The following is a 288,358-nucleotide window of genomic DNA, read 5'->3' on the forward strand; positions in this document are numbered from 1 at the left end:
ACTTGGTGTCATTCCATTAGTGGTCGGTAGTGTTTTCACAGGATATTGAGGCACATCTATCTGCTAGTACAGATTAGTATGGCTTCTATTCTGGTGATCTGCCCACTAGTCATTGGCATTGCCATTGGACTAGGTGGGGCGGGTCTTTTAACCAATGACGCGGTATATTGTGACGCCCGTAGGGGTTTTTAGTTGCAGTACTGCGGGACTCGGTTGCAGCCATTGCTAGGCTTGACTTTCTCGTTTCGATGGGAAGTGTTAGGCTCGGCAGGGAGTACATTTTGGAGCGCTACGCTCCGCCTTAAACCACTAGGAGCAGAGCTCCCCATTGGGGCGGAGCTCCATGATATAGAACGATTAGTTACCGGAGTGTAACTCCAGTTCTATGAGTGGAGCGGAGCCCCATAGGACTTAAGGCCCTACCGACCCTCTCTAGTCTCGCTGAAGAAAAATATCTCGGGAGGCTGATTGAGGGGAGGCACCCCCTCTTATAGGGACACCTGTACTCCTATTGGCTGTAGGTGTGTGCATAATTTTGTCTCAGGCTGCTGCTGCCTTAGGGCAGAGGGTAAACCACTAGGAGAAGAGCTCCCCTATGGGGCTCCGCTCCACTCATAGAACTGGAGTTACACTCCGGTAACTAATCGTTTGTTAGGGCGGCGTGATGGCCTCAACCGAGTGGAGAAGAAACGCTGTCGCTTCGGGTGCGTTCCGGAGAAAGGTGTGGAGGAAGTTTTGGTCATGGTCGGCGAACAGGTTGGAGCAGAACATCTGCACTCTGCATCCAGAATGAACAAGGCGGTGGTCGTGTTAATGAAAAAGGTTTGTCTTGTTGCGAGTGGGATTTTTGTGAGGGGTGTGTTGGTGCAGATTTCGCCTCTTTCGATAAGAGTTGTGGTGGCTAATCTGCCTCTGTTTATTGCTTACGAACAGACCGCAAGTAGTTGGTTCGTTTTGGTAAATTTGCAAGTGGTTTTCGTGTGCTCTCGGCTGGGTGCCAAGCGGAATCCGTTAAACATGTCTCTTTTCGTAGACAAGTGTTTGTTTCTTAACAAACTTCAAGGTTACACAGGGGAGGGGTGGAACACAGGGTTTGCTAGCACAGATAGTTTTTGGTGTTTCTAGTGTGGGGATCATCAGTTATAGGCTACAAGCAGCAATATGATTGATAGGTAGGACAGGTATTGAACCCCGGCCAAATAATCCCTACTCAGATGCGCTAACCTCAACCCTAGTAAACATGCATTATAAAAACCTTCTACATAAAATTCTCATATTGGGAGTAAATAGCCTCTGAATAGAAAAGAAAAAACACTGCATCTTCCAGCCCACCAATAAATTACATAATGCAACCGTTGCGGTTAGCATATTTACCTCAACATGCCCCTCGCTTGCGTGAGAAGGCAGAGTGCTCGATGCTGGTTGATGAATTTGACAATTAATGTACTAGGAAAATACGTTTTTGTCGACCAGAGGTGACTGAATTAATGTTCAGGCGTATTGATAATCATTATAGTAATGAAGTATAATTTCAAAACATGACCATAAAAACAGGTAATAATAAACATGAATCATCATTATATTACTTCACAGTAATGTGTTAAATGCTTTTTCAGACTCCGGTGGGCGAAGGCTTGGTGGGCTCATCCCAGGAAATATTGCCTGTCATTGGGGAAGAGGCTCTGATCAGGGGGGAAGTGCAGAGGGGCAGAGACTGGGGAGGAGGAGGACGGTACCGTGCCAATGGAGGAGGAGGAAGAGGGGGGAGGTGAGTCTGCAGGAGCGGAGGACAAGGCGGTCTCGTTTTCAGATGGCTCATTGGATCCAGAGCTGACAGCCAGTCAGGCTGAGGGCCCAGTATATACGCTGAGAGAACTTTCTAGGTTCCTGATGGAGACTAAAGGGGAAAAAGAAGGTTCTGCTGGAGTCTTATTTGATTGATCCTGGAAGGTTTGTAAGGTCAGTACAACACGTGATGAAGAATGAGGGGTTTAGTGTCCTCTCACCCAGGAAGCGGTATAGGCTGAGAAAATGGGTCATGGGTTCTTAAGGGCATGTCTTCAGAATCTGATTAAATTGATGTTTTTTTCTGGCATGGCGGCTTTATGGGCTTCTCTACTGGTTTCTGATTGTGGTGATTTCCCTCCCACCTCTTATGGAGATTTCACGGTTAGACTTCCTTAACATGAACGGCAGCAAAGACTGGGGGAATATGTAAACCAAAAACATTTAAATGCCATGGCAGAAATCTTAGTGCAGGGGTAGCAAAATATGTGTGTAAGGGTATGTTGTTAGTGTTTAGAGCAGGGTTCTTCAATTCCGGTCCTGGAGGGCCGAAACACTTCTGTTTTTTATTTCTACCTGGTAGTTAATTGCACTCACCTGGTGTCCCAGGTCTGAATTAGCCCCTGATTAGAAGGAGAGGATGAAAAACAGAGGTGTTTCGGCCCTCCAGGACCGGAATTGAAGAACCCTGGTTTAGAGCCCAAATAATGACCTTGTCTTTGCTTTCATAAATGTGTCTGCACCTGGTCCTCTGTAGCTCAGCTGGTACATCACGGCGCTTGTAACGCCAGGGTAGTGGGTTCGATCCCCGGGACCACCCATACACAAAAATGTATATATATACACTGCTCAAAAAAATAAAGGGAACACTTAAACAACACAATGTAACTCTAAGTCAATCACATTTCTGTGAAATCAAACTGTCCACTTAGGAAGCAACACTGATTGACAATACATTTCACATGCTGTTGTGCAAATGGAATAGACAACAGGTGGAAATTATAGGCAATTAGCAAGACACCCCCAATAAAAGACTGGTTTTGCAGTTGGTGACCACAGACCACTTCTCAGTTCCTATGCTTCCTGGCTGATGTTTTGGTCACTTTTGAATGCTGGCGGTGCTTTCACTCTAGTGGTAGCATGAGACGGAGTCTACAACCCACACAAGTGGCTCAGGTAGTGCAGCTCATCCAGGATGGCACATCAATGCGAGCTGTGGCAAAAAGGTTTGCTGTGTCTGTCAGCGTAGTGTCCAGAGCATGGAGGCGCTACCAGGAGACAGGCCAGTACATCAGGAGACGTGGAGGAGGCCGTAGGAGGGTAACAACCCAGCAGCAGGACTGCTACCTCCACCTTTGTGCAAGGAGGAGCAGGGGGAGCACTGCCAGAGCCCTGCAAAATGACCTCCAGAAGGCCACAAATGTGCATGTGTCTGCTCAAACGGTCAGAAACAGACTCCATGAGGGTGGTATGAGGGCCCGACGTCCACAGGTGGGGGTTGTGCTTACAGCCCAACACCGTGCAGGACGTTTGGCATTTGCCAGAGAACACCAAGATTGGCAAATTCGCCACTGGCGCCCTGTGCTCTTCACAGATGAAAGCAGGTTCACACTGAGCACGTGACAGACGTGACAGAGTCTGGAGACGCCATGGAGAACGTTCTGCTGCCTGCAACATCCTCCAGCATGACCGGTTTGGCGGTGGGTCAGTCATGGTGTGGGGTGACATTTCTTTGGGGGGCCGCACAGCCCTCCATGTGCTCGCCAGAGGTAGCCTGACTGCCATTAGGTACCGAGATGAGATCCTCAGACCCCTTGTGAGACCATATGCTGGTGCGGTTGGCCCTGGGTTCCTCCTAATGCAAGACAATGCTAGACCTCATGTGGCTGGTGTGTGTCAGCAGTTCCTGCAAGAGGAAGGCATTGATGCTATGGACTGGCCTGCCCGTTCCCCAGACCTGAATCCAATTGAGCACATCTGGGACATCATGTCTCGCTCCATCCACCAACGCCACGTTGCACCACAGACAGTCCAGGAGTTGGCGGATGCTTTAGTCCAGGTCTGGGAGTAGATCCCTTAGGAGACCATAAGCCACCTCATCAGGAGCATGCCCAGGCGTTGTAGGGAGGTCATACAGGCACGTGGAGGCCACACACACTACTGAGCCTCATTTTGACTTGTTTTAAGGACATTACATCAAAGTTGGATCAGCCTGTAGTGTGGTTTTCCACTTTAATTTTGAGGGTGACTCCAAATCCAGACCTCCATGGGTTGATACATTTGATTTCCATTGATCATTTTTGTGTGATTTTGTTGTCAGCACATTCAACTATGTAAAGAAAAAAGTATTTAATAAGATTATTTCATTCATTCAGATCTAGGATGTGTTATTTTAGTGTTCCCTTTATTTTTTTGAGCAGTGTATATATAAGCACGCATGACTGTAAGTCGCTTTGGATAAAAGCGTCTGCAAAATGGCACATTATATTATATTATAGTACAGGGCTCAGTTCTCTGTTTCACCAGAGGGGTTGGAAAAACAGAGTGGGGAAACCAAGAAAATCCCTTGTTTTACGTTTGTCTGATGGGCGGGTAACTTCTGTTGTGGGGAGATGAGGGAGCCTGATGGGTGGGTAACTTCTGTTGTGAGGAGATGAGGCTGTGGAGTTGTACTCTGATTTATAGAGGGCAGAACTCTGTGGTCCTCTGTAGCTCAGCTGGTAGAGCATGGCGCTTGTAATGCCAGGTTAGTGGGTTCGATCCCCGGGACCACCCATATGTAAAAATGTATGTACATGACTGTAAGTCGCTTTGGATAAAAGCGTCTGCTAAATGGCATATTATTATTATTATTATTATCCTGGGTTTTCTCAGGTTCTGCTCACAGACCTTTCCAAACTCTCTCTGTCACAGATAAATCAAATAGACATTTCCCTGGCCTTACACAAACTCTCAGCTGCTGTCTCTCAGACAGTCTGCCTGTGGATTATTATAAAAAGTTCTGGGAAATTATTGGACAGGATGTGTGTTGTGTGAGTGCGTCGGGGTGGGGGAGCTGTCGCTAAGCTGTAGACGGGAGGCTTTGACTCTCCTGCCCAAAAAAGGGGATTTGAGCGACTTAAAGAACTGGAGGCCTGTGGCATTTCTCTGTTTGGACTATAAGGTCTTTACCAAGGTCCTCGTTAACAGACTGAAGTCCCACCTGGACTCTATTGTACACAAGGACCAAACGTACTGTGTACCAGGACGCTCAAACACAGACAATCTGTTCATAATCAGGAGAAAGCCTTTGATAGGGTGTACCATGAATATCTGTTCAATGTGTAGTTTTGGTTGTGGGGAGAATTTTGTGGCCTGTGTTCAAATGTTGTACGCTTGGGGCTTCATGTATGGTCAAGGTGGGGGGAGGGCTCAGTAGGCCAGTCTGGGTAGGGAGGGGCATTCACCAGCGACAGTTCAATCGTTCTGACTCAAAGCGGTGCAGAGGCTACTGTACCGTACGGAGGTGGGCTGGAGGGAACCAGCATGTGCTCTGTTGAGGAGGGCTGGTGGTTTGGGGCTGGATCAGCAGCTCTTCATTAACATTTAACATTTAAGTCATTTAGCAGACGCTCTTATCCAGAGCGACTTAAAAATTGGTGCATTCAACTTAGGATAGCCAGTGGGACAACTACATCTCGATCACAATAAGTACATTTCTTTAAAGAAGTCAGTGCTAGCAGGTGAAATAAGTCAGGTGTTAGTAAAGGGGGGGTAGAAGGATAACTATTATACTATTCCAGGTATTCCTTAAAGAGGTGGGGTTTCAAGTGTCTCCGGAAGGTGGTCAGTGACTCCGCTGTCCTGGCGTCGTGGGGGAGCTTGTTCCACCATTGGGGTGCCAGAGCAGCGAATAGCTTTGACTGGGCTGAGCGGGAACTGTGCTTCCGTAGAGGTAGGGGGGCTAGCAGGCCAGAGGTGGATGAACGTAGTGCCCTCGTTTGGGTGTAGGGTCTGATCAGAGCCTGAAGTTAAGGAGGTGCCGTTCCACTCACAGCTCCGTTGGCAAGCACCATGGTCTTGTAGTAGATGCAAGCTTCAACTGGAAGCCTGTGGAGTGTGCGGAGGAGCGGGGTGACATGAGAGAACTTGGGAAGGTTGAACACCAGACGGGCTGCAGCGTTCTGGATAAGTTGCAGGGGTTTAATGGCACAGGCAGGGAGCCCAGCCAACAGCGAGTTGCAGTAATCCAGACGGGAGATGACAAGTGCCTGGATTAGGACCTGTGCCGCTTTCTGTGTAAGGTAGGGTCGTACTCTGCGAATGTTGTAAAGCATGAACCTGCAGGATCGGGTCACCGCTTTGATGTTAGCAGAGAATGACTGGGTGTTGTCCAGGGTCACGCCAAGGTTCTTTGCACTCTGGGAGGAGGACACAATGGAGTTGTCAACCGTGATGGCGAGATCATGGAGCGGGCAGTCCTTCCCCGGGAGGAAGAGCAGCTCCGTCTTGCCGAGGTTCAGCTTGAGGTGGGGATCCGTCATCCATACTGATATGTCTGCCAGACATGCAGAGATGCGATTCGCCACCTGGTTATCAGAATTAATTGTGTGTCGTCTGCGTAGCAATGATAGGAGAGACCATGCGGCCGGAGAGACTCAATACAGCAGGGGTCTCTGATTTCTATGCTGCAGTACTGAGGGCTGGAGCAGCCTGAGGAGGGGCCACCACCGTTTCCACCACTGCAAGGGACAGTAGAGACTGGGGACTGGCAGGAGAGTCCGGAGAACTTACTGACTTTTAACACTCTGAGCTTAGTGGGAGTGAAGGGGCATCAGTGGCAGGGGGTTGTGGGGGCTGAGAGCATGGCAGGGTATAGGTGGAGGGTGCTCTATAAGCTCCCAGTGCTGGAAAGGTCAGGGGTCGTCCAGTGGATGGTATTACATGGAGCCCTGGACACCAATAGCTGGTTGGCTCGGGTTGACCTGGGAGTTGGGGAGGGGTGTCCGTTTTCTGCAATGACAGACTGTTCATCATGTTTTTTCTGTGTTGCCAGGGTAATGCCATTACTGTTGACGCCTTAGGGTTGAGTTTGAGTTGTACAAAATGATCAACAGTGTGGAGATGTTTCAGGAGGTATGGGGGCTCAGGGGGGCTGTCTGTACGGCTGGAGAGGAGGGGTTGGATGGACGGTTGGAATGTGGTGCTGGATGGTGTATTGTACTGTGGTGTTGGGTACTGGATAATGTGATTGTGTGGAGGTTGTGGTGTCACGCAATGTGCTTTTAGGGGTGGGGGTGTTAGTGTAATGAGGATGGCTCATTAAAGTAAGACAAGTCTCTCTCTCTCTCTCTCTTAACAGCGCTCTGCACAGGCAGCAGTGGAGGACAGTGATAAGATCTTTACCAAGCTGATCCGCTCCATTGAGAGAAGGCGCTCTGAGGTGAAGGAGCTGATCAGAGCCCAAGAGAAGGCTCAAGTGAGTCAAGCTGAAGGACTCCTGGAGCAACTGGAGCAGGAGATAGCTGAGCGGAGGAAGAGAAGCACTGAGCTGGAGCAGCTCTCACACACAGAGGATCACATCCATTTCCTCCAGGTAACTCAACTGCCTTGATACATGTGATATGAAATTAAAACTCTCAATCATTTGGTTCTGCTCCCTCTCACTCTCTCTCTCTCTCTCTCTCTCTCTCCCTCTCTCTCTCTCCCCCCAGAGTTATCAGTCTCTCTCCAGTACCAGTGTATCTTCAGACTTACCCAGCATCGTTGTCCGTCCTCTTCAGTACTTTGGAGATGTGAGTAAGACTGTGTCTGAACTGAGAGAGAAACTAGAAGACGTCCTTATAGGAGAATGGACCAAGATCTCCACTACAGGTGTGTTGAAAATAATAAGAACATCAACTTTAGACCATTGAAAGTTCCCTACTAGTCATATACATGTGGAATATGGTATGATGATAACATTCCCTCTCTCTGTGAATGTGTTTGTGTGTCTGTAGTGAATATAGTGGAGGTTGTACTGCCTCCAGAGCCCAAGACCAGAGAACAGTTCTTACAATGTGAGTCTCTTTATTCTGAAGTAACTAACAGTCTCTTTTTACTGACACTCCTAACAATCCCTCTAGAAATATATAGCAATAGTAGATCTAATCAAAGACTGGGTATCTATCTGACTCCTCATATTTCTCTGATTTGATCTCTGCTGTGCTCTAATCAAAGACAGGGTAGATACAGTATCTGACTTAACTTATTGTTCTAACTCCCCTCATTGGTCTCTGCTCTGCTCTTCTCCCAGATTCCTGTCAGCTCACACTGGACCCAAACACAGCAGACACACTCCTCTCTCTGTCTGAAGGGAACAGAAAGGTGACCGATACAGACCAAGAACAACCATATCCTGATCATCCAGACAGATTCACCAACTATTGTCAGGTTCTGTGTAGAGAGGGTCTGTCTGGACGCTGTTACTGGGAGGTGGAGTGGAGTGGGGAGTGTGTTGTTACAGCAGTCTCATATAAAGACATCAGCAGAACAAAGACAGATGGTCCATTTGGATTCAATAACAAGTCCTGGAGGTTAGAGTGCTCTAGTGGTGGTTTTTGGTTCAGACACAATAATGTTGTGACTAAAGTATCAGGCCCTCAGTCCTCCAGAGTAGGAGTGGACCTGGATCACAAGGCAGGTACTCTGTCCTTCTACAGTGTCTCTGACACAATGACCCTCCTCCACAGAGTCCAGACCACATTCACTCAGCCCCTCTATCCTGGGTTTAATCTCTATTATGGTACTGCTGAGCTGGTTAAACTGTAGTAGGGTCCACATAGATACTAGTCATGCTGGTGTAGTCTATAGCTGAGCTGGTTAAACTGTAGTAGGGTCCACATAGATACTAGTCATGCTGGTGTAGTCTATAGCTGAGCTGGTTAAACTGTAGTAGGGTCCACATAGATACTAGTCATGCTGGTGTAGTCTATAGCTGAGCTGGTTAAACTATAGTAGGGTCCACATAGATACTAGTCATGCTGGTGTAGTCTATAGCTGAGCTGGTTAAACTGTAGTAGGGTCTACATAGATACTAGTCATGCTGGTGGTGATGGTCCCCAGATGTGATGATTCATTCTGCTCTGTTTTTATGTACAATGATTAGATTGATTTGATCTTCAGAAGATGTTATGAATTACAATTCAATGCATTCATATTACCGTATTGGTCCGAATATAAGACGACCCTGATTATAAGACGACCCCCCGTTTTTCAACACAAACATTTAGAAAAACAGATTTGCAGACTAGATTTGCCGAACAAAGAACTTCATTTTATTTTAAAATAACAATATTAAAAACACAGTGAATTAAACACAAAGGCAAACTATGTACAGTATGATTCAAAATTAATATCAAGCAATAATAAAGCAACATTTTTAAATAACAGAGAAAATACAGGCCACACATTTAACTAAACTTAACAAAAATTCGCCAAACTTCTCCTCCGATGTCTCTCTATCCCTCACACACGTCCTCTGCCCCGCTGTGTTCGCTCTCGCTGTCATCGCTCCCCAGCTGCTCCGCTTCCACCGGCTCCTCCCAAAGCACGTCGTCCTCGCTGCCGTCCAATGCATTTGAGATGCAACATTTTTTAAAGCCATCGATGATGCTCTGTGAGGGAATAGCATCCCATGCATGCAGGATCCATTCACACAGTAGACGGACTGACGGCTTCTGTATTTTCCCGGTCGGTGTGAGTGCGTGGTTGCCAGACAGGAGCCACTCTGTGTATTTTTTTCGCAGGTTATCCTTGAAAGGCTTGTTCACAACTACGTCCAACACCTGTAGCTGGCTTGTCATTCCCCCTGGTATGATCACAAGATCCCCGTTCATTGCTCGCACCTGACTTTTCACGGGCTCAGTCAGATGTCCGCGGAACGCATCCAGAACGAGCATGTTCCTCCTCTTCCTCAGTCCCCCGTAGCGTGCGCCCCACACAACCTTTAGCCAGTCCACTACAAGCCCCGACTCCATCCAGCCCTTCTCCTGGGCGCGCACAATAATGCCAGCTGGCATTGGGTCCTTTGGCACAGTCTTACGCTTAAGAATGACATACGGGGGGAGTTTGCTGCCACCAGCGAGACATGTCAACATGACAGTGACGCGGCTCTTCTCGTTGCCCGTTGATTTCACCAACACAGACTTTTCTCCCTTTCTATTGACAGTCACCGATGTTGGCATGTCGAAATAAACGGGTGTCTGATCAGCATTGCCGATCTGATCCAGCGGGTAGGAGTGCTTCTTCCTCAGGTTGATAACAAAGCGCTGAAACGAAAGCAGCTTCTCTCCGAAGTCTGACGGCAGGCGTTGGGCCAAACTCGTTCTCCGTCTAAGTGACAGTCCATTACGCCGCATCATCCTACGACACCAGCCGAGGCTGGCTTTAAATCCAGTGATGTTGAGCTCTCTGGCGATTTCCAGGGCCTTAACCTGGATGACAGCTCTGGTAATGGGCATTCCCTCACTTCTTTTTTCCCTGACATATTCAAAAACCCTCCGGTCAACCTCAATGAAACGACCACTTTGAGGACCACGGAAGGATTTTCGCTGACTGTTAGCATCTTTTAGACGTTGTTTTTCTGCTCGCCATCTTCTTACATTACACTCAGTGACCCCGAATGTCTTGGCAGCTTGGCAGTTGTTAGATGACTCTGCCTTATTGACAACCATTATTTTGAAATTGGCATCATAGCTCCTCCGCTGTTGTTTATTGACCTGGCCCACTTTTGAGCCACTTGTCTCTAAATGGTCAGCCTGTCTTTCCATCTTTAAACACCGGTAACGGGCTGGTTGTTAAGGACGCCTCTTCCCTCCGTCCGGAACGAATTTTTGGCGCCATCTGTGCCCGCGAATGTGTATTGACATTTAAAGGGAGCGCCGAAGAAGAGAAACTGCGCTCTGAATACTAGACCCCGAATATAAGACGACCCGACTTTTTTGGACCTATTTCGAGGGGAAAAAAGGCCGTCTTATATTCGGACCAATACGGTATTTGTAAGTGCAACGTTTTAATCTTATATATTTACATTAATCATGATGTATGCTGTTAATGTATGTTGGTTGTCATTCAGAACCATTGAAATGTTTTCTCAATTGGTTCTCTGTCTCAATGTAATTTTCCTCAGTATCATGGAACAGGTAGTGTTACTTACGTGCTAATTGAACTATATGGGCCGGTTTCCCGGACACAGATGAAGCCTAGTTCTAGACTAAAAAGCATGTTTAATGGAGATGTCCGGGAAACCGACCCTAAGTTTGGCATCTTTTATTCTCCCATACTGCTCAGTCAAGCAAAATTAAACCTGTCCAGCAGGTGGTGCTATTAACCAAACAATAAAAACCCAGCAGATATCTTGACTTGCCACTCAGTATATATCAGTAATGTTCAGAATTGTACTTTAATATCATTGGAGATTGATGGTCTTTTTAATCCACTACCCAGAGTCAGGAACAGATGAAGTTAGGTCTGCTACTGTTCAGTTATTAAATATGATTCATGGTGATGGGAAATAAAAAATCCATCTAGTAGTAGTTTTCCTTTGCTATTTATTCCAAGGTGTGTCTTTAACTTGTAAATGGATTGTGTAGAAGCTGGCATGTGGTGTGGATGATAGAATAGAGTGAATAGAGGAGAGAAGAGAGGAGGAGAGGAGAACATCATATAGAAGACAGATAAGATAGAGAGACAATTCATACCCAGGGGAGTTACTGACTCTGGCCCAAATGACACCCTGTTCCCAACGTAGTGCACTAGGCTACTTCTGACCAGTTCTAAAGTAGTGCACTACATAGGGAATAGGGTGGAGATTGGAGATTTGTTCACTGGCATTAGAATATTAGAATATCATACTGTAATGTTAATGGTTGCCTCATTAGAATATCATACTGTAATGTTAATGGTTGCCTCATTAGAATATCATACTGTAATGTTAGTGGTTGCCTCATTAGAATATCATACTGTAATGTTAGTGGTTGCCTCATTAGAATATCATACTGTAAAGTTAGTGGTTGCCTCATTCGAATATCATACTGTAATGTTAGTGGTTGCCTCATTAGAATATCATACTGTAATGTTAGTGGTTGCCTCATTAGAATATCATACTGTAATGTTAGTGGTTGCCTCATTAGAATATCATACTGTAATGTTAGTGGTTGCCTCGTTTGAATATTAGAATATCATACTGTAATGTTAGTGGTTGACTCATTAGAATATTAGAAAATAAAGTAGTGCACTACAGTGTCTTGTGAAAGTATTCACCTCCTTGGCATTTTTCCTATTTTCTTGCCTTACAACCTGGAAATAAAATTGATTTTTTGGGGGGTTTGTATCATTTGATTTACACAACATGCCTACCACTTTGAAGATGCAAAATATTTTTTTGTTGTTGAAACAAACAAGAAATAAGACCAAAAAAAAACAGAACTTGAGCGTGCATAACTATTCACCCCCCCAAAGTCAATACTTTGTAGAGTCACCTTTTGCAGAAATTACAGCTGCAAGTCTCTTTGGGTATGTCTCTATAAGCTTGGCACATCTAGCTACTGGGATTTTTTCCCATTCTTCAAGGCAAAACTTCTCCATCTCCTTCAAGTTGGATGGGTTCCGCTGGTGTACAGCAATCTTTAAGTCATACCACAGATTCTCAATTGGATTGAGGTCTGGGCTTTGACTAGGCTATTCCAAGACATTTAAATGTTTCCCCTTAAACCACTCAAGTGATGCTGCCACCACCATGCTTCACTGTGTTCTCGGGGTGATGACAGGTGTTGGGTTTGCGCCAGACATAGGGTTTTCCTTGATGGCCAAATAGCTCAATTTTAGTCTCATCTGACCAGAGTACCCTCTTCCATATGTTTGGGGAGTCTCCCACATGCCTTTTGGCGAACACCAAACGTGTTTGCTTATTTTTTTCTTTAAGCAATGGCTTTTTTCTGGCCCCCTTCCATAAAGCCCAGCTCTGTGGAATGTACGGCCTAAAGTGGTCCTATGGACAGATACTCCAATCTACGCTATGGAGCTTTGCAGCTCCTTCAGGGTTATCTTTGGTCTCTTTGTTGCCTCTCTGATTAATGCCCTCCTTGCCTGGTCCGTGAGTTTTGGTGGGCGGCCCTCTCTTGGCAGGTTTGTTGTGGAGCCATATTCTTTCCATGTTTTAATAATGGATTTAATGGTGCTCCGTGGGATGTACACATTTTCGGATATTTTTTTTTATAACCCAACCCTGATCTGTACTTCTCCACAACTTTGTCCCTGACCTGTGTGGCGAGCTTGGTCTTCATGGTGCCGCTTGCTTAGTGGTGTTGCAGACCCTGGGGCCTTTCAGAACAGGTGTATATATACTGAGATCATGTGACAGAACATGTGACACTTAGATTGCACACAAGTGAACTTTATTTAACAAATTATGTGACTTCTGAAGGTAATTGGTTGCACCAGATGTTATTTAGGGGCTTCATAGCAAAGGGGGTGAATACATATGCACACATCACTTTTCCGTTTTTATTTTTTAGAATTTTTTGAAATAAGTAATTATTTTCATTTAATCAATTTTGACTATTTTGTGGATGTCCATTATGTCCAAATAAAAATCAATTTAGATTACAGGTTGCAATGCAACAAAATTGGAAAAACGCCAAAGGGGATGAATACTTGTCAAGGCACTGTATCTGACTAACCAAACCTCTACTCTAAATCAGCCGACAAGGTGAAAACTCTGCTCCTGTAAGTCACTCTGGATAAGAGCGTCTGCTAAAGGACTAAAATGTAAATGTAAATCCCAGTCAGGATGGAAGGAAGAAGATATGACCGTCTAATGGTAGTTGCAGACTGATAGTCAACTTCTAACATGTTCTCAACAGGGGCTCGGATCAAATAGGCCTCCACATTTCATTTCCTATGGAGCCTTGCCTAAATAAGGAAAGTGTGTATGTGTTTTTAGGGGAGGGGATGTTAAGCCTGCTTGTTGTAGTACAGTACACCTCAACACCCACAGCCACTCCTCCACTGCAGCTTCCTCCTGCCTCTGCCTCTCCACCTAGACCAGCACCCAGAGACCAGCACCACCTCACAGCCAGGACACTGGGGAAATAAGAACAGAAGACAACATGGTCAATACAACAATAACAACAACAGGCCACTACAGAGACGGACAGAGAAGAAGTCAATAAAGGACAGTGTAATGTTTAGAAGGCACAACACAGAAGAAAACCCAGTGAAACAGGAGGTAGAATACTATCTGAACTTGTGCAATATCAAATGCGTATTTCCCCTGTTTAACACCTTAAATATGGGCCATTACCCGTCTATCGAGCTATCTGTAGCTAGCTAATGTTAGCTAACCAAGCTAGCTAGCTAGCTGATCGTTTTGTGAACAGAACTCGTGAGCATCGCATTCAGAATTGCTTTTTTATTTAATTTATAGAATATATTATTTGTTGCAAACTGACTAAGTAGATATCTGTTCAGCTATCTATCTATACCCATTTCTGATGATCCATTGATCTCATCCATGATGTCTTGAGGGCTGTGTCGCAAGCTAAATGCAAAAATATTTAAACAAATCCTTAGGACCAATGAGAGTAGAGCTACTGAGTTCAGATGTAACACTCACATGTCCATATATGGCATTGCGTTGGCAGCCATATTGGATTTTCTATCTGGTGATGTCCCTGGAACTGGGATCAGAATGAGAATGAATGCAATATCTGCGACCTGGCCAAGATAAAGCAAAGCAGTGCGATAAAAATAACAACAACACAGAGTTACATATGGGATAAACAAAACTACAGTCAAAAACACAATAGAAAATATATAAACAGTGTGGGCAAATGTAGTAAGTTATGGAGTTAAGGCAATAAATAGGCCATAGTGCAAAATAATTACAATTTAGTATTAACACTAGAGAGATAGATGTGCAAAAGATGATGTGCAAATAGAGATACTGGGGTGCAAATGAGCAAAATAAATAACAATATGGGGATGAGGTAGTTGGGTGGGCTGTGTACAGGTGCAGTGATCGGTAAGCTGCTCTGACAACTGATGCTTAAAGTTAGTGAGGGAGATAAGAGTCTCCAGCTTCAGAGATTTTTGCAGTTCGTTCCAGTCATTGGCAGCAGAGAACTGGAAGGAATGGCGGCCAAAGGAGGTGTTGGCTTTGGGGATGACCAGTGAGATATACCTGCTGGAGCGCATACTACGGGTGGGTGTTGCTATGGTGACCAATGAGCTAAGATAAGGCGGGGATTTGCCTAGCAGTAATTTATAGATGACCTGGAGCCAGTGGGTTTTGCGACGAATATGTAGTGAGGGCCAGCCAACGAGAGCGTACAGGTCACAATGGTGGGTAGTAGACTACATCCAATTTGCTGAGTAGAGTGGAGGCTATTTTGTAAATGACATCGCCGAAGTCAAGGATCGGTAGGATAGTCAGTTTTACGAGGGCATGTTTGGCAGCATAAGTGAAGGAGGCTTTGTTGCGAAATAGGAAGCCAATTCTAGATTTAACTTTGGATTGGAGATGCTTAATGTGAGTCAGGAAGGAGAGTTTAAGGTCTAACCAGACACCTAGGTATTTGTAGTTGTCCACATATTCTAAGTCAGACCCGCCGAGAGTAATGATTCTAGTCGGGCGGGCGGTTGCAAGCAGCGTTCGATTGAAGAGCATGCATTTAGTTTTAATAGCGTTTAAATCAAATCAAATCAAATCAAATTGTATTTACCACATGCGCCGAATACAACAGGTGTAGACATTACAGTGAAATGCTTACTTACAAGCCCTTAACCAACAATGCAGTTTTTTAAAGAAAAATGTAAAATAAAAAAGTGTTAATTAATAAAATATAAAAGCAAATAGCTAAAGAGCAGCAGTAAAATAAAATAACAGTAAGGAGGCTATATACAGGGGGGTACCGGTACAGAGTCAATGTGCGGGGGCACCGGCTAGTCGAGGTAATTGAGGTCATATGTACATGTGGGTAGAGTTAAAGTGACTATGCATAAATAGTAAGCAGAGTAGCAGCAGTGTACAAGAGGGGGATGGGGTGGGGGGGCAGTGCAAATAGTCCGGCTAGCCATGATTAGCTGTTCAGGAGTCTTATGGCTTGGGGATAGAAGCTGTTGAAAAGCCTTTTGGACCTAGACTTGGCGCTCCGATACTGCTTGCCGTGCGATAGCAGAGAGAACAGTCTATGACTAGGGTGGCTTGAGTCTTTGACAATTTCTAGGGCCTTCCTCAGACACTCCCTGGTATAGAGGTCCTGGATGGCAGGAAGCTTGGCCCCAGTGATGTACTGGGCCGTACACAATACCCTCTGTAGTGCCTTGCGGTCGGAGGCCGAGTAGTTGCCATATCAGGCGGTGATGCAACCAGTCAGGATGCTCTCGATGGTGCAGCTGTATAACTTTTTGAGGATCTGAGGACCCATGCCAAATCTTTTCAGTCTCCTGACGGGGAATAGGTTTTGTCGTGCCCTCTTCACGACTGTCTTTGTGTGTTTGGACCATGATAGTTTGTCGGTGATGTGGACACCAAGGAACTTGAAGCTCTCAACCTGTTCCACTACAGCCCCGTCGATGAGAATGGGAACGTGCTCAGTCCTCTTTTTTTTCCTGTAGTCCACAATCATCTCCTTTGTCTTGATCATGTTGAGGGAGAGGTTGTTATCCTGGCACCACACGACCAGGTCTCTGACCTCCTCCCTATAGGCTGTCTCATCGTTGTCGGTGATCAGGCCTACCACTGTTGTGTCGTCGGCAAACTTAATGATGGTGTTGGAGTCGTGCCTGGCCATGCAGTCATGGGTGAACAGGGAGTACAGGAGGGGACTGAGCACGCACCCCTGAGGGGCCCCCGTGTTGAGGATCAGCATGGCAGACGTGTTGTTACCTACCCTTACCAGCTGGGGGCGGCCCGTCAGGAAGTCCAGGATCCAGTTGCAGAGGGAGGTGTTTAGTCCCAGGAACCTTAGCTTAGTGATAAGCTTTGAGGGCACTATGGTGTTGAACGCTGAGCTGTAGTCAATGAATAGCATTCTCACGTAGGTGTTCCTCTTGTCCAGGTGGGAAAGGGCAGTGTAGAGTGCAATAGAGATTGCATCATCTGTGGATCTGTTGGGGTGGTATGCAAATTGGAGTGGGTCTAGGGTTTCTGGGATAATGGTGTTGATGTGAGCCATGACCAGCCTTTCAAAGCACTTCATGGCTACAGACGTGAGTGCTACGGGTCGATAGTCATTTAGGCAGGTCATCTTAGTGTTCTTGGGCACAGGGACTATAGTGGTCTGCTTGAAACATGTTGGTATTATAGACTCAGTCAGGGACATGTTGAAAATGTCAGTGAAGACACTTGCCAGTTGGTCAGCACATGCTCGGAGTACTCGTCCTGGTAATCCATCTGGCCCTGCGGCCTTGTGAATGTTGACCTGCTTAAAAGTTTTACTCACATCGGCTACGGAGAGCGTGATCACATAGTCATCCGGAGCAGTTGGAGGCTACGGAAGGAGGGTTGTATGGCATTGAAGCTCGTTTGGAGGTTTGTTAACACAGTGTCCAATGAAGGGCCAGATGTATACAAAATGGTGTCGTCTTCGTAGAGGTGGATCGGAGCGTCACCAGCAGCAAGAGCGACATCATTGATATACACAGAGAATAGAGTCGGCCCGAGAATTGAACCCTGTGGCACCCCCACAGAGACTGCCAGAGGTCCAGACAACAGGCCCTCCGATTTGACACACTGAACTCTATCTGAGAAGTAGTTGGTGAACCAGGCGAGGCAGTCATTTAAGAAACCAAGGCTATAATTAAACGTCAACAAAACGAAGGAGCTGATCAAGGACTTCAGGAGACAGCAGAGGTAGCACGCCCCCATCCACATCGATGGGGCCACAGTGGAGAAGGTGAAAAGCTTAAAGTTCCTCGGCGTACACATCACTGACAATCTGAAATGGTCCACCCACACAGACAGTGTGGTGAAGAAAGTGCAACAGTGCCTCTTGAATCTCAGGAGGCTGAATACATTTGGCTTGGCCCATAAGACCCTCACAATCTTTTACAGATGCACCATTGAGAGCATCCTGTCGGACTGTATCACCGCCTGGTACGGCAACTGCACCGTCCGCAACCACAGGGCTCTCCAGAGGGTGGTGCGGTCTGCTCAACACATCACCGGGGGCACACTGCCTGCCCTCCAGGACATTTACAGCACTCGCTGTCACAGGAAGGCCAACAAGATCCTCAAGGACCTCAGCCACCCAAGCCACGGCCTGTTCACCCCGCTACCATCCAGAAGGCAAGGTCAGTACAGGTGCATCAAAGCTGGGACCGAGAGACACTGTCACTAGATGGCTACCATCCGGTTACTCTACCCTTCACTTTAGAGGCTGCTGCCCTATGTACATAGACATGGAATCACTGGTCACTTTAATGTTTACTGTAAACTCTATTCTGGTCAAGGCCCATCCTATTTAACTATTGCTGTACATATACTATTCTTCAGATACATTGCCCTGGTGCACAACTGAGCAAGAGGACAAATACATTAGAGTGTCTAGTTTGAGAAACAGACGCCTCACAGGTCCTCAACTGGCAGCTTCATTAAATAGTACCCGCAAAACACCAGTCTCAATGTCAACAGTGAAGAGGCGACTCCGGGATGCTGACCTAGACAGAGCTGCAAAGAAAAAGCCATATCTCAGACTGGCCAATACAAATAAAAGATTAAGATGGGCAAAAGAACACAGACACTGGACTTTTTCTTTGCAACTCTGCCTAGGTCAGCATCCCGGAATCGCCTCTTCACTGTTGACGTTGAGACTGGTTTTTTGCGGGTACTATTTAATGAAGCTGCCAGTTGAGGACCTGTGAGGCGTCTGTTTCTCAAACTAGACACTAATGTATTTGTCCTCTTGCTCATTTGTGCACCGGGGCCTCCCACTCCTCTTCCTTTTCTGGTTAGCACAGTTTGCGCTGTTCTGTGAAGGGAGTAGTACACAGCATTGTATGAGATCTTGAATCCCAAACTTGGATTAGCAAACACAACGTGCCATTGGAACACAGGACTGGTTGCTGATAATGTGCATCTGTACGCCTATGTAGATATTCCATAAAAAATCAGCCATTTCCAGCTACACAAGCCTGAATAGAATTATCACATAGGTGTTCCTTTTGTCCAGGTGTGAAAGGGCAGTGTGGAGCGCAATAGAGACTGTGGATCTGTTGGGGCGGTATGCAAATTAGAGTGGATCTAGGGTTTCTGGGATAATGGTGTTGATGTGAGCCATGACCAGCCTTTCAAAGCACTTCATTGCTACAGACGTGAGTGCTACGGGTCGGTAGTCATTTAGGCAGGTTACCTTAGTGTTCTTGGGCACAGGGACTATGGTGGTCTGCTTGAAACATGTTGGTATTACAGACTCAGACAGGGAGAGGTTGAAAATGTCAGTGAAGACACTTGCCAGTTGGTCAGCGCATGCTCAGAGTACACGTCCTGGTAATCCATCTGGCCCTGCGGCCTTGTGAATTTTGACCTGTTTAAAGGTCTTACTCACATCGGCTACGGAGAGCGTGATCACACAGTCGTCCGGAACAGCTGATGCTCTCATGCTTGTTTCAGTGTTACTTGCCTCGAAGCGAGCATAGAAGTAATTTAGCGTGTCTGGTAGGCTTGTGTAACTGGGCAGCTCGCGGATGTGCTTCCCTTTGTAGTCTGTAATAGTTTGCAAGCCCTGCAACATCCGACGAGCGTCGGAGCCGGTGAAGTATGATTCGATCTTAGTCCTTAGACGCTTTGCCTGTTTGATGGTTCGTCGGAGGGCATAGCGGGATTTCTTATAAGCTTCCGGGTTAGAGTCCCGCTCCTTGAAAGCAGCAGCTCTACCCTTTAGCTCAGTGCGGATGTTGCCTGTAATCCATGGCTTCTGGTTGGGGTATGTACGTACAGTCACTGTGGGGACGACGTCATCATTGACTTATTGATGAAGCCAGTGACTGATGTGGTGTCCTTCTCAATGCCATCAGAAGAATCCCGGAACATATTCCAGTCTGTGCTGGCAAAACAGTCCTGTAGCTTAGCATCTGCTTCATCTGACCACTTTTTTATTGACCAAGTCACTGGTGCATCCTGCTTTAGTTTTTGCTTGTAAGCAGGAATCAGGAGGATATAATTATGGTCAGATTTGCCAAATGGAAGGCGAGGGAGAGCTTTGTACGTGTCTATGTGTGTGGAGTAAAGGTGGTCTAGAGTTTTTTCCCCTCTGGTTGCACGTTTAACATGCTGGTAGAAATGAGGTAAAACAGATTTAAGTTTCCCTGCATTAAAGTCCCCGGCCACTAGAAGTGCCGCCTCTGGATGAGCGTTTTCCTGTTTGCTTATGGCCGTATACAGTTCATTTAGTGCTGTCTTAGTGCCTGCATCGGTTTGTGGTGGTAAATAGACAATGTCTATTTTAATGTCCCGTTGGTAGGATATTCGTGCCTGTAGTTTGTCCACTTTATTATCAAGCGATTGTAAGTTGGCCAATAGTATCGATGGCAAAGGCAGATTAGCCACTCGTCACCGGCTCCTTACCAAGCACCCCGATCTCCTTCCGCGATATCTCCTTTTCTTTCTACTGCGAATGACGGGGATGAGGGCCCTGTCAGGTGTCTGGAGCAAATCCCACTCATTAAAGAAAAATGATTCGTCCAGTTCAAGGTGAGTAATCGCTTTTCTGATGTCCAGAAGCTCTTTTCGGTCATAAGAGACGGTAGAAGCAACATTATGTACAAAATAAGTTACAAACAATGCGAAACAACGAACAAAATAGCACGGTTGGTTAAGAGTCCATTGTGTATTGTTAGATATTACTGCACTGTTGGAGCCAGGAACACAAGCATTTCGCTACACCCGCAATAACATCTGCTAAATATGTGTATGCGACCAATAAAATGTGATTTGATTTTTGAAAGTGTTCCATAATTCTCAATCCGCATTGCGTTGTGCCTAAGAACAGCCCTTAGCTGTGGTATTGTATATTGGCCATATACCACACCTCCTCAGGCCTTATTGCTTAAGTAGAACACATAAGTGTATTATAAGGCATTATAAAGGTCATAAAATAAAATAATTATACATATGTTCTTCATAGAAACTGTTACCCTTTATATATTCTAACAACTCACATTTTAAGATTCATTATTTCATTTGTTCCATGTTAAGGACTCTAACCTAGGAACAAAACTATTTGTCTCCCTCTTCCTGTTGCATGCAGTTCCTCTCTCTCTTCCTCCATTCCTCTAACCTATCCCTCCCTCCTTTTAACCCCACCCCTCTGGCAGAACCAGGAAGTTTCTCCCCCTCACACAAACTATTTTAGGAGAAAACGAAACTGGTCTGACTCTCTGTGTCGTCTGTCTGTGTGAGAGTGAACAACCGTCCAAATGGCTCAGCAAGGAGTTCTGCTCGACCAGGACCAGTTCTGTTGTTCTGTCTGTCTGGATCTACTGAAGGAGCCGGTCACCATCCACTGTGGACACAGTTACTGTAGAAGCTGTATTGAGGGCTGCTGGGATCAGGATGTTCTGAAAGGGGTCTATAGCTGTCCTCAGTGCAGACAGACTTTCACTCCAAGACCTACTCTGAGGAAAAATAACATGTTGGCTGAAGTGGTGGAGAAACTGAAGAAGACAGGACTCCAGGCTGCTCCCCCTCCTGCTCTGTGCTATGCTGGACCTGGAGATGTGGCGTGTGATTTCTGCACTGGGACCAGAAAGCAGAAAGCCCTCATGTCCTGTCTGGCGTGTCTGGCCTCTTACTGTGAGACTCACCTCCAACCTCACTATGAATTTCCTGGTTTCAAGAAGCACAAGCTGGTCAAAGCCACCGCACAACTGCAGGAGAAGATCTGCTCTGATCATGACAAACTGCTGGAGGTTTACTGTCGTACCGATCAGCAGTGTATCTGTTATCTGTGTACAATGGATGAACATAAAGGCCATGATACAGTGTCAGCTGCAGCAGAGAGGACTGAGAAACAGGTAAGACCAGAACTACTTGTTGGTGACTGTCTGATAAACAGAGAATTAAAGATACAGTAGGAACTGAGGCTGTTTGAATATGAGACCATTCAAATGATATCGATCCTCAGCAGAACAAATATGAACACAAACCTTGATTATATAGATATGTTAACCCAGATTCTCCAAATGTATCACAATTTTCTAAAGTCAAACACCATTGTAATTTGTTATCAAACATCATTATCATTCATTATCAAACACCATTATCATTCTTTATCAAACACCCAATCAGCTCCCCTGTTTTGTGCACTGTTAAAACTATAATCATTCACATAACAACATAATAATATAATTTCACACAGACTCTTCCTCAACATATTAATCCCTATCTTCTATGTGCCCTATGTCCCATTACTATACTATTGATCTAGTGGACAAATAAAGCTTGATAGCTCATTGAAGAGTGATTCTCCACAGAGGCAGCTGGGGATGAGTCAGCAGAAGGTCCAGCAGAGATTCCAGGAGAGAGAGAAGGAGCTGAAGGAGCTCCAACAGGCTGTGGAGTCTCTCAAGGTGAGGATTGTTGAACAGAGGAGACACACAATTTCACTTCTCTCTTCCAGTCAGAGAGAGACAGAGAGAGGGAGAGGGGACTCTCTCCAATCCCACTGACCTCACTGTTGGGAACATGCTGTCTGGACTCTGTTCAGATAATATACTGCTTAATGTAACCGATGGGATATGAACCAGGTCTACCGCGGGAGAAAGCAACAGCTTGACCGTTACACCAAGAGGACATTCCCTATTGGGCTGAGGGCCGACACTGATTTTGAAGTTGAAGGCGGGGCTACCTCATCACATAACCATGAGTAACCATGACCGACTCATGTCCCCTATACATTAACATGGAGCTCTCTCTCTCTCTCAATTCAATTGAATTCAAAGGGCTTTATTGGCATGGGAAACATATGTTTACATTGCCACAGCAAGTGAAATAGATAATAAACAAAAGTGAAATAAACCACCAGAAATTAACAGTAAACATTACACTCACAAAAGTTTCAAAGGAATAAAAACGTTCAAATGTTATAATTCAAGTGCAAACAGAGTGAGCCATGCGCCAGACTGAGTTCTGGAGGTGAAATGGAAATGAATGAGGGAAAGTTAAGTGAGGTAGAAGGTGTGGTGATGAGCTCAGAACCAGAGCCTGGTATCAATGGACATGATAAAGAAGAATCTGGTGCAGTAGGAGATACATTGTTGTAGAAAGTGGATCCATACCTTTTGGCAGATCCATTTGTAGTTTCAGGGTGGGTGGGAAAGGAGTTGGGTGCAGTTGAATCAGTGGTCAAGGTAACCTGTAGTGGACTTGTGATATTTGTTTGTGTTTCTTCTGACCAGAGGGAGTGGGCGCTCCGTGTCACGCAACTTGGGTCAAGATCTGTTTCTTGCTTTGCTCTTAGGAACAGGACACCATTGAAAGGAGTGATTTCTGGGGTAGCGTTAAGTGTGGAGGTGGAGCAATTGAAGATGAAGATTCCTGGTGTTTGTGATGCCCGCCGTTTGGTGCAACACAGACCCGGTGGTGAGCGTGGTGAAACAGAGGAGTCACTGTCAGTCCTTTTGAGTTTTGAGTCTTTACCCGATAAAGTCATGGTAGGATATATCAGTTATCCTGTTAGAGTCATTGTGCCGAATCCACTGCGCTCTTTCAGGTTGTAGATCTGTGCCAGCACAGAGGGATAGGTCAACGAGTGATATATGCTTCAGTAAAGTTAGCTTCTTGCCGTTCATAGCAATGGTTATCAACTGTACAGCAGAAATTGAATGAAATTGAATGTAAATCACAGAAAATAGATGTTGTGGTGGCAGCTGCAGAGAAGTATTTGGGCATACAAGATTAGACTTCAGAAGAGTTACAGGGTGTGTTGAGTGGTGGTGTCCTGTCCTCCCAGGCCGTTGGCATGGTGCAGGAGCAGATAGGGTCAAAGTAGTGGAATGGGGTAGTGGGTATTTAATGAGTGTAGGGTTAGTTGGAAGGGTGTTTTTTTTAATTATTATAATTTCCCCTTTTCCCATTTTGTGTCACAAAGTATAATGGATTTATATTATAGTCCAGTTGGGGGCGGTAATGCAACCGCCGTTAAACTCCAAAGAAGAAGAAGAACCGTTATATTATGGCTATGTACAGTGTTTCTCTCATTCCATCACTTTTACGGTAGTTGGTTGTGTGGGTCTCTGGTTATGAATGGGGTGCTGACAGACAATCGTTGATGGATATTTATAGAGCTCTGATCAGGACAACAATTGATTACGGGTGTATAGTTTATGGAACAGTGGCATGGACAGAATCCAGTAAATATCTTAAAGGATATGTACTGGTGCATTTAAATCAACATCTGTATGTGCCTTACTGGTGGAGGCAGGTGAGATGCCTTTGGATATACAGCGTAAAAAATGGTCATCATCTTATTGGGTTGAAAGGCTGTGAGGTTGAGCATCCCACTGCTACTGTTCTAGATGACTGTTGGGAATATACTAGTAGACAAGGCAGTGGTTTTGGTTGGACAGTTGGAAAGCTTGCTGATGAGAGTGGTTTGAGGGAGTTGGAGGTTGGCCCTTCTGTGGTGATAGGGGATGTTCCTCCATGGTTACTCCCAGACCCTGTTGTTGATCTAACCTTGGTAGAGAAAAGGAAAGATTGGTCAGAAGTCAGTGATATAGAGAAACTGGTTGACAATTACATTGTTAGAAGTTTTTATGCTTTTTTACCGCTTTTCACAGATGGATCCAAGGACACAGATAGTGGGCTCACAGGAGCAGGCGTTTACGTTCCTGAATTTGATGTGCAGATATGTAGAAGACTAACAGATGAACTGTCAGTATACTCAGTTGAACTGTTGGTGATAATAGTTGCCCTCCAGTGGGTGGAGGACGTACAACCTGGTAGAATTATAGTATGGTCAGATTCTCTGTCTGTATTGAGTAGTTTATCATCTGGTAAATCTAATAGGAGTTACCTGCTATTGGAGGTATTAATGTTATGATGGAGGATTGAGAGAATGGGTGTAGTAATGAGATTCTGCTGGGTCCCAGCACATTCGGGTGTGGAAGGGAATGAAATTGTAGACCAGTTAGCTAAAAGAGCTTTGAAACAAGATATAATTGATATTAATGTTCCACTGGGTAGAGGTGAGGCCAAATGTAAGATCAGAGCCATTTTGATAGATGTGTGGCAGAAGAGATGGTACTCTGAGCACAAGGGCTGGCATTTATATGAATAGTTTACAGTTTTAAAGAAACGTCGATGGACCAAAATTCAAAGGTCAGATTAGGAAGGAAGAGGTGGTGTTTACTCAATTGCACTTAGGACATTGTACATTGATCTCATCATTACATCTGGTTGGCAAGCATGGGAATGGTTTGAGTCTGGGGGGTATGGTAGATGAAACGGTGGAGCATGTGTTGTTATATTGTTGTAAGTATGTTGAAGAGAGGGAAAGATTGAAGTGTAGGGTCATTGAGGTTGGACGGGGTTGGGGGGGTTTGGAAGGGATTTTGGGGATGGGGGAGGGTCTATTAGAAGTTAGTAGGGCTCTTCTTTATTTTCTCAGAAGTACTGAGTTAGGTAGGAGGATTTAGAAATGTTGGAAACCGTGATTGACCACACACTCCAGCACAGTAGGTGGCGGCATGCACCTTTAACGTTGGTTTGTGGACCGCCCTTATATCATAGAAGAAGAAGTTGCTTGTGTGAGAGTTTTGTGGTTCGTGAGGAGGGCTACTATTCTTTTTTCTTTTGGTTCTTGCGTATTTTCTGAATTTATTTTCTCATGGTGGAGGGTTTGTTTATTGGTTTCCACTGTTTATCGTTTAGAGTTGAGGGGGGAGTAGGGGTAGTTTGTTAGGGCGGCGTGATGGCCTCAACCGAGTGGAGAAGAAACGCTGTCGCTTCGGGTGCGTTCTGGAGAAAGGTGTGGAGGACGATTTGCTCATGGTCGGCGAACAGGTTGGAGCGGAACACCTGCACTCTGCATCCAGAATGAACAAGGCGGTGGTTGTGTTAATGAAAAAGGTTTGTCTTGTTGCGAGTGGGATTTTTGTGAGGGGTGTGTTGGTGCAGATTTCGCCTCTTTCGATAAGAGTTGTGGTGGCTAATCTGCCTCCGTTTATTACGTACGAACAGACCGCAAGTAGTTGGTTAGTTTTGGTAAATTTGCAAGTGGTTTTCGTGTGCTCTCGGCTGGGTGCCAAGCGGAATCCGTTAAACATGTCTCTTTTCGTAGACAAGTGTTTGTTTCTTAACAAACTTCAAGGTTACACAGGGGAGGGGTGGAACACAGGGTTTGCTAGCACAGATAGTTTTCGGTGTTTCTAGTGTGGGGATCATCAGTTATAGGCTACAAGCAGCAATATGATTGATAGGTAGGACAGGTATTGAACCCCGGCCAAATAATCCCTACTCAGATGCGCTAACATCAACCCTAGTAAACATGCATTATAAAAACCTTCTATATAAAATTCTCATATTGGGAGTAAATATCCTCTGAATAGAATAGAAAAAACACTGCATCTTCCAGCCCACCAATAAATTACATAATGAAACCGTCATATTTACCTCAACATGCCCCTCGCTTGCGTGAGAAGGCAGAGTGCTCGATGCTAATTGATGAATTTGACAATTAATGTACTAGGAAAATACGTTTTTGTCGACCAGAGGTGACTGAATTAATGTTCAGGCTTATTGATAATCATTATAGTAATGAAGTATAATTTCAAAACATGACCATAAAAACAGGTAATAATAAACATGAATCATCATTATATTACTTCACAGTAATGCTTTTTCAGTCCTTCCTCTTGCGTTAGCAGTGTGGAAAGGGACAGTAAAAAGCTCAGGCAGGAGTTTTCCTGTGAGGTGGAGTGGTGGTGTATCCAGGGAGAGAACTAAACTAATCTTCTGAAATGTCATTCATGGTCTTATGCTGCCATCTATTGGAATTATTAAGCAACTGCAGTAGTACTGAATAAAGTGTTTTTCCTTACTAATCCGTACTAAAATAGTGATTACTCAGAATTGCAAAATAAATGGCGGGGGTACCAGGAGGGAGGAGAGTACATTTTTTTACATTTTAGTCATTTAGCAGATGCTCTTATCCAGAGCGACTTACAGTTAGTGAGTGCATACATTTTCATACTATCCCCCCATGGGAAACGAACCCACAACCCTGGCGTTGCAAGCGCCATGCTCTACCAACTGAGCTACACGGTAGTAGAGCAGGGCCAAGTGGTGGTGCGCAGGCCGTGGAGAAAGCGGTGGTGGGGAGGGTTGCAGCTGGGTTACATGAGCTGAGGCAGGTTTCTGTAGTAACAGAGACTCCGGTGGGCAAAGGCTTGGTGGGCTCATCCCAGGAAATATTACATTTACATTTACATTTACGTCATTTAGCCGACGCTCTTATCCAGAGCGACTTACAAATTGGTGCATTCACCCTATAGCCAGTGGGATAACCACTTTACAATATGTTTTATTTTTTTATTTTGTTTTATTTATAAATTTTTTAGTGGGGGGGGGGGTAGAAGGATTACTTTATCCTATCCCAGGTATTCCTTAAATAGGTGGGGTTTCAAATGTCTCCGGAAGGTGGTGAGTGACTCCGCTGTCCTGGCGTCGTGAGGGAGCTTGTTCCACCATTGGGGTGCCAGAGCAGCGAATAGTTTTGACTGGGCTGAGCGGGAACTATGCTTCCGCAGAGGAAGGGGAGCCAGCAGGCCAGAGGTGGATGAACGCAATGCCCTCGGTTGGGTGTAGGGACTGATCAGAGCCTGAAGGTACAGAGGTGCCGATCCCCTCACAGCTCCATAAGCAAGCACCATGGTCTTGTAACAGATGCGAGCTTCAACTGGAAGCCTGTGGAGTGTGCGGAGGAGCGGGGTGACATGAGAGAACTTGGGAAGGTTGAACACCAGACGGGCTGCAGCGTTCTGGATAAGTTGTAGGGGTTTAATGGCACAGGCAGGGAGCCAACAGCGAGTTGCAGTAATCCACACTGGAGATGACAAGTGCCTGGATTAGGACCTCTGCCACTTTCTGTGTAAGGTAGGGTCGTACTCTGCGAATGTTGTAAAGCATGAACCTGCAGGATCGGGTCACAGCTTTGATGTTAGCAGAGAATGACAGGGTGTTGTCCAGGGTCACGCCAAGGTTCTTTGCACTCTGGGAAGAGGACACAATGGAGTTGTCAACCGTGATGGCGAGATCATGGAACGGGCAGTCCTTCCCCGGGAGGAAGAGCAGCTCCGTCTTGCCGAGGTTCAGCTTGAGGTGGGGATCCGACATCCACACTGATATGTCTGCCAGACATGCAGAGATGTGATTCGCCACCTGGTTATCAGAAGGGGGAAAGGAGAAAATTAATTTTGTGTCGTCTGCGTAGCAATGATAGGAGAGACTCTACAGCAGGGGTCTCTGATTTCTATGCTGCAGTATTGAGGGCTGGAGCAGCCTGAGGAGGGGCCACCACCGTTTCCACCACTGCAAGTGACAGCAGAGACTGGGGACTGGCAGGAGAGTCCGGAGGACTTACTGACTTTTAACACTCTGAGCCTGGGGGAGTTTGAGGAAGTGGGGGGTAAGGTGCTGTACACCCTCAGTGTCAAGGTTAGACACATCAGGAGCTTAGTGGGAGTGAAGGGGCATCAGTGGCAGGGGGTTGTGGGGGCTGAGAGCATGGCAGGGTATAGGTGGAGGGTGCTCTATAAGCTCCCAGTGCTGGAAAGGTCAGGGGTCCTCCAGTGGAGGGTATTACATGGAGCCCTGGACACCAATAGCTGGTTGGCTCGGGTTGACCTGGGAGTTGGGGAGGGGTGTCCGTTTTCTGCAATGACAGACTGTTCATCATGTTTTTTCTGTGTTGCCAGGGTAATGCCATTACTGTTGACGCCTTAGGGTTGAGTTTGAGTTGTACAAAATGATCAACAGTGTGGAGATGTTTCAGGAGGTATGGGGGCTCAGGGGGGCTGTCTGTACGGCTGGAGAGGAGGGGTTGGATGGACAGTTGGAATGTGGTGCTGGATGGTGTATTGTACTGTGGTGTTGGGTACTGGATAATGTGATTGTGTGGAGGTTGTGGTGGCACGCAATGTGCTTTTAGGAGGGGGGGTGTTAGTGTAATGAGGATGGCTCATTTAAAGTAAGAAAAGTCAGTCTCTCTCTCTCTCTCTATCAACAGCGCTCTGCACAGGCAGCAGTGGAGGACAGTGATAAGATCTTTACCGAGCTGATCCGCTCCATTGAGAGAAGGCGCTCTGAGGTGAAGGAGCTGATCAGAGCCCAAGAGAAGGCTCAAGTGAGTCAAGCTGAAGGACTCCTGGAGCAACTGGAGCAGGAGATAGCTGAGCTGAGGAAGAGAAGCACTGAGCTGGAGCAGCTCTCACACACAGAGGATCACATCCATTTCCTCCAGGTAACTAAACTGCCTTGATACATGTGATATGAAATTAAAACTCTCAATCATTTGGTTCTGCGCTCTCTCTCTCTCTCTCTCTCCAGAGTTATCAGTCTATCTCCATCTCCGGTACCAGTGTATCTTCAGACTTACCCAGCATCGTTGTCCGTCCTCTTCAGTACTTTGGAGATGTGAGTAAGACTGTGTCTGAACTGAGAGAGAAACTAGAAGACTTCCTTAAAGGAGAATGGACCAAGATCTCCACTACAGGTGTGTTGAAAATAATAAGAACATCAACTTTAGACCATTGAAAGTTCCCTACTAGTCATACACATGTGGAATATGGTGTGACGATAACATTCCCTCTCTCTGTGAATGTGTTTGTGTGTCTGTAGTGAATATAGTGGATGTTGTACTGCCTCCAGAGCCCAAGACCAGAGAACAGTTCTTACAATGTGAGTCTCCTTATTCAGAAGTAACTAACAGTCTCTTTTTACTGACACTCCTAACAATCCCTCTAGAAATATATAGCAATAGTAGATCTAATCAAAGACTGGGTATCTATCTGACTCCTCATATTTCTCTGATTTGATCTCTGCTGTGCTCTAATCAAAGACAGGGTAGATACAGTATCTGACTTAACTTATTGTTTTAACTCCCCTCATTGGTCTCTGCTCTGCTCTGCTCTTCTCCCAGATTCCTGTCAGCTCACACTGGACCCAAACACAGCACACACAGACCTCTCTCTGTCTGAAGGGAACAGAAAGGTGACCTATACAGGCCAAGTCCAACCATATCCTGTTCATCCAGACAGATTCACCAACTACTTGATGGTTCTGTGTAGAGAGGGTCTGTCTGGACGCTGTTACTGAGAGGTGGAGTGGAGTGGGGGGGATGTTGTTACAGCAGTCTCATATAAAGACATCAGCAGAACAGAGACAGATGGTGCATTTGGAGAGAATGACAAGTCCTGGAGTTTACACTACTATAGTGGTGGTTATTGGTTCAGACACAATAGTGTTAGGACTAAAGTATCAGGCCCTCAGTCCTCCAGAGTAGGAGTGGACCTGGATCACAAGGCAGGTACTCTGTCCTTCTACAGTGTCTCTGACACAATGACCCTCCTCCACAGAGTCCAGACCACATTCACTCAGCCCCTCTATCCTGGGTTTTGGCTCTCTGGTACTGCTGAGCTGGTTAAACTGTAGTAGGGTCCACATAGATACTAGTCATGCTGGTGTAGTCTATAGCTGAGCTGGTTAAACTGTAGTAGGGTCCACACAGATACTAGTCATGCTGGTGTAGTCTATAGCTGAGCTGGTTAAACTGTAGTGGGGTCCACATAGATACTAGTCATGCTGGTGTAGTCTATAGCTAAGCTGGTTAAACTGTAGTAGGGTCCACATAGATACTAGTCATGCTGGTGTAGTCTATAGCTGAGCTGGTTAAACTGTAGTAGGGTCCACATAGATACTAGTCATGCTGGTGGTGATGGTCCCCAGATGTGATGATTCATTCTGCTCTGTTTTTATGTACAATGATTTGATCTTCAGAAGATGTTATGAATTATAATTCAATGCATTCATATTTGTGCAATGTTTTAATCTTGTACATTCACATTAATCATGATGTATGCTGTTAATGTATATTGTTTGGCATTCAGAACCATTGATATGTTTTCTCAATTGGTTCTCTGTCTCAATGTAATTTCCCTCAGTATCATTGAACAGCTTGTAGTCTCGGCCCTAATTGATGTGTTCTCTGTCACCTGGAGCTGCATGGAAAATGGTCCAGGAACAAACTGACAATTCCCAAGGACAAGTCAGCCCACTACAAGCTGGAATAACTTACTTTCTACTTAAACTATATGGGCCGGTTTCCCGGACACAGATTAAGCCTAGTCCTAGACTAAAAAGCATGTTCAATGGAGATGTCCGGGAAACCGGCCCTAAGTTTGACATATTTTATTCTCCCATACTGCTCAGTCAAGCAACATTAAACCTGTCCAGCAGGTGGTGCTATTAACCAAACAATAAAAACATCAGCTATCTTGACTTGTCACTCAGTATATCAGTAATGTTCAGAATTGTACTTTAATATCATTGGAGATTGATGGTCTTTTTAATCCACTACCCAGAGTCAGGAACAGATGAAGTTAGGTCTGCTACTGTTCAGTTATTAAATATGATTCATGGTGATGGGAAATAAAAAATCCATCTAGTAGTAGTTTTCCTTTGCTATTTATTCCAAGGTGTGTCTTTAACTTGTAAATGGATTGTGTTGAAGATGGCATGTGGTGTGGATGATAGAATAGAGTGAATAGAGGAGAGAAGAGAGGAGGAGAGGAGAACATAATATAGAAGACAGATAAGATAGAGAGAGAATTCATACCCAGGGGAGTTACTGACTCTGGCCCAAATGACACCCTGTTCCCTACGTAGTGCACTAGGCTACTTCTGACCAGATCTAAAGTAGTGCACTACATAGGGAATAGGGTGGAGATTGGAGATTTGCTCACTGGCATTAGAATATTAGAATATCATACTGTAATGTTAGTGGTTGACTCATTCCAATATTAGAATATCATACTGCAATGATAGTGGTTGCCTCATTAGAATATCATAATGTAATGTTAGTGGTTGCCTCATTAGAATTAATTTACTGTATTGTTAGTGGTTGCCTCATTAGAATATTAGAATATCATACTGTAATGTTAGTGGTTGCCTCATGCCACGAGTGCTGTATGTGGATGTAGTGCAGGAATCAGGCGCAGGACACAGAAGCTTCGTCCAACAGACTTTAGTACACCAAACACAACACGAGCCAAAAAGAGCCCGGAGACGAGCGATTACGCACACAGGCGTAAACTAACAACGAAATAACTAACGCGCACACACGTGCGGAAACCTCTCCTAAAACACAGGAGAAAAACCAAGCACAGTCTCAGTAGACAGGTAGCGCAATCACACACAACACATGACTAACAAAACGAGAACTTATAGGACACATAATCAACGCTAAACGATAACAGGTGTACAACATTAAGACAAAACCAAACGAACATCGAAACATACAACGGTGGTAGCTAGTACTCCGGGGACGACGACCGCCGAAGCCTGCCCGAGCAAGGAGGAGAAGCAGCCTCGGCCGAAACCGTGACAGTACCCCCCCCTTGACGCGCAGCTCTAGCCGTGGGTCGACCCCGGCCTCGGGGACGACCAGGAGGACGCGGAGCAGGGAGCGTAGGGTGACTACGGTGGAACTCTGTCAGGAGAGACGGGTCTAGGATGTCCCTCCTCTGCACCCAGCACCGCTCCTCCGGGCCGTACCCCTCCCACTCCACAAGATATTGGAGACCCCCCATCCGACGTCTCGAATCCAAGATGGACCGAACTGTGTACGCCGGAGCCCCCTCGATGTCCTGTGGGGGCGGAGGAGTCTGCTATCTCACCTTCCTGGAGTGGACCAGCTACCACCGGCCTGAGAAGAGACACATGGAACGAGGGGTTAATATTCTTATACTCAATAGGCAGTAGTAACCTGTAAAACACCTCGTTCAATCTCCTCAGGACTTTAAAAGGCCCCACAAACCGCCAACCCAGCTTCCGGCAGGGCAGGCGGAGGGGTAGGTTTCTGGTCGAGAGCCAGACTCGATCTCCAGGTGCGTACACCGGCCCCTCACTGCGGTGGAGATCGGCGCTCGCCTTCTGTCGACGGATGGCCCGCTGCAGATGGACGTGTGCAGCGTTCCACGTCTCCTCCGAGCGCCTTACCCACTCATCCACCGCAGGGGCCTCGATCTGGCTCTGATGCCACGGTGCCAGAACCGGCTGGTAACCTAACACACATTGGAAAGGGGTTAGGTTGGTGGAGGAGTGGCGGAGAGAGTTCTGGGCCATCTCTGCCCAGGGAATATACCTCGCCCACTCCTCTGGCCGGCCCTGGCAATACGACCTCAGAAACCTACCCACATCCTGGTTCACTCGTTCTGCCTGCCCATTACTCTCCGGGTGGTACCCCGAGGTAAGGCTCACCGAGACCCCCAAGCGCTCCATGAACGCTCTCCAGACTCGGGAGGTGAACTGGGGACCTCGATCAGACACTATATCCTCGGGTACCCCGTAATGCCGGAAGACGTGGGTGAATAGTGCCTCAGCGGTCTGCAAGGCAGTGGGAAGACCCGGCATTGGGAGGAGACGACAGGCTTTAGAGAACCGATCCACAACGACCAGTATGGTGGTATTCCCCTGAGAGGGGGGAAGGTCTGTAACAAAATCCACCGAGAGGTGAGACCAGGGTCGTTGTGGAACGGGCAGGGGTTGTACATTACCCCTGGGCAGATGTCTGGGCGCCTTACACTGGGCGCACACCGAACAGGAGGAGACATAAACCCTCACATCCCTGGCTAACGTTGGTCACCAGTACTTAGCGCTAAGGCAGTGCACTGTCTGGCCAATACCTGGATGTCCAGAGGAGGGTGACGTGTGAGCCCAATAAATAAGTCGATCCCGAACCTCGAGCGGAACGTACGTCTGACTCACCGGACACTGTGGAGGGCTAGGGTCGGTACGCAACGCCCGCTCGATTTCAGCATCGACCTCCCACACTACCTGTGCCACTAGACAAGACTCCGGCAGTACGGAAGTGGGCTCAACGGACCTCTCCTCTGTGTCATACCGCCGGGACAGGGCGTCTGCCTTACCGTTCTGGGACCCAGGGATGTACGTGATTTTAAATACAAACCGGGTTAGAAACATGTTCCACCGAGCCTGGCGAGGGTTCAGTCTCCTAGCTGCCCGAATGTACTCCAGGTTACGGTGGTCAGTCAAAATGAGGAAAGGGTGTTGAGCCCCCTCAAGCCAATGCCTCCACACCTTTAGGGCTTGAACCACGGCTAACAGCTCCCTGTCACCTACGTCATAATTACGCTCCGCCGGGCTGAGCTTTTTGGAGTAAAAAGCACAGGGGCGGAGTTTAGGTGGCGTGCCGGACCGTTGAGATAGCACGGCCCCTATACCGGCCTCAGACGCGTCCACCTCTACCTGAAATGGTAAGGCGGGATCCGGATGCGCAAGCACTGGAGCCGAAGTAAACAGGGCCTTCAGTCTCCCAAAAGCCCTGTCCGCCTCCGCCGACCACTGCAAGCGCACCGGACCCCCCTTCAGAAGGGACGCTATGGGAGCTGCCACCTGTCCAAAACCCCGGATAAACCTCCGGTAGTAATTCGCAAAACCCAAGAACTGCTGCACCTCTTTAACGGTGGTTGGGGTTTGCCAATTACGCACGGCTGACACCCGGTCAACCTCCATCTTCACCCCTGACGCGGACAACTGATAACCCAGAAAGGAGACCGACTCCTGGAAAAACAGACATTTCTCTGCCTTGACATACAGGTCGTGCTCCAACAGCCTACCCAACACTCGGCGCACCAGGGCTACATGCTCGTCTCGGGTAGGCGAGTACACCAGGATGTCATCTATGTACACGACCACACCCTGTCCCTGCATGTCCAGGAAGATCTCATCCACGAAGGATTGGAAGACTGAAGGAGCATTCATCAACCCGTATGGCATGACGAGATACTCGTAATGACCCGAGGTGGTACTAAATGCCGTCTTCCATTCATCGCCCTCCCTAATCCGCACCAAGTTATATGCGCTCCTGAGATCCAGTTTCGTGAAGAAACGGGCTCCGTGCAAAGACTCTGTCATAGTCGCAATCAGAGGGAGTGGATAACTGTACTTCACAGTGATCTGATTGAGACTACGGTAATCAATGCACGGGCGCAACCCTCCATCCTTTTTCTTCACAAAAAATAAGCTTGAGGACGCAGGAGAAGTGGAGGGCCGTATGTATCCTTGTCTCAGAGATTCGGCTATGTAAGTTTCCATAGCCCTCTTCTCCTCTTGGGACAGAGGATACACATGGCTCCGCGGAAGCGCTGCCCCTGCCTGGAGGTCTATCGCACAATCCCCCTGTCTATGAGGAGGCAAACGCGTCGCCCTCGATTTACTGAACACAAGTGCCAAATCCTCATACTCAGTGGGAATGCGCATTGTGGACACCTGGTTTGGACTCTCCACCGAGGTCGCCCCCACGGAAACACCCAAACATCGCCCCTCACACTGGGCAGACCACTCCTTAAGAGCCCTCTCTTGCCACGAAATAGAAGGATTATGGGTACTCAACCAGGGAATTCCCAGCACCACCGGATACGCAGGAGAGTCGATCAGATATAGCTGGATAGTTTCCTCATGACCCCCCTGCGTACACATCCTAAGTGGCGCTGTGACTTCCCTGATTAACCCCGATCCCAACGGACGGCTATCTAGGGCATGAACGGGAAATGGGACGTCAACAGGAAGAAGGGGAATCCCTAATTCTAAACAAAATTTACGATCAACAAAATTCCCAGCTGCGCCTGAATCTACTAGCGCCTTATGCTGGGAATGAGGTGCAACCTGTGGAAATCGCACAGGTATACAGAAGTGCACAACAGAGAGCTCTGGGTAAGTGGGATGCCTACTCACCTGGAAGGACTCCCCAGTGCGGGGCCTGCCGTCTTCTCCCCTAGGAGACCCTCCCCAGCACCTGGCCGCGGTGTGTCCTCCACGGCCACAGTTGGTGCAGGGGACGGCCCCCCTCGTGCTCCTTCCCCTCCTCTCTTTAGCGCCAGCACCCCCGAGCTCCATCGGGCTCGGCTCGGAGGTGCTGGAGGGTGGAATGGACGAACCCCACTCGGAACGTCCGCGGGTGGCCAGCAGGGTGTCCAGCCGGATGGACATGTCCACCAACTGGTCGAACGTGAGGCTGGTATCCCTGCAGGCCAGCTCTCGACGGACGTCCTCCCGTAGACTACAACGGTAGTGATCGATGAGGGCCCGCTCATTCCACCCTGCATCCCCCGCTAGAGTCCGGAATTCCAAAGCGAACTCCTGGGCGCTCCTCTTCCCCTGCCGGAGGTAGAATAGACGCTCCCCCGCCGCTTTCCCCTCAGGTGGATGGTCGAACAAAGCCTTGAAGCGGCGGGAGATCTCCGCGTATGTGATCATGGCGGTGTCTATCCTCCTCCATTCGGCGTTGGCCCACTCCAACGCCTTGCCGGTGAGACAGGAGATGAGGGCGGAAACGCTCTCGTGTCCCGAGGGCGCCGGGTGTACGGTGGCCAGGTATAGTTCCACCTGCAGGAGGAACCCCTGACACCCGGCAGCGGTGCCATCATACGCCTTCGGGAGCGAGAGCCGAATCCCACTTGGTTCCGGAGCTTGGATGGGCGGACTGGCCGATGGTGATGGCAAGGTAGGTGGAGATGTGGGTGCCCCTCTGTTCTCCCATCGGTGCAGAGTGTTTATTACGTCCTGAAGGGCGGTCCTGATACGATGGATCTGGTCGTTCTGCTCGCGGACACGCTCCTCCAGTGACTCGGGTGCTGCTGCTACTCCTGCTGATTCCATTTGGGTGTGTGATTCTGCCACGAGTGCTGTATGTGGATGTGGTGCAGGAATCAGGCGCAGGACACAGAAGCTTCGTCCAACAGACTTTAGTACACCAAACACAACACGAGCCAAAAAGGGCCCGGAGACGAGCGATTACGCACACAGGCGTAAACTAACAACGAAATAACTAACGCGCACACACGTGCGAAAACCTCTCCTAAAACACAGGAGAAAAACCAAGCACAGTCTCAGTAGACAGGTAGCGCAATCACACACAACACATGACTAACAAAACGAGAACTTATAGGACACATAATCAACGCTAAACGATAACAGGTGTACAACATTAAGACAAAACCAAACGAACATCGAAACATACAACGGTGGTAGCTAGTACTCCGGGGACGACGACCGCCGAAGCCTGCCCGAGCAAGGAGGAGAAGCAGCCTCGGCCGAAACCGTGACACCTCATTAGAATATCATAATGTAATGTTAGTGGTTGCCTCGTTAGAATATTAGAATATCATACTGTAATGTTAGTGGTTGCCTCATTAGAATATTAGAATATCATACTGTAATGTTCGTGGTTGCCTCATTAGAATATCATAATGTAATGTTAGTGGTTGCCTCGTTAGAATATTAGAAAATCATACTGTAATGTTAGTGGTTGCCTCATTAGAATATTAGAATATCATAATATAATGTTAGTGGTTGCCTCATTAGAATATTAGAATATTATACTGTAATGTTATTGGTTGCCTCATTAGAATATCATAATGTAATATTAGTGGTTGCCTCGTTAGAATATTAGAAAATCATACTGTAATGTTAGTGGTTGCCTCATTAGAATATTAGAACATCATACTGTAATGTTAGTGGTTGCCTCATTGGAATATCATACTGTAATGTTAGTGGTTGCCTCATTAGAATATTAGAATATCATACTGTAATGTTAGTGGTTGCCTCATTAGAATATCATACTGTAATGTTAGTGGTTGCCTCATTAGAATATCATAATGTAATGTTAGTGGTTGCCTCATTAGAATATTAGAAAATCATACTGTAATGTTAGTGGTTGCCTCATTAGAATATTAGAATATCCTAATGTAATGTTAGTGGTTGCCTCATTAGAATATTAGAATATCATACTGTAATGTTAGTGGTTGCCTCGTTAGAATATTATACTGTAATGTTAGTGGTTGCCTCATAAGAATATCATACTGTAATGTTAGTGGTTGCCTCATTAGAATATCATACTGTAATGTTAGTGGTTGCCTCATTAGAATATCATAATGTAATGTTAGTGGTTGCCTTGTTAGAATATTATACTGTAATGTTAGTGGTTGTCTCATTAGAATATCATACTGTAATGTTAGTGGTTGCCTCATTAGAATATCATACTGTAATGTTAGTGGTTGCCTCATTAGAATATCATACTGTAATGTTAGTTGTTGCCTCATTAGAATATCATACTGTAATGTTAGTGGTTGCCTCATTAGAATATCATACTGTAATGTTAGTGGTTGCCTCATTAGAATTTCATACTGTAATGTTAGTGGTTGCCTCATTAGAATATCATACTGTAATGTTAGTGGTTGCCTCATTAGAATATCATACTGTAATGTTAGTGGTTGCCTCATTAGAATATCATACTGTAATGTTACAGTGAGGGAAAAAAGTATTTGATCCCCTGCTGATTTTGTACGTTTGCAAACTGACAAAGAAATGATCAGTCTATAATTTTAATGGTAGGTTTATTTGAACAGTGAGAGACAGAGTAACAAAAAAAAATCCAGAAAAACGCATTTCAAAAATGTTATGAATTGATTTGCATTTTAATGAGGGAAATAAATATTTGACCCCTCTGCAAAACATGACTTAGTACTTGGTGGCTAAACCCTTGTTGGCAATCACAGAGGTCAGACGTTTCTTGTAGTTGGCCACCAGGTTTGCACACATCTCAGGAGGGATTTTGTCCCACTCCCCTTTACAGATCTTCTCCAAGTCATTACGGTTTCGAGGCTGACGTTTGGCAACTCGAACCTTCAGCTCCCTCCACAGATTTTCTATGGGATTAAGGTCTGGAGACTGGGTAGGCCACTCCAGGACCTTAATGTGCCACCTTATTATATGGACACCTTATTATAGTGACACCTTATTATATGGACACCTTATTATATTGACACCTTTTTATATTGACAGCTTATTATATGGACACCTTATTATAGTGACACCTTATTTTATTGACACCTTATTATATTGACACCTTATTATATTGACACCTTATTATATTGTCACCTTATTATATGGACACCTTATTATAGTGACACCTTATTATATTGACACCTTATTATATTGTCACCTTATTATATGGACACCTTATTATAGTGACACCTTATTATAGTGACACCTTATTATATTGACACCTTATTATATTGACACCTTATTATATGGACACCTTATTATAGTGACACCTTATTATATTGACACCTTATTATAGTGACACCTTATTATAGTGACACCTTATTATATTGACACCTTATTATATTGACACCTTATTATAGTGACACCTTATTATATTGACACCTTATTATATTGATTTATTATAGTGACACCTTATTATAGTGACACCTTATTATATTGACACCTTATTATATTGACACCTTATTATAGTGACACCTTATTATATTGACACCTTATTATATTGATTTATTATAGTGACACCTTATTATAGTGACACCTTATTATATTGACACCTTATTATATTGACACCTTATTATATTGACACCTTATTATATTGACACCTTATTATATTGACACCTTATTATATTGATTTATTATAGTGACACCTTATTATAGTGACACCTTATTATATTGACACCTTATTATATTGACACCTTATTATATTGACACCTTATTATAGTGACACCTTATTATATTGATTTATTTTATTGACACCTTATTATATTGACACCTTATTATAGTGACACCTTATTATAGTGACACCTTATTATAGTGACACCTTATTATATTGACACCTTATTATATTGTAATAAAGGGGTATAGTGACATCTGGTGATGAGACTGAAAAAGTGCATTGTACGACAACTTACATTTAGAATAGCAGACAATCACTGACACTTACTCCTTTTAGCAGCTGGTTAAGGTTTTATGCTAGCTCTATACTAGCTTTGATTTGATGGCAGACTAATAGGTCTGCACCATAGATTTGGGCATAGTCTTGTAGTCGTGTCCTCCTCATACACAAACTATCTCCCTATATCTACCAACATATGTGTCATGAAAGCATATGTGAGCCCAAAGGTTCCCAGTCTTACTGTAGTTGAGGGGGTCGTGTGAACAGACTTGATTTATCTCCCATTCATTTATGTATTATTTGGTTGGCGACTATGATCATTTGTCAAACTCACCACTCTAGTGAAACAACACGTGAGACTGATTGGAAGGAAAAGTTATAATATAATATAATGAAGACATAAGAGGAAGACAGGGCCTACACTGACTCCTTTAGAATGAATGCACAATTGGTAAAATAAGAATACACAATTTCCCTTTATATTCCAGCTTATGGACCAAGAAGGCTGTTTTCTAGTGTTGAATTGTACCTTACATGGTGAAAAATACACATTGATTTCATTGTATATCCCACTAGGGGCTAATCTGGTGTTTTTAGATAGAATTCAAGCGATATTAGATCACATCCAGACAGGTACTATTATTATAGCAGGTGGCCTAAATCATACATTTTTAGTCATTTAGCAGACGCTCTTATCCAGAGCGACTTACAGTTAGTGAGTGCATACATTATTTTTCATACTGGCCCCCTGTGGGAATCGAACCCACAACCCTGGCGTTGCAAACACCATGCTCTACATCCCTGCCGGCCATTCCCTCCCCTATCCTGGACCAATTGTGCGCCGCCCCATGGGTCTCCCGGTCGCGGCTGGCTACGACAGAGCCTGGATTCGAACCAGGTTCTCTAGTGGCACAGCTGCGATGCAGTGCCTTAGACCACTGCGCCACTCGGGACACTAATATGTGAAATGCACACTTCCACCCATAAGAGTCATCAGCCGCTCGGGAGCCACTCATACATTTGATAAGATTGACAGACGTAGTAACAAAACATGCAGATTTAGGAAGCCTACAAAGAGGCTGAAAATGTTAATCTCTACAAATACTTTACTGGACACCTGGAGATTACTATTCCCAACTACAAAATAATATTCATTTTTTTCTCAAATTAAGAAAAGCTTTTCAAGAATTGACTACATTTTTATTTCCAAAAATGTATTGAACAATTTACTGGATTAAACAATGAATGATGTAGTGATATCGGATCATTCTCCGGTATCATGCTTAATTACACCAATAGAAAATACATATAGTGACAGAATTTGGAGAATGAACAGAGCGCATCTTTTGGACCCGAATTTTACTAAAACGAAAAAATTTAAACCTTTACCATTACAAATGTAGACATAGAGAACAGCTGACCCCAATATAATTTCGGATGCCTTTAAGGCGCGCATTAGGGGAATGATAATCTCATACTCAGCTAAAGTTACATCTGATTTAGAAATTAAAATTAAATTAAAATTAAAATAAATCACTATCTTAGAAAAAGCCAATAGAAAATCTTTACAAGGTAAAGAAGGAACAAACATTTGGGAACTTAATCAGACATACAATATTTTACTTTTGAAGAGAGCCAACAACTACAGGTTAAATTCAAATAAAGCATACTACTTAATGGCAAATAATCCTGGTAAATATCTCGCAGCTCTCACAAAACTAATACATACTAAACCAGTTATAATTTTTAAAGATACAAACGTGGTAATTAGAAACAACAATGTGATTAATGACAATTTAAAAAGTTTCTATCAGTTGCGGTTTTAGCATGTAAATCTTGGTGGGGCAAACAAAAAACTAAAAAATTGAGATGCATGTCAGCAAAGCCACTACACAACACAACAAAACACGAAACAATACATTAATTGCACTATAACGCTGACAAACGGTGCCCACAAACTGTTAGGGCCTCCATAAAGCTGTCCCAACAGCAGAGCTTACTTTTCAGCACCTTGGAGTGAATCCTTACCACCGCTACACCTGCCGATCAGCGGAGCCTCATCTGGCAGCGAAACAGTTAATTCAGCCTCATTTACTGCCTTAAAAAAAAAACATGGCTGACTTGCGTAAACAAATGTGGTTTCTACTGACAATCGAGATGTACAAACTATGGCATAAGGGGACGACGAGCGGATAAGAGGCAATCCGTAATTTCGATGAAGACATTAATGAGCGAGCTAAGACGGACGTAGTCAATATACAGTGGGGAAAATAAGTATTTAGTCAGCCACCAATTGTGCAAGTTCTCCCACTTAAAAAGATGAGAGAGGCCTGTAATTTTCATCATAGGTACACGTCAACTATGACAGACAAATTGAGGAAAAAAAATCCAGAAAATCACATTGTAGGATTTTTAATGAATTTATTTGCAGATTATGGTGGAAAATAATTATTTGGTCACCTACAAACAAGCAAGATTTCTGGCTCTCACAGACCTGTAACTTCTTCTTTAAGAGGCTCCTCTGTCCTCCACTCGTTACCTGTATTAATGGCACCTGTTTGAACTTGTTATCAGTATAAAAGACACCTGTCCACAACCTCAAACAGTCACACTCCAAACTCCACTATGGCCAAGACCAAAGAGCTGTCAAAGGACACCAGAAACAAAATTGTAGACCTGCACCAGGCTGGGAAGACTGAATCTGCAATAGGTAAGCAGCTTGGTTTGAAGAAATCAACTGTGGGAGCAATTATTAGGAAATGGAAGACATACAAGACCACTGATAATCTCCCTCGATCTGGGGCTCCACGCAAGATCTCACCCCGTGGGGTCAAAATGATCACAAGAACGGTGAGCAAAAATCCCAGAACCACACGGGGGGACCTAGTGAATGACCTGCAGAGAGCTGGGACCAAATTAACAAAGCCTACCATCAGTAACACACTACACCGCCAGCGACTCAAATCCTGCAGTGCCAGACGTGTCCCCCTGCTTAAGCCAGTACATGTCCAGGCCCGTCTGAAGTTTGCTAGAGTGCATTTGGATGATCCAGAAGAGGATTGGGAGAATGTCCTATGGTCAGATGAAACCAAAATAGAACTTTTTGGTCAAAACTCAACTCGTCGTGTTTGGAGGACAAAGAATGCTGAGTTGCATCCAAAGAACACCATACCTACTGTGAAGCATGGGGGTGGAAACATCATGCTTTGGGGCTGTTTTTCTGCAAAGGGACCAGGACGACTGATGATCCGTGTAAAGGAAAGAATGAATGGGGCCATGTATCGTGAGATTTTGAGTGAAAACCTCCTTCCATCAGCAAGGGCATTGAAGATGAAACGTGGCTGGGTCTTTCAGCATGACAATGATCCCAAACACACCGCCCGGGCAACGAAGGAGTGGCTTCGTAAGAAGCATTTCAAGGTCCTGGAGTGGCCTAGCCAGTCTCCAGATCTCAACCCCATAGAAAATCTTTGGAGGGAGTTGAAAGTCCGTGTTGCCAAGCGACAGCCCCAAAACATCACTGCTCTAGAGGAGATCTGCATGGAGGAATGGGCCAAAATACCAGCAACAGTGTGTGAAAACCTTGTGAAGACTTACAGAAAACGTTTGACCTGTGTCATTGCCAACAAAGGGTATATAACAAAGTATTGAGAAACTTTTGTTATTGACCAAATACTTATTTTCCACCATAATTTGCTAATAAATTCATTAAAAATCCTACAATGTGATTTTCTGGATTTTTTTTTCTCATTTTGTCTGTCATAGTTGATGTGTACCTATGATGACAATTACAGGGCTCTCTAATCTTTTTAAGTGGGAGAACTTGCACAATTGGTGGCTGACTAAATACTTTTCCCCCCCACTGTATATGGAAGAAAATTAAGCGTATTTTACAAGAACCAATATCCCTCCCTAGAAACACAACAATCCTTGGATAGCTTTTCAGAATTCATTAATAAATTGGCCCACATGTAAAACTAAAGGCATAGAAACCATAAATGACTTGGTAACAGGAAATACATTTATTTCCATGACAGAATTCAAAAGCAATTTTGGACTGATAGTTTCAAATACAGTACCAGTCAAAAGTTTGGACACACCTACTCATTCAAGGGTTTTTCTTCATTTTAACTATTTTTTACATTGTAGAATAATAGTGAAGACATTAAAACTATGAAATAACACATATGGAATCATGTAGTAACCAAAAAAGTTTTAAACAAATCAAAATATATTTTATATTTGAGATTCTTCAAATAGCCACCCTTTGCCTTGATGACAGCTTTGCACACTCTTGGCATTCTCTCAACCAGCTTCATGAGGTAGTCAACTGGAATGCATTTCCATTAACAGGTGTGCCTTCTTAAAAGTTAATTTGTGGAATTTCTGTGTGTCCAAACGTTTGACTGGTAGTGTACATGCAACTTAAAAGTTACATATCACAAAATTTCGATTTGAAATATTTTGGACATCAGAGTAAACTTGAGAGAATCTTATTTGAGTCAGAAAATGATGTTTATATGATAGGGAAAATATACAACAATATGCAGAGAGCATATTAAACTTACAATCTCTTAGAAAAATATACTGCTCAAAAAAATTAAGGGAACACTTAAACAACACAATGTAACTCCAAGTCAATCACACTTCTGTGAAATCAAACTGTTCACTTAGGAAGCAACACTGATTGACAATACATTTCACATGCTGTTGTGCAAATGGAATAGACAACAGGTGGAAATTATAGGCAATTAGCAAGACACCCCCAATAAAGGAATGGTTATGCAGGTGGTGACCACAGACCACTTCTCAGTTCCTATGCTTCCTGGCTGATGTTTTGGTTACTTTTGAATGCTGGCGGTGCTTTCACTCTAGTGGTAGCATGAGACGGAGTCTACAACCCACACAAGTGGCTCAGGTAGTGCAGCTCATCCAGGATGGCACATCAATGCGAGCTGTGGCAAGAAGGTTTGCTGTGTCTGTCAGCGTAGTGTCCAGAGCATGGAGGCGCTACCAGGAGACAGGCCAGTACATCAGGAGACGTGGAGGAGGCCGTAGGAGGGCAACAACCCAGCAGCAGGACCGCTACCTCCGCCTTCGTGCAAGGAGGAGCAGGAGGAGCACTGCCAGAGCCCTGCAAAATGACCTCCAGCAGGCCACAAATGTGCATGTGTCTGCTCAAACGGTCTGAAACAGACTCCATGAGGATGGTATGAGGGCCCGACGTCCACAGGTGGGGGTTGTGCTTACAGCCCAACACCGTGCAGGACGTTTGGCATTTGCCAGAGAACACCAAGATTGGCAAATTCACCACTGGCGCCCTGTGCTCTTCACAGATGAAAGCAGGTTCACACTGAGCACATGTGACAGACGTGACAGTCTGGAGACGCCGTGGAGAACGTTCTGCTTCCTGCAACATCCTCCAGCATGACCGGTTTGGCGGTGGGTCAGTCATGGTGTGGGGTGGCATTTCTTTGGGGGGCCGCACAGCCCTCCATGTGCTCGCCAGAGGTAGCCTGACTGCCATTAGGTACCGAGATGAGATCCTCAGACCCCTTGTGAGACCATATGCTGGTGCGGTTGGCCCTGGGTTCCTCCTAATGCAAGACAATGCTAGACCTCATGTGGCTGGAGTGTGTCAGCAGTTCCTGCAAGAGGAAGGCATTGATGCTATGGACTGGCCCGCCCGTTCCCCAGATCTGAATCCAATTGAGCACATCTGGGACATCATGTCTCGCTCCAGCCACCAACGTCACGTTGCACCACAGACTGTCCAGGAGTTGGCGGATGCTTTAGTCCAGGTCTGGGAGGAGATTCCTCAGGAGACCATCCGCCACTTAATCCGGAGCATGCCCAGGCGTTGTAGGGAGGTCATACAGGCACGTGGAGGCCACACACACTACTGAGCCTCATTTTGACTTGTTTTAAGGACATTACATCAAAGTTGGATCAGCCTGTAGTGTGGTTTTCCACTTTAATTTTGAGGGTGACTCCAAATCCAGACCTCCATGGGTTGATAAATTTGATTTCCATTGATAATTTTTGTGTGATTTTGTTGTCAGCACATTCAACTATGTAAAGAAAAAAGTATTTAATAAGATTATTTCATTCATTCAGATCTAGGATGTGTTATTTTAGTGTTCCCTTTATGTTTTTTGAGCAGTGTATATAAACTATTGGAACCAAGATTTAAAAATAACTGATGTTGGCACAAGATGGAGGGAAAGATGGAGTATAAGTAACGAAATTACAGTTAACGAAAATGTACGCTTAATCCAGTATAAACTAATGCATAGAATTTATGATACAAGAGAAAAATTCACTAATTTTACAGCACAACTGCAGAGTCATGTCTCAAGTGCAAAACAAATAATTACTCAATAATCCATGCTTTCTGTGAACGCTATAATGTCCGGAAGTTGTGGGCGGAGCTAGAAAGTTGACTGTCAGAAGTATTACAATGTAAACCTACATTTAATCCGTCTGTCTGCATATTACAAGACATGACATATGGGGGTGTAGTGAGATACCCGATGGGATGGACGATACTTTTCTCATCACTCGTCTTGAAAAAACGTACAGGGCATTCGGAAAGTATTCAGACCCCTTCCCTTTTTCCACATTTTGTTACGTTACAGCCTTATTCTAAAATGGATTAAATTAAATTGTTTCCTCATCAACCTTCACATAATACCCCATAATGACAAAGTGAAAACAGGTTTTTAGACATTTTTGCTAATTTATTACAAATAACAAACAGAAATATCTTATTTACATAAGTATTCAGACCCTTTGCTATGAGACTCGAAATTAAACTCTTGATTGGCGTCCACCTGTGGTAAATTCAATTGATTAGACATGATTTGGAAAGGCACACACCTGTCTATATAAGGTCCCACAGTTGACAGTGCATATCAGAGCAAAAATACAAGCCAGTCGAAGGAATTGTTCGTAGTGCTCCGAGACAGGATTGTGTCGAGGCACAGATCTGGGGAAGGGTACCAAAAAATGTCTGCAGCATTGAAGGTCCCCAAGAACACAGTGGCCTCCATCTTTCTTAAATGGAAGAAGTTTGGAACCACCAAGACTCTTCCTAAAGCTGGCCGCTCGGCCAAACTGAGCAATCGGGGGAGAAGGGCCTTTGTCAGGGAGGTGACCAAGAACCCGATGGTCACTCTGACAGAGCTCCAGAGGTCCTCTGTGGAGATGGGAGAACCTTCCAGAAGGACAACCATCTCTGCAGCACTCTACCAATCAGGCCTTTATGGTAGTGGCCAGACGGAAGCCACTCCTCAGTAAAAGGAGTTTGCCAAAGTCACCTAAACGACTCTCTGACCATGAGAAACAAGATTCTCTGGTCTGATGAAACCAAGATTAAACTCTTTGGCCTGAATGCCAAGCGTCACTTCTAGAGGAAACCTGGCACCATCCCTACTGTGAAGCATGGTGGTGGCAGCATCATGCTGTGGGGATGCTTTTCAGGGGCAGGGACTGGGAGACTAGTCAGGATCAAGGGAAAGATGAACGGAGCCATGTACAGAGAGATCCTTGATGAAAACCTGCTCCAGAGCACTCAGGACCTCAGACTGGGGTGGAAATTCACCTTCCAACAGGACAACAACCCTAAGCACACAGCCAAGACAACGCAGGAGTGGCTTCGGGACAAGTCTCTGAATGTCCTTGAGAGGCCGGACTTGAACCGATCGAACATCTCTGGAGACCTGAAAATAGCTGCGCAGCTGTGCAGCGACGCTCCCCATCCAACCTGACAGAGAATAGTGTCATACCCAAGAAGACTCGAGGCTGTAATCGCTGCCAAAGGTGCTTCAACAAAGTACTGAGTAAAGGGTCTGAATACTTATGTAAATGTGCTATTTCCGTTTTTTATTTGTAATACATTTGAAAAAAAAATATTTAAAAAAATAAGGCTGTAATGTAACAAAATGTGGAAAAAGTCAAGGGGTCTGAATACTTTCCGAATGCACTGTATACTAAAAACTTCGAAGTCAATCACTCCGCCATCGTTGACACGGAAAAATCTAATGATTCAAATATTGAAATAGCATGGGCGACCGAGAAAAACTAATTAGTACAATTTAAGGCCATGTGGCAAACAATAATGCAGGCAGTGGGGATGGGAGTGTGAGCATGTGGGTCTGGGCAGAGGAGATGTAACCATTATTTGTGTGTCTGTAAGTTGTTGTTCAAATGTATATGTTTGTTTTTGTAATGTAAAAATAAAAAAACAAATATAGAAAGTTTTATGAAAATAATTAATGCACAGTCGGCACTTGCATGGGAATTGTTCATATAATTATAATTAACTAATTCATGATATTTGTATCATTCAGGTGTTTGGAAGTAAATAAATAAATAAGGAAAAATAATGTTCAAATCTTTATTGTCCATTAAAAATAATGACAAAAATTCTCCATCATGAGAATTACTGTAGGCCTAGCGGCATTCTGCCTTCTCCCTACAGTTGTCAGCCATTAGCTTCGCCCATGACTGGCTTATGTGAACTGTTTTAAGGTTTAGAAATGTCAATAATGTTTTTTTTTATTTTTTTAAATAATTTTTTTATTTCACCTTTATTTAACCAGGTAAGCCAGTTGAGAACAACTTCTCATTTACAACTGCGACCTGGCCAAGATAAAGCAAAGCAGTGCGATAAAAACAACAACACAGAGTTACATATGGGGTAAAACAAAACATAAAGTCAAAAATACAACAGAAAATATATATATACAGTGTGTGCAAATGTAGCAAGTTATGGAGGTAAGGCAATAAATAGGCCATAGTGCAAAAATAATTACAATTAGTATTAACACTGGAATGATAGATGTGCAAGAGATGATGTACAAATAATCATCGCTTGCAATAGGGCTTTCGAAAGACGGCCCTTCTTCGGTCTTTCATCCCCGAGAAATAATCCTTCAAATAAAAAAAGACAGACACTTGCTGTAGTTTTTATGCACAGATTCAAACCAGCTATTGTGCCTCCATCTGACCAACTACACTTCCTGAGTTACGCTTACACACAGGTGTTTTTATTATTATTTGTATTTATTTAACCTTTAAGTTAGGCAAGTCAGTTAAGAATAAATTAGTATTTACAATGACGGCTTACCAAAAGGCAAAAGGCCTCCTGCGGGGACGGGGGTTAAAAAATAAAATAAAAATATAGGACAAAACACACATCATGACAAGAGAGACACCACAACACTACATAAAGAGAGACCTAAGACAACAACATAGCATGGCAGCAACACATGACACTAAAGCATGGTAGCAACACAACATGGTAGCAGCACAAAACATGGTACAAACATCATGGGGCACAATAATTGGGCGTTCGGAGCATGCTAGATAGCTTATTAGCACCTCTTGTCTTCCCTCTGTTTTCCGTAAACAAGCGCTGTAACATCAAGATATGGCCATGTGGGAACACTAACCCTAACCCCTATTATATTTGTTGCTGATATGAAAGATATGGTCTTTATGCTTCCAAAACCATATCGCAAGTAATGCGTGTTAATGTTCAGATTGAGCGTCATGCCTCTTACCAAATCTCCCCTGTACAAAAGATGTGTAAGGTAATGGAACTGAGAGTCATGATCAAGGGCTACTGTAGGCCTATACTGATAATTCTACATAGGTAGCCTATATTTCTGATTCTGTCTAGGTTCTGCCTTGCTGAATAATCACAATACTGGTATGATGACAATACCTAGCAGAGGAATGTGGTTTATCTGATCGGACTGTGAATCTGATGCCCTTTCAGGATGGGGCTGAGATGCCTTCTCAATCTGTTTGCGTCCTGCACTGGCTCAGCATTGTGCAAAAAAATACATTTGACACATTTTTTGTATATATTTTTTATTTTACATAATTTTATATCTATAATCAATATTAACCATACATGTATCTATTTGACCTGCTATGTATTCAGAAACATAGGACTTCATGATATTCAATTTCCCACCCAGCACTGCACTCTTTTGTTGTACTCTCACGCTACCGTGCGAGATCCAGCCCCGACTGCGCGGTCGCAATATGCCTCAACTTGTCCCCTCCCCCGCGGACTGCCTGGCTTGAGATGAGTGGAAGATGTCGGTTTCGGGTCTGAAGGCCGAATTGAAGTTTTTGGAGTCAATTTTTGACCCAAACCACGAACGTTTCAGAATTATTGATTGGAAGCCTGATGAGCTTAGTTGTCAGTTTAATGTAACCGGTGAAAAACTCCTGATTATACATTGCAACATCACGGTAAGAAAGAAGCTAACGTTAGCTAGCTAACTAGCCAGTTAGCACAGGACAAGCGATAAACATGACGAATTTGGAATTTTAAACGCGAACACATAATTTGTGTTACAAATCAGCTAGCTAACTAGATAAATAAAATATAAATGTGTTCAGACTTCAGTTTGTTAATACTTTATTATCGGGCCATATGTCCAGCTATAGTTAGCTATGCTAGTTAGAAACAAGAAACAAGCTCATATATGTGTAAGTTAAACGTTAGTTGGTTGTTATAGGCTAGCTAGCTAATGCGTCTAAAAAAAAAACTCCAGAAAATACATTTGACCCCCAGCCAACCTATAAAAGGTAGCTAGCTAGCTGTTAATTGTAGCTTATTTTGCTTATACAATAACACAAGGTAACGTGACCTGTGAACACAATTGCTGTCTAACGCAGAATAGTCCTGTGTGAAAATGGTTGTTGGTATTAGCTAGGTAGCTAATTGATGTCGTAACAACTCGGATGAGCTGGCCATAAGCTACCCGCCAACAAATAAAACATCACGACATAATATTACAAGTCGGCACGTGACGTCGTGATTAGATGGTTAGTACGTGGTGTATAGCTGTGGATGTTTCTTAATGTGATCTATCATTCCTTTATTCTGAAGTAGTTCCAACTACTAAGCTAGCTACCTGGCTAATCAAATCAAATAGTATTGGCCGTGTGTACTTATTTTGCAGATGTTATCGCAGGTGCAGCGAAAATGTTTGTTTCTTTTATTTATTTATTTCACCTTTATTTAACCAGGTAAGCCAGTTGAGAACAAGTTCTCATTTACAACTGCGACCTGGCCAAGATAAAGCAAAGCAGTGCGATAAAAACAACAACACAGAGTTACATATGGGGTAAAAAAACATAAAGTCAAAATAAATAAATAATTGTTTCTACCAAACAATACAAACAAATCCAAAGAATAAAAATAAATAAATGTAAGAAATATCAGTTAACTAGTTATTTCTGTTTTGTAGATTTAGCTACACTGAACAAAAAATATAGATGCAACATGTAAAGTGTTGGTCCCATGTTTCATGAGCTGAAATAAAAAATCCCAGACACACAAAAAGGCTGTTTCACTCAAATGTTACGCACAAATTTGTTTACATCCCTTTTAGTGAGCATTTATCCTTTGCCAAGATAATACAGCCAACTAACAAGTGTTGCATATCAAGAAGCTGATTAAACAGCATGATCATTACACAGGTGCACCTTGTGCTGGGGACAATAAATGGCCACTCTAAAATGTGCAGTTTTGTCACACCACCCAATGCCACCGATGTCTCAAGTTTTGAGGGAGCGTGCAATTTGCATGCTGACTGCAGGAATGTTCACCAGAGCTGTTGCCAGATAATTTAATGTTAATTTCTCTACCGTAAGCCGCCTCCAACATCATTTTAGAGATTTTGACAGTATGTCTAACTGGCCTCACAAACACAGACCACATGTAACCATGCTAGCCCAGGACATCCACATCCGGCTTCTTCACCTGCGGGATCTTCTGAGACCAGCCACCCGGACAGCTGATGAAACTGTGGGTTTGCACAACCAATTAATTTCTGCACAAACTGTCTCAGGGAAGCTCATCTGCGTGCTCATCGTCCTCACCAGGGTCTTGACCTGACTGCAGTTCGGTGTCGTAACCGACTAAAGTGGGCAAATGCCCACCTTCGATGGCCAATGGCACGCTGGAGAAGTGTGCTATTCGCAGATAGCAGACAGCGTCGTGTATGGCATTGTGTGGGTGAGCGGTTAGCTGATGTCAACGTTGTGAACAGTGCCCCGCGGTGTGGTTATGGTATGGGCAGGTACAAGCTACGGACAACGAACACAATTGCATTTTATTGATGGCAATTTGAATGCACATAGCTACCGTGACGAGATCCTGAGGCCCATTGTTGTGCCATTCATCCATCGCCATCACCTCATGATTCAGCATGATAATGCACGGCCTCATGTTTCAAGGATCTGTACACAGTTCCTGGAAGCTGAAAAGGTCACGTTTCTTCCATGGCCTGCATACTCACCAGACGTGACCCCATTGATCATGTGTGGGATGCTCTGGATAGACGTGTACGACAACGTGTTCCAGTTCCCGCCAACATCCATCAACTTCACACAGCCATTAAAGAGTGGGACAACATTCAACAGGCCACAATCAACAGCCTGATCAACTCTATGCGAAAGAGTTGTCGTGCTGCATGAGGCAAATGGTGGTCAAACCAGATACTGACTGGTTTTCTGAACCAAGCCTACTTTTGTTTATAAAGGTATTTGTAACCAACAGATTCATATCTGTATTTCCAGTCATGTGAAATCCATAGATTAGGGCCTAATTAATTCATTTCAATTGACTGATTTCCTTATATGAACTGTAACTCAATAAAATCGTTTAAATTGTTGCGTTTTATATTTTGGTTCAGTGTAGATAGCTAGCTAGATCGCGTGTCAGTTCAGCGCTGTTCCGTTAGAGCTTTTCCTAGTAATGAGTGTACTCCTGAGTGGCGCAGTGGTCTAAGGCACTGCACCGCAGTGCTAACTGTGCCACTAGAGATCCTGGTTCGAATCCAGGCTCTGTCGCAGCCGGCCGCGACCGGGAGACTCATGGGCGGCGCACAATTGGCCCAGCGTCGTCCATGGTAGGGGAGGGAATGGCCGGCAGGGATGTAGCTCAGTTGATAGAGCATGGCGTTTGCAACGCCAGGGTTGTGGGTTCGTTTCCCATGGGGGGCCAGTATAAAAAAATATGTATTCACTAACTGTAAGTCGCTCTGGATAAGAGCGTCTGCTAAATGACTAAAATGTAAATGTAATGATGTGATCAACTGATCACCACCCCTCTCTCCCCCCCCCCCTTTCTGTCTCCCAGGAGTCATACCCCTCTATACCCCCTATCTGGTTTGTTGACTCTGACGACCCAAGTCTGACAGAGGTGTTGGAGCGCCTGGAAGATGTCAGAAAGGGCACCTCTTTGGTAAGTCACTCACCTGTGTGTGTATAGACTGGACTTTTCTTCCTTATTTACACCAACACAATGTGCTGCACAGGATGTAGTTACCAGCTCTCATGGAAGGCAAATGCCCTAATACCACCTACAAAATTGGTTGCTAAGAAAGTATTCACACCCCCTTGACTTTTTCCACATTTTGTGTTACAGCCTGAATATAAAATGAATTAAATTGAGATTTTGTGCCAGTGATCTACACACAATGTCCGACAATGTCGAAGTGGAATTTTGTTAGTAGAGAGTTTTACAAATTATTAAATGTATTAGTATTCAACCCCTTTGTTATGGCAAGCCTAAATACGTTTGGGAGTAAAAATGTGCTTTAAGTTGCGTGGACTCACTCTGTGTTCAATAATAGTGGTTAACCCTTTGGACCCAAATAGAATTCTAGAATGCCGCTGTAGATGACTGAGAATTCAAGATAAAACAAATTTTCTCACACATTTCAAACAAACAGACATAGCTCAAAAACAAAGAACAAATTAAAATTACAAGTCAATTTACTTTTAAAGAGCACAATCTCTTCTTTAATATGACACCACATTCATGGCAATAGGAATAACACTCATTTTGTCTTACGTTGTGTAAAGACACTATCAAAAAGCGATTAACACTCAACAAAAAAAACCTGCCGTATTTAAATTGTAGTAAATTTGACTAAATTACTCACTCAGAATGTACCAAGTATAATATATTATTTACATATAAATAAATACAATTATCCAAAATGTGACCATATTCAGGAAGTATTTCAAAACCCGCACATAGTAGGCTATTTGATTGACGACGATTCTTACTAATTTACAAATTCAGAGACTATTTCAAAATGTAGGCAACCTCTCTCAATAAGATTTTAGTACCAGGCCTGACACAAAATGTAGAAATAGTAGCCTACTTTGACAACAACTCAGTGAATGCAACAAGTATTAGATAGAAACAGAGACAAGATACAAAACAACTGTTCAGAGACAATCAAAGATTTGTAGGACAGATTCCTATTTCACACTGTCACTTCAGTATTTGGAATTAGCCTACAACATTGCATGGAACTTTCTGGAAACATTGCCCAATCGTGCAAAGTGGCACGGAACACGTAGAGCACCCAAGGGAGGTTTCTACACATCTCCCACTTTTTTTTCCCCCTGTGTCCACTCCGGATGCACACCACACAACCCTCTCTTGCGCCCTTCAAACTTCACCTGCTTTCAAATGAGTTACAACTCGCTCCACATGCACTGGTGCCACACTCTTGGCTCCCCTCTTCCTGCCACTGTAGCCATATCACAAAGTGAATGCACAAGCTGCATTTTGAATGCCTTCAGGGACCAGCGCCTGCAGTTTCTGGGAAGGGGCCTTTGCAGGGTCCCCCACACAATGTATGCATTTATGATGGAAATGTTGAGCATCCCCGAAAACACACATATTTCTAAATTTTCTGCCTGTGTGTCCAACATTGTAATAGCTCCTCAGTTGGTCAAGATGGTCAATCCCGCCCATTTTCTTGTTGTAATCCATTACAAGCTCTGGAACAGACAAGTTCCGACCACTTTTAAAAACAACTCCAAAGCCACTGTCGCTTTAGGCCCAGGCTGTGTGGCACAATGGTGAATGGTGGGACTTGGGGCAGACACACTCCATGGAAACGTAGCCCCCCCCCCCCCCCCCATCTCGTGTGTGCTCACCCGCTTCCCCTCCCTCTGGTTCCTCCCCTCCCTCTGGTTCCTCCCCTCCCTCTGGTTCCTCCCCTCCCTCTGGTTCTTCCCCTCTCTCTGCCTCCTCCCCTCCCTCTGCTTCCTCCCCTATCTCTGCTTCCTCCCCTCTCTCTGCTTTCTCCCCTCTCTCTGGTTCCTCCCCTCCCTCTGGTTCCTCCCCTCCCTCTGGTTCCTCCCCTCCCTCTGGTTCCTCCCCTCCCTCTGGTTCCTCCCCTCCCTCTGCTTCCTCCCCTCCCTCTGCTTCCTCCTCTCCCTCTGCTTCCTCCCTTCCCTCTGCTTCCTCCCCTCCCTCTAGTTCCTCCCCTCTCTCTGGTTCCTCCCCTCCCTCTGGTTCCTCCCCTCTCTCTGCTTCCTCCCCTCCCTCTGCTTCCTCCCCTCCCTCTGGTTCCTCCCCTCTCTCTGGTTCCTCCCCTCTCTCTGGTTCCTCCCCTCTCTCTGGTTCCTCCCCTCTCTCTGGTTCCTCCCCTCTCTCTGGTTCCTCCCCTCCCTCTGGTTCCTCCCCTCCCTCTGGTTCCTCTCCTCCCCTCCCTCTGGTTCCTCCCCTCCCTCTGGTTCCTCCCCTCTCTCTGCTTCCTCCCCTCTCTCTGGTTCCTCCCCTCTCTCTGGTTCCTCCCCTCTCTCTGCTTCCTCCCCTCCCTCTGCTTCCTCCCTTCCCTCTGCTTCCTCCCCTCCCTCTAGTTCCTCCCCTCTCTCTGGTTCCTCCCCTCCCTCTGGTTCCCCCCCTCTCTCTGCTTCCTCCCCTCCCTCTGGTTCCTCCCCTCTCTCTGGTTCCTCCCCTCCCTCTGGTTCCTCCCCTCTCTCTGCTTCCTCCCCTCCCTCTGCTTCCTCCCTTCCCTCTGCTTCCTCCCCTCTCTCTGGTTCCTCCCCTCCCTCTGCTTCCTCCCCTCCCTCTGCTTCCTCCCCTCCCTCTGCTTCCTCCCCTCCCTCTGCTTCCTCCCCTCCCTCTGGTTCCTACCCTCCCTCTGGTTCCTCCCCTCTCTCTGGTTCCTCCCCTCTCTCTGCTTCCTCCCCTCTCTCTGGTTCCTCCCCTCCCTCTGCCTCCTCCCCTCTCTCTGGTTCCTCCCCTCTCTCTGCTTCCTCCCCTCTCTCTGGTTCCTCCCCTCCCTCTGGTTCCTCCCCTCCCTCTGGTTCCTCCCCTCTCTCTGGTTCCTCCCCTCTCTCTGGTTCCTCCCCTCTCTCTGGTTCCTCCCCTCTCTCTGGTTCCTCCCCTCTCTCTGGTTCCTCCCCTCCCTCTGGTTCCTCCCCTCCCTCTGGTTCCTCCCCTCCCTCTGGTTCCTCCCCTCCCTCTGGTTCCTCCCCTCCCTCTGGTTCTTCCCCTCTCTCTGCCTCCTCCCCTCTCTCTGGTTCCTCCCCTCTCTCTGGTTCCTCCCCTCCCTCTGGTTCCTCCCCTCCCTCTGGTTCTTCCCCTCTCTCTGCCTCCTCCCCTCTCTCTGCCTCCTCCCCTCTCTCTGCTTCCTCCCCCCCCTTTGCTTCCTCCCCTCCCTCTGCTTCCTCCCTTCCCTCTGCTTCCTCCCCTCCCTCTAGTTCCTCCCCTCTCTCTGGTTCCTCCCCTCCCTCTGGTTCCTCCCCTCTCTCTGCTTCCTCCCCTCCCTCTGGTTCCTCCCCTCCCTCTGGTTCCTCCCCTCTCTCTGGTTCCTCCCCTCTCTCTGGTTCCTCCCCTCTCTCTGGTTCCTCCCCTCCCTCTGGTTCCTCCCCTCCCTCTGGTTCCTCCCCTCCCTCTGGTTCTTCCCCTATCTCTGCCTCCTCCCCTCTCTCTGCTTCCTCCCCTCCCTCTGCTTCCTCCCCTCCCTCTGGTTCCTCCCCTCCCTCTGGTTCCTCCCCTCTCTCTGGTTCCTCCCCTCTCTCTGGTTCCTCCCCTCTCCCTGCTTCCTCCCCTCCCTCTACTTCCTCCCCTCCCTCTACTTCCTCCCCTCCCTCTGGTTCCTCCCCTCCCTCTGGTTCCTCCCCTCTCTCTGGTTCCTCCCCTCTCTCTGGTTCCTCCCCTCTCTCTGGTTCCTCCCCTCTCTCTGGTTCCTCCCCTCCCTCTGGTTCCTCCCCTCTCTCTGGTTCCTCCCCTCCTCTGGTTCCTCCCCTCTCTCTGCTTCCTCCCCTCCATGTTCCTCTCCCTCTTTACTCCTCTTCCTCTCTCCCGCCATTCTCCCCTCGCTCCACATCTCTATTCCTCTAATCATCTCTAACTCCTCTTCCTCCCTGCACTTTGGTGACTCTCCACATCACTTCCCTCACTTTCACTGACCTAGAGGAACAGAGTAACAGGGGAGAGGAGAGGAGCAACAAATAGGATACAATTGTGGTGAGGAACATAATCTCTCTTCCTCTGTTTGTAATGCATGGATGAATCCTTTGATATGTCAGACAATGTTTAGGAGCTGAGCTGCTGTAGTAAGAGTGGTTGAATTCAGCATTTTTGCCCGACACAATGGCTTTAGTGTTTTGGCTGTACAGATATAAATAAATGTTTTGTGAATTACACCTGATGGTATTTTCCTGTAGCTTGGAGAATGAAGAGGGAGAGGGACACATTCAAACTGCCGACTCTGGGCCTGGCTCTCACTCAGTTAAACAGATTGAGTGAGTTTGGCATTGAATTATGGGTAAAAAAAAGCACTATTAGATGTTATCCAAGTGCCTGGGTCATCTGGCTACTGGGACCAGACTGGACACAGCCTCTGTACTAGGACCAGATGGACCAGTCTAGGCACTAATTGCGATATTCGGTACATGGTTTCTGCGTCAGTGTTGACAGAGATTTGGACAAACTTTCTGGCGATGTGGTTAATTCTCTCTTCCTTCCTCATTCTTTTTTCTCATCCAAACACATACTCTCTTCCTAAAAAGGGGTTTCCATAATAAATTGTGATACAGTCACACGCCTCCCATTCCCCACACACTCTCTCTCTCTCCTCCAATCAACTCTTGTTTTCTTGACTGACAGACTAACTACAGAGTTCGCCAATGTTAGCCAATTAGTTACGAATCTGGGACAGTCTCCAAATGAATTGCGTCGGTAGAAACTGGACAGAACAAGCAACTTGTTAGCTGGCTATGTAAGCACATATCCAACTCAGCATATGAAATCCACTGCGCGGGCATCTACTACCCAAACACGCCAGCCAAGCTGTCAAATAATAGGAAAACAAAGCAATGTACAGCGAGGGAAAAAACGTATTTGATCCCCTGCTGATTTTGTACGTTTGCCCACTGACAAAGACATGATCAGTCTATAATTTTAATGGTAGGTTTATTTGAACAATGAGAGACAGAATAACAACAACAAAATCCAGAAAAATGCATGTCAAAAATGTTATAAATTGATTTGCATTTTAATGAGGGAAATAATTTTTGTCCCACTCCTCTTTGCAGATCTTCTCCAAGTCATTAAGGTTTCGAGGCTGACGTTTGGCAACTCGAACCTTCAGCTCCCTCCACAGATTTTCTATGGGATTAAGGTCTGGAGACTGGCTAGGCCACTCCAGGACCTTAATGTGCTTCTTCTTGAGCCACTCCTTTGTTGCCTTGGCCGTGTGTTTTGGGTCATTGTCATGCTGGAATACCCATCCACGACCCATTTTCAATGCCCTGGCTGAGGGAAGGAGGTTCTCACCCAAGATTTGACGGTACATGGCCCCGTCCATCGTCCCTTTGATGCGGTGAAGTTGTCCTGTCCCCTTAGCAGAAAAACACCCCCAAAGCATAATGTTTCCACCTCCATGTTTGACGGTGGGGATGGTGTTCTTGGGGTCATAGGCAGCATTTCTCCTCCTCCAAACACGGCGAGTTGAGTTGATGCCAAAGAGCTCAATTTTGGTCTCATCTGACCACAACACTTTCACCCAGTTCTCCTCTGAATCATTCAGATGTTCATTGGCAAACTTCAGACGGGTCTATATATGTGCTTTCTTGAGCAGGGGGACCTTGCAGGCGCTGCAGGATTTCAGTCATTCACGGCGTAGTGTGTTACCAATTGTTTTCTTGGTGACTGTGGTCCCAGCTGCCTTGAGATCATTGACAAGATCCTCCCGTGTAGTTCTGGGCTGATTCCTCACCGTTCTCATGATCATTGCAACTCCACGAGGTGAGATCTTGCATGGAGCCCCAGGCCAAGGGAGATTGACAGTTATTTTGTGTTTCTTCCATTTGCGAATAATTGCACCAACTGTTGTCACCTTCTCACCAAGCTAATTGGCGATGGTCTTGTAGCCCATTCCAGCCTTGTGTAGGTCTACAATCTTGTCCCTGACATCCTTGGAGAGCTCTTTAGTCTTGGCCATGGTGGAGAGTTTGGAATCTGTTTGATTGATTGCTTCTGTGGACAGGTGTCTTTTATACAGGTAACAACATGAGATTAGGAGCACTCCCTTTAAGAATGTGCTCCTAATATCAGCTCGTTACCTGTATAAAAGACACCTGGGAGCCAGAAATCTTTCTGATTGAGAGGGGGTCAAATACTTATTTCCCTCATTAAAATGCAAATCAATTTATAACATTTTTGACATGCGTTTTTCTGGATTTTTTAGTTGAATTTTTGTCTCACTGTTCAAATAAACCTACCATTAAAATTATAGACTGATAATTTCTTTGTCAGTGGGCAAACGTACAAAATCAGCAGGGGATCAAATACTTTTTTCCCTCACTGTATATACAGTGGGGAGAACAAGTATTTGATACACTGCCGATTTTGCAGGTTTTCCTACTTACAAAGCATGTAGAGGTCTGTAATTCTTATCATAGGTACACTTCAACTCTAAGAGACGGAATAAAAAAAATCCAGAAAATCACATTGTATGATTTTTAAGTAATTCATTTGGATTTTATTGCATGACATAAGTACAGTGGGGGAAAAAGTATTTAGTCAGCCACCAATTGTGCACGTTCTCCCACTTAAAAAGATGAGAGGCCTGTAATTTTCATCATAGGTACACGTCAACTATGGCAAACAAAATGAGAAATGTTTTTCTCCAGAAAATCACATTGGGCCAAAATACCAGCAACAGTGTGTGAAAACCTTGTGAAGACTTACAGAAAACGTTTGACCTGTGTCATTGCCAACAAAGGGGATATAACAAAGTATTGAGAAACTTTTGTTATTGACCAAATACTTATTTTCCACCATAATTTGCAAATAAATGCATAAAAAATCCTACAATGTGATTTTCTGGAGAGAAAAAAATTCTCATTTTGTCTGCCATAGTTGACGTGTACCTATGATGAAAATTACAGGCCTCTCTCATCTTTTTAAGTGGGAGAACTTGCACAATTGGTGGCTGACTAAATACTTTTTTCCCCCACTGTATTTGATACATCAGAAAAGCAGAACTAAATATTTGGTACAGAAACCTTTGTTTGCAATTACAGAGATCATACGTTTCCTGTAGGTCTTGTTTGCACACACTGCAGCAGGGATTTTGGCCCACTCCTCCATACAGACCTTCTCCCGATCCTTCAGGTTTCGGGGCTGTCGCTGGGCAATACAGACTTTCAGCTCCCTCCAAAGATTTTCTATTGGGTTCAGGTCTGGAGACTGGCTAGGCCACTCCAGGACCTTGAGATGCTTCTTACGGAGCCACTCCTTAGTTGCCCTGGCTGTGTGTTTCGGGTTGTTGTCATGCTGGAAGACCCAGCCACGACCCATCTTCAATGCTCTTACTGAGGGAAGGAGGTTGTTGGCCAAGATCTCGCGATACATGGCCCCATCCATCCTCCCCTCAATACGGTGCAGTCGTCCTGTCCTCTTTGCAGAAAAGCATCCCCAAAGAATGATGTTTCCACCTCCATGCTTCACGGTTGGGATGGTGTTCTTGGGGTTGTACTCATCCTTCTTCTTCCTCCAAACACGGCGAGTGGAGTTTAGACCAAAAAGCTATATTTTTGTCTCATCAGACCACATGACCTTCTCCCATTCCTCCTCTGGATCATCCAGATGGTCATTGGCAAACTTCAGACGGGCCTGGACATGCGCTGGCTTGAGCAGGGGGACCTTGCGTGCGCTGCAGGATTTTAATCCATGACGGCGTAGTGTGTTACTAATGGTTTTCTTTGAGACTGTGGTCCCAGCTCTCTTCAGGTCATTGACCAGGTCCTGCCGTATAGTTCTGGGCTGATCCCTCACCTTCCTCATGATCATTGATGCCCCACGAGGTGAGATCTTGCTTGGAGCCCCAGACCGAGGGTGATTGACCGTCATCTTGAACTTCTTCCATTTTCTAATAATTGCGCCAACAGTTGTTGCCTTCTCACCAAGCTGCTTGCCTATTGTCCTGTAGCCCATCCCAGCCTTGTTGTGAGTTGTTAGATACTACTGCGCTGTTGGAGCTAGGGAAGGGAACGGGGGATACCAAGTCAGTTGTACAACTAAATGCATTCAACTAAAATGTCTTCTGCATTTAACCCAACCCCTCTGAATCAGCGAGGTGTGGAGGGCTGCCTTAATCAGAAACACAAGCATTTCGCTACATCCACAATAACATCAGCTAAATATGTGTATGCGACCAATAAAATTTGATTTGATCAACAACTAACTTGACAGAGCTTGAGGAGTTTCAAAAAGAATGTGCGAATATTGTACAGTTCAGGTGTACAAAGCTCTTAGAGAATTTACCCAGAAAAACTCACAGCTGTAATCGCTGCCAAAGGTGATTCTAACATGTATTGACTCGGTTTAATTCTTATCTAATGAAGATATATTAGTTATTCTTTTTCATTAATCTTTAAATAATGTTTTTTTTAGCTCATTAAAAAAAGACAACTAAATCCAGTATAATCCCAATTTGTTACACAACAAAATGTGGAAAAAGTCGAGGGGTGTGTATACTTTCTGAAGGCACCGTATATGCCATTTTAGCAGATGCTTCTATCCAAAGCGACTTAGTCATGCGTGTATACATTTTATTCGTATGGGTGACCCCAGCGGGAATGGAACCCATGACCCTTTGCGTTGTAAGTGCTCCACAGACTGAGCCACATAGAACTCTGGCTCTCATGGAAATCATAGTACCTCCTTCGAAATTGGTTGATAAGTTACAGTAAAGAGATGGTGGTATTGTATTATTGTAAAAAAAAAAAAGGTTCAGAGATACTGTAGAATGACAGTTGACCTGTTTTTTTTGTTTGTTTCCCCAGCTCCTACAGCAGCTGAAGCGTCTCATCTGTGACCTGTGTCGGCTGTACAACCTGCCCCAGCACCCAGATGTAGAGATGCTAGATCAGCCACTCCCTGCTGGGCCCATCAACCCAGAGCGCAAGGTAGGGCTCATTCTAACACACACACATTTATATATGGTGGACCCCACAGTTTGAAATCAGTAAATATTCAGTTGGTTTGAATAACATTTTTAGATGCGAATAAGGTTATCTAGAAATATGTATTAGATTTAAATCTAAATATAGTGATTCACGGATGGGGACAGCCCTAACGCAAGGCAAGCCTCGTATTCTGGGCCTATGTAACATTCCATACCCCATTGATACAATCAGAAAGGCATAAAACAAAATAAAACAATGAATCCACTCTCCCTTATAGCATGGACCAGCGGATGAAGTGACATCCGAGGAGGAGGAGGAAGAAGAAATGGGCGAGGTGTGTGCGTCTACGTTTACCTTCCTATGTACTAGGGTTGGCCGATTTTACGATTGCATCATCTATCGTCGATGGTGACGACATCGTGATGTCACAAACATGGTTTAGCATATTTGAATTTGACTGCTCCTCCGGTGTCTCGCAGCACAATAGCACAGCGCAGTTCTGCACACAGCAGGGTGATGTGCCAAATGGCCTATTTGCCATAGCCTACATTTTCAATACATACACTGCCTTCAGAAAGTGTTCATAAGCCTTGACTTATTCCACATTTTGTTGTTACAGCCTGAATTCTAAATGAATACAATCAAAATATTTCTGACCCATCTACACACTACCCCATAAGAGTGTTTTTAGACATTTTTGCAAATTTATTGAAAATGAAATACAGAAATATCTCATTTACGTAAGTATTCACACCCCTGAGTCAATACTTTGTAGGAGCACCATTGGCAGCGATTACAGCTGTGAGTCTTTCTGGGTAAATTCTCTAAGCGCTTTGCACACATGGATTGTACAATATTTGCACATTATTCTTTAAATAATTATTCTAGCTCTGTCAAGTTGGTTGTTGATCATTGCTAGACAGCCATTTTCAAGTCTTGCCGTACATTTAAGCCGATTGTCCTGCTAAAAAGGTGATTTTGTCTCCCGTTGTCTGTTGGAAAGCAGACTGAACCAGGTTTTCCTCTAGGATTGTGCCTGTGCTTAGCTCTATTCTGTTTCTTTTTATCCTAAGAACTCCCTAGTCCTTGCCAATAGCAAGCATACCCATAACATGATGCAGCCACCACCATGCTTGAAAATATGAAGTGGTACTCAGTGATGTGTTGTTGGATTTGCCCCAAACATAATGCTTTGTATTCAGGACATAAAGTTAATTTCTTTGCCACATTCTTTTTGCAGTTTTACTTTAGTGCCTTATTGCAAACAGGATGCATGCTTTGGAATATTTTTATTCTGTACAGGCTTCCTTCTTTTCACTCTGTCAATTAGGTTTGTATTGTGGAGTACCTACAATGTTGTTGATCCATCCTCAGTTTTCTCCTATCACAGCCATTAAACTCTTAAATGTTTTAAAATCACCATTGGCCTCATGATGAAATCCCTGAGCGGTTTCCTTCCTCTCCGGCAACTGAGTTAGGAAGGACGTCTATATCTGATTTTGTAGTGACTGGGTGTATTGATACACCATCCAAAGTGTAATTAATAACTTAACCATGCTCAAATGGATATTCAGTGTCTGCTTTTTTTTCTCCTTTTTACCCATGTGTCGGATGTAGAGATGAGGTAGTCATTCAGAAATCATGTTAAGATCTATTATTGCACAGAGTTATCCCATGCAATTTATGTGACTTGTTAAGTGTATTTTTACCCCTGAGCTTATTTAAGCTTGCCATAACAAAGGGGTTGAATACTTATTGACTCAGCTTTTTATTTGTATTTAAGTTCTAAAAATGTTGAAAAACATAATTCCACTTTGACATTATGGGGTATTGTGTGTAGGCCAGTGACACAATCTCAATTTAATGAATTTCATATTCTGGCTGTAACACAACAAAATGTGGAAAAGTCAAGGGATGTGAATACTTTCTGAATGCACTGTATATGGTAGACTTTTAATAACATAATGCAAGAGAACAATATAGATTGTAGAAAGAGCGGAGAGCATCAAAATAAGTGAAAAGGGTCCGATTTTCCTTCTCTCCAACGTCTGATTATCACAGACCTTTTGCAGCGGACACTCCGCGTTCTGGCTTACTGTTTTAAAATCTTCATTTCCCTTTTTCTCCCTAATCCTCATTCGATTTGAATGTGACTTGTTGGCCTAGACATATCCTACTCTTTCATAATCAACCATCGAATGAATCTATGGGCCTAACGAAGTTCCGTCTCAGAAAGTTGTTTGCGAATAGCCGAAATAAAAACATAGTATAGTTGTAATGGGAGAGAACAAACGGTTCCAAGACAGACTAATCAAATAGGAAGTTTAAACAAACTTGGTACGTTTTTGCTTTACGTGACCAAAGTGCAGGCAAAATAAATTGTGCCGTCGGAAAATCCCTCCTTGCAAACCAAACAGCCAATAATATATATATATATATATAAAATATAATAGGAAGTTTAAACAAATATATATATTTATATATAGGCCTGCACATAGGCTATTGTCAAAAGTTGCAGTAAATGTTACTTTGACAAGTTAAACTTATAAACTAATATAAAAAATATTGTTGAAATGTTTATTAATGTCCTTGAATTGCGCAACCCGCAGCAGCACGTTCAATAAGCCGAGCTATAAATAAATGAGTGATGAGTCGGTATCGGAGTTGTCTCAAACAACTTTATTTTGAATAGCTGTGTATTTATATAAAACTCAACAACGATCTGATAAAACTAATTATTTATCCTATAGCATTCTTTATAACACTTTAATTAACATTGGCTTGTGCTAAAAATGAAAGGCCTATTGGGATATGCCTTTTGCCTATCGAACTGTACAAATCCTAAATATAGGCCTACAAGTTACAAAACAAAGTAGCCCAAACTAAATAAGTATGAAAATAATATAAATTAGTGCAAAAAACAAACATGTCTTAAGGTTTGACAGAATATTTTAGCATATCCTATAGGCTTTTTCTTTCATTTACATTTTAGTCATTTAGCAGACGCTCTTATCCAGAGCGACTTACATTTAGTGAGTGCATACATATATATATATATATTTTTTTTCATACTTTCGAATAAGATGTGTCTGTATTTGCAATTAGGAACCATTTAGGTCTAGTGCTTTTTTTTTTTGTACCATGTCTTAAGCCTACCTAAAGGTTTCTGGCAAGGAACACCAGCATGTTCACCTTTTTTGCCCCAGAGTAGAAAACTCTGCAGGATGATGGCCTTGTAAATGTTGGAGGTTTGTAGTCTGTCCATCCTGATGATCTGTTTTCCATATCCTGCAAGTGACTTGGGTCAAGGTCTGCTGGCTCACCTTCATCATTCGGCCTGAAACCGAAGAACTGCCAAACAGGCGAAGACGTGCTTTTCTTTCCCACCAAGTCAGCCATGTTTGTTTTCCCCTGATTTTTTATTTATTTTCACAATCTGAAACTGTCGGAAAGTCGCCTAATGGAAGAATGTCACAAATGCGCATATCCAGATGATCATGATGAAATAACAATAGCCTACACTTGTTATTGTTATTATATATTATATACACTTGATATTGCTATAATATTCGTTTTTTAAAGGTAGGCTAATATAACTGTTATCTAAGTGTTTTTCATGGACAAGAGAAACATAGCCCTACCAATTTGTAAATCATTCTGTAGCCTAGATTAGACCAAATAATAACTAGGTCTAAACACTGTTTAGGCAATGTGTCCTTTTAATATTGTGTTCGCCAATTGACCCCTGTCGTCTATTCCCGTCATGTTATTATTGGAAGATCTGTCATTTAAGACATCACCCTACTATGTACAACGATAATATCAACATTCATCTTAAACTTCTTGTGTGTGTGCTGTATGTCACCTCTTGTGTTTTCTATAATATATTAATATATAATATATGCATTAAAACGGTATATTGTGTTCAGCAGGACATTGAAGACCTGGACCACTATGAGATGAAAGAGGAGGAGCCAGTGGATGGGAAGAAGTCTGAGGACGATGGCATAGAGAAGGTAATTAACGTGTATACACCTCTCGCTCTCTCTCCTGAGTGTACAAAACATTAAGAACACCTGCTCTTTCCGTGACATAGACTGACCAGGTGAAAGGTATGATCCCTTATTGATGTCACTTGTTAAATCCACAGAAGTGTAGATGAAGGGGAGGAGACAGGTGAAAGAAGGATTTTTAAGCCTTGAGACATGGAGTGTGTGTCTGCCATTCAGAGGGTGAATGGGCAAGACAAAATATTGAAGTGCCTTTTGAATGGGGTATGGTAGTAAGTGCCAGGCGCACCGGTTTGTGTCAAGAACCACAACGCTGCTGGGTTATTCACGTTCAACAGTTTCCTGTGTGTATCAAGAATGGTCCACCACCCAAAGGACATCTAGCCAACTTGACCCAACTGTGGGAAGCATTGGAGTCAACATGGGCCAGCATCCCTGTGGAATGCTTTTCGACACTTTGGGTAAAAAGGGGTTGGGGGGTGCAACTCAATATTAGGAAGGTGTTCCTAATGTTTGGTATGCTCAGTGTATATACTTGACTTTTATTTTTACCATCTTCCCTAGCCTGGTTGTTTCTGTTCAGCTATTACATTCCACTCCTTGTACTCCGTGTAATTTACCAAAGAGGCCAATAGGGTCTGGCTCCAGCAGATGCTTTCTCAGGACACAGACGCTGTGAGACATACGAGCTCAGACAAGACTAATGGTGCCAGAGAGGACTGGCTAGCTAGTGTTGGCAGAACTGAGCAATTTATCCTTAGCTATATTGTAAAACTTAATGAAAATGAACATTACTTTTTGGTTAAGGTTAGGCTTAGGCATTAGGGATAGCAGTGGGGTTAGTGTTAGAATCAGATTTAATGACTTTGCCAGCTAATGAGAGATCGTTAGACCGACACATTCCTCTCTCGCTAGATGCGCAATTAAAGGGGAAATACACTCAAATCTAAATGTGTTTTTTCCCCCCAGATCTTAAAAATTGTCTTCTGATGTGATTTACATGGACTCAGAACATCAATTTTTGTTGTTTCGCTATAAATAATTGTAATATTGAGAGTAAAAAACGAAACGATAAATCCCAAACCAGGAAAAGTAAAACAGAATTCAGGAAATACAAAATATAATTTTATGGGGCCCCGTTAGTTACTAATAATAATAATAATATGCCATTTACTTAGTCATGCGTGCATACATTTTCTGTGTATGGGTGGTCCCGGGGATCGAACCCACTACCTTGGCGTTACTAGCGCCGTGCTCTACCAGCTGAGCTACAGAGGACCCAGTTGTTTATTAAGCATTATTTGACCAGGTATATTTACAGAACACACATCTCTTTTACACCAAGAAACCAGTGAAGAGTTGCAGGGTAGAGGAGAAGAATGTGCTTATTTGAAAGCTATAAAAAAATAAAAAATAAATTAAGTAGTTGATTTCGTCCGGTCCAGACAAAACCAGTCTGTCAAAAGTTGCTAGCTCATGTCTAAATCCGCTACCTAAATACATACTGCAATTGACCCTTTTCTATCCTGCGCCCCCCTTGGTTACTGTTGCAACCTCGGACAACATTTTCCTGGGAAGTCCAGTTTCCCATTCAACCACTGGCAAAGTCCCCTCACAATGATCTCACTGTTTTTAATACATAATGAAAATAAACTCTGACTACCCCTTGCTAATCAGGGAACTATTTGGTATGTTGCGGTGGACTGTCGTTACAATTGCTTCACGGGAACCTGGACAAATTAAGTTTGTAGTGTAGCTAGCCACTGGATGGCTCTGAATCCACTATCTCTATCTCTCTACCTCTATCTCTGCCTCTCTCTCTACCTCTCTCTCTCTCTACCTCTCTATCTATATCTATCTCTATCTCTCTACCTCTCTCTCTCTCTCCCTCTATATCAAATCAAAAAATTGTATTGGTCACATGCGCCGAATACAACAGGTGCAGACATTACAGTGAAATGCTTACTTACAGCCCTTATATCTACCTCTATCTACCTCTATCTCTCTCGCTACCTCTATCTCTGTCTATCTCTGTCCGTCTCTCTCTCTCTCTACCTCTATATCTGAATCCACTGTCAGCATGCAGTTAAAGCTATAACCACTTTTGGAGCTAACTAGTGCGCTCATCGTATCCTGATGTTGACAGCAGATGGGAGTTGTATTCATAACATTGCTAACTTAGCTAGCTAACGTACAAGTTATATTAAGTGGCTAGCTAGCATTAGCAACGTTTGGTGGTCAATGAGACTGAGAGCTAGCTAACCAGCTGAGCTAGCAAACAATGTAACAAAAGTGTAATCTCGTATTCGAAAAAGACTCCCAACAGGCTCTGCATTTTAGGAATCACAGTAGCAAGTACTCCTGGTGCACTGTTTAATTATTTAGCTATTTATACATTATTTTTGTTGTTGAAGAAAACTCTTTTTGTTTTTGACTTTGTTCTAATTCTATTTTCGAGTCTCCACATGATGTCATGGACAATATTAATGTTATTTCCAACAACCAATAACCAACTCAGCCATAAATCCAGCTGCGTATTGAATGTTGAGATTGACGAAAGGCCTGTCTCTCTTTTGCAAATGACATGGAGTGGAGTGTTAGACTGGTACCCAGACTACATCTTCCCTGCATGTTTTTTTTTTTTAATGCTTCTTTAAAAAAAATCAGAATACCTTATATACTTTTATTCGCTAAAGTAATTCATAGGAGAAATGTGCAAGTAAGCATTTCATTATGCTGTGTACACTTTTACTATTGTTTTACTATCTTAATTTATCTATTTGTAAAAAATTATTCAATTATTATTTAATGAAACACTTCCTACTGCATGTTTGTTTTTTCATGTGAAGGAGAACCTGGCCATCCTAGAGAAGATCCGTAAGAACCAGAGGCAGGACCACTTGAACGTAAGTGCTCATTCGGTAAGGTTTCTTTCTTATTTTTCAGGGGGGGAACGGGAACATTTCTGCAGTTTTTTTTATAGTCTCTACGTCTGTTTTTCTCAACCTAGTCCTTAGGGGACCACCAACCATATTTAATCAATTCCAAAACTAGCTCACCTGATTCAACAAGTTAACCAATCATAAAGCCCATGATTGGCTAAATCAGGTGTGCGAGTGTTGGAATAGATAAAATATGTGGAAGTACGTGTGGTCCTGGAGGACTGGATTGAGAAACAGTGCTCTGTTAGCCTGGTTCTGATCCCTGTGGTGTTACGATGCCTGTTTTCAGGGTGCCGTCTCTGGTTCCGTTCAGGCCTCTGATCGTCTCATGAAAGAACTCAGGGAGATCTACAGATCACAGAGTTACAAGACAGGTCAGTCCTGGCCTGGCTCAGCTTAGGGCTGGGCGATATATCAAATTAATTCAAATTAATGTTTTTGTACGATTTTACCTCTCACGCCAACAAAGTTGAGAGATCACATCTTCCTCTCTGACAAACGGTTTCAACTCGCTATTTGCATTTGAGGTTTGGTCCAACAGAATAGGTCATATGGACACCAAAACACATTGAGACATTATTTTACTGTAATAGAGGAGAAGTTAACTTTTCTAACAATACCATTTTTATGTCTCAACTACTCCATTTGCGCACATAGTAGACATTAATAAAAAAACAAAAGCGTATCAATGAACGATATGATGATATTAATGAACATTGATTCTAGAAAATGAATGCTCAGTTTGTAACGCGCGGCATTGGGGTACCACGTAGCGCTAGCAGCATTTTAGCCAAAGACTGTTATACTAGATCTAGTCTGTGTTTTTATAAATGTGCAATAAGTATGGTTCTAGTTAAATTTGTAACAAAAAAAGGGCATTTTCATAGACTTGAAAGCCAGGTCAGTGAATATTGCAACAAAAAAAAGCAGGTTAAACTATTTTGATAAAATAAATAGATTATTAGTGGGTCCTATGGTTGTGGAAGTCTTATGTTTAGCCTGGGTATAACTTCACAAGCCCTGAATTCATTAGATTATTGCTAACTGTTTGAAATGTAGTGTATTTGACCTTTAATTGTCCAACAACGCTTATTGTGAGAACCAAAAAAAAAAATATATATATATACATTCGTGAAAAAGTAAGTAACACCCCCTGGAAAGTGGCTTTTTTATTTTTTTTGACGTATTTGGACACATGGATATTTCCAGCACATTCATTGATAAAGGTAACCCAATTTTAACAAATCACACACACATTTTTTTACATAGAAAATGTTATGCAATTAAAATAAACAGAAATGCCTTTTCCTTATGCACACAGCTACCTTTACCATCATATAACATGGCAAAAATTAGAATCAGGTGCACCAAAACAGGTGCAAATGATTAGAAAATCATTAGAGAAACTTAGGAGGGTCCAGCCTTCCATAAAGATTAGAAACTTGGTCTGGTTTGGTCTTAACCATATTGATGTGTGGTAACACATCGTGCCAAGATCAAAATATCTACCCGAGGCCCTCAGAAGAAAGATTATTGATGCCCATGAGTCTGGGAGAGGTTACAAATCTATTTCCAAGCAATTCGAAGTACATCATTCCATTGTCCAACGGCACATCTACAAATGGAGAAAATTCCAGACCACTGGCAATCTACCTAGGACAGGTCATCGCACCAAATTCAGTCCGAGAGCTGACTGAAAGATGCTCATAGAAGTGTCTAAAAACCCCGGGGTAACATCAAGGGATCTACAGGCCTTTCTTGCCATAATCAATGTCGAAGTGCATGAGTCAACTGTCAGAAAGGGACTGCACAAACTTGGCCTGGTCAGGAAGGAAGAAGCCTCTGCTCTCAAAAAAGAATATCAAGACACGACTGACGTTTGCCAGACAACACCTGGGAAAATACCAAATTTACTGAAACAATGTGCTCTGGACAGATGAGTCAAAGGTGGAGTTGTTTGGCCTCAATGTCAGACGCCATGTTTGTCAAAAAGGAAAAACACTGCCTTTGAACAGAAGAACCTCATACCAATTGTAAAGCATGGAGGTGGTGGCATTGTGGTCCTCTGTAGCTCAATTGGTAGAGCATGGCGCTTGTAACGCCAGGGTAGTGGGTTCGATCCCCGGGACCACCCATACGTAAAAATGTATGCACACATGACTGTAAGTCGCTTTGGATAAAAGCGTCTGCTAAATGGCATATTTATATTTATTATGGTTTGGGGTTGCCTCAGGGCCTGGCCAACTTGCCATCATTGAGTCAACCATGAATTCTATGTTGTACCAAATCAAATTTTATTTGCCACATGCGCCGAATACAACAGGTGTAGACATTACCGTGAAATGCTTACTTACAGCCCTTAACCAACAATGCATTTATTTCTTAATAAAAAAGTTTAAAAAAACAACAACAAAAAAGTGATGAGAAAAAAAGAGCAGAAGTCAAAAAAAAAATAACAGTAGGGAGGCTATATACAGGGGGGTACCGGTGCAGAGTCAATGTGCGGGGGCACCGGCTAGTTGAGGTAATATGTACATGTGGGTAGAGTTAAAGTGACTATGCATAAATAATTAACAGAGTAGCAGCAGCGTAAAAAGATGGGGTGGGGGTGCAAATAGTTTTGGACCTGGACTTGCCGCTCCGGTACCGCTTGCCGTGCGGTAGCAGAGAGAACAGTCTATGACTAGGGTGGCTGGAATCTTTGACAATTTTGAGGGCCTTCCTCTGATACCGCCTGGTATAGAGGTCCTGGATGGCAGGAAGCTTGGCCCCAGTGATGTACTGGGCCGTACGCACTACCCTCTGTAGTGCCTTGCGGTCGGAGGCCGAGCAGTTGCCATACCAGGCGGTGATGCAACCAGTCAGGATGCTATCGATGGTGCAGCTGTAGAACTTTTTGAGGATCTGAGGACCCATGCCAAATCTTTTCAGTCTCCTGAGGGGGAATAGGCTTTGTCGTGCCCTCTTCACGACTGTCTTGGTGTGTTTGGACCATGATAGTTAGTTGGTGATGTGGACACCAAGGAACTTGAAACTCCCGACCCACTCCACTACAGCCCCGTCGATCATCTCCTTTGTCTTGCTCACGTTGAGGGAGAGGTTGTTGACTCTGACCTACCACTGTTGTGTCATCAGCAAACTTAATGATGGTGTTGGAGTTGTGCTTGGCCATGCAGTCGTGGGTGAACAGGGAGTACAGGAGGGGACTAAGCATGCATGACTGAGGGCCCCCGATGTGTTGTTGCCTACCCTTACCACCTAGGGGCGGACCGTCAGGAAGTCCAGGATCCAGTTGCGGAGGGAGGTGTTTAGTCCCAGGGTACTTCGCTTAGTGATGAGCTTTATGGGCACTATGGTGTTGAACGCTGAGCTGTAGTCAATGAATAGCATTCTCACGTAGGTGTTCCTCTTGTCCAGGTGGGAAAGGGCAGTGTGGAGTGCAATAGAGATAGCATCATCTGTGGATCTGTTGGGGCAGTATGCAAATTGGAGTGGGTCTAGGGTTTCTGGGATAATAGTGTTGATGTGAGCCATGACCAGCCTTTCAAAGGACTTCATGGCCACAGACGTCAGTGCTATGGGTCGGTAGTCATTTAGGCAGGTTATCTTAGTGTCCTTGGGCACGGGGACTATGGGGGTCTGCTTGAAACATGTTGGTATTACAGACTCAGTCAGGGACATGTTGAGAATGTCGGTGAAGACACTTGCCAGTTGGTCAGCACATGCTCGGAGTACACGTCCTGGTAATCCGTCTGGCCCTGCGGCCTTGTGAATGTTGACCTGCTTAAAAGTCTTACTCACATTGGCTACGGAGAGCGTGATCACATAGTCATCCGGAACAGCTGGTGCTCTCATGCATGCTTCAGTGTTGCTTGCCGCGAAGCGAGCATAGAAGTGGTTTAGCTCGTCTGGTAGGCTTTTGTCACTGGGCAGCTCGCTGCTGTGCTTCCCTTTGTAGTCTGTAATAGTTTTCAAGCCCTGCCACATCCGACGAGCGTCAGAGCCGGTGTAGTACAATTTAATCTTAGTCCTGTATTGACTCTTTGCCTGTTTGATGGTTCGTCGGAGGGCATAGCGGGATTTCTTATAAGCGTTCGGGTTAGAGTCCCGCTCCTTGAAAGCGGCAGCTCTACCCTTTAGCTCAGTGCGGATGTTGCCTGTAATCCATGGCTTCTGGTTGGGGTATGTACGGTCACTGTGGGGACAACGTCATCGATGCACTTATTGATGAAGCCAGTGACTGATGTGGTGTACTCCTCAATGCTATCTGAAGAATCCCGGAATATGATCCAGTCTGTGCTAGCAAAACAGTCCTGTAGCTTAGCATCTGCATCATCTGACCACTTTTTTATTAACCGAGTCACTGGTGCTTCCTGCTTTAGTTTTTGCTTATAAGCAAGAATCAGGAGGTAGAGTTATGGTCAGATTTGCCAAATGGAGGGCGAGGGAGAGCTTTGTATTCGTCTCTGTGTGTGGAGTAAAGGTGGTCTAGAGTTTTTTTTCCTCTGGTTGCACATTTAACATGCTGGTAGAAATTAGGTAGAACGGATTTAAGTTTCCCTGCATTAAAGTCCCCGGCCACTAGGAACGCTGCCTCTGGATGAGCGTTTTCCTGTTTAGTTATGGCCTTATACAGCTCATTGAGTGCAATCTTAATGCCAGCATTGGTTTGTGGTGGTAAATAGACAGCTATGAAAAATATAGATGAAATCTATCTTGGTAAATAGTGTGGTTTACAGCTTATCATAAGATACTCTACCTCAGGCGAGCAAAACCTTGAGACTTCCTTAGTATTTGATTTTGTGCACCAGCTGTTGTTTACAAATATACACAGACCGCCACCCCTCGTCTTACCGTAGTCAGCCGTTCTATCCTGCCGATGTAGCGTATAGCCCGCTAGCTGTATGTTGATGGAAGAGGCCGTTTACTCGCTCGCCGTCGGATCCTTACAAGGCACCCCGACCTACGTCCACGATATCTCCGTCTCTTTCTCCTGCGAATGACGGGGATTTGGGCCTTGTCGGGTGTCTGTAGGATATCCTTCGCGGCCGCCTCGTTGAAGAAAAAATCTTCATCCAATACGAGGTGAGTAATCACTGTCCTGGTATCCAGAAGCTCTTTTTGGTTATAAGAGACGATGGCAGAAACATTATGTACAGAATAAATTACAAATAACGCGAAAAAACACACATAATAGTACAATTGGTTAGAGGGCTGTATAACGGCAGCCATCTTCTTGAGGAGAATGTGAGGCCATCTGTCAAAAAGCTGAACCAAACATGGATCTTGCAACAGGACAATGATCCAAAACACAAAAGCAAAGCAACAGAATGGCTCAAAAAGAAGAAACGGAGGGTTATGGAATGGCCGAGTGAAAGCCCAGATCTCAATCCTATCGAAATTCTGTGGGGGGACTTGAAGCGGGGTGTGCATGCAAGAAAGCCCTCAAACATGACACAGTTGAAGCAGTACTTTAAAGAAGACTGGGCAAAAATGTATCCCAGTTGATGTAAGAGACTGATAGACAGTTACAAGAAACATCTACATGAAGTTATTTCAGCCAAAGGGGGCAGCGCAAGCTATTGAAGCAAGGGGTGTACTTATTTTTCCCGCACTATGGAATTGCAATTGATTTTTTTTTTAATGAATAAATGATTGCAAAGTATAACCTTTCAGTGTCATTTGTTAAATTAGGTTACCTTTATCTGTCAATAGTGTTGAAGTGAAGATTACATCCAAATATGTATACATAAATAATAAATAAAGACTCCTTTCCAGGGGGAAAGTTACTTACTTTTTCACGTCTGTATATACAGTTGAAGTCGGAAGTTTACATACACTTAGGTTGGAGTCATTAGAACTCGTTTTTCAACCACTCCACACATGTCTTGTTAACGAACTATAGTTTTGGCAAGTCGGTTAGGACATCTACTTTGTGCATGATACAAGTAATTTTTACATTTTTACAGCAATTGTTTACGGACAGATTATTTCACTTATAATTCACTGTATCACAATTCCAGGTGGTCAGAAGTTTACATACACTAAGTTGACTGTGCCTTTTTAAACAGCTTGGAAAATTCCAGAAAATGATGTCATGACTTTAGAAGCTTCTGATAGTCTAATTGACATAATTTGAGTCAATTGGAGGTGTACCTGTTGATGTATTTAAAGGCCTACCTTCAAACTCAGTGCCTCTTTGCTTGACTTCATGGGAAAATCAAAAGAAATCAGCCAAGCCCTCAGAAAAAAGTCTGGTTCATCATTGGGAGCAATTTCCAAACGCCTGAAGGTACTACGTTCATCTGTACAAACAATAGTACGCAAGTATAAACACCATGGGACCACGCAGCCGTCATACCGCTCAGGAAGGAGACACGTTCTGTACTTTTTGGAGAAATGTCCTTTGGTCTGCTTAAACAAAAATTGAACTGTTTGGCCATAATGACAATCGTTATGTTTGGAGGAAAAATGGGGAGGCTTGCAAGCCGAAGAACACCATCCCAACCGTGAAGCACGGTGGTGGCAGCATCATGCTGTGGGGGTGCTTTGCTGCAGGAGGGATTGGTGCACTTCACAAAATAGATGGCATCATGAGGAAGGAAAATGATGTGGATATATTGAAGCAACATCTCAAGACATCAGTCAGGAAGTTAAAGCTTGGTCGCAAATGGGTCTTCCAAATGGACAATGACCCCAAGCATACTTCCAAAGTTGTGGCAAAATGGCTTAAGGACAACAAAGTCTAGGTATTGGAGTGGCCATCACAAAGCCCTGACCTCAATCCTATAGAACATTTGTGGGGAGAACTGAAAAGGCGTGTGCGAGCAAGGAGGCCTACAAATCTGACTCAGTTACACCAGCTCTGCCAGGAGGAAAGGGCCAAAATTCACCCAACTTATTGTGGGAAGCTTGTGGAAGGCTACCCAAAACGTTTGACCCAAGCTAAACAATTTAAAGGCAATGCTACCAAATGTTAATTGAGTGTATGTAAACTTCTGACCCACTGGGAATGTGATGAAAGAAATAAAAGCTGAAATAAATCATTCTTTCTACTATTATTCTGACATTTCACATTCTTAATATAAAGTGGTGATCCTAACTGACCTAAGACAGGGAATTTTTAATAGAATTAAATGTCAGGAATTGTGAAAAACGGAGTTTAAATGTATTTGGCTAAGGTGTATGTAAACTTCCGACTTCAACTGTATGGCCTCCAGAGTGGTGCAGCGGTGTAAAGGCTGTAACCTGGAGTCCCATAGGGCGGCACACAATTGGCCCAGCGTCGTCCAGGTTAGGGGAGAGTTTGGCCGGGGGGGGGCTTTACTTGGCTCATCGTGCTCTAGCAACTCCTTGTGGCGGGTGCAGGCCGACTTCGGTCGTCAGTTGAGCGGCGTTTCCTCTGATACATTGATGCAGCTGGCTTCCGGGTTAAGCGAGCGGGTGTTAAGAAGCGCGGCTTGGCAGGTCATGTTTCGGAGGACGCGTGACTCGACCTTCGCCCCTCCCGAGCCCGTTGGGGAGTTGCAGTGATGAGACAAGATCGTAATCACGAAAAGGGGGGGAGGAAATACATTAATTTATGTATCGTGAATCGCCCATAAATTTGAAAAAGAAGGTGATTATTTTTAGGCCATATCACCCAGCCCTAGATCAGATCAGCTTGTTTTGTCACAGCTGCTCCCAAATAGTTTCCTACCCCTCCCCATTGGCTCTAACCCTTCAGTGTCTACCCCTCCCCATTGGCTCTAACCCTTCAGTGCTTGTAGATCTGGACTGATAATGGTAACGATGATACCAATCATGAATATGTTTATTAACTCCCTAGAGTCGATGTCCACGCCCCGTGAAAAATGTAATTGGCATAGTAAAAGAAATCAAAATCTGTCTGTTTAACAGTGATGTTCACCTGCATATCTTATTCATTTCCAGGTATATATTCAGTGGAGCTAGTCAATGACAGCCTTTATGAATGGCACGTCAAAATAAGGACGTAAGTATTCAGATCCAGTTATTATTTAATAGAGATAGTAGTTTCCTAGTTGTCCAAGTCTGGATAATCTAGTCTAATCATTCTCTTTATTTTACAGGGTAGACCCAGATAGTCCGTTACATAGTGACTTGCAGGTTCTGAAAGAAAAGGAAGGGGTGGACTACATTCTGCTCAGTTTCTCATATAAAGTGAGTTTCATTCGTTGATCGATTTTATAAATTCTATGGATTTTATGGGCCGTGAAAGCGGTTTTGTGATAAAGGTGTTTCTTGTTTGACTCTTGCAGGATAACTTTCCTTTTGATCCACCGTTCGTACGGGTAGTCTCCCCTGTGCTGTCTGGAGGGTGAGTGCTGCTCAGTGAAGTCTGGATGGACTTATCTCCTATACTTCTGTTTCTACCCAAATAGGATAGTCTCTGTCAGTTCATCAATCCTATTCATTATGTCATTGGAGTGATCGTTTCATTAGGTCCTTGGAGTGATCGTTTCATTAGGTCCTTGGAGTGATCGTTTCATTAGGTCCTTGGAGCGATCGTTTCATTAGGTCCTTGGAGCGATCGTTTCATTAGGTCCTTGGAGCGATCGTTTCATTAGGTCCTTGGAGCGATCGTTTCATTAGGTCCTTGGAGTGATCGTTTCATTAGGTCCTTGGAGTGATCGTTTCATTAGGTCCTTGGAGTGATCGTTTCATTAGGTCCTTGGAGTGATCGTTTCATTAGGTCCTTGGAGTGATCGTTTCATTAGGTCCTTGGAGTGATCGTTCCATTGTCATTATCGTTTCATTAGGTCATTGGAGTGATCGTTTCATTAGGTCCTTGGAGTGATCGGTCATTGGAGTGATCGTTTCATTAGGTCATTGGAGTGATCGTTTCATTAGGTCATTGGAGTGATCGTTTCATTAGGTCATTGGAGTGATCGTTTCATTAGGTCCTTGGAGTGGTCATTATCCATCACTAATGTAAATCATTCTGAACAACTGTTTTAACCATTGAGACTAGTTTGATGATAAAAGGAACATTACTGACTGTGGTATGTGGTTGTCGTACATAGCTACTTTATGCTGAATGCACTGGTACGCTGAGTGTCTGCTAAATAACTAAAATGAGATGGGCCTAATCCTTGTCTGGTACGTGGAGCGGTCCTGGTACTGAGCTGGTACTTATCCTTTCTATTTCAGTTACGTTCTTGGCGGAGGGGCCTTGTGCATGGAACTTCTCACGAAACAGGTCTGGATCTTAATACCATTCACACAATGTTCTTCCCTAATCCAAGTTGCTGAAGAAGTTGGCTCTTTCTCTTTGGTCAATTGTTTTGATAAAAAAAATTTAAAAAAGTCTCACCTCCTCTCCTTCATTGCCCTCTTCTGACAGAAGTGACCAGGTGAAAGCCAGCCTAATTATGTATTTCTTTGCGTTGTTCCAGGGCTGGAGCAGTGCCTATTCCATAGAGTCTGTGATCATGCAGATCAACGCTACCCTAGTCAAAGGAAAAGCCAGGGTGCAGTTTGGAGCCAATAAGGTAGGCTAATGCTTATACCCTGATGAAGACAGCTTGTCTGTCCAAACGTTGGTTATCAGGTTATTAAATGATTGCATCTGAGCTCCTAGAGTGAGTTTTTTTTTAAGGCTAATGCGTTAAACATCCTGGTATTGGTACCAGGTGGTATGAGGTTGTTGAAGATGAGTCTGATCTGTGTTTTTGTCCTTTCAGAACCAGTACAATCTTGCCAGAGCACAACAGTCATACAAATCCCTCGTGCAGATTCACGAAAAGAATGGTAAGTCCAACTATCAATCCACATAAGCTTGAATGCAACCTTGAATGATTTAATATTGATAATATACACACCCGTGGTTGTTATGGCATCCTCCTGTGTTGTTATTTCAGGCTGGTACACACCTCCCAAAGAGGACGGGTAAAGAAGTCGCTCCTCACTGGGAACAGAATAATGTCTTTGGGTCTTTTTTTTAGTTTTTTTTTTGGAACTATTTTCTCCCTTCTGACTTATCAGGAGTAAGTATATCATCTTTCTCCTGGAAACCAACTGGCAAATTCTTCCATCTCGCCTGTTGTCGGCTCAGTTGACCAGTATCTCTCCTCTCTGCCTGGTCCAACAATGGGCTAGACTGACCACCTCCTCCTCCATCGCTCTCACGTCACTCCACTTCCTCCCTAGCACTTTCTCTGAGGAGCGTGTTTGTGGTGACAAAGAGGGGATCGTGCTCATCATCTTTTGGACTTTTAAAATCTACACAGAAAGGTTTTTTGTTTTCCCTCCTCTCAAAATGTGGAGAATGGCTTTTTTTCTTCCTGTACGTATGCTGGTGTGACAACGTGGGCTCGACTTACAATCCCCATCACTTCCTCCTGGGAGAGAGAACCTACCTGACGAGACGAGAGCTGGTTGGTTTGCTTGTAGCCATGTCCTTCTCTGTTTTTAAGTGTGACGCTGCCAGCTCTTACCTTACGGCCTCGGCACGGTCTGTGGGATTTAACTGAAAGCTCTGTGGTGACAGTTGGAATTTAAAACGAAGAAGAAGAAGATGGAGGATGACGTTTTAGTGATGTCACCTTTCGTGACACTGCTCCTTTTTTCTCCTCTTTTGTGTAATATTTACAAATTGCAGACGTCGTTGTTAAAATATTACCGGTATACGCTTAAAATTGTAATTGTACTTGCTGGCTTGTTTTAATGTCCCATGAGCCGGATTGGTGACAAAATGGTGTGTGACTAGGATGCAGGAGGGGCTTTGAACTGAGGCGGAGGTTCTGTCTCGAATGGCACCCTATTCCCTATATAGTGCGCTACTTTAGACCCAGAGTCCTATGGGAATTAACAACGCAGGATGTTGACAACGCTCTTAGAAAAAGCAAAGCATCGCTGCTGTGGGTTTCAGATAAATGGATGGTCAAAAGTTGTACACTGTAAGGAACAGGGTGCCACTCCATGCCATCTCCTTGCTGTCCTGTAGCTATTGATCCTCAGTTACCACACCAAGTCTGAATATTATTCATGTATTATAGTTGAACTGAGCTCCACCTGTCATTTTGTAAATCCATGTACCTGTCTTAAATATAACATTAGTGGGGGGGGGGGACAGAACAGGTGTGGCGGAACAGAACAGGTGTGGCCACAGACTGATGTCTCAGAATGTAGGAGGACGACTCCGGTGTGATGTGCTGAAGGTTGTGGATGCGTCCCGAACAGCAACCCCCCCATTCCCTATATAGTGCACTACTTTTGACAAGAGCTCTATGTTCACTGGTCAAAAATAGTGCGCTATATAGTGAATGGGGTGCCATTTGGGGCTCGGCCTTTTGTCTTTAGTTGGAGGAGTAAGGCCGGGCTAACCCGCTTGTGAGTCATTGCTGTGTCTGAAAAGGCACCTCAGTCCCTATTATAGTGCACTGTATAGGGACTGAGGTGCCATTTTGGACCGAGTCGTTGTGTAAGCATTATGACCCTCTTATTTTAATCAAAAGGAACGCAAACTTAAAGACAGTTTTGTTCCTCCCAACCGACGATGAGGTTTAATATGCCTTCTCTTTCTCATCAACAACAACACTGGTCTTCAACTTGCGCCGTTAAAGGTAGAGCAGTCTGAAGTTAGCGTTAGCAGAGCGGGGCTTACCGTTGACGTAGCCCTGTTAGCGCAATGCTAACATTAAAGAGACCTTAATAAGTAAGTAGATAACAACCGGTCTTTTTTATTTGGTGGTTGGTGGGCCTGGAGCATGACATGATGACCACTGTTGTATTGCATTTAAGACGCCGACAGCCTGTTTGTGGGTTCTTTCCAAAATACCATAGGACTTGGCAAGACCGCACAAACATACCCAGGACCAACCAGGCTAGAGCATAGTGTACAAGGCTTCCATGGCGCGCCACATAAGACGTAGTGATGAAAGATGCTGTGGCTATGTACCGTTCACTCTATCCGTTCCTGCACCAAACTTGTAAAGTAAAGCTGTGATTATTTTACCTCCCTCAAACACCTCACTTGTTACATTACCAGTTAGTAGCCAGTTTACATTAGTCAGCTTTCATTGGAGGTTGAAGCATTGTGAGCCTTACACAATTTGTATGTTTTCAATAGATCCTATTAGAAGTATTAGTATTATTATTGGACAGAGTTTTCATTGGGCTATAGTAAACAACCTGACTGTAATAGGATGTTTTATTGGGTGATATATTCTAAATTCTATAGCTACCTAAGTTGAAACACAGTTAACTATTTGGATGGGGAGCTTCCTTGGCCTGGTAAAGAAATAACATCTTATCTGCGTCCCAAATGGTACCCTTTTTCCCTGTATAGTGCACTACTTTTGACAAGCGCCCATAGGGCTCTGGTCAATCAAAAGTAGTTGACTATGTTAGGAAATAGGGTACCATTTGGGACGCACATAAGATGATGTTACTGCTATTTGGGACGCTACCATAAAATACCAGGCCTGGTTGAGCATATACACCGTGCATGGAGAGGTTCTGTGTTTTTCACCTTGTATTATCAAGACTGTTTGGCTAAATATCTCTTTTTGATGTGTACTAATACGAAGGATTACTGTATTATACTATGTAAGTATAAATTGCTCTTATGAACTGATGTGGAAGTTTTGGAATGCTGTTACTTACCCCTTTTTTGTTTAGCCTTTCACATGCAATGTGACACAACTGCAGTCCTACTATAAGATGTCTCCCAAATAGCACCCTATTCCCTAATTAGTGCACTACTTTTGACCAGGGCCCATAGTGAATATGGTGCCATTTGGGATACACTCTGTGTTTATCCCATGGGGTCTTTCTGCACAACATTTGCTATCACAACCTTTCTGCAAAAGCAGTTTTGAACTGAACAAAACTCAGGTAAACAAACTGTTTACTTTTGGAAGGGATAAATCCTGCGTCCCAAATAGCACCGTATTCCCTATATAGTGCACTACCCGTATAGGGAACGTGGGGACACCCAGGGTCCTATTGTCTGGAATCAAAAACATTATGGGCATCTGCTGTACATTTTAGTCTTTAGCCTCTTAACTAATACATATATGCAGGCTAAGCTACTATGGGTTTTTTATAGTGCAAGAGGTCTTTAAATATCTCGTCTGTAATGGTAAATATATATTTGCACAAAAATAGCAAGGATGTGCCTCAGTGGTCAATATACCTAAAATAACAAATCAAGTCCTTCAAGAACCTCACCTTTTCTGAATCAGGGGAAACATTTTCTTTCTAGATCAACTCTTCTATCCCTTTATTGTTCAAATGATGTTACCAGTCTGAATCATACAGGCTGAATCTCCCTTCTCCACCCTCCTCCCAAAGTGTACAACTCGCGCACTCCCGATCATGGATTTACTAGCTGGAGGGTGTTTCCACCGTTGTTAAATCTATGATGGGGGAACGTGCAGGTGCCCACTTCGGGAGAAAGGTGGAGAATGGAGACGCAGCCACAGGTTCTTGTATTTCTAGGGGTCGACAGGGAGAGAAGGAGGGGTGGTTTAATTCTCGTCACCAACAGTTGTACTAAATCTACTTGGCTCCAAATGACCAAGACTGCGTCCCAAATGGCACCATTTTATTCCCTACACACCGCACTGCTTTTGACCAGGGCCCATGCGGAGCCCCACAGGGCTCTGGTCTAAACTAGTGCACTACATAGGGAATAGGGTGCCATTTAGAGATAAGCCAAAGCCTTGTCCCGTTACCTCTACACAGAATTGATGGTTGAGTGTAAGATTGACTTCACTTCTGGTCAGGGTTTAGGAGCTCAATCACTTCGGGTCGTCAGTCAGTTCAGTCGTTCATTCTGTGATTAATAAGTTTGCACGCTTCTCTGTAACTGGACATTTGTTTTTGATAAAAGGTTCATCTATCTTCTCTATCTAGACTAATTGTGAATTCATTTTCTGCTCGCAAACAAATGTTGGACAGATTGTCAAGTTTTGCACCGTTGGCATGTTTTGGTTTGTGTTCATATTATTTGTTTCCATTTCAAGAGAAATTTTGACCATGTACAGTAATTTATAAACTTGCATCAAGTTTATGAATAAAGAATTTTAAGATTATTTGTTGGTGATTTGTTACTTTTTTATTTATTATTTTCATTTCTTCTGTTGGGGTGGAGTGGGGGGGACAACCTTGTCACATCAATTAAATAAACTCGTTTTGGTGTTGGCTGTGCATGTTGTTGTTTTGTGAAGGGTAGGCTACCAATGCAAAAACCTTTTAAATCCTTACTGAAATACGTTATGTTTCACTCTACATGAGGATAAGCAGCCAATGGCTTCAGTCAGGGTTTGAGATTGGGGTTTGTATTCATATTTATTTTATTTTTTTTGATTGCTTTTAGTATTCCTTCACAGTTGCACGTCTTGTGCTCTTGTCGCATAAAGCAGTGGCTGCCGATACTACAGAATGTACTTTGTAAATTAGGGCTAATGATTAACACACAGATGCCATTGTTTCCTAATCACCTTTTCCGTTTAAAACAATAAATATACATCCCTTTGGGTCCCCAGGATTGGGAAACACTGATATAGACTAACACCCATCCATAATGAGGGTTGGGGAATAGAGATGACAGGAAGTACATCTATTAAGGAAAATAAATGGTCAAAAAAAGAACAAGGGATGGATTTGCTAGTTGTCAGTTCATCGGTTCTGAGTGTTTATCGTAGTCAGATCTATGGGAGTGCCAGTCTGAGATATCATGCCAACTCCGATTTATGGGAGTCTGATATCAAGCCAACTCCTTGTCATGCCAAACTGACTTAGTTGGCAAGAGCACAAACAGATCTGGGACCAGGCTATTGAAGGAGTCAACAGATCTGGGACCAGGCTATTGAAGGAGTCAGCAGATCTGGGACCAGGCTATTGAAGGAGACAACATATCTGGGACCAGGCTATTGAAGGAGACAACAGATCTGGGACCAGGCTATTGAACGAGACAACAGATCTGGGACCAGGCTATTGGAGGCAACAGATCTGGGACCAGACTATTGTGGGAGAATCTCAGTGGAGACAGCCTGTATTGTGCATAAAACATTGAACTATTTATATAGAAAAGTAGGAGCAGATCATTTGGTTTGGTTGCAAATTTCTTTTTTGCATCATAATAAAGGCTGCCTTTGTAATTTATACTACAAAGACTTCACTCCATTGTTGGTTGCATGATGGCTCATCATTGTTGAGTCTTTTCCATATTCCTTTAGCCTGAGTACAAGTCTGTTTGTGCCATCTTGCTAAATCCTGGTCACTCATTGAGCCAAACAATGAGCAATGAATGGAGTTGGCAAGAGCACAACCAGATCTGAGACCAGGCTAACATTCCTTGTCATTATGGGCACACTACTGATGGCCATGTTGTGACAACAGAAAGGGTATGGTTTAGTCCCCCAAAAATCTGGACTTACAAAGCAGCGTTGGGGGCGGTTTCATGACACATTGTTTATTGAATGCATATGCAATTGAACACTTATTATTTAAAATGGTCTATTATCAAGTTGGTTTGTATAATATTGTATTGTAACCGATTATGGGATAAGTCTATGCTGAATGTGGACGTCTAATTCTCACATTAATATGCAACCCAGAACTGTCAGGTCAGTGAATATGGAACGGCTAATAGAGCCCATCTCTTTAACTGTGTCTGATCACTTGTAAGGTTTTTTTTAGGTCTGTAATGCAGATTGGGTTTAGATATCGTTAATACTAAACTTTTAATACATGTTCACCTGAAACTGTAAGTCTATCCTTATTCTTTAGAATAGAAGTTGTTTCAGTCGATTTTGATTTGGTTGATTTCTATGGTCCATTGAACGTTCCAGTACTTCACAGTCCACATCATTTGTGTGGGGATTGCCTGTCTATGCCGTCGCTATGACGAGGACTGTCTGCCTTTGCTTTTGTGTCCTGATCCAAGGTAAGTTTACATTTTGTCATTTCTTCTATTTTATGTTGTTTAACTTAACACCTCATAGTTGATCTAGTCTGGTCCCAGATCTGTTTGCCTCTGTGGTTGTTACCATAGGAGTTGGCAAGATGGCACAAACAGAAACACATCTGGAACCAGGCTTGAATTGATCCACACTGAATATTGGTTGTTGTCACGTGGGAAGTGTCTGGTTGAATATAATCTTCTCTGCTGGTCTAGGTGCAGACTCAGAGGAGAGGTTGGGATTTTAGATTGTTCTGGATACATTAGGGAATATGGATACAACAGACTATTTGTTTATTTACTGGTTGGAAATAGGATTTTAGATTGTTCTGGAATATGGATACAAGCAGTAGAATCAGATTGAAAAAAAAACATAAAAATACCCCTTATGGAACAGCGGGGACTGTGAAGAGACACAAAGGCTAGCGCACTACATGCACGTACGTTGAAATAACGTATGGTGGTATTATACATTTTGTATTGTAATAATAATATATGATGTACTGTTTTATGTGTAATGTAAGTGCTTGTATGTGTTTGGACCCCAGGAAGAGTAGCTGCTGCCTTGTCAGGAGCTAATGGGGATCCATAATAAATACAAACAGATTATTGGTTTATTTACTGGGTATAGGATGAGTTTCCCTGCCTTTGATACTTTCTATAATATATCTCCTTCCTATATTTACCAGACGCTCTTATCCACAGCAACTTACAGTTAGTGCACACATTCTTTATGTATTTATTTTACATACTGGCCCCCCGTGGGAATCGAACCCACAACCCTGGCGTTGCAAACGCCATGCTCTACCAACTGAGCTACATCCCTGCCGGCCATTCCCTCCCCTACCCTGGACGAATTGTGCGCCGCCCCATGGGTCTCCCGGTCGCGGCCGGCTACGACAGAGCCTGGATTCGAACCAGGATCTCTAGTGGCACAGCTAGCACTGCGATGCAGTGCCTTAGACCACTGCGCCACCTACTACAGCGGCTTGCGAAAGTATTCACCCACCTTGGCATTTTTCCTATTTTGTTGCCTTACAACCTGGTATTAAAATGTATTTTGGGGGGGTTTGTATCGTTTGATTTACACAACATGTTTACCACTTTGAAGATGCAAAATATTTGTTATTGTGAAACAAACAAGAAATAAGACAAAAAAAAACAGGGGGGGTGAATTGCATAACTATTCACCCCCCCAAAGTCAATACTTTGTAGCGCCACCTTTTCAAATCAAATCAAATTTAATTTGTCACATGCGCCGAATACAACAGGTGTAGACCTTACAGTGAAATGCTTACTTACAAGCCCTTAACCAACAATGCCGTTTTAAGAAAGAATATCAAAAATACCTTTTGCAGCAATTACAGCTGCAAGTCCAATTTGTAAGTCGCTCTGGATAAGAGCGTCTGCTAAATGACGTAAATGTAAATGTAAGTCTCTTGGGTATGTCTCTATAAGCTTGGCACATCTAGCAAAATTGGCACATCTAGCAAAACACAAGGCAAAATTGCTGCAGCTCCTTCAAGTTGGATGGGTTCCACTGGTGTACAGCAATCTTTAAGTCATACCACAGATTCTCAATTGGCCAGGACAGCGGAGTCACTCACCACCTTCCGGAGACATTTGAAACCCCACCTCTTTAAGGAACACCTGGGATAGGATAAAGTAATCCTTCTACCCCCCCCCCCCCCCCCAAAAAAATAAATAAAAATAAAAATAAATAGTATAATTGTAAAGTGGTTATCCCACTGGCTATAGGGTGAATGCACCAATTTGTAGTCGCTCTGGATACAGTGGGGAAAAAATGTATTTAGTCAGCCACCAATTGTGCAAGTTCTCCCACTTAAAAAGATGAGAGAGGCCTGTAATTTTCATCATAGGTACACGTCAACTATGACAGACATATTGAAAAAAAATCATCCAGAAAATCACATTGTAGGATTTTTAATGAATTTATTTGCAAATTATGGTGGAAAATAAGTATTTGGTCACCTACAAACAAGCAAGATTTCTGGCTCTCACAGACCTGTAACTTCTTCTTTAAGAGGCTCCTCTGTCCTCCACTCATTACCTGTATTAATGGCACCTGTTTGAACTTGTTATCACCTGTCCACAACCTCAAACAGTCACACTCCAAACTCCACTATGGCCAAGACCAAAGAGCTGTCAAAGGACACCAGAAACAAAATTGTACACCTGCACCAGGCTGGGAAGACTGAATCTGCAATAGGTAAGCAGCTTGGTTTGAAGAAATCAACTGTGGGAGCAATTATTAGGAAATGAAAGACATACAAGACCACTGATAATCTCCCTCGATCTGGGGCTCCACGCAAGATCTCACCCCGTGGGGTCAAAATGATCACAAGAACGGTGAGCAAAAATCCCAGAACCACACGGGGGGACCTAGTGAATGACCTGCAGAGAGCTGGGACCAAAGTAACAAAGCCTACCATCAGTAACACACTACGCCACCAGGGACTCAAATCCTGCAGTGCTAGACGTGTCCCCCTGCTTAAACCAGTACATGTCCAGGCCCGTCTGAAGTTTGTTAGAGTGCATTTGGATGATTCAGAAGAGGATTGGGAGAATGTCATATGGTCAGATGAAACCAAAATATAACTTTTTGGTAAAAACTCAACTCGTCGTGTTTGGAGGACAAAGAATGCTGAGTTGCATCCAAAGAACACCATACCTACTGTGAAGCATGGGGGTGGAAATATCATGCTTTGGGGCTGTTTTTCTGCAAAGGGACCAGGACGACTGATCCGTGTAAAGGAAAGAATGAATGGGGCCATGTATCGTGAGATTTTGAGTGAAAACCTCCTTCCATCAGCAAGGGCATTGAAGATGAAACGTGGCTGGGTCTTTCAGCATGACAATGATCCCAAACACACCGCCCGGGCAACAAAGGAGTGGCTTCGTAAGATGCATTTCAAGGTCCTGGAGTGGCCTAGCCAGTCTCCAGATCAACCCCATAGAAAATCTTTGGAGGGAGTTGAAAGTCCATGTTGCCCAGCGACAGCCCCAAAACATCACTGCTCTAGAGGAGATCTGCATGGAGGAATGGGCCAAAATACCAGCAACAGTGTGTGAAAACCTTGTGAAGACTTACAGAAAACGTTTGACCTGTGTCATTGCCAACAAAGGGTATATAACAAAGTATTGAGAAACTTTTGTTATTGACCAAATACTTATTTTCCACCATAATTTGCAAATAAATTAATTAAAAATCCTACAATGTGATTTTCTGGATTTTTTTCCCTCATTTTGTCTGTCATAGTTGACGTGTACCTATGATGAAAATTACAGGCCTCTCTCATCTTTTTAAGTGGGAGAACTTGCACAATTGGTGGCTGACTAAATACTTTTTTCCCCATTGTAAGAGCGTCTGCTAAATGACGTAAATGTGCCCTTGAGCAAGGCACTTAACCCTAATTGCTCCTGTAAGTCGCTCTGGATAAGAGCGTCTGCTAAATGACTAAAATGTAAATGTAATGTAAAATGTCTGGGCTTTGACTAGGCCATTCCAAGACATTTAAATGTTTCCCCTTACATTTCTTGAGTGTTGCTTTAGCAGTATGCTTAGGGTCATTGTCCTGCTGGAAGGTGAACCTTCGTCCCAGTCTCAAACCTCTGGAAGACTGAAACAGGTTTCCCTCAATAATTTCCCTGTATTTAGCGCCATCCATCATTCCTTCAATTCTGACCAGTTTCCCAGTCCCTGCCGATGAAAAACATCATCTGACCAGAGTACCTTCTTCCATATGTTTGGGGAGTCTCCCACATGCCTTTTGGCGAACACCAAACGTGTTTGCTTATTTTTGTCTTTAAGCAATGGCTTTTTTCTGGCCACTTTTCCATAAAGCCCAGCTCTGTGGAGTATTTGACTTAAAGTGGTCCTATGGACAGATACTCTAATCTCTGCTGTGGAGCTTTGCAGCTCCTTCAGGGTTATCTTTGGTCTCTTTGTTGCCGCTCTGATTAATGCCCTCCTTGCCTGGGCCGTGAGTTTTGGTGGGTGGCCCTCTCTTGGCAGGTTTGTTGTGGTGCCATATTCTTTAAAATGTTTAATGATGGATTTAATGGTGCTCTGCGGGATGTTCAAAGTTTCAGATCTTTTTTTGTCCCTGACCTGTTTGGAGAGCTCCTTGGTCTGCATGGTGCTTCTTGCTTGGTGGTGCCCCTTGCTTAATGGTGTTGCAGACTCTGGGGCCTTTCAGAACAAGTGTATATGCTGAGATGTACAGATCATGTGACACTTAGATTGCACACAGGTGGACTTTATTTAACTAATTATGTGACTTCTGAAGGTAAGTTGCTGCACCAGATCTTATTTAGGGGCTTCATAGCAAAGGGGGTGAATACATACCCACGCACCACTTTTCCGTTATTTTTTTTCATAATTTTTTGAAACAAGTTATTTTTTTCATTTCACTTCACCAATTTTGACTATTTTGTGTATGTCCATTACATTAAATAAAAATAAAAATCCATTTAAATTACAGGTTGTAATGCAACGAAAAACGCCAAGGGGGATGAATACTTTTGCAAGGTACTGTGTATATAGTATATAAGGGCGGCAGGAAGCTGAGTGTTGGACCAGTAACCGAAATGTTGCTAGTTCTATTCCAATTTTGCAATGCGCAAAAAAATATGCCAAAACATATTTGACCTACACTACCGGTCAAAAGTTTGTCACGCCTACTCATTCAAGGGTTTCTTTATTTTTATAATTTTTTTACATTGTAGAATAATAGTGAAGACATCAAAACTATGAAATACGACACATGGAATCATGTAGTAACCATAAAAGTGTTAAACAAATCAAAATATATTTTATTTTTGAGATTCTTCAAATAGCCACCCTTTGCCTTGATGACAGCTTTGCACACTCTTTGCATAGTGGGACAAGGTGGATATTTGAAGAATCTCAAATATAAAATATATTTTGATTTGTTGAACACTTTTTTTGGTTACTACATGATTCCATATGTGTTATTTCATAGTTTTGATGTCTTCACTATTATTCTAAAATGTAGAAAATAGTAAAAAAAATTAAGAAAAACCCTTGAATGAGTAGGTGTCCAAACCTTTGACCAGTAGTGTACATCCTCACACCTCGCCTTTCACGGTACCTTTGTTTTACATTAAAACACATTCAGTCAATTTAGGAAGGAAACTGACACTCCAATTCCTCATTGCTTTAGAATATTGTCTTTTATTTCCAGGTGGTCTATGTGCAGACTCCGAGGAGAGGTTGCTGAAGTGGCTACTGAGTAGAGAACACTACAACAAGCTGATACGACCAGCCAGTAACCGGTTTGAACCGGTCACCATCACACTGCAGGTCTCCCTGGCACAACTGATCAGTGTGGTGGGTTTGTTGTATTCGATTGTATTGTATTGGATTCTATTGTACTTTACTGTTTTGTTTTGTAATTGTGTTGTATCAGTGTGGTGAGAGTTCAGTTCTTTCATTTTCGTTGTTTACAGTATATTCAAATTACAAAATGTAATGGAATTCGTAAAAGTTGGATACATATTAAACAATATGTCTTATTTTGTAGCATGAAAGGGAACAAATCATGATCACCAATGTCTGGTTAACACAGGTGAGATTATAGAGGAAAAGAACGATCGTCTGTCCAGAATACATATAGTATATAGTGTAGTGTCATTATTGAACACAACATTATGGTGAAGGTGAGTGATTTACCTCTTGCTACTACTAATAACCATCCTTCTCGCCGTAGAACTGGGTTGATTACAGGCTGTCATGGGAGCCCTCAGACTTTGATGGGATTGACAAGCTCCGCATTCCCTCCCGACATATATGGCTCCCAGATATTGTACTGTACAACAAGTTAGTATCAAACCCTCCAGGAAAAGTATGTGCTTTAAACATGATTGTGTAGTCAATGTTATGATGCTGCTGGGAATACACAGACAGTGAAAGATATTCAACGCTGTTATTCTGAGAGCCTAAAATCTCACTGACGTGTCCTCCCTCCCCTGTAGTGCTGATGGTATCTATGAGGTGACAGTCTTCACCAACGCCATCGTCCTGTCCAACGGCACCATCTTCTGGCTCCCTCCAGCTATCTATAAGAGTGCCTGCAAGATCAAGGTCAAACACTTCCCCTTCGACCAGCAGAACTGCACCCTGAAGTTCCGCTCGTGGACCTACGACCACACTGAGGTAATAAATGGAAACTTATTTTTATCCTTGTTATTGTGGTCTTCTGTAGCTCAGTTGGTAGAGCATGGCGCTTGCAACGCCTGGATATTGGGTTCGATTCCTGGTACCACCCGTACTTAAAATGTATGCAGTGCACGCATGACTGTCGCTTTGGATAAAAATGTCTGCTAAATGGAATATGTCTATTGAGGCTTATAAATGGTATATCATGCACTGTGGTTGGAGGAAACATGGGAAAGTCATGCTGCTTTAAACGTTGATACACTTGTAGGAGAAAATGCCCTTTGAAAGAATTTGCTGAGATTTATACACTTCCTAGAGAGCTCTTCTTTGATTACACCCATTCAGCATCATTCACACCTGCTTAAGCCTTTACATGCTGACTAGACCCATGCGCCATCACGCGCATGTTGATTTTGTCGACCAACACCAGACGCAATCAGGACACGCAGGTTGAAATATAAAAACAAACTCTGAACCAACTATATTCATTTGGGGACAGGTCGAAAAGCATTAAATATTTGTCAATTTAGCTAGCTAGCTTGCTAATTTGTCCTGGGATATATACATTGGGTTGTTATTTTACCTGAAATGCACAAGGTCCACTACTCCGACAATTAATCCACAGATAAAAGGGTAAACCGAGTTTGTTTCTAGTAATCTCCTCCTTCAGGCTTCTTCTTCTTCTTTGGATTTTATATGGCGGTTGGCGACCAACTTTAAGATGCATTACCCCCACCAACTGGACTGGAGTGTGTACCTCAGTTCATCTTTCAGTCAACCACGTGGGAATATGCTCCTAAAAACCAATGAGGAGATGGGAGAGGCGGGACTTGCAGCGCGTCGAGCGTCACAAATAGAACCAAGTTCTATTTTAGGGCCAGGCGACGCAAACGCGCGCAAGCAGTGTGGGTGCAATGATTGAATACCAGGTGTACATTTATTTTGCGGCGAGCGGTGTGGTCAGCATGTTTTTAGCCCCATCCCACCCACACATCAAATCAAAGTTGATTTATTACATACACAGATTAGCAGATGTTAAAGCAGGTGCAGCGAAATGCTTGTGTTTTTACCTCCAGCAGTGCGGTAAATGTCTAACAGTACAATACTAATACACAAATACTACCCCCCCCCCCCCCCCCCCCCCCCCCCACACATACAAAAAAAGAAATTAAGAAATGTCAGAAGGAACAATGTCAGAGGCCGGAATGTAAATACGTGGTGTGTATAGACAGTATGGACAATATGTAAATAGGAAAGGTATGTACAGCTGTAGTTATATAGGATGAGCTATATAGGATGGGTCTGAAATTATTGACACCCTTGATAAAGATGAGCAATAATGACTGTATATAATAAATAGTGTATAAATATATGATTTAAATCTATTATATGCTTCAAAAAATGGGGAAATTATATTATTTTATACTAATACAATTGCTCAGAGAAAGTGATTTTGTTTAACAAGTAATACTTTTTTTCAAAAAAATGTAGGGGTCACAACAGACACCCCTAAAGATTCTTATAAATAAAGTAGTCAAAAGTTTAGTATTTGGTTCCATATTCTTAGCACTCAATGACTACATCAAGCTTCTGACTACAAACTTGTTGGATGCATTTGCTGTTAGTTTTTGGTTGTGTTTCAGATTATTTTGTACCCAGTATAAAGAATGGTAAATAATAATAATAATGTATTTTTCTATATTTTTTGTTGTTGTATTTTGCCCCCAATGGGCTCGGGAGAGGCGAAGGCGGAGTCATGCGTCCTCCGAAACATGACCCGCCTAACCGCGCTCCTTAACACCCGCCAGTTTAACCCGGAAGCCAGTCGCACCAATGTGTTGGAGGAATCACTGTTCAACTGGCAACCGGGGTCAGCCTGCAGGCACCCGGCTCGACACAAGGAGATGCTAAAGCCAGGTAAAGCCTCCCCCCCGGCCAAACCCTTCCCTCAATCTTGGTTTCGTCAGACCAGAGAATCTTGTTTCTCATGGTCTGAGAGCCTTCAGGTGCCTTTTGGCAAACTCCAAGCAGGCTGTCATGTGCCTTTTACTGAGGAGTGGCTTCCGTCTGGCCAATCTACCATAAAGGCCTGATTGGTGGAGTGCTGCAGAGATGGTTGTCCTTCTGGAAGGTTCTCCCATCTCCACAGAGGAACTCTGGAGCTCTGTCAGAGTGACCATCGGGTTCTTGGTCACCTCCCTGACCAAGGCCCTTCTCCCCAGATTGCTCAGTTTGGCCGGGCAGCCAGCTCTAGGAAGAGTCTTGGTGGTTCCATACTTTTTCCATTTAAGAATGATGGAGGCCACTGTGTTCTTGGGGACCTTCAATGCAGCAGACGTCTCTTATGACTGAAAAGAGCTTCTGGATATCAGAACAGCAATTACTCACTTCGAACTGGATGAAGATGTTTTCTTTAATGAGTCCGACGCGAAGGATAAATAATAATAATAATATGCCATTTAGCAGACGCTTTATCCAAAGCGACTTACAGTCATGCGTGCATACATTTTTTTTTTTTGTCTATGGGTGGTCCCGGGGATCGAACCCACTACCTTGGCGTTACAAGCGCCGTGCTCTACCAGCTGAGCTACAGGATATACTGCTTCTCCGAGACCCTGTCAATCGCGTGAAGAAAAGACGGAAATACAGGGGGCGGAGATCGGTGTGCCTTGTGAGAATTCGTTGGCGAGTGGGTAACCTGCCTCTACCATCCGTTCTATTGGCCAACATGCAATCACTGGAAAATAAACTGGATGATCTCGCTCGAAACTATCATACCAAAGGGACATTAAAAACTGTAATATTTCACTGAGTCGTGGCTGAATGACGACATGGATAATATACAGTTGGCTGGGTTTTCCGTGCATCGGCAGGACAGAACAGCTACGTCTGGTAAGACTAGGGGTGGGGGGTGGGGGTCTATTTGTCAATAACAGCGTGATGTCTAATATTAAAGAGGTCTCGAGGTATTGCTTGCCTGAGGTAGAGTACCTCATGATAAACTGTAGACCACACTATCTACCAAGAAATTTTTCATCTATATTTTTCATAGCCATCTATTTCCCACCACAAACCGATGCTGGCACTAAGACTGCACTCAACAAGCTGTATAAGGCAATAAGCAAACAAGAAAATGCTCATCCAGAAGCGGCGCTCCTATTGGCCGGGGACTTTAATGCAGGCAAACTGTTTTACCTCATTTCTTCCAGCATGTCACATGTGCAACCAGAGGAGAAAAGAAACTAGACCACCTTTACTCCACACACAGAGACACATACAAAGCTCTCCCTCGCCCTCCATTTGGCAAATCAGACCATAATTATATCCTCCTGATTCCTGCTTACAAGCAAAAACTACAGCAGGAAGTACCAGTGACTCGCTCAATACAGAAGTGGTCAGATGACGCGGATGCTACACTACAGGACTATTTTGCTAGCACAGACTGGAATATGTTCCGGGATTCATTCAATGGCATTGAGGAGTATACCACCTCAGTCACCAGCTTCATCAATAAGTGCATCGACGACGTTGTCCCCACAGTGACCGTACGTACCCCAACCAGAGGCCATGGATTACAGGCAACATCTGCACCGAGCTAAAGGCTAGAGCTGCCGCTTTCAAGGACCGGGAAACTAATCCGGACGCTTATAAGAAATCCCGCTATGCCCTCAGACGAACCATCAAACAGGCAAAGGGTCAATACAGGACTAAGATTGAATCCTACTACACCGGCTCTGATGCTCGTCGGATGTGGCAGTGCTTGCAAACTATTACGGAATACAAAGGGAAACCCAGCCGCGAGCTGCCCAGTGACAAAAGCCTACAAGACGGGCTAAATGTGTGATCACACTCTCTGTAACCGATGTGACCTTTAAACAGGTCAACATTCGCAAGGCCGCAGGGCCAGATGGATTGCCAGGACGTGTACTCAGAGCATGCGCGGACCAACTGACAAGTGTCTTCACTGACATTTTCAACCTCTCCCTGAGCGAGTCTGTAATACCTACATGTTTCAAGCAGACCACCATAGTCCCTGTGCCCAAGAAAGCGAAGGAAACCTGCCTAAATGACTACCGCCCCGTAGCACTCTCGTCGGTAGCCATGAAGTGCTTTGAAAGGCTGGTCATGGCTCACATCAACACCATCATCCCGGAAACCGTAGACCAACTCCAATTTGCATACCGCCCCAACAGATCCACAGACGACGCAATCTCAATCGCACTCCACACTGCCCTTTCCCACCTGGACAAAAGGAACACCTATGTGAGAATGCTATTCATTGACTACAGCTCAGCGTTCAACACCATAGTGCCCATAAAGCTCATCACTAAGCTAAGTACCCTGGGACTAAACACCTCCCTCCGCAACTGGATCCTGGACTTCCTGACGGTCCGCCCCTAGGTGGTAAGGGTAGGCAACAACACATCGGGGGCCCTCAGTCATGCATGCTTAGTCCCCTCCTGTACTCCCTGTTCACCCACGACTGCATGGCCAAGCACGACTCCAACACCATCATTAAGTTTGCTGACGACACAAGAGTGGTAGGTCAGAGTCAACAACCTCTCCCTCAACGTGAGCAAGACAAAGGAGATGATCGTGAACTACAGGAAAAGGAGGCCCTCAGGGGACTGAAAAGATTTGGCATGGGTCCCCAGATCCTCAAAAAGTTATACAGCTGCACCCCATCGATAGCATCCTGACCGGTTGCATCACCGCCTGGTATGGCAACTGCTCGGCATCCGACCGTAAGGCACTACAGAGGGTAGTGCGTACAGCCCAGTACATCACTGGGGCCAAGCTTCCTGCCATCCAGGACCTATATACTAGGTGGTGTCAGAGGAAGGCCCAGAGAATTGTCAAAGACTCCAGTCACTCAAGTCATAGACTGTTCTCTCTGCTACCGCATGGCAAGCGGTAACAGAGGGCCAAGTCTAGGTCCAAAAGGCTCCTTAACAGCTTCTACCCTCAAGCCATAAGACTGCTGAACAATTAATCAAATGGCCACCCGCTGTTTATTATCAATGCATAGTCACTTTACCCCTACCTACATGTACAAATTACCTCGACTAACCTGTACCCCCGCACATTGACTCGGTACCGTTACCCCCTGTATATAGCCTCGGTATTGTTATTTTATTGTGTTACTTTTTATTTTATTTTATACTTTAGTTTATTTAGTAAATATTTTCTTAACTCTATTTCTTGAACTGCATTGCTGGTTAAGGGCTTGTAATTAAGCATTTCACTGTAAGGTCTACACCTGTTGTATTCGGCGCATGTGACAAATACAATTTGATTTGATTTGATCCCATACAAATTTGTAATTAAGGCGCATGAATGTTCACATGTTCAAGAAGGCATTTCTGCCCCAAATGTTTTATAATAATTGTTTATAATAATAGCTTTTTCAGACGGCTCTACTGTGAAATAGGAACTGTCGTCAAACGCCTTAGGTCCTGTAACCGGTTACGTGTGTGTGTGTATGCATTGTTGTTTCAGACTCGATCAGCTTCATATGTATTTTAATTGTCAAATCTAAATCCAATCAAATCAGGTGGATCTGGTCCTCAGGACAGGTGTGGCCAGTATGGATGACTTCACACCCAGTGGAGAGTGGGACATCTTGGCTTTACCCGGGCGGCGTACTATCTCCGGCTCAGAGCCCATCTACGTGGATGTGACCTACGACTTCCTGATCAAGAGGAATGAATATATAGTGCCATTTTATCTTATTCTTCAAATGTTTGCAATATCTTTGTTTTTTAACTTTGTCTTTTAGCATAAGATGTTATTCATTTTACGATCAAGGACCACTTTGGAAATGCTTGTTTTCATTCATGCTTTCATGTGCTATCATCTGGGATCATAGGCTACACGTCTTGTTGATGTATTATTTGTTACCCAAAATAAGATTCAATTAAATTCTGCTCAATTCAATTTATTCCCAGGAAGCCGTTGTTCTACACAATCAACCTGATCATCCCCTGTGTCCTCATCACGTCTCTGGCTGTGTTGGTCTTCTACCTGCCCAGTGACTGTGGAGAGAAGATCAGTCTGTGTGTCTCTGTACTGTTGGCCCTCACTGTCTTCCTGCTGCTGATATCTAAGATAGTACCACCAACCTCGCTGGACGTGCCCCTGATCGGTGAGCTCTGTACCAGGGCCAGTATTAACAAAGAGTACTGATCGAGTAGGAGTGCTGATCTGGAATCAGTTTTACCTTTTAGATCATAATGAATAAGATTATATTTCCAGGGGGGGACCTGATCCTAGATCAGCACTCCTACCTGATCCTAGATGCTTTGTGCACACAGGCCCTGATATTCACCATGGTGCTGGTGACTTTGTGTGAAAGTTCACCCAAGTTAAACAATTTAAAAGGCAATGCTACCAAATACTAATTGAGTGTATGTAAACTTCTGACCCACTGGGAATGTGATGAAATAAATAAAAGCTGAAATAAATCATTCTCTCTACTATTATTCTGACATTTCACATTCTTAAAATAAAGTGGTGATCGTAACAGACCTAAGACAGGGAATCTTTACTAGGATTAAATGTCAGGAATTGTGAAAAACTGAGTTTAACTGTATTTAGCTAAGGTGTATGTAAACTTCCGACTTCAACTGTATAAGCTTAGTGTTAAGTAGGGGTTAAAGTTTAACATTTTTTTATTAGAAAAACAACATCGCATAACAACATTATTAAATGAGATGCTTCTTCACTCTCCCCTCTCTCTGATCTGATCAGGTAAATACCTGATGTTCACCATGGTTCTCGTTACCTTCTCTATCATCACCAGTGTGTGTGTTCTGAACGTCCATCACCGTTCCCCCAGCACACACGCCATGCTCCCCTGGGTTAAAGTTATGTTCCTGGTCTGGCTTCCTGCCCTGCTGTGCATGAGGCACCCCCAGAACCACTCAGCCAGCCAGCGGCTCCGTCAGAGGAGGCAGCAGTCCCGGGGGACCCAGAAGACCGAGGAGGCTAGCCCAGGGATGGATAACCCTGAGGGGGTTTTACCCGACACTGGCATGGTCTCCTCCACCTCTCCTTCCTCCAGCTCCAGCATCTCCTCATCGCCATTCTTCCCATCTACTGGGTTCCACGACCTCAGAAAAAGGTAATAATATACTATTTATATAATGTACCATTTCTTTTTATTTAATTCTTTCATATTATTGTGGTCAGGTGATCACCAGAAGATGTAATCAACAGACTATGAATTTACTGTAATGTACATACATTTTCTTGAAAATGTGTCAAACCCGTAACGGATGGTTCACTAAGGGTCCCTTGACATGTAAGGAAAAAATAGTATAAATCACTAATTTATTTTATTTATTCACTCATTCAGGAGTGTGGGGACACCAGAGGGGTTGCTTCCCATGGAGCAGCTGTACGCTCAGCCGCGGCGTGGCAGTTCCAGCTCTGACATCAGTCACAGTCCTGAGCTACAGGAAGCTTTGGACGGCGTGCGATACGTCGCTAACTACATGGCTGGAGACGACAACAACGAGACTGTGAGTCTTATTTGAATTGTTGTTTTTGTTTGCTGCAACAACAAAAAATGGGGTTATCGTGTTACCACGTCGTAAATGCAAAAAAATCTGAACACAATAAGATTTGATGGTCAGAATGTTAAAAAAAATGGTAAGAGAGAAAAGGCTACTTTTCTGTCCAACATAACTACTGAAATCTGTCTCTTTCTGTTGCGTTCTTCTGTCCAGCTGGAGATTGACCTTCAATGCTCTTCAGCCCAGTCTTTTGTTTGATGTGTAATGTAAATGCCTTAATGTGTTTGGACCCCAGGAAGAGTAGCTGCTGCCTTGGCAACACCTAATGGGGATCCATAATAAATACAAATACCTGTGGGCGGAGCTACAGCTCTGATATTGATGAACTAATAATATTAAACGTTCTGCTGCAGCATTTTGTACAGTTGATCATTCTCTCTCTTTTTCACATGATGTGTTATGGATGGATGGACGGATGAATGGATGAGTGGATGGATGAGTGGATGGATGAGTGTCTAACCATGCTTCTTTAGTCCCCAACATTCTAGTCTCTCTTTCTAGACTGTTCTCTCTCCTTTTCTGACCCTGTGTTCTCCAGGTGATTGAGGACTGGAAGTACGTGGCGATGGTATTGGATCGGATGTTCCTGTGGATCTTTGCAATAGGCTGTATAGCCGGTACTCTGGGACTCTTCCTCCAACCCTTCTTCCAGCACCAGGCCATTCCCATCCAGCAGCCCAGCAGCCCCACTGCACCAAGGGACCTCATCTGAAGGATTTAACCACTTTACAAAACAAAATACAAAAGTTATTTTATTCCATTGTTTGAAAAATAATTATCCATGTAAACAAATAATGTATAGCTTTAAAAATATGGTTCAAAAGACGGGATCTTCCTCCAACCTGTCTTTCAATATCAGGCGGTTCCTCTTCAGCGACCCAGCCGTCCCACCTCGCCTCGTGAAATGATCTGAAGGACTTTACTGAATGAAACAGACGATCCGGGATTTCTGACAACATTATATGGGGGGAGTCAATAGCTCAAGGAAGAGTGTGTGTGGTTCAGTTGTGATAGAGCAGTGTCTGACTGCTGTAGGCTGAGGAAGAATGCTTTGAATTGACCGTGTTCGGTAAAGAGATATTTTGTGATGGACAAACTTTGAATTAACAACATGTAACATTATGCATGTTCCCTAAACTAGAATTGACAACATCTAACATTATGCATGTCCCTAAACTGAATGTCACATTAAACTGAGAAAATCTGTGAAGTGTGCTGCCACCCTCTACCAATGGTATGAATCTAAAGTGAGGTAGTAAAGTATGCTACTAAACAAAAGAACGGATGGTGGGTTGAACGTTAGCGGGTTGTGATCTCTCTCTCTCCATTTATCCTCTGTGCTCAATTGCCTTGTGGTGAAAACAAAACATTACATCACCACAGGTCCAATTAATTACATTTACATTTTAGTCATTTAGCAGACGCTCTTATCCAGAGCGACTTACAGTTAGTGAGTGCATACATGATTTATTTATTTTTCATACTGGCCCCCCGTGGGAAACGAACCCACAACCCTGGCGTTGCAAACGCCATGCTCTACCAACTGAGCTACATCCCTGCCGGCCTCTATTGCACTCCACACTGCCCTTTCCCACCTGGACAAGAGGAACACCTACGTGAGAATGCTATTCATTAACTACAGCTCAGCGTTCAACACCATAGTGCCCTCAAAGCTCATCACTAAGCTAAGGACCCTGGGACTAAACACCTCCCTCTGCAACTGGATCCTGGACTTCCTGACGGACCGCCCCCAGGTGGTAAGGGTAGGTAACAACACATCTGCCACGCTGATCCTCAACACGGGGGCCCCTCAGGGGTGCGTGCTCAGTCCCCTCCTGGACTCCCTGTTCACCCATGACTGCATGGCCAGGCATGACTCCAACACCATCATTAAGTTTGCCGACGACACAACAGTGGTAGGCCTGATCACCGACAACGATGAGACAGCCTATAGGGAGGAGGTCAGAGACCTAGCTGTGTGGTGCCAGGATAACAACCTCTCCCTCAATGTGATCAAGACAAAGGAGATGATTGTGGACTGAGCACGCCCCCATTCTCATCAACAGGGCAGTAGTGGAACAGGTTGAGAGCTTCAAGTTCCTTGGGGTCCACATCACCAACAAACTATCATGGTCCAAACACACCAAGACAGTCTTGAAGAGGGCATGACAAAGCCTATTCCCCATCAGGAGACTGAAAAGATTTGGCATGGGTCCTCAGATCCTCAAAAAGTTCTACAGCTGCACCTTTGAGAGCATCCTGACCAGTTGCATCACCGCCTGGTATGGCAACTGCTCGGCCTCCAAACACAAGGCACTACAGAGGGTAGTGCCTACGGCCCAGAACATCACTGGGGCCAAGCTTCCTGCCATCCAGGACCTCTATACCAGGCGGTGTCAGAGGAAGGCCCTAAAAATGATCAGACTCCATCCACACTAGTCATAGACTGTTCTCTGTACATATTACCAAGCTACCTAGGTGCAAGCCATCATCGTTGCATGAACTCAGATCAATACATGCATATTTTATTTTTATTTTATGTGAACCTTGACTCTGTACCGGTACCCCCTGTATATAGCCTCCCTACTGTTATTTTATTTTACTGCTGCTCTTTAATTATTATTATTTTTAATTTTTTACTTAGTGAGGGAAAAAAGTATTTGATCCCCTGCTGATTTTGTACGTTTGCCCACTGACAAAGAAATGATCAGTCTATAATTTTAATGGTAGGTTTATTTGAACAGTGAGAGACAGAATAACAACAAAAAAATCCTGAAAAACGCATGTCAAAAATGTTATAAATTGATTTGCATTTTAATGAGGGAAATAAGTATTTGACCCCTCTGCAAAACATGACTTAGTACTTGGTGGCAAAACCCTTGTTGGCAATCACAGAGATCAGACGTTTATTGTAGTTGGCCACCAGGTTTGCACACATCTCAGGAGGGATTTTGTCCCACTCCTCTTTGCAGATATTCTCCAAGTCATTAAGGTTTCGAGGCTGACGTTTGGCAACTCGAACCTTCAGCTCCCTCCACAGATTTTCTATGGGATTAAGGTCTGGAGACTGGCTAGGCCACTCCAGGACCTTAATGTGCTTCTTCTTGAGCCGCTCCTTTGTTGCCTTGGCCGTGTGTTTTGGGTCATTGTCATGCTGGAATACCCATCCACGACCCATTTTCAATGCCCTGGCTGAGGGAAGGCGGTTCTCACCCAAGATTTGACGGTACATGGCCCTGTCCATCGTTCCTTTGATGCAGTGAAGTTGTCCTGTTCCCTTAGCAGAAAAACACCCCCAAAGCATAATGTTTCCACCTCCATGTTTGACGGTGGGGATGGTGTTCTTGGGGTCATAGGCAGCATTCCTCCTCCTCCAAACACAGTGAGATGAGTTGATGCCAAAGAGCTCGATTTTGGTCTCATCTGACCACAACACTTTCACCCAGTTCTCCTCTGAATCATTCAGATCTTCATTGGCAAACTTCAGACGGGCATGTACAGTAGGGAAAAAAAGTATTTAGTCAGCCACCAATTGTGCAAGTTCTCCCACTTAAAAAGATGAGAGAGGCCTGTAATTTTCATCATAGGTACATGTCAACTATGACAGACAAAATGAGAAAAAAAATCCAGAAAATCACATTGTAGGATTTTTAATGAATTTATTTGCAAATTATGGTGGAAAATAAGTATTTGGTCAATAACAAAAGTTTCTCAATACTTTGTTATATACCCTTTGTTGGCAATGACACAGGTCAAACGTTTTCTGTAAGTCTTCACAAGGTTTTCACACACTGTTGCTGGTATTTTGGCCCATTCCTCCATGCAGATCTCCTCTAGAGCAGTGATGTTTTGGGGCTGTCGCTGGGCAACACGGACTTTCAACTCCCTCCAAAGATTTTCTATGGGGTTGAGATCTGGAAACTGGCTAGGCCACTCCAGGACCTTGAAATGCTTCTTACGAAGCCACTCCTTCGTTGCCCGGGCGGTGTGTTTGGGATCATTGTCATGCTGAAAGACCCAGCCACGTTTCATCTTCAATGCCCTTGCTGATGGAAGGAGGTTTTCACTCAAAATCTCACGATACATGGCCCCATTCATTCTTTCCTTTACACGGATCAGTCGTCCTGGTCCCTCTGCAGAAAAACAGCCCCAAAGCATGATGTTTCCACCCCCATGCTTCACAGTAGGTATGGTGTTCTTTGGATGCAACTCAGCATTCTTTGTCCTCCAAACACGACGAGTTGAGTTTTTACCAAAAAGTTATATTTTGGTTTCATCTGACCATATGACATTCTCCCAATCCTCTTCTGGATCATCCAAATGCACTCTAGCAAACTTCAGACGGGCCTGGACATGTACTGGCTTAAGCAGGGGGACACGTCTTTCACTGCAGGATTTGAGTCCCTGGCGGCGTAGTGTGTTACTGATGGTAGGCTTTGTTACTTTGGTCCCAGCTCTCTGCAGGTCATTCACTAGGTCCCCCCGTGTGGTTCTGGGATTTTTGCTCACCGTTCTTGTGATCATTTTGACCCCACGGGGTGAGATCTTGCGTGGAGCCCCAGATCGAGGGAGATTATCAGTGGTCTTGTATGTCTTCCATTTCCTAATAATTGCTCCCACAGTTGATTTCTTCAAACCAAGCTGCTTACCTATTGCAGATTCAGTCTTCCCAGCCTGGTGCAGGTCTACAATTTTGTTTCTGGTGTCCTTTGACAGCTCTTTGGTCTTGGCCATAGTGGAGTTTGGAGTGTGACTGTTTGAGGTTGTGGACAGGTGTCTTTTATACTGATAACAAGTTCAAACAGGTGCCATTAATACAGGTAACGAGTGGAGGACAGAGGAGCCTCTTAAAGAATAAGTTACAGGTCTGTGAGAGCCAGAAATCTTACTTGTTTGTAGGTGACCAAATACTTATTTTCCACCATAATTTGCAAATAAATTCATTAAAAATCCTACAATGTGATTTTCTGGATTTTAAATGATAAAATTTTAAATGATGTGGTCCCAGCTGCCTTGAGATCATTGACAAGATCCTCCTATGTAGTTCTGGGCTGATTCCTCACCGTTCTCATGATCATTGCAACTCCACGAGGTGAGATCTTGCATGGAGCCCCAGGCCGAGGGAGATTGACAGATCTTTTGTGTTTCTTCCATTTGCGAATAATCGCACCAACTGTTGTCACCTTCTCACCAAGCTGCTTGGCAATGGTAATGAGAGAGTGCTCCTAATCTCAGCTCATTACCTGTATAAAAGACACCTGGGAGCCAGAAATCTTTCTGATTGAGAGGGGGTCAAATACTTATTTCCCTCATTAAAATGCAAATCAATTTATAACATTTTTGACATGTGTTTTTCTGGATTTTTTTTGTTATTATTCGGTCTCTCACTGTTCTAATAAACCTACCATTAAAATTATAGACTGATCATTTCTTTGTCAGTGGGCAGAAATACAAAATCAGCAGGGGATCAAATACTTTTTTCTCTCACTGTATCAACCAACCCTGATCTCATTGGCTGTACTGCTCGTCACCCTGTCCAATAGCGTCTATAGGGGTAAAATCCTGGTGTACCTATTGGACGGAAGCCACTGGGTCACCATGAGAGAGCATCATGGAAGAGCTGCATTCCAATCACATGCGAGCGTCAAACCACTGGTACATCAAGGAGAATACCCCCCCACTACACCTCCACCACCATCCCTAACACTGGTGGCTTCCATGAAAACTTATTTGGTGAATTTATATTAAGTAAACATCTGAAAATCATGCTTCAGTCGAGGACACTTTTTTCAGGTTCCACAAGAACATGGCTGAAATGATGATTGCTCGGGTCCTTGAAGACCACGAGTTGATCCATTCTTTCCTTGGTTCTGATGGATCCTGGGATTGGTGGAGGGACGATCTTCCTCCGGTATACAATGTCAGATGGACCATCCAAGGTGAAGCTCATTTGGTCATCACCCCGTTGCCTCTCTCCTACATCCCATTCACACCCACAGAGTTGACAGACAAGATGACATTCCCCCAGAGTCACCAACATCATAGCTTACATTCTTGGGACATACGGTGCCTTCAGAAAGTATTCACACCCCTTGACTTTTTCCAAATTTTGTTGTGTTACAAAGTGGTATCAAAATGGATTTAATTGTACTTTTTTTTGTCAATCATCTACACAAAATACTTCATTGTCAAAGTGAAAGAAAATAAGAAATAGAAAACACTAATAGATCTTGATTAAATAAGTATTCACACCCCTGAGTCAATTCATGTTAGAATCACCTTTGGCAGTCTGGGTAAGTCTCTAAGAGCTTTCCACATCTGGATTATCCAACATTTGCCCATTATTCTTTTCAAAATTCTTCAAGCTCTGTCAAATTAGTTGTTGATCATTGCTAGACAACCATTTTCAGGTCTTGCCATAGATTGTCAAGTCAAAACTGTAACTCGGCCACTCAGGAACACTCACTGTCTTCTTGGTAAGCAACTCCAGTGTAGATTTGGCCTTGTGTTTTAGGTTATTGTCCTGCTGACAGATGAATACCTCTCCCAGTGTCTAGTGGAAAGCAGACTGAACCAGGTTTTCCTCTAGGATTTTGCCTGTGCTTAGCTCCATTCCGTTTCTTTTTCATCCTGATAAACTCCCCAGTCCTTAACGATTAAAAGCATACCCATAACATGATGCAGCCACCACTATGCTTGAAAATATGGAGAGTGGTACTCAATAATGTGTTGTATTAGATTTGCCCCAAACATAACACATTGGATTCAGGAGAAAAATTTAATTGCTTTGCCACATATTTTGCAGTATTACTTTACATTTACATTTTAGTCATTTAGCAGACGCTCTTATCCAGAGTGACTTACAGTTAGTGAGTGCATACATTTTTCATACTGGCCCCCCGTGGGAAATGAACCCACAACCCTGGCATTGCAAGCGCCATGCTCTACCAACTGAGCTACAGGGGACCTATTAGTGCCTTATTGTAAACAGGATGCATGTTTTGGAATATTTTTCATTCTGTACAGGCGTTCTTCTTTTCATTCTGTCAATTAGGTTAGTATTGTGGAGGAACTACAATGTTGTTGATCCATCCTCATTTTTCTCCTATTATATTTATTAAACTCTGTAAGTCACCATAGGCCTCATGGTGAAATCCCTGAGTGGTTTCCTTCCTCTCCGGCAACTGAGTTAGGAAGGACGCCTGTATTTCTGTAGTGACTGAGTGTATTGATACACCATCCAAAGTGTAATTAATAACTTCACCATGCTCAAAGGGACTTTCAATGTCTGCTTTTTTAATAGGTGCCCTTCTTTGCGAGGCATTGGAAATCCTCCCTGGTCTTTGTGGGTGAATCTGTGCTTGAAATTCACTGCTCGACTGAGGGACCTTACAGATAACTGTATGTGTGGGGTACAGAGATGAGGTAGTTATTCAAAATTCATATTAAACACTATTATTGCACACAGAGTTAGTCCATGCAACTTATTATGTGACTTGTTAAGCACATTTTTACTTCTGAACATATTTAGGCTTGCCATAACAAAGGGGTTGAATACTTATTGACTCAAGACATTTCAGCTTTTCATTTGTAATTAATTTGTAAAAGTTTCAAAAAACACTGTTCCACTTTTACATTATGGGGTATTGTGTGTGGGCCAGTGATAAAAAATCTAAATGTAATCAATTTTAAATTCAGGCTGTAACACAACAAAATGTTGAAAAAGGCAAGGGAGTGTGAATACTTTCTGAAGGCAATGTACACCATGGCAAATATCACAGAACCCGGTACAAACCGATAGTCCAGCTTTACATCAGCCCTGACGTCGATTACAACGCCTTCCTCCAGGAAGCCAATATCTGGCTCATGCCGAATATGGTCTACATGGGTGGGTTCCAGTGCCTCTTCCACAGGACCTGGAGGAGTTTGTTCAGAGTTTCAGAGAGCATGGGGTTGTCATAATGACTGTAGGGACTTTAGTGGCAGAGCTCCCTGAAGACATCGCAGACGAGATCGCTGCTGCGTTCGCCCGGCTGCCTCAGGAGATAATCTGGAGGTATGGATGAATGGATAGATCCTTGAATTAATTAATTAATTAATTGGATAAAATGACCAAACACAGATTATGCCTGGTCCTGGACTAAGAAGTTAAAAAAAAATTTAAATGATTATTCTCCATTCAGATTTTTGGTTCAGGACTAGGCTTTATCTGTGTCTGGGCCCATAGGCTTAAAAAAAAAAGTCTACAGACTTATATTTTCACACACTTGTATTCTCATTGTGATTCTCTTGTGATCCTCATGTACACCGGACAGCGACCCTCCACCTTGGTTAACGACACCCTACTGGTGAACTGACTCCCCCAGAAGGACCTTTTGGGACACCCCAAGGCCTGCGCCTTTCGTAGCCCACGGAGGAACCAACGGAGTCCAGGAGGCCATCTACCACTGTGTCCTCCCTCTCGCCTTCGACCCGCCCGACAACCTCTCCAAGGCAAAGGGGAGGGGAGCAGCTAAAATGGTTGACATCATCACTGGGCGTGTTCCAGGAGGCTGTGCTGCTCCTGACTGGGCGTGTTCCAGGAGGCTGTGCTGCTCCAGACTGGGCGTGTTCCAGGAGGCTGTGCTGCTCCTGACTGGGCGTGTTCCAGGAGGCTGTGCTGCTGCAGACTGGGCGTGTTCCAGGAGGCTGTGCTGCTGCAGACTGGGCGTGTTCCAGGAGGCTGTGCTGCTCCAGACTGCACAGAGACCAACCCATTAAACCGCTGGACAAGGCAGTGTTCTGGATCGACTTCGTTGAGAGACATAAAGGAGCTCGTCACCTGAGGACAGAGTCCTATAAAATGTCCTGGATTATGTGCCACTCGGTTGAGGTGATGGCGACTCTGCTGATGTGTGTGTTGCTCGTAACCCTGGTTTGCCTGGCAGACGTAAGATGTGTTTCGCGTAAGGTGTTTTGTAGGAGTAAAGTGAAAAGTGATAAAGTCATGTTTTGAGAGATATGAATATATTATCTTCATTGATCAATCAGCAAATGATCAATACCATTCATATTGTATCCATAAAATTAATATTTTATCAATATAAAAACAATTTTAATTAAAAAAAATATGTCATTCTGAATTTTCTCGAACGTATGGATTTTTGAAAATGCTAATGCAGTATACTCAAGAGACAGTGACAAAAGATCATGATGACCTTATTCATTGTATCCATTACGATCGGCAGACATTCTGTCACTAAAAGGGAAGTAATCTTCTGCTGTGAGGATCATTGTAACCATATGGCTGCTTCAGAGGTCATGGGCAATCCATTTATTTTACTTAACACTATACAAACTAATACCGTGGTGGACAGTTATTGTGATGTAAGATAGCATAGTGGTAACTGTAATATCTCTGAGATTTATTACAGAGCAACTTGAAGTGTTGTCATTTCTCCAGTCATTTAAGCGGTCAACATTATTTCCAATCAAAATACTTTCTCAACAATGAGGGAGTGGATATAAAACATTGAGCGCTTTCTGGGGAAGTGTTGTCACATTTGGACGATGCTCAGATGTTCTCGAAGAAGACCCAGCTTTTTTGCCCGGAGGGGTGGAACGCCTGGTGTACTCTGCAAAGCCATCTTCCTTTGTAAGTTACTTTGTTATTATGTTGATGTTAACTCAAAAAAGACCACACTGTTGACTTTGAACTTTCACATTTTTAGAATAGTACGTAGCCTGGTCCCAGATCTGTTTGTGCTTTCTTGCCAGCTTCTATGGTCTTTAAGAGTTGGCAAGACAGCACAAACAGATCTGGGACAAGGTTGGGTGCATTCACTACCCTTATGTTTCTATGAATATTTGAACCCTAACAATTCTATCCTTACTGGGGGCAGGTTGATAACAAACTGCCCCAGTAGACAATAGCCAGGATGCAGTGTCTATCACTCCAGACATCAGTCCCTGGACAACCTTGTCAAGGAGGTCTGAACCCACCCATCACAGCAGTGACAGAGCTCTGTCTGAGCCAATCAGAAACTGCGTAACGAGGTACTCCCTGACCTTTGACTCCCACAGTATCAGGTCTGTTCCATGCCGGATGTTCTGTGCTGGGACCAATGATGACTTGCTAAATCGTCATAATCCCCTGAGCACACAGACTAACTCACCCAAGGGAAATGGCCTTCGTTACTCTGTACCCTTGTCCCGGCCTGAGGATGTCCACAATGTGGCCAAGCTCAAGACAAGAGGTGACACATAGACAGCCCAGTAACCAGGGTTTGGGTCAAAACTGCGAGTCGATATTTCTGTCCGCTATCTGTCTGTGTCCACAGCCCCTGCTGGGTCTCAGAAGGTGTGCCAGATAGTGTGTGAGTCCCATCTGCTGTTTGGCAAAGAGAGGTACAGACATCCCTTACTGGAATAAACACATCATCTCTACCGATGTTTGTAAAAGTTCCTATTTGATCTTTTAGTTTAGTATAAATGATAGCTGGGCAGTTGATGTCAACGCAACCTGACCAGATCTATCAGAAATGAGGAAAAATGAATCTATTAGTTTCTATAGCTACCTTACATACAAACGTGACCATACCTTAACACATTTTAATATTTTAAAAAAGTGGATACATTTTGACACCTACAGAGAACATTTCTAATGTGCAGCTAGACCAACAGAAATCCCACCCCCCCCTCTCGCTACTTTAAAAAACTGTTCATCAGAAAAGTATAATTTCCAAAGTATAACGTCAATGTACAGTTTGCAGGAAAGGTAAAAGTAAAAGTCACTGGACCCTGAAGAAGGCTACAGGCCAAAACGTGTTGGTTTTAACAAGAACAAGCATTTCTATCACCTTTGACTGTCCACCAAGAGTTGGCGAATTTCCTCCTCTCCTCTGTTTGCACCTTGGTTGGAGAGGGAGGTACCGGCAGTGTTCCCTTCCTTTTAGAAGTTGCTGGAGAGACAATAAGGTATTGCAGTCTTGAGGCATTTGGAGAGAAAACATTAAGCAATGCACTTTCTCCTTGGAGAGGTAACATTATGCATTCTCTCCCATAGCTTCAAAAAACAGGTGTTGGCGTAATTATGTTGTCAAAGTCATGTCATCTCATACATCTCGTAAGTGTTGTTGACTTCCTGGAGTTCCTCTTCCTGCTGGCAGCTCTCTCTGATCACGTACACTATGAGTCCCACACAGATGAAGATCAACAGAGCAATACCAATAACCTAGAAGAAGAAGACTTCATTAGAAGAAAATACATCTTGTGGACGTAGTGGACATGAGTCGGTCATGGTCACGTGATGAGGTGACTCTGCCTGTGAACTTCAAAACGAGTGTGCCCAGTGCCCAATAGGCAGACCCGTCGCCAGACCTCAGTCTTAAGGGGGGCATATGAAATGCATGGGAGGGCAGGGCACAATTATTATTAGCCTACAGTACGTATATTTAATTATAAATTCCCTCAAGTGGGGGGGGGCACAAGCATTTTGGGGGGCGGGCCCGGCCCCCTATGGCCCGCCCATAGCGACGGGTGTGCCAATAGGGAATTTCCTCTTAGTCTAAGATGTTGGTTACTCCCGTGGGAGACCAGGGTTCGTATCCCGTGTATTACATGGAAAACAGAAATGTGTTTTCTTGCTTACAAGTCAACGCCCCCCCCTCCCCAGGAAAACCAAGGCACACACCCAGATAGCATGAAAGCACAGGGTCAAGCACGGTGCAGCAATGCCTAAGTGCATTGCTCAAGGGCACAATGTCAGGATACGGTATATAGGAAATGTTTCCAGTTGGACCTGGGATTCGAACCGGCGAATCTCCAGTTGTCTGGCCCACCCCTCTATGCTACCTGCCACCCCACATGTACAAGGTTCAAGGGTCATGGAAGAATAAGCAGGTTCAGTATATACACACAATACACAAAAAACAAGAGCTATTCATCATGAACACTTATTTTGAGTTTATGACATAATTTTTTTCTGTTTTACCAGTACTTTACTTTGCTTAATGGCACAGACACCAACAATAATTATCAGGGGCCGGTTTCCCAGACCCAGATTAAGCACAGTCCTTGATTAAAAATCATTCTCATTGGAAAATCTCCATTGAAAGTGTGTTTTAGTCCAGGACAAGGAATAATCTTCATCTGGGAAACTGATCCCAGTGTGTTTTCCTCACCTGAGACTCCACAAATAATTCCTGAGAGTGCACCATGAGATCCTGCAGCGTGCCGTCGTCATGCGGCGGCTCACACCACTTCTGAGGAGCCGCCTTGTCAACAATCACAAACCTGCCGCTCCAGTCCGTTAGCGCGCACGCAAAGTACTGTCCGTCCAGGAAGAGCAGGATCAGCCAGACGATGGGGGGGACCAGGCTGGAGATGGACACCGTCCTGGGGCAGCCGCTCAGATCGTACCTGCAGTCCTGGATGATCAGCATCAGCATAAAGGCCATGATGGCAGGAATGACGAAGAAGGCGGAGGAAAACAGCCCGTTCCATTTGGGGTCGCAGGGACACTCGAACTCCAGCTCAACCAGCTTCTCCAAGCCCATCAGGATGAAGCCGAAAGCCACGTTGGAGACCAGGGGGCTGTTGCCGAATTCACTCTTCAGTCGGGAGAGCCATTGTTGCCTCCTTTCCATACTAGATGACACTACATAAAGTGTGAACAGAGACTGAGAAGTCTGAGAGAGGAGAGAGGTTGTGGAATATTTAGACATGCAGGAGCTCCAGTGATGCATGGTTAACACTGGTTTTGTGGGAAGGCTTTGCCCCTCAAGGCACAGAGTACACATTTCTGGTCTCATTGGTTGACATCAAAGGAAGGCGTAGCAGCTGTGTCTGGGTTTATACAACCCATTGGCCCTGTGGGGCTGACAGACACGGTGTCCAGGGAGATGAACCCTCCCTGAGACCCCAAGAGAGGGAGGGTGCTATAGAGTGGAGGGAAAGTTTATGTCACGGGAATGTGATGTCTCTACAGGTGTAGGATCTTAATTTGCCTAGTTTCTCACAGCAGGAAAATAATCCTGCAGCAACAGGAAATGTGAATTATTGTGTGGATTATAATTAATGGATATTTTTGTATCGGCTGATACATTTTTAGTTAGGGCAAATCAAGTCTGACATTGAATTTCCTGCTGAGCACGACATCTCCTGCAACAACAGGGTGATCAAATTAAGATCCTACACCTGTATACTGTATGCGGATGTGAATCTGGAATGTTGTATGCATACTGTATTATATATGTGGAGGGTTGACATTTAAAATATGTAATATATATTGTGGATGGAAGCATACAGTGCTTAGTGAAAGTCTACACACCTCTTGCACAGTCTTCACATTTTGCTGCCTTAAAAGAAAATCTAAACATTTTGTTAAATTCGATTTTTTTCCTACTGATTCCACATTTCTAAAGTGAAGGAGAAACTATAAGGTTATCCGAGTGGCGCAGTGGTCTAAGGCACTGCATCGCTGTGCCACTAGAGATCCTGGTTCGAATCCAGGCTCTGTCGTAGCCGGCCGCGACCGGGAGACCCATGGGGCAGCGCACAATTGGCCCAGGGTAGGGGAGGGAATGGCCGGCAGGGATTTGGCTCAGTTGGTAGAGCATGGCATTTGCAACGCCAAGGTTGTGGGTTTGTTTCCCATGGGGGGCCAGTATAAAAAAAAGAATGTATGCACTCACTAACTGTAAGTCGCTCTGGATAAGAGCGTCTGCTAAATGACTAAAATGTTATCTGGGCTTTGCTCCTTTCATATTTAATGTGATCCTGACAAACTCCCCAGTCCCTGCCAGTGACAAGCAGACCCATAACATGATGCTGCCACCACAATACTTGTTAATACAGAGGATCAACAACATTACTTTCACTCCGCATTACTGGCCTATATGACAAAGTGAAAAGAAGGAAGCCTGTGTTGGAAAAATCCACTCCAAATCATTAATTCTGTTTGCAAAAAGGCAGTCAAGTAATACTGCTAGACAACATGGTAAAGGAAAATGTAAAACTACATGTTTTATTTGTTTTAAACTAGAGGGTTGGGTCAAATCCAATACAACACAATACAGAGTGAAACCTTCTGTATTGTCAAGTTTTGTGGTGGCAGCATCATGTTATGGGTATGCTTGTCACCGGCAGGGACTAGGGAGTTTGTCAGGATCAAAATAAATATGAAAGGAGCAAAGCCCAGGTAAAAAGTTAGAGGAAACCCTGCCTCAGTCTTCTGAATACCTAACCCTGGGATAGAGTTGTATTTTTTCAGTGGGACAATAACAAAAAATGTTAATGCCAAAGACAATGTGTAATAGGTTGTATAGTAGGGTGTGTAGTAGGTTGCGTAGATCAGTAGGGGGAAAAAACGTAAGCATTTGAGATTTAATTTTAAGGCAGCAAAATGTGAAGACTGTGCAAGGGGTGTGTAGACTTTCACTCGCTACTGTAAGTCCCATAGCATATGGTGTGGTCCTCTGTAGCTCAATTGGTAGAGCACGGCGCTTGTAACGCCAGGGTAGTGGGTTCGATCCCCGGGACCACCCATATGTAAAAATGTATGCACACATGACTGTAAGTCGCTTTGGATAAAAGCGTCTGCTAAATGGCATATTATTATTATTATTATGTGGATCTTGTTGATCTAACTAGTTAGTCAAGGAACGCTAACTGAAAATATGCTTTAAAATGTTAAAACAAAGGCAAATGTGGTTTAAATGAAACTCTATAGTAGACCACCTAACAGTCATATAGAAATGTAATATATTTTATACAATGTGGATACATTAGTAATGACCATAACATTCAAATACGTTTTTATTAGATCCATAAAAAAAATACATACAACTATATCTGGACATGTATATGCAGTAGTATTGTATTTGTATTGATTATGGATCCCCATTAGCTGCTGCCAAGGCAGACCGTTACATGCCAAGGCAGCAGCTACTCTTCGTTGTGTTGTGTTTATCACTGATTGTCTAATATAGCGTCCATGATTGGTATCATCGATTGGACAGTCAATTTATTCTTTTTTTAATCGAAAATGACTAGGTGATTTGGTGTATTTGGTATTTCCGTTGTATTTTTATTTTTTTTAGATGCTTCTCGTTGATATAAACGTCAGCTTCAATTGAGAAAAATAGTTTTTTTTTGTGGTAAATAACAAACATAAGTAGTATTATGTATCATATACTGTCATCAGTGCCGGGGTCATCTACAGTATCTGTACATTAGGGGGCAGCAGAACTGTACTGTATTAGGAACGCTCCGACAACATTCAGATAGACTACAAATTGGTTATTTATTTTTTGCTGGATTACCTGAATTATGGCAGCAATGAATCGATTCATGCTTGTACTGTATACATATGGCCACATTTGTGTTGAAAGCTTTCTGTCATGCCTTTCAACCTAGGCTTTCAATTTGACCTTCTTGTGATCTTGAAATTGTAGGCCTAATTATTTCAGGGATGGTCAAAAAGCAATGGAAGGTCATGTAAAGATAACATGAAGGGTTAACAGTAGGCCTAGTGTTTATCATTTAGCCTAGGAGAGAGAGAATTTTTTGGGTAATTCAGACACGAAATAAGATCAATCATTTGCTTGACTGACTGCCACCATGTCCTAATGCTGTTGTATGGCTGAGTTGACAGTGAAATAGGATTAAAAGTCCCAGTAAAGCCTGGCTGCAAACTGAGGTCAGGGCTTAGCCAGGTGTCTGTGTGTCCGTTAAATGTGGCAACTCCTCTCTTGCTGCGAAAATTATTTTGGGCCAGTTTTCAGGCCTTGTGGGCGGGTTTTGAGTGGTTAGGCTAGACATCTTTGAACTGGCAACACTGCCGGCATGACATGAGCAGTTAGCACCGACCGAACGACTTGGGGAACCCAGCTTCAGCTTGATCACCAAATGAATTGGGAAATAAATTAAACCCTCACCAGCTAGCTAACAATCTATTTTAGTTTCACTGTCCGATCATTCAAAAAATTAATTGTTATTTTTACCTTTCCACAAACGGTCTGGTATTGGCTACTGCATGGCCAGTATGAGCTTGCATGCTAGCTGGCCAGCCAGCTAACTAGAGTTCAGTCAGTTTATATCCTTCTAAATGCGGTGGTCACTAAATAAACTAGCTATGAGTTAAACATATATAGTTGAAAACGAACTAATAACTCGTTGTTGTTGTTGTTGTTGCCCATGGTGGAATAATAACTAGTTAACCCGCTGGCTCCTGAAGCCTATCTATGTCCCGAGTCTAGCTAGTTGAGCTGTTTCATAAGAAAATGGCTGATATGAATCAAACAGGGTAGCTAGCTAGCATGCCCTCCTCGGCTACAATGTTAGATTCTTATTTCAATTGTATGTTAATAATAACTATGATTGAAGTTGGTGGTTACTACTGGCTTCAGATCCAAGGGGAGAGAAATTGTCCGCCATGTTTTATGTTCTGGTAAGGGCTGCACTCAAAGAAGGCTAAACCAATCAACCGACGGGTTCTATGTCAAGACTCATGGATATTCATGACATTTTCCCCTTCCTTCCTACGGAAGGAAATTTGGCACATGTAGACGGCAAATATTTCTGTATGAGTTGTGTGGGCAGCCTACAAGAAATGATCTCCGGGGATTTGTCATCGTGGATGAGAAAGGTGGTTGCTTGGAATGATTTCATCACGGTCTGTGCTATGCGGGATCCTTGGGACGTCTCAACCCCCCCCCCCCCCCCCCCCCCCCCCCCCCCATTGCAGTTGAAATGTCAAATGGGTAAGGTTAAGGTAAGGGTAAGAGAAGGTGTTAAGGTTTAGGGTAGGGACGTCCCAAGGATACCGGATAGCACTGACCATTTCATCACCGCGCACCGGCACTGCACAGGTGGCGTCAGCACCCTTCTGGTGAGCGAGCGCGCCGCTGTTTTTGCGTGACCTGATTGGAGAATATCTACCCGGTAACCCGATCCCCTCACACCATCATTCAGGCCACACCACCCACTTTCCCCGCCACGGGCATCTACCATCTTCCACACGAGTCGATGCTAGCTGGAAAAAGAAGAGTAGAAATGATGTCGGTCTCGGTGGCGTTCATTGGCGTACTGATTCTACGTTTGGTCTCCTCGCAGAACGGTAAGAATGTGAAGTGCACGCTTGCCTGCGGCTCGATAGAAATACCGGGACATCATGGCTTCATGCGGGTTTTTGACTGGAGACACAATGATCTAGCTTCAAATTCATAAATCATATTGTTGCTCAGGATTGGAATTTTGTGCGTCAAATCATTGCAGTGAATATTGACTTATATTATCCACATGATTTTCAGTGAATAGTAGAAAATGGAGGCTAATCACGACATATTGTGACCCTCATATTTAATTTAATTATTTATGTTCATACCCAATCAATGCAATGAATAGAATGACAGAATAAAGGCTTTAAATTGAATGAAATTCGAACGGAATAATATATCACCCATGCGAGCGATTTGTTATAAACGGTCAGTAAACCATATCTGGCCATCACTGTCAATTGGATTGATGGTTTCCGTTATTAATATAGACCCTACTACTTTAAAATGAAACATCCCGAGAAACATATAGACTAGTTAATCTGTGTCCACAAAATACATTTTTCAGTTGATCTTTAAATCTTTATGACCGTTACATCTTCATTAGAATGTGAAGCGGACTTGAATGTGATCGGAGGGGCGGTTGGTTGATTAATAACAAGGACAAATATGTGCAGAAGGTTAAAGGAAAGGGGCAGGATTCAGAAATCATCATGTACAGTAAGTAAGCTGTGATATCATCGACCATCGATAGTCTATGTCCTACAAGACTAGTGCCCCCCTCAGAAATGAAAAAAAAAAAAAACGTTCTCCCTCCTTGTCCTTTCAAATAACAAGTAGGCTACATTAATAGGACATTCACCTGTTACTGATCCAGTCATGGTACATCACTAGTGGCGGTTGGTGCCGTTTAAGATAAGGGAGGATGATAATTTTTTAATGAGCATGGCCTTATTTCTTTTACAGTATATTGGATGACTGTCATTCATATTTCATTCACTCAGCTCAATGTAACATCATAGGTTTAGGCTACTACACCAGACTCAAATTGTCCCAATACCCATCATGAGGTTGCTACAACCTAGCCTATGACAGTTTAGAAAGTATGTGCACAGGTCAAGATCATTTTCAGTAGTCAAGGTGACAGACAGTGACACATTCAATACCGCTTTGCACACTCTTGCCTGCATCTAGCTGATCTAGGGTGTAATCATTAGTCCAACAGTTACAAACGACAGTTTCTATTGGACAAATTCAGGTTTGTTTATCCCCATTTCATTCCATTTGTTTCTGTTTAAAAAACTTTTTTCAGCAGAATTGGCTAAATGAACACACCCCTGATCACGCGCAAACACAGTTCACTTTCATAGCAGCCACATACAGACAGCATGATCACTTTGCTTGTTGTATAATTCCTTCTTACATCTACGTGTTCTCCTCCTCTCACCTTTTCCCTTCGCTTGTGGACTTCAGTGCACAACACATCAGCTGTCTGTGACCAGGCAAAAAAACCTTTCCATGCCAAACCTTCATATCTACACACAGCCTACATCGTTGTCACCACATTAGCTAATGTGATGGAACATTTTATGTTGGTGCTTTTCTAATAACCAATTTATGTGTTCATGCAAGTGACTGATTGAATGAATCCTCACTATCAGTATCTGCAATTTGGCAGTACGCCCAGACCCTTGTTTTGAGAACGAAAGATATCTCAGTTTCAAGGTCTCAGCTTAGAGAGAAGAAGCCTCGTGAGGTATTGGTCTGTCACATGCATGACCCAGTATTGGTCGGTCACATGAATGAAGCAAATGTTAATGATGAATTAATTATGAATGATGAATAAGCTAAATCATGCAAGTATAACTTGTCTGCAGTATATAAGAGAGCTAACGGGACTGCCGTGGTAGAGCTCCTGATCGACATGTGTACTTGGTGCATTGAGTTGGTTGGAAACTCTCCAGCGCGCTGATAATAAATAATTATTCATTTCAGATTGACTTCGAGTGTCCCTGTGTAAAATTTCCACGACACCAACATCATAGTCAACATAGCATTTAGAGCTAACGCGTTAGTAAACCCGCTACAATCATGCAGTACATTGTACAGTCAGCAAGCAGTTTAGCAGTTACACCGACGGGCCCCGGTGGCAATATATTTATAAAACCAAAAGCTTACCTTGACTTGGAAGAGTTCCAGTGTTGGATAGCCATAGCCAGCTAGCTAACATAACATCCCTCTCTGTTTGAGCCGGGTGTTTGAGTAGGCCGGACCCGGCGCCAGAACAAATCAGTTGGACGGCCCCATAGACTGGTGTAATAGTAAAGACCACAGGCAGCTCGTGAGTTTCAAGTTTGGGGAAGCTTACAATTTATCCTACCATTTCTACCGATCTGCGTGCCAGTTATGATTATTTTTATATGCACATTTTCGTGGAACAGTTTCATTTCAATAATAACGTTTTTGTTTCTCAAAATCATTGTCATGTGGTTAATCCAAAAAAATCTGAAGTAAAATTATACAAATCTAAAAGTTAAAATTCAACTATGGCGAGAGCAGCAGCCTCTGCCATATGGACACATTGATACACTGTGATCCATTGGCGGCTAAAGAAATGAGAGCATAGAACTCAGAGATAGGCTTATAGGCCAATGCAGCAGTAGGCCTAAAGCTTTCATCATCAAGTAAGTAAAGTATGCCAAAAGCAGAGAAATAAAAACAGTATAAAATATCCTGATGAAAATTCTAGTTCTTTCAATCACATTCATCTCTCTTCTCCGCCTGTCTGCATCCCTTTCTATCTGTCTTGCCTTGAGCTATCGCTAGTGATGTTCAACATTGTATGAACTAGCCTATTCCGGGCCCTAAACGTTTCCTGCTCCAGTGAGCTCGGGACAGAAAGCTGTTTTTTATGACGTTTCCACTGGATATATGGGATCATCAGATCATGGTATTTTGCTCTTTCACACTGAGGCTTGGTGATTATCGAGGCCCGGGGGGGTTGGAAAGATTTTCTAAATACTGAGGAACTATCATTCGCAATGGATGTTAAAAAAAACGGACTTTGTGACTTGTGTGAGGCGAAGAAAAAATGAGTGGTGTACGTGGAGAGTTAAGACGGATCAGAAATAAGACATTGACAAAATGGGCACTTTCCTACATATGCATTCTGGAGAGAGACGCACCATCTTCTTGATGCAACATATTAAATTATACTCGAGACACATTATCTTCACACATAGTTTAGACGCTTTTCACTGACAGCCGCAACTCAATCAGCTAGACCTATTCCCACACGCACCACCCAAACTGCTGGCTTCCCAAACACATTTTGATTTGAAACAATCCACAGCAATTTTTTTTTAAAGAAGCTAATGATCCTCTGTGGCTAAGCCATGCTCCCTGGACAGGAGTAATTATATAATTTTGGCGAAACATCAATTTACTTTAGGGCAATCCAGCATCCCTAACGGTGCACTGTGCACCCGCCAACTTTCCTTTCCAATTCGCAAGAGGCTGAAACCAGAGATCTGTATATAATGATGAGATGTTCATCTCTTCGCCCTAAAAATGGGAGTCTTTGTCCCAAAGGTGGGAAGGCAGGCGAGCTTAGGTCTGCAAATGATTCCCATAGAACCGCATTGGGCTTACACTGGACAGATTTGGCTAGAGTGAGTCATCTCGCTTCACCTCTTCCTCTCTGCTGAAACTACAGTGCATTCGGAAAGTATTCAGACCCCTTGAGTTTTTCCACATTTTGTTACATTACAGCCTTATTCTAAAATTGATTAAATAGTTTTTTTCCCCCTCATCAATCTACACACAATACCCCATAATGACAAAGCAAAAACAGGTCTCGGCACTCTCTACGGACAATTCCTTCAACCTCATGGCTTGGTTTTTGCTCTGACATTCACTGTCAACTGTGGGACCTTATATAGACAGGTGTGTTCCTTTCCAAATCATTTCCAATCAATTGAATTTAGCACAGGTGGACTTGAATCAAGTTGTAGAAACATCTCAAGGATGATCAATGGAAACAGGATGCACCTGAGCTCAATTTCGAGTCTCATAGCAAAGGGTCTGAATACTTATGTAAATAAGGTATTTCTGTTTTTTATTTTAACACATTTGCAAAAAAAATCTAAAAACCTGTTTTCGCTTTGTCATTATAGGGTGTTGTGTGTAGGAGAAAAAATAAAATAATCTATTTTAGGATAAGGCTGTAACGTAACAAAATGTGGAAAAAGTGAAGGGGTCTGAATACTTTCCCAATGCCCTGTATACCACTGGAGAAAAGCATCTGAGCGAGTGGAACAGCTCCCCTCGATATGGAGCCATGTATCTGATGCTGTCTGGCCAGAAATAGCATGACATGCCTTACTCTTCCAGACAGCATCAGATACATGGTCTACACATCCTGAGACAGAGGGGAGCTGTTTCGCTCGCTGGGATGCTTTAACTGATATTGATGCGTCTTTCTGTCAGTGCGCGTCTCGGTCAAATAAATGATCAATGTTTCAATATTTTATTTGGAGGGGCAAAGAGGTACGGTAGGGGGCGGGCCACGCCCCCTAAGGCCCGCACATAACACCGGCCCTGGAGTAGGCTAAACTAGCTAGCTGCATTCGCTAGCTAAGAATGTGAAAGTGAGAAGAAAATACAGGCAGTCAGAAGCAAGGAAGTAGAGAGGCAGGGAAGCAGAGAGGCAGGGAAGCAGAGAGATAGGCCGTCAGAAGCAGGGAAGCAGCGAGGCAGGCAGTCAGAAGCAGGGAAGCAGAGAGGCAGGCAGTCAGAAGCAGCGAGGCAGACAGTCAGAAGCAGGGAAGCAGCGAGGCAGGCAGTCAGAAGCAGGGAAGCAGAGAGGCAGGCAGTCAGAAGCAGGGAAGCAGCGAGGCAGGCAGTCAGAAGCAGGGAAGCAGCGAGGCAGGCAGTCAGAAGCAGGGAAGCAGCGAGGCAGGCAGTCAGAAGCAGGGAAGCAGAGAGTCAGGCAGTCAGAAGCAGGGAAGCAGCGAGGCAGGCAGTCAGAAGCAGGGAAGCAGTGAGGCAGGCAGTCAGAAGCAGGGAAGCAGAGAGGCAGGCAGTCAGAAGCAGGGAAGCAGAGAGGCAGGCAGTCAGAGGCAGGGAAGCAGAGAGGCAGGCAGTCAGAAGCAGCAAGGCAGGCAGTCAGAAGCAGGGAAGCAGAGAGGCAGGCAGAGAAGTCAGAGTAGCTCCACCAGTCCATTTTGCTGCATGTTTCTATTTATAGACTTGAGATGCAGCAGTACAGCACTGGGAATCATAGCGTTAATGTGTCCTCTCTTCTCCTGGAAGACACACACACACACACACACACACACACACACACACACCACTATGGCTTTAATGTCATCCCCTATCCTTGAAGAGAAGAGTGGATTGGTTAACTCTTCACAGAGAGAGAGAGACACACACAACAAGGCACTGTAGAATGGGAATTTATTTAATTCTCAATGGAGTAGTACTTTACTCTGAAAAGCCCACCCACTTCAAGTAAATCCAGTCCCTGTAGCGCTGAGCTGAGATATATTTCACCTCTCCTAAGTCTTTAGATAAAAGGTTTAGAATGGACCCCTACAGCATAGTGGGATGGGAGCTTCTATTCTATTCTACTCTATTCTATTCTGTTGATACGTTTAGAATGGACCACTACAACATGCTGGAACCTAGTGATATGGGAGCTTCTATTCTGTTGATACGTTTAGAATGGACCACTACAGCCTATTGATATGGGAGCTTCTATTCTGTTGATACGTTTAGAATGGACCACTACAGCCTATTGATATGGGAGCTTCTATTCTGTTCTACAGCATGCTGGAACCTAGTGATATGGGAGCATCCATAGTAGGCCTATTATATCATACTGGCTCATTATTGAATGATGGCTAATAATCCCATTCTTTGGATTCAAGGCTTTAGAATGACACATTATTTGTAAGCGATACAGAGACATGTTGTTCTCAAAAGGCAATATACTGTTACTGTATCAGTTACTGTTTAAGCAACATCTTTCCCTGAAGTATCAGTGTGCTAGTTAGCCTACCACCGTACTTACACCTGTCTGTCTAGAAGCAGGTGAAACACACCAGCATTGTGCTCCTTAGATACAGCTCTGCTCTGCTCTGTTCTTCTTTTCACCCCTCCTTAGATACAGGTACAGTTTCCTTCTTTCATTATGTCATGCCATTTTGTCATTAATCATGATGCGGTCACTAAGATGAATCATAGAGGTCAAATGCCCCAGAATTCTATTCTGTTCTATCTCTCTTTGACAAATGCCCTCTCTAGTTTAGGTCCAGGTTTATAAGCGTCTGCTAAATGACGTAAATGTAAATGTGAATGATCGATAGTCTTCGATTATCTTTGGCCTCTTTTAATTTGCTGACAGACACTTACCTCCCACACATTTGAGTCAGACTGTCACGTCAGTAGCATGGTGTTCTGTCTCTGTCTCTTTATCCAATCATCTTCCTCCTCTCTCCGTGCCTCCTTCTCAAAACCATTGGAAGAAAATGCCTTAGGGAAGGAAGGAGACGAGGAGAGAGGAAAGGATGCGAGGAATGGAGGACAGAGGAGCCTCTGTGTTGGTAGCCTGGTTAAACTAGATGGAAACCGGTGCTATTGTTTTACTTCACTTAGTGAGCGAAGCTTTCAATCTGGTTTAACCAGGCTGTGTTGGGGCAATTATTTTAACAATGACTCCCCATGGTGTGTGGACTGTGTGTGTGTATGTCTATGTGCGCTTGCTTGTGTGTGTGTGTGTACTGTGTGTGTGCAAGTGTGTGTGTGTGTGTGTGTGTGTACTGTGTGTGTGCAAGTGTATGTGTGTGTGTGTACTGTGTGTGTGCAAGTGTATGTGTGTGTGTGTGTGTGTACAGTATGTGTGTGTGTGTACAGTGTGTGTGTGTGTGTGTGTACTGTCTGTTTGCAACTGTATGTGTCTGTGTGTACTGTGTGTGTGCAAGTGTATGTGTGTGTGTGTGTACTGTGTGTGTGGAAAAGTGTATGTGTGTGTGTACAGTATGTGTGTGTGTGTATACTGTGTATGTGTGTGTGTGTGTGTACTGTGTGCGTGCAAGTGTATGTGTGTGTGTGTGTACTGTGTGTGTGCTCGTGATCCACTTGGCCTCAATTCCAGTTAAGTTATTGGGTGATTCCAAACCAGCGTGGAAAATGTTTTGGGGGGGTATATCAGATTGTTCTGGCAATTCTCACATATAAACTTCATTAGGAGGAAGGATGTTTGATATGATTTGTACATTTGTATCACGAGCACATTTGTATAATTTATTTGGAAAATCATGATGAAAGTGGACGTTTTAAGCTCCTTTTAGACCTAGAGTATACAGTTGAAGTCGGAAGTTTACATACACTTAGGTTGGAGTCATTAAAACTCGTTTTTCAACCACTCCACAAATTTCTTGTTAACAAACTATAGTTTTGGCAAGTCGGTTAGGACATCTACTTTGTGCATGACACAAGTAATTTTTCCAACAATTGTTTACAGACAGATTATTTCACTTATAATTCACTGTATCACAATTCCAGTGGTCAGAAGTTTACATACACTAAGTTAACTGTGCATTTAAACAGCTTGGAAAATTCCAGAAAATGATGACATGGCTTTAGAAGCTTCTGATAGGCTAATTGACATCATTTGAGTCAATTGGAGGTGTACCTGTGGATGTATTTCAAGGCCTACCTTCAAACTCAGTGCCTCTTTGCTTGACATCATGGGAAAATCAAAAGAAATCAGCCAAGACCTCAGAAAAAACATTGTAGACCTCCACAAGTCTGGTTCATCCTTGGGAGCAATTTCCAAACGCCTGAAGGTACCACGTTCATCTGTAAAAACAATAGTACGCAAGTATAAACACCATGGGACCCCGCAGCCGTCATACTGCTCAGGAAGGAGACACATTCTGTCTCCTAGAGATTAACGTACTTTGGTGCAAAAAGTGCAAATCAATCCCACAACAACAGCAAAGGACCTTGTGAAGATGCTGGAGGAAACAGGTACAAAGGTATCTATATCCACAGTAAAATGAGTCCTATATTGACATAAACTGAAAGGCCGCTCAGCAAGGAAGAAGCCACTGCTCCAAAACCGCCATAAAAAAAAGCCAGACTACGGTTTGCAACTGCACATGGGGACAAAGATCGTACTTTTTGGAGAAATGTCCTCTGGTCTGATGAAACAAAAATAGAACTGTTTTGCCATAATGACCATCGTTATGCTTGGAGGGAAAGGGGGCGGCTTGCAAGCCGAAGAACACCATCCCAACCGTGAAGCACAGGGGTGGCAGCATCATGCTGTGGGGGTGCTTTGCTGCAGGAGGGACTGGTGCACTTGACAAAATAGATGGCATCATGAGGAAGGAAAATGATGTGGATATATTGAAGCAACATCTCAAGACATCAGTCAGGAAGTTAAAGCTTGGTCGCAAATGGGTCTTCCAAATGGACAATGACCCCAAGCATACTTCCAAAGTTGTGACAAAATGGCTTAAGGACAACAAAGTCAAGGTATTGGAGTGGCCATCACAAAGCCCTGACCTCAATCCTATAGAAAATGTGTGGGCAGAACTGAAAAAGCGTGTGCGAACAAGGAGGCCTACAAACCTGACTCAGTTACACCAGCTCTGTCAGGAGGAATGGGTTGTGTGGGAAGCTTGTGGAAGGCTACCCGAAACATTTGACCCAAGTTAAACAATTTAAAGGCAATGCTACCAAATACTAATTGAGTGTATGTAAACTTCTGACCCACTGGGAATGTGATGAAAGAAATAAAAGCTGAAATAAATAATTCTAAATAATTTTCACATTCTTATAGCGGGTGTAGCGAAATGCTTGTGCTTCTAGCTCTGACAGTGCAGTAATATCTAACAAGTAATATCTAACAATTTCACAACATATACCCAATACACACAAAACTAGTAAGGAATGGAATTTAAGAATATATACATATATGGACAAGCAATGACAGAGCGGCATGGACTAAGATACAGTAGAATGTTATAGAATAGAATACAGTATATACATATGAGATGAGTAGTGCAAGATATGTAAACATTATTAAAGTGACTAGTGTTCCATTTCTTAAAGTGGCCAGTGATTTCAATAGGCAGCAGCAGCCTCTAATGTGCTAGTGATGGCTATTTAACAGTCTGATGGCCTTGAGATAGAAGCAGTTTTTCATTCCCTCGGTCCCAGCTTTGATGCACCTGTACTGACCTTGCCTTCTGGATGATAGCGGGGTAAACAGGCAGTGGCTCGGGTGGTTGATGTCCTTGATTATCTTTTTGGCCTTCCTGTGACATTGGGTGCTGTAGGTGTCCTGGAGGGCGGGTAGTTTGCCCCCGGTAATGTGTTCGGCAGACCGCACCACCCTCTGGAGAGCCCTGCGGTTGCGGGCGGTCCAGTTGCCGTACCAGGCGGTGATACAGCCCGACAGGATGCTCTCAATTGTGCATCTGTAAAAGTTTGTGAGGGTTTTAGGTGCCAAGCCGAATTTCTTCAGCCTCCTGAGGTTGAAGAGGCTCTGTTGCGCCTTCTTCACCACACTGTCTGCGTGGGTGGACCATTTCAGTTTGTTATGCAATCATTTCACCCACGCGCACGGGAACAAGCGTCTGCGTAACCAAGTACTAAAATAGAACTTGCTTCTGTTAGAGACGCTGCAAGTCCCCTCCTTGTTGGATATCAGGAAGATACAAACCCACGTGGATGCTTGAAAGACAAACAAGGAGAGATTGATTAAAGATAACTAACTAAAAACTAACTAGGTTTCCCTTTTTACCTGTAGATTAATTGTCGGAGTAGAGAAACACTCAATTTAGTATGACTGTGTAAAAGTCGAACAAAGAACCAGCTAACAAGAGGACCATTTGCAACAGCTAGCTAGCTAAATGTTTATAATTGTTTCAGGTGTGTTTCGACCTGCCCACAAATTAATATAGTATGTTCACAGTTGGTTTTGAAATTGAACCTGCGTGTCATGGTCTGGTGTGAATGGAGAAAATCAACATGCACGTGATGGCGCACGCGGACTCTGCATGTAAGACCCTCCGTGAACCTTATGTGAGGTTGACCAAGCGTTAGGGTTTCACAGTGAGGAGGCAACAAGGCAGAACTGATTGTTCTTGCCCAGAGTGAGGCATTTGATTTGCAAGTGGGTAGCAAGCCGGCAAACTCTACAAATATTTACAAACAAAAATAAACAGGACGACAAACAAAAGGTAAACGTATCGGAATCAAAGATAAGTCTAACAAAAGAAAAGCCAGGCTTATACCCATTACCCAGAATGCATCACAAACCCTACCAATTACCTAATTGACAGTCAACTTCTAAAGGTATACAAAAAACATTCAGGTAATGTATTCCACATGATAAATATCCCCACATTATTATCAATAAATAAATGTGCTTCTCATCAACCGTAAATCGTCAATGTCTAGTTATTCATATAGGCATGTCTTTAGATCAAGTGACGGAGGACATAAGGAAGATCGCCCACACCGAACATGATACAGACGCCATCTTGATGTCATTATACTCCTTATAGTGTTCTCTAATATATGCAAGTAAAAAATGGTGTGATTGGTTTATGACCTATAATGTCAATGTCTATGTATAAAATGGGTAATATTTTCAAAAGTACCAGAGAGCCCACTCTGGAAATCACTGCATTCTCTACCAGAACGTTGATTGGCCCTCTTTGTTGTCACGTAGGTTGATACATTGCTATGTTTTCATTTATAAAGCCCTTTTACAAAAACTCCCACACCCGCTCTCAGGGATGGCTAACTCTGTAAATTACTTCCTGAATTGACTGAATTGAAATGGAATTGACCCCAAACCTGCTTACTAGGTAAACTAGATGAGAGCATTGAAAATATCAGCACAGTCTCTATTTGGAAAAACAAGCTTTGAAATATACTATACATGTTTTGGAGAAGCGAAGCATTTTCATGATTTTCGCTAAACTGTTGTGTTGTCTATTGTTTGAGTTGATCTTATACCTGTGTTGTGTAGTAACACTGGTCTTACTGTATATTGTTTGAGTTGATGTGATACATTTCTTTTGACATATTGCAGACACAACACGACCTAACTCAACCCCAAAAGAAAGTCCCAATCTACCCCCACCACCCACTACCCTCCCTCCCACCCTGGCAGTCCCAGTTCCCGACACGCCCCAAAAAGGTAAAATAAAGAAGAAGAAGAAGAAGCAGAAGAAGAAACAGTTAACTTCTTCAAAAGAGGTCTGGGGGTCTCTAGGGTTGGGTTGGGCACGTTGGTATTTATAGCTGTATGTTTCTGCCAGTTCTGTCCACTGCTTAAAATGGCCACATATAGACTAGCAGGCAAAAGTTTGGACACCTACTCATTCAAGGGATTTTCTTAATTTTTTTACTATTTTCTACATTGTAGAATAATAGTGAAGACATCAAAACTATAAAATAACACATATGGAATCATGTAGTAACCAAAAAAAAAGTGTTAAACAAATCAGAATATATTTTATATTTGAGATTCTTCAAATAGCCACCTTTTGCCTTGATGACAGCTTTGCACGCTCTTGGCATTCTCTCAACCAGCTTCATGAGGTAGTGTATATTGATTTTCATTTCCAAATTGTGTTATCTTCTGTGGACAGAACTGTTGGAAAAATACAGCTATAAATAGTAACGTGCATGCTCTTTCACAAACATAACCGTAGAAACCCTCAGCTTTACCTTGACATTATTTTAAGACCTTAACTGTAACCCCTGTTATACTGCAAGTCTCTCTGACCCTATCCTTGACCTTATGAAATATGTAGCATTTTCTCAGAACACAAACCCATATGCTTGACCTTACTTTAGGTCTAGCTCTCTTCGCGGCAGGTAGCCTAGCGGTTAAGAGCGTTTGGCCAATAACCGAAAGGTCGCTGGTTCGAATCCCTGAGCCGGCTAGGTGAAAAATCTCTCGATGTGCCCTTGAGCAAGGCACTTAACCCTAATTGCTCCTGTAAGAAGCTCTGCATAAGAGCGTCTGCTAAATGCTATCATTGACCTTATTCTAACTCCAACTATAGCTCTGTTCATATATTTAGCATTTTCTCAGAACCACCTCAAGACAAGGCCTGAAGGCCTGTATGATTCAAAGCTGAATTTATTAACCAGTGCCGAAATTAGTTTTTTCCTCAATCAGGCTATCAATGTATTTTATGAGAATGTCACACTAGAAACCAAGAAAATAGCTGAGGTGAGGAAAATGCCTTCTTTCTTGTTGAAAGATGATTTATTGTATTGCTGTGCAAAGGTACAGTAGCTCAGTAATGATGGGTTTGTGTTTTTGACACCTCTGTGTGGTGTGGTGCGGTGTGGTGCGGTGTGGTGCGGTGTGGTGTGGTGTGGTGTGGTGCGGTGTGGTGTGGTGTGGTGTGGTGCGGTGTGAGACTGTTAATGAAGCTTGTTTGGTTTGGTAACACTTTACTTTAAATCTGCAGTGTAATGTATTATGATGCGGTTATAATTAGGGCTGGGAATTGCCAGGGACCTCACGATACGATATTATCACGATACTTAGGTGCCGATACGATATGTATTGCGATTCTCATGATGCTATATGTTTTGCGATTCGATACTGTGATTTTGTTGAGATCCGATGTTCCAAACATATTGGTCACCATATGTCTGCTGCAGAGGGACAAGAGAGAGACATGAGAAAACGGGTTCTGATCAGTCATGGAAATAAAAGTGCTGAAAACTAATTGGCTCCCTGTTTAAAAAGATGGAGAACAAACTATGAAGGAAAAATACTGGAGTTGTGGTGCAGGTACAGCCAACTAGCACAAATATAATATTGTGATATTGTCAAAATGATATGATACGATATATCGTCCAAAATAATATCCCGAAATCTGACTGTATATATTTTGTCCCCATCACTAGCTATAATGCATTATAAGACTTGTGATGAGCATCTATCAGCCTGTTATACTGTTTTATAACCATCTCATAATGATCCTGACTTAATAACAGACAGTTAGAGTACATTTTACATAGAGAGGCATTACATATTGTTAGCCTTATAATAATATATTATAAAGGCTCATACATGCTTATAACAAGTACTAAAGCATTATACCTGCAGGCTGTTTTTGCCAGAGACTGGAGGAGACACCTAGGGGATCTGTCACCATGGAGGTACACTCTCCCCAGAGAGACAGAACACTGAGCTGCAGCAAACTATACATCTCTCTGCTCTTTCTCTGCTCTCTCTCTCTCTCCTGTTCTCTCTCTGCTCTCTCTGTCTCTCTGTCTCTCTATCTGTCTGTCTATTTTATTAATCAACACGGGGAATTGGTTTGCCATGTTGGCCACAAACATAAAAACAAGACTGCTTTTTGCACAGTATATTCTGTCGGTTTACTAGCGATCAAATTCAATCAGCCAATGAAATGTATTTTATAAAGCCCTTTTTACATCAGTAGTTGTCACAAAGTGCTTTACAGATACCCAGTCGAAACCCCAAAGAGCAAGGACTGCAGAAGCACAGTGACTAGCATCAGGGTTGGGGTCAATTCGGAATTTCTGAATTTAATTCAATTCAACCCATGAATTTGAATTTGCCACACCCCACAGGAAGCAGAATTTGAATTGAATTTGAATTAAAGGAATTTGAATTTAATTAAAACCAATTCAAATAAATTCAAACTGGACATGAAACTTGTGAGTCTCATTCCTTTGACAAATATTTTGCCAAAAGCATCTTCCACCTCTAAAGAATACAGATACCATTTCAAATATTAGCTTGATTATAATCAAAGATGTCAAACAGTATTTTGTTTGTATTGTTGTCATGAGATGTTAGATTCCCTTTCATTGTGTTCTGAGTGGTTGATCTAATGCATTCTGGAAAAGGTGATTATCTAATATTTAATAAATTACAATATTTCCAAATCACTATAATTATTATAAACTCATTGAAGGAGAATGAGTTTTAAAAATGAAATGTTTGAAGAACATGTTAAACAGAGTATTGGTAACATGATGTAAAAATAAATGTGCATAATGATGTATGGAATAAATTATACATTAATTGAATGAAATTCTACTTACAGTGCATTTTGAAAGTATTCAGACCCCTTGACTTTTTCCAAATTTTGTTACGTTACAGCCTTATTCTAAAATTGATGAAATTGTTTTTTTCCCTCATCAATCTACACACAATACCCCATAAGGACAAAGCAAAAACAGGTTTTTAGATTTTTTTTTGCAGATTTATTAAAAATAGAAAACTGAAATATCCTATTTACATAAGTATTCAGACCCTTTACTCAGTACTTTGTTGAAGCACCTTTGCCAGCGATTACAGCCTTGAGTCTTCTTGGGTATGACGCTACAAGTGTTGCACACCTGTATTTGGGGGAGTTTCTCCCATTCTTCTCTGCAGATCCTGTCAGGTTGAATGGGGAGCGTGGCTGCACAGCTATTTTCAGGTCTCTTCAGAGATGTTAGATCGGGTTCAAGTCTGGGCTCTGGCTGGACCACTCAAGAACATTCAAAGACTTGTCCCAAAGCCACTCCTGCGTTGTCTTGGCTGTGTGCTTAGGGTTGTTGTCCTGTTGGAAAGTCAACCATCGTCCCATTCTGAGGTCCTGAGTGCTCTGGAGCAGGTTTGCTCTGTACTTTGCTCCGTTCATCTTTCCCTCGATCCTGACTAGTCTCCCAGTCCCTGCCGCTGAAAAACATCCCCACAGCATGATGCTGCCACCACCATGCTTCACCATAGGGATGGGACCAGGTTGTGATGCTTGGCATTCAGGCCAAAGAGTTCAATCTTGGTTTCATCAGACCAGAGAATCTTGTTTCTCAGTTTCTGAGAGTCTTTTAGGTGCCTTTTGGCAAACTCCAAGCGGACTCTCATGTGCATTTTACTGAGGAGTGGCTTCCTTCTGGCCACTCTACCATAAAGGCCTTATTGGTCTTCCTAGAGCCGGGCGGCCAGCTCTAGGAAGAGTCTTGGTGGTTCCAAACTTCTTCCATTTTTTGGTACCCTTCCCCAGATCTCTGCCTCTATACAATCCTGTCTTGGAGCTCTACGGACATTTCCTTCGACCTTTTGGCTTGGTTTTCCCTCTGACATGCACTGTCAACTGTGGGACCTTATATAGACAGGTGTGTGTCTTTCCAAATCATGTCCAATCAATTGAATTTACCACAGGTGGACTCCAATCAAGTTGTAGAAACATCTCAATGTAAACAGGATGCACCTGAGCTCAATGTAGAGTCTGAAAGCAAAGGGTCTGAATACTTATGTAAATAAGGTCTTTCTGTTTTTTATTTTTAATACATTAGCAAACATTTCTAAAAACCTGTTTTTGTTTCGTCATTATTGGGTATTGTGTGTAGGTTGATGAGGAAAAAAATAATGTAATCAATTTTAGGATAAGGCTGTAACATAACAAAATGTGGAAAAAGGAAGGGGGTCTGAATATTCTCCGAATGCGCTGTACTCTAATTCAAATGTAATTCAAATTCTGCTTCCTGTGGGGTGTGGCCAATTCAAGAATTGAATTGGAATTAATACCAATTCGCAACTCAATTCTGAATTGACCCCAACCCTGACTAGCGTTTGACTAAGGGAGCCAGCCAGTCAGCGCTATCGTCAATGAACTAGCAATAGCAGTAATTCATGTATAGGATATTTGGTGATATCCAGGTGCTGATTGATATGCATGATGCCAAGGTCACAGGTTCAAATCGTGAGTCGGTATGAAAGACATAATTTCTCTCATGAGCAAAGCACTCAAAAAACTGTCCATCCCTCATCCAACATAATGTGGATAATTTCAAAAGAGAGCCATTTTAAAAGAGGCATTTGTAATGCAAATAATATATCCTTTATGTAGTAGATTACCAGAGATGGTCCATAATGTTATAGACCTTGTAGTAGGCTAATAGTATTACTGCTATTGGGTAATGGTATTGCTGTCTTGCTGACTGGCTGGCTGCATTGTTGATGTGAGCAGCATTATGACCCAGACACAAGCCCAGAAACGTCATTAGAGGACAAGTACTGCATACAAAATGGCACCCTATTCCCTATTGGGATGCAGATTATGTTTTCAAAGGAGGGAATATGCATGATGACAAGGTCACGGGTTCAAATGTTCAGTTGCTATGACATTCCTATTTATGGAGCCATTTGGGCCTCACTCGGAGTCTAGCAGAGGCGTCCTCAGAGTCGGGGGATGGGGAGGACTATTGCCGGACATTTTAAATGACAATGTCCCAGAAATAGTAGGAATAGAAGATCTAGATCGTATTGAGGTCACTGCCGACTGATACACAGCCAGCCAGTGAATGTTGACGTTTACAGTTACACAATATGCCTGGGAAGTCTCTTCTGGGTGCTTTAATATTAATACTAATTATAATACTAATTATATTAATACTAATTATAAAAATCTAGAGGATTTAATACCAAATACGTTTTTTTCTCCTCTAGAACATTTAGGTAACTGACGATAACACGACGTTATTAAGGCCTAGGTTTTTTCTACTCACTTATTTTTATTTTACTCCGTTTCTAACATCACCATATTATTTACTGTCACCTTTTTCTGATTATGATTGAGTCTACCTTAGCCTTATGATTTAACATTTTCTTTCTCTTTTTTCCAACTGATTCCTTTAATTTATCCTTTCTCATTCACTCACCCTTTCATCCATTCTACACACTTACCCTTTCATCCATCCTACACACTCACCCTTTTCATCCATCCTACACACTCCCTCTTTCATCCATCCTACACACTCACCCTTTTCATCCATTCTACACACTCACCCTTTCATCCATCCTACACACTCACCCTTTCATCCATCCTACACACTCACCCTTTCATCCATCCTACATACTCACCCTTTCATCCATCCTACACACTCACCCTTTCATCCATCCTACACACTCACCCTTTCATCCATCCTACATACTCACCCTTTCATCCATCCTACATACTCACCCTATCATCCATCCTACATACTCACCCTTTCATCCATCCTACACACTCACCCTTTTTCTCTACCCTCCCTGGCTCACTTGGATGGCTACACACTATTCTCCTTTGGATGGCTACACTGCTGTCCTCCTCTCCCGTGGATGACTACACTACTGTCCTCCTCTCCCGTGGATGACTACACTACTGTCCTCCTCTCCCGTGGATGACTACACTACTGTCCTCCTCTCCCGTGGATGACTACACTACTGTCCTCCTCTCCCGTGGATGACTACACTCCTACTCCTACTCCTACTCCACCTCCATAGCTGGCTTTGTGAAGTCTCCCCTGTCTGAGACCAAACTAACAGGCGACACCTTTGAGCTGTACTGTGACGTGGTCGGTAACCCCACCCCAGAGATCCAGTGGTGGCACGCTGAGATCAACTGGGCCGACTCCTTACGCCAGCTCTGGGACGGCGCCCGTAAACGTCGTGAGTCCATCATCAACACAGCACCAACGGTGTGAGCGTTCTGGGCGTGACGCGTCTCGGTCTGGAGGATTCTGGGACGTACGAGTGTCGGGCCAGTAATGATCCGAGGAGAAACGATCTGCACCAAAACCCTGTCACCACCTGGATCGGAGCACAGGCCACCATTACTGTGCTGCAGAGTGAGTGGTAAGAGACAGAGTAGAGTAACCCCGCCCCCCCAGGGTTAGCGGCTTCATTAGCAGCCAGTCCCAATTCACTCCCTACCCCTTCCCAATAGACCCTTTGATGTTTGTACATCTGTGAGGTGTAAGCAACATGGTTGATGCTCCACCACTATCCAAGCCCCCCTTTCAAAACCTCCAGGACCACCACCAGTTCCCTAGTAGAAGCCATCACCGTGTTATATCGTATTATATCATATTATATCCCAGAGAAATAGAAGTACAGTCAATGTAAGTAACCTAATCTATGTTACTTTAACTGTTAGCTCCGAGGGTATTGTCTGCAATAATCACATGCACATAGAATTGAATTCCACTGTTTGCACTGAAACTGTCTGCTTTAGGAAGAAGCCCACTGTGGGAAGCCCACTCAGTACCATTGACTCAAATGTAAATGTCACTCACATGTCTACCTCGGATCAGTCTCTCAGAAAAGCACTAAAAACAAACAAGCAACCCAGAAAAGGACAACAAAATTGCCCATATTAACATATGTAGCCTGAGAAACAAGGTTAATGAAATTGACAACTTATTAACATCAGAAAACAATATTACATATTCTGGCCATCTCTGAAACACACTTAGATCATTCATTTGATGATGCAGTAGTAGCTATACATGGTTATAGAATATACAGGAAAGATAGAAATGCAGATGGAGGAGGAGTTGCCATGTATACTACCGGTCAAAAGTTTTAGAACACCTACACATTCAAGGGTTTTTCTTTATTTTTTAAAACTATTTTCTACACTGTAGAATAAAAGTGAAGACATCAAAACTATGAAATAACACATATGGAATCAAAATATATTTTATATTTGAGATTCTTCAAATAGCCACCCTTTGCCTTGATGACAGCTTTGCACACTCTTGGTATTCTCTCAACCAGCTTCACGAGGTAGTCACCTGGAATGCATTTCAATTAACAGGTGTGCCTTCTTAAAAGTTAATTTGTGGAATTTCTTTCCTTCTTAATGCGTTTGAGTCAGTTGTGTTGTGACAAGGGGGGGGGTATACAGAAGATAGCCCTATTTGGTAAAAGACCAAGTCCATATTATGGCAAGAACAGCTCAAATAAGCATAGAGAAATGACAGTCCATCATTACTTTAAGACATGAAGGTCAGTCAATACGGAACATTTCAAGAACTTTGAAAGTTTCTTCAAGTGCAGTCGCAAAAATCATCAAGCGCTATGATGAAACTGGCTCTCATGAGGACCACCACAGGAATGGAAGACCCAGAGTTACCTCTGCTGCAGAGGATAAGTTCATTAGAGTTACCAGCCTCAGAAATTGCAGCCCAAATAAATGCTTCACAGAGTTCAAGTAACAGACACATCTCAACATCAACTGTTCAGAGGAGACTGTGTGAATCAGGCCTTCATGGTAGAATTGCTGCAAAGAAACCATTACTAAAGGACACCAATAATAAGAAGAGACTTACTTGAGCCAAGAAACACGAGCAATGGACATTTGTCCTTTGGTCTGGAGTCCAAATTGGAGATTTTTGGTTCCAACCGCTGTGTCTTTGTGAGATGCGGTGTGGGTGAATGGATGATCTCTGCATGTGTATTTCCCACCGTAAAGCATGGAGGAGGAGGTGTTATGGTGTGGTGTGCTTTGCTCGTGACACTGTGATTTATTTAGAATTCAAGGAACACTTAACCAGCATGGCTACCACAGCATTCTGCAGCAATACGCCATCCCATCTGGTTTGGGCTTAGTGGGACAATCATTTGTTTTTCAACAGGACAATGACCCAACACACCTCCAGGCTGTGTAAGGGCTATTTTACCAAGAAGGAGAGTGATGGAGTGCTGCATCAGATGACCTGGCCTCCACAATCCCCCGACCTCAACCAGATTGAGATGGTTTGGGATGAGTCGGACCGCAGAGTGAAGGAGAAGTAGCCAACAAGTGCTCAGCATATGTGTGAACTCCTTCAAGACTGTTGGAAAAGCATTCCAGGTGAAGCTGGTTGAGAGAATGCCAAGAGAGTGCAAATCTGTCATCAAGGCAAAGGGTGGCTATTTGAAGAATCTCAAATATAAAATATATTTTGATTTGTTGAAAACACTTTTTTGGTTACTACATAATTTCATATGTGTTATTTTCATAGTTTTGATGTCTTCACTATTATTCTACAATGTAGAAAATAGTAAAAATAAAGAAAAACCCTTGAATGAGTAGGCGTTCTAAGACCTTTGACCGCTAGTGTATGTCCAGAGTCATATTCTTGTTAGGCTGAGATAGGATCTCATGTCAGATGATGTGGAAGTAATACGGCTACATGTTCATCACCTAAAGCTTATTCTCATAGGAAGTTGCTATAGACCACCAGGTGCTAAAAGTCAGTATTTGGACTATACAGTATGTGTGAAATGTTGGATAATGTATGTGAAATCAACAGAGAGGGATATTTTCTGGGTGACCTAAATATTGACTGGTTGTGATCATAATATAATAGCCATATCTAGAAAAACCAAATTTCCAAAGACTGGACCTAAACCTGTGTTTAAACGATCATACAAGAGGTTTTGTAATGATTCCTATGTCGAAGATGTGAAAAATATTTGTAGGTCTGATGTGTGTAATGAGGAACATCCGGACGCTACACTTGAAGCATTTATGAAACTGCTTCTTCCGGTTACTGATAGGCATGGGCCCATCAAGAAACTGACAGTTAGAACTGCCAAATCCCCATGGATAGATTATTAATTGAAAAACTGTATGGCAAAGGGAATAGCAAATAAGTCTGGCAACACAGCAGACTGGCAAACATACAGGACATTGAGAAATCATGTAACTAAACTAAACAAAAAGAAGAAGAAACAAAGATAAATTATATAAAGAATGATAGTAAAAAGCTCTGGAGTACTTACAGTGCTATGAAAAAGTATTTGCCCCCTTTCTAATTTTCTCTACTTTTGCATATTTGTGATACTGAATGTTATCAGATCTTCAACCAAAACCTAATATTAAATAAAGGGAACAAAAGTGGACAAATAACACAACAATTACATATTTATTTCATTTATTTCATAAACAAAGTTATGCAACACCCAATGCCCCTGTGTGAAAAAGTAATTGCCCCCTTACACTCAATAACTGGTTGTGCCACCTTTAGCTGCAATGACTCCAACCAAATGCTTCCTGTAGTTGTTGATCAGTCTCTCACATCGCTGTGGAGGAATTTTGGCCCACACTTCCATGCAGAACTGCTTTAACTCAGTGATGTTTGAGTTTTCAAGCATGAACTGCTCGTTTCAAGTCCTGCCACAACATCTCAATTGGGATTAAGTCTGGACTTTGACTAGGCCATTCCAAAACTTCCAATTTGTTGCTTTTTAGCAATTTTCATGTAGACTTGATTGTGTGTTTTGGATCATTGTCTTGCTGCATGACCCAGCTGCGCTTCAGCTTCTGCTCACAGACGGATGGTCTGACATTCTCCTGTAGAATTCTCTGATACAGAGCAGAATTCATGGTTCCTTCAATTAAGGCAAGTCGTCCAGGTCCTGAGGCAGCAAAGCATCCCCAAACCATCACACCACCACCACCATGCTTGACCTTTGGTATGATGTTCTTACTGTGGAATGCAGAGTTTGGCAAATACTTTTTCATAGCACTGTAAATGAAATTCTAGGCAAGAAAGCAAACTCGGCTCCATCTTTCATTGAGGCAGTTGGCTTGTTCATAATAAAACACTTTTTTGTTGACAAGATTAGCAAACTTAGGTATGACATGCAAACAGCAAATGCTGAACCTTCATATTCATGCATAATGGACCAAATAATGAAAGACAAGCACTGTAGTTTTGAGTTCCACAAAGTGGGTGTGGAAGAGGTGAAATAATTGTTGCTATCTATAAATAAGGGCAAACCACCTGGAACCGACAACCTGGATGGTAAATTGCTGAGGTTGGTAGCGGAGCACATTGTGACTCCTGTTTGCCACATCTTCAATTTAAGCCTAGAAGACGGTGTGTGCCCTCAGACATGGAGGGAGGCAAGGATCATTCTGCTACCCAAGAATAGAAGAGCACCCTTTAACCTCTACGGGATCGGTGTCCCGTATACGGGACGGTTGAGCTAACGTGCACTAATGTGATTAGCATGACTGTTGTAAGTAACAGCAAACTTTCCAGGACATAGACATGTCTTATATGGACAGAACGCTTAAATTCTTGTTAATCTAACTGCACTGTCCAATTTACAGTAGCTATTACAGTGAAAAAATACCATGCTATTGTTTGAGGTGAGGGCACAACAACAAAAAACGTATCACGGCAACTGGTTTGATACATTCACCTCTGAAGGTAAATAATGTACTTACATTCAGTAATATTGCTCTGATTTGTCATCATAAGGGTCCCAGAGATAAAATGTAGCATAGTTTTGTTTGATAAAATCCATTTTTATATTCAAATGTGGGAACTGGGTTCTACAGTTTGAACCCCTGCTGTCTCTGGCTCCACACCCACCCCGCCATCTAGATGTGTGAAAGTTAGTGTATAAGCTAATGATCCATCATGTATGACATTCCTGGGAGTGTGTAAACTTACATTTTGTATTACCATATCATTTTTGTATGTTCTCTATAGTTATGTACTTGAAAATGTATCAATTGACCAATTCGGCACATTTGGGCAGACTTGATACAAAATAGTCCAGTATTGCAATGCTTCACTGGATCAATCTGAAACTTTGCACACACACTGCTGCCATGTAGTGGCCAAAATCTAAATTGCGCCTAAACTGCAATATTATATTGTGGCCTTTCTCTTGCATTTCAAAGATGATACATTCTTTTTTTAATACGCATGTTTGTTTGTTTGTATTATCTTTTACCAGATCTAATGTGTTATATTCGCCCACATTCATTTCACATTTTCAAATGGTATCAAGAATATGCATATCCTTGCTTCAGGTCCTGAGCTACAGGCAGTTAGATTTGGGTATGTCATTATAGGCGAAAATTGAAAAAAAGGTTCCGATCCTTAAGAGGTTAATGGTTCAAACAGCCGACCAATCAGCTTGTTACAAATGCTTTCAGCTTGCTGATATGGAAGGGCACTCAACATGCTCTGCACTGAAACAAATGACAGATTATTGGCTGAAAGAAATTGATAGTAAGAAGATTGTGGGAGCTGTTTTGTTAGACTTCAGTGCAGCTTTTGATCATAACCTATTGCTGAAAAAACTTAGGTGTTATGCATTTGCATCCTCTGCCTTATTATGAATTGAGAGTTACCTATCTAATAGAACACTGAGGGTTTTCGTTAATGGAAGCCTCTCATGCAAATTCAGTTGACTGTGGTGTACCGCAGGGCAGCCGGCTGGGGCCATTATTGTTTTCTGTTTTTACAAATGACCTCCCGCTGACCTTGAATAAAGGCTGTGTGTCTATGTACGCTGACAACTGAACAGTATACACGTCCGCTGCAACAGTAAAATCAATAACTGAGACACTTAACATAGAGCTCCAGTCAGTTTTAGAATGGGTAATTAGCAATAGGTTGGTGCTAATTATCTAAAAAACGAAAAGTATAATATTTGGGACAAATCACTTGCTCAACGCTAAACCTTGTTTAGATCAATTATTGAATAATGTGGCTATTGAGCAAGTTGAGGAGACTAAACTGCTGGGTGTAAACCTAGATAGCAAGCTTTCATGGTCAAAACATATAGACTCAATGGTTGCTAAAATTGGACGAGGTCTGTCCATGATAGGGTGTTGCTCTGCCTTGTTGACATCTCAGTCGACCAGACAGGTCCTACAGGCCCTAGTTTCGTCGCACCTGGACTACTGCCTAGCTGTGTGGTCATGTGTGGCAAAGAAGGACATAGGTCAATTACAGTTGGTCCATAAAAAAGTAGCACGTATCGCACTTAGATGTACATGGAGGGAAAGTGTCCGTAACATGCATGTCAGAACTCTCTGTAACCCCAGGTAACTCAAACTAGCAATAAAACCAGATTCAAAAACCAGATACAATAACACCTTACTGCACAAAGGGGATTATGAAGTGACACAGCCATTTTATATATATTGTATTGTAATTTGCACCTTATTATGTAATAGGCCTAGATATTGTGTGTATGTACTGATATTTAGGATATGTGTGACATTTTAAATGTATGTATTTCAGTCCTTGACTAATAATATTACAGTGAGGGAAAAAAGTATTTGATCCCCTGCTGATTTTGAACGTTTGCCCACTGACAAAGAAATAATCAGTCTATAATTGTCAAGGTGCTGATGTGGATGCGGTGGTGAAGTCAAGCGCAGGACACAGAGGAATAAGTCAAGACGACTTTACTAATCACCTCTATAGGTACACACAAATAAACGACCTCAAAAACACAAGAGGCGAAACAAATACGCGAGTGCGTAAAATCACACGAAATGCCAAGGTACCGAACCTATACATACATGACAGGCGGACAATAACACACAAAATACAAACATAACATAGGGGAACTTATAGGTGACATAATCAATACAGAATACGAAACAGGTGCACTAACTAGACATGACAAAACAAACATCGAAAACATCAAACGGTAGTAGCTAGTACTCCGGGATGACGAACGCCGAAGCCTGCCCGAGCAAGGAGGAGGAGCAGCCTCGGCGGCATCCGTGACAATAATTTTAATGGTAGGTTTATTTGAACAGTGAGAGACAGAATAACAACAAACAAATCCAGAAAAACGCATGTCGAAAATGTTATAAATTGATTTGCATTTTAATGAGGGAAATAAGTATTTGACCCCCTCTCAATCAGAAAGATTTCTGGCTCCCAGGTGTCTTTTATACAGGTAACGAGCTGAGATTAGGAGCACACTCTTAAAGGGAGTGCTCCTAATCTCAGCTTGTTACCTGTATAAAAGACACCTGTCCACAGAAGCAATCAATCAATCAGATTCCAAACTCTCCACCATGGCCAAGACCAAAGAGCTTTCCAAGGATGTCAGGGACAAGATTGTAGACCTACACAAGGCTGGAATGGGCTACAAGACCATCGGCAAGCAGCTTGGTGAGAAGGTGACAACAATTGGTGCGATTATTCGCAAATGGAAGAAACACAAAAGAACTGTCAATCTCCCTCGGCCTGGGGCTCCATGCAAGATCTCACCTCGTGGAGTTGCAATGATCATGAGAATGGTGAGGAATCATCCCAGAACTACACAGGAGGATCTTGCAACTGGGACCATAGTCACCAAGAAAACAATTGGTAACACACTACGCCGTGAAGGACTGAAATCCTGCAGCGCCCGCAAGATCCCCCTGCTCAAGAAAGCACATAGACAGGCCCGTCTGAAGTTTGCCAATGAACATCTGAATGATTTAGAGGACAACTGGGTGAAAGTGTTGTGGTCAGATGAGACCAAAACCAAGCTCTTTGGTATGAACTCAACTTGCCGTGTTTGGAGGAGGAGGAATGCTGCCAATGACCCCAAGAACACCATCCCCACCGTCAAACATGGAGGTGGAAACATCATGCTTTGTGGGTGTTTTTCTGTTTTCTCCTTCCCTCAGCCAGGGCATTGAAAATGGGTCGTGGATGGATATTCCAGCATGACAATGACCCAAAACACACGGCCAAGGCAACAAAGGAGTGGCTCAAGAAGAAGCACATTAAGGTCCCGGAGTGGCCTAGCTAGTCTCCAGACCTTAATCCCATAGAAAATCTGTGGAGGGAGCTGACGGTTCGAGTTGCCAAACGTCAGGCTCGAAACCTTAATGACTTGGAGAAGATCTGCAAAGAGGAGTGGAACAAAATCCCTCCTGAGATGTGTGCAAACCTGGTGGCCAACTACAAGAAACGTCTGACCTCTGTGATTGCCAACAAGGGTTTTGCCACCAAGTACTAAGTCATGTTTTGCAGAGGGGTCAAATACTTATTTCCCTCATTAAAATGAAAATCAATTTCTAACATTTTTGACATGAGTTTTTCTGGATTTTTTTGTTGTTATTCTGTCTCTCACTGTTCAAATAAACCTACCATTAAAATTATAGACTGATCATGTCTTTGTCAGTGGGCAAACATACAAAATCAGCTAACCCATCTAACCCACCTAACCCATCTAACCCACCTAACCCATCTAACCCATCTAACCCACCTAACCCATCTAACCCACCTAACCCATCTAACCCACCTATCCCACCTAACCCATCTAACCCACCTAACCCACCTAATCCATCTAACCCACCTAACCCACCTAACCCACTTAACCCATCTAACCCACCTAACCCACCTAATCCATCTAACCCACCTAACCCATCTAACCCATCTAACCCACCTAACCCACCTAATCCATCTAACCCACCTAACCCACCTAATCCATCTAACCCACCTAACCCACCTAACCCACTTAACCCATCTAACCCACCTAACCCACCTAATCCATCTAACCCACCTAACCCATCTAACCCACCTAACCCATCTAACCCACCTAACCCACCTAATCCATCTAACCCACCTAACCCACCTAATCCATCTAACCCATCTAACCCACCTAACCCATCTAACCCACCTAACCCACCTAATCCATCTAACCCACCTAACCCACCTAATCCATCTAACCCATCTAACCCACCTAACCCATCTAACCCATCTAACCCACCTAACCCATCTAACCCATCTAAACCATCTAACCAATCTAACCCATCTAACCCATATTTAATTTTGTCCTTCTGTGTTCTTTCATATTTAATTATTATAAATGTTATGTTTATGCATGTTAGGGTGAAAAGGAGTATCTAAGAGCTAGGCTGAATTGGTTGATGTCATGTCATCAGCTTCAGTATGAGTTGGGAACTATTTTAACATGGGTTTGCACAGTCAGTCATGGATTTACATTTGAGTCATTTAGCAGACACTCTTATCCAGAGATATGTACTGTATCTATACTGAACAAAAATATAAACACAACATGCAACAATTTCAAAGATTTGACTGAGTTATAGTTCATATAAGGAAATCAGTAAATTGAAATAAATGCATTAGGCCCTAATCTATGGATTTCACATGACTGGGAATACAGATATGCATCGGTTGGTCACAGATACAGTGGGGGAAAAAAGTATTTAGTCAGCCACCAATTGTGCAAGTTCTCCCACTTAAAAAGATGAGAGAGGCCTGTAATTTTCATCATAGGTACACGTCAACTATGATAGACAAAATTAGAAAAAATTTCCAGAACACACTGTCGTACACGTTGATCCAGAGCATCCCAAACGTGCTCAATGGGTGACATGTCTGGTGAGTATGCAGGCCATGGAAAAACTGTAACATTTTCAGCTTCCAGGAATTGTGTACAGATCCTTGCGACCATAGGGCCGTGCATTATCATGCTGAAACATGAGGTGATGGCTGCGGATGAATGGCACAACAAGGCCTCAGGATCTTCAAATTGCCTTTGATAAAATGCAATTGTGTTCATCGTCCGTAGCTTATGCCTGCCCGTACCATAACCCCACTGCCACCATGGGGCACTCTGTTCACAACGTTGACATTAGCAAACCGCTCGCCCACACGACGCAATACACGTGTTCTGCGGTTGTGAGGCCGGTTGGACGTACTGCCAAATTCTCTAAAACAACGTTTTATGGTAGAGAGGTGCACCTGTGTAATGATCATGCTGTTTAATCAGGTTCATTATATGCCACATCTGTCAGGTGAATGGATTATCTTGGCAAAGGAGAAATGTTAACTAACAGGGATGTAAACAAATTTGTGGCTAACATTTTTGAGAAATAAGCTGTTTGTGCATATGGACAATTTCTGGGATGTTTTATTTCAGCTCATGAAACATGGAACCATCACTTTACATGTTGCGTTTATATTTTTGTTCAGTATATATTTATATATATGGTTCTGAGTTATGAAGGACATGGAAACCTATCAAACACTAGCCCTAAATTACTACCCAGACCCCAGACCCCTGACCCCTGACCCCTGACCTCTAACCTCTAACCTCTAACCTCTTCTTGGGAATGTCAGCTCTACACGCTTCTGGGCTGAATTACTGGATGCCAAATAGATTTCAAACCAACACTGACTGCTATGTCTGCAAATCATTGGAGGTAGAGGCCAGAGCCATTTATAGACATCCTGTGTATGTGTATGGCTCTGGTATTTGAAAGTACTCATACTGTAAGTGTACGGCCCTGGAATGGGAAAGTACTCATACGTAAGTGTACGGCTCTGGAATGGAAAAGTACTCAAACGTAAGTGTACGGCTCTGGAATGGGAAAGTACTCATACTGTAAGTGTACGGCTCTGGAATAGGAAAGTACTCATACTGTAAGTGTACGGCTCTGGAATGGGAAAGTACTCATACTGTAAGTGTACGGCTCTGGAATAGGAAAGTACTCATACTGTATGTGTACAGCTCTGGAATGGGAAAGTACTCATACTGTATGTGTACAGCTCTGGAATAGGAAAGTACTCATACTGTAAGTGTACATCTCTGGAATGGGAAAGTACTCATACTGTAAGTGTACGGCTCTGGAATGGGAAAGTACTCATACTGTAAGTGTACGGCTCTGGAATAGGAAAGTACTCATACTGTAAGTGTACATCTCTGGAATGGGAAAGTACTCATACTGTAAGTGTACATCTCTGGAATGGGAAAGTACTCATACTGTATGTGTACGGCTCTGGAATGGGAAAGTACTCATACTGTAAGTGTACGGCTCTGGAATAGGAAAGTACTCATACTGACAGTGTACATCAAAATTTATTTTGCTCATTTGTACCCCAGTATCTCTATTTGCACATCATCTCTTGCACATCTATCATTCCAGTGTTAATACTAATTGTAATTATTTTGCACTATAGCCTATTTATTGCCTTACCTCCATAACTTGCTACATTTGCACACACTGTATATATATATTTATTTCTGTTGTATTTTTGACTTTGTTTTGTTTTACCCCATATGTAACTCTGTGTTGTTGTTTTTATCGCACTGCTTTGCTTTATCTTGGCCAGGTCGCAGTTGTAAATGAGAACTTGTTCTCAACTGGTTTACCTGGTTAAATAAAGGTGAAATAAATAGAAAAACATCTCTGGTATGGGAAAGTACTCATACTGTATGTGTACGGCTCTGGAATGGGAAAGTACTCATACTGTAAGTGTACGGCTCTGGAATGAGAAAGTACTCATACTGTAAGTGTACGGCTCTGGAATAGGAAAGTACTCATACTGTAAGTGTACGGCTCTGGTATGGGAATGTACTCATACTGTAAGTGTACGGCTCTGGTATGGGAAAGTACTCATACTGTAAGTGTCTACTACTTATTATGCTTGTTTAAAGTGAACTACAGGGTCATTTAGTAACACAAGCCTGTGTGATGTCTCAATCAGGGCTGGGATCAATTCCATTTCAATTTAGTCAATTCTGGAATTACGCTGAAATTCCAATCCAATTTTCCTCATTGCTTTTCAACTAATTTCAATTAAATACGTTGAAAAATACAAGAGTAAGAAAAAGAAGAATAAGAAACTATTTTAAATGAAATTGACCCCAACTGATTTGAAATGGAACTGACCTTAACCCTGGTGTCTTATTGGTGTTTCAGAGCCTTCCGTCAACTGAAATTTCAATTTTCCTAATTGTTTTTCAAGGAATTGGAATGTCAGTTTACTTCATGAATTTAATGTATTGAAATTGAATTGGATATTGGAAGTTTCTTATTGGTGTTTCAGAGCCTTCCATCAGCTCGTCGGACCACATCACGCTGCCCAGTGATCACCACAGCCTGCCCCTCACCCTGCAGTGCAACTTAACTGCAGCCCAAGGTGCCCACATCGAGAGCTTCTGGATGAAGAATGGGGAGGAGATCGAAGAGACCCGCGGAGAGAGAGCCAACACTGAGTACTAGTAGGTCCCTATCTATAACCCATAACCCTAACCTTAACTCTAACTCTAACCTTAACCTTAACCTTAACCCTAACCCTAACTCTAACCTTAACCCTAACCTTAACTCTAACCTTAACCCTAACCCTAACCTTAACTCTAACCCTAACCCTAACCCTAACCTTAACCCTAACCTTAACCCTAACCTTAACTCTAACCCTAACCTTAACCCTAACCTTAACCCTAACTCTAACCTTAACTCTAACTCTAACCTTAACCCTAACTCTAACCTTAACTCTAACTCTAACCTTAACCCTAACTCTAACCTTAACCCTAACCCTAACCCTAACTCTAACCCTAACCTTAACTCTAACCCTAACCCTAACCTTAACTCTAACCTTAACCCTAACCTTAACTCTAACCTTAACCCTAACCCTAACCTTAACTCTAACCTTAACCCTAACCCTAACCTTAATCCTAACCTTAACTCTAACCTTAACCTTAACCCTAACCTTAACTCTAACCTTAAACCTAACCCTAACCTTAACTCTAACCTTAACTCTAACCTTAACCCTAACCTTAACCTTAACCCTAACCCTAACTCTAACCCTAACCCTAACCCTTACCTTAACTCTAACCTTAATCCTAACCCTAACCCTAACCCTAACCCTTACCTTAACTCTAACCTTAACCCTAACCCTAACCCTTACCTTAACTCTAACCTTAACCTTAACCCTAACCCTAACTCTAACCTTAACCTTAACCCTAACCCTAACCCTTACCTTAACTCTAACCTTAATCCTAACCCTAACCCTAACCCTTACCTTAACTCTAACCTTAACCCTAACCCTAACCCTAACCCTTACCTTAACTCTAACCTTAACCCTAACCCTAACTCTAACCTTAACCTTAACCCTAACCCTAACCCTTACCTTAACTCTAACCTTAATCCTAACCCTAACCCTAACCCTTACCTTAACTCTAACCTTAACCCTAACCCTAACCCTAACCCTTACCTTAACTCTAACCTTAACCCTAACCCTAACTCTAACCTTAACCTTAACCCTAACCCTAACCCTAACCCTTACCTTAACTCTAACCTTAATCCTAACCCTAACCCTAACCCTTACCTTAACTCTAACCTTAACCCTAACCCTAACCCTAACCCTTACCTTAACTCTAACCTTAACCCTAACCCTAACTCTAACCTTAACCTTAACCCTAACCCTAACCCTTACCTTAACTCTAACCTTAATCCTAACCCTAACCCTAACCCTAACCCTTATCTAATCAGAACGGACAAAGACACCCTTCACAACTACCACACCCAGGCAGATAGACAGGACAACCTCACTTGTATAGAGAGACAAGCCATAAAAGAACTTATAAACAACCCTCACATAATATTGAAACCAGCAGATAAGGGATCAAAAACAGTGATCCTAGACAAACATCAATACACATATGAGGCAAACAGACAGTTATCCAACACCAAGTACTATGTACCTATAGAAGACAGCCTACAACCACAGACTCAGACTAAGCTACGCCGAATCATACAAACACTTTATGATAAACGGTACATCAATAAGAAACAACGAGACTTTCTATTTGGACCAGACACCCCACGACCCAGACTGTTTTACCTACTTTGTAAAATTCACAAAGAACCAGACACCTGGACAATTCCCCATGAAGTTCCTCCTGGCAGGCCCATCGTATCAGACTGCAATAGTGAATCGTACAACATAGCTCAATATATTGACCATCATATCAACCCTCTCTCCACTAGACACCCCAGCTACCTCAGAGACACTTACCACTTCCTTGAGAAGATTAAACCCATAGTTGTTCCCTCCCAAACATACATATTCACTATAGACATTGATAGCTTATATACCAACATAAATACAGCAACAGGAATACAGACGGTTAGAAATCTACTCCATGCACACCCAGATAGGAATAGACCAGACAATGAATTACTACAATTATTAGAAATTAGTCTCACACACAACGATTTTATATTCAATGATAGGCACTACTTGCAGGTGGAGGGAACGGCTATGGGGAAGAAATTTGCCCCTGCATATGCAAACATCTACATGGCTGAATGGGAGAGAGAGGCATTGGCCAAGTGCCCACATCAACCCACATTTTATTACAGATTTCTAGACGACATCATAGGAGCCTGGCCTCATGACATCCAACTATTCACTGAATTCATCAGCATTCTCAACAGTCATCACCCGTCCATTAAGGTTAAATACACAATAGATCCATGTGAAGTACATTTCTTGGATACCACAGTATTCTTTAATCAGATAAATCAATCCCAAAAAACATTACTCACTAAAGTTTATTTCAAACCAACAGATACACATGCTCTACTCCATAAACAGAGTTATCATCCCAAACATACATTTAAAGGCATCGTCAAATCCCAAATTATACGGTTCCATAGGATATCCTCCTGTAAAAAGGATCTGGACACAGCAATTCAAACACTATTTCATGCACTTAGACAAAGAGGCTACTCAAAACGATACCTCAGAACCATAAAAACCAGTACCTTGGCGGCCCTCTCTCCCATTCAGCTAACACACCCACAAAACACAAGTCTGTCAATCACTCTTTCTGACCACAACTCTCATTACACAGGTTCTGGAGGCACTTCCAAATCCCCCCCTTCCCCTGACCTTAACCCTGACCCTAACTTTAACCCTTACCCTAACCCGGGTTCGTATCCTGCTCCCGCCCCTGACCCTTACCCTAACCCGGGTTCGTATCCTGTTCCAACTCCTTACCCCACCCCCAACCCTAACCCCAACCCTAACCCCAACCCTAACCCTAACCCTAACCCTACCCCCAACCCTATACCTAACCCTACTCCTAACCCTAACCCTAACCTTAACCCTTACCCTAACCTGGGTTCGTATCCTGTTCCCACCCCTAACCCTACTCCTGACCCTAACCTTAACCCTTACCCTAACCCGGGTTCGTATTCTGTTCCAACTCCTAACCCTACCCCCAACCCTACTCCTAACCCTAACCCTACCCCCAACCCTACTCCTAAACCTAACCCTAACCCTACTCCTAACCCTAAACCTACCCCCAACCCTACTCCTAACCCTAACCCTGACCCTGACCCTAACCTTAACCCTTACCCTAACCCGGGTTCGTATCCTGTTCCCACCCCTAACCCTACTCCTAACCCTAACCCCACCAAAACCCCCCCCTCTCAGAATCACAACCTTCTCTCCTCCTCTGATTCCTCTTCCAATCAGCAGACAATCCTTATCCCCTTAGTCACTACATTCTCACATAGGATCAGACCGCTACATCAGGCATTCAAGCATAATTTTCTCATTACTCAACAGGCATACACACCCTTCCAGCCATATAGAATTATCTCAGCATTCAGAAGGAATAAGAGTCTCAAAGACGTCCTAATCAAAGCAAAATACAGCACTAAGCCCCCACAACCACCCAAACCTCACACGGCCCACTTCAAACCAAGAAAATTCATTTCAAATCCACACAGCAAGACCTCCACTCCAGTTCTAGACTCTATCTCACTCAACACTCCAAATGTCATTTATATAATTACCTGTACATTATGCAAAAAACACTACATCGGGGAAACTCAGTATACAATAGAAACTAGACTTAAACAACATCTATACAACATCAAACGGGCCCATCTACACACAGAACTAGTCACTCATTTCCAGGATCACCCCATCACTTACCTCAATATATCCGGCTTACAGTCATGTTCTGGGTGGACCAGTGGGCGGCGAAAAGCAGTGGAACGTGGGTGGATAAGAGATCTTCAAACAATTACACCCACCGGTCTGAATGAGCGTTTTTAACCAGTTAGATGGGATCAATCGAAAGGGATAGCACTTGTTTACAGGGATCTCAAGGAGGTGAAAGAAGGATGCACTATTTAAACAAAAAATAAAGTTTAAGTGGTTTTGTCTAATATTTAATATTTGCATGCTTATCTTAAATAGTTTTATTCCTTCCTTTTTTAGGTATTTGATTTTGTTTTGACATTTTAGCACTTTATCTCTTAGCACTTTGTCTTCTAGCGCTTATATATGTGGATATAATTGTGTTTGTATATGTATTATTAAAGCATCTATCCCCTGATCCCTTGTATATTTTAATATCTCAGTCCCTTCATGGTCCTAGATAACCACTCAGACTATCATTTAGAAACAATAATAACCTACTTACTTTTGGTAAGTTTGGAGGGGGTAATCTAGATAATTTTAACAGTTGAATGGTTTATAGCATTATATTGGAGGGGCACACAACAATAGGCCTGCGCACCACAAGACAAACCAGTCTCTTTTTAACCCTACCCTAATTCAAAACCTAACCCTTACCTTAACTCTAACCTTAACCCTAACCCTAACCCTAACCCTTACCTTAACTCTAACCTTAACCCTAACCCTAACCCTAACCCTTACCTTAACTCTAACCTTAATCCTAACCCTAACCCTAACCCTAACTCTAACCTTAACCTTAACCCTAACCCTAACCTTAACCCTAACCTTAACCCTAACTCTAACCTTAATCCTAACCTTAACTCTAACCTTAATCCTAACCCTAACCCTAACCCTAACCCTAACCCTAACTCTAACCTTAACTTTCCATATTAGATCTTATTGGGTGTGATATTCAAGGGTTTTCTCTTTCATATAGAGAGGGGTGAGAACAATTTAACTGTAGAACAACAACAGGCTTTAAAAAGGCTGAGACATAATCAAGATATAGTTATTAAACTTGCAGACAAGGGATTTAAAATAGTGATAATGGATCAAACTTCGACACCTCATAGAGGCTAATAGACAATTGAAAAACCCTAAGCATTCTCAGTCTCTACAATTGGAAACTCAAAGTATGAGTGTGTAAAGAGTTGTATATGATTGAGTGTGTAAAGTGTTGTATATGATTGAGTGTGTAAAGTGTTGTATATGATTGAAAGTGTAAAGTGTTGTATATGATTTAGTGTGTAAAGTGTTGTATATGATTGAGTGTGTAAAGTGTTGTATATGATTGAGTGTGTAAAGTGTTGTATATGATTGAGTTGGTAAAGTGTCCTGCATCGGTAGAGCAGATAAACTGACAGAGTTGTATGTGCACTTCCGCACACATGGTAGGGAGTTGAACAATAGCAGGCCTTGAGTCTGGTGGTCCAAGGCCCAGAGGCTGCCCTCAGAATGGCGGTGGATGCAAAGGTTGGGGACCACGGTCCCTAACAGCCTCAATGAGATAGAATAAACGTTTCTCGGACTACGATGGTTTGATATAATGACACTGGGGGAGTTGATGATGGACCCAATACCTTCCATTTTTTAAATGATTTATTAAAACCTATTTGGAGGGGATGGGAGATTGCCTTGCAGGTTTTAGGGGGGGGGGGGGGGGGAGCATAAGGCACTTATCTGTCTTCCTATTTTCTTATTAGATGTAATAAAGCACTTATTGGTTAATAAAGTAGATGGGTTGGACCCTCTTGTCTCTCCCCCAGTGTAGGAACTTAAAAATATTTTTTGATGATTGATTGGGGGCTTGGAGCACCCTTTGCAATCCTCTCCCTGAACTTCTCCCCTCAGACCTATTTAGTATTGTGTTGAGGATCCCCACATGTCACGAGGGAGACAGGGGTTCATTTCTCTGATGGGGAGGATTGAACATATAAGTGTTGATTAACATTGAAAAGATCCTCTCTACTGTGTTGTATTTCTGGGGGTTTCTTGATGTTTGTTTTGTGTAAATCCAGCCTGAAGAAGCCCCGAGGAGAGGATGCAGGGGAGTACATGTGTGTCTACACCTTCAATATGGACCTGCCTGCTAACGCCACCATCGAGATTAAAGGTACGACCTATCTGTAACCCTCTGTTAACATAACATAGTGTTGTATGGGGTTAGCCACACCATCGAGATTAAAGGTACAGTACGACTCCCACCCACCAGTGTTGAATGGTAATGGATATGATTGATCCTAGACTGATGCATCATTCCAAGGCGCTATGATGACCTAATATGACGCCCAAGGCCACATTTATGTGTTATCTTTAAACAGCACTGTCATATAGTCCTGGAAATAGCGCCTTTCATAGAGCCCCCCAGCCTACACAAGTGTCACGATCGTCATGGAGAGACCAAGGCGCAGCGTTGCGGGTGAACATATTATATATTTATTTAATGATCACACGATCAAAACAACAAACGAAAAACGTGACGTCTATGGTTTAAACACAAACCAACACGAACAAGAAACCACAAACACAACGTGAAAGACAGACAGTTAAATATGGCTCCCAATCAGAGACACCCAGCTGACACTCGTTGCCTCTGATTGGGAGTCACTCAGACCAACATAGAAAAATCAAACATAGAATTACACACCCTGGCTCAACATAACATTGTCCCCAGAGCCAGGGCGTGACAGTACCCCCCCCCCCCTAAAGGCGCAGACTCCGACCGCGCCAACTAAATCCCACAGGGGAGGGACCGGGTGGGCACTCCGCCTAGACGGCGGATCCGGCTCCGGACATGACCCAGGCACGGGTTGTGCTGGACTGACGACGCGCACCCCTGGCTTGGTGCGTGGAGGAGGAACGGGCCTTACCAGGCTGACGACGCACACCGTAGGCTTGGTGCGTGGAGCAGGGACAGGCCGGACTGGGCTGACGAAGCACACCACTGACTTGGTGCGGGGAGCAGGAACGGGCCGAGCCGGGCTGACGAAGCGCACCCCTGGCTTGGTGCGGGGAGCAGGAATGGGCCGGACCGGGCTGACGACGCGCACCACTGACTTGGTGCGGGAAGCAGGAATGGGCCGGACCGGGCTGACAACGCGCACCACTGACTTGGTGCGGGGAGCAGGAATGGGCCGGACCGGGCTGACGACGCGCACCACTGACTTGGGGCGGGGAGCAGGAACGGGCCGCGCCGGGCTGACGAAACGCACCACTGACTTGGTGGGAGTGGCAGGAACAGGCCGGACCGTACTGGGAACACACACCACTGGCCCTACTTGAGGATCAGGAACAGGCCGGACCGGACTGGCAACACACGCCAGTACCTCTCGCCGTGCCTCTACAACCTCCTTCCCCCTGGTGGCCAGTGACTCCCGTAACCTGGCGGCCTCCTCTGCCAACCCGCTGGACCGCTCTATCGCGGCCTCCTGCTGCCCCGACGTCGTGAGCCCCCCCCCTAAAAATTTTCTGGGGGTCTCTCCTCCCCGTGGGCCAGGCCTCCATCGTTCTCGCTCCTCTGTCTCCAACTCTCACCATTCAGCTCCTCAATGGGCTTGACCCAGTCGAAGCTCCTCCTCAACTGGTCCCAAGTCCACCCTCTCTGCTCCTCACTAGGCTTGACCCAGTCGAGGCTACCACGGAGATCTGCCAGCGATGGCTCCTGGACACGCTGCTTGGTCTGGTTTAGGTGGTTTCTTCTGTCACGATCGTCATGGAGAGACCAAGGCGCAGCGTTGCGGGTGAACATATTATATATTTATTTAATGATCACACGATCAAAACAACAAACGAAAAACGTGACGTCTATGGTTTAAACACAAACCAACACGAACAAGAAACCACAAACACAACGTGAAAGACAGACAGTTAAATATGGCTCCCAATCAGAGACACCCAGCTGACACTCGTTGCCTCTGATTGGGAGTCACTCAGACCAACATAGAAAAATCAAACATAGAATTACACACCCTGGCTCAACATAACATTGTCCCCAGAGCCAGGGCGTGACAACAAGACCTGGGTTCAAATACTATTTCAGGTATTTCAATTAACTTTTCAATATATTTCCAAAACAAGTGTTCAAATAACCTTTATTTGAAAAAAACAAGTAGTACAATATTGGAATGTATTTGGAAATACACTTGGAAAATATTTGAAAATACTCAAATACACTGACTCAAATACACTCCCATGCAATGAACCCAGGTATTTGAAAATATTATTTGAAAAAAAGTATTTAAAAATACTTACAAATACAATTGGGTCAACTATTTGGTTTTTACAAATAACCATTCAAATACTCAAATAAAAGTACTTGTTTTGGGCTGTGTATTTGAAAATACTCTAAAACACAGAAAAAAGTATTTAAATAACAAATACTAAAATACACATGTATTTGTCCCCAGGTCTGGCCTACACCACCATTGAGTGTTGAATGTTAGACCGTTTATTAGGTACACCTCGTTCACGAAAATGGATCGCTCCTACAAACAGTGAGTCACGTGGCCGTGGCTTGCTACTGTATATAAAGCAGGCAGGCAGGCATCGAGGCATTCAGTTACTGTTCGATTGAACGTTAGAATGGGCGAAAGGAGTGACCTAAGCGACTTTGAGCGTAGTATGATCGTCAGTGCCAGGGGCGCCGGATCCAGTATCTCAGAAATGGCCGCCCTCCTGACACGACAGTGTCTAGGGTTTACTGAGAATGGTGCGACAAACAAAAAACATCCAATCCGCGGCAGTCCTGTGGGCGAAAACAGCTAGTTGATGAGAGAGGTCGAAGAAAAATGGCTAGAATCGTGCAAGCTAACAGGCGGGCCACAAACAGACAGCATCTCGGAACTCGTCGATCCTTGTCACTGATGGTCTATTGCAGCAGACGACCTCACCGAGTTCCTCTCCTATCAGCTAAAAACAAGAAGAAGCGGCTCCAGTGGGCATGTGACTCACCAAGTGAGTGGAAAAACATTGCCTGGTCCGACGAAAGCTGTTGCGTCATGCTGATGGCAGAGTCATGATTTGGCGTGGCTATAACATGTAGTGGGCAGTAATATTTGATACACTACATTATATAAACATCACATGCGACTTGTAATAAGACTAAGCAATTAGCCTACTAAAATGTTTATCTGACTCCATAAAGACAGTTAGCAATATGCAAGAGACGATAGTCGAGTTTACAATAGTAGGCAATGGAGAAATGTCTGAGAACGGAATTCTAAATACAAGAGTATTTCATTACTTAAGTTACAAGGCATTATTCTGAGAGAGGGAGGGAGAGAGAGAGAGAGAGAGACAAAGAAACCAAGGCTTGTGCCATGGTCCATAGCTCATGGGGGAGAGAGAGAAAGAGTGTAGGTATCTCACCACAGCAAGTCTGGAACATAAGATAAATAATCTTTAATCTAAGGCCCTTTTATAAGCATCTGAGTTGTTTGGATTCAGAATCTGAGTTGTTGACCAATAGCATTACTGTAAAGGTAACATCTATAGATCTATACACAGTACAGGAAATGGGCTGGATCGCCCCACATCTATAGATCTATACACAGTACAGGAAATGGGCTGGGTCGCCCCACATCTAAAGATCTATACACAGTACAGGAAATGGACTGGGTTCCCCTACATCTATAGATCTATACACAGTATAGGATTCTTTTATTTTTTTTATTTTATTTAACCTTTATTTAACTAGGCAAGTCAGTTAAGAACAAATTCTTATTTACAATGACGGCCTACACCGCCAAACCTGGACGACACTGGGCCAATTGTGCGCCGCCCTATGGGACTCCCAATCACGGCCGGTTGTGATACAACCTGGAATCGAACCAGGGGGTCTGTAGTGACGCCTCAAGCACTGAGATGCAGTGCCCTAGACCGCTGTGCCACTCGGGAGCCCTACATCTATAGGTCTATATACAGTATGGGAAATGGGCTGGGTCACCCCACATCTATAGGTCTATATACAGTATGGGAAATGGGCTGGGTCACCCCACATCTATAGGTCTATACACAGTACAGGAAATGGGCTGGGTCACCCCACATCTATACGTCTTTATTATGTGATAACATGGTATTAGTACTAAAACGTATCATTGCCTTCCTTTTTTTTTTAAATGTCCTTTGTTCTCATTGGTCGTTTCCCCTCATTCCAGCTGGTCCTGACATCATAGGCCACAAGCGTAGTGACAATAAGAATGAGGGTCAGAAAGCCCTGCTGTACTGTAAGGCCACGGGATACCCTTACCCTATCTGGACCTGGCGCAAACTGGACAACGGGTTCTACATGGTACGTTCTTCTTCTTCTTCTTCTTCTTCTTCTTCTTCTTCTTCTTCTTCTTCTTCTTCTCCTTCTTCTTCTTCTTCTTCTTCTTCTTCCCATGACCATCATTCCTCATGGCACAACCATAATCACATCTCTCTCCCCCTCCCTCTCCCCACAGGACATCAACAACTCCTCCGGTCGTTTCTTCATTAACAACAAAGACAACTACACTGAGCTGAGCATCATCAACCTGGACATCGGCTCCGACCCAGGGGAGTACCAGTGTAACGCCACCAACATATTCGGAACCTCGTCCATCGTGTCTGTGCTGCGGGTCCGGAGCTACCTGGCCTGGCTTTGGCCTCTGCTGGGCGTCCTGGCCGAGGTCATCATCCTGGTCATCATCATCGTGGTCTACGAGAAACGCAAGAAGCCAGACGACATTCAAGATGGTGAGTCGGAGTCAGAGCATATCAGCCATGGCGGCCATTTTGGTTTTCTGGTTTGTGGTTCGTTCTCCTCATTTCAATGTTGTTTTTGTTGTTGTTTGTGGTCTAATATAGTTTGCAGATGGAGGAGAAAAACAATAATCAACGTTATTCAATACTGCAGAATACTTCAGCGAATGAGTTAATACTCAATTCCATAATCATAGTTATCTCTGTATATGGAGGAATCCTTGCCAAACAGCTGTTGACCTAACAACCAGTGATGTAGTGGAGGGTTAACTCAAGTACTCTCAGTTTACCCTTCTATTAACCCACAGTGTTCAGGGTTTACCCTCCTATTTACCCACGGTGTTCAGGGTTTACCTTCCTATTAACCCACAGTGTTCAGGGTTTACCCTCCTATTTACCCACGGTGTTCAGGGTTTACCCTCCTATTAACTCACAGTGTTCAGGATTTACCCTCCTATTTACCCATGGTGTTCAGGGTTTACCTTCCTATTAACTCACAGTGTTCAGGTTTTACCCTCCTATTAACCCACAGTGTTCAGCGTTTACCCTCCTATTAACCCACGGTGTTCAGCGTTTACCCTCCTATTAACCCACGGTGTTCAGCGTTTACCCACCAAATTGTTACCACTACATCCTTGCTAACAACGTCCCAGCAGGCCTAATCAAATTACCCATGAATATTCAATCTGTTAGATTGTCCTGACAAGGTGTGTCCTACAGCAACAGTGGTATGTGTGCGTGTGTGTTGGGTGAAGCTACTCAGACTGAATTATTGAGTGCAAGGTGTAGCCAGTATAGTGTCAGGTAACGACAGAGCAGATGTCTACTGCCCTACAAAGGCTGCCCTACAAAGGCTGCCCTACAAAGGCAAAACGCAGTAACTGCGTAATTTTCTTAAACTGCAAAATCTGACTTCAAAGTATTTTTGGGTCTAGACCGACTGCAATTTCTGATACTCCATGATATATTCTGATCAACTGGCTTGTTCTTGTGTCAGGAAACTAAATACCACATTAATCAGATAATATACCTGGCCATACCTGATTTTTGACCAAATTCATAGTTACTGCCTTTTTGTAGGGCAGTACTGTGAAGGTCACACACACACACACACACACACACACACACACACACACACACACACACACACACACACACACAGTACACCTTAGTGAATATATATTAGCAGTGCTAAAACAAGTTTAGAATATACAATTAGGGTACTACTGTGTAATATCTTCCCCCCTCTTTCCCAAATTGCTTAACCCAACCTATGTTTGGTAAGTGAGAGACTCTGCATGCCTCCTGAGTTTCAATCAGCGTCTAAGCTTATGTCCAAACCATCCATGCTAGCCTGGTCCCAGATTGGTTTGTGCTATGTAGCTTACTTCTGTGGTTGTTGTCATGCCAAACAATGACCATAGGAGTTGGCAAGACAGTACAAACAGATCTGATCCCAGGCTACATCCACACAACATTCTGTACATGCATCTATCCCCAGTGGGCAAGATTTGGCACGTGATGTGAAACGGACATCATTTTCTGGTTTTAAACTGATTTTCTGGTTGAGAGGATGTCATATTACTAGATTACAATCAAACAGTGTCTGTAAAGATGTTTTTGTTTCATGACGGCATCAAGACGTCATCAAGATGTCATATTTTGGTTGTTATCTGGTCATATAACCAGTTTTGCTAACTGGGTTTTCTTTAGAACCTTAAAATAGAATTCATCTTACCTTGCTGCTTAGGCTCCTTCTCAATGGAAGTTCACAGTCAGACAGCTTGTATTAAACAAAAAAAAAAAGTATATCGTGCCAGGGTCACCTTCAAGGTCACCTTCAAGGTCACCTTCAAGTTCACCTTCAGGGTCACCTTCAAGGGCATCTTCAGTTTTCAATGGATTGTATTCCCTATTTTATGCTAGTAGCATAATATACTTTTGTAAGGAGTCAATTAATATAATATAATATATGCCATTAAGCAGAAGCGTTTATCAAAAGCGGCTTACAGTCCTGCGTGCATACATTTTTTGTATGGGTGGCCCCAGCAGGAATTGAACCCATGCTCCTTGGCATTGCAAGCACCATGCTCTACCAACTGAGGCACACAGGACTAACATTGTTTTCTTTGTGCTGGTCAGTTTCGATGCAGTGAGTGAATAGACTTTTGTGCGCAGTTTGTCTGTCTATGCATGTATGTTTTTAACAAAAAGGAATTTAAACTTCTGCTTGAACTTCATAATCACTTTCTCATCTCATGTGGGTTTTGTGGCTCTTTTTGACTGCATTTGGTGTGATTGTGACTGTGAGTGTCCTTCCCTGTGAAGTTTAAAGATGGCTTCCATTCAGTATAGGGCCTATTCACTAATTAACTTCTTCAACTGCCATTCCATCCCATCAGCATGGTTAGTTCATTCACTTATGGAATTTATGGAACTTCATTTAATTCCAATTATGGAATTTAATTTCATCCATTTATGGAACTAGTGGAACTTAATTTAATCCATTTATGGAACTAGTGGAACTAAGGTAAATTCCAAAATGATGGAATTATGTAATACACAAAACTGTCTATGAACATCATTCAACCAAGCCTCCAACCAGACAATGTGTTAGTCATATTACCACTGTAACACATTGCTTCTTTTTTAAGCATACTGTACTTTCTACCACAAACATTTCACCACCAGCATGCACCATTTTCTTCCTGTCATTTTATCAGAATATATTTTCTGATGATAATCTAAAACAAAGGCTTTTTTTGTGTCTTCATTTTCTCCCATGTTTTTATGCATCAGATGACGAACCAGCCGGACCAATGTAAGTGCATCCATGTTACAATCATTTCCTGATTTAGGAGTCTATTTATGGTGCTGTAGTATTTTCGTGTTGTAGCTGTTTCTGTAAACTGCTGTACACCATAGTTGGGCTCAATTCTATTTAAATTCAGAAAGTAAACTGAAATATAATCTTAATTAATTCCTAATTGAACCCTGGTGTAAATTGCCTCTAAGTCATGCATACGTTGTATTCTACAAACCTTTTTTTAATGATAAGTAGACGTAACGTTTTTGACCAATGACCAGCAATCAGGTGTATTATCAGTGTATTGGCTTTGTTTTGATGGTAACCTAACTGGGTCTGTGTGCATCCTATCACAGGAAAACGAACTCCACCAACAACCACAAAGACAAGAACCTTCGTCAGAGGAACACAAACTGAGCAGATTGACGTCTCATTATTAGTGAGTATTTATCCTCTCTGGAGTCAGCGCCAGTAGTTGTCTGGTCAATACCAAGAGAAAGAAATGAGCTGGCAACCATTTTGTTTTCCCAAGTTCATGTTGTTTACTTCATCATGTAGCCAGGCTGCGATAGCAATAACCTGTCAATCACCACAGATAGTCAATCACATGTTGTGCAGGAAATCAGTATTGCAAAAAAAGGTTAGCCTACTTTATCAGTAACTTGTAATCATATATCTTCCTGTCAATGCGACAGACAGACAGACAGACGGTCAGACAGACAGACAGACAGACAGACGGTCAGACAGACAGACGGTCAGACAGACAGACAGACAGACAGACAGACAGACAGACAGACAGACAGACGGTCAGACAGACAGACAGACAGACAGACAGACAGACAGACAGATGTTGTGATGTGTAACTATCAGAGTTGGGGTCCCAACCCATTTCGATAAATCCGCAAAGTAAAGTAAATTGACTGAATTGAAATGGAATTCGTCCCCAACCCTGGTGCCAATACAAACAAAGCAACTTGACTTGCACAATAGAACACACTAATAACATGCTTCCACTTTTTCTTTCCACAGATAATAACATATTCTACATGTATGTATTGACCATATGAAGGTAACCAGGAGAGGGATCCATAGCAGTGTGTTAATAAGAGTGATGATATCTGCCATTAAAGTATGTAGAGGGGGAGGAGGAGCTACGAGGCATGCCTTCTGATTTCATTATCTATCTATCGTGTGATGAGGGTGAAGAATGTGATCAATGAATGTGATCCCATAACATTATGAATGGTTTATGAAGTGTCTATGAAGCATTATAACCATTGTTGCTGCATGCAGTTATTGATTGTTGCTGTTTATTTATTTATGTATTATTTATTCTTATCAGATTCCATTTCTACTAATTCTGAAGTAATGCGTGCAATGTTCTGTTTGGCGCAGACATTACATATTTTTTTGCTCTCTGTCTCAAATGGCACCCTATTCCCTATATAGTACACTACTTTAGACCATGGCCCACAGGGTTCTGGTCAAAAGTAGTGTACTATATAGGGCAGGGGTATTCAATTCTTACCCTACGAGGTCCGGAGCACTGCTTGTTTTCCTGTTCTACCTGATAATTATTTGCACCCACCTGGTATCCCAGGTATAAATCAGTCCCTGATTACAGGGGAATAATGGGAAAAAAATGAATTTGAGGGATACACTTTTAGAATAGAAGGTGCTACCTAGAACCTAAAAGGGTTCTTCGGGTGTCCCCATAGGAGAACCCTTTGAAGAACCCTTTTTGCTTCGAGGTAGAACCCTTTTGGTTCATGGATCCCAAAAGAGTTCTACCTGGAACCAAAAAGGGTTCTCCTATGGGGACATCCAAAGAACCCTTTTGGAACCCATTGTTCTAGGAGTGTGTAGGGAAGAGGGAGCCATTTGGGACGCAGACTTGTTTTTTTTACTTTGGGAGTGGCTTCATGTTGACGATAATCAACTATTTAATCACTATTTATTTGTGTTGACTATGATAATCTAAAGACTTTGCAATGTAAAAGAAAAACACCAGAGATTATAATCTGGTATGACAGTAAATCTGTACAGTTGATCATTCTGCTGCATACTATTTTATAAGTTGGTAACTTGTTTAACATTTCATCAGATTATATCTGTTTTACATTTTAATAAGGGCTTTGCAATGTCCCTGTCTTTTGACTTTGATTGAGAATTCCTATGTTCTGTATGTATGTCTTTATGAAATCACCTTATATAATGATATTTGAAGGATATTCATTCATAAGATGCACTTAAGTGTTGAAAAATAATGGGAATTAAAAAATCTGTATGAATTTCATTCAGTAGCTAAGTAACTGAACTACGCCCAATCCTAACCCTATTGCTAAAGTATGTGTATTGTGTATAGCATGGCTATTATCCTATGCAATAATAATCAATATTGATATTCATATATACAAGTCCCTCTTAGCAGTTTTAGATTTTACTGAGTAAGAAAGCTTTATTAGAGCGTTGATGGATACCGTACTGCTCAGCTGTATGTTGATCTGTAATCACCTTTAGAGCGTTGATGGATACCGTACTGCTCAGCTGTATGTTGATCTGTTATCACCTTTAGAGCGTTGATGGATACCGTACTGCTCAGCTGTATGTTGATCTGTTATCACCTTTAGAGCGTTGATGGATACCGTACTGCTCAGCTGTATGTTGATCTGTTATCACCTTTAGAGCGTTGATGGATACCGTACTGCTCAGCTGTATGTTGATCTGTTATCACCTTTAGAGCGTTGATGGATACCGTACTGCTCAGCTGTATGTTGTATCAGTTGATCTCTATAGATGATAATGATATACATCTATACAGTGCTTTCAGAAAGTATTCACACCCCTTTGACTTATTCCACATTTTGTTGTGTTACAGCCTGAATTCAAAATTGATTAAATATTATACACTTATTGAAAATGAAATACAGAAATATATAATTTACATAAGTATTCACACCCCTGAGTCAATACATGTTAGAATCACCTTTGGCAGCGATTACAGCTGTGAGTCTTTCTGGGTAAGTCTCTAAGAGCTTTGCACACCTGGACTGTACAATATTTGAACATGATTCTTTTTTAAATGATTCAAGCTCTGTCAAGTTGGTTGTTGATCATTGCTAGACAGCCATTTTAAAGTATTGCCATATATTTTCAAGCTGATTTAAGTCAAAACAGTTACTAGGCCACTCAGTAACATTCAATGTCATCTTGGTAAGCAACTCCAGTGAATATTTGGCCTTGTGATTTAGGTTATTGTCCTGCTGAAAAGTGAATTTGTCTCCCAGTGTCTGGTGGAAAGCAGACTGAACCAGGTTTTCCTCTAGGATCTTTGCCTGTGCTTAGCTCCATACCGTTTATTTTTATCCCCAAAAAAACGTCCCAGTCCTTTACGATGACAAAGATTTTCCCCAAACATAACGCTTTGTATTCAGGACATAAAGTTCATTTCTTTGCCACATTTTTCCTTTAGTGCCTCATTGCAAACAGGATGCATGTTTTGGAATATTGTTATTATGTACAGGCTTCCTTCTTTTCACTCTGTCATTTAGGTTAGTTTTGGGGAGTAACTACAATGTTGTTGATTCATCCTCAGTTTTCTCCTATCACAGCCATTAAACTCTGTAATTGTTTTTAAGTCACCATTGGCCTCATGGTGAAATCCCTGAGCGGTTTCCTTCCTCACCAGCAACTGAGTTAGGAAGGGCACCTGTATCTGTGTAGTGACTGGGTGTATTGATACACCATCCAAAGTGTAATTAATAACTTCACCATGCTCAAAGGGAATTCAATGTCTACTTATTTTAATTTTTTTACCATTTACCAATAGGTGCCCTTCTTTGTGAGGCATTGGAAAACCTCCCTGGTCTTTGTGGTTGAAATTGTGTTTGAAATTCACTGCTCGACTGAGGGACCTTGCAGATAATTGTATGTGTGGGGTACAGAGATGAGGTAGTCATTCAAAAATCATGTTAAACTCTATTATTGCACACAGAGTGAGTCCATGCAACTTATGTGACTTGATAAGCAAATATTTACTCCTGACCTTATTTAGGCTTGCTATAACAAAGGGGTTGAATACTTATTGACTCAAGACTTTTCACCTTTTCATTTTTAATTAATTTGTAAACATTTCTAAAAATATCATTCCACTTTGACATTATGGGGTATTGTGTGTAAGCTAGTGACAAATACATCTAAACGTTATCAATTTAAAATTCAGGCTGTAACATAACAAAATGTGTAAAAAGTCCAGGCTTGTGAATACTTTCTGAAGGCTCTGTATAAAGCCTATTACTGTATCTGGGAGGAGACAGTGCAACAACAGGACCTGTCTTATGTATGTCCGGATTGACACTTGGAAAGCAATCACAAAATCAATCCCAAGATCAAGATCAATCCCAAGATTGATCCCAAGATCAAGATCGATCCCAAGATCAAGATCAATCCCAAGATCAAGATCAATCCCAAGTCATTTTTAGGAATGAAAACCTCTAGAATAAATGGTTTGTTTCAGTTGATGACCTGAGTTCCATTTTAACTGGCAATGCAACTTTTGTATTACCTTGGTATTACAGTTTACAGCTGTGTTCAGAAAAATTACAAAGAATCAATCACACAGGCACGCATGCACACACACACATGCGCGCATGTGCTCGCGTATTTGTATACGTACAAACATGCCTTCACAACAGGCATATACACTGAGTATACCAAACATGAAAAACACCTTCCTAATATTCAGCTGCACCCCCCCACTTTTACCCTCAGAACAGCCTCAATTCGTCGGGGCATGGACTCTACAAGGTGTCGAAAGTGTTCCACAGGGATGCTGGCCCATGTTGACTCCAATGCTTCCTACGGTTGTGTCAAGTTAGTTGGATGTCCTTTGGGTGGTGGACCATTCTTGATACACTTGGGAAACTGTTGAGTGTGATAAACCCAGCAGCGTTGCAGTTCTTGACACAATCAAACCGGTGCACCTGGCTCCTACTACCATACCCCGTTCAAAGGCACTTAAATATTTTGTCTTGCCCATTCACCCTCTGAATGGCACACATACACAATCCATGTCTCAATTGTCTCCAGGCTTGAAAATCCTCCTTTAACCTGTCTCCAACCCTTCATCTACACTGATTGAAGTGGATTTAACAAGTGACATCAATAAGGGATCATAGCTTTCACCTGGATTCACCTGGTCAATCTAGCTCTGACTCTACTGATAGCTACGTTATTGAGGAAAAATGTACTTTCTGTGCCTGTGATATGTGGTTGGCCCACCCAGCTATCTTAAGAATGCACTAAGTCGCTCTGGATAAGAGCATCTGCTAAATGACTAAAATGTAAAAAGTAATTTTTTTAAATCTTTGAACATCCAGTCATCTCCTTTAGTGCTTGATGTGTACAACAGCACCATCTAGTGGTCATATGAGGCACCAACAGTACTGTGTGAGTAGTAATCTACAGGTAGTTAGTTACTGGTTGATGTAGGGAAAGAGGCTTCCAGTAAATCAGGCTATAAAGATCATAACCACCTCCCACTGGTTCCTAAGCTAAGTTACCAATTAAGGATGAAGTCAATCAATCACATGTTTTAATAAAGCCCTTTTTACATCAGCAGATGTTACAAAGTGCTTATACAGAAACCCAGCCTAAAACCCCAAACAGCAAACAATGTGTTCACTTTGGTGGAAAATGTTACATGGGTCTGTTGTGTAGCACTTATAACAGCAGGGAAAGGAATTCTTCATGTTTTAGTTTTTCACTATCAGCTTGAATAGTGTTGACTTGCGAATTCCGTGTATTGTTCATGACTCGGATTATGCCTCAACAGTCTACGCTCCGTCTCCTCTCCTTCATCTGCAATGATCTGAAGCCACAGGGTAGGTGAAAGCAACATGGATACCTATTCAGCTGATCTGTCTTCCACCGGTCCAGTTATTTTTCACCTCGGTGGCAGAACATAGACGAGGACAGATAGGCCACTTTAGACGATGGGGATACACATTACATTACTACAGCAGTGTGTGTGTGTGTGTGTATGTGTGTGTGAGTGAGTGAGTGAGTGAGTGAGTGAGTGAGTGAGTGAGTGAGTGAGTGAGTGAGTGAGTGAGTGAGTGAGTGACTGAGTGACTGAGTGAGTGACTGAGTGAGAGTGAGTGAGTGAGTGAGTGAGTGAGTGAGTGAGAGTGAGTGAGAGAGAGAGAGAGAGAGAGAAAGAGAGAAAGAGAGAGAGAGACAGACAGACAGAGAGAGAGAGACACAGAGAGAGAGAGAGAGAGAGACAGAGAGAGAGAGACACAGAGAGAGAGACAGAGAGAGAGAGTGAGAGAGAGAGAGTCTGTCTGAGATTCCGGAATTCCAAATAGAGCAGCAGCTGCTGAAAAAATCCAATGTTTACCCACCAGACATCCAAATGGAGAAAGCTAAGAAAAGTTTCAAAGGTTTGATGATGGGACAGAACCATGAATGCCTGTTTGCAGATCTTACCAGTTGCAAAACAAGAGCAAATTTAATATTTAATACCAAACGAGGGCACATATGGAAAAGGGTTATTTGCAACAATTTCCCTTTCTCAAAAAAGAGAGGCATCAGCCAAGGATGTCAGATCAGCATTTTTGAAGAAGCTGACCAGAGCAACACGTATCAAACAGTAAACTTATATAATAATGGAACTGTATTGATACAAGGCAATGATTCAAGCCTCCAGGCTTTTGAGAATATGTTTGCTACCCTAAAAGCAGAAGCTGAACTAATCTCAGAAACTGAGGAAAAAGTCAAGGAGGGAGATGGAGAAAAGCAGGCCCCAACGGTCTCTGTGACCCAGCAAGAAGCCCTCAGTGTCCCTCTACCTACCTCACCTGCAGCAGACAAAGCCAATGACATGCCTACAACACCAAGAACACCTGCTATGCAACGTTTCCACCACACCCTCTCTCTCGTCGAAGCAGAGGTCATAGAACTCAGAGAGAACAAGCTTCAAAAGGAGGACACTGTCCAGAAACTAAAAGAAGAGTTGAAACAGTTCAGGGAGGAGAGCAGAGCATCTATTGCAAATTTAGAAAGCAGAATGAACAAACTGAGTCAGACAAATGATGACCTCAGAAACCATCTGAGCACAAGAGAGGAGCTAGAGCAAAGAGAGGTATATTGACCCCCTCAACCAGCAGCTAGTCAATATGTCCTCTGCATCTAGAGAACATGTCTACCAGCCTGGTACAACACAAGCAGAACCTGAGACCAGCATGGCCTCCACCACACAGCCTGATGACACTGCACCTGCCTACCAGTCGGCTCTAGACCAGGTCAGCCTACCTGCTTCCCAGTCTGCGCCAGCCCAGGTCAACATTTACGTCATTTAACAGACGCTCTTATCCAGAGCGACTTACATTATTCTTTTCTTTTTTTTTTCATACTGGCCCCCCATGGGAAACGAACCCACAACCCTGGCGTTGCAAACGCCATGCTCTACCAACTGAGCTACCTCCCTGCCGGCCATTCCCTCCCCTACCCTGGACGACGCTGGGCCAATTGTGCGCCGCCCCATTGGTCTCCCGGTTGCGGCCGGCTACAGCAGAGCCTGGATTCAAACCAGGATCTCTAGTGGCACAGCTAGCACTGCGATGCAGTGCCTTAGACCACTGCGCCACTCGGGTGACCTACCAGCCTCTAAGTCTGCTCCAGCCCAGGTCAGCCAACCAGCCACCCAGTCTGCTCCAGCAAAGGTCAGCCAACCAGCCTCCCAGTCTGCTCCAGCCCAGGTCAGAATACCAGTCTCCCAGTCTGCTCCACCCAGACAGTCACCCACAACTGCAATCCTTATTGATTCAAATGGGAAGTTCTTGGTCCAGGAAAGATTATTCCCTAGACCCCAGGTGTATAAGTTCTGGTGTCCTACAACCGACAGTGCAATGCAGCTACTCAGTCAGACCAGGGTTGACACCCCCGACAACATCATCATCCACACTGGCAACTACAGTGAGGGAAAAAAGTATTTGATCCCCTGCTGATTTTGTACGTTTGCCCACTGACAAAGAAATGATCAGTCTATAATTTTAATGGTATGTTTATTTGAACAGTGAGAGACAGAATAACAACCAAAAAATCCAGACAAACGCTTGTCAGAAATGTTATAAATTGATTTGCATTTTAATGAGGGAAATAAGTATTTGACCCCCTCTCAATCAGAAAGATTTCTGGCTCCCAGGTGTCTTTTATACAGGTAACGAGCTGAGATTAGGAGCACACTCTTAAAGGGAGTGCTCCTAATCTCAGCTTGTTACCTGTGTAAAAGACACCTGTCCACAGAAGCAATCAATCAATCAGATTCCAAACTCTCCACCATGGCCAAGACCAAAGAGCTCTCCAATGATGTCAGGGACAAGATTGTAGACCTACACAAGACTGGAATGGGCTACAAGACCATCGCCAAGCAGCTTGGTGAGAAGGTGACAACAGTCGGTGCGATTATTCGCAAATGGAAGAAACACAAAATAACTGTCAATCTCCCTCAGCCTGGGGCTCCATGCAAGATCTCACCTCGTGGAGTTGCAATGATCATGAGAACGGTGAGGAATCAGCCCAGAACTACATGGGAGGATCTTGTCAATGATCTCAAGGCAGCTGGGACCATAGTCACCAAGAAAACAATTGGTAACATACTACGCCGTGAAGGACTGAAATCCTGCAGCGCCCGCAAGGTCCCCCTGCTCAAGAAAGCACATATACATGCCGGTCTGAAGTTTGCCAATGAACATCTGAATGATTCAGAGGAGAACTGGGTGAAAGTGTTGTGGTCAGATGAGACCAAAATCGAGCTCTTTGGCATCAACTCAACTTGCCGTGTTTGGAGGAGGAGGAATGCTGCCTATGACCCCAAGAACACCATCCCCACCGTCAAACATGGAGGTGGAAACATTATGCTTTGGGGGTGTTTTTCTGCTAAGGGGACAGGACAACTTCACCGCATCAAAGGGACGATGGACGGGGCCATGTACCGTCAAATCTTGGGTGAGAACCTCCTTCCTCAGCCAGGGCATTGAAAATGGGTCGTGGATGGGTATTCCAGCATGACAATGACCCAAAACACACGGCCAAGGCAACAAAGGAGTGGCCCAAGAAGAAGCACATTAAGGTCCTGGAGTGGCCTAGCCAGTCTCCAGACCTTAATCCCATAGAAACTCTGTGGAGGGAGCTGAAGGTTCGAGTTGCCAAACGTCAGCCTCGAAACCTTAATGACTTGGAGAAGATCTGCAAAGTGGAGTGGAACAACATCCCTCCTGAGATGTGTGCAAACCTGGTGGCCAACTACAAGAAACGTCTGACCTCTGTGATTGCCAACAAGGGTTTTGCCACCAAGTACTAAGTCATGTTTTGCAGAAGGGTCAAATACTTATTTCCCTCATTAAAATGCAAATAAATTTATAACATTTTTTATATGCGTTCTTCTTGATTTTGTTGTTGTTATTCTGTCTCTCACTGTTCAAATAAACCTACCATTAAAATTATAGACTGATCATGTCTTTGTCAGTGGGCAAACGTACAAAATCAGCAGGGGATCAAATACTTTTTTCCCTCACTGTACCTTCATGCCAAAGGTGAAAATGTATCTGGGGCAGTGAGAAGAGTGGCAGAACGGGCACAGGCTATGTTCCCAACAACCAATATAGTTGTGTCCACCCTCCTACCAAGAAAATACTTCCCAGGAAAGTTGATCGAAAAAATAAATCAAAAGATCACTGTGGACTGTGCCTCACTGCTCAACATCAGAACGGCTCACCATCCCACTCTGACATGTGAACATTTATACGATAATGTACATCTTGATCAGGACAGTATCAGAACCTTTGCCAAGGACCTAAAGGATGCAACACTTGGTAGGGACCCACACACCCATCACCCCAGCAGCAGCAGCCCCCAGCCCCACCTTCTGAAACAACAGTACCCCCACCATCCCCAGGAGAGAAGAGCCAGACACGGCTTATTACAGCACAGCTCTACAAGACCGGGCCCAACACAGCACAGATTTACCAGACCAGACCCGCCTCAGGACAGCTCGACCAGACCCGGCCCGCCTCAGGACAGCACGACCAGACCCGTCCCATCACAACACAGCTCTACTAGACCAGGCCCATCACAACACAGCTCTACTAGACCCGGCCCATCACAACATAGCACTGACCACTACTCTAGGGTCGGGCAGAACACTGTCCTTCAGAGAAGTACACCACATGATACAGTCCACACCATGTATCATTCAGATCATCAGCCTACATATGCTGAGGTAACCTCTGGCAAAACACACCTATCAACAATCAGAGATTGGAGAGGTGCGCCAACTACTGCATCTAATATGCAGACTACTGGGCTAGACAGACCCTTTAATTCACACGCACGCACATGCACGCACACACACACACACACACACACACACACACACACTCGCACACACACACAGGGTTGCAGATTGCATTGCATTGTCCTTATTTTTTGGGCCATTCTTATTAAGTTGTTTACAACTATCCTTTATTTTATTGGCACTGGTATTATAATAATAGTGATGTGTAATGGTGTGTGTGTGTATGTATGTATGTATGTATGTATGTATGTATGTATGTATATGTATATGTATGTACTTTACTCAAACCAGTGAATATCACTTATTATAAATGAGATCATTAACTATCAGCTCTTGGAATATCCAGGGCCTGTACTCTTCACATTTTGGTTATAAAACAACAAATCCAGAATTGATTAAAAACATCAAGGGACAGGACATCATAATCCTACTGGAAACATGGTGTCGTGGAGACATAGATACTCAGTGTCCCTCAGGCTATAGAGAAAGTTTACTACCATCAATCAAACATATAAATGTTAAACGGGGCCGAGACTCAGGTGGAATCATAATTTGGCATAAGCAGGACTTAGCACTGAATGAAATGAAAAAAGGTACTAATCACATTTGGTTAAAACTTAACAAAGGTACAATCTATTGTGACAATGATGTATACATATGTGCAGCTTATGCTCCTCCTTCAGATTCATCATATTATGATGATCAGTTTTTTGACAATCTCCATACAGAAATCATTCAATTTCAGGCAGAAGGTAAAGTGCTTCTTTGTGGAGATTTCAATGCAAGAACAGGTTCTGAGCCTGACTACACTGATGCGGGAGGTAACCACCACATATTTGGACACCCCTCCTTGTACAGTAGCCCTATTATAAATAATAGAAACAGTCCTGACCAAATACTGAACAAAAATGGGAAGGAGTTAGTGCATCTCTGTCGAGCCTTAGGCCTATACATGCTTAATGGTAGAATCAGAGGGGACTCTTTAGGTCAGTTTACTTACTGCTCAGCTCTTGGGACAAGTGTAGTCGATTATGCCATCACTGACATTGACCCCTCCTCCATTAGTGCATTCACTGTCAGACCACAGACACCATTGTCAGATCACAGTCAGATCAACGTGTTTCTGAAGAAATTAACCGGCAGTATTCATTCAAAAAAACTGTTGAATAAACTCTACAACATGAACCAATCGTACAGATGGGCTCAAAATAGTGCAGAGAAATTCATTGAAACATTGAACTCAAATGAAATGATGAACTCTATACAGTTTTTCAATTACTCACAATACCAAAACAATAAAGAAGGTGTCAATTCGGCTACTCAAAACATCAATTGCATTTTCCAAAAAGCAGCATCAAAAGCAAATTTGAGAAAACCAAAGAAATGCAACATCAGAAACAAAAAACAGAATGTTTCTGAAAAATGGTTTGATAACGAATGTAAAACAATTAGAAAACACCTAAGACAAATTTCAAATGAAAAACATAAGCAGCAAAACAACCCAGAGCTAAGCTATGAATACTTTGAAACTCTGAAACAGTATAAACATACACTAAAACGCAAGAAATTGAATTATACCAACAAGACACTTGATGAAATTGAAAGTGCAATTGACCAAAATCAGTTCTGGGACATGTGGAACAATTTAAGCATGACAAAGCCAGAAGAATTAGCCATACAAGATGAAGGAATTTTGAAAACTTATTTTGATAATCTATACAAAAACATCCCACAAAAAGACTTACAACAGAACCAATTAGAAATTCAAGAAAAATTAAACATCCTTGAATCGGTCATTAAAAACAACCAAAATCCATTAGATTACCCAATAACCCAACAAGAACTAAATAAAAAGCACAAATCTATAAAATCAAAGAAGGCTTGTGGTCTAGATAACATAAATGAAATGCTGAAAAACAGCACACATGAGTTGCAAAATGCTGTGCTTAAGTTGTTCAACATAGTTTTAACTTCTGGCTGCTTCCCTCCACAAAAGTGGAGACAAATCAGACCCCAATAATTACAGGGGAATTTGCGTAAACAGCAACTTGGGAAAGGTTTGCTGTAGCATTTTGAATTCAAGAATTCAAACCTTTCTTCAAGAGAAAAATGTGATAAGTAAATGTCAAATTGGCTTTCTCCCTAACCATCGCACTACTGACCATAAATACACCTTACACACACTAATTAATAAACACATCCACCAAAGAAAAGAGGACAAAATCTTTGCTTGCTTTATTGACTTTAAAAAAGCATTTGATTCTATTTGGCATGAAGGGCTATTCTACAAAATTCTCCAAAGTGGGCTTGGTGGTAAGGTGTATGACTTAATAAAATGTATGTACACAGAAAACAAGTGTGCAATAAAAATAAAAAACCAAAGAACATAATTATTTTCACAACGTCGAGGTGTGAGACAAGGCTGCAGTTTGAGTCCAAATCTTTTCAACATTTATATCAAAGAATTAGCAGACATGTTGGACAATTCTCCATACCCAGGACTCACACTATTTGACACAGAGGTAAAATACCTGCTATATGCTGATGACTTGGTACTTCTATCACCAACCAATGAAGGTCTTCAACAGAACCTTAACATTCTAGAGCAATATTGCAATAATTGGGCCCTGGCAGTAAATTTCAAAAAAACTAAAATCATGATTTTCCCCCCAAAAAAAACAGATGTCAGAAACACAAATATAAATTCACCCTGAACAACACCATAATTGAACACACAAAAAATTACACATACCTGTCACACCCTGGCTCTGGGACTCTATATGTTGAGCCAGGGTGTGGATATTCTATAGGTTGTCTTTCTGTGTTGGCCAGAGTGGTTCCCAATCAGAGGCAACGAGTGTCAGCTGTGGCTGGTTGTCTCTGATTGGGAGCCATATTTATAGAGGCTATTTGCCCACAAATGTTGTGGGATCTTGTTTCTAGTCTGTTTGTGTTAGACCGTGAACTGTCACGTTATCGTTTTGTTGTTTTTGATCGTGTCTCTAATAAAGAGTATGTTTGCCTGCAACGCTGTGCCTTGGTCCTCCTCTGTATACGACGATCGTGACAGAAGATCCCACCAAACCAGGACCAAGCAGCGTGTCCAGGAACACACGCAGGAGGTAACGCTGGTGGATGTCCTCCTCGGCTGGGGGCAGATTACGAAGGAGGAGGCCGTCCGGTACCGGAAGACGATGAAGGGGGAGACCCAGGCAGGAGTGGAGAAGCGGCGTCAACCGGGCCGTGGTCGGACAGGCGAGAGGCACACCCAATAATGTTTTAGGGGGGGGCACACGGCATGGGCGACTGGGCAGCAGGAGGCTGCCACAGGGCGAATTGGGAGATTAGGAGAGGAGGCCACCGGGTTTTGGGGGCCAGAAGGCAGGTTGGCGGAGCCTGGATGGAGAGCAGAGCCAACTCCCCGTACTCAGGCATGGCAGCATGAGACTGGGCAGGCTCCGCGGTATGCGGAGCTGCGCACTGTGCCACGAGTGGTCCGGCATAGTCCGGTACGTCCTGTGCGAGCACCCCGCACGTGTTGTGCGAAGGTGGGCATGCAGCCAGGACGGAGTGTGCCGGCTCAGCGCTCGTGGCCTCCAGTGCCTCTCCTCGGTCCCGGATATCCTGCGCCAGTGTCACGTGCTGTTATGCCAGTACGGGTACACAGCCCTGTACGTCCTGTGCTGATGCCTCACACAGAGTGTGTGAAGGTAGGCATTCAGCCAGGACGGGTTGTGGCAGCTCTTCACTCCAGGTCTCCTATCCGTCTCCACAGCCCGGTCCGGCCTGTCCCTGCTCCACGCACCAAGCCTACGGTGTGCGTCGCCAGCCCGGTCCGGCCTGTCCCTGCTCCACGCACCAAGCCTACGGTGTGCGTCGCCAGCCCGGTCCGGCCTGTCCCTGCTCCACGCACCAAGCCTACGGTGTGCGTCGCCAGCCCGGTCCGGCCTGTCCCTGCTCCTCGCACCAAGCCAGGGGTGCGCATCGTCAGCCCGGTCCGGCCCGTTACTACTCCACGCACCAAGCCAGGGGTGCGCATTGTCAGCCCGGTCCGGCCCATTCCTACTCCACGCACCAAGCCAGGGGTGCGCATCGTCAGCCCGGTCCGGCCCGTTCCTACTCCACGCACCAAGTCAGGGGTGCGCATCGTCAGCCCGGTCCGGCCCGTTCCTACTCCACGCACCAAGCCAGGGGTGCGCATCGTCAGCCCGGTCCGGCCCGTTCCTACTCCACGCACCAAGCCAGGGGTGCGAGTCGTCAGCCCGGTCCGGCCCGTTCCGGCTCCACGCACCAAGCCAGGGGTGCGCGTCGTCAGTCCAGCACAACCCGTGCCTGGGTCACCGGTGCCTGGTAAGGTACCGGTCAGCTGCTCCACACCGGAGCCAAAGCGGTCCGCTTCTACGATGTCCGGTCCAGCTCCAGCCAGCGGGGCCAGACCGGACCAGGGGCGCCACGGGGGGATGGTGGAAGGGTGGTGGTCAAGCCCGGAGCCGGAACCGCCTCCGAGGAGGAATGCCCACCCAGCCCTCCCCTGGTGTGTGTACGTTAGCCTTTAGGGGTGGGTACTGTCACACCCTGGCTCTGGGACTCTATATGTTGAGCCAGGGTGTGGATATTCTATAGGTTGTCTTTCTGTGTTGTTCAGAGTGGTTCCCAATCAGAGGCAACGAGTGTCAGCTGTGGCTGGTTGTCTCTGATTGGGAGCCATATTTATAGAGGCTATTTGCCCACAAATGTTGTGGGATCTTGTTTCTAGTCTGTTTGTGTTAGACCGTGAACTGTCACGTTATCGTTTTGTTGTTTTTGATCGTGTCTCTAATAAAGAGTATGTTTGCCTGCAACGCTGCGCCTTGGTCCTCCTCTGTATACGACGATCGTGACAATACCTTGGTCTGACCATATCTGCATCGGGAAACTTTAATATGGCAGTGAATGCACTCAAAGAAAAAGCCCGCAGAGCATTGTATGCAATAAAAATGAAATTATTCAAAATCAACATCCCAATTAGAATTTGGACCAAAATATTTGACAGTGTAATCCTACCAATAGCTCTTTACGGAAGTGAGGTTTGGGGGCCACTCAATAAACTGGACTTTAAAATATGGGACAAACATCCAATTGAAGCCCTACATGCAGAATTCTGTCGGAAAATTCTACAAGTCCAGAGAAATACACAAACTAATGCATGTAGGGCAGAATTGGGCCGCTTTCCAGTAGTAATGAAAATACAGAAAAGATCAGTAACATTTTGGCTACATCTAAATTCAAGTCCAAATTCAAGTCTGCAATTTAAAGCACTTCAAAACAAGAGCTGAGCCCAGAAACGAGCCCTCTCAGTCAGCTGGTGTTGGACCTAACCAACCAAGCTGACACCAGCACTGCTTCAAAAGAAAGAATTCCAATGAACAAAATCATGAACCAATCAAAGGACTCATATTTACAACATTGGAAAAACAAAACAAAATCCCAAAGCCGACTAAATTGCTATCTGACCCTAAACAGAGAATATGAATTGGCTGATTATCTCTACTCTGTCAGAGATACGAAGCAGAGACAGATCCTTACCAAGTACAGGCTGAGTGACCATCAATTGGCAATAGAAACCGGCAGACATAAAAAGACATGGCTACCCAAAAAGGAGCGTGTATGTAGTCACTGCACGACAGGGGAGGTAGAAACAGAGATGCACTTTCTCCTTTACTGTGATAAATATTCCTCACAAAGAGATTATATACCATTTTATTGTTGTTATTTATTTATTATTATTTACTACCATTTTTTATTATTATTTGTTATTCTTTATTATTTTATTACAATGTATATTGTATACATTGTTGCTTTGACAATATTGACGCAATGTTTTTCATGCCAATAAAGCAGCATGAATTGAATTGAATTGAGAGAGAGAGACAGAGACAGAGAGAGAGAGAGAGAGAGAGAGAGAGAGAGAGAGAGAGAGAGAGAGAGAGAGAGAGACAGAGAGAGAAAGAGAGAGAGAGAGAGAGACAGAGAGAGAGAGAGAGAGAGAGAGAGAGACTGTGCTCCACTTTCATTTCTACAATATCAGGCTCAAGATCCCTTGCTGTGACCCAAATAGCACCCTATTCACTATATAGCCTTATGGGTCCTGGTCTAAAGCAGTGCACTTTATATATATTTACTTCATAGTGAATATAGGGTGTCATTTGGGATTCAACCTCTGTTTTTTTAGGGGATAAATCCTGATATCTTCAATCCAGACCAAATGGCAGCAGTACAACTGAAGGGGACACTGTTGTCCCATATAGGGAGTCAGCTATCTGGCAGAACCATTTATATCATATAGGGAGTCAGCTATCTGGCAGAACCATTTATATCATATAGGGAGTCAACTATCTGGCAGAACCATTTATATCATATAGGGAGTCAGCTATCTGGCAGAACCATTTATATCATATAGGGAGTCAACTATCTGGCAGAACCATTTATATCATATAGGGAGTCAGCTATCTGGCAGAACCATTTATATCATATAGGGAGTCAGCTATCTGGCAGAACCATTTATATCATATAGGGAGTCAACTATCTGGCAGAACCATTTATATCATATAGGGAGTCAACTATCTGGCAGAACCATTTATATCATATAGGGAGTCAACTATCTGGCAGAACCATTTATATCATATAGGGAGTCAACTATCTGGCAGAACCATTTATATCATATAGGGAGTCAGCTATCTGGCAGAACCATTTATATCATATAGGGAGTCAGCTATCTGGCAGAACCATTTATATCATATAGGGAGTCAGCTATCTGGCAGAACCATTTATATCATATAGGGAGTCAGCTATCTGGCAGAACCATTTATATCATATAGGGAGTCAACTATCTGGCAGAACCATTTATATCATATAGGGAGTCAACTATCTGGCAGAACCATTTATATCATATAGGGAGTCAGCTATCTGGCAGAACCATTTATATCATATAGGGAGTCAGCTATCTGGCAGAACCATTTATATCATATAGGGAGTCAGCTATCTGGCAGAACCATTTATATCATATAGGGAGTCAACTATCTGGCAGAACCATTTATATCATATAGGGAGTCAACTATCTGGCAGAACCATTTATATCATATAGGGAGTCAACTATCTGGCAGAACCATTTATATCATATAGGGAGTCAGCTATCTGGCAGAACCATTTATATCATATAGGGAGTCAGCTATCTGGCAGAACCATTTATATCATATAGGGAGTCAGCTATCTGGCAGAACCATTTATATCATATAGGGAGTCAGCTATCTGGCAGAACCATTTATATCATATAGGGTGTCAACTATCTGGCAGAACCATTTATATCATATAGGGTGTCAGCTATCTGGCAGAACCTAACAACATCTGGACTGAAGTTGTCACACAGTGGTTGGTACATCACATATGTAATAATGGACACACACACACACACACACACACACACACACACAGACAATACAATGTCTCTACCCCCCCCACCCCCCCCCCTACGGTGCACAACTAAATGTGGAATAAGTTAAGGGGTGTGAATACAATGCATTCAGAAAGTATTCAGACCCCTTCCCTTTTTCCACATTTTGTTAATGTGGCCGTGAAAGGGCTGACTGTAGAGGAGGAGGCCGCTATTTTAGAGGTCCTCCAAGACCTGCGGATCTGCAGTTTAAGAGAGGAGGCCACCACATTACGGGGGCTGATAGCGCGAATAGAGCAGGAGAGCTCTCTTCAAGAGGAGGCGCTGCAGGAGGCCCGTAGGGAGAAGAAAGTGGTGGATGCACGGAGAGAGGAGCTGGTCAGGCAACAAAAGGAGCGTGTGTTCATTGAGGAACCAAGGTATGCGGAGATACGCACTGTGTCGCCAGTGCGCATTCACAGCCCAGTGCGTCCTGTGCCAGCGCCCCGCACGTGCCGTGCGAAAGTGGGCATCCAGCCAGGACGGGTTGTGCCAGCTGTACACTCCAGACCTCCAGTACGCCTCCACGGTCCAGTATATCCTGCTCCGGTTCTACGCACTGTGTCACCAGTGCGCCTCCCCAGCCTGGTACGCCCCGTACCTGCTCCTCGCAACAAACCAGTGGTGCGCGTATCCAGTCCGGTACGGCCCGTACCTGCTCCCCGCACCAAACCAGTGGTGCGTGTCGCCAGCCCGGCACGGCCCGTGCCTGCTCCTCGCACCAAACCAGTGGTGCGTGTCTCCAGTCCGGCCCGACCCGTGCCTGCTCCTCGCACCAGACCAGTGGTGCGTGTTCCCAGTCCAGCTCCGTTCAGCGGCTCCACTCCGGAGCCAGAGCAGTCCGCTCCACCGGTGCCTAGTCCAGCTCCGGTCAGCGGCTCCACTCCGGAGCCAGAGCAGTCCGCTCCACCGGTGCCAAGTCCAGCTCCGGTCAGCGGCTCCACTCCGGAGCCAGAGTAGTCCGCTCCACCGGGGTCCAGTTCAGCTCCGGTCAGCGGCTCCACTCCAGGCCTAGACGTCAGCCCCTCTCCAGGGTCGGGTCCTCCCACACCAGGGTCCAGACAGGGTTTGGTGCATCGCGGGAGGATTGCCGATCCAGGCCCAGACATCAGCCCCTCTATAGGTTCGGGGCCTCCCACACCAGGGTCCAGACAGGGCTTGGTGCATCGTGGGAGGAATGAGAGGGGAAGCATCGCGCCGAGGTCCAGACCAGACCAGGGGCGCAACGGGGAGGCAGAGAGGGAGAGGTCGTCACGCCCGGAGCCGGAGCCGCCTCCGAAGACTGAATGCCCACCCGGACCCTCCCCTAATGAGTCAGGTTGGTGCGGCCGGAGTACGCACCTTTGGGGGGGGGGGGGGGGGGGGGTACTGTCACGCCCTGGCCTTGAGAGGCCGGTTGTCTTTAGTTGGCTTGGTCAGGGTGTGAATTTCTATGTGTTGATCTAGTTTTGTATTTCTATGTTGGCCGGGTGTGGTTCCCAATCAGAGGCAGCTGTCTATCGTTGTCTCTGATTGGGGATCATACTTAGGCAGCCATGTTGCCTACCTTAGTTGTGGGATCTTGTTTGTGTTCCTGTTAGGCTTGTTGTGTGTATAGCCCATAGGACTTCACGTTTTCGTTGTTTTGTTATTTTGTCAAGTGTTTATTCGTCTTAATAAACATGTACGCATACCACGCTGCACCTTGTTCTGACCTGTCTCTCAACGACCGTGACACATAACAAAATGTGGAAAAATTCAAGGGGTCTGAATACTTTCCGAATGCACCATTAGGAATGCACTCTTTGTCTGCAATGAGATCATCAGGGATAACACCACCACAGCCTCTTCAGTGTTCTCAGGTTCAGCCCCAAATGGCACCCTATTCCCTATATAGTGCACTACTTTTGACCAGACCAAATGGCACCCTATTCCCTATATAGTATACAGTGCCATTTGGGAGACAGACATTGTAGTTCTGAATGACCAGCAGGGTTGGGGTCAGTTCCATTTAAATTCAGTGAATTCAGGAAGTAAACTGAAATTCCAATTCCAATTGTTCTCTATCTTCCTGTATAGATAGACTGAATTGAATGGAAATGACCCCAAACCTTCTGACCATTTTATAGTTGTCATCTGCATACAGCCATATAACTTTTCCAAGGATCTCAAACCAATGAAAGTGCAGTGTGGAAAGTAACAATTGCTTGAATAATACATGGTCAATATTGCTTAACTGATCAATTAGAGGCCTACAGACAATGGGCTGATTAGTGTGTGGGTAGCCTATAGTTTATAATTTACAACAACAAAGATTCTGTCATCAGCTACCGCAGGGACTTTATAAATCATATCCTCCATAATCCTGACTGGACTGGGATGCTGAGTGCACCTGCCTTCCCGTCTATCCTCGTGCAGCGCTCCTATGGCAACGCGATAAATTAGCCCCATTAATATCCACGTTATTAGAGAGCACTAAATGGATGGATCAGTGATGTCAGCACACACGTCAGCCAGCGGTCTTTGAATGCAAGCTGGTGAGGACTGACTGACTGCGTGGAAGGCAGCGTGTCATCATTTTCCTATTGACAGCTAAGCTAGCCAGGGATATAATATTTTGGGAGGAGGAGAATCAGGAGAGAGATCATGCTTTGTCATTGAGGATCTCAGTTTAGCCACCAGCCAGCATCCTCCCTCACTGTCTCCGGCTGGCACGTCCGACGCTCAGAGCAGTCAGCATGCAGGCAGCATCAGCACCCCGATCTGTTGTCATCATCTAGGCTACACTCTGATTCAGCAATACCTGGATACCTGGACGTCATTCATCGATTTACTGGTCATGCACCCTAATATGACCGTCGCACCGAAGCGGTACAAACTGTTGCTACCGGGAGAGCAGGCAGCAGCACGTTTCAAGTGTCAAGTAAGATTCGACCTGTTCCTGTCCTGCTGCAGATCGCCGTCACTGCTTTTGGAATCCTGAGCCGTTTGAGTTTATTCAATATATGTTTTGTTATCATCACAGCTTATATATTCTTGTTTCTTTTTCAAACGCGTTTTTCTCGTAGCCCAGGCTAGTGAGCGTCTGTCTTATCCTTTCTTCAATAGGCCTACCCATAATGGATATGTTTCATTCTTCCATGCGCAAAAGGCTGTACAGCTTGCCGCAAAACATTGTCCAAAGAGGCTCTGTCTCTGTGATGATTGACGAGGGAGGAGAATACGGTGGTGGCGACAAGGACACAAAGAAGAAAAGTACCAGTATCAGGCTGAAGCCTCTTCTCCTTCCTGGACCTCCATCCCCCGCCAGCAGCTGCAAGAGAAACGGGGACAGGGACCCCAAGAGCGGAGCTCCCAGAGACTTGGAAACGGACGTTGCCGGTAAGACCAACTTAAACGGGGACTGTCGCCTTTTTAAAGGTAGCCTCTCTTCCATCACTGGTCGGCACACTCTTGGGTCAGATCCAGCGGAGCAGCGGAGGCTGATCCCCGAGATAGACGCCAGCGCTAACGAGGAGAGTTACCCCGGAGGAGAGACTGGTTCGGGGGCCGAGCAGGGCGCGCAGGGTGCCGTTGGTCGCAGTGCTGGCACACACCGCCAATCGTCCGTCTTCGATCAGTCCACTTTAATCAAGTTAGAAGGCACCGAATCGATCATGCCAGACGAAGCAGAGCAGTTGTATCGGGCAGGCTTCATGCACAGGCAGTTCGGAGCGATGCTTCAACCAGGAGTCAACAAGTTCTCTCTGAGAATGTTGGGGAGCGAGAGGGCGGTGGAGCACGAGAGAGAACGCGTGAAGTCTGCAGGATTCTGGATCATTCATCCATACAGTGATTTTAGGTAATTGTTCAGAAAATCTGTATCAATCATTGTTGATCAATTTCGATTGATCTATTGGTTAATTGATTGAGTGTCTGGTTAGATTAGGCCTCTCAGAGGTTACATATCCTATCCAATACATTATTATGATAAAAGTATATACTGTCTGACTAAGTGTAAGCTCAGTTTGGCTAAGAAAATACATGTTTGTGGTGTTATCAAAGTCCAAATCTACTGTTTGAATATCCTAGATCATATTAGCTGATAGGGTGAAACCAATATAAAGCAAAACTCTTAGTGGTTTAATTGTTCCCTACCCCTCTGACTTATACCCTACCCCTCTGACTTATTCCCTACCCCTCTGACTTATTCCCTACCCCTCTGACTTATTCCCTACCCCTCTGACTTATTCCCTACCCCTCTGACTTATTCCCTACCCCTCTGACTTATTCCCTACACCTCTGACTTATTCCCTACCCCTCTGACTTATTGGGTCTTGACTGGGTTGGACGTTGGTCTAAAGTAAAGGTCAAAGATACATACCAGTTAAATTTAAATACAGTATTTAGATTTGACTGCTGGCATGCATATTTATTTTGCATTTCCAGTCATATTCATATCCCACTAATACTGCTGCAACTGATCTTTTAGGCTCAGCTTTTTTCTGGCTCAATAAGGATATGTCATTTGGCCACAAAATGTGTAGGCCAGTGTGTATGTGTGTGTGTGTGTGTGTGTGTGTATGTGTGTGCGTGCGCACGATTGTGCATACTTGTGTGTGCAGAGAAAGAGAGATCCTGTCCCACAACTGTTTATTTCATATCTTCCCAAAAAATTTATGGAAACAAATAATCAAACAAACAAACAACACCAACAACACCACCAACAACACCAACAACACCACCAACAACACCAACAACACCAACAACAACACCACCAACAACACCAACAACACCAACAACAACACCACCAACAACACCACCAACAACAACACCAACAACAGCAACAACACCAACAACACTACCAACAACACCAACAACACCAACAACAACAACAACACCAACAACACCACCAACAACACCAACAACACCAACAACAACAGCACCAACACCACCAACAACACCAACAGCAACACCAACACCACCAACAACACCACCAACAACACCACCAACAACACCAACAACACCAACAACAACAACACCAACAACACCACCAACAACACCAACAACACCAACAACACCAACAACACCAACAACAACACCACCAACACCACCAACAACACCACCAACAACACCAACACCAACAACACCACCAACAACAACACCAACAACACCACCGACAATAACAGTACCACCACCACCAACAACAACACCAACACCACCAACAACACCAACAACACCACCAACAACAACACCACCAACAACACCCACAACACCAACAACACAACCAACAACACCAACAGCAACACCATCAACACCACCAACAACACCAACAACAATACCAACAACACCACCAACAACACCAACAACAACACCAACAACACCAACAACAACAACAACACCATCAACACCACCAACAACAACACCATCAACATCACCAACAACACCAACAACACCACCAACAACAACACCAACAACAACACCAACAACACCAACAACACATGCACTATTTGCTAGGGGGAACAACAAATGACAGATTATACAGATTTTACAGAGGCCTTAATGATGTACAGGTATTGACTGTTTTTACAGCTGTCTTTTTGGAAGAATGTAGAACAGTCTTAATGTGCTGCTAGAACTCCTTGCAGAAAATAAGGAAGTGTGGTTTTTTATTAGTGAATTTACATTTCTGAATATGACATTTTGCCATTAGCACCATTACATTTACTTTTCTTGATCCTTATTATAATAAAGGAAACCGAGCAGCACATTCTCCCATAACAAACAAAAGTCAACAAGAATATTATCAATTATAAATCTACAAATATCTTGCCATAATCTCTTTTCATGTAGACACTGCCAAAATAAATGCAAAACAGTTTCTGGATGCTCAACACAAGAAGTGCAGTTAACGTTAATGTATTTTTGGAGTTTCTTCAGGTAATGATTTGCGGTAATACTTATGGATCATTCTGAAAGAGACCTCTTTGACCTTGTTAACAAGCAGGCATTTGTGTGGTAATAACCGAACCTTTTTCCAACAGATATTATTGGCAAAGGTATTCCAGTAAATTGTGACATAAGGAATAGATACAACATCCCTTTGAAATAAAGCACCTATATATCTGTTATTCTTCTGAGGGGGCAAGGAGAAACACATTTTTCCTACTGGAGAGTCAACTGGATTAAGCGAGGGTATCTCAAGAAGTTGAGGTCTGGTTACACCTTGAAACAGCATGACAGTTCCAGAAGGACTAGCATCAAAGACTATGGAGAACTATCTAGGTGTAACAAACATTCTGCATTCAAAAGTTGACTCACCAGTAGGATATGATTATCAAACCAGTTCTTAAAAAACATAGACTTGTTTCTATACAGAATATCCTTATTGTTCCAAACTAAATGCCTACGTGGGGAAAATATTATGTTTATATATTAATGACCATGCTATGACCATTGTGTAGGAATCTTATCAATGTTATACTTACAAAGCTAAATCAAATTGAATCCACCAAAACAGGAGAAGACATAATGAGTGATGAAATTCCAAACTGAAGCTGGATTCTTTAAGGAACACAGAAACAAGCCAGTTCGTTCCAGAACACAGAATCAAGTCAGTTCGTTCCAGAACACAGAATCAAGCCAGTTCGTTTCAGAACACAGAAACAAGCCAGTTCGTTCCAGAACACAGAAACAAGCCAGTTCGTTTCAGAACACAGAAACAAGCCAGTTCGTTCCAGAACACAGAAACAAGTCAGTTCGTTCCATCATTCCATCTTAACATCACGCAACATGTTTTTTGTATGATTTCAACCTTGAGTTCCCTCTCTCTCTGCTCTCCCATGTTCCCTCTCTCTCTGCTTTCACATGTCCCCTCTCTCTCTGCTCTCACATGTCCCCTCTCTCTCTGCTCTCCCATGTTCCCTCTCTCTCTGCTCTCCCATGTTCCCTCTCTCTCTGCTCTCCCATGTTCCCTCTCTCTCTGCTCTCCCATGTTCCCTCTCTCTCTGCTCTCCCATGTTCCCTCTTTCTCTGCTCTCCCATGTTCCCTCTCTCTCTGCTCTCCCATGTTCCCTCTCTCTCTGCTCTCCCATGTTCCCTCTCTCTCTGCTCTCCCATGTTCCCTCTCTCTGCTCTCACATCAGGACATTTCCACTGGCCTGTAGTATCCTCTCCTTCTATCCTGATGTGAGCCACAGTGGGGTTTTTCCACTCATCTGAATTACACTTTTTTTTATCATTTAGTGAGGCCATGGGATTAGAGAGAGAGAGTGCAGCAGGCCGGCCGCTAGAGTTAGGTCGGGGCTTTTTGAAATGGGGTAATCAAAATAGGTTAACATGACCGTTCAAAATATTAGAAGCACACATCAGGCGGGATTATGACAACACAATTAGTCTAATGGGAGGGAGTTTGGGGGGGGGGGGGGGGGGGGGGTAGGTAGGGTGGAGAGAGGGGGAGTGGGGCCCTAACCACTCACAACTCAACTGTAGAGTGATTGAAATGACGGGTGAGTGAGAGTGTGAGTGGGAAATCAGGACAGGACGCACTTGTAACTACACAGTCATCATACCAGCTGTCCGTGCAGCTCAGAAGTGTGTTTAGGCTGTGACATAATGATATGCGTTGTTTTGGGGTTAAAGTAAAACCTTACCACTGCTGTCTCGGGATGGAAGGGTAGTTAGGGGGTTAAAGTAAAACCTTACCACTGCTGTCTCGGGATGGAAGGGTAGTTAGGGGGTTCAAGTAAAACCTTACCACTGCTGTCTCGGGATGGAAGGGTAGTTAGGGGGTTCAAGTAAAACCTTACCACTGCTGTCTCTGGATGGAAGGGTAGTTAGGGGGTTCAAGTAAAACCTTACCACTGCTGACTCGGGATGGAAGGGTAGTTAGGGGGTTAAAGTAAAACCTTACCACTGCTGTCTCAGGATGGAAGTGTAGTTAGGGGGTTAAAGTAAAACCTTACCACCGCTGTCTCAGGAAGGAGTTAGTTAGTGACATCATGATGATGAAGCTAGTGCAGAAGTTGCTTTTGTAAATATAACTGTGAGTGATGATTTAGGTCTCAGCCTCTGTTTCATTTGAACATATCTAGGCTAACTGATTGATTTCTGGCATGAACCTTCCACACACATCTGGCTGGGTCAAACCACACAGATGGACAGCAGAACCAGATAATCTGGCTATGTCAATCCACACAGATCAATCAATCAATCAAATGTATTTATAAAGCCCTTTTTACATCAGCAGTTGTCACAAAGTGCTTATACAGAAACCAGCCTAAAACCCCGGAGAGCAAGTAATGCGGATGCGGATGTAGAAGCACGGTGGCTAGGAAAAACTCCCTAGAAGGCAGAGAGAGAGAGAGAGAGAGAGAGAGAGAGAGAGAGAGAGAGCGAGAGCGAGAGCGAGAGAGAGAGAGAGAGACAGAGAGACAGAGAGAGAGAGAGAGAGAGAGAGAGAGAGACAGAGAGACAGAGAGAGAGAGAGAGAGAGAGAGAGAGAGAGAGAGAGTGAGCCGAGCCAAGCTGTACTGATCTGGCCTGGTTACACATCCACCATAGTTGCTGGATCTGTGCCGAAAAGGACGATGTGAAAATAACATATCTGAGCCATGATCGAGCCATGGTTGCACGCTCTGAACTGTAAACATTGCTGAGTTTGTTGCTGATCAGCCTATAAGCTTCCTTTCTATAGGTGGGTCCTGCAACTAGGCAACCAGACTAAATGCATGTTAATGTGGGCTGTGGAGCTTAGATCCCTCTCTGTCTCTGTTCTGTCTGCTCTGTCAACTAGTAGAGAACATTGCAGATAAGTATCCAGCACAGTTATGATCCCTTTCTGTTCTGATTGATCTAAGCTTCTTTTCCGTCATTTTAAACCACTTTTTTTTTCACTTTGCCCGGAACTCTTCTCTCGGCCTCTCCTGTGCTCTCTGACCTCTCTCCACCTGACCCACATAACAATCCACCCCCGGGACCAAAAGAGAGAGAGAGAGAGAGACGTACCTATAATACTGCCATTCCACCTGTTTGCCCTATTTTCTGAAAGCATCAGATAAATATGTTGTGGGTTCGGTTCCCGTGTGGGCCACAATGTTTTGGGTTCGATTCCCGTGTGGGCCACAAGGTTTTGGGTTCGATTCCCGTGTGGGCTACATATTACTGAATACTGTATGGGTTGACAGTTCTGTGAGTTGCTTTGGATAAAGGTGTCTGCTGACTGACCATAATGTTATTATTACAGTATTAGTATTTGCTGACAGCATCAGATAAGGAAGGTGGATGTGGAGTGTCCAACGGGGTAGTGGTTCTAGGTGGGCAGCAGGGGTCAATTCCATTTAAATTCAGTCATATAGGAAGTATTCCAACACCATCTCCATGCGTTTCAATTAGGATTTAGAATTAGAATTAGAATGTTCGGTTTACTTCCTGAATTGGACTGAATTTGAATATAATTTACGCTTAACTCTGCTACCAACCTAGAACCCCTGTCTCTGGTGAAATGGCCGCCAGCCCTGGTTGTCAGTGAAGTGGTGGATGGGTTAGAGACTAGGGAGAGGAGGGTCAGCTGATGCTGTGCTGATGTGACCTTATGTGTCGTGGGCAGTAAAGTACTGTCCGTTTTTGGGGCCGGCCGACCAGCTGTTCGTCCCTGTCCTGTAACAGTGGCAGGCAGAGAGCAGTCAGCAACAGTAGAATGACGTGTGCAGCAGAGCCAGAGCAGAGAGGTTAAAGGGGAAATCCGGGATTTCAACCTCGATTTTTTGACTTTCAAATTAATTAATACTAAATAGCCATTGATTGTTGAAGAATATAACTTATAAATGCCTCATGAGCTTATTTTAACTGTCTTACGCCATCAGAACCCATATTATAAGCTTGTTTTACTTAATTGTTTGTAAACACTGTATAGCTTCAAAACATGGTTGAAAAACTATAATTTTGATCTGATGTATGGTCAGTCCATGCATCCATAGCTTTGACTGTCTATGAATTTGAGAGTGAGCCCAATCACTCAGCTGTTTACTAAAAGAAGTGGCGGGGCCGGGGTGGCCAGTCTGTTGTTTTTCCAATCCCAGATTGCCCCATTAATGCTAACGACTCTAACATCTGGCTGGTGAGGGCGGACTCCTGGAGATGACATGGATTCCCGAGAGATAACGCAGGGATTTATCCACCAGAGAGGGGAAAGAGCAATTAGGACCAGTGTGTCACAGCACTGCAGAGATAGAGAGGGCAGAGAGGGCAGAGAGGGGGAGGGGGGGGGGGGGGGGAGAGAGAGGGGAATATGAACAGAGAGGGGGATAGAGGGATATGAACAGAGAGAGAGGGAAATGAACAGAGAGAGAGGGTAATGAACAGAGAGAGAGGGTAATGAACAGAGAGAGAGGGTAATGAACAGAGAGAGAGGGAAATGAACAGAGAGAGGGAAATGAACAGAGAGAGAGGGAAATGAACAGAGAGAGAGGGAAATGAACAGAGAGAGAAAGAGAGAGAGCAATAGACAGATTAGCAGAGAGAGAGAGGGATGGAGAGAGAGAGAGAGAGAGAGAGAGAGAGAGAGAGAGAGAGAGAGAGATGGCAGATGAGCAGCTAGCTAGCAGGATGCAAATGCTTTGTTTAGCAGAGAAACAACAGAGAGATGATTATAACAAATGTTCCCCTCACTTCCCCTTCCTGCCTGACCGCCCTACCCTGCCATCAAGGTGTTGTACTTTTAGGTGGGCTGTTCTGTTCTCTTGTCCTGTCAGTGATTACAAATGTGATTCTCCTCAGTTGTGCTGTACCCTGTCTTCTTCTCTACCACTATGTATTTATTTATTGTATTTGTATTTGTATTTATTAGGGATCCCCATTAGTTCCTGCCACGGAAGCAGCTACTCTTCCTGGGGTTTACTGTGGATCCCAATTAGTTCCTGCCAAGGCAGCAGCTACTCTTCCTGGGGTTCAAACACATTAAGGCACATCACACAAAAAAACTAAAACAGTACATCATACATCATTACACCACCACATATCTACAACAAAAAATGTAAAATATAACAATATTACAATGTACGTGTGTGTAGAGTGTGTGTGCTAACATGTGTGTGTGTGTGTGCCTATGTGTGTGTCTCTTCACAATCCCCGTGTCAGGTCGTGTTGTAGGTGTGGTGTAGGAATCAAACGCAGGAAGCAGACTGAATTCCAAAAAGCTGTATTCCTGCCCAAACACAGGCAACAGGACAAAATAAGCCTGACAGCAAAATACGCACGAAGGCGAAAAGACAATGCGCACAAACAGGTGCGTCAGGATGAAATAAGTGCACACACAAGTGCAACGAACGCTCCAGCAAACAGTGGAGAAAATAACGCTCAACCGAGCAATACACAGACTGACGGTAACAATCACACACAACACAAGACAAACACAACGAGAAACTTATAGGACACTAATTACTACAAAACAGAAACAGGTGTAGAAACAAACAGACAAAAGCAAACGAACATGAAACATCAATCGGTGGCAGCTAGAATTCCGGAGACGACGAACGCCGAAGCCTGCCCGAACAAGGGAGAGAGGCAGCCTCGGCCGAAACCGTGACAGTACCCCCCCCTTGACGCGCGGCTCCAGACGCGCGCCGACTCCGGCCTTGGGGACGACCCGGAGGCCGCGGCGCAGGGCGCGTCGGATACCCCCGATGGAATTCCGTCAGGAGCGACGGGTCCAAGATGTCTCTCCTCGGCACCCAGCACCGCTCCTCCGGACCGTACCCCTCCCACTCCACTAGATACTGAAGACCCCCTCTCCGACGTCTAGAATCCAAGATGGATCTCACGGTGTACGCCGGTACCCCCTCGATGTCCAACGGGGGCGGGGGGGTCTCCAAGATCTCATGTTCTTGGAGTGGGCCTGCTACCACCGGCCTGAGAAGGGACACATGGAACGAGGGGTTAATACACTTATACTCAACTGGTAACTGTAATCTATAACATACCTCGTTCAACCTTCTCAGGACTTTAAATGGCCCTACAAACCGCCGACCCAGCTTCCGACAGGGCAGGCGGAGGGGCAGGTTTCTGGCAGAGAGCCAGACTCGATCTCCAGGTGCGTACACTGGCCCCTCACTGCGGTGTAGGTCGGCGCTCGTCTTCTGTCGACGTATGGCACGCTGCAGATGGACGTGTGCAGCGTCCCACGTCTCCTCCGAGCGCCGCACCCACTCATCCACAGCGGGGCCTCGATCTGGCTCTCATGCCATGGTGCCAGAACCGGCTGGTACCCCAAAACACACTGAAAAGGGGTTAGTTGGGTGGAGGAGTGGCGGAGAGAGTTCTGTGCCATCTCGGCCCAGGGCACATATCTCGCCCACTCCTCCGGCCGATCCCGGCAGTACGTTCTGAGAAACCTACCCACATCCTGGTTAACGCGTTCCACCTGCCCATTACTCTGTCACGGTTCAGACAGACGACCAGAGGACCACAATTGCGTCACACCAGAAAGTTTATTAAACTTAAGGGAAAAGGGAAGTAGGGAGTGAATGAAGGCTCCAGGGGTAACAGGGATCCCGTCCAATGCGCTGGGTCTGTGCCCCCCCCAGTGGCAGCGATGCGTCCTATGAAGCCGGTGGTGGGTGGTCCAGAAGTCCTGGGGGGGGGAGACACAGACACAACAGGGCGGAATGAAACCAGGCAGCAGTACAGTTCAAGGGAAATCCAAAATACGTAGTAGCAAGGCAGAAGGCTGGTCAGAGTTACCGGGATTGAAGAGTAGTCAGGAGTCGTAATGGCAGAAGCAGGTCTGGATCTCCTGAGGCAGAAGAGTATCCAAAAAACAGGCAGGTCCGGGGTCACAAAACCAGGGTGAGCCAGAAGCGCGAGCAAACAGGTTCCGGGTGTGAGCTTTGCAGACGATCTGACACCGGAGAGCTGAAAGACAGGGCCTTAAATACTGGGAGAGGTAGTGGGTAATGCAGCGCAGCTGGCAGAGTAATTAGAGCAGAGCAGAGCAGGGACAGGTGGAGCTAGTTAGGCTGAGTAGAGAGAGTGGTGAGCAGAGTGGAAGAAAATTAAGGTGGTAACCCGGTGGAGTGAGAGGCCCATGACAGAACCCCCCCCCCAAGGGACGGCCCCAGAAGTCCCAAGAGCAACACCACGCCGGGCGGGAGGAGGGGAGCCGGAGGAGGGCTAGAACTCCTCCGAACGGTCCGAGTGAACGTCCTCATCCTCGGAGGAAGCCGGAGGGCCGTGGTCGGGAGATGGGACAGGTCCCGAGACAGGATCAGGCACAGGACAGGAAGCCGAGCGGGCCGGACGGTTAGGGACCCCTCTGGGGCGGCCCCTACGGATTGCAGGTTGATCAGGATGCCGTTGGTGGAAAGCGGTGATGAGAGTCCTATCCACAATCCGACTAGCTGGCACCCAGGTCCTCTCCTCAGGTCCATAGCCCTCCCAGTCAATGAGGTACTGGAGACCCCTACCCCTCCGTCTGGACCGAAGCAGGCGGCGGACGGTGTAAACCAGACCACCATCGACGAGCCGTGGAGGAGGAGGACCAGGCGCAGCAGGGACCAGCGGACTCTCATGGATGGGCTTAATCTTAGACACATGGAAAGTGGGGTGCACCCTCAGGGAATTAGGCAGTTGGAGCCGGACAGCAGTTGGGCTAATCACTCTTATGATAGGGAATGGGCCAATGAACCGAGGTGCCAGCTTCTGCGACTCCACCCTGAGTGGCAGGTTCTTCGATGACAACCACACCCTTTGACCAACATGGTAGGTGGGAGCAGGAATTCTCCGACGGTTGGCCCCGGTAGTGTAGCTGGCAACGGATCTGAGGAGTGTGGCTCGGGCTTGTGACCAGGTGCGGCGACATCGACGGGCAAAAGCAAGTGCAGATGGGCAAGTAACCTCCTCTTCCTGGCTGGCAAATAGAGGAGGCTGGTATCCATAAACACATTGGAAAGGGGACATACCGATGGCAGAGCAGGTCAAAGAATTGTGTGCGTACTCCACCCATGTCAATTGCTGCGACCAGGAGTGGGGGTTGCGTGAAGTCATGCATCGCAGTGCCTTCTCGAGCTCCTGATTAGCCCGCTCTGACTGCCCATTGGATTGGGGATGGAATCCGGAAGTCAGACTGACTGTGGCTCCCAGCAGGTGACAGAACTCCTTCCAAAAAGCGGAGGAGAATTGTGGACCACGGTCAGAAACTACATCCTTTGGCAGTCCGTGGATCCGGAAGACGTGTTCCAGGACCACCTGGGCGGTCTCCTTGGCGGTTGGGAGCTTGGGGAGGGGAATGAAGTGTGCCATCTTGCTGAAACGGTCAACGATGGTGAGAATGACGGTCATGCCACTTGAAGGGGGCAGCCCCGTGACAAAGTCAAGGGCGATGTGAGACCAGGGACGTCTGGGCACAGGCAGGGGCTGCAGCAATCCGGCTGGGGGCTGGCAGGACGACTTGTGTTGGTTGCAGATGGGGCAGGCTTGGACGAATTCCCGTACATCCTTCCTCAGAGAGGGCCACCAGAACCTCTGGGCGAGCAGGTTGTAAGTGCGGGTGGAGCCAGGGTGACAAGCTAGGCGGGAGTCATGTCCCCACTGAACGACCTGGGACCTCAGGTCTTCGGGGACAAAAAGGCGGTCAGCTGGGCAAGTGCTGGGACCTGGCTGGTTACGGAGAGCCTCCAGCACCTGTTCCTCAACAGCCCAGGTCAGAGCTGCAACGATGCAGGGACTTGGCAGAATCGACACAGGGTCCTTGGAGGGGGTGTCATCCTTCTGGAATTGACGGGAGAGGGCGTCTGGCTTGGTGTTGCGTGATCCAGGCCGGTATGACAGAGTGAAATTAAACCTGGTGAAGAACAGGGCCCAGCGGGACTGCCTGGAGTTCAACCGTTTGGCCGTGCGGATGTACTCCAAGTTCTTATGATCGGTCCAAACGAGAAATGGAATGGTGGACCCCTCCAGCCAGTGACGCCACTCCTCCAAGGCAAGCTTCACAGCCAGCAGCTCACGGTTCCCTATGTCGTAATTGCACTCAGAGGGGGACAACCGACGTGAGAAAAAGGCACAGGGATGGAGCTTCCTATCCTCCGCAGCCCACTGAGAAATCACAGCACCAACTCCCACATCCGAGGCGTCCACCTCCACAATGAATTGCCGGTCCACATCAGGCATCTGGAGGATGGGAGCGGAGGTGAACCTCACCTTGAGGGTACTGAAGGCTTTGTCGGCTGCTGGGGTCCAGGTGAAGGGTTGCTTGGTGCTGGTTAGAGCAGTGAGAGGGGCAGCAACGGTACTGTAGTTCCGGATAAACTTCCTATAGAAGTTAGCAAACCCCAGAAACTGTTGCAGCTTCTTTCTGTTCTCCGGAACAGGCCATGAAGTGACTGCTGATACTTTGGCAGGATCCATTTGGATACTTCCCTCTGCCACTATGTACCCCAGGAAGGCCACTGTCTTGACGTGAAACTCACATTTCTCTGCCTTGGCGTAGAGGGAATTCTCCAGAAGACGATGAAGGACTTGCTGGACATGGCGGGTGTGTTCAGACAGGTTTCTGGAGTAGATTAAGATGTCATCCAGGTAAACGAAGACAAACTTGTTTAACATGTCCCGCAGTACATCATTCACTAGAGCCTGGAACACAGCAGGAGCATTGGTGAGGCCAAAGGGCATAACCAGATACTCGTAGTGGCCTGTTGGTGTATTGAATGCGGTTTTCCATTCATCTCCCTCCCGGATCCGCACTAGGTGGTAAGCGTTTCTGAGATCCAACTTGGTAAAAACAGTGGCTCCCTGGAGCAACTCAAAAGCAGAGGTGAGCAGAGGCAGAGGGTAACGGTTTTTCACTGTGATGTCGTTGAGTCCCCTGTAGTCGATGCAGGGGCGAAGAGATCCGTCCTTCTTCCCCACAAAGAAGAAGCCAGCACCAGCAGGAGATGAAGATGAACGGATTAATCCTGCGGACAGAGAGCCATTGATGTAGTCCTCCATGGACTTTCTTTCAGGAGCAGACAACGAATAAAGACGACCCTTTGGAGGAGCTGTTCCAGGGAGGAGGTCGATGGCACAGTCGTACGGTCGGTGAGGGGGCAGAGATGTGGCTCTTGCTTTGTTAAACACCTCTCTGAGACCATGGTAGCATTCTGGGACATTGGAGAGGTCAGGAGCGGAGTTAGTAGGTACTGGCCGAGGGGGTAGTGCGGCAGCAAGCAGGCAGGTTCGGTGGCAGTCCTCTCCCCACTCCCTGATCACCCCGGTCACCCAGTCGAGCTGAGGGTTGTGCCGGCGGAGCCATGGGTAACCCAGGATGAGGGGTTGGCCTGGAGAGGGGAGCAGGTGAAACTGGATAGTTTCTTGATGGTTTCCGGACAGACCCATCGAGACCGGGGCCGTGACATGAGTGACCGATCCGAGTAAGTGTCCGTCCAGTGCCCGGGCAGGAATAGGAGGTGTCAAACGGAGGTTCTCCAGTCCCAGTTGGCGTGCCAGCTTGATGTCCATTATGTTGGCTTCGGCGCCAGAATCCACCAGAGCAGCCAGGGTGTGAGTTGAGTCAGAGAGGCGGAGGTGAACTTGCAGCAGGGGTTTGTGGTCGGAGGACTGGATGGTCATTGAACTCAACCGGACTCCCCCTATGCCCGGTGAGCTTCGGCCCTTTAAAGGGCAGGTTACCACACGATGTCCCTCACCTCCACAATAGAGGCAGAGGTTTGAGGTGAAGCGGCGCTGGCGCTCTGCAGGAGTGAGGGAGGCTCGCCCAATCTCCATAGGTTCAGACTGATCAAGCTGACCTGGGTGAGTGGCAGTAGATGACAGGAGCCCAGTCGGATCTCTCCGAATGCCGGTAGTAGGTGGACCTTGGCGCCCCCTCTCACGACGACGGGTCTGTATCCTTCTGTCGATCCTGACAGTCAGTGCGATGGCTTCATCAAGAGTGGAAGGCAGTTCATGGGAGACCAACTCGTCCTTGATATAGTCAGCCAAACTATGGAAGAACGCGTCCACCAACGATGGTGTGTTCCAAGAACTTCGTCTAGCCAGGGTTCGGAAGTCGATGGAATGGTCTGCGACTGTACGTCTGCCTTGTCGAATACTGAACAGTTCACGAGACGCCTCTGCGGTGGGTGAATCCAGGTCAAACACCTTCAGCATCTCCTCAGCAAACAGGTCGAAGGTTGCACATGCGGGGGTTTGACGTTCGAACTCTGCTGTTCCCCAGAGTCGAGCTCGGCCCGTCAGGTGAGTGATGGCATACCCAACTTTAGCCCCCTCCGTGGCGAAGGTCCTTGGCTGCAAGGAGAACTGAAGTCGGCAGCTAGTCAGGAATGGCCGGACCTGGGTTGAATCGCCGTTGAACCGCTCGGGGTTTCCAATCTTGGGTTCCGGAGCAGCGGCTGCAATGACCGGGGCAGGTAACTCGGGGGCTGGGCTGGTGGGCAGACTGGCTGGGGTAAGGTTGGTGAGGAGTTGAATGATCATGGCGAGTTGTTGTTGCTGCTGCTGGAACTGCTGCTCATGCTCATCGGTTTCCATGTCGGGGAAAGTGTGCGCTGAGTCCATAATGGTCAGATCGTACTGTCACGGTTCAGACAGACGACCAGAGGACCACAATTGCGTCACACCAGAAAGTTTATTAAACTTAAGGGAAAAGGGAAGTAGGGAGTGAATGAAGGCTCCAGGGGTAACAGGGATCCCGTCCAATGCGCTGGGTCTGTGCCCCCCCCAGTGGCAGCGATGCGTCCTATGAAGCCGGTGGTGGGTGGTCCAGAAGTCCTGGGGGGGGGAGACACAGACACAACAGGGCGGAATGAAACCAGGCAGCAGTACAGTTCAAGGGAAATCCAAAATACGTAGTAGCAAGGCAGAAGGCTGGTCAGAGTTACCGGGATTGAAGAGTAGTCAGGAGTCGTAATGGCAGAAGCAGGTCTGGATCTCCTGAGGCAGAAGAGTATCCAAAAAACAGGCAGGTCCGGGGTCACAAAACCAGGGTGAGCCAGAAGCGCGAGCAAACAGGTTCCGGGTGTGAGCTTTGCAGACGATCTGACACCGGAGAGCTGAAAGACAGGGCCTTAAATACTGGGAGAGGTAGTGGGTAATGCAGCGCAGCTGGCAGAGTAATTAGAGCAGAGCAGAGCAGGGACAGGTGGAGCTAGTTAGGCTGAGTAGAGAGAGTGGTGAGCAGAGTGGAAGAAAATTAAGGTGGTAACCCGGTGGAGTGAGAGGCCCATGACATACTCTCCGGGTGGTAACCCGAGGTGAGGCTCACCGAGACCCCCAACCGCTCCATAAAAGCTCTCCAGACTCTGGAGGTGAATTGGGGACCTCGGTCAGCCACAATGTCCTCGGGCACCCCGTAGTGCCGGAACACATGGGTGAATATAGCTTCGGCGGTCTGCAGGGCAGTAGGAAGACCCGGCATGGGGAGCAAACGACAGGCCTTAGAGAACCGGTCCACAACGACCAGGATGGTAGTATTCCCTTGAGAGAGGGGAAGGTCAGTTATAAAATCCACCGAGAGGTGGGACCATGGTCGTTGTGGAACGGGCAGGGGCAGTAACTTACCCCTAGGCAGATGTCTAGGCGCCTTACACTGGGCGCACACCGAGCAGGAGGAAACATAAACCCTCACATCCCTGGCCAACGTGGGCCACCAATATTTGGCACTAAGACAGTGCACTGTCCGGCCGATACCCGGGTGTCCAGAGGAGGGTGACGTGTGAGCCCAATAGATCAATCGATCCCGACACTCGAGCGGAACATACTTCCGACCCTCCGGGCATTGTGGTGGACTAGGGTCGGTGCGTAATGCCCGCTCGAGCTCAGAATCGAGCTCCCACACCACCGGTGCCACTAGACACGACTCCGGCAGTATGGGAGTGGGCTCCACGAACCTCTCCTCCCCGTCATACAGCCGAGACAGCGCATCTGCCTTCCCGTTTTGTGACCCAGGGATGTAGGTGATCTTAAAAGAGAAACGGGTCAAAAACATACTCCATCTAGCCTGCCGAGGGTTCAGCCTCCTCGCTGCCCGGATGTACTCCAGGTTACGGTGGTCCGTCAAAATGAGGAAAGGGTGTTGAGCCCCCTCAAGCCAGTGCCTCCACACCTTAAGGGCCTGTACCACAGCTAACAGCTCCCTGTCCCCTATGTCATAATTTCGCTCCGCCGGGCTGAGCTTCTTGGAATAGAAGGCACAGGGGCGGAGTTTAGGTGGCGCGCCTGACCGTTGTGAAAGCACGGCGCCAATACCGGCCTCAGACGCGTCCACCTCTACCTGAAATGGTAAAGAGGGATCCGGATGCGCCAGCACCGGAGCCGAGGTAAACAGGTCCTTCAGCCTCCCAAACGCCCTGTCCGCCTCGACTGACCACTGCAGACGCACCGGACCCCCCTTCAAGAGAGACGTGATGGGAGCTGCCACTTGCCCAAAACCCCGGATAAACCTCCGGTAGTAATTCGCAAACCCCAAAAACTGCTGCACCTCTTTCACAGTGGTTGGTGTTTGCCAATTACGCACGGCCGACGCTCGGTCTACCTCCATCTTCACCCCTGACGCTGACAACTGATACCCCAAAAAGGAGATAGACTCCTGGAAAAACAGACACTTCTCTGCCTTCACATACAGGTCGTGCTCCACCAGCCTCCGCAACACTCTGCGCACCAGGGCCACATGCTCGACACGGGTAGGTGAGTACACGAGAATGTCATCTATGTACACAACGACTCCCTGTCCCTGCATGTCCCTGAAGATCTCATCCACAAATGATTGGAAAACCGACGGAGCATTCATCAACCCGTATGGCATGACTAGATACTCGTAATGGCCCGAGGTGGTACTAAAGGCTGTTTTCCATTCATCATCCTTCTTGATGCGCACCAAGTTGTACGCGCTCCTGAGATCTAATTTCGTGAAGAAACGCGCCCCATGCAACGACTCAGTCATGGTCGCAATCAGCGGGAGTGGATAACTATACTTCACCGTAATCTGATTGAGACCACGGTAATCGATGCACGGACGCAAACCACCATCCTTCTTCTTCACGAAAAAGAAACTCGAGGACGCGGGGGAAGTGGACGGCCGTATGTATCCTTGTCTCAGCGATTCGTCTATGTAAATCTCCATAGTTTTCTTCTCCTCCTGAGACAGAGGATACACATGACTCCGTGGGAGCGCAGCTCCTGCCTGAAGGTTTATCGCACAATCCCCCTGCCTATGGGGTGGCAACCGCGTCGCCCTCGCCTTACTAAACGCGATAGCCAAATCCCCATACTCAGGTGGAATGTGCAATGCGGGCACCTGGTTTGGACTCTCCACCGAGGTAGCCCCTACGGAAACGCCCAAACATCTACCCACACACTGAGCAGACCACTCCATCAGAGCCCTCTCCTGCCACGAAATCACTGGGTTATGGGTACTCAACCAGGGCATGCCCAGCACCACCGGATACGCAGGAGAGTCAATCAGGAACAGCTGGATCATCTCCTGATGATCCCCCTGCGCACACATCCTAAGTGGCGCCGTGACCTCCCTGATCAAGCCCGTACCCAATCAATAAAATTCCCAGCTGCGCCTGAATCTACCAGCGCCTTATGCTGGGCATGAGGTGCTACCTGTGGAAAACATACAGGCATACAGAAATGGGCAACAGAGAGCTCTGGGTGAGTGGGGCGCCTACTCACCTGGAAGGAATCCCCAGTGCGGGACCTGTCGTCATCTCCCCTAGGAGGCCATCCCCAGCACCTAGCCGCGGTGTGTCCTCCCCGACCACAGTTGGTGCAGTGGATGGACCCCCTAGTCTGCCGACTCCTGCTGATTCCATACTTTGTGGTGTGTGATTCTGTCAGGTCGTGTTGTAGGTGTGGTGTAGGAATCAAACGCAGGAAGCAGACTGAATTCCAAAAAGCTGTATTCCTGCCCAAACACAGGCAACAGGACAAAATAAGCCTGACAGCAAAATACGCACGAAGGCGAAAAGACAATGCGCACAAACAGGTGCGTCAGGATGAAATAAGTGCACACACAAGTGCAACGAACGCTCCAGCAAACCTTGGAGAAAATAACGCTCAACCGAGCAATACACAGACTGACGGTAACAATCACACACAACACAAGACAAACACAACGAGAAACTTATAGGACACTAATTACTACAAAACAGAAACAGGTGTAGAAACAAACAGACAAAAGCAAACGAACATGAAACATCAATCGGTGGCAGCTAGAATTCCGGAGACGACGAACGCCGAAGCCTGCCCGAACAAGGGAGAGAGGCAGCCTCGGCCGAAACCGTGACACCCCGTTGTTCCACAAGGTGTATTTGTATCAGTTTTTTTTATCTAATCTTACTGCTGGCATGAGTTACTTGATGTGGAATAGAGTTCCATGTAGTCATGGCTCTATGTAGTACTGTGCGCCTCCCATAGTTTGTTCTGGACTTGGGGACTGTGAAGAGACCTCTGGTGGCATGTATTGTGGGGTATGCATGGGTGTCTGAGCTGTGTGCTAGTCGTTTGAACAGACAGCTCGGTGCTTTCAACATGTCAATACCTCTCACAAATACAAGTAGTGATGAAGTCAATTTCTCCTCTACTTTGAACCAGGAGAGATTGACATGCGTCATTGATTTTAGCTCTCTGTGTACATTTAAGGACCAGCCGTGCTGCTCTGTTCTGGGCCAACTTTGTGGGACATGACCATATAACTGGGCAGGAGTCCAGGGGTGATAAAACTAGGATCAGACCATATAACTGGGCAGGAGTCCAGGGGTGATAAAACTAGGACCAGACCATATAACTGGGCAGGAGTCCAGGGGTGATAAAACTAGGACCAGACCATATAACTGGGCAGGAGTCCAGGGGTGATAAAACTAGGACCAGACCATATAACTGGGCAGGAGTCCAGGGGTGATAAAACTAGGACCAGACCATATAACTGGGCAGGAGACCAGGGGTGATAAAACTAGGACCAGACCATATAACTGGCAGGAGTCCAGGGGTGATAAAACTAGGACCAGACCATATAACTGGCAGGAGACCAGGGGTGATAAAACTAGGACCAGACCATATAACTGGGCAGTAGTCCAGGGGTGATAAAACTAGGACCAGACCATATAACTGGGCAGTAGTCCAGGGGTGATAAAACTAGGACCAGACCATATAACTGGGCAGTAGTCCAGGGGTGATAAAACTAGGACCAGACCATATAACTGGGCAGTAGTCCAGGGGTGATAAAACTAGGACCAGTCCATATAACTGGGCAGGACTCCAGGGCTGATAAAACTAGGACCAGACCATATAACTAGGCAGGAGTCCAGGGGTGATAAAACTAGGACCAGACCATATAACTGGGCAGGAGTCCAGGGGTGATAAAACTAGGACCAGACCATATAACTGGGCAGGAGTCCAGGGGTGATAAAACTAGGACCAGACCATATAACTGGGCAGGAGTCCAGGGCTGATAAAACTAGGACCAGACCATATAACTGGGCAGTAGTCCAGGGGTGATAAAACTAGGACCAGACCATATAACTGGGCAGGAGACCAGGGGTGATAAAACTAGGACCAGACCATATAACTGGGCAGGAGTCCAGGGGTGATAAAACTAGGACCAGACCATATAACTGGGCAGGAGTCCAGGGGTGATAAAACTAGGACCAGACCATATAACTGGGCAGGAGTCCAGGGCTGATAAAACTAGGACCAGACCATATAACTGGGCAGTAGTCCAGGGGTGATAAAACTAGGACCAGACCATATAACTGGGCAGTAGTCCAGGGGTGATAAAACTAGGACCAGACCATATAACTGGGCAGGAGACCAGGGGTGATAAAACTAGGACCAGACCATATAACTGGGCAGGAGTCCAGGGGTGATACAACTAGGGCCTGTAGGAGAAAGAAAGCAGTGCAGCATTTTATCACGGACAGACCTCTCCCCATCCGCTCCCCATCTTAGCTACCGTTGCATCAATATGTTTTTGACCGTGACAGTTTACAATCAGGGTTACACCAAACAGTTTAGTCTCCTCAACTTGCTCAATTTCCACATTATTCATTACAAGATTTAGTTGAGGTTCTGGGTTTAGTCACTGATTTGTCCCAAATACAACGCTTTTAGTTTTTGAAATATTTAGGACTAATTTATTACTTGCCACTCATTTTAAAACTGACTGCAGCTCATTGTTTTATGTGTTGCAGTCATTTCACTCGCTGTAGTGGCTGACATGTATAGTGTTGAGTCATCAGCGTACATAGACACACAGGCTTTACTCAGTGCCAGTGGCAGTGTCATTAGTAAAGATTGAAAAAGGGGGCTAAACAGCTGCCCTGGGGAATACCGGATCAGGCTGGATCCATTAGAGATCACCCTCTGTGTTCTGTTAGACAGGTATCTCTCGATCCACGATATAGCAGGGGATGTAAAGCCATAACACATACGTTTTTCCAGCAGCAGTTTATGATCGATAATGTCAAAAGATGCTCTGAAGTCTAACATAACAGCTCCCACAAGATTCTAATTATCCATTTCTTTCAGCCAATCATCAGTCATTTGTGTAAGTTCTGTGCTTGTTGAATGTCCTTCCCTATAAGCGTGCTGAAAGTCTGTTGTCAATTTGTTTACTGTGAAATAGCATTGTATCTGGTCAAACACCATTTTCCCCAGAAGTTTACTAAGGGTTGGTAGCAGGCTGATTGGTCGACTGTTTGAGCCAGTAAAGAATAGAGTTCCTTGTAAAGAATGTGGAATAGTGCTTTGCTATTCTTGGGTAGCGGAATTACTTTTACTTCCCTCCAGGCCTGAGGGCACACACTTTCCTGTAGGCTTAAATTGAAGAGATGGCAAATAGGAGTGGCAACATCGTCCTCTATCATCCTCAGTCATTTTCCTTCCAATTTGTCAGACCCTGGTGGCTTGTCATTGTTGATAGACAACAATAATTTGTTCACCTCTTCCACACTCACTTTACAGAATTCAAAATGACAATGCTTGTCTTTCATAATTTGGTCAGTTATGAATGGATGTGTATGTTCAGAATTTGTTGTTGGCATGACATGCCTAAATTTGCTAATCTTGCCAATGAATAAAAAAATTAAAGTAGTTGGCAATATCAGTGGGTTTTGTGATGAATGAGCCATCTGATTCAATGAGGATGGGGCTGAGTTCGCCTTTTTGCCCAAAATGTCATTTAAGGTGCTCCAAAGCTTTTTGCTATCATTCTTTATGTCATTTATCTTAGTTTCATAGTACAGTTTCTTCTTTTTGTTTAGTTTAGTCACATGATTTCTCAATTTTACGTACGTTTGACAATCGGTTGTGCAGCCAGACTTATTTGCCATTCCTTTTGCCTCATCCCTCTCAACCATACAGTTTCTAATTTCCTCATCAATCCACTGGGATTTAACCGTTTTTACCATCATTTTCTTTATGGGTGCATGCTTATGTCACGATCGTTTATGGAAGATACGGACCAAGGCGCAGCGGGATAAGCGTACATTTTATTAAGTACTTAACTCTACACAAAACAACAAACAAACAAACAATACGTGAAGTCCTAGGTTACACAAAACAAACCTTTACGGAACAAGATCCCACACCGACTAGTGCCAAACAGGCTGCCTAAGTATGGTCCCCAATCAGAGAAAACAAGATACAGCTGCCTCTGATTGGGAACCACCCTGGCCAACATAGAAATAGACATATACAACATAGATCTAAACTGCAGCTCTTTGTTTTACACATCAATATAGAAAATATACCACAGAAACTACACACCCTGGCTCAACATTTCAGAGTCCCCAGAGCCAGGGCGTGACAGCTTATTAGTAACTGAAATAAGCAATTTCATAAATGTGTCAAGTGCGGCGTCTGGTTGCTCCTCATTACACACCACAGACCAGCAAATATTCTTTACATCAACAACATGGAATCACTACAAGACTTATTGTATGACCTCTCAAAGGCCCAGCCTTTGGACCGATGGTTTTCCTAGATATGGCTACTATATTGTGATCACTACATCCTATGGGTGTGGATACAGCTTTAGAGCAGATTTCTGCAGCATTAGTAAAGATGTGATCAATACATGTTGATGATTTCATTCCTGTGCTGTTTGTAAATACCCTGGTAGGTTGTAGGCTGGTTTCCTGAAACTCAGGTTGCAGGCACTGGTTACAGTTTGAAGCTTTTTCTTGAGTGGACAGCTTGATGAAAGCCAGTCGATATTTAGGTCACCCAGAAAATATATTTCTCTGTTGATATCACATACATTATCAAGAATTTCACACATATTATCCATATACTGACTGTTAGCACTTGGTGGTCTATAGCAGCTTCCCACCAGAATGGGCTTTAGGTGAGGCAGGTTAACCTGTAGCCATATTACATTTTGAATGCGTAGCAGGACAGGAAAATCATCAAATTTACGCATATATCAAGAAAACATCCCTGGTCATCCCTACTGCCTCTGATCTGGCGGACTCACTAAACACATGCTTTGTTTGTAAATTATGTCTGAATGTTGGAGTGTGCCCCTGGCTATCCGTAAATAGAAAATTTTAAAAAAGACAATTGTTTGCTTTATTTAAGGAATTTGAAATGAATTATACTTTTACTTTTGATACTTAAGTATATTTTTTGCAATTACATTTACTTTTGATACTTAAGTATATTTCAAACCAAATACTTTTAGACTTTTACTCAAGTAGTATTTTACTGGGTGACTTTCACTTTTACTTGAGTCATTTTCTATTAAGGTATCTTTACTTTTACTCAAGTATGACAGTTGGGTGCTTTTTCCACCGCTGGATTTCATGGGGGCGGCAGGTAGCTTAGTGGTTAAGAGCGTTGTGCCAGTAACCGAAAGGTCGCTGGTTCTAATCCCCGAACCGACTAGGTGAAAAATCTGTCGATGTGCCCTTGAGCAAGGCACTTAACCCTAATTGCTCCTGTAAGTCGCTCTGGATAAGAGCGTCTGCTAAATGACTAAAATGTAAAATGTAATGAACCTTGATTCTTAGACTACGTATGTTAATGTGAGCTATTTTTAGCGCTTTTCTGGGTTCCTTGATTGTATTTATTGCTTTACTGGGAGGCTTATCAGAGGTAGACATGACAGTGCTATTTATATTTGAGCTGATAGTGCAGGGTGAACTGCTCACATGGGGAACCTCATTTGTAAGAGATGCACAAATCTGATTAGAGACTGGTGATTTAAACTGGTGGTGACTGTAGAAAGATGTTTGGTGTAGATCTATTTCAATTATTTGCAGATTTACTACCTACAGTGAGGGAAACAAGTATTTGATCCCCTGCTGATTTTGTACGTTTGCCCACTGACAAAGACATGATCAGTCTATAATTTTAATGGTAGGTTTATTTGAACAGTGAGAGACAGAATAACAACAAAGAAATCCAGAAAAACGCATGTCAAAAATGTTATAAATTGATTTGCATTTTAATGAGGGAAATAAGTATTTGACCCCTCTGCAAAACATGACTTAGTACTTGGTGGCAAAACCCTTGTTGGCAATCACAGAGGTCAGACGTTTCTTGTAGTTGGCCACCAGGTTTGCACACATCTCAGGAGGGATTTTGTCCCACTCCTCTTTGCAGATCTTCTCCAAGTCATTAAGGTTTCGAGGCTGACGTTTGGCAACTCGAACCTTCAGCTCCCTCCACAGATTTTCTATGGGATTAAGGTCTGGAGACTAGCTAGGCCACTCCAGGACCTTAATGTGCTTCTTCTTGAGCCACTCCTTTGTTGCCTTGGCTGTGTGTTTTGGGTTATTGTCATGCTGGAATACCCATCCACGACCCATTTTCAATGCCTTGGTTGAGGGAAGGAGGTTCTCACCCAAGATTTGACGGTACAGGGCCCCGTCCATCGTCCCTTTGATGCGGTGAAGTTGTCCTGTCCCCTTAGCAGAAAAACACCCCCAAAGCATAATGTTTCCACCTCCATGTTTGACGGTGGGGATGGTGTTCTTGGGGTCATAGGCAGCATTCCTCCTCCTCCAAACACGGCAAGTTGAGTTGATGCCAAAGAGCTCGATTTTGGTCTCATCTGACCACAACACTTTCACCCAGTTCTCCTCTGAATCATTCAGATGTTCATTGGCAAACTTCAGACCGGCATGTACATGTCCTTTCTTGAGCAGGGGGACCTTGCGGGCGCTGCAGGATTTCAGTTCTTCACGGCGTAGTGTGTTACCAATTGTTTTCTTGGTGACTATGGTCCCAGCTGCCTTGAGATCATTGACAAGATCCTCCCATGTAGTTCTGGGCTGATTCCTCACCGTTCTCATGATCATTGCAACTCCACGAGGTGAGATCTTGCATGGAGCCCCAGGCCGAGGGAGATTGACAGTTCTTTTGTGTTTCTTCCATTTGCGAATAATCGCACCAACTGTTGTCACCTTTTCACCAAGCTGCTTGGCGATGGTCTTGTATCCCATTCCAGCCTTGTGTAGGTCTACAATCTTGTCCCTGACATCCTTGGAGAGCTCTTTGGTCTTGGCCATGGTGGAGAGTTTGGAATCTGATTGATTGTTTGCTTCTGTGGACAGGTGTCTTTTATACAGGTAACAAACTGAGATTAAGAGTGTGCTCCTAATCTCAGCTCGTTACTTGTATAAAAGACACATGAGAGCCAGAAATCTTTCTGATTGAGAGGGGGTCAAATACTTATTTCCATCATTAAAATGCAAATCAATTAATAACATTTTTGACATGCATTTTTCCTGATTTTTTTGTTGTTATTCTGTCTCTCACTGTTTAAATAAACCTACCATTAAAATTATAGACTGATCATTTATTTGTCAGTGGGCAAACGTACAACATCAGCAGGGGATCAAATACTTTTTTCCCTCACTGTATTATACAGTCTAGCATAGATTTTGTGGGAGTCTTCCCTTGCAGGCTTTCTAACCTCCTGGTTAGGGATTCCTGTATTTATCCAAGGTTGTTATAGTTACGATGCTGAACCTAGTAATTATCTTCAGGGATTCAGCACCATTGAAGTGGATAGCGACGGAATCAGCATTCTGAAGTTCAGCACCATGTGACAGTGGATAGCGACCGTCTGGTACAGCGAGTCTGATGGTCGCTGTCCATTGTAATGTGGTGCTGAATTTTGGAATTCTGATTCCATTGCTGTCCACTTCAGTAGAGCTGAATCTCCAATCACCGCTATTAAAGCTTATGTTAGCCCCATCGGTTATTAGAATCGAATTTTATAAAATGTATGAACTAATGAATTAATCATATTTTCATGACGAGTGATCATCAGCATTTGAAAGTGAGATCCTATTTAGAAGATATATTCTGCTCTTACGCTGTAGTACAATCTATAGGGAGGTGGAAGCTGAACTTGGCTAATGCATGCATCCTCAAAGCACAGGTTCAGAATGCTGACCCTGCCCCTCTCTCTCTCTCTCTCTCTCTCTCTCTCTCTCTCTCTCTCTCTCTCTCTCTCTCTCTCTCTCTCTCTCTCTCTCTCTCTCTCTCTCTCTCTCTCTCTCTCTCTCTCTCTCTCTCTCTCTCTCTCTCTCTCTCTCTCTCTCTCTCTCTCTCTCACTCTCTCTCTGATCCATACTGGGCTGAGGGTGTATCAATCTCAGGTTAATTACAACACAAGAATGGACTGGAATACACAACACACACACCACACACACACACAAATACACACACACCTTTGTGTTTTGGGACACATGTTCCAGCCTGAATACATACATTTTAAAGGAGAGGTGTTCTTATGCATTCTAATGAACTTAGCAGCTCTTACGTGGACTCATTTTGGGGTAGAACATGATCCAATATAACAAAATAATAGAATAGAATAGTATTAAACTTACCCATTTTTTACAACATTTTGTTGGCATGTAGAGATTGTTTAGACTCTCTCTCTGATTCATCATGTTCCTCCCTGTCCTCTCCCAGGTTCTAAGATATCTGTAGTTCCTCCCTGTCCTCTCTTAGGTTCTAAGATATATGTAGTTCCTCCCTGTCCTCTCTTAGGTTCTAAGATATCTGTAGTTCCTCCCTGTCCTCTCCCAGGTTCTAAACTCTCTGTGGTTCCTCCCTGTTCCTCTCTCTAGGTTCTACTGTTAACGCTCTCTGTTCTCTCTAGGTTCTACTGGGACCTGATAATGCTGTTCCTCATGGTGGGGAACCTCATTATCATCCCTGTGGGCATCACCTTCTTCAAGGATGAGCACACTCCCCCCTGGATCGTCTTCAACGTCATCTCAGACACCTTGTTCCTCATCGACCTGGTCCTCAACTTCCGGACGGGCATCGTCAAGGAGGACAACACAGAGATCATCCTGGACCCACAGAAAATCAAGATCAAGTATCTGAAGAGCTGGTTCGTGGTGGACTTCATCTCATCCATACCAGTAGATTACATCTTCCTCATCGTGGAGACCAGGATCGACTCAGACTTCTACAAGACGGCCCGGGCGCTGAGGATCGTGCGCTTTACAAAAATCTTGAGTTTGTTGAGACTGCTCCGGCTGTCCAGGCTCATCAGATATATACACCAGTGGGAAGAGGTGAGAGAGACTTGGAGTAGGTAGGAGGAGGTAGGAGGTAGGGAGGTAGGGGGGTAGGGAGGTAGGGTGTAGGGGGGAAGGGGGGTAGGGGTAGGGAGGTAGGGATTTAGGGGGTAGGGGGTAGGGAGGTAGGAGGTAGGGAGGTAGGAGGTAGGGAGGTAGGGAAGTAGGAGGTAGGGAGGTAAGGAGTTGGGGGTAAGGAGGTAGGGAGGTAGGGAAGTAGGAGGTAAGGAGTTAGGGAGGTAGGGAGGTAGGAGGTAGGGAGGTAGGAGGTAGGGAGGTAGGAGGTAGGGAATTAGGAGGTAGAGGGTAGGGAGGTAGGAGGTAGGGAGGTCGGAGGTAGGGAGGAAGGAGGTAGGAGGTAGAGAGGTAGGAGGTAGGGAGGTGGGAGGTAGAGGGTAGGGAGGTTGGGAGGTAGGAGGTAGGGAGGTAGGAGGTAGGAGGTAGGGAGGAAGGAGGTAGGAGGTAGGGAGGTAGGAGGTAGGAGGTAGGGAGGTAGGAGGTAGGGAGGTAGTAGGTAGGGTGTAAGTAGGAGGAGAAGATCCTTAATTTGTTGATCTGCTAAAGCTCCCCAGGCTCATCAGATATATAAACCAGTGGAAGGACGTACAGTAGGGAGCAGGGTAACATATATAAACCAGTGGAAGGACGTACAGTAGGGAGCAGGGTAACATATATAAACCAGTGGAAGGACGTACAGTAGGGAGCAGGGTAACATATATAAACCAGTGGAAGGACGTACAGTAGGGAGCAGGGTAACATATATAAACCAGTGGAAGGACGTACAGTAGGGAGCAGGGTAACATATATAAACCAGTGGAAGGACGTACAGTAGGGAGCAGGGTAACATATATAAACCAGTGGAAGGACGTACAGTAGGGAGCAGGGTAACATATATAAACCAGTGGAAGGACGTACAGTAGGGAGCAGGGTAACATATATAAACCAGTGGAAGGATGTACAGTAGGGAGCAGGGTAACATATATAAACCAGTGGAAGGACGTACAGTAGGGAGCAGGGTAACATATATAAACCAGTGGAAGGACGTACAGTAGGGAGCAGGGTTGTGGTGACCCGGTCAATTCAAAAAGTAAATGTCAATTTTCTTGGAATTGAGAGAGAGAGAATTTCCTTTCGTAAGAGGATGAAAGACTCATAGTGTCTTTCCCTTCTAGGGAGGTTTGGGAAGCACCAGGAGGTAGGGCTTGGGGAGCACCAGGAGGTAGGGCTTGGGGAGCACCAGGAGGTAAGGCTTGGGGAGCACCAGGAGGTAAGGCTTGGGGAGCACCAGGAGGTAGGGCTTGGGGAGCACCAGGAGGTAAGACATGGGGAGCACCAGGAGGTAGGGCTTGGGGAGCACCAGGAGGTAAGGCTTGGGGAGCACCAGGAGGTAAGACATGGGGAGCACCAGGAGGTAGGGCTTGGGGAGCACCAGGAGGTAAGGCTTGGGGAGCACCAGGAGGTAAGGCATGGGGAGCACCAGGAGGTAAGGCATGGGGAGCACCAGGAGGTAAGGCTTGGGGAGCACCAGGAGGTAGGGCTTGGGGACAGGATTGGGATCAATTACATTTCAACTCAGTCAACTCTGGAAGTAAACTGACATTCCAAATTTGAGTTTACTAATTGAATGGACTGAATTGAAATGGAATTGACCCCAACCCTGGACAGAAGACAGTGATCTGCTCTCTCATTCATTGTAGATGATGAACCCCAGTCATAGTAACCACTTAACCATATACCTACTCTCGTTTCAATGTGCTGCTTTACAATTTCAATTATTTGATATGACATATTACTGGTTCAGATATGACATATTACTGGTTCAGATATGATATATTACTGGTTCAGATATTACATATTACTGGTTCAGATATGACATATTACTGGTTCAGATATTATATATTACTGGTTAAGATATGACATATTACTGGTTCAGATATGACATATTACTGGTTCAGATATGAAGTATATAATACTAGTTTAGATTCTCTGTGTGTTGCATTTGCATAAAGTTCTGATATCAGTAATTGAGGTGTAATTGACAAAGCATCCCGTAACTCCATCCCATACTCAATTAGACGTATACTTAGATCCAATCATCATGTGTACACACACACACGCGCGCATGCACACACGCGCGCACGCACGCACGCACACACACACACACACACACACACACACACACACACACACACACGCACGCACGCACACACACGCACACACACACACACTGAAAAGAGCCACCACACATATTGTTGAAATGACATAACAATGCATATTGTCACTTTACTTTGCTGGCTGCAGAGAATAGACTAGCAGTGTTCTCAGTGGGATCTTTTACCACTGTAAAGAGAATAGACTAGCAGTGTTCTCAGTGGGATCTTTTACCACTGTAAAGAGAATAGACTAGCAGTGTTCTCAGTGGGATCTTTTACCACTGTAAAGAGAATAGACTAGCAGTGTTCTCAGTGGGATCTTTTACCACTGTAAAGAGAATAGACTAGCAGTGTTCTCAGTGGGATCTTTTACCACTGTAAAGAGAATAGACTAGCAGTGTTCTCAGTGGGATCTTTTACCACTGTAAAGAGAATAGACTAGCAGTGTTCTCAGTGGGATCTTTTACCACTGTAAAGAGAATAGACTAGCAGTGTTCTCAGTGGGATCTTTTACCACTGTAAAGAGAATATAATCCCTCCCCCCCCCCACACCCCCTCAGGACCATTAGTACACAGTGACGATAGTCCCAGATGATTACGTAAAACTAAATATCCATTATAATAGTGTTGCTGTGCTGCCTGGTCTGGCGGTCTAATGGTGGGCAGATTAACAACAATGTGATGTGGCCTATGGGTAGAGGGACTCAAATCAAACCATATTTGATTTGTCACATGCTTGGTAAACAACAGGTGTAGACTTACAGTGAAATGCTTACTTACGGGCCCTTCTCAACAGCGCAGAGAGATGTTTTTGGGGAGAAATAATAGACAAGTAATAACAGCAGGAATACATACACAATGAGTAACCATAGCTTGATATACAGTCGTGGTCAAACGTTTTGAGAATGACACAAGTATTGGTCTTCACAAAGTTCGCTGCTTCAGTGTTATGACATAGTTTTGTCAGATGTTACTATGGTATACTGAAGTATAATTACAAGCATTCCATGAGCGTCAAATACTTTTATTGACAATTACATTACGTTTATGCAAAGAGTCAATATTTGCAGTGTTGACCCGTCTTTTTCAAGACCTCTGCAATCCGCCCTGGCATGCTGTCAATTAACTTCTGGGCCACATCCTGACTGATGGCAGCCCATTCTTCCATAATCAATGCTTGGAGTTTGTCAGAATTTGTGAGTTTTTGTTTGTCCACCCGCCTCTTGAGGTTCGACCACAAGTTCTCAATGGGATTAAGGTCTGGGGAGTTTCCTGGCCATGGACCCAAAATGTCAATGTTTTGTTCCCCGAGCCACTTAGTTATCACTTTTGCCTTATGGCAAGGTGCTCCATCATGCTGGAAAGGCATTGGTCGTCACCAAACTGTTCATGGATGGTTGGGAGAATTTGCTCTCGGAGGATGTGTTGGTACCATTCTTTATTCATGGCTGTGTTCTTAGGCAAAATTGTGAGTGAGTCCACTCCCTTGGCTGAGAAGCAACCCCACACATGAATGGTCTCAGAATGCTTTACTGTTGGCATGACACAGGACTGATGGTAGCGCTCACCTTGTCTTCTCTGGACAAGGTGTTTTCCGGATGCCCCATACCATCGGAAAGAGGATTCATCAGAGAAAATGACTTTACCCCAGTCCTCAGCAGTCCAATTCCTGTACCTTTTGCAGAATATCAGTCTGTCCCTGATGTTTTTCCTGGGGAGAAGTGGCTTCTTTGCTGCCCTTCTTGACACCAGGCCATCCTCCAAAAGTCTTCGCCTCACTGTGCATGCAGATGCACTCACACCTGCCTGCTGCCATTCCTGAGCAAGCTCTGCACTGGTGGTACCCCGATCCCGCAGCTGAATCAACTTTAGGACACGGTCCTGGCGCTTGCTGGACTTTCTTGGGCGCCCTGAAGCCTTCTTCACAACAATTGAACCTCTCTCCTTGAAGTTCTTGATGATCCGATAAATGGTTGATTTAGGTGCAATCTTACTAGCAGCAATATCCTTGCCTGTGAAGCCCTTTTTGTGCAAAGCAATGATGACGGCACGTGTTTCCTTGCAGGTAACCATGGTTAATAGAGGAAGAACAATGATTTCAAGCACCACCCTCCTTTTAAAGCTTCCAGTCTGTTATTCTAACTCAATCAGTATGACAGAGTGATCACCAGCCTTGTCCTCGTCAACACTCTCACCTGTGTTAACGAGATATTCACTGACATGATGGCAACTGGTCCTTTTGTGGCAGGGCTGAAATGCAGTGGAAATATTTTTCTGGGATTAAGTTCATTTTCATGGCAAAGAGAGAGAGAGAGAAATTCTGGAGTATATGCAAATTGCCATCATCAAAACTGAGGCAGTACTTACTGCACCCACTACTGACCCACTACTGTACCCACTACTGTACCCACTACTGACCCACTACTGTACCCACTACTGAACCACTACTGTACCCACTTACTGCACCCACTACTGTACCCACTACTGACCCACTACTGTACCCACTACTGATCCACTACTGTACCCACTACTGCACCCACTACTGTACCCACTACTGACCCACTACTGTACCCACTACTGTGCCCACTACTGACACACTTACTGCACCCACTACTGACCCACTACTGTACCCACTACTGTACCCACTACTGACCCACTACTGTACCCACTACTGTGCCCACTACTGACACACTTACTGCACCCACTACTGACCCACTACTGTACCCACTACTGTACCCACTACTGACCCACTACTGTACCCACTACTGAACCACTACTGTACCCACTTACTGCACCCACTACTGACCCACTACTGTACCCACTACTGTACCCACTACTGACCCACTACTGTACCCACTACTGAACCACTACTGTACCCACTTACTGCACCCACTACTGTACCCACTACTGACCCACTACTGTACCCACTACTGATCCACTACTGTACCCACTTACTGCACCCACTACTGTACCCACTACTGCACCCACTACTGTACCCACTACTGTACCCACTACTGACCCACTACTGCACCCACTACTGTACCCACTACTGACCCACTACTGCACCCACTACTGCACCCACTACTGTACCCACTACTGCACCTACTTACTGCACCTACTGCACCCACGTATTGCATCCACTACTGACTCACTACTGTACCCACTACTGACCCACTACTGTCCCCACTACTGTACCCACTACTGCACCCACTACTGTACCCACTACTGCACCCACTACTGCACCCACTACTGTACCCACTACTGCACCCACTACTGTACCCACTACTGTACCCACTACTGCACCCACTACTGTACCCACTACTGACCCACTACTGTACCCACTACTGTGCCCACTACTGACCCACTACTGTACCCACTACTGTGCCCACTACTGACACACTTACTGCACCCACTACTGACCCACTACTGTACCCACTACTGTACCCACTACTGACCCACTACTGTACCCACTACTGACCCACTACTGTACCCACTACTGATCCACTACTGTACCCACTTACTGCACCCACTACTGTACCCACTACTGCACCCACTACTGTACCCACTACTGTACCCACTACTGACCCACTACTGCACCCACTACTGTACCCACTACTGACCCACTACTGCACCCACTACGGCACCCACTACTGTACCCACTACTGCACCTACTTACTGCACCTACTGCACCCACGTATTGCATCCACTACTGACTCACTACTGTACCCACTACTGACCCACTACTGTCCCCACTACTGTACCCACTACTGCACCCACTACTGTACCCACTACTGCACCCACTACTGCACCCACTACTGTACCCACTACTGCACCCACTACTGTACCCACTACGGCACCCACTACTGCATCCACTACTGCACCCACTACTGCACCCACTACTGTACCCACTTACTGCACCCACTACTGTACCACTACTGAACCACTACTGCACCCACTTACTGTACCCACTACTGTTCCCACTACTGACCCACTACTGCACCCACTACTGTACCCACTACTGCACCCACTACTGTACCCACTACTGTACCCACTTACTGACCCACTACTGCACCCACTTACTGTACCCACTACTGACCCACTACTGCACCCACTACTGTACCCACTACTGCACCCACTACTGTACCCACTACTGCACCCACTACTGCACCCACTACTGTACCCACTACTGTACCCACTACTGTACCCACTACTGCACCCACTTACTGCACCCACTACTGTACCCACTACTGCATCCACTACTGCACCCACTACTGCACCCACTACTAATCCCACTACTAATCCCACTACTGTACCCACTACTGCACCCACTACTAATCTCGCTACTGTACCCACTACTGTACCCACTACTGCACCCACTACTAATCCCACTACTGTACCCACTACTGCACCCACTACTAATCCCACTACTGTACCCACTACTGCACCCACTACTAATCCCACTACTAATCCCATTACTAATCCCACTACTATCTGATTACATTGGAGGCAGCAGCACAATTGTCAAATTGAAATTGTGCATTTGTTTAGTGTTAAGTAGTGTTTACACTGGCAAAATAGTACAGTACATGTCTAGTTACTTAATTAGCTGCAGGTCCTGTTAATGTTTGTTAATCCACATTGCGTGGGGTACAATTACGTTTTTCTCATTCTAATTTCCTAGATTTTCCATATGACCTATGACCTGGCCAGTGCCATGGTGAGGATCGTGAACCTGATTGCTATGATGCTGCTGCTGTGTCACTGGGATGGATGTCTGCAGTTCCTGGTTCCCATGCTGCAGGAGTTCCCTTCTGACTGCTGGGTCACCAGGAACAAGATGGTGGTGAGTACACACACACACACACACACACACACACACACACACACACAAACACACACGCACACGCACACAGAGAGACACCAGTTCAAATGTCCAGTGTTCCATAAATCCAGTGTTCCATAAGTCCAGTGTTCCAAATGTCCAGTGTTCCAGAAGTCCAGTGTTCCAAATGTCCAGTGTTCCATAAGTCCAGTGTTCGAAATGTCCAGTGTTCCAGAAGTCCAGTGTTCCAAATGTCCAGTGTTCCAGAAGTCCAGTGTTCCAAATGTCCAGTGTTCCAGAAGTCCAGTGTTCCAAATGTCCAGTGTTCCAGAAGTCCAGTGTTCCAAAAATTCCAGTATTCCGGAAGTCCAGTGTTCCAAACGTCCAGTGTTCCTAAAGTCCAATGTTCCTAAAGTCCAATGTTCCTAAAGTCCAATGTTCCAAACGTCCAATGTTCCAAACGTCCAGTGTTCCTAAAGTCCAATGTTCCTAAAGTCCAATGTTCCTAAAGTCCAATGTTCCAAACGTCCAGTGTTCCTAAAGTCCAATGTTCCTAAAGTCCAATGTTCCAAACGTCCAGTGTTCCTAAAGTCCAATGTTCCTAAAGTCCAATGTTCCTAAAGTCCAAACGTCCAATCTTCCTAAAGTCCAATGTTCCAAACGTCCAATGTTCCTAAAGTCCAATGTTCCTAAAGTCCAATGTTCCAAACGTCCAATGTTCCTAAAGTCCAATGTTCCAAACGTCCAATGTTCCTAAAGGTTAATGTTCCTAAAGTCCAGTGTTCCAAACGTCCAGTGTTCCAGAAGTGCAGGGTTCCAGAAGTGCAGGGTTCCAGAAGTGCAGGGTTCCAGAAGTCCAATGTTTCAACAGTAATATTTACTTATTTAGGCCTTTTGCTCCTCCTGGAACATAGGCAATCGGCAACATCTTCTCTTCTCTTCTCTTCTCTTCTCTTCTCTTCTCTTCTCTTCTCTTCTCTTCTCTTCTCTTCTCTTCTCTTATCTTCTCTTCTCTTCTCTTCTCTTCTCTTCTCTTCTCTTCTCTTCTCTTCTCTTCTCTTCTCTCACTCTTCTTCTCATCTCCCATTCCCCTTCTCTCCTCTCCCTCCTACAGAATGACACGTGGGGCCAGCAGTATTCCTACGCCCTGTTCAAGGCTATGAGCCACATGCTGTGTATCGGTTACGGTATGTACCCTCCTGTCGGCCTGGTGGACGTGTGGCTCACCATCCTCAGCATGATCGTGGGCGCCACCTGCTACGCCATGTTCGTAGGCCATGCAACCGCTCTCATTCAGTCACTGGACTCGTCCCGACGGCAGTACCAGGAGAAGGTGAGTGATTTAAGATCTGCTATCTCTGTTAGATCAGATAATTTTCCAAATTGTAGTGTATTCAATGTTTAAAAAGGCTTCTAAAGTTGGTATTTTCCACTGAAAAATGTCAGACTTGATTTGCCCTTACGAAAAACGTATCAACCCCTACAAAGATGTCCATGAATTATAATACACATAATAATTCACATTTTCTGTTGAGGCAGGAATATTTTCATACTCTGAGAAGCAGAGTTAAATTAAAATGCATCTGTACTGGACTCCGAGTCCAAAGGTCTGTCCAGGGTTGTAAACGGAAATTCAAATTCAAATTTTCCTCATTGCTTTCCTCAGAGGGCAATATGGAGCTACTATCAAATTAATTACACCAATCCAATCCTCTCAGATCTATACTGTAACACTCTGGCTCCACGGACCTTTATTCTTGAGCCAGGGTTGTTCATGTTCATTTGTTTTGGGTGTATTTCTATGTTGGGGTGTCTAGGTTGTGGTATTTCTATGTTGGGTGTTTGTATTCATTGACTCCCAATCGGAGGTAACGAGTGTCAGCTGTTCGGCTCGTTATCTCTGATTGGGAGCCATATTTAGGCTGTATGTTGTCCTGTGGGGTTTGTGGGTTTTTGTTTCCGTGTTGCTGCTGTCTGTATCAGTAGTGGAACTTCACGTATCGTTCTTTGTTGTTTTCTCGTGTTGCACTTTAAGTAAATAAAGTCATCATGTTTCTCGGAACACGCGCTGCGCTTTGGTCTCATCATTCACACGATCGTGACAGAAAAACCCACCATACCAGGACCAAGCAGCGTGTCCAGGAGCCGAGGGTCTGGACATGGGAGGAGTTATTGGACGGAGAGGATCCTTGGGCACAACCGGAGGAATATCACCGCCCTCGGGAAGAGCTGGAGGCAGCCAAAGCCGAGAGGAGGTGGTACGAGGAGGCAGCGCGAAGGCGAGGCTGGAAGCCCGTGGACGTGAGGCAACCCCAAAAAGTTTTTGGGGGGGGGCACATGGCTTGGGCGGCTGGGCAGCAGGAAGCTGCCACAGGGAGTATAGGTGAGAGGGCTAACGGAGTACGGGAGCCATTGGCGAGAAGAGGCAGGGATGTGTGTGTGGCACGGCGTGAAGGACTGAGGTGTGTTGCCAGTCCGGTCCGGCCCGTTCCTGATCCTCGGTTGAGGCCAGTGGTGTGTGTTCCCGGTATGGACCGGCCTGTTCCTACTCCACGCACCAGGGATACGGTGCGCTTCGCCAGCCCGGCCCGGCCTGTTCCGGCCACTCGCACCAGGGATACGGTGTGCGTCGCCAGCTCAGCCCTGCCTGTTCCTACTCCACGCACCAGGGATACGGTGTGCGTCGCCAGCTCAGCCCTGCCTGTTCCTACTCCACGCACCAGGGATACGGTGCGCTTCGCCAGCCCGGCCCGGCCTGTTCCGGCCACTCGCACCAGGGATACGGTGCGCGTCGCCAGCCCAGCCCGGCCTGTTCCTGCTCTCCGCACTAGGCGTGAGGTGAGTCCCCAGGGTCCAGCATGCCCTGTTCCGGCTCCCCGCACTAGGCGTTATGGGAGTCCCCAGGGTCCAGCATGCCCTGTTCCGACTCCCCGCACTAGCCCTGAGATGCGTGTCCTCAGCCCGGTACCTCCAGTTCCGGCACCACGCATCAGGCCTACGGTGCGTCCCCAGGGCCAAGCATGCCCTGTTGCTTCTCCCCGCACTAGCCCTGTGATGCGTGTCCTCAGCCCGGTACCTCCAGTTCCGGCACCACGCAACAGGCCTACGGTGCGCCTCAGAGGGCCTGAACGGTCCGTCTGCCCAACGGGGCCTGAACTGTCCGTCTGCCCAACGCCGTCTGAACTGCCCGTCTGCCCAACGCCGTCTGAACTGCCCGTCTGCCCAACGGCGCCTGAACTGCCTGTCGGCCCAACGCCGTCTGAACTGTCCGTCTGCCCAACGCCGTCTGAACTACCCGTCTGTACAGAGCCTACAAGGCCGCCCGTCTGCCATGAGCCTTCAGAGCCGTCCGCCAGATCGGAGCCGCTAGAGCTCTCCGCCAGACAGGATCAGCCAGAGCCTTCCGCCAGACAGGATCAGCCAGAGCCTTCCGCCAGACAGGATCAGCCAGAGCCTTCCGCCAGACAGGATCAGCCAGAGCCTTCCGCCAGACAGGAGCAGCCAGAGCCTTCCGTCAGACCGGAGCAGCCAGAGCCTTCCGTCAGACCGGATCAGCCAGAGCCTTCCGCCAGACCGGATCAGCCAGAGCCTTCCGCCAGACAGGATCAGCCAGAGCCTTCGGCCAGACAGGATCTGCCAGATCCGTCGGCCAGCCATGAGCAGCCTGATCCGTCGGCCAGCCATGAGCAGCCAGATCCGTCGGCCAGCCATGAGCCGTTCAGCCAGGATCCGCCTGAGCCAGCCAGCCAGGATCCGCCATTCAGTCCGGAGCTGCCCCTCAGTCCGGTGCTGCCACTTAGTCAGGTACTGTTCCTTAGCCTGGTGCTGGTCCTTATCCCGGTGCTGGTCCTTAGCCCGGTGCTGCCCCTTAGCCCGGTGCTGCCCCTTAGCCCGGTGCTGCCCCTTATCCCGGTGCTGGTCCGTAGTCCGGTGTTGCCCCTTAGTCCGGTGCCGCCCCTTAACCCAGTGGGGTGTAGTGGGGGGGTGGTAATGTGTAGGAGGCTAAGTAAGTGGGTAATGACTATGGTGGGGTGGGGACCACGACCTGGGCCAGAGCCGCCACCTGGACAGACGCCCACCCAGACCCTCCCCTAGACTGTTTGCTGGTGCGCCCGGAGGTCGCACCTTTAGGGGGGGGTAATGTAACACTCTGGCTCCACGGACCTTTATTCTTGAGCCAGGGTTGTTCATGTTCATTTGTTTTGGGTGTATTTCTATGTTGGGGTGTCTAGGTTGTGGTATTTCTATGTTGGGTGTTTGTATTCATTGACTCCCAATCGGAGGTAACGAGTGTCAGCTGTTCGGCTCGTTATCTCTGATTGGGAGCCATATTTAGGCTGTATGTTGTCCTGTGGGGTTTGTGGGTTTTTGTTTCCGTGTTGCTGCTGTCTGTATCAGTAGTGGAACTTCACGTATCGTTCTTTGTTGTTTTCTCGTGTTGCACTTTAAGTAAATAAAGTCATCATGTTTCTCGGAACACGCGCTGCGCTTTGGTCTCATCATTCACACGATCGTGACATATACAAGTGCCTAGGTGTAGGAGCTATGGGTTGATTTGGGATTGGCCATACGGTATGTGCAGAGAGAAGGGCTTTTCAGACAGGTGTTGGTTGCTCTGGAAAGATTCAGTGGGTGCACAGCACAGCACACAGCCTGCAGTCAGGAAATGGTCCATAACATAAGGTCTATAAAAATAGAAATAGGGAAAGAGTGCACGCTGAAAAAGTCATAAAAGTTCAAGAAGATGAATTATGAAGCTTGCATTCCAAGAAATTCTATTAAAAGTTTAACTTCAAGAGGAATGGACCTCCTAGGGATCAGAAGAGAGAGAGAGAGAGAGAGAGAGAGAGAGAGAGAGAGAGAGAGAGAGAGAGAGAGAGAGAGAGAGAGAGAGAGAGAGAGAGAGAGAGAGAGAGAGAGAGAGAGAGAGAGAGAGAGAGAGAGAGAGAGAGAGAGGAAAGGATGATGAGGAGGAAACATCTTCCGTCGTCCACTTCTACTGTTGCATTATCTGCAGCTACATCTTCTACTCTCCATAGGAAATGAATGGTGTGTTGCATTATCTCCAGCTACAATGTCTACTCTCCATAGGAAATTAATGGTGTGTTGCATTATCTGAAGTGACATCTTCTACTCTCCATAGGAAATTAATGATTTGTTGCATTATCTGCAGTGACATCTTCTACTCTCCACAGGAAATGAATGGTGTGTTGCATTATCTGCAGCTACATCTTCTACTCTCCACAGGAAATGAATGGTGTGTTGCATTATCTCCAGCTACATCTTCTACTCTCCACAGGAAATGAATGGTGTGTTGCATTATCTGCAGCTACATCTTCTACTCTCCACAGGAAATGAATGGTGTGTTGCATTATCTGCAGCTACATCTTCTACTCTCCACAGGAAATGAATGGTGTGTTGCATTATCTGCAGCTACATCTTCTACTCTCCACAGGAAATGAATGGTGTGTTGCATTATCTCCAGCTACATCTTCTACTCTCCACAGGAAATGAATGGTGTGTTGCATTATCTCCAGCTACATCTTCTACTCTCCATGGGAAATAAATGGTGTGTTGCATTATCTCCAGCTACATCTTCGACTCTCCACAGGAAATGAATAGTGTGTTGCATTAGCTCCAGCTACATCTTCTACTCTCCACAGGAAATGAATGGTGTGTTGCATTATCTGCAGCTACATCTTCTACTCTCCACAGGAAATGAATGGTGTGTTGCATTATCTCCAGCTACATCTTCTACTCTCCACAGGAAATGAATGGTGTGTTGCATTATCTCCAGCTACATCTTCTACTCTCCACAGGAAATGAATGGTGTGTTGCATTATCTCCAGCTACATCTTCTACTCTCCACAGGAAATGAATGGTGTGTTGCATTATCTCCAGCTACATCTTCTACTCTCCACAGGAAATGAATGGTGTGTTGCATTATCTGCAGCTAGAGGACATACTCTCACTCTCTACATAGCTTCACCGTCTGATAGGATGGACCTCGAGGGCCCTGTCCCGAATGGGACTCTATTCCCCATACAGTCCTATGGGCCCTAGTCAAAAGTAGTGCACTATGTAGGGAATAGGGTGCCATTTGGGACACAATCAAGGACAACCTTATTAATGTGATGACCTACCTGCTGACTGCTAACAACCTTATTAATGTGATGACCTACCTGCTGACTGCTAACAACCTTATGAATGTGATGACCTACCTGCTGACTGCTAACAACCTTATTAATGTGATGACCTACCTGCTGACCGCTAACAACCTTATTAATGTGATGACCTACCTGCTGACTGCTCACAACCTTATTAATGTGATGACCTACCTGCTGACTGCTAACAACCTTATGAATGTGATGACCTACCTGCTGACTGCTAACAACCTTATGAATGTGATGACCTACCTGCTGACTGCTAACAACCTTATGAATGTGATGACCTACCTGCTGACTGCTAACAACCTTATTAATGTGATGACCTACCTGCTGACTGCTAACAACCTTATTAATGTGATGACCTACCTGATGACCGCTAACAACCTTATGAATGTGATGACCTACCTGATGACCGCTAACAACCTTATGAATGTGATGACCTACCTGCTGACCGCTAACAACCTTATGAATGTGATGACCTACCTGCTGACTGCTCATAGCCTTATGAATGTGATGACCTACCTGCTGACTGCTAACAACCTTATTAATGTGATGACCTACCTGCTGACTGCTAACAACCTTATTAATGTGATGACCTACCTGCTGACTGCTAACAACCTTATTAATGTGATGACCTACCTGCTGACTGCTAACAACCTTATTAATGTGATGACCTACCTGCTGACTGCTAACAACCTTATTAATGTGATGACCTACCTGCTGACTGCTAACAACCTTATTAATGTGATGACCTACCTGCTGACTGCTAACAACCTTATTAATGTGATTAACCGGGGGAGATTATTTCTGCAGCGAGGGCAGTTTGTGGAGAGCACCATTCCACTCCTTGGTATTCAGAATTCTCTCATGTAGCTTTGAGGAGGATTATGAGGACAGTTAACTGTCAACCTATGAGAGCAATGATAAACTGCTACTGCCTGGTTCACTGAAACGCTCAGTAAAATGCACTCTCAGGCTCAATACTCAAAGTGTCATTTAATAGATAATTATTACACTAAAATTATTCAAACATCAATTGTTCATATTCCTGATGAGATTGAGACGGAAACATATGTAATCTGTGGAGCCTCAGGTTCACCTGTGTGCTGGAGGCTATTGTCATGACATACAGTAATTCTCCATGTACCTGGGAATACTATATCTGTGCTGTACCAATGGTACATTTATCACCTGTTTTAACATAATCTGACAACTGTTTGATTGATTGAATTTATTTGATGATTAAAAGCAGTAGGCTGATCCAGCCAGAGACACACGTAGTTATGTTCTTCCTATTTCCATTGTGGTCCTCAAAAAACAACCTCCATCGTCTTAGTCTTCTACAGTATAAGCAAGTAGAGTAGTACATGTCTTTCAATCAATCAATTAATCAATCAATCAAGCAACTAATCCATTTTCTTTGTATTCTACAGTATAAACAGGTGGAGCAGTACATGTCTTTCAATCAATCAATCAATCAATCAATCAACGAATCAATTATATTTGTATTCTACAGTACAAACAGGTGGAGCAGTACATGTATTTCAATCAATCAATTAATCAATCAATCAACTAATCAATTATCTTTGTATTCTACAGTATAAGCAGGTGGAGCAGTACATGTCTTTCAATCAATCAATCAATCAATCAACTAATCAATTATCTTTGTCTTCTACAGTATAAGCAGGTGGAGCAGTACATGTCTTTCAATCAATCAATCAATCAATCAACTACTCAATTATCTTTGTCTTCTACAGTATAAGCAGGTGGAGCAGTACATGTCTTTCAATCAATCAATCAATCAATCAACTAATCAATTATCTTTGTCTTCTACAGTATAAGCAGGTGGAGAAGTACATGTCTTTCAATCAGTCAATCATTCAATCAATCAATCAACTAATCAATTATATTTGTATTCTACAGTATAAGCAGGTGGAGCGGTACATGTCTTTCAATCAATCAATCAATCAATCAACTAATCAATTATCTTTGTCTTCTACAGTATAAGCAGGTGGAGCAGTAAATGTCTTTCAATCAATCAATCAATCAACTAATCAATTATCTTTGTATTCTACAGTATAAGCAGGTGGAGCAGTACATGTCCTTCCACAAGCTTCCTGCCGGCATGCGGCAGAGGGTCCATGACTACTACGAACATCGCTACCAGGGCAAGATGTTTGACGAGGAGAGCATTCTGGGGGAGCTGAACGAACCGCTCAGAGAGGTCAGTGTGTGTGTGGGTGTATGTTGGTGGTGTGTGATTGTCTCTGTGTGATCTCCATGTGACATCAGACCCATTGTCATGATAATAATAATGACTCTCCCTGGTTCTGGTTCTGGTTCTGGTTCTGGTTCTGGTTCTGGTTCTGGCTGAATCAGGTTTTAATCTCCATCATCTCAGTGACCGCTCCCCCAAATGGCACAATATTCCCTTTATAGTGCACTACTTCTGAACAGGGCCCACAGGGAATCGGGTGCCATTTCTGATGCCGACCCATGACTGCAGTTATTTATCATCCTAATGATGGCAGGCCTGGAACTGAACTGATAGCGATGCCTTCATCTCATTAGCTAGTAGATACCAAAAAAATGCTGACTTTGTTGAGGGGAGATTTCTGTTCAATATTCTGGGTAGCAACCATTATGTGATTACTTATCTGTAGCCTGTAGACTACTCTAAGGCTGTCCCAAATGGCACCCCATTCCCTATTTAGTGCACTACTTTTGACCAGGGCCCATAGGGCACTATGTAGGGAATAGGGTGCCAAATCGTAGTGAACTAGTAATCGGTATTGTACATACACCTGACGGTAACTCCGATTGGACAATCGGGCCAGAATCGGGCTATATTTGTTGGGCAGGTTTGCTCATGTGTAGGGCAGTGTAGGCTGCTGAGGGGAGGACGACGGCTTATAATAATGGCTGGAACGGAGTCAATGGAATGGCATCGAACACACGGAAACCACGTGTCTGATATATTTGATACCATTCTGCCTATTCCGCTCCAGCCATTACCACGAGCCCACCCTCCCCAATTAAGGTGTCACCAACCTCCTGTGGTGCAGCCCTAGTAAATAAATAATCATGGCAACCGAGGAAGCACAACGATGCACATAGGATGAACACAGCATCTGTGCGTGCGGACTACTGATGTCCTGTTCAGTTTTAGGGAAGATGAGGATGGCCAGAGGTCAACTCTGATAGCTTGCTACTGCTATCATTTATTTAAATAAAAACAATATGTTTTGTTGCCCATGATAAAAAAAGTATGAACTCACTACAGTAAGTCGCTCTGGATAAGAGCGTCTGCCAAATGACTAAAATGTAAAATGTAAATGAAGCTTTTTATTAGAGTTATTGACCTAACAATAAGCAAGATTTCAGTAACTTACATAACTTGCATTGCATTGAAGTGGCAGCCGCGGCACAAGCAATCGGAGATGGACAGCGCATGGGTGCTGAAAGTAGGCTAATTCGAGAAGGCCTAATTCATTTAACCAGTCATAATTTTCATTCGACGTTACTAACAACAAGAGGGCTTTGTGTTGGAACCTAAGAGGTAGGCCTACCTGTTTGACAGGTTACATTATAGTCTACTATCCATAGATTTTGTCTGCAAATTCCTTCAGTCACCATGTACTCTTTAAATATCTCTGTGTCAGTGAAGGGCTTGGTGTGTTAAAACCAGGAATCTAATTGAGGGGGTATGTGAGGGTATGCCATACCTTCAGTGCCATTGTTGTGATGAACTTGTGGGGTAGTTGAAGAGAACCTTTATACACTGAACTAAAATTTAAATGCAACATGTAAAGTGTTGGTCCCATGTTTCATGAGCTGAAATAAAAGATCCCCGAGATTTTCCATATGGACAAAAAGCTTATTTCTCTCAAATTTGATTACATCCTTGTTAGTGAGCATTTCTCCTTTGCCAATATAATCCATCCACCTGACAGGTGTGGCATATCAAGAAGCTGATTAAACAGGAAGATCATTACACAGGTGCACCTTGTGCTGAGGACAATAAAAGGCCACTCTAAAATGTGCAGTTTTGTCACACAACACAATGCCACAGATGTCTCAAGTTTTGAGGGAGCGTGCAATATACATGCTGACTGCAGGAATGTCCACCAGAGCTGTTGCCAGATATTTTAATGTTAATTTCTCTACCATAAGCCACCTTCAACGTCATTTTAGAGAATTTGGCAGCACATCCAACTGGTATCACAACCGCAGACTACGTGTAACCACGCCAGCCCAGGACCTCCACATCCGGATTCTGCACCTGTGGGATCATCTGAGACAAGCCACCCGGACAGCTGATGAAAATGTGGGTCTGCACAACCAAATAATTTCTACAAGCTGTCAGAAACTGTCTCAGGGAAGCTCATCTGCGTGCTTGTCATCCTCACCTGGGTCTTGGCCTGACTGCAGTTCAAATCAAATCAAATCAAACTTTATTTGTCACATGCGCCAAATACAACAGACCTTACCATGAAATGCTTACTTACAAGCCCTTAACCAACAATGCAGTTCAAGACAGAGTTAAGAAAATATTTACCAAATAAAATAAAGTACAAAATAAAATAAAAAGTAACACATTATAATAACAACAACGAGGCTATATACAGGGGGTACCGGTACCGAGTCAATGTGCGGGGGTACAGGTTAGTCAAGGTAATTTGTACATGTAGGTAGGAGAAACTGACTTCAGTGGGAAAACGCTCACCATCGATGGCCACTGGCACGCTGGAGAAGTGTGCTTTTCACGGATGAATCCCGGTTTCAACTGTACTGGGCAGATGGCATACGTGTATGGCGTCGTTTGGGTGAGCGGTTTGCTGATGTCAACGTTGTGAACAGAGTGCCCCATGGTGGCGGTGGGGTTATGGTACGGGCAGGCATAAGCTACGGACAACGAACACAATTGTATTTTATCGATGGCAACAGAGATACCATGGCAAGATCCTGAGGCCCATTGTCGTGCCATTCATCCGCCGCCATCACCTCATGTTTCAGCATGATAATGCACGGCCCCATGTCGCAAGGATCTGTACACAATTCCTGGAAGCTGAAAATATCCCAGTTCTTCCATGGCCTGCATACTCACCAGACATGTTACCCATTGAGCCTATTTGGGATGCTCTGGATCGACGTGTTCGACAGCATGTTCCAGTTCCCGCCAATATCCAGCAACTTCGCACAGTCATTGAAGAGGAGTGGGACAACATTCAACAGGCCACAATCAACAGCCTGATCAACTCTATGCGAAAGAGTTGTGTCGTGCTGCATGAGGCAAATGGTGGTTACACCAGATACTGACTGGTTATCTGATCCACGCCCCTGCTTTTTTTAAAAGGTATCTGTGACCAACAGATGCATATCTGTATTCCCAGTCATGTGAAATCCATAGATTAGGGCCTAATTTATTTCCTTATACAGTTGAAGTCGGAAGTTTACATACACCTTAGCCAAATACAATGCTACCAAATACATTTAAACTCAGTTTTTCACAATTCCTGACATTTAATCCTAGTAAACATTCCCTGTCTTAGGTCAGTTAGGATCACCACTTTATTTTAAGATTGTGAAATGTCAGAATAAAAGTAGAGAGAATGATTCATTTCAGCTTTTATGTATTTCATCACATTCCCAGTGGGTCAGAAGTTTACATACACTCAATTAGTATTTGGTAGCATTGCCTTTAAATTGTTTAACTTGGGTCAAATGTTTCGGGTAGCCTTCCACAAGCTTCCCACAATAAGTAGGGTGAATTTTGGCCCATTCCTCCTGACAGAGCTGGTGTTTTTTTTTTTTTTTTTTTTTTTTTTTTTTTTTTTGTTTATTTTTTTTTTCGGGGGGAAGAGCTGGTGTTACTGAATCAGGTTTGTAGGCCTCCTTGCTCGCACACGCTTTTTCAGTTCTGCCCACGCATTTTCTATAGGGTTGAGGTCAGGGCTTTGTGATGGCCACTCCAATACCTTGACTTTGTTGTCCTTAAGCCATTTTGCCACAACTTTGGAAGTATGCTTGGGGTCATTGTCCATTTGGAAGACCCATTTGTGACCAAGCTTTAACTTCCTGACTGATGTCTTGAGATGTTGCTTCAATATATCCACATAATATTCCTTCCTCATGATGCCATCTATTTTGTGAAGTGCACCAGTCCCTCCTGCAGCAAAGCACCCCCACAGCATGATGCTGCCACCCCTGTGCTTCACGATGGTGTTCTTCGGCTTGCAAGCATCCCCCTTTTTCCTCCAAACATAACAATGGTCATTATGGCCAAACAGTTCTATTTTTGTTTCATCAGACCAGAGGACATTTCTCAAAAAAGTACGATCTTTGTCCCCATGTGCAGTTGCAAACCGTAGTCTGGCTTTTTTATGGCGGTTTTGGAGAAGTGGCTTCTTCCGTGCTGAGCGGCCTTTCAGGTTATGTCGATATAGGACTCGTTTTACTGTGGATATAGATACTTTTGTACCTGTTTCCTCCAGCATCTTCACAAGGTCCTTTGCTGTTGTTCTGGGATTGATTTGGACTTTTCGCACCAAAGTACGTTCATCTCTAGGAGACAGAACGCGTCTCCTTCCTGAGCGGTATGACGGCTGCGTGGTCCCATGGTGTTTATACTTGCATACTATTGTTTGTACAGATGAACGTGGTACCTTCAGGCGTTTGAAAATTGCTCCCAATGATGAACCAGACTTGTGGTCTACACATTTTTTTCTGAGGTCTTGGCTGATTTCTTTTGATTTCCCCATGATGTCAAGCAAAGAGGCACTGAGTTTGAAGGTAGGCCTTGAAATACATCCACAGGTACACCTCCAATTGACTCAAATTATGTCAATTAGCCTATCAGAAGCTTCTAAAGCCATGACATAATTTTCTGGAATTTTCCAAGCTGTTAAAAGGCACAGTCAACTTAGTGTGTGTAAACTTCTGACCCACTGGAATTGTGATACAGTGGATAAGTAAAATAATCTGTCTGTAAACAATTGTTGGAAAAATTACTTGTGTCATGCAGAAAGTAGATGTCCTAACCGACTTGCCAAAACTATAGTTTGTTAACAAGAAATTTGTGGAGTGGTTGAAAAACGAGTTTTAATGTCTCCAACCTAAGTGTATGTAAACTTCCGACTTCAACTGTATGTACTGTACTGTAACTCAGTAAAATCTTTGAAATTGTTACATGTTACGTTTATATTTTTGTTCAGTGTAGTTCTGAGTAGCTGCTCTGAGCACTGCTCACACTTGGCGATAATGGCCGATTTAAGGCTGAATATATTCAACATAAAAATTATCGGGACGCCGTAAGTGCCCGTGGAGTGCCCGGGAGCCAGTGAGAGCCAGTGAGAGCCAGTGAGAGCCAGTGAGAGCCAGTGAGAGCCATGAACTGCAAATCGGGTATGTGCTTACACTTTACTGGCTGCGGCGTTACATTTTACGCCGGGTTTGCTCTGATTTCCTACGATTTGGGAAAAATGCAACGTGAGCTGATCGAGAGCCTGTAGATTGGGCTAAAAATGTGTCTGTTCGGTTGAGGTTTTGCTGCAGATAAGGGACATACTGTAAACAATGATTGAATTGTAATGTAGCCTAATACATGTCTAAATGTCGCCACACTTGATGTTCATCACAAGATCATCGTTATCGGAATGCTATGAACGTGGGATGTTTTTGTGTTTTATGTTGAAGATCTGATACAAAATTATCATTAAATGATCTACATAAATAAACCTGTGTTCATTATGTCTCTTAGAAGTTTCATATGAGCCCTAACCTTGTCCCCAAGCTAGTATGCACAGCCCTAACCTCGTCCCCAGGCTAGTATGCACAGCCTTGACCTCGTCCCCAGGCTATTATGCACAGCCTTGACCTCATCCCCAGGCTAGTATGCACAGCCCTAACCTCATCCCCAGGCTATTATGCACAGCCCTAACCTCGTCCCCAGGCTATTATACACAGCCTTGACCTCGTCCCCAGGCTATTATGCACAGCCCTAACCTCGTCCCCAGGCTATTATGCACAGCCTTGACCTCATCCCCAGGCTAGTATGCACAGCCCTGACCTCGTCCCCAGGCTATTATGCACAGCCCTGACCTCGTCCCCAGGCTAGTATGCACAGCCCTAACCTCGTCCCCAGGCTATTATGCACAGCCTTGACCTCATCCCCAGGCTATTATGCACAGCCCTGACCCCATCCCCAGGCTATTATGCACAGCCCTGACCTCATCCCCAGGCTAGTATGCACAGCCTTGACCTCATCCCCAGGCTAGTATGCACAGCCTTGACCTCATCCCCAGGCTATTATGCACAGCCCTGACCTCGTCCCCAGGCTATTATGCACAGCCCTGACCTCATCCCCAGGCTAGTATGCACAGCCCTGACCTCATCCCCAGGCTATTATGCACAGCCCTGACCTCGTCCCCAGGCTATTATGCACAGCCCTAACCTCGTCCCCAGGCTAGTATGCACAGCCTTGACCTCATCCCCAGGCTATTGTGCACAGCCTTGACCTCGTCCCCAGGCTATTATGCACAGCCCTGACCTCGTCCCCAGGCTATTATGCACAGCCCTAACCTCGTCCCCAGGCTAGTATGCACAGCCTTGACCTCATCCCCAGGCTATTATGCACAGCCCTAACCTCGTCCCCAGGCTATTATGCACAGCCTTGACCTCGTCCCCAGGCTATTATGCACAGCCCTGACCTCATCCCCAGGCTATTATGCACAGCCCTGACCTCGTCCCCAAGCTATTATGCACAGCCTTGACCTCATCCCCAGGCTATTATGCACAGCCCTAACCTCGTCCCCAGGCTAGTATACACAGCCTTGACCTCATCCCCAGGCTATTATGCACAGCCTTGACCTCGTCCCCAGGCTATTATGCACAGCCCTGACCTCGTCCCCAGGCTATTATGCACAGCCCTAACCTCGTCCCCAGGCTAGTATGCACAGCCTTGACCTCATCCCCAGGCTATTATGCACAGCCCTAACCTCGTCCCCAGGCTATTATGCACAGCCTTGACCTCGTCCCCAGGCTATTATGCACAGCCCTGACCTCATCCCCAGGCTATTATGCACAGCCCTGACCTCGTCCCCAGGCTATTATGCACAGCCTTGACCTCATCCCCAGGCTAGTATGCACAGCCCTGACCTCATCCCCAGGCTATTATGCACAGCCCTGACCTCGTCCCCAGGCTATTATGCACAGCCTTGACCTCATCCCCAGGCTATTATGCACAGCCCTAACCTCGTCCCCAGGCTATTATGCACAGCCTTGACCTCGTCCCCAGGCTATTATGCACAGCCCTAACCTCGTCCCCAGGCTATTATGCACAGCCCTAACCTCGTCCCCAGGCTATTATGCACAGCCTTGACCTCATCCCCAGGCTAGTATGCACAGCCCTGACCTCATCCCCAGGCTATTATGCACAGCCCTGACCTCGTCCCCAGGCTATTATGCACAGCCCTAACCTCGTCCCCAGGCTAGTATGCACAGCCTTGACCTCATCCCCAGGCTATTGTGCACAGCCTTGACCTCGTCCCCAGGCTATTATGCACAGCCCTGACCTCGTCCCCAGGCTATTATGCACAGCCCTAACCTCGTCCCCAGGCTAGTATGCACAGCCTTGACCTCATCCCCAGGCTATTATGCACAGCCCTAACCTCGTCCCCAGGCTATTATGCACAGCCTTGACCTCGTCCCCAGGCTATTATGCACAGCCCTGACCTCATCCCCAGGCTATTATGCACAGCCCTGACCTCGTCCCCAAGCTATTATGCACAGCCTTGACCTCATCCCCAGGCTATTATGCACAGCCCTAACCTCGTCCCCAGGCTAGTATACACAGCCTTGACCTCATCCCCAGGCTATTATGCACAGCCTTGACCTCGTCCCCAGGCTATTATGCACAGCCCTGACCTCGTCCCCAGGCTATTATGCACAGCCCTAACCTCGTCCCCAGGCTAGTATGCACAGCCTTGACCTCATCCCCAGGCTATTATGCACAGCCCTAACCTCGTCCCCAGGCTATTATGCACAGCCTTGACCTCGTCCCCAGGCTATTATGCACAGCCCTGACCTCATCCCCAGGCTATTATGCACAGCCCTGACCTCGTCCCCAGGCTATTGTGCACAGCCTTGACCTCGTCGCCAGGCTATTATGCACAGCCCTGACCTCGTCCCCAGGCTATTATGCACAGCCCTGACCTCGTCCCCAGGCTATTATGCACAGCCTTGACCTCATCCCCAGGCTATTATGCACAGCCTTAACCTCGTCCCCAGGCTATTATGCACAGCCTTGACCTCGTCCCCAGGCTATTATGCACAGCCCTAACCTCGTCCCCAGGCTATTATGCACAGCCTTGACCTCGTCCCCAGGCTATTATGCACAGCCCTGACCTCGTCCCCAGGCTATTATGCACAGCCTTGATCTCGTCCCCAGGCTATTATGCACAGCCCTGACCTCGTCCCCAGGCTATTATGCACAGCCTTGACCTCGTCCCCAGGCTATTATGCACAGCCCTAACCTCGTCCCCAGGCTATTATGCACAGCCTTGACCTCATCCCCAGGCTATTATGCACAGCCCTAACCTCGTCCCCAGGCTATTATGCACAGCCTTGACCTCGTCCCCAGGCTATTATGCACAGCCCTGACCTCGTCCCCAGGCTATTATGCACAGCCTTGATCTCGTCCCCAGGCTATTATGCACAGCCCTGACCTCGTCCCCAGGCTATTATGCACACCGTATATAAGCCTGGTACATCAACGATTCAAAGTTTGCCTTAGTTGGAGTGACCATCGAATTCTATGGCAGTGACCTTACTGAGTAACGTGTTTGTCATCATTTAATTTAAGTGAATCACACGACTGCAAAACATGCCTCTGTGCTTGTGGTGTGCTAGTTTACGGGGGCGGGTTAGGGAGGAAGGTGTTGTGGGAGATGATTGGTTGGTAGATTAAGCTGATTAAGCCAATGCCTATGCACCAGGAGTTTCTCCTGGTCTGTCTGTATTGGCTAACGAAGGCCAAGTTTGACGCATTGGTCCACCAGACTCTTCAAGCATTTGAGCGGAAGTTTCTGAGAACAGGATTATGGGCTTGTTCGACATTGCAGTTGACGGTGCAAATCACCTTGCATCATAAATAACAACTCATTATTATTTGTAGATCATCAGTCAGTCACAATTTACCCATGATACATTGCAGTTTTGATCCTCTCAAACACAGCCTTTATGAGACCCTACTGAATGCATGTCATGATACCACTAAGTACCTTGCTGGAACCTTATTCTATTTTGAAGATTTGTTTTTACTTGATTTTTCCCTTTAGGGCACAAATTAGTGTTCATGTACTTACAATATTGTTTTATTAGTTTTTCTATTATATTACATATTTTCTGTCTTTGCAGGAGATTGTCAACTTCAACTGTCGTAAGCTGGTTGCTTCGATGCCTCTGTTCGCCAACGCCGACCCCAACTTTGTGACGTCAGTGCTGACCAAGCTGCGCTTTGAGGTGTTCCAGCCCACGGATAATGTGGTTATGGAGGGCACCGTCGGCAGAAAGATGTACTTCATCCAACACGGGGTGGTCTGCGTCATCACCAAGGGCACCAAGGAGACCAAGCTGTCTGACGGGTCCTACTTTGGAGGTAGGAAGAATGTCAAAGGTCACAGAGCCTCTGTTACAATATCCACACTGACAAACTACTAACAATGAAACAATCAGTGATGCAGTGGTAAGACAGTAGGTGGGTAAATACTGATCGCCGTTGGTGGTGAGTAAAGTAAGGAACCCTATACAAAAGGTGGGTGAACGCGCAATCCAAATATATATATTTTTTGTAAACTTCGTTTATGTGCGTTTAACCTCCACTATACCACTGGAAACAGTGTATTGTAAATACGTTGCTTTGGGATGGTAAGTATTTGAAGTTTGAAGTTTATTTGCCATGTGTAATGAATACATTTGGAAATCTTACTCATTCGAAATCTCACAATAAAAACCCATGAACTCCGTGAACATGGAGTTTATTCTCCTGTAATAATTAATTGATTCATTCGATTAATATGACTGTGTGTAACACACTGCTGCAATAAATTCTCCAAAAAGCTTGGGATTGAGTTGGAGTTTAACTTGTGACCATAGTCCTTTTGTAGTGGGGTTTCCCATTGTTACCACTATGTGAATTATACCGTAAGGAATAATTATTACAAAAATTCATGCAAACAGAAATGTGTTAGGCCTGTGTCACTGAAATCTTTTCACTTGTCATGTTTGCATGACATGAAAAAATAAATTAAATACCTAAATTGAACTAAAGGAGGCCAGAGAGATAAAAAAAATTCACTATTTTATTTCCCTGATCTGGCTGGCTGTAGCAGGACAGATGAGGTCAGAACAAAACTCTAAGCTCTAAAATTGCATTAAGTGCTCCATCTGTGGAGTTAGTACAGAAAACACTGCTCTTTTTGTGTTTTATCGACTTATGTTGATATTATCATTTTTATGACTCTCTCTCCTCTGGTACATGACAGTACATAGAATGAATTCCAAAAATACAGTCATTGAGATGAAAAACATACCTTTCATAATGAGAATATCAGCCATTTTGTAACATTTTGTTTTGGGAAAAAATATTAATAATGTATTCTGTGTACCCCTTTTACATGGGACAAGTGCTTCTCTCTTCAATATCCTCAATATAATTATGGGAAAATATATTTAACATACGTGGAGGACTTAACAAAAGCCAAGTGGTCGGTTGACAATCTATTCCATAACTGATGTATTCTTCCATTCCCTGCAGAGATCTGCCTGCTGACTCGAGGCAGAAGAACGGCCAGTGTTCGTGCGGAGACGTACTGCCGTCTGTACTCTCTGTCTGTGGACAACTTCAACGAGGTCCTGGAGGAGTACCCCATGATGAGACGGGCCTTCGAGACCGTGGCTCTGGACCGGCTGGACCGCATAGGTGACAACTACAGTACAGTGGAAAGAGGGCCATCAACCTGGGATTGGTTTTCCCAAAGCCTTTGTAGCTAAAGTAGTATGATATTCCTCTCAACAACACAATTCGTAAAATGAAGCGTATTGCCGTTGTATGAGTTTGGGTCAGCGAAATAAATAACGTACTATCAGCAAAAAATACTTTGGGAAACTCAGTGCGACAGTCCTAGAGCAGCTCTACTGTACTTTCTAGGCTATTTATGTACTGTTCTTCATTTACATTTTAGTCATTTAGCAGGTGCTCTTATCCAGAGCGACTTACAGTTAGTGCATTCATCTTAAGATAGCTAGGTGGGACAACCACATATCACAGTAAGTCAATATTTCCTCAATAACCCTTAGCCTAAAATGTAATTAACATTTAAATAATCCCCATCAAATATCTGTCTGTTTAAACTAGAGATATTGTTTGCATGGGGCTGCGTCTCAATCCACCGCATCCACCGATATGGCCCTTCCGCATCTGCGGTGAAAGGTGGCAGATTTAGAGCGGTGTTTGTCAGACCATGAGACATCCTGAAAATCGGTCTTCTCACCAAACGTCTGTAGCGGTCAAACTATTATGACCCCGATGGAAAGATGAGACTCTCACGAACACGGTGGTGTTCCCCGTTTTGCTCTACAACTCGTCTGAAGTTGGTACAGCCTCCTCTGCCAAAGTCTGTGTGTCGTGTCCGAACGGTTTGGGTTACACACGAATATGACCCCTCTGTGGAAAGGTGAGACTCTCATGAGCACATACAAGCCTCACAATACTCTTCTAAAGGGCCTGCAGCGTTTTGCAGGAGTTTAATGGCACAAGCGGGGAGCCCAGCCAACAGCGAGTTGCATTAGTCCAGACTGGAGATGACAAGTGCCTGGATTAGGACCTGCGCCGCTTCCTGTGTGAGGTAGGGTTGTACTCTACAGATGTTGTAGAGAATGAACCTGCAGGAGCGCGTCACTGCTCTGATGTTTGCAGAGAATGACAGGGTGTTGTCCAGGGTCACGCCAAGGTTATTTGCACTCTGGGAGGGGGACACCGTGGAGTTGTCAACCGTGATGGAGAGGTCTTTGAGTGAGCAGGCCTTTCCCGGGAGGAAGAACAGCTCCGTCTTGTGGAGGTTGAGCTTGAGGTGGTGGGCCGACATCCAAGCTGAGATATATGCCAGGCACGCAGAGATGCGTGTCGCCACCTGGGTGTCAGAAATCAAATCGAATGTTATTTGTCACATGCGCCGAATACAACAGGTTTAGTCCTTACCGTGAAATGCTTACTTACAAGCCCTTAACCAACAATGCAGCTCAATAAATAGAGTTAAGAAAATATTTACTAAATAAAGTAAAAAATTAAAAGTAATAAAATAACAGTAGAGAGGCTGTATACAGGAAGTACCGGTACTGAGTCAATGTGAAATAACAGTAGAGAGGCTGTATACAGGGGGAACTGGTACAGAGTCAATTAGAAATAACATTAGAGAGGCTGTATACAGGGGGAACTGGTACAGAGTCAGTGTGAAATAACAGTAGAGAGGCTATATACAGGAAGTACTGGTACTGAGTCAATGTGAAATAACAGTAGAGAGGCTATATACAGGAAGCACTGGTACAGAGTCAATGTGAAATAACAGTAGAGAGGCTATATACAGGGGGTACCGGTACAGAGTCAATGTGAAATAACAGTAGAGAGGCTATATACAGGGGGTACCGGTACAGAGTCAATGTGAAATAACAGTAGCGAGGCTATATACAGGGGGTACTGGTACAGAGTCAATGTGCGGGGGAAGGACTTGAGTGTAATCCATATAGCAATGATAGGAGAGACCATGTGAGGATATGACGGAGCCGAGTGACTTGGTGTATAGAGAGAAGAGGGCCTAGAACCGAGCCCTGGGGGACACCAGTAGTGAGAGAACGTGGTGCAGACACAGATCCTCTCCACGTCACCTGATAGGAGCGGCCTGCCAGGTAGGATGCAATCCAAGAGTGTGCAGAGCCTGAGACGCCCAGCTCTGAGAAGGTGGAGAGGAGGATCTGATGGTTCACAGTGTCGAAGGCAGCGAATAGATCTAGGAGGATGAGAACAGAGGAGAGAGAGTTAGCTTTGGCAGTGCGGAGAGCCTCTGTGACACAGAGAAGAGCAGTCTCAGTTGAGTGACCCGTCTTGAAGCCTTACTGGTTAGGGTCAAGAAGATGGTTCTGAGAGAGATAGCGAGAGAGTTGGTCAGAGACGGCACGCTCAAGTGTTCTGGAAAGAATAGAAAGAAGGCTGGTCTGTAGTTTATGACGTCAGAGGTCAGAGTGTTGGCTTCTTGAGGAGGGGAGCGACTCAAACCATTTTGAAGTCAGAGGGGACGCAGCCAGTGGTCAGGGATGAGGGAAGTGAGGAATGGGAAAAGGTCTCCAGAGATGGACTGGAGAAAGGAGGAGGGGATGGGGTTGAGCCGGCAGGTTGTTTGGTGGCCAGGCCTCACTAGTCGCAGGACTTCATCTGGAGAGCGAGGGGAGAAAGAGGTCAAGGCGTATGGTAGTTCTGTGTGAGTGGGACCAGTGGACGAGGAGCAGATGTCGTCAACCTTCTTTTCAAAGTGTTTGACAAAGTTGTCCGCAGAGAGGGAGGAGGGAGGGGGAGGAGGTGGAGGATTAAGGAGGAAGGAGAAGGTGGAAAATAGTTTCCTAGGGTTAGAGGCAGAAGCTTGAAATTTTGAGTAATAGAAAGTGGCTTTAGCAGCAGATACAGAGGGAGAGAAGGTAGAGAGGAGGGAGTGAAAGGATGATAGGTCCTCTGGAAGTTACGTTTTCCTCCCCGCAGCCCTGTTCTGTAAGCTCACAATGAGTCACTCAGCCATGGAGCAGGAGGGGAGGGCCGAGCTGGCCGGGAGGAAAGGAGACAGTGCGAGTCATAGGATGCGGAAAAGGAGGAGAGTAGGGTCGAAGAGGCAGAATCAGGAGACAGGAGGGAGAAGGATTTAGCAGAAGGGAGAGTATCTGGATAACATGTGTGAAATGCTTGATAATGTATGTGATATCAATAGAGAGGTATACTTTCTGGGTGATTTAAATATTGACTGGCTTTCATCAGGCTGCCCACTCAAGAGAAAGCTTCAAACTGTAACCAGTGCCTGCAACCTGAGAGGTGAAGAGCACACCTCCCAGTACTAATTGCTGATTGCCTAGGAGAGGAGAAATCACTCCCCCTCCAGTACAGCTACTGATTACCAAAACAACAACAGTCACAAATTGCCCTGCCCCTTAATCCTGGTTGATTTATCAACAATCAGCTGCAAGTTATGAGCAGTCAGCAGTTCACACACGAAGTAGGCTACTGGGAAGACAGACAGCATTTCAAGTAGACGACCCTAGATAGCAACAAGACAGTACTAGACCACAACGGATAAAGATATAAATGATACTTATCCCTCCTGGAGATAGTCGTCTAGCTATAGAATGAAGCACATGCATGTGAATTATAACCTGGAAGGATTTGAACTAGCTGAATATGTGAAAAGCAAGTGTGAGAATTAAAGTTGGTGATCTCTTATGTCAGCACATTTGACCGTTTTAATTTCAGAAGGGGAGCGTTATCTCACTGTCCTGAGGTGAAAGCATTGTGAAAGCATCGTGTTAAAAAGCCCCTCATTTAGCTGTGATTTAATGGATGACAGGCAGGGTTTAATATACCTTACTAATTCTGGTTCTCTCTCATTCTGAATATAATATGACAGCAACACCCAAAGATGACCGCAACTGTCGTCTTTAGGTCAGAAAATCTGCTCTCTGGGTGCTTTAGAAGGTTTGGAATCTACAAGACAGACCCTAACCCTAACCCCATCCCTTTCCTCACATTACTACTACTCTCTCTTCTTCTCTACAGGAAAGAGGAACTCTGTTCTCCGACACAAAGTCGCCCAGAACTCAGGAGCTGTGAACCTCCAGGAGAATGAGATCATCCAGAGGATTGTACAGCACGACCGAGACATGGCTATCCAGAGCAACATCTCTCCCCAGTCCCTGGACCCCCCATCCCCCACCTCCACCCCGGGGGTCATCTGGGCTCCGCTGGTCCAGGGCCCCCTCCAGGCCGCTGCAGCCACCACCTCCCTGGCTCTGGCCTTCTCCCACTCACAGCTCCAAACCCAGCTCCCTCCCATCCTCTTCCACCGTCCGCTCTCCATCTCCAGGTCGTTCAAGGATCCAGGAGGCCACCATCTGCAGAGGGGCGTGTTTGTGGGCGTGTCTGCAGCTGGAAGTGTGGGCGTTCCCAGCTATGGCTCCGGGGCTGCATCCCCGGCCGGTTCTGTGAAGTTCCGTTCTGGAGTGGACACTCCGATATTAGCCTCGCTCCGGGCGCAGCATCTAGTCTCCACCGCCTCCTCCATGTCTCCTCTGTTACCTATGACCTCCATGTACCAGCCCACCACAACCAACAACTTCCAGGCCCAGCACAGCGGAGGCTCTCCCTTCCCCCTGGGCCAGGCCTCCATCCAGGGGTATCCACCCTCCTCCTCCTCCTGTACGGCCCTGCTCCACCAACACCACCCCTGCAGCCCACCAGGTTCCCACCAGCAGGGGGCGTCAGGGAGGCCCACCATGGACTCGGGGAGGTTCTCAGCCCACTCAGCCCCCTCTGGTTCCACCCTAAGCCCTCTCATCTGTAGCTCTGTCAGCCCTATCCTGAGCCAGCTACAGCAACATGCCTCCTCTTACTCTCACGCTACCAGCTCTCACCACATCCAGAGGGGGATGGGCTCTGGTGAACATCAGGAGAGAGCAGGCCTCCTCCTCCCCCCCCACTCCCACTGTTCCTACACCAGCACCAGCCCTAGCTACACCACCCAACACCACAGCTCCAGTGGGTTTCTATCTGTACCTATCCCACAACAGGCCAGCGTTGGAGGTGTTGGAGCCCCATCCTCCCTGGTGCAACACAGTCTGGCAGGTCTGCAGTCCAGCCTCCACCCCGGCCTCCACCCCGGCCTCCACCCCGGCCTCCACGCCGGCCTCCTCCCGCAGGTTCTCCCGGAGCACTCTGCCCATTCTTCCCACTCTGCCCTGGCCTCGCTGGCCCAGTACGGATCAGGGGATGGCTCCCCGTCCTGCACCCCGCCGGTGGCACCCAGCCCCACCTTCCAGAGCCCAGTGACAGGCAGGACGGTGCTTCCCCATCATCACCACAGCCAGCTCAGCCATCTCAGCCAGCTCCACAGCCAACCCTCCAGCGCCATGGGCTCGCACAGCTCCCTCACCCCACAGACGTCATACCCCGCTCGGGTAGACCGAAGGGCAGAGTCCTTAGTGGATCTCTTCACCCAGGATGTCAGGACTATCTCCACTGTTTCCACCTCTGGCTCACGCAGCTACCTTCCCCAGGAAGGGGCTCTCTCCATACCTTCATGGGGGTCTGGTTCTTCTCACTTCTCTTCTCACCCCTTCTCCTCTCCTCCCATGGCAGGGGGTAGCAGTAATAAACTCCCAGGCCACGCCACCCCTCTGAGTCACTACACTCCCCCGGGATCTGAACTTCCAACTCCCATGAACCAAGGCGCACCGACCTCTTCGGATCCCAACCCCAGTCGCCCTGCTACCCCGGCCAAGACATCCGAGGCAGACTACAGACTCTCCAAACTCCCCTCCAACCTGTGAGGTTTAAACACACCCTCCCATGATGCCTGAACTATGAGGAAATTGTCTTCGGTATTGGCATTTTGTTTTTTTAATCGCTATTGTAGGTTTTCTATTCAAGGAGGGTGTGAGTGAGTGCATATCCATATTGGAGGAGAAAAAAAACTTAGGACAGAGATCTATTTTTAATGCAGAGTGAATGAAGTAACGTGAAAGGACAGAGTTCCCAGTGGGCGAAACTAGTTCTGGTTGTAAACGAGTGGTAATGACGTCATTTCAACCATCTTTGCCCGCTGGGTTAAGTATTTTTCTACTATGTTCAGGAGGTACTGTATCAACATGGATTGTTGGATAATGTTAAACCACAAGAAAGTATACTGACCAATGTATTATTATTATTATTATTATTGTAGCCTATATCCTCACATTGTAATTTTGTGTTAAGGTATTTGTTTAAAAGCTGTTGTTCAGACATACACTATATATCCAAAAGTATGTGGACACCCCTTCAAATTAGTAGATTCGGCTATTTCAGCCACACCCGTTGCTGACAGGTGTATAAATTCGAGCACACAGCCATGCAATCTCCATAGACAAACATTGGCAGTAGAATGGCCCGTACTGAAGAGCTCAGTGACTTTCAACGTGGCACCGTCATAGGATGCCACATTTCCAACAAGTCAGTCAAATTTCTGCCCTGCTAGAGCTGCCCCGGTGAACTGTAAGTGCTGTTATTGTGAAGTGGAAACGTCTAGGAGCAACAACGGCTCAGCCGCAAGTGGTAGGCCACACAAGCTCAAAGAACGGGACCGCCGAGTGCTGAAGCGCAAGCGTGTAAAAATCATCACTTCCGACTTCCAAACTGCCTCTGGAAGCAACGTCAGCACAATAACTGTTCGTCGGGAGCTTCATGAAATGGGTTTCCATGGCCAAGCAGCCGCACACAAGCCTAAGATCACCATGTGCAATGCCAAGCATCAGCTAGAGTGGTGTAAAGCTCACCGCCATTGGACTCTGGAGCAGTGGAAACGCGTTCTCTGGAGTGATGAGTCACGCTTCACCATCTGGCACTCCGACGGACTAATCTGGGTTTGGCGGATGACAGGAGAACGCTACCTACCCGAATGCATTGTGCCAACTGTAATGTTTGGTGGAGGAGGAATAATGGTCTGGGGCTGTTTTTCATGGTTTAGGCCTCTTAGTTCCAGTGAAGGGAAATCTTAACGCTACAGCATACAATTACATTCTAGACGATTCTGTGCTTCCAACTTTGTGGTAACAGTTTGAGGAAGGCCCTTTCCTGTTTCAGCATGACAATGCACCCATGCACAAAGCGAGGTCCATATAGAAATGGTTTGTCGAGATTGGTGTGGAAGAACTTGACTGGCCTGCACAAAGCCCTGACCTCAACCCCATCGAACACCTTTGGGATGAATTGGAACGCCGACTGCGAGCCAGGCCTAATCGCCCAACATCAGTGCCCGACCTTTCTAATGCTCTTGTGGCTGAATGGAAGCAAGTCCCTGCAGCAATGTTTCAACATCTAGTGGAAAGCCTTCCCAAAAGAGTGGAGACTTTTATAGCAGCAAAGGGGGGACCAACTCCATATTAATGCCCATGATTTTGGAATGAGATGTTTGACGAGCAGGTGTCCACATACTTTTGGTCATGTAGGGTATTTATCTAACATTTTACCCTATAGAGATTATTTTAAGTTTGGAATAACACCAAAAATATTTTTCCTTTTTTAATATTATGATATTTTCTCAGTGTATTGTGATAACATGTTGTGGAGGTGTGGTGAACGTGAGGCCACCAAAGAGACTTGATCGGAAGGTAAATAACTATGACTGAACTGCACTTTTGTAATTTCAGAAATTAACTGAAAAATGTCGATGTTATGTCTTCCAATATCTTGTTTCAGCCATATTGGACGGACCTATGTGTATGTTTTCTAAGAATATACGCTTACATACTGTATACATTTTTTGCTAGACTAGTTATCAAACATATTATTTTATCAAGAGACATGAATGTATGTTTTTGACAAGTGACTGCATTTTAAAGTAACAGTTTGGAAATGAATCATTGGGGTTTGGATAAAAAGAAATACAGTAATCCTTGTGAGAATACAGTAATCCTTGTGAGAATAGAGGGGAAAAAAGCATAAAGGAAAAAAGCTTAAAGCATAAAGTAAATGTTAACTCATTCAGCTTTGGCTATTGGCAGTCTGTCATATTTCCTGCAAGGCGCCTCCTCTGCCTAGACACACACAGGGCTCTAGATTTTAATTTTTCATTGGTAGCAATAAAAGTTAGGAGCACCACATTAAATTTAGGAGCACCACATTAAATTTAGGAGCACCAGAAACACACGCACCTCCCCAGTCAGCCAGTCACTGAGCACAGACATTCAGTCCTTAGGGAGAACAGGTCAAAAGCACACACACGCACGAAACGCATGCACACACACACACGCGCACACACGATTCACCTGACCTTGGCCGACATGGCAGCGAAAGCTTGTTGACAGAGATGTACTGCACACAGTTTTCAGCCATTCTCTTTTTTTTTTTTTACAACTTCAGCCACAGAATGATAACCTTGTTTCCCCTATGGGTACAGAGAATATACAGACATACATCTGAGGTCTGTGTGTGTGGTGTAGACTGTACTGTACATGATCTGTGTGTGTGTGGTTATACAGGAAGTACAGACGGAGGCACAGTGAATTGAATTACAGCTCTTCGTCCATAACAACACGGATAGACGGGTAAATGAGATGTTCGCCAGACCTAAACACAAGATAAACCGGAGATAGTGGTTTGTTCATTAGGCACCAAACAGAAGAGAACGGACTGAAACTTGGAGGGACTACGTGGACAAAAAAAAAGCACATTTTTGTTTTCCGTTTTGAAAAGTTTTCCATTGCGTGCCCTAATGAACACGATCCAGGTTTAGCAACATGAGGTCATTGAATGGTGTCAACCGTGGACAGTAAAATGTCTGCGAGACAACAATGCGCTGGTACTGACCTGATGATATATGATATAACATGTTATTTTGTCATTTTGCTGTATATTTTACTTTTGTTTTCGTTGTTTTATGATTTAAGATTATCTATCCATAGTCATTATTTAAGATTTGACATCTATTGAACAACTGCTTGTTCTGGTCTCCTTGACAACGTTCTGTAAATCATATTGTCCACAGACATAGGAATGAGACAGCTCTTGAATTGATCGAGATTGATCAGCGATTGACTCTTATTTTGAAAAGGGGACTCTTATTCTGAAAAGGTTGACAAACCCAGGCCCCTCGATTTCCCCCAATCTCTGCATATCTATACATCCTGCTTGTTGTGTATATAATTTAATGTATTTATGTTTGACTTGTATTTATCTGCACCTCTGACCTGTTTATCTGACCTATGACCTTTTTAGCTGACCTCTGACCTGGGCATGACCTTGTGATTAGATTGAACTAATCATAAGGTCATGCCCTTGAGAATCCAATCCAAAGGCCTCAGTTGCCTAGTTACTGGGCGCTGGGGGTCCCTGGGGGGCTGAGGTGGCAGGTGGGGGCAGGTGTATGCACGCTCACACACACGCACACACCTGTAGTGAATCTCTGCCTGACCCTACCGGGGATATAGATAACATCAGTCACTACCCAGTGACTGATACTGGTGGTGGATCAATCCTCCATTACTATTCCTCACTTTCCTCTTCTCTGTCCTCCCCCTCTCCTCTCCTCTGTCCTCCCCCTCTCCTCTCCTCTGTCCTCCCCCTCTCCTCTCCTCTGTCCTCCCCATCTCCTCTCCTCTGTCCTCCCCCTCTCCTCTCCTCTGTCCTCCCCATCTCCTCTCCTCTGTCCTCCCCCTCTCCTCTCCTCTGTCCTCCCCCTCTCTCCCTCTCCACTACAACACCCTACAACAGAGGCGCCATGTAGCTTTGGATTGAGTATCAGACCAGATCTCAGCCTTGAGTGCACTCTCTCTGGTTATTGAGGCTACAATCTGGGATTTATTGTATTGTATTCTAACACCCATTGGATATATCACGAATTTAGATGCCTATTGAACGGATTCCCAGCCTGATCCCAGATTGTACCTTTAAGATGGGAGCCTTACTGTGTTGCAGTGTGCTCTATCTCATTAATATGTATTACATTTGTTGCTTTTGACTTCCCGTACCTCATAATTCCATGATGACCAATGTTGAACAAAATCTTATATATGTTTTTGAATATTATTGAATTGGATGCAATAATAAAAGCACACTTCCGGTGAATGACTAGCGGCTGTCTATGATGTTGTGATTATTTCTCTGAATGACTAGCGGCTGTCTATGATCTGATTGTTTCTATGAATGACTAGCGGCTGTCTATGATCTGATTGTTTCTCTGAATGACTAGCGGCTGTCTATGATCTGATTGTTTCTCTGAATGACTAGCGGCTGTCTATGATCTGATTGTTTCTCTGAATGACTAGCGGCTGTCTATGATCTGATTGTTTCTATGAATGACTAGCGGCTGTCTATGATCTGATTGTTTCTCTGAATGACTAGCGGCTGTCTATGATCTGATTGTTTCTCTGAATGACTAGCGGCTGTCTATGATCTGATTGTTTCTCTGTATGACTAGCGGCTGTCTATGATGTTGTGATTATTTCTCTGAATGACAAGCGGCTGTCTATGATCTGATTGTTTCTCTGTATGACTAGCAGCTGTCTATGATCTGATTGTTTCTCTGAATGACTAGCGGCTGTCTATGATGTTGTGATTGTTTCTCTGAATGACTAGCGGCTGTCTATGATCTGATTGTTTCTCTGAATGACTAGCGGCTGTCTATGATCTGATTGTTTCTCTGTATGACTAGCGGCTGTCTATGATCTGATTGTTTCTCTGAATGACTTGCGGCTGTCTATGATCTGATTGTTTCTCTGAATGACTAGCGGCTGTCTATGATCTGATTGTTTCTCTGAATGACTAGCGGCTGTCTATGATCTGATTGTTTCTCTGAATGACTAGTGGCTGTCTATGATCTGATTGTTTCTCTGAATGACTAGTGGCTGTCTATGATCTGATTGTTTCTCTGTATGACTAGCAGCTGTCTATGATCTGATTGTTTCTCTGAATGACTAGCGGCTGTCTATGATGTTGTGATTGTTTCTCTGAATGACTAGCGGCTGTCTATGATCTGATTGTTTCTCTGAATGACTAGCGGCTGTCTATGATCTGATTGTTTCTCTGTATGACTAGCGGCTGTCTATGATCTGATTGTTTCTCTGAATGACTTGCGGCTGTCTATGATCTGATTGTTTCTCTGAATGACTAGCGGCTGTCTATGATCTGATTGTTTCTCTGAATGACTAGCGGCTGTCTATGATCTGATTGTTTCTCTGAATGACTAGTGGCTGTCTATGATCTGATTGTTTCTCTGAATGACTAGTGGCTGTCTATGATCTGATTGTTTCTCTGAATGACTAGCGGCTGTCTATGATCTGATTGTTTCTCTGAATGACTAGCGGCTGTCTATGATCTGATTGTTTCTCTGAATGACTAGCGGCTGTCTATGATGTTGTGATTGTTTCTCTGTATGAATATGAGTGGTGGTTATGACGTGAGATTTTAACATCTGTTGAAATAAGATTGGAAAATCACAGAGCTTTAATCTGGATTATAATTATGTTTCTAACTGCACACTGTTATCTAGTGTTGACATTTCAAATGGACAGGATTATATTCTTTCATTTTTATTTCATGCCATTATTTCTGTCATGTTATATAAAGAACATGATCTGACATATACATCATTGAAAAAAATGGATGGTTTCATACTTTAGAGATTCATATCTATCCAACAATATGCTATTGCTTGGGGAACCTTTGGTAATTGTGTGATTGCTGGTAGCATTTTCTCTAATCCTCTGCCTGTAATGCAGCTGTCTGACCAGTTCAGAACGTACCGTATGATTGTCAAGGTCATGTGTCCCCTAACACGCTAACATACACACTTTTTAATTATATTTCCCTCCGTGGCTTTGACGGACAGACAAAATACAGTGTTGTCAGCTAGATGGGTTGAAAAGCCGCTCTGGTACTTCTACAAACAGCCAGTAGATGGTGTGATCATGTTGCTAGACTGATGCCTTTCATACACTACAGTGGACAGATATATATATATATTTATTTTGTCATTTTAGCAGACACTCTTATCCAGAGCGACTTACAGGAGCGATTAGGATTAAGTGCCTTGCTCAAGGGCACATCGACAGATTTTTCACCTAGTCAGCTCGGGGATTAGAACCAGCGACCTTTCTGTTACTGGCACAACGCTCTTACCCACTAAGCTACCTGCCGCCCTATTCAAAGCGGTTTTTAACCATTGAAAAAAATGTGTGATCGCCCAACTACACGGACAGATTCCTGATATTCCTGTCTATATTGTCATATCCCATCATATGAGGTATACAAATCTGCATCTGTTGGCCTGCAGGACTGTCTCCTCCCTGAGGATTGGTTCTCCAGTCATAAAGCATGTCTCTGTTGGCCTGCAGGACTGTCTCCTCCCTGAGGATTGGTTCTCCAGTCATAAAGCCTGTCTCTGTTGGCCTGCAGGACTGTCTCCTCCCTGAGGATTGGTTCTCCAGTCATAAAGCATGTCTCTGTTGGCCTGCAGGACTGTCTCCTCCCTGAGGATTGGTTCTCCAGTCATAAAGCAGGTCTCTGTTGGCCTGCAGGACTGTCTCCTCCCTGAGGATTGGTTCTCCAGTCATAAAGCATGTCTCTGTTGGCCTGCAGGACTGTCTCCTCCCTGAGGATTGGTTCTCCAGTCATAAAGCAGGTCTCTGTTGTTCTGTCCTACTGGCCCCGGCCACACAGATAGCAGGAACGAGGTAATCACTGTAGGAGGAGCTTTGTAGGAGGTTGTGCATGTGGAAGTGTGTGTGACATTGGTTTGTGTTTGTGTGTGTGTGTGTGTGTGTGTGTGTGTGTGTGTGTGTGTGTGTGTGTGTGTGTGTGTGTGTGTGTGTGTGTGTGTGTGTGTGTGTGTGTGTGTGTGTGTGTGTGACGATAGGTTGTGTGTGTGTGGAAGTGTGTTAGTGACGTGCATATCACTTGGCATTGTGAAGATGGATTGGATGAGCTGTGAGCAATGGATAAACAAGGTGATGAAAACGACTGTACTGTCATGAGCCTACATTTGGCTTTTACTATTAATAACCCACAGTACAACACTTGGGAAGTTATTCATCAATGCCCAACACGATTCTGATAAAAAGGAACATTTTGCCAAAGGTTCATCAAAGACTCTTCAACAACAAGTGGTGCCATCTACGGGAGGACGTCCGAAGGGAGCTAGCCTGCCAGGACACCATGTTGTCCTTGGTAGATGTCAGAAGAGTTCTGGGGAGAATGATGCACTATAGCCTGCCAGCCTTCAGCCATGCATTAGAGACACACTAACCCAAAACCGTAGCAAGGCAAGCAAGCAAGTAAAAACTACCAGAAACATAATTGAAATTCACTAGATAACAAAATAATGGAGGTGCAGGTTTTGAAATTAGAATGAAAAGTAGCAAGGTGGAATATCTATATATCTATATATCTATATAGCTATAGGCTAACCTTTACAAGCTGTATCGACATGGTTAATGGTTGGGGGGCATTTACTGTGCGACTTGACCCACACATTTTCTGGATGCAATAAACTATACTAGAGTCAAATAAACCAGTGGCTTCCTTCCCACAACAGTACTTCATAACGTTGGACAGAGCGCAGGCTAATACAGTAACTGCAGTACTGTGCAGCAGTAAACAGTACTTCATAACGTTGGACAGTGTCACGACTTCCTCCGAAGCTGCCTCCTCTCCTGGTTCGGGCAGGCTTCGGCGTTCGTCGTCACCGGCCTTCTAGCCACTGCCGCTCCTCATCTCATCATTCCATTTGTTTTGTCTTGTTTATTACACACACCTGGTTCATATCCCCTCATTAGTACGTGTATAAGTGTTCCCTCTGCCCCCTTGTCCTTGTGGGTGATTGTTTATTGTGAGGAGAGTGGAGCTCAGTTGAGCTCAGTTTATTTTGTATTTGCCGGGGTATATTTTCCCTGTGTGCCTGTTTGGTTCCAGACTGTTTGACGCATTTCTGCGTAACTCTGTATTCTGTGATTTACCCTCTTGCGCCGGACTCCTTCAAATTACCCATAACAGAATCACCCACCCGACATGGAGTCAGCAGGAGAGGAGCGCATGCCTGGAGTCGTGGCATGGGTCCAGGAGCATTCGACGATGCTAGCCAGCTTGGGAGAAGCGATGGATCAGGTTCTCCAGGTCGTCCAACGCCTGGAGAGGAGAGGACCCGATCTGTCGGGATCCATATATCCCGACCACGGGATTTCGACAGGACAGCTGCTCTCTGCCAGGGATTCCTCCTCCATCTGGAGCTCTGCTATTCCAACATCAGCCTGGCCCCATCGGAGCGGGAGAAGGTGTCCGCCCTCGTCTCCTGCCTCTCGGGGAAAGCCCTCCAGTACTGTGCAGAAGTAAACAGTACTTCTTACACCCAGTGGGCAGTCAGAGCCAATCGGAATAAATTACACGGAACATTTCCCAAAACGTTTTAATGCGTAATGCCGTTAGCCTGAAGCACAGGCTATAGAAGAGCACCCAGTGGGCAGTCAGCCTATGTGCTGCATGTACACCATGGGGAAAAAATGACAGGAATGGGAGGAACATGTAAGACTATCCTTCACATGGCCCACTATGTTAGTCTCATGTCATACAGAACCCTCATCCAGCAGGCTGCAGGCTATCTTTGGACTGACATCCCACTGACTCTACTCTCAAAATATACCTGTTGCCGAGTATGACAACCAACATGTATATACAGTGCATTCTGAAAGTATTCAGACCCCTTGACTTTTTCCACATTTTGTTACGTTACAGCCTTATTGTAAAATTGATGACATTTGTATTTTTTGTCATAGCAAAGGGTCTGAATACTTACATTTTAATAAATGTGAGAGAAAAAAATCCAGAAACCTGTTTTCGCTTTGTCATTATGTGGTGTTGTGTGTAGGTTGATGAGGAAAACGTTTTATTTAATCCATTTTAGAATAAGGCTGTAACGTAACAAAATGTGGAAAAAGTAAAGGTGTCTGAATACTTTCCGAATGCACTGTATGACCGTGTATTTCAATCTGGAATAAACAAAGAAACCGAACGCAGAACAAAGTAACATTATAGACAAGTGACCTGGGTGTGTATTTCAAGGGCAGGCAGCTGAGCCTGTTACTTATGGATTGGTTTTTCAACATGTTAAGGGCATGTGGTATAGGCTTTCCAGTGGACAGGACTATGTATCCAAAGACATGCAGTCCTGTCATATCACATATACAATGTTTAAAGTAACACTTTACCAGAAACTTGTTTCTATGGAGAGATAATAATATGCCATTTAGCAGACGCTTTTATCCAAAGCGACTTACAGTCACGCGTGCATACATTTTTTGTGTATGGGTGGTCCCGGGGATCGAACACACTACCTTGGTGTTACAAGCGCCGTGCTCTACCAGCTGAGCTACAGAGGACTGTCTCCTCACTTAATAGGCAGTTACTATAGTCATTTTTTTAAATGTAATTTATTGAGATGGAAAACTAGTTTTTTATGAATTTGAACATGTGGTCTTTATGACAGAATGTTAAAATTAGGTTTTAAAAAAATGTTGACCAAGTTAGACTTGGCATAAAATTGGTGGAACGAACCTAATATTATTTATCTACAATTTCTTAACCCTGGCCTACATGGGCCTGGGAGGCTTACATGGATATTGGTATCCACCAATTATACATTTTTCAACTCAATAATTATTGTATTACCCAGAAATGTAAAAAAATAAAAATAAACATAAATGTACCGTAATTTAAGCTTTAAAACTGCAAAGTTTTCTCTCTGCCTCATGGCAAAATGTGTAGAATTGCAGGATGGTAGCTTTAAAGCTGCAACAACAACAAATCTCTCTGCCCCATGAAAACTGAAAATGTTCCTTCCCAGGGCCAGACACTTGGTTTGTCCGGCCATGCACTGCTGAAGTCATAGTATAACTCATTGTATGCTGTGCTGTTGTCTCGCTCTAGTTGTGTTCTGACTCATGGTGCCCCTGATTAACTTTCTATCACAAAAAGTGATACAACAACAAAACAAAACAAAACAAAACAACAAAAGTTTGAGAACCCATGCTCTACATACACTACATGACCAAAAGTATGTGGAGACCTGCATGTCGAAGATCTCATTCCAAAATCATGGGCATTAATATGGAGTTGGTCCCCCCCTTTGCTGCTATAACAGCCTCCACTCTTCTGGGAAGGCTTTCCACTAGATGTTGGAACATTGCTGCGGGGACTTGCTTCCATTCAGCCACAAGAGCATTAGTGAGGTCGGGCACTGATGTTGGGCGATTAGGCCGGGCTCGCAGTCGGCGTTCCAATTCATCCCAAAGGTGTTCGATGGTGTTTCAGGTCAGGGCTCTGTGCAGGCCAGTCAAGTTATTCCACACCGAACTCGACAAACCATTTCTATATGGACCTCGCTTTGTGCACAGGGGCATTGTCATGCTGAAACAGGAAAGGGCCTTCCCCAAACTGTTGCCACAAAGTTGGAAGCACAGAGTCGTCTACAATGTCATTGTATGCTGTAGCGTTAAGATTTTCCTTCACTGGAACTAAGGGGCCTAGCCCGAACCATGAAAAACAGCCCCAGACCATTATTCCATTCTACTGCCAATGTTTTCCTTTGGAGATTGCACGGCTCTGTGCTCGATTTTATACACCTGTCAGCAACGGGTGTGGCTGAAATAGCCGATGTATTTGATACCATTCCACTGATTCTGCTCCAGCCATTACCACAAGCCCATCCTCCCCAATTATGGTGCCACCAGCCTCCTGTGCTACAGTTGCACAGCACTGTCACTGTTCAGGGTGTAGTTTGTCAACTTGCCTCCAGCTCATGTTTCAAGTATCGCAGCCAGTGAAGCTTTGTGATTGGTCAATGAGAGGGCCTTAGAACGCTTGTGTGTTTCAAGTAACATTCCTCTCAGCTCATGTTAATTCAGTCTATTATCAACAAATATTTGAGTAGACTTGAACATATAAAATGGTAAAATAATTATTTGTATCCATACTTAAACATTTTGTTTGTGATTAACGGATTATACTTTGAATATCATAGTTATTGTTCCTCCCTATTCACTCCATGTGTCATCGGAGGGATACGCTATGTTCGCCTAGGGAAGTAGTCCCGGTCAGTTGGGGGTTTATATTTCGCCGGTGCTCAGCTGATGGGCGCATTGGTCCCTGCAACGTTCACCCAGTAGGTGAGTCACTGCATCCTGATCTGTAGAGGGTCAACTTTAGACTTACCATTGGATGGACAATTCTTGCAAGATAATATTCACACAACTGTCCCTATTTAATTACATTGTTATTTTATCAGTTTTGGTTATAAAAACATTTTAATACACTTTTAAGCTATTGGAATGTTACTTCTTACCATAGAGTTTTGAATGAAATTATTATTGTTTATGTATTCATATACTTCAAATATAATATTTCAGTCTGAATTTGGCTTCATGTGCAGATTTGACAACTAATGACAAGTACCTACCTGGTGTTTCAAATTTTAGTTTACTGTGAAATTGGGTTTGTTTCATGCCATTTCTTCTCAATTAAAGTAAAATTGAAGGCTACATGAGTTAAACGTAGCAATGTTTGGCAATATTTGTGTGATGAGATCGTATACACCAGATTACATTTAATATGGTTTGCCGATAGACCATACTGTCATATACAGTCAGAGTAGTCTACACCTGTTGAGTGACCACTTGCTGTACATAGTCTAGCCATCACTGTGTAGTCTGAGGAAGCAACTGGCATCAAAGCAATGTGACATCCTCATAGAATAGAACATCTTCTTGGATGTTTTTTTTCTCTCCAAACGTCTGAATGAGTTGACATCTCACTTAGTTTGTTTTAGTCAGTGACACTGTAGTTACTGTAGCTCAGTCCGGTAGTACAGGCTACGATCTGTACTGTAGCTCAGTCCGGTAGTACAGGCTACTATCTGTACTGTAGCTCAGTCCGGTAGTACAGGCTACGATCTGTACTGTAGCTCAGTCCGGTAGTACAGGCTACGATCTGTACTGTAGCTCAGTCCGGTAGTACAGGCTACGATCTGTACTGTAGCTCAGTCCGGTAGTACAGGCTACGATCTGTACTGTAGCTCAGTCCAGTAGTACAGGCTACGATCTGTACTGTAGCTCAGTCCAGTAGTACAGGCTACTATCTGTACTGTAGCTCAGTCCGGTAGTACAGGCTACGATCTGTACTGTAGCTCAGTCCGGTAGTACAGGCTACGATCTGTACTGTAGCTCAGTCCAGTAGTACAGGCTACGATCTGTACTGTAGCTCAGTCCGGTAGTACAGGCTACGATCTGTACTGTAGCTCAGTCCGGTAGTACAGGCTACGTTCTGTACTGTAGCTCAGTCCAGTAGTACAGGCTACGATCTGTACTGTAGCTCAGTCCGGTAGTACAGGCTACGATCTGTACTGTAGCTCAGTCCGGTAGTACAGGCTACGATCTGTACTGTAGCTCAGTCCGGTAGTACAGGCTACGATCTGTACTGTAGCTCAGTCCGGTAGTACAGGCTACGATCTGTACTGTAGCTCAGTCCGGTAGTACAGGCTACGATCTGTACTGTAGCTCAGTCCGGTAGTACAGGCTACGATCTGTACTGTAGCTCAGTCCGGTAGTACAGGCTACGATCTGTACTGTAGCTCAGTCCGGTAGTACAGGCTACGATCTGTACCTCCTGCTAAGGGTGTATGAGTGCTGAAAGGCAGAGACACACTTCTAAAAGTATCTTCCAGTAGAAACTGTAGCAGGGCTTTTTGGAAATGCCGATAGCAGGACATGGCACATGTCATGTTCTCTATGATAGATGAACTGGTGTATGGTGTCATGGTACATGTCAGGTTCCTCTATGATAGCTGGACTGGTGTATGGTGTCATGGTACATGTCAGGTTCTCTATGATAGCTGGACTGGTGCATGGTATCATGGTACATGTCATGTTCTCTATGATAGCTGGACTGGTGTATGGTGTCATGGTACATGTCAGGTTCTCTATGATAGATGAACTGGTGTACTGTGTCATGGTACATGTCAGGTTCTCTATGATAGCTGTACTGGTGCATGGTATCATGGTACATGTCATGTTCTCTATGATAGCTGGACTGGTGTATGGTGTCATGGTACATGTCAGGTTCTCTATGATAGCTGGACTGGTGCATGGTATCATGGTACATGTCATGTTCTCTATGATAGCTGGACTGGTGTATGGTATCATGGTACATGTCAGGTTCTCTATGATAGCTGGACTGGTGTATGGTGTCATGGTACATGTCATGTTCTCTATGATAGCTGGACTGGTGTATGGTGTCATGGTACATGTCAGGTTCTCTATGATAGATGAACTGGTGTATGGTGTCATGGTACATGTCATGTTCTCTATGATAGCTGGACTGGTGTATGGTGTCATGGTACATGTCAGGTTCTCTATGATAGATGAACTGGTGTACTGTGTCATGGTACATGTCAGGTTCTCTATGATAGCTGGACTGGTGCATGGTATCATGGTACATGTCATGTTCTCTATGATAGCTGGACTGGTGTATGGTGTCATGGTACATGTCAGGTTCTCTATGATAGCTGGACTGGTGTATGGTGTCATGGTACATGTCATGTTCTCTATGATAGCTGGACTGGTGTATGGTGTCATGGTACATGTCATGTTCTCTATGATAGCTGGACTGGTGTATGGTATCATGGTACATGTCAGGTTCTCTATGATAGCTGGACTGGTGTATGGTGTCATGGTACATGTCATGTTCTCTATGATAGCTGGACTGGTGTATGGTGTCATGGTACATGTCATGTTCTCTATGATAGCTGGACTGGTGTATGGTATCATGGTACATGTCAGGTTCTCTATGATAGCTGGACTGGTGTATGGTGTCATGGTACATGTCAGGTTCTCTATGATAAATGGACTGGTGTATGGTGTCATGGTACATGTCATGTTCTCTATGATAGCTGGACTGGTGTATGGTATCATGGTACATGTCAGGTTCTCTATGATAGCTGGACTGGTGTATGGTGTCATGGTACATGTCATGTTCTCTATGATAGCTGGACTGGTGTATGGTGTCATGGTACATGGAAGGTTCTCTATGACTATGTATGTACTGTTTACACCAGCTAAATCAAGTCCAGGCAGACATTAGTCATTTGTCAGACAGTTTACATGTCAACAGATACTCTTCTGGTACCTTTAACATATGTACACTGTGTATTACAGTGGTCTAACGGACTTTGAGATCCAAAGTCAGTTTAGCTAACTATCATTGCAATATAAGTAATATTCACAGAATATTTTGGGAATACTTAAGTTTCTTACCCTATGTGGAAACCAACTTCCACAAAAAGTGGCCTCTGGCCACTTACCAAGCTGCTACACTGGGGGCTTACCAGCTGCTACACTGGGGGCCTAGAGTTAGCAGGCCAAACTTACCAGCTGCTACACTGGGGGCCTAGAGTTAGCAGGCCAAACTTACCAGCTGCTACACTGGGGGCCTAGAGTTAGCAGGCCAAACTTACCAGCTGCTACACTGGGGGCCTATAGTTAGCAGGCCAAACTTACCAGCTGCTACACTGGGGGCCTATAGTTAGCAGGCCAAACTTACCAGCTGCTACACTGGGGGCCTATAGTTAGCAGGCCAAACTTACCAGCTGTTACACTGGGGGCCTAGAGTTAGCAGGCCAAACTTAGGAGTCCTGTGGGGTACCTGTAGACAGGTCTTTCTTGTCAAATATATATATTTTTATGTCAGTGAGGATAACCTGTTTAAATAAAGGTTAGATAAAGTGAAAATGTGTTTCAAAAAGCAATTGATCAATTGAGGGGAGTTGAGGGACATGTATGATGGTGGAATATCACCAGTCCCCCATCATGACTATACCAAATCAAATCAAATCCAATCAAATTTTATTGGCCACATGCGCCGTACAACAGGTGCAGACATTACAGTGAAATGCTTACTTACAGCCCTTAACCAACAGTGCATTTATTTTTTAATAAAAAAGTAGAATAAAACAACAACAAAAAGTGTTGAGAAAAAAAGAGCAGAAGTAAAATAAAATAACAGTAGGGAGGCTATATATACAGGGGGGTACTGGTGCAGAGTCAATGTGCGGGGGCACCGGCTAGTTGAGGTAGTTGAAGTAATATGTACCAGGTTCCCTCTCTCTGTTGCTAGGTAGAATCTATAGGTTCTGTTATGTCTGTTGGCATCTATAGGTTATGTTATGTCTGTTGGAATCTATAGGTTATGTTATCTGTTGGTAGGTAGCATCTACAGTATAGCAGGGGTAGGCAATTAGATTCAGCCGCGGGCCGATTTTTGTCGGAGTGGCTGGTCTGGAACATAATTATGATAAATTGTACACTGCAAATTGACCACAAGTTCAACTAAGCCAAAAAATATATTATATTTGTAAATAGCAATGATTTCATACCTTACATTGTGACACGATCACATATGTCTCTTTTTTTGTTTGTGGGAATACTTGGGAACAGATTTCCTAAATTAAATTAATTGTTCGCGGAATTCCTGGTGATTTTACAGTCTTTTTTTTAAAACAAAAACTAAAATTGAATGCCATGAACCAAGAGGTTGTGAGTTCAAATCCCAGGTGAGGACATGTTGAATAATAATTACTCTATAAATGAACATGCACAAAGTAATCATGTATGTCAACGTGTGTCAAATATGTAAGTTGAAAACATTGTATGTTAAAGCACTGTGTAACCAGGTCTTTTTTAGTTAAGATGCCAAATAATAATTTATATAATTTTTCCCAAAGTTTTCTCAAGTTGGAGCAAAGTTTTTAGGCCAACAATTTTTTGTTGTTGTTCATTTAACACTGGGAACAAAAGGTTGAGTAAACTATAAAAAGGCTGTGGAACCAGTTACTTAATAATAATGAGTTAAAACAACTACATTTGTGGATGTTTTGTTACAGTCTGGGTTATGTAATGTCTGTGGTTAAGTAGCATGTCAGTGTAATGATCTGGTCTCGAACCCTTGATTCAGTGGGATAGAGACTATGAGACTGAGAGAAGCTGTACGAGCCAAGTATCGTACACACACCCTGTCCAAATACTGGCCTGCCGTGAAAAGTGATATTGAGACAGGCAGGATATACAACCTCTCCCTGGATAATCCTTCAAGTTAGAGGTGAAGATGAAATGTCATATCGAACAGAATGTCAAAGTATCGTCTCATCACTTTATTCCCCCTATCTTTCTCCCCTCCCTCCCTCCCTCCCTCCCTCCCTCCCTCCCTCAATCCGTCCCTCCCTCCCTCCCTCAATCCGTCCCCGCTCTCCCTCCCTCCCTCCCTCCCTCAATCCGTCCCTCCCTCCCTCCCTCCCTCCCTCCCTCCCTCCCTCCCTCCCTCTTTCCCCCCACTCCCTCCCTGTCTCTTTCCCTCTTTCCAGGACATCTCAGACAGCAATCCAATCATGTCTAAAGGAAAAGATGTGGGTTCTGCCTTCATCCAGACGCAGCAGCTGCACGCTGCCATGGCTGACACCTTCCTGGAGCACATGTGTCTTCTGGACATCGACTCCGCCCCAGCCAAGTCTCGCAACACCGGAATCATCTGCACCATCGGTCAGCGGAGAACACCCCCCCCCCCACCTCACCTTTCATACCCTCAGTACTCAACCCCTCAGTACTCAACCCTACCTCACCCCTCACCCTTCATACCCTCAGTACTCAAGCTCCTCACCTCCTTGTGTTTATCATACTGAAGTCAGTTTCAGTTCTATTGCTCTTCCATCAGTGTAATCGTTACAGAGCACTTCATAGAAGGCCCTAGGCCTATACTACAGCAATCCAGCGATGTGTTTTTACATTCTGTGTGAGCAGGTCTACTGAAGGCCTATATCCCTCTAAAACCCTTGCTTGTCATCTTGTCCGTCTGCAGGACCCGCCTCCAGAAAAGTGGATATGCTGAAGGAGATGATCAAATCTGGGATGAACATTGCAAGAATGAACTTCTCTCACGGAACTCATGAGGTCAGTGGTGTTGCCCAGGACAACATTCTCTCGTTAGATCACACTAAACTAGTGCTGAAGCCAAGGTAAAGGGCTCTAGTGGTGAACCTGATGCCCCCACAGCTGTTCATGGATTTAGACTAGTGCTGAGTTACAAACGGACCCCTAGCCCTTACTCCCTGGTACCTCAAGTTGATCTGAAAAGGGAAAGCAATATGGTGACATTTCCACTCAGCTGAGTATAAAGACTGCCAGTTGGTCTTGAGTGAGTCTGCAGCCTAGCCAGTCTCCTAATACAACCTTTAGGGAGTCTACCAGAGCCCAGCCAGCCTTATTGTGACATTATCACTGTACCATTTAAATGCCAGTGTCTGTAAGCTGATCTGAACCCTCTTATTTGCTCTTCAGTGCCCTCTCACCCTCCTCCTCCTCCCCCAGTCATCCTCTCTTGTCTTTAGCTGATCAGTAGTACAGCTAGATGGATCATAGCCAGGTCCTGGCACTAGGCTTTACACCTCTCCCCACTAGGCTTTACACCTCTTTAAAAGTCATGGCTTTTTAACTTTGTCACCCTGCTTCACCCGGGTGGGCAGAGTGCACCTGGAAAGCTCACAGCCAGTTGCAGTATTCTATAAAGAGCGATACTTGTAAAGAAAAATTAAACTTTTATTATATATTTGAATCAGACTTATATATTTGAATCAGACAAAAGCCAACGGTACTGTTATGACTCACCAATAGTGGGTACTCAGCACCTCTGAACAGAATGCCGTCTGTAATTTGTGAACCCGAGTGCAAATGATTTTACATGTAGAATTGCACGACAATGTCGGCAGTCAGACGTCGACAGCGCGCTGAACGATTGGTAGATGAACAGGAGATCCACATTCGGTGCGATGTGTGCGGCCCTTTAATGGCTTGTCCCAAGAACACGTTCTCTTCTCTGAAGTTGTACAGGACTGTTGATAGATGATATTCAACTTGTGTATCACACGTTATCAGTGTGTCCATTCCTCCATTACTCTTTAGGACTGTTCATTCTGGTCCAACCACACAAATACTGTCATTAATGTTCATTAATGTTCAGCCTCAGTTCGTCGGGGCATTGACTCTACAAGGTGTAGAAAGCGTTCCACAGGGATGCTGGCCCATGTTGACTCCAATGCTTCACACAGTTGTGTCAAGTTGGCTGGATGGTGGACCATTCTTGATACACACAGGAAACTGTTGAGCGTGAAAAACCCAGCAGCAGTTCTTGACAAACTCAAAACGGTGCGCCTGGCACCTACTACCATACCCTGTTCAAAGGCACTTAAATATTTTGTCTTGCCCATTCACCCTCTGAATGGCACACATACACAATCCATGTCTCAATTGTCTCAAGGCTTGAAAATCCTTATTTAACCTGTCTCCTCCCCTTCATCTACACTGATTGAAGGGGATTTAACAGGTAACATCAATAAAGGATCGTAGCTTTCCCCTGGATTCACCTGGTAAATATATGTCATGGAAAGAGCAGCTGTTCTTAATGTTTTGTCAATTCAGTGTAGATTGGGTGTTAGCTAAACTGCATCACAGGAGGTGTGGAGTCACGTTCACCATTTAAGTTCTAGTTTCTAAATTAGAAATGGAGGTGTGGCTTGAAGACGAGATCGACAGAGAGTAGGGTTGCAAAATTAACTTTCCCCAAATTTCCAGAAATTCCGGTTTAAGGATTCCCAGATTTCCTCCTTATTCCCCCCATGATTCAGAGAATCTTACAACTGGGATTTCTGGAAAAACAACCTCAACAGAGAAGATCCCCCAGAGGCAGGAGCAGGGTATCTGAACTTAGCTTTAAACATATATAATGCAGAATATTATAATAATGTGACATGTCTCTCATGTCTTGAGGTCAGAGCTAAGAGACATTATCAGAAGGGCAAAGGAAACTTGACCTCTGCCCCTGGTCAGGTGGTCAGAATAGCTATAAATAGCTGTGAGTCTCCTAGTCTCAGGTTCTCAGCAAAAACTGTTTAGGGGCAGCAAGAGAGGCTGAGCTATGCTACGTGGCTATTCTATTTCATGTATGCCATTTAGCAGTTGCTTTTATCCAAAAGTGATTTACAGTTATTTTTGACATGTATATTTTAGTAATTTAGCAGACGCTCTTATCCAGAGCGACTTACAGTTAGTGAGTGGATACATTTTCTAACTTTTTTTTTTTCTTCCTGTACTGGTTGGTCCCCCGTGGGAATCGAACCCACAACCCTGGCGTTGCAAGCGCCATGCTCTACCAACTGAAGCATACATTTATTTTATATGGATAGGCCCAGTGGGAATACAGCGTACCTTACCTCTACCAAATGAGCCACACAGGACCTATTCATTTTAATATAACCAAGGCCAAAACATAACAAATTATTAAATCGTCCTTTGTCTGTCACCCATTAATCATTGTTGCTTTCAACACTGAGGTATAGCACGAGGCAGTAAGCATTTTTAAGCAGTAGCCTAGTTATAACTTGATACCAGATGGATAGGTGGGCCTTTGCCTTGGCGAACGTGCAGTTCATATCTAGGTCAGACTTTAAAGGTCAAATAGGGGCTGCCTATATTAGTCCTGTTTCACTGTATGTACAAGTGGGTAACCTGTACGAGTGTGAGGTGTATATCCCAACTTTGAGACACCCTTGGAGAGTGGGGTCACGGACAGGGATCAGCCATTATTGTTAGCAACCCTGGAGAAATTAGGGTTAAGTGCCTTGCTCAAGGGCACATCAACAGATTTTTCACCTAGTCGGCTCGGGGATTCAAACAAGCGACCTTTTCGGTTTTTGTCCCAATGTTCTTAACCGCTAGGCCACCATACATTTATCACCTCATATGGTTTTCTGCTGGAACCAAATGTGTTGCAGGCGCCAAAATCCTAACAGTTTTATTACATCAAGTTATGAAAGCTTCTACTATATGTGTACAGTATAATATTACAGTCTACTGAATATGACCACGCCGGTCACCTTGGTCACGTCTGCTCTTAATATAGACATAACACTTTGACATAGTTGCTACTAAATCTAATGTAATTAACGTCAATATTTTACAGAGTAAAAAAAATTATATATATATTATTTATTTATGTCATTTACAGTGTGGAAATCCTCCTGTCTCTACATGATAGGACTCCCCCTACACAGTATATCAAATCAAATCAAATTAAACATTATATAAAGTGTATTCAAAATTGCAATACACTATTACCTATCTGGGCGATATCAATTTGTCCAGCTCGGTAACTAAACCACCTGAGCATTCCAAAGTGGAATTTGGGATTTCTCAAGATTCTGTGCTTGGACCCCTATCATTTTTGTATTCTACAGTACTGTTCTGAAACCACCTATGATGTCTCTAAATGATCTGACACCCCCTACAGTACCATGCTGAGACCATCAAGAACGTCCGTGAGGCCACCGAGAGCTTCGGACACGGAACCGTCGAGTACAGACCAGTGGCCATCGCTCTTGACACCAAGGGACCTGAGATCAGGACAGGACTGATCAAGGGCGTGAGTATTAATTTATTGTGAACCTTCATGAAAAGCCAAACGGATGAACAGAGGCATGTACTAGTTCAAGTTTTCAAGTTGGAAATCTTACTTAACACACCAAGTCTCTCACAATAAAAACAGCATGAAAAAATGGCAAGAAAAATAAACATATACAGTGGGGAGAACAAGTATTTGATACACTGCCGATTTTGCGCCGATTTTGCAGGTTGTCCTACTTACAAAGCATGTAGAGGTCTGTCATTTTTATCATAGGTACACTTCAACTGTGAGAGACGGAATCTAAAACAAAAATCCAGAAAATCACGTTGTATGATTTTTAAGTAATTAATTTGCATTTTATTGCATGACATAAGTATTTGATACATCAGAAAAGCAGAACTTAATATTTGGTACAGAAACCTTTGTTTGCAATTACAGAGATCATACGTTTCCTGTAGGTCTTGACCAGGTTTGCACACACTGCAGCAGGGATTTTGGCCCACTCCTCCATACAGACCTTCTCCATATCCTTCAGGTTTCGGGGCTGTCGCTGGGCAATACGGACTTTCAGCTCCCTCCAAAGATTTTCTATTGGGTTCAGATCTGGAGACTGGCTAGGCCACTCCAGGACCTTGAGATGCTTCTTACGGAGCCACTCCTTAGTTGCCCTGGCTGTGTGTTTCGGGTCGTTGTCATGCTGGAAGACCCAGCCACGACCCATCTTCAATGCTCTTACTGAGGGAAGGAGGTTGTTGGCCAAGATCTCGTGATACATGGCCCCATCCATCCTCCCCTCAATACGGTGCAGTCGTCCTGTCCGCTTTGCAGAAAAGCATCCCCAAAGAATGATGTTTCCACCTCCATGCTTCACGGTTGTGATGGTGTTCTTGGGGTTGTACTCATCCTTCTTCTTCCTCCAAACACGGCGAGTGGAGTTTAGACCAAAAAGCTCTATTTTTGTCTCATCAGACCACATGACCTTCTCCCATTCCTCCTCTGGATCATCCAGATGGTCATTGGCAAACTTCAGACGAGCCTGGACATGCGCTGGCTTGAGCAGGGGGACCTTGCATGCGCTGCAGGATTTTAATCCATGACGGCGTAGTGTGTTACTAATGGTTTTCTTTGAGATTGTGGTCCCAGCTCTCTTCAGGTCATTGACCAGGTCCTGCCGTGTAGTTCTGGGCTGATCCCTCACCTTCCTCATGATCATTGATGCCCCACGAGGTGAGATCTTGCATGGAGCCCCAGACCGGGGGTGATTGACTGTCATCTTGAACTTCTTCCATTTTCTAATAATTGCGCCAACAGTTGTTGCCTTCTCACCAAGCTGCTTGCCTATTGTCCTGTAGGCCATCCCAGCCTTGTGCAGGTCTACAATTTTATCCCTGATGTCCTTACACAGCTCTCTGGTCTTGGCCATTGTGGAGAGATTGGAGTCTGTTTGATTGAGTGTGTGGGCAGGTGTCTTTTATACAGGTAACGAGTTCAAACAGGTGCAGTTAATACAGGTAATGAGTGGAGAACAGGAGGGCTTCTTAAAGAAAAACTAACAGGTCTGTGAGAGACGGAATTCTTACTGGTTGGTAGGTGATCAAATACTTATGTCATGCAATAAAATGCAAATTAATTACTTAAAAATCATACAATGTGATTTTCTGGATTTTTGTTTTAGATTCCGTCTCTCACAGTTGAAGTGTATCTATGATAAAAATTACAGACCTCTACATGCTTTGTAAGTAGGAAAACCTGCAAAATCAGCAGTGTATCAAATACTTGTTCTCCCCACTGTACAGCAATGAAATCTCAAAGCAGTACAGTACAACACTGCTAGATTCAGGGCAGCAACAAAGGCTCTCCATTTCTGTTTGTCTTTGGTCATCTTTTCTACAGCCGGATATACATTTACATTTACATTTTAGTCATTTAGCAGACGCTCTTATCCTGAGCGACTTACAGTTAGTGAGTGCATACATAATTTTTTATACTTGCCCCCCGTGGGAATCGAACCCACAACCCTGGCGTTGCAAACGCCATGCTCTACCAACTGAGCTACATCCCTGCCGGCCATTCCCTCCCCTACCCTGGACGACGCTGGGCCAATTGTGCGCCACCCCATTGGTCTCCCGTTCGCGGCCGGCTACGACAGAGCCTGGATATACATAAAGTACTGTCGCACAGTAGAACGCTACTAGCATCCGAATGTGTGAATTGATCATGAGCCCTGTCGTTCCCCGTGGAGATATACAGTACAGAATACTAATAATAATAGTTATATAGTGTAATTATATGATTCTTCTCCTGTACAGAGCGGCGAAGCTGAGGTTGAGCTGAAGAAGGGAGGACACATCAAGCTGACCCTGGACGACAAGTACAAGGATAACTGCGATGAGAATCACCTGTGGCTGGACTACAAGAACATCACCAAGATCCTGAAGGTCGGAGCTCACGTCTACATTGACGATGGCCTCATGTCCCTGAAGGTGAAGGAAGTCGGTGAGTATCCTAGCAACATCCTACTGTAGCAACACCATAACACTTTCACAACATGGAATTTTAGAGGAAGTAGCTACACACCAAAGTAACCAAGGTGCCTGTTGAAACAAAATGGTTCCCCAGGCTCTGACTTCCTGGACTGTGAGATTGAGAACGGTGGTACTCTGGGCTCCAAGAAGGGTGTGAACCTGCCCGGTGCTGCTGTGGACCTGCCCGCTGTCTCTGAGAAGGACATCCAGGATCTGCAGTTCGGTGTGGAGCAGGGAGTGGACATGGTCTTCGCCTCCTTCATCCGTAAGGCAGCCGACGTGCACGCTGTCAGGAAGGTGCTGGGAGAGAAGGGCAAGGACATCAAGATCATCTCCAAGCTGGAGAACCACGAGGGTGTGCGCAGGTGTGCATCTAAAAGATATAGGCCTCACTCTGGAAATGAGAACGTGTTACCTGGTAAAATAAGTCTTATGTAAATACACAATGCAATGCATGGTCACATTACAGTGTCTCATTTTGGAAATGTTCAAAAGAAAAACAGTAAGAAATCTCTGCTTGAAAGATCCTACTCTTGAGCATTAGTTCAGTCGCTTGGAAAAACAGATGCCCAATGCAATTCCTTGATATTGACTCAAACTATGTTATCATTTGTCTATGCATAGATTCGATGAGATCCTGGAGGCTAGCGATGGCATCATGGTTGCCCGTGGTGACCTGGGTATTGAGATCCCCACAGAGAAGGTGTTCATTGCCCAGAAGATGATGACCGGACGCTGCAACAGGATGGGCAAGCCCATCACCTGCGCCACACAGGTCAGACACGTCATCAGCGGACTAACCAAATCAACCTTTACCCCCTACACACGTGTGTAGATCTGAGAGGATTGGATAGGTGTAAGCAATATGATGGTAGCTCGATCTTGCTGAAAGGACATGTGGAATTGTTGCCATACTGCAAATGCTTATCCAGTCTCAGATCTCCAACTATCCAACCTCTAGTGGCTAGGGGTAAGGCCTAGGGGTTGATTAGAAGTTCAGGATGTGACGCCCCCCCCCCTCCTCCTTGCAGATGCTGGAGAGTATGATTAAGAAGCCCCGCCCCACCCGTGCTGAGGGTTCCGATGTCGCCAACGCCGTTCTGGACGGTAACGATTGCATCATGCTGAGTGGTGAGACCGCCAAGGGAGACTACCCACTGGAGGCTGTCCGCACACAGCACAAGGTGAGAGGATAGATAAGAGTGCCCTCTATAGGCATGGTCTCTATAGGCCCCTCCCTCCTCTTCCTTTTTTTATTTTTCATCCTGGCCCACCGTGGGAAACGAACCCATAATTTTGGCGTTGTAAACAACATGCTCTACCAACTGAGCTACATCCCTGCCGGCCATTCCCTCCCCTACCCTGGACGACGCTGGGCCAATTGTGTGCCGCCCCATGGGTCACGACAGAGCCTCTCTCCCCCTCCTCCTCCTCCCCTCTTCCCACTCCTCCCTCCTCCTCCCCCCTCCCCCTATCCCCCTATTGGTCTTCACTGCATCTGTTTCGGGCATTTTGTGACTGTGGCATCAGATTGCTCCATCATCAGCACGTCTGAGGATCTGCACCACAACTCAGTGTTCTTTCGGGTATACAGCCCACAATGATTATAATAACTAGTGGATACTACACTTCTTAACTTGCACCTTCAGAAGCCTAATTTTATACCTGGTGCTAACATGCTTCCTTTGTCCCGATCTTGTCCACACTCTGATTGTACCCACATTGTACTGTAGCTGTTGCATCTACACTGGTAGTAAAATGTGTCTCTTGTCCGTCCACTGTGTCCGCATTGTGAGCGGATATCCTGGGTCCTCCCTGTATGCAAATTATTCGACATACCTGTATGTTCTTTCAAAGTAATATTTTTTTAACACACATATTGATGCCATTAGGTTAATGGCGTCACCTGTCAATGATTTGAGAGGGCGGGATAATTATGATTAAATGGTTTCACTGTCCAGATCAATCTACACTTGAAAAGATATCCAGTCACAATGCCATTTATGACTACCACCGAAGGTTGTCAGGCAGATCTGATCACAATCAGATCACAATGCGTCTTTGTGTGTCCGGATTCCATTTTCCGCGCTATATTCAAATGCCAGAATGCATTCTACAAACGGTGGAATAGACAAAGTATGATAATAACAGCAACAGCTGATGGTAGTAGCTAACCTCTGTAGCTAGCCAGCTAACCTCTGTAGCTAGCCAGCAAGCTAGCAAGCAACGCCAAAGGGATTGCAAACGGATTAGCATAACTATAGCCAAACAAAAAATTGTTTTTTCTAAATATTAGCTAGCTGGCTAGCATTTATGGAGGCCAGCTAACACGTTCCTCACACACTAGTAACGTATTTCCTCCAACGTTATAATGAAAAGGTGCCTCTAGGTCCCAAAACACACGTTTTCTGGAGACTTGTGGGAGGAGTGCTGATGACCGTCGTCCACTGTATGCGCTTTCGGTAGCCTGATTGCGTCCAGACGGAGGAGAAAGCCGTAGACAATGCATCCCTGACCACCTCTTGAAGTGGTCAGCCAGATCTGAACACAATCAGACCACAAAGCGACTTTTGTGCGTCTAGACCCGTCTTTTCAATGCGATCTTCGTATTCTGATAGCAGAGGTCGCATGTAAGTGTCACGTGTAGACACAACCTTTTAATCATCTACAAAATGTGGGCACAATCTGAACGTGGACAAGATCTGGACAAATGACGCATGTTAGCACCAGGTATAAACAGGGCTAGATATAGTAGTATGCACAAATGGGTGCCTCTATTATCATTTGACTGTGGCTGGATGAAGCCGTCACTGTTGTAGCTGTTCATGTTTAGGAGTCAGGACTTTATTTTAGGGGTGTATGAAACTAATTTAGCCCCCTAGTTTAGGTAGAGTGTCATTGTGGTCTAAATCTGTGCCGACCTTGCTCCATGTTATCTGTACAATACTGTATGAGAGGAATCTGACACCTGTCATCTCTCTCTCCCTCCCCCCCCCCCCCCCCCCCCCCCCCTCCCCCCCTCTCTCTCTCTCTCTCTCTCTCTCTCTCTCTCTCTCTCTCTCTCTCTCTCTCTCTCTCTCTCTCTCTCTCCCTCCCCCTCTCTCTCTCCCTCCCTCCCTCCCTAACTCCCTCCCCCCTCCCCCTCTCCCTCCCTCTCTCTGCCTCTCTCTCACTCCCTCCCTCCCTCTCTCTCTCTCTCTCTCCCTAACTCCATCCCTCCCTCCCTAACTCCATCCCTCCCTCCCTAACTCCCTCCCTCTCTCTGCCTTTCTCTCTTCCTCTCCCCTCCAGATTGCTCGTGAGGCCGAGGCCGCCATGTTCCACAGGCAGATGTTCGAGGAGCTCTGTCGTACCTCCCACCTGACCCGTGACCCATCTGAGTCCGTTGCCATCGGCGCCGTTGAGGCGTCCTTCAAGTGCTGCGCCAGCGCCATCATTGTGCTCACCAAGTCTGGCAGGTACGAACCAATCAGAGAGCAGAACACACACGATACTCTCTCCACCTCTATTCTGCCTCTGAAGGAAAGGACAAACATGAACGACATGGCACTGATGACAACCTCAGGAATAGAATGTGCTTTACTCCATCCTCTTGGATCCATGACAGGGTCATAGGGTCACAGGGTGACAGGGTCACATGGTCACAGGGTCACAGGGTCACAGGGTCACAGGGTCACAGGATCACAGGGTGACAGGGTGACAGGGTGCTAGAAGCCAACACTCACTCAGAAAAGGTTAACACTCACTTGATTCAGTTGCACTTGAATTTTGTGCAGTACAGTTGTTAATTTGTCTCCAGTCCTCTCCCATCCACCTCTCCCTCTTACCCCAGCCCTGTAGCAGAGACTCAGCCCTGTAGCAGAGACTCAGCCATGTAGCAGAGACTCAGCCCTTTAGCAGAGACTCAGCCCTTTAGCAGAGACTCAGCCCTGTAGCAGAGACTCAGCCCTTTAGCAGAGACTCAGCCATGTAGCAGAGACTCAGCCCTGTAGCAGAGACTCAGCCCTTTAGCAGAGACTCAGCCCTGTAGCAGAGACTCAGCCCTTTAGCAGAGACTCAGCCCTTTAGCAGAGACTCAGCCCTGTAGCAGAGACTCAGCCCTGTAGCAGAGACTCAGCCCTGTAGCAGAGACTCAGCCCTGTAGCAGAGACTCAGCCATGTAGCAGAGACTCAGCCCTGTAGCAGAGACTCAGCCCTGTAGCAGAGACTCAGCCATGTAGCAGAGACTCAGCCCTGTTGCAGAGACCCATGACTTGTATTCAGTGAGCCAAGCCCCTGCAGCACACGATCTGGGATCCTCTAGTTCCCAACCTTTAGAGTCCTGAACCCTGACATTTAGGAAGTTCATTATAACTCTCCTCTCCACTCCTTTCCTCCACTCCACTCCTCTCCACTGCTCTACTCTCCACTCCACTCCTCTCCACTGCTCTACTCTCCACTGCTCTACTCTCCACTCCACTTCTCTCTACTCCTCTCCTCTCCTCTTCTCTCCACTCCACTCTACGCTCCACTCCTCTACTCTCCACTCCTCTCCACTCCTCCACTCCCCTCCTCTCCTCTCCTCTCCTCTCCACTCCTTTCCTCCACTCCCCTCCTCTCCACTCAAAGTTCAGAAACACCCCGCGCCACTGCACTGTCAGCTCTGTGCTGAAATGTGATGATATTTTGACATTTTGATTGAGAATTATTACTGTTAACCTTCCACTGCTGTGTCCAGAGTTTGTATGAAGTGTGTGTTTATTCTGGACTCTAATCTGCTGTTCCTTCCTGTGTCTGGTTCTAGATCCGCCCACCTGCTGTCCAGGTACAGGCCCCGTGCCCCCATCATCGCTGTGACCCGCTGCGGCCAGACTGCCCGCCAGGCTCATCTGTACCGCGGTATCTACCCCGTGCTGTACACCAAGCCTGCCAACGATGTCTGGGCCGAGGATGTCGACCTCCGCATAAACTTCGCCTTGGAGATGGGTGAGTAATAACACTGTTCTTATCTCTGACTCTGAAGGTTTTATGTGCAATGATCGTGATCCTTGTTTTACCTAGTTTAGTTGAATGCACTGGAGAAGAGTGTCTTCTAAGTGACTAAAATGTAATGTGAAATCTCTGCGGGGAAAAGTGTATTGCAATGTGATTCGCAAATATTAAATCATCAAATAAGTTCAACGCAAAACTTAGTAAGGCTAGCTCTGTCTCTTTCTCCTGTTCTGGTACCATTAACACCTCTCTGTCTCTTTCTCCTGTTCTGGTACCATTAACACCTCTCTGTCTCTTTCCCCTCCAACAGGAAAGCATCGTCAGTTCTTCAAGTCTGGAGATGTGGTCATTGTTGTGACCGGCTGGCGTCCAGGCTCTGGTTACACCAACACCATGCGCATTGTGCTTGTCCCTTGAACTACCTCAAATGACATTACCACTCCCCCTTACCACTCTCTTGTTCCTATAACTCCTCCCCCTTACCCCTCTCCTGTTCCTATAACTCCTCCCCCTTACCTCTCTCCTGTCCATATAACTCCTCCCCCTTACCTCTCTCCTGTCCCTATAACTCCTCCCCCTTACCTCTCTCCTGTTCCTATAACTCCTCCCCCTTACCTCTTTCCTGTCCCTATAACTCCTCCCCCTTACCTCTCTCCTGTCCCTATAACTCCTCCCCCTTACCCCTCTCTTGTTCCTATAACTCCTCCCCCTTACCTCTCTCCTGTCCCTATAACTCCTCCCCCTTACCTCTCTCCTGTCCCTATAACTCCTTCCCCTTACCTCTCTCCTGTCCCTATAACCCCTCCCCATTACCCCTCCCTGTAGTAAAAGCCATCTATCTTTCCTGTATGATTATCTAGACTCCACCTTTTAAAGAAGACAACAAGTTAAAGCCAAAATGAACCCAACACCAGGTTACTTCTCCAAAGGACTTTTGGGCGGTGCCATTCACACACAGACAGTCACTTTCCAACACTCCTTAATTCCTTGTTATTGGTACATAGGTGTGTCATCTACGGTATCTACTATGTCCAAGTCATCCTTCCAGAGGTTACACACCCCGCTGAAAGCACACACACACACCTGCCTGACTGAGTTTGCATGCTGAACAATATGAAGTATATGTTCTATTAAACTGTAATCACACGTCTCCATGTCAGAGCCACTCGATGTCAGTTGCTTCATGGTACAGTACGTTGATGTAGATTATGAATATAATGGGGCTCCTGCTCTATGTGGGTCTTCTCCTCACCTGGTAGACAGGTAAGACTCCACTGACATGTTCAAGTTAAAGGTACGGTAACGTCATGCTGTTGCTGAGTGCTAAGGGATCTGGCATGACTGGGTTTCCACCCATCCATCCATTAAAAAGATGAACACCTGACTTTGTTGTGTTTGGTTTACCTTCCTGTAAGTCACAAATTTCAATATGTCTTTGTAACAGATTATTATTATGCTTCCACTTGCCATAGACATCTAGTGTTATTGGGTCCATCACTGCTGGGGGACGATCTCCAAATGCTATTCCTTTTAGACACTTAAAATCCACACAAAAAAATAAGAATTATGAGGAATTATAAAACGGCCAACTTTGGAACCATCTGTTTAAGGTTTGATTTCAGCAACTGTGATAAAATCCTTATATAAAAAGATTATACACTTATCCTACACAGTTACAAGTGTTCCCTAATTCTCAATGGAACCAATGTTTGCCGGATCTTTCTCTTAGGACAAACCTTAGGTTAGAGGGAGGATGAGGTTAGGGGGTGGATGAGGTTAGGGGGTGGATGAGGTTAGGGGGTGGATGAGGTTAGGGGGTGGATGAGGTTAGGGGTGGATGAGGTTAGAGGGTGGATGAGGTTAGGGGGTGGATGAGGTTAGGGGGTGGATGAGGTTAGGAGGTGGATGAGGTTAGGAGGTGGATGAGGTTAGGGGGTGGATGAGGTTAGGGGGTGGATGAGGTTAGGGGGTGGATGAGGTTAGAGGGTGGATGAGGTTAGAGGGTGGATGAGGTTAGGGGGTGGATGAGGTTAGGGGTGGATGAGGTTAGGGGGTGGATGAGGTTAGGGGTGGATGAGGTTAGGGGTGGATGAGGTTAGAGGGTGGATGAGGTTAGGGGTGGATGAGGTTAGGGGGTGGATGAGGTTAGGGGTGGATGAGGTTAGAGGGTGGATGAGGTTAGGGGTGGATGAGGTTAGGGGGTGGATGAGGTTGGGGGGTGGATGAGGTTAGGGGGTGGATGAGGTTAGGGGTGGATGAGGTTAGGGGGTGGATGAGGTTAGGGGTGGATGAGGTTAGGGGGTGGATGAGGTTAGGGGGTGGATGAGGTTAGGGGGTGGATGAGGTTAGGGGGTGGATGAGGTTAGGGGTGGATGAGGTTAGGGGGTGGATGAGGTTAGGGGGTGGATGAGGTTAGGGGGTGGATGAGGTTAGAGGGTGGATGAGGTTAGGGGGTGGATGAGGTTAGGGGTGGATGAGGTTAGGGGGTGGATGAGGTTAGGGGGTGGATGAGGTTAGGGGTGGATGAGGTTAGGGGGTGGATGAGGTTAGGGGGTGGATGAGGTTAGGGGGTGGATGAGGTTAGGGGTGGATGAGGTTAGGGGGTGGATGAGGTTAGGGGTGGATGAGGTTAGGGGGTGGATGAGGTTAGAGGGTGGATGAGGTTAGGGGGTGGATGAGGTTAGGGGTGGATGAGGTTAGGGGGTGGATGAGGTTAGGGGGTGGATGAGGTTAGGGGGTGGATGAGGTTAGGGGGTGGATGAGGTTAGGGGTGGATGAGGTTAGGGGGTGGATGAGGTTAGGGGGTGGATGAGGTTAGGGGGTGGATGAGGTTAGGGGGTGGATGAGGTTAGGGGGTGGATGAGGTTAGGGGGTGGATGAGGTTAGGGGGTGGATGAGGTTAGAGGGTGGATGAGGTTAGGGGGTGGATGAGGTTAGGGGTGGATGAGGTTAGGGGGTGGATGAGGTTAGGGGGTGGATGAGGTTAGGGGTGGATGAGGTTAGGGGGTGGATGAGGTTAGGGGGTGGATGAGGTTAGGGGGTGGATGAGGTTAGGGGTGGATGAGGTTAGGGGGTGGATGAGGTTAGGGGGTGGATGAGGTTAGGGGTGGATGAGGTTAGGGGGTGGATGAGGTTAGGGGGTGGATGAGGTTAGGGGTGGATGAGGTTAGGGGGTGGATGAGGTTAGGGGGTGGATGAGGTTAGGGGTGGATGAGGTTAGGGGGTGGATGAGGTTAGAGGTGGATGAGGTTAGGGGGTGGATGAGGTTAGGGGGTGGATGAGGTTAGGGGGTGGATGAGGTTAGGGGGTGGATGAGGTTAGGGGGTGGATGAGGTTAGGGGTGGATGAGGTTAGGGGTGGATGAGGTTAGGGGTGGATGAGGTTAGGGGGTGGATGAGGTTAGGGGTGGATGAGGTTAGGGGTGGATGAGGTTAGAGGGTGGATGAGGTTAGGGGGTGGATGAGGTTAGGGGTGGATGAGGTTAGGGGGTGGATGAGGTTAGAGGTGGATGAGGTTAGGGGGTGGATGAGGTTAGGGGGTGGATGAGGTTAGGGGGTGGATGAGGTTAGGGGGTGGATGAGGTTAGGGGGTGGATGAGGTTAGGGGTGGATGAGGTTAGGGGGTGGATGAGGTTAGGGGGTGGATGAGGTTAGGGGGTGGATGAGGTTAGAGGGTGGATGAGGTTAGGGGGTGGATGAGGTTAGGGGTGGATGTGGTTAGGGGGTGGATGAGGTTAGGGGGTGGATGAGGTTAGGGGTGGATGAGGTTAGGGGGTGGATGAGGTTAGGGGGTGGATGAGGTTAGGGGGTGGATGAGGTTAGGGGTGGATGAGGTTAGGGGGTGGATGAGGTTAGGGGTGGATGAGGTTAGGGGGTGGATGAGGTTAGAGGGTGGATGAGGTTAGGGGGTGGATGAGGTTAGGGGTGGATGAGGTTAGGGGGTGGATGAGGTTAGGGGGTGGATGAGGTTAGGGGGTGGATGAGGTTAGGGGTGGATGAGGTTAGGGGGTGGATGAGGTTAGGGGGTGGATGAGGTTAGGGGGTGGATGAGGTTAGGGGGTGGATGAGGTTAGGGGGTGGATGAGGTTAGGGGGTGGATGAGGTTAGGGGGTGGATGAGGTTAGGGGGTGGATGAGGTTAGAGGGTGGATGAGGTTAGGGGGTGGATGAGGTTAGGGGTGGATGAGGTTAGGGGGTGGATGAGGTTAGGGGGTGGATGAGGTTAGGGGTGGATGAGGTTAGGGGGTGGATGAGGTTAGGGGGTGGATGAGGTTAGGGGGTAGATGAGGTTAGGGGTGGATGAGGTTAGGGGGTGGATGAGGTTAGGGGGTGGATGAGGTTAGGGGTGGATGAGGTTAGGGGGTGGATGAGGTTAGGGGTGGATGAGGTTAGGGGGTGGATGAGGTTAGGGGGTGGATGAGGTTAGGGGTGGATGAGGTTAGGGGGTGGATGAGGTTAGGGGGTGGATGAGGTTAGGGGGTGGATGAGGTTAGGGGTGGATGAGGTTAGGGGGTGGATGAGGTTAGGGGGTGGATGAGGTTAGGGGGTGGATGAGGTTAGGGGGTGGATGAGGTTAGGGGGTGGATGAGGTTAGGGGTGGATGAGGTTAGGGGGTGGATGAGGTTAGGGGGTGGATGAGGTTAGGGGTGGATGAGGTTAGGGGTGGATGAGGTTAGGGGTGGATGAGGTTAGGGGGTGGATGAGGTTAGGGGTGGATGAGGTTAGGGGGTGGATGAGGTTAGGGGGTGGATGAGGTTAGGGGGTGGATGAGGTTAGGGGTGGATGAGGTTAGGGGGTGGATGAGGTTAGAGGGTGGATGAGGTTAGGGGTGGATGAGGTTAGGGGGTGGATGAGGTTAGGGGTGGATGAGGTTAGGGGGTGGATGAGGTTAGAGGGTGGATGAGGTTAGGGGTGGATGAGGTTAGGGGGTGGATGAGGTTAGGGGTGGATGAGGTTAGGGGGTGGATGAGGTTAGGGGTGGATGAGGTTAGGGGGTGGATGAGGTTAGAGGGTGGATGAGGTTAGGGGTGGATGAGGTTAGGGGGTGGATGAGGTTAGGGGGTGGATGAGGTTAGGGGGTGGATGAGGTTAGGGGGTGGATGAGGTTAGGGGGTGGATGAGGTTAGGGGGTGGATGAGGTTAGGGGGTGGATGAGGTTAGGGGTGGATGAGGTTAGGGGTGGATGTAGGGCCTACAGTGTCTCCTCAGTGGTCTTTAAGCCGTTAACACAGAGACCATGTTGCTACTTGTTAGTTCACAAAATAATAACAAGAGCTTAATAAAAAAATATAGAACTTTTCACTACTAATTGCTATTATAACTAAAGATTAAGAGCCTATACTAATTATACATTCATTATAAAGTATATATTAATGTAAAGTGTTACCAATATTATAGACCACTCCTACTTTCTCTCCAGCACTAAGACTTGCAGAGACAGTAGCTAGGTTTCCATCCAATTGGGGACAGACTTTCATTCGAATATTCTAAAATCCGCATAAAATCAAATTTTCCCACCAGAGTTGTGTTTCTATCAAATTGATTTGTTGTACATAAAAGGCTGTGCGTGATGACTTAGTGCACATAAAAATACCTTTGGCGGTTAAATTCCCATGTACAGTATTAAAAATACAAGTTCAATGGATTTCCATCGCATTTTCAACTCCACTGATGGTTTTCTCACAAAAACATTTGCGTTATATAGCGAGTGTGCCCACTCTGGTGTTGGCACGTGCGCTCTAGCCAACAGCTCGCAGATACAGTGCAGGTAGGATAGCCAACATGATGAGATTTTATGGATAAAATAGCAATATTATTTGTATTTGTCAAACGGCAGCCAAGCATTGACGATCATGTCACCAGAATAAGACCCTCGATATTTATTGGAAAGGAGCATCAAGCTCATCACCGTGCACTTTCACCACCCTGTGAAGTTCAGCATAACTTATTTCATCCGTAGACTAATAAACTGCATGGTTTCCCGAGTTGTAGTGGGAGGACCACATCACATATCATCGTGTGACTCCCAAGTTTACTTCAATATGATGGTTATTATATCAATATTTGCGCATAAAAGCGTTTCCACCGACATTTCTCGCATAATTAATTTCAACAACACAAAAATATACCAACTTGACTAGCGTATTTTGTTTTGTCGACATTTGGAAAGTTTACCGACAGCTCTTCTGTTTCCATCAGGCCTGTCATTACATTTTATATCCGACGTACTTTACGCCCATAAAAAGGTTGGATGGAAAGCTGGTTAGTGTCTCTCTCTAGCGGAGGATGTGTATACCCGTCATCAGGGCCAAACCATTTTGTTGTCGCGGACACAGCTGTGTCTTATGTAGGCTACTGCAAGTCTCTATAAGTGAATATTGTGTCATCTGCATTGTAATGTGTCCCAGTATGTTCCACCAGTCTTCCACAACAGGTTGTCCTATGTCCATACATGTCCTTGTATCGTTTGAGCCTCCGAGCTTCGTATCATTCAAAACCAAACCATATGTTGTTCATTAATCATGTTGTAAAAAAAAAGGCCAGATTTACTCCAAGTCACTTTAAAATGGCAGTTATGTTGATATACGTTACTGATGGACACATACGACTACTGTGTGCTGTGCTGTGTTCTCCAGTGTACTCTGCAGCAGAGAGCTCTGTTACGGTCTAAGCAGTTGTCTAAAACAGTTGGCATCAGAAACATTCAACGTGCCCTAAAAGGGTAATACGCTGGGATGGTCTAGTGGTCTAAGTGGCTGCCCCCAACATACCAGTGTGAGTGTGGGTTCAAATCCAAGCCTCTGGCATACCCTCTCCTCCTACGTTTCTTGTAAGTCTTTCACTTTCCTATCTAATAAAAATGAAATAAACAAAAAATCACTTTGCCCCACCCCTTAAAATACTGCACTAATACCCACAGCACAAGATACCTATTCTGTTCTGTTCTGTTCTATTCTCTTCTATTCTATTCTCTTCTGTTCTATTCTGTTCTGTTCTATTCTATTCCATTCTATTCTACATTTTACATTTACATTTTAGTCATTTAGCAGACGCTCTTATCCAGAGCGACTTACAGTTAGTGAATATTTTTTATTTTTTTATACTGGCCCCCCGTGGGAATCGAACCCACAACCCTGGCGTTGCAAACGCCAAGCTCTATCAACTGAGCTACATCCCTGCCGGCCATTCCATTCTATTCTATTCTATTCTGTTCTGTTCTGTTCTGTTCTATTCTGTTCTATTCTGTTCTGTTCTATTCTATTCTATTATATTATATTCCATTCTATTCTATTCCATTCTATTTTATTTCATTCTGTTCTATTCTGTTCTGTTCTGTTCTGTTCTGTTCTATTCTATTCTATTCTATTCTATTATATTATATTCTATTCTATTCTGTTCTATTCTGTTCTGTTCTATTCTATTCTATTTTATTCAATTCTGTTCTGTTCTATTCTGTTCTGTTCTGTTCTATTCTATTCTATTCTATTCTGTTCTGTTCTATTCTGTTCTGTTCTGTTCTATTCTATTCTATTCCATTCTATTCTATTCTATTCTATTCCATTCTATTTTATTTTATTTCATTCTGTTCTATTCTGTTCTGTTCTGTTCTATTCTATTCTATTCTATTCTGTTCTATTCTGTTATGTTCTATTCTGTTCTGTTCTATTCTATTCTGTTCTATTTTATTATATTATATTCTGTTCTGTTCTGTTCTATTCTATTCTGTTCTGTTCTGTTCTATTCTATTCTATTCTATTCTATTTTATTCTATTCTGTTCTGTTCTGTTCTATTATGTTCTATTATATTCTATGTTATTCTATGTTATTCTATTTTATTCTATTCTATTCTGTTCTATTTTATTCTATTCTGTTCTATTCTATTGTATTATATTCTGTTCTATTCTGTTCTGTTCTGTTCTGTTCTATTTTGTTCTATTCTATTTGATTCAATTCAATTCAATTATATTCTATTTTATTCTATTCTATTATATTCTATTCTGTTCTGTTACATTTACATTTACATTTTAGTCATTTAGCAGACGCTCTTATCCAGAGCGACTTACAGGTAGTACAGGTTGAATATTTCCTATTTCATTCAACATGGTCACAATCTACCATGCCTCAGAGCCCTTGGCTACTAGACACACATGTTTAGAAGTTGTATAAATTGTTTTTTTTTAAAAGGTCCTTTCCTAGTGGTGGAATCTGAGCAAAGCGTCTTCAGTAGGCAGCAAAGAGCTTCAGTTCCCAGCTGAGAAATCCTCTTCTGTTAAAATAGGAGCAACAGCTTTCTATAAAGTGTTTTCAGGATGCCACTCATCCTCCCAGTCTGGTAGTTGAGGAGGACATTCCCTTACCGTCCTCCTTTACCCATCAATGGAGAAAGCGTGTTAGGTCCTCTCGTATCTCGGCTTCATCCCAGGGTCCCTGGATGTTATCTTTGTCACTCTGCAGTCGGATCAACAGTAGGGGACACAGCAGGGTCACAGTCCCCCCCCAGGCCACAGAGAGCCAAGCCCCCCCACCCCACACACACCCACCAGCACACACACACCCCCAAACCCCCGCGGGGCACGGTCTCTCAGCCGCTGCAGCAGGCAAGGCCATAGGGCAAACACTAACAGGGCCCAGCAGAGCATGGTGAAGGTATGAAGGGAGGAGGGAGAGGAGGAAGAGTCCAGGCCACCGGAGGTGTGCAGGTCCCCGGGGAGGCGCGAGGCCAGGCAGACAGAGGCGAACAGGGCAGCGTTGAGAGAGAGGCTCCCAGGGGGAGAAGGTTGGGCGTAGGCACTTTAACCTGGCTGGCATTGGACTGAATGGGCATTGGATTCCCTTGGTTTGATTGCTGTTATTTTGTCATTTAACATTTTAGGATAGAATAGAATAGAATAGAATAGAATAGAATAGAATAGAATAGAATAGAACATAATATAATAAAATAGAACAGACTAGACTAGAACAGAACAGAATATAATATAATATAATATAATATAATATAATAGAACATAATAGAACATAATAGAATATAATAGAATAGAATAGAATATAATATAATAAAATAGAATAGAATAGAATAGAATAGAACAAAATAGAACAGAACAGAACAGAACAGAACAGAATACAACAGAATATAATACAATAGAATAGAACAGAATATAATAAAATAGAACAGAATAAAATAGAATAAAATAGAATAAATAGAATAAAATAGAATAACATAGAATAACATAGAATATAATAGAACATAATAGAACATAATATAATATAATATAATAAAATAGAATAGAATAGAATAGAATAAAATAAAATAAAATAGAATAGAACAGAACAGAACAGAACAGAATAGAATAGAATACAATAGAATAGAACAGAATATAAAGAAATAGAACAGAACAGAACAGAATAGAACAGAACAGAACAGAATAGAAGAGAACAGACATTGCCATTTTTTAAAACTTTGGCAAAGGGTAAAGTCTACAAAGCGCAGTCCACTCGGTTTGTTACAGATTCTAGTTTTGGAAACAGGAAACTGTATGGAGATCAAATGTTTAAACGATGAGAAAATTAGCAGAATGTCGGCCAAAATCAATCTTGCTCCATTTTCTCCCACTGCCGGCCACTGGGCTTCCTCTCATCACCATATTTGGTAGTGAGTGGAAAAGCCAACCGGATCCTTCACATTTATACATCCAGTGAAATATTGTTCTATCTGTGACTGCACTGTCCATATCTGATGTTAGAGAAGTTTCCACTGAAGAACACTCTGGGTTATTCTGGATAAATACATCTCCAACCATGTGATGGCAGGTGATGTAAAGCAATAACAAGTAACAATATCAATTTATGATCAAATAACATCAAAGGCTGCTCTAAAATCTAACAATACCACTCCAACTCTCATCTTATTATCCGTTTCTTTTAGCCAATCTGAGTCAGTGCAGTACAAGTTGAGTGCCCTTCTCTATTTGCATGCTGAAAGTAAGTAGTTAACTTGTTCTCTGAAATATAGCGTTGTATTTGGTCAAACACAATCCTCTCCATCAGTTTACTAAGAACAGGCAGCAAACTGATTGGGTGGCTGTTAGAGCCAGCAAAATGGTGCTTCACTGTTAGGCAGTGGAATTACTTTAGCTTCCCTGCACGCCATGTCATTTCTGTATGTTATTTTGAGTTGACTGTGTGATGTCTCCTGTAACAGTGGCCAGCCCTTTGAGATTAGCATGATACAGTACTAATCAGCTCTAGAGACTAAGACTGGAGGCTGCATCTGTCTCTGTCTCGTCACGCCCTTCCCCACCACACTGTAGCTGCCCTAGCCTGCTCCCAGATCTGTTTGTGCTGTCTTAGCAACTGGTCAGTGTCTATTCATGTATTGTCCCCCTCCCCCCACAGCTTCTCTAGCCTGGTCCCAGGTAGGCGTGGCAATTGCCATAGGAGTTGGTTGGCAAGACAGCACAAACAGATCTGGGACCAGGCTACAGGCTACCAGACTACCCCTCCCCATCTCATTCTGTAAATTATTTATAGTACACGAATGTCTCCGACATGGCACATCAAAATAACGTTGAACAAAATTGAAGGTATGTGTTGAAATTATCTTCTAGCCTAACCTTAGACCTGTACAATGAACTAACAATGACTTTAATTGAATAACATAGACAGAGAGCCCCAAAGTGTTTTGATGTTCTTACATCTATTTTCTCTTGATACCGCAATCTCCCTAATAACCATCTCCTCTCCTCTCCTCTCCTCTCCTCTCCTCTCCTCTCCTCTCCTCTCCTCTCCTCTCCTCTCCTCTCCTCTCCTCTCCTCTCCTCTCCTCTCCTCTCCTCTCCTCTCCTCTCCTCTCCTCTCCTCTCCTCTCCTCTCCTCTCCTCTCTCCTTGGATCAGGTTAATGTGATCAGCCTCCTACAGGACCTACAGCTGACACAGACAGACAGGCAGGCAGGCAGGCAGGCAGGCAGGCAGGCAGGCAGGCAGGCAGACAGACAGACAGACAGACACCCACAGACCTTTTGCATTACCATTGGGAGACACAGACCCAGTTTATTGTGGATTACCTGGATTACTGCACGCCGACAGTCGCTCCACACTGGACTGGACCCTGTTTCCTATGAACAATGGAACAGATGCCTTTACAAACGTTTTAAGGGTTACTCCTTTTGATTGGATCCTGTTCATATTACTTTTCTTTGCCTTTTATTTTTGTCCTTTTTATCATATTTCTTTTTTTCTCTTTGTTTTCTTGTTTATATTGGAGTTCCAGCGTATTTTTATATATTAACCCATTGGACTGCTAGTTCTCCTCTTGTGGAAAAGGTAAGCATGGAATTATTGTTATTTATACAATGGGTGGGTCTAATCCTGAATGCTGATTGGTAAAAAACCAAGGAATAAATTAATCAAAATAACGTTTTTTATGAAAATATGTCAATCATTATTTGAATATGTTGGTAACCTGTTGTATAAAAGCAATAATGCCTTAAGTGCACCACAGTGACAGTAGACTGTTTATCTTTCCTCCTGGCCTTTTTTTTTTGTTGTTGGTATTTTACCCCCAATTCAGATCTTGTCTCATCGCTGTAACTCCGCAACGGGCTCGGGAGAGACGAAGGTGGAGTCATGCGTCCTCCATCTAACCTAGCTCCTTAATACCCGCCAGTTTAACACGGAAGCCAGCTGTACCCAATGTGTCAGAGGAAACACCGTTCAACTGGCGACTAGGGTCAGCCTGCAGGCACCCGGCCCGCCACAAGGAGTTGATCACATCCTCCTGTTTGTATACATGAGAAGTACATTAGAGCCATAGCAGAGTCAACAGGCGGTAGTAATATGGTGACTTGTTGAACTAAGCCAAGGTATCCCGTACGGGGAAAAAAACGTCACGTAAAATCTATTTCAAATACATTTAGATACATTTTCATCATTGCTAAAAATCCATGTAATGCCTGACAATATTCCAGAAATGCATCGCTATGACATCTCGTCTACAGGGTGGCCAAAGTGGTTCCTAATTCGGCTTCTTAAATTACTCTTTAGTATTGATCAGTGGAGAAATTGTTTTTGGCCACAAAGCCAAAACTTTGCCAGTGATATAATTGTAATTGTGATGGTGAGTAAAAGTTTGATTTCACCTAATTTTTACATTCTGTCATAAAGAGCGCATGTTCAACTTCATACAAAAACAAGATTTCCGATCTCAAGAGGCAAATACACTACAGTAAGTGCCTTTCTTCAACTTAATTAAATACTGAAAAATAATGCCGAGATCAAGGCACTATGCTGTTTTTATAATTGTTTTATTTTAGTTCGTATCGATTTAAACAAAATTATTACGCTCCACGTTTTTTCAAAGTGTAGGTCTAAGACTTGTGCTTCCAATGAGTGGTAATATATGGCCCTACAGTGGATGGTTACCAATGTTATGGTGCATTCGTAACCAAGTGGGAAGTGGGCATTAACCACGTCTGGGAAAAATCGACTTGAAAGCCTCTCCAACTTGTAATTACTAGTTAAATCAGCCATGAATCCAGTTGTGACAGGGGGAATGGAAGCTTGTTATGTGCAACAGGGAGGGGCAATTGAATGCAAGATTCACCAAAAAAATGAAATTGTCCAAAAAATCTAGCCTGTCTATCTATGGGTTAAAGGGTTGATGTGTTGTGCTCGACCCGCTCAGTTTTCCTCCACAAAACTCCAGAATTGACTATTAGATGTTCAATGTTTATTTTGAAAGAAATATAGAATAAAATAAATAGTTTTACCATATTAAAATAAGAGTTCAGTTCACGTACCAGGGTTGAATCACTAATCACATCATATAAATAATAATCTTCAGAATTAACTTTGTCAAAGCAACGAAATAACTAGGGCTTTACAATGATGGTGAAAACTTGGAGTATGTTTTGGGGTAAGTGGGTTAAAATCTTACTAGAAGTCACACAGGGTGCACGGAGGGACATGTCAAAATGCAGAATTAATTAATATTGAAAATCAGATTTTTGAATTCTGATCTATATTAAAGGTGCAATATGCAGAAATCGTCCAGCCATTTCCTGGTTGCTAAAATTCTAATAGTTCGCCAAATTTCAGTTTATGTGACAAAACAAGCAAGTATAAAGAATCATTGTACCATCTAAACCGCTTTAAAACATATTTTCAATAACCAACAAAATATTGTATACTAAACAAAAATATAAACGCAACAAGCAACAATTTAAAAGATTTTACTGAGTTACAGTTCATATAAGGAAATCAGTCAATTGAAATAATTTCATTAGTCCCTAATCTACCGATTTCACATGACTGGGCAGGGGTGCAACCATTGGTGGGCCTGGGAGGACATAGGCCCACCGACTGGGGATCCAGGCCCAGCCAATCAGAATTAGTTTTCCCACACAAAAGGGCTTTATTACAGACAGAAATACTCCTCAGTTTCATCAGCTGTCCGGGTACCCCGTTCAAAGGCAATTCAATATTTTGTCTTGCCCATTCATCCTCTGGATGGCACACGTACACAATCTATGTCTCAATTGTCTCACGGCTTAAAAATCCTTCTGTAGCCCTTCCTTGCAGTCAAATGACCTAGTGGCCTCATGGGTGGGATGTCATCAATATTTTTCATAATTTCATAATTAATTTTTTACAAAATGAAATAAACACAGAAAATCTGGGGTTTCTATGTCAAACAGTTTTGTTATATTTCAGTCTTCTGTGATGTACATAAAGTGTATTATTGGGATGCAAACTCAAAATGGAATACATTTCAACTGTTACATTACATATCTGACATGGTACAGGTGTCTTATTTTTTGTAAGTCCATAACCATGTGTGTGAGGTGTATACTTTTGTTTCAAAGTAGATTTGTTTAAGACTACCAAGAAAAACTCTGTGTGACCCTGATTTAGCCCACTGCAGTAAAAGGTTAACTGGTCTCCTCCCCTTCATCTACACTGATTGAAGTGGATTTAACAAGTGACATCAATAAGGGAGCATAGCTTTCACCTGGATTCACCTGGTCAGTGTATGTCATGGAAAGAGCAGGTGTTCTTAATGTTTTGTACCCTCAGTGTATATAGAAATACATGTAGAGAGGGAACTCATGTACACTAATGTATTGTTGCAGATGAGCTCACCATTGGGACAGAGTTAAAGTCGTTAAGATCATATGTGTTGACCACCACAACAACTGGAATGGATAGCAAAGACTGTTCTGACTGTTGTTGAGGAGGAGCCAAGAACTGACCAAATGGTGAGTCCATGTTTCTACTGTGTAAATGTGTCATGTGCAGCCTCCTCTCTCTGTCTGTTTCTTTCTCTTTCCATCTTCTCTATGACTACAGTGCAGTTAGCCTGTATGACTACAGTACAGTTGGCCTGTATGACTACAGTACAGTTGGCCTGTATGACTACAGTACAGTTAGCCTGTATGACTACAGTACAGTTGGCCTGTATGACTACAGTACAGTTGGCCTGTATGACTACAGTACAGTTAGCCTGTATGACTACAGTACAGTTAGCCTGTATGACTACAGTACAGTTGGCCTGTATGACTACAGTACAGTTGGCCTGTATGACTACAGTACAGTTAGCCTGTATGACTACAGTACAGTTAGCCTCTATGACTACAGTACAGTTGGCCTGTATGACTACAGTACAGTTGGCCTGTATGCATGTGTAATTATAAGAATGTGGAGTATTCCTCCTCTTTATGATTTAGGCCTAGTGTATTTAATGTAGAATCAATAGAATAAAATCAACCTTTTACTAAGCCGAAATGAAGGTATGTGTAAAGTCCATGCCTGTCCTGTCCTAATGACACAGTCCCCTTACGTAGTTTATTTGGGCAGAATCTACCTTTTACTGAATAGAATCTACCTTTTACTGAATAGAATCTACCTTTTACTGAATAGAATCTACCTTTTACTGAATAGAATCTACCTTTTACTGAATAGAATCTACCTTTTACTGAAGGTTTTGGGACATGTCTCAGTCAGTCCGTGTCCCTATGCCTGTCCCAGTGACACAGTCACCTCAGAATAAGTTGATTTGCGCAACCAGATGGGTGAGTGACCTGGGGCTGTCCATGATGGAGGAGAGGAGCTTTGCTCTTACAGCCTCCTTCCATTTTGACCAACAACAGGACGTTGAGTGCCAGCGCTGGACCAACAACCAATCTGATGAGTGCCACTGTACTGACAACCAATCAGAAGAGTGCCACTGGACGGACAACCAATCGGATGAAGTGGAGAGTTGCACCGAGGAGTTGGAGGAGTTCTTATGCGAAATCCAAGTAAAAATGTTCATATAATATCTCTCAATGGAACTATATGGGTTGATATACAGAGCTGTGAAAAAGTATTTGCCCCCTTTCTGATTTTCTTTACTTTTACATATTTTTGATACTGAATGTTATCAGATCTTCAGCCAAAACCTAATATTAGATAAAGGGAACCTGAGTGAACGTATAACACAACAATTACATACTTATTTATTTTATTTCATGAACAAAGTTATGCAACACCCAATGCCCCTGTGTGAAAAAGTAATTGCCCCCTTTACACTCAATAACTGGTTGTGCCACCTTAAGCTGCAATGACTCCATCCAAACACTTCCTGTAGTTGTTGATCAGTATCTCACGTCGCTGTGGAGGAATTTTGGCCCACTCTGTTTTGTACCCATCTCGTCCAAAATGTTGACTCAAGTTTGCCAAAAAGCGCCTGGAAGCACCTGAATGATCATCAAGACTCTGTTCTAGGGACAGATGAGTCAAAAGTATAACTTTTTGGACGACATGGATCTCGTTATGTCTGGCAAAAACCAAGCACTGCATTCCACAGTAAGAACCTCATACCAACGGTCAAGCATGGTGGTGGTAGTGTGATGGTTTGGGGATGCTTTGCTGCCTCAGGACCTGGACTTGCCTTAATAGAAGGAACCATGAATTCTGCTCTGTGTCAGAGGATTCTACAGGAGAATGTCAGACCATCCATCTGTGAGCTGAAGCTGACGTGCAGCTGGGTCATGCAGCAAGACAATGATCCAAAACACACAATCAAGTCTACATGAAAATGGTTAAAAAGCAACACATTTGAAGTTTTGGAATGGCCTAGTCAAAGTCCAGACCTAATCACAATTGAGATGTTGTGGCAGAACTTGAAACGAGCAGTTCATACTTGAAAACCCACAAATGTCGCTGGGTTAAAGCAGTTCTGCATGGAAGAGTGGGCCAAAATTCCTCCACAGCGACATGAGAGACTGATCAACAGCTACAGGAAGCATTTGGATGGAGTCATTGCAGCTAAAGGTGACACAACCAGTTATTGAGTGTAGAGGGGGCAATTACTTTTTCACACAGGGGAATTGGGTGTTGCATAACTTTGTTCATGAAATAAAATAAATAAGTATGTAATTGTTGTGTTATTCGTTTACTCAGGTTCACTTTATCTAATATTAGGTTCTGGTTGAAGATCTGATAACATTCAGTATCAAAAATATGCAAAAGTAGAGAAAATTACAAAGGGGGCAAATACCTTTTCACAGCACTGTAGTCTGGTTTATATACCACAGAGTGCTGGAGTTCCTATTGCAAAACAAGTCCTAACACAAGCACTATTGTGGGAAATGTAGTAGAGACCCAAAACAAGTTTGCTGGTACAGTGTGTATCCTAGTCTCTGAATGGATCTGTCTATGGGTTGTGGCTCACACCGTGTGGGGATTAGGCATGGTTCTATCTATGGGTTGTGGCTCACACTGTGTGGGGATTAGCAACGGTTATATCTATGGGTTGTGGCTCACACTGTGTGGGGATTAGGAATGGTTCTATCTATGGGTTGTGGCTTACACTGTGTGGGGATTAGCAACGGTTATATCTATGGGTTGTGGCTCACACTGTGTGGGGATTAGGAATGGTTCTATCTATGGGTTGTGGCTCACACTGTGTGGGGATTAGGAATGGTTCTATTGATGGGTTGTGGCTCACACTGTGTTGGGATTAGGAATGGTTCTATCTATGGGTTGTGGCTCACACTGTGTGGGGATTAGGAATGGTTCTATCTATGGGTTGTGGCTCACACTGTGTGGGGATTAGCAACGGTTATATCTATGGGTTGTGGCTCACACTGTGTGGGGATTAGGAATGGTTCTATCTATGGGTTGTGGCTCACACTGTGTGGGGATTAGGAATGGTTCTATCTATGGGTTGTGGCTCACACTGTGTGGGGATTAGCAATGGTTCTATCTATGGGTTGTGGCTCACACTGTGTGGGGATTAGGAATGGTTCTATCTATGGGTTGTGGCTCACACTGTGTGGGGATTAGGAATGGTTCTATCTATGGGTTGTGGCTCACACTGTGTGGGGATTAGGCATGGTTCTATCTATGGGTTGTGGCTCACACTGTGTTGGGATTAGCAATGGTTCTATCTATGGGTTGTGGCTCACACTGTGTGGGGATTAGGCATGGTTCTATCTATGGGTTGTGGCTCACACTGTGTGGGGATTAGGAATGGTTCTATCTATGGGTTGTTGCTCACACTGTGTTGGGATTAGCAATGGTTCTATCTATGGGTTGTGGCTCACACTGTGTGGGGATTAGGCATGGTTCTATCTATGGGTTGTGGCTCACACTGTGTGGGGATTAGGAATGGTTCTATCTATGGGTTGTGGCTCACACTGTGTGGGGATTAGGAATGGTTCTATCTATGGGTTGTGGCTCACACTGTGTGGGGATTAGGAATGGTTCTATCTATGGGTTGTGGCTCACACTGTGTGGGGATTAGGAATGGTTCTATCTATGGGTTGTGGCTCACACTGTGTGGGGATTAGGAATGGTTCTATCTATGGGTTGTGGCTCACACTGTGTGGGGATTAGGAATGGTTCACAGAGAGCAAGGCTAACATATGGCCACAGCTCCACGAGCCAGCTGATCCTGCAGTACAGCCCCTTAACTCAACTCAGAGTAACACCACAGCAACACTCCTCACACCACATAAAGAGGAGCAATGAGAGAGCCCCTTAGCTCTCCTCTGAATACATTCACATTTTAGTCATTTAGCAGACACTCACGATAAGTGCATTCAGCTACAGTAATTAAAATAACCACATATCATAATCCTTACAAGCTAAATCTTCTTCCAAATATGTGCAAAATCAGTGCTAGTAAAGGAAACACGATGAGAGTGCTTAGTTGCTTTGTTAGTGGAGGCCGAACTCCACACAATAGAGCACTGACCCCATGAAAAGTCTGATCATAACTTCCAATGGTCTGTAACGCATTAGTGCCATTTTGTGTACTCCCTGTTGTACTCTCTGTTGTACTCTCTGTTGTCTGTTGTACTCTCTGTTGTACTCCCTGTTGTACTCTCTGTTGTCTGTTGTACTCTCTGTTGTACTCTCTGTTGTCTGTTGTACTCTCTGTTGTACTCTCTGTTGTCTGTTGTACTCTCTGTTGTACTCTCTGTTGTACTCTCTGTTGTCTGTTGTACTCTCTGTTGTACTCTCTGTTGTCTGTTGTACTCTCTGTTGTACTCTCTGTTGTACTCTCTGTTGTCTGTTGTACTCTCTGTTGTACTCTCTGTTGTACTCTTTGTTGTAATCTCTGTTGTCTGTTGTACTCTCTGCTTTACTCTGTGGTACTCTCTGTTTTCTGTTGTACTCTCTGTTGTAATCTCTGCTGTACTCTGTTGTACTCTCTGTTGTCTGTTGTACTCCCTGTTGTACTCTCTGTTGTATGTTGTACTCTCTGTTGTACTCTCTGTTGTACTCCCTGTTGTAGTCTCTGTTGTCTGTTGTACTCTCTGTTGTACTCTCTGTTGTACTCTCGGTTGTCTTTTGTACTCTCTGTTTTACTCTCTGTTGTACTCCCTGTTGTACTCCCTGTTGTACTCTCTGTTGTCTTTTGTTCTCTCTGTTGTACTCTCTGTTGTACTCTCTGTTATATTCTCTGTTGTACTCTCTGTTGTCTGTTCTACTCTGTTGTCTGTTCTACTCTGTTGTCTGTTGTACTCTCTGTTGTACTCTCTGTTGTACTCCCTGTTGTACTCCCTGTTGTACTCTCTGTTGTCTTTTGTTCTCTGTGTTGTACTCTCTGCTGTACTCTGTGTTGTACTCTCTGTTGTCTGTTGTACTCTCTGCTGTACTCTGTTGTACTCTCTGTTGTCTGTTGTACTCCCTGTTGTACTCTCTGTTGTATGTTGTACTCTCTGTTGTCTGTTGTACTCCCTGTTGTACTCTCTGTTGTATGTTGTACTCTCTGTTGTCTGTTGTACTCTCTGTTGTACTCTCTGTTGTACTCTCTGTTGTCTGTTGTACTCTCTGTTGTACTCTCTGTTGTACTCTCTGTTGTCTGTTGTACTCCCTGTTGTCTGTTGTACTCTCTGTTGTACTCTCTGTTGTACTCTTTGTTGTACTCTCTGTTGTCTGTTGTACTCTCTGCTGTACTCTGTGGTACTCTCTGTTTTCTGTTGTACTCTCTGTTGTAATCTCTGTTGTACTCCCTGTTGTACTCTCTGTTTTACTCTCTGTTGTACTCACGGTTGTACTCCCTGTTGTACTCTCTGTTGTCTTTTGTTCTCTCTGTTGTACTCTCTGTTGTACTCTCTGTTGTACTCTCTGTTGTACTCTCTGTTGTCTGTTGTACTCCCTGTTGTACTCTCTGTTGTACTCTCTGTTGTACTCCCTGTTGTACTCCCTGTTGTACTCCCTGTTGTACTCTCTGTTGTCTTTTGTTCTCTCTGTTGTACTCTCTGCTGTACTCTGTGGTACTCTCTGTTGTCTGTTGTACTCTCTGTTGTACTCTCTGTTGGACTCCCTGTTGTACTCTCTGTTGTCTGTTGTACTCTCTGCTGTACTCTGTTGTACTCTCTGTTGTCTGTTGTACTCTCTGTTGTACTCTCTGTTGTCTGTTGTACTCTCTGTTGTCTGTTGTACTCTCTGTTGTACTCTCTGTTGTCTGTTGTACTCTCTGTTGTACTCTCTGTTGTACTCTCTGTTGTCTGTTGTACTCCCTGTTGTCTGTTGTACTCTCTGTTGTACTCTCTGTTGTACTCTTTGTTCTACTCTCTGTTGTCTGTTGTACTCTCTGCTGTACTCTGTGGTACTCTCTGTTTTCTGTTGTACTCTCTGTTGTAATCTCTGTTGTACTCCCTGTTGTACTCTCTGTTTTCTGTTGTACTCTCTGTTGTAATCTCTGCTGTACTCTGTTGTACTCTCTGTTGTCTGTTGTACTCCCTGTTGTACTCTCTGTTGTATGTTGTACTCTCTGTTGTACTCTCTGTTGTACTCCCTGTTGTAGTCTCTGTTGTCTGTTGTACTCGCTGTTGTACTCTCTGTTGTACTCTCTGTTTTCTGTTGTACTCTCTGTTGTAATCTCTGTTGTACTCCCTGTTGTACTCTCTGTTGTCTGTTGTACTCTCTGTTGTACTCTCTGTTGTACTCTTTGTTGTACTCTCTGTTGTCTGTTGTACTCTCTGCTGTACTCTGTGGTACTCTCTGTTTTCTGTTGTACTCTCTGTTGTAATCTCTGTTGTACTCCCTGTTGTACTCTCTGTTGTCTGTTGTACTCTCTGTTGTACTCTCTGTTGTACTCTTTGTTGTACTCTCTGTTGTCTGTTGTACTCTCTGCTGTACTCTGTGGTACTCTCTGTTTTCTGTTGTACTCTCTGTTTTACTCTCTGTTGTACTCTCTGTTGTACTCACGGTTGTACTCTCTGTTGTACTCTCTGTTGTCTTTTGTTCTCTCTGTTGTACTCTCTGTTGTACTCTCTGTTGTAATCTCTGTTGTCTGTTCTACTCTGTTGTCTGTTCTACTCTGTTGTCTGTTGTACTCTCTGTTGTACTCTCTGTTGTAATCCCTGTTGTACTCCCTGTTGTACTCTCTGTTGTCTTTTGTTCTCTCTGTTGTACTCTCTGCTGTACTCTGTGGTACTCTCTGTTGTCTGTTGTACTCTCTGTTGTACTCTCTGTTGGACTCCCTGTTGTACTCTCTGTTGTCTGTTGTACTCTCTGCTGTACTCTGTTGTACTCTCTGTTGTCTGTTGTACTCTCTGTTGTACTCTCTGTTGTCTGTTGTACTCTCTGTTGTCTGTTGTACTCTCTGTTGTACTCTCTGTTGTACTCTCTGTTGTCTGTTGTACTCTCTGTTGTACTCTCTGTTGTCTGTTGTACTCCCTGTTGTCTGTTGTACTCTCTGTTGTACTCTCTGTTGTACTCTTTGTTCTACTCTCTGTTGTCTGTTGTACTCTCTGCTGTACTCTGTGGTACTCTCTGTTTTCTGTTGTACTCTCTGTTGTAATCTCTGTTGTACTCCCTGTTGTACTCTCTGTTGTCTGTTGTACTCTCTGCTGTACTCTGTTGTACTCTCTGTTGTCTGTTGTACTCCCTGTTGTACTCTCTGTTGTATGTTGTACTCTCTGTTGTACTCTCTGTTGTACTCCCTGTTGTAGTCTCTGTTGTCTGTTGTACTCGCTGTTGTACTCTCTGTTGTACTCTCTGTTGTCTGTTGTACTCTCTGTTGTACTCTCTGTTGTACTCCCTGTTGTACTCCCTGTTGTACTCTCTGTTGTCTTTTGTTCTCTCTGTTGTACTCTCTGTTGTACTCTCTGTTGTCTGTTCTACTCTGTTGTCTGTTCTACTCTGTTGTCTGTTGTACTCGCTGTTGTACTCTCTGTTGTCTTTTGTTCTCTCTGTTGTACTCTCTGCTGTACTCTGTGGTACTCTCTGTTGTCTGTTGTACTCTCTGTTGTACTCTCTGTTGTACTCCCTGTTGTACTCTCTGTTGTCTGTTGTACTCTCTGCTGTACTCTGTTGTACTCTCTGTTGTCTGTTGTACTCCCTGTTGTACTCTCTGTTGTATGTTGTACTCTCTGTTGTACTCTTTGTTGTACTCCCTGTTGTAGTCTCTGTTGTCTGTTGTACTCTCTGTTGTACTCTCTGTTGTACTCTCTGTTGTCTGTTGTACTCTCTGTTGTCTGTTGTACTCCCTGTTGTACTCTCTGTTGTATGTTGTACTCTCTGTTGTACTCTCTGTTGTACTCCCTGTTGTACTCTCTGTTGTCTGTTGTACTCTCTGCTGTACTCTGTTGTACTCTCTGTTGTCTGTTGTACTCCCTGTTGTACTCTCTGTTGTATGTTGTACTCTCTGTTGTACTCTTTGTTGTACTCCCTGTTGTAGTCTCTGTTGTCTGTTGTACTCTCTGTTGTACTCTCTGTTGTACTCTCTGTTGTCTGTTGTACTCTCTGTTGTCTGTTGTACTCTCTGTTGTCTGTTGTACTCTCTGTTGTACTCCCTGTTGTACTCCCTGTTGTACTCTCTGTTGTCTGTTATATTCCCTGTTGTACTCTCTGTTGTCTGTTGTACTCCCTGTTGTACTCTCTGTTGTCTGTTGTACTCTCTGTTGTCTGTTGTACTCTCTGTTGTCTGTTGTACTCC

At 44.6% G+C, this 288,358-nt stretch overlaps 6 protein-coding genes and 4 pseudogenes across 13 annotated transcripts in view; 9 read left to right on the forward strand and 1 right to left on the reverse strand.

Annotated features, from left to right (window-relative positions):
* The window catches only part of LOC311149203 (tripartite motif-containing protein 16-like), a gene marked incomplete at its 5' end in the record, with an annotated part of 21,333 nt that extends 9,984 nt beyond the window's left edge, over window positions 1-11,349 (forward strand). Inside the window, 4 exons of the mRNA XM_084186288.1 lie at window positions 7,127-7,360; window positions 7,479-7,638; window positions 7,764-7,823; window positions 8,060-11,349. Of these exons, the coding sequence (XP_084042414.1) occupies window positions 7,127-7,360; window positions 7,479-7,638; window positions 7,764-7,823; window positions 8,060-8,574 (969 nt within the window). The 3' untranslated portion in view covers window positions 8,575-11,349. The remainder of the gene's footprint in view (window positions 1-7,126; window positions 7,361-7,478; window positions 7,639-7,763; window positions 7,824-8,059) is intronic.
* A 9,822-nt stretch (window positions 11,350-21,171) lies between these two features.
* Window positions 21,172-30,788, forward strand: LOC311149200 (tripartite motif-containing protein 16-like; annotated as a pseudogene). Its single transcript has 6 exons — window positions 21,172-21,819; window positions 22,279-22,374; window positions 29,034-29,267; window positions 29,354-29,519; window positions 29,645-29,704; window positions 29,946-30,788. The product of its transcript is annotated as a tripartite motif-containing protein 16-like (transcript).
* A 19,074-nt stretch (window positions 30,789-49,862) lies between these two features.
* On the forward strand, window positions 49,863-83,054 carry LOC311149195 (ubiquitin-conjugating enzyme E2 Q2-like). 4 transcript variants are annotated; one of them, XM_084186279.1, is made up of 14 exons: window positions 49,863-50,051; window positions 52,951-53,055; window positions 61,920-62,042; window positions 62,320-62,376; window positions 65,972-66,058; window positions 68,902-68,973; window positions 69,284-69,368; window positions 76,927-76,987; window positions 77,085-77,175; window positions 77,274-77,332; window positions 78,166-78,214; window positions 78,411-78,506; window positions 78,699-78,765; window positions 78,876-83,054. In XM_084186279.1, exons 1-14 carry the CDS (start codon window positions 49,893-49,895, stop codon window positions 78,905-78,907), a joined length of 1,143 nt encoding a protein of 380 aa, XP_084042405.1. In that variant the 5' UTR covers window positions 49,863-49,892; the 3' UTR covers window positions 78,908-83,054. The 4 variants fall into 4 exon arrangements, with proteins under 4 accessions (XP_084042405.1, XP_084042407.1, XP_084042406.1 ...); XM_084186281.1 differs by having other exon boundaries at window positions 68,902-68,958; XM_084186280.1 differs by having other exon boundaries at window positions 65,975-66,058.
* Window positions 83,055-90,158: 7,104 nt separating this feature from the next.
* On the forward strand, window positions 90,159-99,416 carry LOC311148723 (neuronal acetylcholine receptor subunit beta-4-like; the record flags this gene model as incomplete). Its single annotated transcript, XM_084185700.1, has 9 exons — window positions 90,159-90,299; window positions 90,493-90,537; window positions 90,679-90,788; window positions 90,944-91,124; window positions 96,682-96,834; window positions 97,080-97,272; window positions 97,878-98,250; window positions 98,485-98,650; window positions 99,243-99,416. The coding sequence occupies exons 2-9, from the start codon at window positions 90,511-90,513 to the stop codon at window positions 99,414-99,416; spliced, it is 1,377 nt and encodes a 458-aa protein (XP_084041826.1). The 5' UTR covers window positions 90,159-90,299; window positions 90,493-90,510.
* A 100-nt stretch (window positions 99,417-99,516) lies between these two features.
* LOC311148724 (UDP-glucuronosyltransferase 2A3-like) lies at window positions 99,517-109,056 on the forward strand (annotated as a pseudogene). The gene is made up of 6 exons: window positions 99,517-99,603; window positions 104,144-104,783; window positions 106,486-106,760; window positions 107,007-107,275; window positions 107,355-107,633; window positions 109,024-109,056. The product of its transcript is annotated as a UDP-glucuronosyltransferase 2A3-like (transcript).
* Window positions 109,057-115,711: 6,655 nt separating this feature from the next.
* LOC311149197 (neuroplastin-like) lies at window positions 115,712-159,055 on the forward strand (annotated as a pseudogene). The gene is made up of 8 exons: window positions 115,712-115,802; window positions 133,076-133,419; window positions 145,180-145,354; window positions 151,128-151,222; window positions 155,265-155,398; window positions 155,553-155,826; window positions 158,632-158,653; window positions 158,995-159,055. The product of its transcript is annotated as a neuroplastin-like (transcript).
* A 20,506-nt stretch (window positions 159,056-179,561) lies between these two features.
* Window positions 179,562-237,742, forward strand: LOC311148725 (potassium/sodium hyperpolarization-activated cyclic nucleotide-gated channel 4-like; the record flags this gene model as incomplete). Its single annotated transcript, XM_084185701.1, has 8 exons — window positions 179,562-180,283; window positions 205,538-205,961; window positions 212,799-212,960; window positions 214,054-214,272; window positions 221,184-221,330; window positions 230,522-230,762; window positions 231,921-232,085; window positions 235,974-237,742. 8 exons carry the CDS (start codon window positions 179,562-179,564, stop codon window positions 237,740-237,742), a joined length of 3,849 nt encoding a protein of 1,282 aa, XP_084041827.1.
* Window positions 237,743-254,367: 16,625 nt separating this feature from the next.
* Window positions 254,368-266,344, forward strand: LOC311149194 (pyruvate kinase PKM-like; the record flags this gene model as incomplete). The annotated part of the gene is made up of 10 exons (XM_084186278.1): window positions 254,368-254,518; window positions 254,835-254,926; window positions 258,318-258,449; window positions 260,741-260,927; window positions 261,051-261,321; window positions 261,581-261,731; window positions 261,988-262,140; window positions 264,248-264,414; window positions 265,740-265,921; window positions 266,238-266,344. The coding sequence occupies 10 exons, from the start codon at window positions 254,368-254,370 to the stop codon at window positions 266,342-266,344; spliced, it is 1,593 nt and encodes a 530-aa protein (XP_084042404.1).
* A 7,771-nt stretch (window positions 266,345-274,115) lies between these two features.
* LOC311148726 (phosphatidylinositol N-acetylglucosaminyltransferase subunit C-like) lies at window positions 274,116-276,472 on the reverse strand (annotated as a pseudogene). The gene is made up of 2 exons: window positions 276,456-276,472; window positions 274,116-274,715 (listed from the first exon to the last, which is right to left on the reverse strand). The product of its transcript is annotated as a phosphatidylinositol N-acetylglucosaminyltransferase subunit C-like (transcript).
* A 4,543-nt stretch (window positions 276,473-281,015) lies between these two features.
* LOC311148727 (protein mono-ADP-ribosyltransferase PARP6-like) overlaps window positions 281,016-288,358 on the forward strand; it is a gene marked incomplete at both ends in the record, with an annotated part of 19,831 nt that continues 12,488 nt past the window's right edge. The window contains one exon of the mRNA XM_084185702.1: window positions 281,016-281,219. Coding sequence (XP_084041828.1) covers window positions 281,016-281,219 — 204 coding nt within the window. The remainder of the gene's footprint in view (window positions 281,220-288,358) is intronic.

The sequence above is a fragment of the Coregonus lavaretus genome (genome assembly GCF_964263955.1).
Source record: "Coregonus lavaretus genome assembly, chromosome: 21".
Classification (NCBI taxonomy): Eukaryota; Metazoa; Chordata; class Actinopteri; order Salmoniformes; family Salmonidae; genus Coregonus; species Coregonus lavaretus.

Excerpts from the sequence above, each read along its gene's own strand:
- LOC311149195 (XM_084186279.1), top strand. The coding sequence starts at position 49,893 with ATGTCGGTTTCGGGTCTGAAGGCCGAATTGAAGTTTTTGGAGTCAATT. Across the intron at positions 66,059-68,901 it reads AGGACGATGGCATAGAGAAG|GAGAACCTGGCCATCCTAGA; the intron begins GTAATTAACGTG and ends TTTCATGTGAAG. Across the intron at positions 69,369-76,926 it reads ATCACAGAGTTACAAGACAG|GTATATATTCAGTGGAGCTA; the intron begins GTCAGTCCTGGC and ends ATTCATTTCCAG.